Below are 243,793 nucleotides of genomic sequence, written 5' to 3'. Positions count from 1 at the left end.
TCTGAACCATGAGTTAGTTTAACCCTATTGCTATGACTCAAATGTGAACAACTAGTTTATATATCCTTTCTTTCTATACTGAGGGCATTCTTATATAACCATCTTTAACAGTAGAATTCATATCACACTCTACAAGAAAATCCTTATCTTAAATAGCTTCATGAGTTTGTAGATTCTACAGGGGAGGAATACATTTTCTGCGCCCAATTTCTTATATAAAGCTGTAGCCTGTCTGGACTTTATTAGACATGATGTTTGGAGCTTCTCTTTTAAATAGATGATATAGCTCTCTTAACATATGTTATCATACTGTGACAACATTACTAAATTATACCTTTATTACCAGACACTGAAGACAAATTATGAAAATTGTGGAGAATCTTACAGATCCTTGTGAAGGGTGCTTTATATGCTGTACAATGATTTCCTAACAAACTGTTACTTAACTTTTGCTTCTTTTCTAACAGTGTAGACACTGTGTGATCGCACAGTGAAAAAATCTGCAAGTGTGAGCACTGAAAGCCGCTGCTGGAAAAACAAATGGAAATCATAATGAGTGCTGGAATCATCACTCAGAAACAGAACAATTCTGGGAGAAGGTAAAAGAACCTACGTTAGCTTTGGGTCTAGGATGTTATGTCCAGAGCAATACTGGGGGCATTAGCCACCCAAAGCAGGTCAGATAGTGATAGAGCCTGAGAGACAGGAACACATGCTTGGCATCCTTTTATTTTTGCTTAACGGGAAAGTCACCTAGAACTGAAGCGCATAGGAGCCACACACTGTCAGAAGTATTAGCAAGCACTCAGCAAGGTTGATTGATCAGGAATGAGAAAACTTTTAGTTCCTGTTGAGGGAGCTATCTCAGAAAGGTCAATTAGATGTGTCTGGACTTAATCCAGATGACATGGATCTATAGGGACACTTTAATACCATGGGGTTCTGTGCACTTTCAAACAGCTGCTTTGATTCACCCTACATGTGACCAGGTAGAATGATCCCACACTTTAGAGTCTGTTGGTCTCATTCTCCATCATATTTATAACAGTTTTTCACAGGTGTGGTTCCACTTATTTCAACAGGGTGGAAAATCAGGCCCAGTTTTATATATTTGTAAAGTGCTTTAGGATCCTCTAAGATTAAAGGTGCAATGTAAATATAAGATAGATAAGCATGGTGATTCTGAGCAGTACCTACTGGTTGCTCAATTTGTTGCCTGTGCCGTCCCAGCACTGAAATGATTTATCTGAGAATGCTTTGCAATAAATTCAGGATGAAAGCACTATAAAAAAATCACATTTTATGCTAAACATGTAATAATTTATATAACTATTAAACAGCAAAGTTCTTATTGCTAAAGTACAATAATGTAGCTTTTTTAATTGTATCAATTATTTTGATAAAATGTTATCATGACTTCACAATTATCAGCCACTATTTTATAGTGCCATCAAAATTTGCAATAGAATTATTTAGATTGTAAGCTGTTACACAGGGACTTTCTACTACTACTGTATATGTACAGGGCTCTGTTCTTGTCTGATCTTTAGGCACTTTAATAAACATTATGATGATTGTGATTATTAATAATAAGATGCTGAAAATGGGATGGCATGCAAATTATAATAGAAATTACACATTCCATTTTCAACCACAAACACTAAACTACTTTAGTTTGAACCATATTACTAGAATATAGAAAAGAGATTAATTTAATTTAACCTATTAGAAAGAGCTGTTTTAATGTTTGTGGCTAAGATTTTCCAAATAGGAGCCTAAAGCAAGGATCCTAAATCCATATTTAAACACCTAAATTAGTGGCCTGCTTTTCCTCAGTGGGAATTGTGGAGTACTTGGCACTTCTGAAAATCATCTTAAGGAGCAGTGCATTGCTGTGCTGTCCCCAGTCAGCTTGGGAAGAAGACTGAGAGTCAGGGACTTGCTTGCCCACTATTCCAAAGAGGGAGTAAAATGTGCTCTATCTATACCTGGAGCAACCAATGCTCTCTGATGTATTGCACAGTTATGCTGCTGAACATGTTATCAAGGTTCTTCCCTTTCCCGACCCCTGCCAACCACCTGTGAGGAGGAGGAGAAGCAGCAGATAACTCCATCATTTGTGGAGCTTCCTTCTCCTCTTGCTGCCCATGATATGAGTCTATGTGAGAGCCTTGTACCCCCTTATACCTTTTTGCTGCTGCACTAGCAAGGCCATGATTTGGCCCTTAGGCTTTTGCACTGACCAGCTGGATGCTGTTTTCTTTCAACATGGATAAGGAATTAAGTCTTTCAAATCGGCATGTATGAGAGAAAGACTACTGAACTATGGTGGCATATAGAGTCACAGACTGCTTTTGATCCATACATAGAGCTCCCATTGACATCTTTGGGAGTTCCCAGTGTGCAGCAAGGGAGATATATGGCCAACATTTATCAAGGAACAAGGTGGTGATGATAAAGTGAAGTACTTTGTAATTATGATAGTTACAGTTATATGGCAGAATGGTATTTCTAGGAACCAGGGGGGGAAAAGAAGTTAGAACAGGGGACTGCGATGGGAATGAGGACTCCTGGGCTCAATTCCCATATCTGCCACTGTCTGACCTTGAGCAAATCACTTGTGCCAAAACTTTCAAAAGTGTCCACTAACCTAGCAAGCCCATTTTGAGACACCTAGGCTCTTGTTATAAGATGGGAAAAATTCACAACTCTCATCCACTTCAAGAAGAGTTTCACGACTCTGCACCTCTGCGAGTCAGATGCCAGGCATCTTAAGCAGAGCACCTAAAAGTTCAGTCACCCAAATTTAATGTACACTTTTGACAATGTTAGCATCATCATCTCTATACCTCAGTACATGTGTCTGCAAAATGCTCCTGATACTTCAGAGAGATGTTATGAAGCTTAATTAGTGTTTGTTAAACACTTTGCACTTGTCTGATTTTCTTCTAAAGATCTACAAAGTATGTTATCATAAGCATATTTGGAAAGTGGTGCTTAGCAAAGACGTTTTTTACAGAGATGTTTTGAAACACAGCACAAGTTACCCATTTATACAGGTTTCAGAGTAACAGCCGTGCTCAGGCATTGGCACCCTGACAGCAGGATTGTCTGGCTATGTAGACTCCCTCCTCAGGCCCTATGCTACCAGCACTCCCAGCTACCTTCAAGACACCACTGACTTCCTGAGGAAACTACAATCCATTGGTAATCTTAATCGCAAGAACTCCCCTTGGGTGGAAGGTTGGAGGACTGCTTCTGCCAGAATCCATGTTAGGGTTGGGGTTAATTCTGTATGCATCCGATGAAGGGAGCTGTAGCTCACAAAAGCTTATGCTCAAATAAATTGGTTAGTCTCTAAGGTGCCACAAGTACTCCTTTTCCATTTACACATTAATTCTAGTGTTAATTGCTTGGTAACTTGATATTACTATAACATAAGATATTGATATTTATAAATCAGGTCAGCTTGTATTTACTGGAGTTAATTTTATGAATCTGAGCCTATTCGTTTTAAGTTTCATTTGTATAACTTCACTTGTCAGTGGATTTTATTTTATAAGATTAAAATTTAAAACTTGTGCTTTTGATGTGTGTACAAGAATTTATGACATCCCTGAAGACTGACGCTCAGCTTGTACATAGAATAAATAAGTTAGAGTCACAAGTTTAAGGCCAGAAGGACTATCAAATCATCTATTCTGACCTCCTGTGTATCACAGGCCAATAACCACCACATAATCACCCCTGTACCAAGCCCAACAACCAGAATTAGACCAAAATATTACAGCCTACAGCAGTGTTTCCCAAACTTTTTTGGCCATGGAACACTTTTAGCCTATTATGGAACACTTATAATATTATTTTGTAGTGGTCTGGTTTTCAAATAAAAAATTGCATTATTTATGCTCAAATATATTTTATTTATAAAACCAAGCAAAAATACAAATTTAAAATAACTTGAACTAACAATTTCTAACTGGAAAGTGCGTATGAAGTAGTACAAAAATCAAGTGCAAGAGTCAAAATTTAAAACAGTGTTCTACTTTTAAAAAACTGTTTTTATATATACACAAACACCAAATTAGATTTTTACTATGAAAATCTATTTTTATAAACAGAAATACAAATTTCGATTTAATGGGATTGGTGTTTCTGCATTTTTCTATCACAAATTTGCTTAATATTAGGAATAATGCTGGAAAGTTGAATCCTCATGTGAGGCGCAGCATCAAGTCTATTCCTATATTTGGTTTTTGTTGCAGTATAATATGAAAATCCCATCTCACACAAATAAGTTGTAGCAAAAGAAAGGAGCACTCAAACTACACGTTTAGCCACATTAGGGTACTTTTCTATTAGGCTGCTCCAAAAATTATTCAGCAGAAGATCCTTAAACTTTTGTTTCCAATCAGAATCAGAAATTAAGTCAATTAGGCTTTCATAATCGTGTGCAGTAAAGCCTACTGGTTTGGCTGTAATTACAAATGGATTTTGAACCCAAGCATTATCATCAGTAGTTGTAGGAAAATATTCTAATAAAGAGGCCTGCAAGTCACATAAGTGCTGTAAAATGGTGCTGGAAACTTCTTCATGGACTGTAGAATTTATTTCAGTCAGAAATTCATGTAGTGTAGGGAAGCAGTCCAAGTTATTCCGTTCTACAGAAGATGCCCAGAATTCCAGTTTCCTTTTTAATGACGAAATTTTATCATTGTAGTAAAAATGGTCACAATCTTTCCTTGCAGCAACAGATTAATTTCATTTAATTTTGCAAAAATATCTGCAAGATACGCAAGTCTCATTAGCCACAAGGAATTTGTCAGACAGTCATTAAATTTTCATTCTGAATTATCTGAAGTGAAGAATACCAGTAGTTCACTACGAAGCTCAAAAAGCCTCACAAGCACTTTTCCTCTGGATAGCCACCTCACTTCGTATGTAAAAGAAGTGTTTTGTGCTGACTACCCATTTCCTTGCACAAAATTTTAAATAACCTGGATTGAAGTGGTCGAGATTTGACAAAATTGATAATTTGTACTGCTTCATTGAGCACAATTTTCAGATATGCTGGTATTTTTTTAACTGCAAGTGCTTGTCTGTGTAGAACACAATGGCTCTTAGTGCTTTCTGGTGCCACACTTATGATTCGCGTTACAGCTCCCTTAATCTTCCCAATCATTGCCTGAGCACCATCAGTACATACATCAATACATTTTCCCCAACTAGTTTCATGCTTTCTGATCAACTTGTTGATGCAGTTGAATATTTCTTCTCCAGTCGTGTAGCTTTGCAGAGATTCTCATAAGAGCAGGTCCTCTTCAATAATATTATTAAATCTATATCTATATGTATAGTAGCACAGCAAGTCCTGAAATGTCAGTGGACTCATCTAGCTGCCATGAATACTCGTGGCAAATTTTCAGTCGGCAAACTAGCTCTTTTTCTATGTCATCGGCAAGATCTTTAATACGGCATGCAACAGTATTATTTGACAACTGTACAGCATCAATTCTTTTACCAGACTGCTCGCTCAACATGCACATTACAATATCTTTCGCACAAGGCTTGATAAGCATTTCTCCAATACTGTGAGCTTCTCTGGCAAGCGCTATATGGTAACTTACTAGATAAGATGCCTCTGTTGCACTTTCATTTTTTGTTTTAGCAATTTTAATCATTGAAAGTTTACAATTTCCAAGTGAGTCACGCTGCCTCTTGAAAAAACTTATATCTTTGTCTTTGTATTCAGCATGCTTGGTTTCCAAATGCCTATGAAGTTTAGCAGGAGCCAATGAACTATTTTCTAGTATTTTGTTGCACATGATGCACTGCGCATCAGGAACATCTTTATTTCCAACACACGTAAAACCGAAAGACAAATAACTTTCATCATACTTTCATTTTGGTCTTTTAACACCTGCTTCTTCTTGTTTTTTGATATACTTCGGTGGAAATTCTTTCACCTTGGATAACGCACTAGTACTAACAGATTTTTCAGCAACAAAAGACTGCAATTGTTGATTCTCACTTTGAAGTGTCAGAATATTTTGCTCGTTTATTTCGGCCACAGTTGGAGTACCAGAAGAACTTGCTTTTCCTTTCAAAGTTCCTTCTTTAAGCCACAAATCCATGGTGATTAGGTTTAGTAATAATATTTAGAAATACTGATTTTTGTCAAATTTTGTTCGTCACAAATATTTATATTGTTTCGAGTGAAGCTAGTTTAGTTGTGCTTATTGCACACACGGTAAAGACCCACTGGTTTGAACGTGTTGAGTGAATATGTTATATTCAATATGGCGTAAAGAGAATGGTGTGTGCATATCGCTGCAGTTCGCGCAGCCTCAAGCAGAAGGGGTACTACGTCACTAACTGAAACGTGCCCGAAAGGGGTAGACGTCAACATGCTTGCGTGCCACGTTTTCTTTACACCATGATATTCACGGAACACCTATTCACATTGTGTGGAACACCAGTGTTCCGTGGAACACAGTTTGGGAAACGCTGGCCTACACGAAACTAGACTATTATGTGCCACAGGCAGAGAACAAGGGAAGCCAAGATGCACCAATTCCTGAGGCCTTTGCAACGTCAGGGAATTAATTTAGTGAGATATACTCTGATGATCCTAGCAAGTGATCAGCACCCCATGCTGCAGCGTTAGGTGAAAAAAAAACCCATGTCTCTGTCCAGCTGGTTTTGGGGAAAATTCCATCTCAACTAAATATGGTGATCAGTTAGACCCCAAGCATGTGAGCAAGACTCACCAGCCAAGCATCTGAGAAAGAGAATTCTCACTACTACCTGGGGTGACCAGACAGCAAATGTAAAAAATTGGGACAGGGGGAGCCTATATAAGAAAAAGACCCCCAAATTGGGACTCTACCTATAAAATCGGGACATCTAGTCATCCTACTAGCACCTCAGAGCACCACTCCACCCTGTCCAGTGTCCAACCATAAGCATCACTGATACTTCAGAGGCAGAAGACAAAAAAACCTCCAGAATACACAATTCCCTTCCCAACGCCTACAGGAGACCAACTGAAGCCCTAAAATATGAGATTTTAGGAACACAAGCCATGAATCAGAAGGTTGTGTCTTTTGCTTTTTACCCAGCAACAAGAACATGAAGAAACCATGCAGGCACAGCTGGGTTCCAAATACCAATATTTACTAACTATACACAAACATGCAGGGCCTACCTATTTACATAGTGCCGCTCTGACTAGTTTCTGCACTCTTCTAAAATACACAGTGCCTTGAGCACCACTCATAAAATAGGACTCACAAACTATTTAAAGGTAAATAACTATTCCTATAGACTACAATGTATATCTCAGTCAGTTGCAGTGGAAGATCACCCACAGTTTGGCAATTTTAAAAAGTATGGAGTTCTCCAAAGTTGAAACACCTATTCACACTTTTGGGTGTGTAAATAAAGAAATAATAATCTGGACTATGCTTGCAAAAAGCCACAATTATATATTTATAATTACAATATATATATTTGCGTGCTCATAATGGATATTTGCATAAAAAAATAGGTAAGTGCATACTCAAGAAGCTATTTTTTATCTCTGAGCAGGCATAACTTAAGTGCCTATTGTTTTAAAACATTGGGCTTTCTGTAATCTAACAGAAGTCTGGGTTAAGATTGTTAGGAATTCAATCTACAGAACAATTCTCTCAACTGTTGTTGGGCTTGAAGGGATTTTTCTATGCTACTAGAGATTGACCAAGACCAAGATCAAGCCTCCTGTATATCATGAGTACCACTACAGCCTTCCAGGAACCAAAAATGTAGATTACTTTTGGTATCCACACCAATATATTCACATCAAATTGAGGGGGTTGGTGGGGGTGTGGAGGTGTCAGACTATGTGGCTAAAATCAAGTGAGTGCCAGGAGCTGGGAGTACTGGTGCCACGCATAAAGACCTCAGACCATTCTGTGATGGGTTGGATCACAGAAAACCCCTTGGGAACTGCGAAGTGATATGCTGGGACTACCTCTAAGCTGTTTTCTGTGCCAACTTGGGACCCCAGAACCTTGCCTGCTTGAGCCAGACATGCTAGCCTGCTAAAAACCCAGACCCAGGTCTGAACAATGTTCCCCAAAAGCTGCAGGCTTAACTGAAAACAGCTTAAGAAGTGTTCCTGTCTCCAACACTCAGATGCCCAGCTCTCAATGGAGTCCAAACCCCAAATAAATCTGTTTTAGCCTGTATAAAGCTTATAAAGGGTAAACTCATAAATTGTTCGCCCTTTATAACACTGATAGAGAGACATGCACAGCTGTTTGCCCCCACCCGCCAGGTATTAATAAATACTCTGGGTTAATTAATAAGTAAAGAGTGATTTTATTAACTACAAAAAGTAGGATTTAAGTGGTTCCAAGTAATAACAGACAGAACAAAGTAAATTACCAGACAAAATAAAATAAAACATGTTGCACAGGCAGAGCGGCACCAACATTCCTCAAATGGGTGATCTGTGCGAAGTTGCTGTGATCACTCACGCCTTCCTCCTTCTGATGTGCCCTGACGCCATGGTGAGGAACATCGCGGACAGCACTCTGCAGGATGCCATCAAGAAGTGAATCGCCAGGATCCCCTCCAACCAAGATGTCGCCACCTACCTGAGTGGCTCGCTGGAAGGTGAATTTGGAAGAGACAGGGGAGACTTTGCTTCACTCTGGACTCGTGCCTGCAATGCTAAGCAACAACTGGAGAAGCATATTGGCTGGGAGTCCTGGTGCCACAGGTGAAGAATAGAGATCACACTATCATCACTCTGAGAGCTAGAACCATGCTGGAGAGGACCCTGAAGGATGACATCCGCTGCCAATAGGTGGAAAACCTGAAACGGAAGCTGGATCAGGGCAAGGCATTCGAAGTGCAAGTGGGACGCCAGCAACCATTTCTTCCTGGGGGCAGTTTCACCCGATTTTCTGACTGGAGGTTCATCCACAGGGCCCAGTTCAACTGTATCCCACTGAACAGAGCTGTCCGCCATGGGAATCGGGACAAGCGATGCAGGAAGTGCAGCTACTCCAACGAAACGCTACCCCACGTCCTGTGTAGCTGCAAGCCCCATTTGAGAGCTTGGCAGCTGCAACACAATGCCATCCAAGATCACCTGGCCAGAGCCATCCAGCCATCCATTGGGAAAGTTGCCGTAAATGCTGTCATCCCCAGAACCGAGAGCCAACTGTGTCTGGACATCATCATCACGAACAAGGACCGGCAGAAGATCATCCTGGTGGACGTAACAGTCCCGTTCAAGGACAGGACCCTGGCCTTCCATGATGCCCGAACTTGAAAGGTAGAGATATATGCCCCTCTGGCTGAAAGCTAAGGTTTACCATGTCCAGACACACAAACTGATTGTTGGAACCTTAGGTGCATGGGACCCCAGTAACGAGCGAGTGCTGAGAGAATGCAGAATCGGTCAACGGTACGCTCGGCTGATGCAGCAACTCATGGTGTCAGAGGGACATCTACACAGAACACATCACTGGACATTGGCAATACCAGGAGGGATGAGCTGGAGTGCCAATGAGAAGTGCAGTCAAGAAAGTAACTCAAATACTTTCCTCACAGATTGTATTTTCTAAATGGACAACCAACCTAATTCTCAATTACTGAGGAACAATCTCCACTCAATGATATATTTTGCTTTCCACAACCAAATCTCCGTACAACTTTTCATGAGTGATGTACCTGAGTATTTGGATTCTAGTATCTAAACACTATTGTTAAATCTATTCACCTAAATGTGGGTTATTCCTGATTATGTACTCTATGTATCATATGAATTTTAAAAACAAACTTTGTATTTGTGGATAATCTAAGCATTATACCCAGATGTACAGACACTCTTTTCTCAATCTGAGTATTATATAATTTTTTTAACGTTAGCTTTAATAAAAATTTTAAATCTGTTCTTATCAGTTTAATTACTGAGGCAGAAACTGCACCTTCTAGAAGACTCAACTTGCTATCCTGAGGAAGACTACAGCTTTGAAGATGGATTCTACTGCCTCTGCTTTGGAGACTCCAGGACAGACTGAGAAGACGATCACTCCCTTGCCAATTCCAAAGAAACATTCAACAGCTGCTCGGACCGCTGCTGCTCCATGGAGTGCCCATCTGGGAACACCCTCAGAAGAACACGCTCTAAGAAGACCCTCAGCACTTCCAGGACATTGCAGATGAGCAGCATCAATGGGAAAGCAGCGCCTCCTTGAAAAAAACTTGTGGAGACACTACTGCAGGGAGATCTTGCACCTCAAGGATGGCCTTCCAGGACATCACAGCCTGGAGAAACATCATCATCTCACCTGCTTCTCAGGAGAAGGATGCTATAAGGAGAACTTCTCCCACTTCCTCCACTGCCCAGGATCCTAATGCTGGTCATTGTTCTGCTGTGCTGAAAGGTACCCCAACCGGTGAAAACAGCCTCTCCTCAGAGACCAGCCTCTCCTCAGAAACCACCCAGTGGGACCTCAACACCTCACTAGATACCTGCCCAGCTGAACCTCTCCATACTACTCTCCCAGATCAAGAAGAACCATCTAGCGAGTCCACTGATACAAGTGAAGCCCATCCAACAGAGGGAGAAGAAAGGGAGAATAATTGCATCTATCTCCAGTATCCCATCTCTACGGACACACTCCTCTGCCCCTTCTGCTATCTGATCCAAGGATACATTAGTGGTCTCAGCAGAGACCTCAAGAAAATCCATAGCAAGCAAATCGCCTTCCAGTGTGTCCTCTGCGACCTGCCTTTTGAGACACAGAAGAAATGTAAGTTACATCAAGTCACGTGCAAAGGACATCTCACATCAGAAGAGTCAAACTCTACCAGTCTATGTTGCCGACACCCCATCTCTGCTCTGAATGCAGAAACATACCATATGCTCCAGCTCTGGCTTCTGACTGCCCACATACTTCGGCTACTGCATCCCAGCCAACTCCCCCCCAGAGCCAGAGCATGAAAAGGTGGTCCAACTATCTACTGAGAGAAGGACAACCCCTGTCCTGGGGACCACCAAGCAAGATACTACCACTGAAAGAGTAAGTGCTGCCTCAAAAATCCCTAAATTGGACCCCGCCAAGAGTAGGATTGGCGCTTCCTTGCAGCTTACGCAAGGCAATGCCATCTCCAAATGGCTTAGTGCTTTCTCACAGAACGTCCAGCACGATGCCATTATCGGAAGGGTCAGCGCTTCCGCACATGTAACTTCACCGGACCCTGTCCTCGGGAGAGCTAGCATCACCGCACAGGCTACCCAGTGAGACCCAGCCAGTGGAGGAGCTATCTCCGCTGCTAGGACCACGCAAGGGGACCTCACCCCTAGGCGGACACTGCATCAAAACCCCCCCAGAGCAAACTCACCCACAGAAGGATCAGCATCACTCCAGAAACTCCCAAGCAAGATTGCAGCCCTAAAAGGGCCAGTACAGCTGCTTCCAAAACTGTCCTTCCTAAAAGGGCAAGGGCTGACCTAAAATCTGTAAGGGAAGACACTGCCCTCATTCCAGAGATCACACCTCAAGATCCGACCAAACGGAGTACTCAACACAGGGAGGAAAACAGGCAACAGGCTAATCCCACAGCAATTTTCCAGCCTGAGTCCAGGGCCATCCTTAGGCATACGCGGCTGCGTAGGGCACCCAAAAATTTGAGGTACCACTGGGACAGCAGGTAAGAGCAAGTCGGCTCCCATACACCCAGCATGCGCTGCAGTCTCCTTAGGCAGAGGCCATATTCACAGAGCCGAATGCGCCAGTGCCATGCATTCTGTGTGAGGGAAAGGATACGGGGGTCTCTGCAGGGAACTGTGACTCTCCGCCGCTATGAGGTGGGCCAGGTGGTTCAGTATTGTTTGCTGCCTCGTCCCTCCCTACCTGCCCTGGGCTGCGATCCCGGGCTGCTACAGTGTTTGCTGCATACAAAGCCCAGTGTATGTCAGCAATGGGAAGGAGGGGTGTTCTTCTGGAGGGTCTGTGGGTGGGGGTGGTGGCTGTGCCCCAAGTCAGGCATGGGGCACCAGTTTAATAGTACTGCTTAGAGCCCCATAAATCCTAAGGATGGCCCTGCCTGAGCCTGTGGAGATTGAGCAGCCAGAGGAGCACCAGCCGTTGGGAAGGGCTGCCACAACATGGCAAGCCGTTTGGATAGAGAAGTTGGCAAGGACAGCCTCCTTCGATGACTCTGACCTCCTTGAAGACAGACTCACTAAAGACTTGTCTGCAGAAAGCATATCTGAGGGAAGGGAACTCAGGAGAACACACCGATTGCTCACAGAACTCCTGCATGGAGACATAACACCCACCACCACCACAGGAGAGAGGCCAGGAAAAGGAACATCAGTCGCCACTATGACCCAGCAGCAGCATCAGATCCAGAAGCTCTACCGGTCAAACTGCCCTAAGGCTATGAGAGATCCTCAATGGGCCCTCATCTTACTTCGCAATCCCCTCAGAGATACTATTCTCATACTTCAAGGGTGTATTTGACCTTGTAGCTCAAAACGACGTGCAGCGTCCAGAGTGCCTTCATCCTTTACCTCGGGTTGACTGTGCAGAGGCCCTGGAACAAGACTTTACATTGTTATACCAATAAAATAAAAACCAGCAGGATCTTATTTTCCAGTCCCTGGAAAAATCATGGAGCAGGTCCTCAAGGAATCAATTCTGAAGCACTTAGAGGAGTGGAAAGTGATCAGGAACAGTCAGCATGGATTCACCAAGGGCAAGTCATGCCTGACTAATCTAATTGCCTTCTATGACGAGATAACTGGTTCTGTGGATGAAGGGAAAGCAGTGGACGTGGTGTTCCTTGACTTTAGCAAAGCTTTTGACACGGTCTCCCACAGTATTCTTGCCAGCAAGTTAAAGAAGTATGGGCTGGATGAATGGACTATAAGGTGGATAGAAAGCTGGCTAGATTGTCAGGCTCAACGGGTAGTGATCAAATGGCTCCATGTCTATTTGGCAGCCAGTATCAAGTGGAGTGCCCCAAGGGTTGGTCCTGGGGCCGGTTTTGTTCAATATCTTCATAAGTGATCTGGAGGATGGTATGGATTGCACCCTCAGCAAGTTTGCAGATGACACTAAACTGGGAGGAGAGGTAGATACACTGGAGGGGAGGGATAGGATACAGAGGGACCTAGACAAATTGGAGGATTGGGCCAAAAGAAATCTGATGAGGTTCAACAAGGACAAGTGCAGAGTCCTGCACTTAGGACGGAAGAATCCAGTGCACCGCTACAGACTAGGGACCGAATGGTGAGGCAGCAGTTCTGCAGAAAAGGACCTAGGGGTGACAGTGGACGAGAAGCTGGATATGAGTCAACAGTGTGCCCTTGTTGCCAAGAAGGCCAATGGCATTTTGAGATGTATAAGTAGGGGCATTGCCAGCGGATAGAGGGACGTGATTGTTCCCCTCTATTCGACACTGGTGAGGCCTCATCTGGAGTACTGTGTCCAGTTTTGGGCCCCACACTACAAGAAGGATGTGGAAAAATTGGAAAGAGTCCAGCGGAGGGCAACAAAAATGATTAGGGGACTGGAACACATGATTTATGAGGAGAGGCTGAGGGAACTGGGGATGTTTAGTCTACGGAAGAGAAGAATGAGGGGGGATTTGATAGCTGCTTTCAACTACCTGAAAGGGGGTTCCAAAGAGGATGGCTCTAGACTGTTCTCAGTGGTTGCAGATGACAGAACAAGGAGTAATGGTCTCAAGTTGCAGTGGGGAAGATTTAAGTTGGACATTAGGAAAAACTTTTTCACTAGGAGGGTGGTGAAACACTGGAATGCGTTACCTAGGGAGGTGGTGGAATCTCCTTCCTTAGAAGTTTTTAAGGTCAGGCTTGACAGAGCCCTGGCTGGGATGATTTAATTGGGGATTGGTCCTGCTTTGAGCAGGGGGTTGGACTAGACGACCTCCTGAGGTCCCTTCCAACGCTGATATTCTATGATTCTATGAAAGGTGAAAAGGCAAAATGCCACATTTATTGTGAATACAGAAAGACTCATAGTAAGCAGTTAGTTAGAGCTATAACATTCCATTCAATTTCATATTTATTCACATATTCATTCATACAAACACACACACACAGGTTCTGCAAGGTTGTTATCATAGTTACCAGCCTTAGAGTTGCTCATGCCAAGCCACTGGCCAGGTGGCCTGGACATGAGAAGGGAGCAGGGCCTTGTCAGATGCTCATCTGATGCTCCTGGAAGTTGGTTTGCAGAATCAGACCCCAAAGTTCTCAGTTTCTAGAGTCCATTTTTATAGGAGTTTCTTCCTATGCCAGTCTATGGGAATTGCTTCATCATGCTGTTGCTGAATCAATCAGCAGATAGCACATTCCTGACGGCTCCGTGCTGCCAGGTGTTATCTTGTTCTTTGGTTCTCCCATCGTTGAGGCTGTTGGGTGGATTCCAGTCTGCCCTCCGGGGGTCCTCTGGTTATTTCCACTTGATGCCTTCTTCAGCCGATGGACACTGGATTCTTAGGCTGGCACCTCCCTGATCATTCAGTTATTATCCACACCAAGCTTCCTCCCACATACATCCTCTATCTCTATTTTAATCACAATTGTTAACAAAGCGAGATGAATACAACAAAAGGGCGGGGAGTCTCTGGGTGCTGTTTCTGTTGTTACAGAGTATTGTTTTGAGTCTCTCTCTGCGTGAGTAGTTGTTGTTACAAAGAATTGCTTTGAGAACAGACTCTGTCTTAGAATGTACTAACACAATTTGCAGTTTGCAAGTTTCACACACAGAGGGAGAGAAACAGTACCAAAAACTAAGAGACCTCTTAATTAGTAATACCCTGGAATTTAAACTATGGGGAATCAAACTCATTTGTGATTTTAATACAGAACTTCTTTAATATGATCCAACAACATTACGGGAAGTAGAGACCAGACTTACAAAGACGAAAAACAAAGCCCCAGAAAAAGATGGCATTTACTATGACATCCTGAAAAAACAGCTGCCTGGTATTAACTGCACTTTTCAACAAATGCAAACAGTTCCACTGTACTCCCAGCTCCTGGAAGAAGTCTATGATGGTGCTCATCTACAAGAAGGGCCAGCAAGACGACCCCTGCAACTGGAGATCCATCTCTCTCTGCTCCATCATGTACAAACTGTATGCCAGCTGCCTCACGGCTAGGATCACAGACTGGTCGGTGAATGGAGGAGCCATTAGCTCCACCCAGAAAGGCTTCATGTCATGAGAAGGCTGATCTGAACACAACTTTGTCCTTCAGACTGACATCCACATGGCCAGGAGGACACGGAGGCAATGTGCCAAAGCATGGCTTGACCTGGCTAATGCTTTTGGGTCGATGCCCCACCAGCACATTTTTGCCACGCTGCGAGAGTTTGGGATGTCTGAAAACTTTCTCCAACTGATCCGGGAACGTTATGAAGGCTGCACCACCACCACCCACTCCATGGAAGGAGAGACACCTGAAATTCCTATCCATAGCGGTGTGAAGCAAGGTTGTCCCCTCAGTCCCATCATTTTCAACTTAGCCATGGAGCCCCTCATTTGAGCAATCTCCAGCAGTCTTGGCTTTTTTGACCTGTATGGCAACGGCGTGAATATCCTGGCCTACACAGATGATCTGGTCCTAATCGCAGCCACCCCGAGTGTTCCCAACAAATGCTCGACATCACCAGCCAGGCTGCCAACTGGATGGGACTCCGCTTCAAAGCTGGGAAGTTCGCATCCCTGCATATCAATGGCAGTAGAAGGGACTCAGTCCAGGTGACGTCTTTTCAGATCCAGAGTGAAGCTATGATCTTCCTCGAGGACAGGCAAGCGTATCAACATATCAGCATGCCCCCGGGTTTCTGCATCCAGCAGACACCTGAGGATACCATCACAGAGATCCTACGAGATGTGGCCAGGATCGACTCCTCCCTCCTGGCACCGTGGGAGAAGATCAATGCCTTGAACACCTTCCTGATCTCCCATATCTCATTTGTCCTGAGGGAATCTGCCATGGTGAAGGTTCCTCTGAACAAGGCAGACAACACCATCCGGCAGCTGGTGAAGAAGTGGTTGTTTCTTCCCCAGAGGGCCAGCAATGAACTGGTATACATCTTGCATAGGCAGGGCAGCAGAAGAGAAGCGATGAGAAACACAGTAAGGAAAGTAAATGAAATACTTCCCTGATAGACTGTATTTTCTAAATGGACAACCTACCCTAATTCTCAATTATTGAGGGACAATCTCCACTCATTGATCTATTTTGCTTTCCACAGCCAAATCTCTGTACAATTTCTCATGAGTGATGTACCCGAATACTTGGATGCTAATATCTAAACTATTCTTAAATGTATTCACCTAAATTTGGGTTATTGCTGATTATGTACTCTATATATCATATGATTTTTAAAAACAAACTCTGGATTTGTGGATAATCTAAGCACTATATCCGGATGTACAGACACTCTTTTCTCAACCTATGTATTACATAATTTTTTTTAACATTAGCTTTAATAAAATTTTTAACTTTTAGAAAGATTCCTGATCTATGCCTCTGTCTAGGAAAAGGAAGGCCCTTTTCAAATGAGTGTGAAGCCAGGGTGATAAATTTTATTTAAGTTATTATCACAGGTAATATGAAATGATGCACTCCAGAACAGGAAAACTATAGTAGGCTTCAGTGGGGGTATAGGAAAATCAGCATCACCTAATAATAGTACTACCAAACTAAAGCAATGGCTCTATCAAAGACTTTCCGAGAATACTTCAGAGGATTGGAGGGCAATTAAATCTGAAAAATTGTTTTCTCTGCTCAGCTGCTGGCCCACATTTGCTGACTTGCAGCAAGGTGTTGGACAGAGCCATGATTCAACACCCTCTTTCCTCTTTGCTCTATCTGTGTTTGCTGGGCGACAGTTTGTTATGAGATTTTTAGTATATTTGCTCATGGTTTGACTTTTACAGATTTTTCCCATTCTTGGCTACCATTTTTAAGCAGGTCATATGGCATAGTTCACTCAGCTGCTCTGAATAGCTTGCTATGAACTTCTGTCTTGCTTGGAACAATGGTCTACACAGCCTATCATGGGAGGACAGTGCTGGAAGAGGGGTGCAGAGAGGGCTGACAAACCTTGCAGTGTCCAGAGGGACCAAAGAGGGGTTGGGAAGCAGCCACTTGTGCTGTGGTGGCAGAGCTGGAGGGGAAAGTGACCTCTGCCATCGTGTGATGAGTCATCTCTTCATTTCACAACCAAAATGGTAGTGTTCATAAAAATTCAGAAAGCTTTTTCCTCAGCTTCTGAGAATACTAAACCAGCCATTGGCTGGTAAAGGTAACAAAAAGCAATATGCATTGGGAAGAATTCTTCTTTTCTCCCTCCTTCTGCACCTTCTCAGTTGAAATTCCAGAGTCAGAGACTTGTTGCAGAGGTTTTGGGATCCTGACAAAGCCTCCAGGTTCCTAGTCCCCATCTCTGGCTTGCACAAGGCCACTGAGGCAGTATTCTTCTCCCTTCCTGCTAGTTTTAGATTAATAGATATTTAGGTCAGAAGGGACCATTATGATCATCTAGTCTGACCTCCTGCACAACGCAGGCCACAGAATTTCACCCACCACTCCTACAAAAAAAACCTCACACCTATATCTGTGCAATTGAAGTCCTCAAATCGTAGTTTAAAGACTTCAAGGAGCAGAGAATCCTCCAGCAAGTGACCCGTGCCCCATGCTACTAGCCCCTTGCTAGTTCTTCAGCAACCTGGTGCCAGGTACCTTGGTGCTGTCCAAAGTATCTTGGTTCTGTCCAAAAGAATCCACCTATCTGTGCTGGAGCAGATATTGGCACCGTGGTTCTTTTTATGGGCATCTACAACCCATTCATTTCCTCCCAGAACTGATTTTCCAAATGAATGATAGCCTGTTCGGCAAAACATTTGGACACCTCATTTAAAAGTACAGAGTTCAGCTGGGACTGCATCACCTCTTTGCTTCAGATATGCACAGCTGCCCAGATGTCTGCCAAGACGCAGCTGGCAGCATGCTCATACAATAGCTTCTTCTGAGACATGCTGCAAAAGTGGTTTTGCTAACGATCATAAAGAAATGGATACCAGTGAGAAATAGCACACTACGAGATCTCTGCTACTTGTACAAGTAAAGAGCTTAAGAAAAGTGTGACCTTCTTGGGCCAGAAGAGCATAAAACCTGTCCCCTAAGCAGTGTGTATTTGTGCTCTGGTATGAAGAGCACTGTGGGGACAGTACTAATTGCACTATCTGCGCTATTATGCAGGCACTTGTCGTCTGCAATGGTGCTGTCATGCTGGAGGTAAATGATGTGGTGGTTAACCTAGGTTGGTGTAAGTGCCGTCCAAATGGTGGAGTGAACACCTGTGCAATATTGGGACCCATATTGTCTATAACACTTGGTGTATTTCAGACTAGAGCTGTTTGCAAATTTTTTGACAATTTTTTTTAAATCAGAAAGATTTCTCAGGTCCAGGATGGAATTTTGAGAAAGACACCCTGGAATAGCCAATAACCCCATTGTTATGGCACTCACCTGGGAGGTGGGAGATCCAGGTTAAGTCTCTATTCCAATTCAGGCAGAGTAAGGACATGACCCTGGGCCTCACACATTTCAAGGGAGTGCCTTAACCACTGGAGTGGATCCAGCTCTGTTTTTTCACCCATTTCAAAAGGCCTAGTTTTTCTTTGCATAAAACAAATTCATTTCAGATAATCACCTAAATGTTTAGGTGTTTATATATTTTCAATCTGCAACGTTAGGTTGAAAATCTAATTCTGAGCATCTTTAAATCATGGTTATTGTAAGACCCCAGTACTTAAAGCCAGCAGCAGCTTTCATTTCTAGTCTCTCTCCTTATCAGCATCTCTTTGCAGATGACATAAGTATAAAGAAGAGAACAGCTGTATTTTTAAGAGAGGGAAAAGATGGTTTTGTGGCTAAACTACAGGGAGATATAGGTTTGACTCCATCATGGACTTCGTATTTTACCTTTGACAAGTCACTCAGCATGTCTCTGCCTTATCTGTAAAATGGGGATAATAATATTTCTCTTGGGAGGCTTAATTAATACATATTTTGAAAATACTTGGAAATTCTTGGATGGAAGATACTGCAGAAGTGTCAAGTGTTATATTACAAAGCAGTTTTTCAACAAACTAATGTAATTTACTGATCATAGCTGAGTTTTAAGCTCTTTCCATCCTCCCTCAACTTCAATTCTTAGCCTTCAAACTCAGTTCTGCTTTGACTTGAGATTATGCATGCAGAGGAGCACACTAATGCCATTATTACATAATACTTCAGAAATGCTCATATCTCTCAACAAAGATACAGCTCATTCACACACCTTATGCAAACAATTGCTACACAGGTGAGAACATGTACTGCTATGTTTGAAAAGGCTGTTTGGATGAAGTCGTCATGGCCCTTCCCAGGCCAATACAATCAAACCCTCCCCCCCATAAACTGTTTTCTTCTGTTCCTCGGGTTGGCAAGATGCTGCTACTTCACTGCTTGTGGGAAAGATCTGCACAATGAAAAACAATACCTTGTTCATGTTCAAGGTTGTGTTGACCCCTATTGCATACACCAGTTGCAGCAGATATTATGACTGATTAATAGTTTCTAAATAGCTAATCCAAATGATGTAGATTATGAGAATCTAGATTTGAATTAATATGTAATCTTGTAAATCTTTGCACACCCCACCATCTTCATCACAATCTGCATCTGGTTGCAAGAAAAATATCCCAGAGATCTTTCTTTTTGGATTACCACCCATGCAAAGAGAACAGACAAATTTGTTTTCACAAACCTTCACACATGGAAAGATTTAATTTTTATATTTAATTACAGCCTGACAAGCACTATTCTGCAGGAAAGAGCAAAGGTGACCAAAACTGTTCGTTTATCAGTGGCAGGGCAACAACAAAGATTGGGGGGGAGGGATATCTCAGTGGTTTGAGCATTGGCCTGCTAAACCCAGGGTTGTGAGTTCAATCCTTGAGGCGGCCATTTAGGGATCTGGGGCAAAAATTGGGGATTGGTCCTCCTTTGAGCAGGGGGTTGGACTAGATGATCTCCTGAGGTCCCTTCCAACCCTGATATTCTATGGCACTTATGAAAATGAGCTCAGATCTGGATTCCTTGTGCTTAATACATACTAAAGAATCAGAAAATGTCTTTGTCAGAATGTTGCCAAATTCATAGTTACATGGAAGGCTTCTACCTGCAGCACAAGAGACTCGACCTCGTAATAATTTAAAATTAAGACAATTTCCTTAGATGTCTATATTGTAAAACAGAAGAGATATTCCAATGAAAGAGTGAGAAACAAATATAACAGCTGAAATACTGGAAGCATTTCTCTATTCCTCTACTGTTCTCTGCTCCTTCTCCATTTCCAGCACCGGTACTTTTCCTGTAACGCTGCTCATTGGCAGCACAGCTTTGGAGTGTTTTGGCATGGAGTAGTCTGTTTATTCTCCCTGGAGACTGTACATAGATCATAAGTCCTTGCTAGCATTCTTAACCCTTAAATGTAACTCACAGTGTTCACTTTCTGAGTTACTATGCCACAGCAGCTGCAGTGCTGGAACGTGGGGAGAAGGAAAACATTTTCAAGTTGTCATGTGGGGAGTCATACACTTTTCTAATCCCATAATTCTTTCATGGGATTTGCACACACAGCTCTAAATCATCCCCAGTACTTTAAAAATGTTCAGTTTAGTGGACATCAATGTCATCATCGCTATTTACAAAAGAAGCAGGCCACTGCCCTCACTTCTATTAAGGAATGCCTTGTTCAACTCAGATTAGTGACAGCTGCCACAAGTTTCCTTAAATCCAGATTTCTGTTGTTTCTCTGTGTTTGCTTCTTGGGAGAGTTGGTGTCTACTTCATATTTTATTCTGCTACGGTATGTAATGAACTGGCTCACCCCCTCAATATTACAGCATGATGCAATCTAAATGCTGATGATTTTATGGTAAGTGCTAGATTATAGATTTTTTGGAAGTGGTTTAACTATACTAACTACTGTACTAATGACGTTTCTCACTTTTACAACACTTTCCTTGTCTAGATGTCAAAGCACTTTTTAAAGATGAGTAAGCATTATTATTCCTATTTTACAGGAGAGACTTGCCCAAAATAACACATCATTCATAACACATATGGGAAGAAAACTCATGTGTCATGTTTCCTTGTTACACACTCAGTCCACTAGATCAAGATACCCCTTTATGCAGGAACCATTCATGGATGATACAGTAATGCTGAAATGTTACTTGGAGTTTATCTGCAATTTTAGAATGTCTGGCATTTATTTTTGACTGAGTATATTTTTCTTGTATAAAATAGGACATTGACTTTTTTTGCTTACAATTCCTCTTTTTGTCTCCTTTTCTTTTACCCTAATACTGCTTTTACACTACTGATGGCTTAAGGCAGGTGCTTAAAAGATGAAACAAAGAGTAGGAATAAATGGTCAGTTTTCACAACTGAGAGAGGTAAATAGTGGGGCCCCCAGTACTAGGACCAGTGCTGTTCAACATAGTCATAAATTATCTTGAAAAAGGGGTACACAGTGAGGTGGCAAAGTTTTCAGAAAATAAAAAATTATTCAAGATAGTTAAGACCAAAACAGACTGTGAAGAGTTACAAAACTGGGTGACTGGGCAACAAAATGGCAGATGAAATTCAGTGTTGATAAATGCAAAATAATGCACATTGAAAAACATAATCCCAGCTATACATACAAAATGATGAGGTCTAAATTAGCTGTTGCCATTCAAGAAAGAGATCTTGAGTCACTGTGGATAGTTCTCTGAAAACATCCGCTCACTATGCAGCGGCAGTCAAAAAAGCTAACAGAATGTTGGAAACCATTAGGAAAGGGATAGATAATAGGACAGTAAATATCATAATGCCACTATTTAAATCCATTGTATGCCCACACTATGAGTACTGTGTGCAGTTCTGCTCACCCCATCTCAAAAAAGATATATTAGAATTGGAAAAAGTACAGAGAAGGGCAACAAAAATTATTAGGGGTATGGAACAGGTTCCATATGAGGAGAGTTTAAAAAAGACTGACTTTTCAGTTTGGAAAAGAGATGACTAAGAGGGGATATGATAGAAGTCTATAAGATCATGAATGCTGTGGAGAAAGTGAATAAGGAAGTGTTATTTACTCCTTCGCATAACGCAAGAACCAGGGGTCACCCAACGAAATTAACAGGCACCAGGCTTAAAATAAACAAAAGGAAGTACTTCTTCACACAGTGTGGAACTTGTTGCCAGGAGATGTTTTGAAGGCCAAAACTATTACTGTGTTCAGAAAATAATTAGATACGTACATGGAGGATAGGTCGAGCCAAGATGGTCAGGGATGCAATCTCATGCTCTGGATGTTCTTAAGCCTTTGGCTGCCAGAAGCTGGGACTGTTCTTTTCATTCTGCATCTGGCATTGGCCACTGTTCGAAGACAGGATACTAGGTTAGAAGGACCACTGATCTGAACCAGTATGGCTGTTCTTATGTTCTCTGGAGATGTGTTTGATTGTATTCAGTTTATTAGAGACACGTTTTGCAATTCTGTGTGAAAATCCAATAAATATACAGTAATTAAAAAGGAGATTATGAGATTCTAGAAACCCATTTGCCAGCCTGTTAATGAAAGGACACTTTACATACTTAAATATTTGCCAATATAATCTCTAAAAGGTTGTGGCAGTTCTTAAGCTCATCTACTGCGATGTTCCATTGTCAGTTAGATCCAGCGTCACCCCGCTTATTCAGAACCTGAAATACAGAACGTGGAACTTGGTACATAGTGCTGACAATAAAGAAACAGCTTTTGTTACTAATCTGACAAACATTTTACCAAGCCCTGGATACGTGGCTTAAACACATTATTTCCGCTAGTTACCAGTGAAACCACTTTTAAACTCCGATAATTTTGATGATAGACTGCATTGTGTAATTGACAGCAGTTGGAAATCCTTCAAGTTTTCTTCAATGAGAGATTACTACTTAGTGCTTATATAGAGCTTTACATTTTAAAACACTGTACAAGCTAATTATCCCTGAAAACACCACTTCTGAGGATATTTTTCACATTTTGCACAGGAGGACACTGAGCTACAGATAGGTTAATCACCTTTCCCTGGTCCCACTGAAGTCAATGGAGGACGGAGTTTTAAACTACTTGCCCAGAGTCATACAGCAAATACGTGGCAGAGCCACATGAGTGCTTGGCTGGCTCCCAGTCCCATGCTCAGTCAGCTAGGCCATCTTCCCTCTCTCACTTACATTGCAGTATGTGATTCAACTATAGATTTATTTTGCCTTCTGCTTTTAAATGGAATGAATGTAACATTCATGAAAGTGAGTCAGGCACTGTATAGGATTCCCCACTCAGTTACACTAGTGCATCCAGGCTCAGGAATTACATACAGTTTTGGGAATCACTGACAGGAAGCTGCCAAGCATCCCCAATTGTATCTGAGCAGTTGATCTGTGATGTACATAGCTAGCGACTAATATGAGATCATTAAACTCTTGTTCACAGCAGATTAAAATTATAGTTTGAACTCAAGTCTACTGAGATATGATGTTCGTGTATTAGGTAACAAAACTCTGGGCTTTCTATAAATTTCTTGATGTCTACATCAATACCAGGCCATTTTATAAAACAACTTCTATTGTGGCTGTACAAACATTAATTTAACACTAAAATAGGCAAAATTACAGGGATTAGTTGATAAGAATGTTATATGAAGTTTAACTAATTTGGCAATCCAGCATTTTTCTCTATATCTGGAGTATACTGGGCCACTTACATACTGTAAATTATGTGACTACTACATATTTTAAGGCTTGTAGGCTAATAATGTTGCAAGGCTGATATGAGAAAACCTGGATGTTATATATTATTTACCTTGCATAATTAGGCTCTGGATGACAAAGAATACCTTTTAGGTAAATGAATAAAAGGTGGAGGTTATAATACATGTATATTCCATAAGAGATGATCTTTTTCAGGTTGTGTGTGGGAGATTCTGGCTATTATCCAGGATGACTCAGCTGTTGTATGGCTTTTGTGAGTCAGTGACAACTTAAGTGACGTAAATATAAATTACAATCATAACAAGCAAATACTTCTCTTGAGACTTCTACTGTTCCTTGTGACCCTTGCTGTTACTTTGCCCTAAATTATACAAATGTTCTGAAGACAATACCTTTTATTCTATTATTATTTAAGTAACTTACATTAGGACTCTCTTTCGGTTAGTGTGTCTCATGTATTGATGCAGCAACAATGATTTAACTGATCAGCTGCTTCCCTTTTCACATTGTTTTGCAGAAAATTGTCTCCAGATTAACAATAACCATAGTAAAGATGTGACTATATCTCATCACCCTATTCACCATGAGTCCAATTTTCAGCCATCAGTACCTACAATATAAAATGAGGTTCCTTGAATTAAAATTTAGAAGTGGGATTTTTAAAAAGCTGCTAACATAGTTCGATGCCCAACTCCCACTTCAAAGTCCCATAAGTGTTTTTGAAAATCCTATCCTAGGTACCTAAGACTGAAAATTGGGACCCTTAATGATAATAAGCTCCAAGGGTTAAATTGGACCACTTAAATAGTCCATCAAAGGGACTGTCTATACTATCAACACTACCTTTAATAACCCAGTACTCCCCAGCTGATAAGAAAATAGTTTGATCTTGTTTGAGTAGATGGTAAAAACCTCTGTTAAAACCCATACCATGCTGCAGAAGTATATTGCCCCTCTGATTTATAACAAACAGCTGGAGTTAAGATACATTTTAAAGCACAGAAATCAACCTCAGCCTTCTTCCCTCTATTATCAAGGATGGACCCTTTGTTTCAAAGTGGGACTTTTTCTGGAATATTCCATAGGCTAGAAGGAAACGGTAGGTTGTACTTGGAATTTATGCCTTGGAATTTTCCCGTTTCTTTTCCAGTTTCTCCTCCTTTGATTTATAAGATCAAAAAGCAAACTAATATTTTGCAGGTTTCAGCGTAACAGCTGTGTTAGTCTGTATTCGCAAAAAGAAAAGGAGTACTTGTGGCACCTTAGAGACTAACCAATTTATTTGAGCATAAGCTTTCATGAGCTACAGCTCTAAGGTGCCACAAGTACTCCTTTTCTTTAGCTCACGAAAGCTTATGCTCAAATAAATTGGTTAGTCTCTAAGGTGCCACAAGTACTCCTTTTCTTTTTGCTAATATTTTGCAGTAAGCACAGCAATTAAGTTAATGGCCTGATACTTTGTTTTCAGTTCTGATATACTTCACAGGCAGTGGCATATGCATGGTAATGTAGCTTGTCCTTTGACAGACTGCCGAGGTGGTACGTCAACACGCAGGTGTATGTGATATGCCTTTCACTTCACTGATATGCTGCGACAGAATTTTGCAACCCTTCTTCATATTTTAGATAAATAATTTCCAGGCTGATCCTCTCACACAATGACTCAAAAAGAACTAAAAGAAATCTGTATCCATTTTTTTTCATTCCAGGAATCTGAAGTAAAATAAAATAAAATAAAATAAATGGATTTTTCAGTAAGTTCATGAGGATATTCATGGTGCAAAGTGCTTCTTATCTTTTGAAACCTCAGTTTACTTATCTGAGCAACAGGCCTACTGTTTCCTTTTAAGTGGCATGAGCTATATGGGAACAAGATTCTATTTATCTGAAGCCACCGAACAATTTCAAAGGGAACTAAAATCCTCTAGGTTTTCCTTAAGAAAAGCTCTGTGGAATGGAATAGAAAATGAGAAGGAATTTGACCCATCCTATGAATGTAGAGAATCATTCCTGTCCCCGAAGGCCCAAATTATTCTCTTAGCACATAGTCCAGTAAATCTGCTGTACGCTTAGGACTTTCACGGGGACTGTGACGAGGATACTTGCCCCTACCAGTTACAGCCTCTGTTCCAGCATCTCCTGAACCTGCTGTGCCCTGTCCGCTGGGAACAGGGATAAATAGCTGATGAAACTAGGTTATTTCAGAATCAGAGGCCCCTTCCCAATCCCCTCTGTGTGCTAGGACATACTGAAATCCTGCAAAGCACACTTCACCAGAATGCACCCCTTGCATCATGGTCCCTTGCAAAGACGGACTATGCCATTTCTGATGCAGTCAGGGTTTTCTGAGTACAGCACAGGGTGGGGAGGCCAGGAGTTGCCCCATGTGTATTCCATGTGTAGTCACTCTGGTACTTTCAGTCCATTGGGAGCAAACTGCCAATGCTTCCTTTACATTAGAAAAATATTATTAGTCTCACAAGAACAAGAAGTAAGGAAAAAGCATGGAAAGGCTGTGAGAAAACATTCCTACATTACTGCAGATTCCAGTACTCTGCTCAGATCCACGCTCCTGAGTAGCTAGAGTTGGGGGGGGGACGGGAAATTTTTCAAAATTTTGACTGATTTCCATTCCAAAACACAACTATTTTTCATTGTTTTAAAATTTGTCATTAAACTTTTTCAAAATAGTTTTTTTATCCTCTTTCTTCCCCCTTTTCCTTCTGCCACAGAATGCAACAGAATGAATGATGTCCAGGTTGAATTTTATTTTTACTCTTTTTCATCATTTTTCCTTTGGCCACTTTTTCAGAATTGCCCACACTTTTGCAAAGTTACAAAGGAAGAAATGCAAAAACAAACAAACAAAACAAAAAAAAACCCCAAAGAAAAAAGAAAAGTAAAAACATATATCACATATAATTTCTTCTATTCTGTGGGGACAGAAAGACAAAGCAGGAGAAAGGGGAAATATATATTAAAAAAACAAACAGATTTCTGGTTTTGACAAAACATATATTTTTTTAAATGGTAGCTTTCTGCCAAAGTTTTCAGTTTCAAAAATAAGCCATTTTTCATTGAAGAAAAGATGTAAACAAAAATTTTTGATCTGTTCTATACATAACACATTTGTCTTAGCCCTGGTCTACACTGGGGCAAGGCGGGGGAATCGATCTAAGTTATGCAACTTCAGCTACGTGACGTACTTAGATCGACTTACCGTGGTGTCTTCACCGCGGTGAGTCGACTGCTGCTGCTCCCCCGTCCACTCTGCCTGTGCCTCTCGTGGCGCTGGAGTACAAGAGTCGACGGGAGAGCGCTTAGGGGTCGATTTATCGCGTCTAGACTAGACGTGATAAATCGATCCCCGCCGGATTGACTGCTGCCCGCTGATCTGGTGGGTAGTGAAGACATACCCTTACTTTTCAGCACAGCTCTTATCTGTTTCTCCCTACAACCTATATTTAAAAAAATAAAAACAAAACAGCCTGTCATACTGCAGTCTCAGTTTTGCACCCCAGTTAAGTACAGCTTCAATGTCCAAGGTCAGACTTAGACTCAGTTAAGAATCAGGGCCAATGAGTGTGACCTTCTTGCCTTTTCTGTAGTCAACCTTACTAAAAGGCCAGCTTCTCCTTGAAGGATTATATATTTATTCTAAGTGAATAGCTTCCTGGACATATTTTGCTCTGCCATATGCACTCTGTTGTGTTCCCTGTAATAAATATTTAGAAAGCTGATATTTAGAAAGTTGATATGGTAGAATAGCGAAGCCATTTATTCTCATCCAAGAAGTTACTCAACAAGACAAATTCTCTTCAAATGTGACGTGTTCATGAATTAATTAATGCATTTCAAGAGTCTTCTGTGTTAGAAATGTGCCTTGTTCTTTACAACCTGTGACCAAACACTTTCAACCTGACCAGATGATTTGCTCTGTTGACCTAGGGCAGGTTTAACTCAGTGCACAAGCACTAAAAAAAAATGTTCTTTTAATAACTTCCTTTGTAGGGGGTCAGAAGGAATCTAACATTTTCTCTTTTAAGTCAAGAACATCTTAATTTCAAAAGGACAATGTCATCTCTCTGTGTGGACTCTGTGCTCCTGGAAGGTGAAAAAGTCACAATAAAGCATGAAGCAGCAGACTTTTGTAAACCATGTAGTGTATTTGTTTTGGTGCCCTCATTTTGCGGGAAATACATGTAATCAGGTTTATTTTTTCCTGAAATGGACTCCAAGCCAGAGAGAGACCTGGGGAGCTGCAGTTAGTTTCTATATCTTTATAATTTTATAAGCGTGCACAGATTTTTCTGGACCATTTGGAATGAGGAAAATAGCTGCCATCTTGAGGCTGAGCTGCCGTAGTTATGTGGAACTAACTATTGAAGCATTGGTTTATTCATGGAAATTGTTGATCCACTTTAGGGAAGATGTTAACACAGGTGACATATCACTAGTTCATACCTTGATGTGTGTGAGATGAATTGGCCCAAAAGTACATGTATCTCTACTATAAGACTATATTGACATCATAAGTTATAACAGCCCTTAATATGACCATGTTAGATATCTGCAGAGATATTGTGTCTGTTACTTTAGAGAAATATCTTAAAATGTTCCTTTTTAATTCAACACATGATGTACAGCTCTAGTAGATCCAAATGCAGATGCACCAGACAGCAGCACAAAAGGAGCAGATGTGGAGTAGAATGGCAGGGTAAATGTAAAGTTTTTAGGCAGCAATATTGAATGTTTGGAGTGAAATCAGTTCTTGATTTCCCCATGACTGCTCCCTGTGAATGGCTGTTGGTCGTTTGGAAGGACCAGCATTGTTCTCACCTCACACTAGTTAGCCCTGCGGTCGTCTAGCTGCATAAGTCTTCTTCCTTCAGGCAAGTACTATCTCCCTCACAACTTCCATAGCAATGCTCCTTACAGGAAACAGCAAGATGTTTCTCTGTGACAGCAGCAGCAGAGAGGAAGATGTTTTTGCAACCAGTCAGAAAAGGAGTAGAGACCCCACAATAAAAGTAAAATAAAATCCTTTAAAAATAAATCAATGAGCTCTCACTCTCTCTCTCTCTCATTGTGACTCTCAATTATGAAAAATTAGTACAGCCACTTTCTAAAAATTAGCGAAAGAGGCAGTCTAAGTGTAACCAGAGTACCTTCTTAATCATTATAATTATTATTAAATAGATGTATCACAAAAGAACCTACAGGCACTAATCAAGATCCGGGCTTCATTGTACAACCATATAGTAAAAGACAGCCCTTGCTTACAAGAGCTTACAATCTAAATAGACAAGACAGATGAAAGGTAGGAGAAAGGAATTATAATTTCCATTTTAGAGATGGGGAACAGGAGGCAGAGAAAGATTAAGTGACTTGGGTCTGGGTCACACAGGAAATTTACCGCAAAGCTAGGAACTGAATGCAGATCTTATGAGTCTTGGTTCAGTTCCTTAGCAAGGCTATTTTTCTTTTTGATTATTATTTATAACAGATAAGGGATCATCTTTCTGTTCTGTTTGTACAATGCCTAGCACAATGGGGCCCTAGTCCATGACTGGAGTTCTTAGCTCATCTTAATTAATTAGCCTCTTAGAGTTGGTATGGCAACTTCCACCTTTTCATGTTCTCTGTATGTATATATATCTTCTTATTATATGTTCCATTCTATGTATCTGATGAAGTAGGCTGTAGCCCACGAAAGCTTATGCTCAAATAAATTTGTTAGTCTCTAAGGTGCCACAAATACTCCAGTTCTTTTTATGGATACAGACTAACAGGGCTGCTACTCTGAAACCTGTACAAATAATGATAATAATGACATAATAGACTCAGACCTGGACACCTTTCTTTACATGAGTAGTCCTTACTCACCTGCAAAAGTCAAGGGCACTGTTTGCATGCATAAGCACTACTCACACGGAAACAAGTATTTCAGGACTGATACAGACCCCTATATCAGTCATAAAAATATAACAAGAGATAACAAATCAAGGGAGAACAGAAGTGTCCAAGATAAGAGAAGCATGAGGATTATAAAAGTAAGATTGAGATAAGATTGCATATGTAAAATCTCAGGGTTTAAAAGAACTTTAAGGTAAAAGAGTAAAAAAAAGTAGCTAGTGAACTCCATCTCTTCATTCTAGAATTAAAAATGATGTAGAAGGAAGATAGATATGCACTGAATTAACAACCTGACTGCCAAATTTCAGACAGATGTGAATTCAGATGGCAAAGTAACCTCTGAGGAATAAGAGTTATAACAACAACTGACCCTTAAAATGAAAGCTGTACCCATAGTTCTCAGCCTAGTAGTCTGAAAGTTCTGGCAATAAGCACTTCTTTTTGTGATTAAACTCTGAAATATATCTGTAAATAAAGTGACTTCCCTTTTTTTTTGTTTTGATTTTAAAATTAAAGCTAACTTTTCTGGGCCTATTGCTGCAGTGGCCACCATGCTGAAGACAACATAATGTTATTTTAATATTAGCTGTAGAATATTTGAATTAAAATAGCAAACATTACACAAATACTAGTGCTCTGATTCAATTCAAAGACACATGAGACTTTTGATATTCATGAATTCACATATTTTAGAAATAGGTCTGCATGATTTGGTTGAATATGGGCATTCTAGCTCAAATATCCTATATCAACATCACTTGCCAATCCATAGGCAGTCATTTATTTGCTTGTTATAATCCAATAATGAAAAAGTTAACAAATAATGAGACTGGTTTGTGAATGTTGCCCAAAACCTAAAGATGCCAAAATGTACATTAATCAAATATTACTTTTAATACTTGCTAATATATATATTACATGATTACATACTATGTTTTACCACAGGAGCTTTGCCTCATTCTATGAACAGGGAATGAATCAAGGATGTGTAGTCACTGAAACTACTGTCATGCAGAAGTTCAAAGGTGTGTAGTGAATGAAGCAGGGAAATACACAAAGAAAAATGATGGTCTCAGGGTTAAGGCAGTTGAAAGCCACCCTGCCTCATTGGATCTTATCCCTGCCTCGGCCACAGAGTTCCTATGTGATGCTGGGCAAGTCAGTGTAAACAAACTGTTTACAGGTGGCTGCTATAGGTTCCTCATTTTCTGGGTGCCCAACTTGGGTCTGATTTGATTAAGGTCTGAGCACTCAGCTGCAAGTGAGGGCACTGGAAGCTGTGCTTTGAATGTATAATGTGCTATAAAATGCAAAATACTTTGAAAAATCAAGTCCTAGGCTTCTCAAATTAGGCACCCAAAATGCTTTAACCTCTGCCTCAGTTCCCGATATGTAAAATGGGGATAATAATAGCACCTCACCTCATGAGGTGTTGTGAAGATAAATTCATTAATGCTTGTAAAGAACTAAAGGCCAAACTTTTAAAGGTATTTAGGCATGTAAAGATGTAGATAGGTGCCCAGTGGGATTTTCAAAATCAGTGTGAAATCAAAGTTAGGCAGCTAGGAGCTTTTGAAAATCCCACTGGGCACCTATCTGCATCTTTACGTGCCTAAATAACTTTAAAACTCTGTCCCCAGGGCACTACAATGACAGTGCCACAGAAAAAGCCCATGGAGAAATGAGTAATTCTGTATTCAGTGCAGGGTTTGGATGGTGTGCAGTAAATAGTGCACAGGCCACACATTAAATGATAAGGATAAAAATATTAAATAGCAACCCATTGAATGAATACCTTTCATCCTGTGCACTGAATGAGGCAAGGGTCTGGGGGGGTAGGGGGCGGGGAGGGTGCAGGGAAGAAGAGCATGTGATCAGATAATTAGAGACTATATTGTAATGCACAAGCACTAAGGGGTTGAATTAAAATTGCACAGGCTATATTCATTCTGGCATTTCTTAACTTTTGAGTGGTTGACTCTGAAACTGAAACATTCATTTAATGTACTTTTTAAGCATGTGTGTGTATGCTTTAAAATATGTTTCAAAATTGTTACGTTACATGTATATATATATTATTTTAGTTTTTGAAAAAAGATCCGTAAAATATGAATAGAAAAATAGAACACAGAATATTTATCATGAAGTTAATTTTTTGTTTGCTAATTTGCCTATCCTCTGAAATCATCTAATGCAAGAAGTGTGAAATTTTAAGCATACAATCATCCTGATTTAGTTTAAGAGAAGAACTGTTACTTATATATGTGTGTTTCAGAGTAGCAGCCTGTATTTGCAAAAAGAAAAGGAGAACTTGTGGCACCTTAGAGACTAACAAATTTATTTGAGCATAAGCTTTCGTGAGCTACAGCTCACTTCATCGGATGCATTCAGTGTGTGATCCAGTTACTGACTTTGGGTTTAGGGACAGCATCATATAAAATCTTAAACAAAAGGTGAAAGTACAGTGTTGACCTATATCACAAAAAGCCTTATTTAGGCATGATCATGTTTGTGTTTTTGGTATAAAGGCATGCATTGTTCTTTACAGTGGCCTTTAGAAAGGCCTTTGAGCTGACTGCTTTTACTGCTGATGTTTGCACACCCAGGCTACAATGAAAATGAGTTATTGGTGCACAAGGGAAGGAGGCCTTCTGCAAATACAAACCTTAGGATTAATGTGCTCTACCCTTTCTGAGCATCCGTCAAACTACTCATAAATACTCAGACTAAACTTACTTCCTGGTCAACCAGCTTCTTCCCCTCTTCTCCTTCCCACCCCCAAGAATATTATATGCAAGAAAACAATTCATTTTTCAAACAGCTTGCTGTGTTAAGGGTAGGGTTTTAGGACTGTGAGTGTGGGTGCGTCCTCTGGGCCTGATGGGCCTTATCTATACTAGGAAAAAAAGTCTTTTTCCATTGAGCTTTGGTTTAACTTGAGTGAAACCCCATCTTAACATCAGTACAGACAGGCTGTAATTTGCGCTGCTAAAATTGAGCTAAAGGTGTTATAAACTGTGTCTACCTTGATTATCATACACATTGTAAGGAGAGTGGTCACGTTAGATAAGCTATTACCAGCAGGAGAGTGAGTTTGTGGGGGGGATGGGGGGAAGAAAACCTGGATTTGTGCTGGAAATGGCCCAACTTGATTATCATACACATTGTAAGGAGAGTGATCACTTTAGATAAGCTATTACCAGCAGGAGAGTGGGGTGGGAGGAGGTATTTTTTCATGCTTTGTGTGTATATAATAAGATCTTCTACACTTTCCACAGTATGCATCAGATGAAGTGAGCTGTAGCTCACAAAAGCTTATGCTCAAATAAATTGGTTAGTCTCTAAGGTGACACAAGTACTCCTTTTCTTTTTGCGAATACAGACTAACACAGCTATTACTCTGAAATGTGTCTACATAGGTGTTAAGTGGGGTTTGCAAGAGAGTTAAGCTAGCTCAGGTGAGGTAACTCAACTGAATTCTCTGACACACCTTTTTTCCTAATGAAGACAAGGCCTTAAAACTGCTGTCTGCTTCTTAGGGTTTGTCTACATGGGGAAATTGACTGGCATTATAGTGGAACAATTATTCTGTTGTAGTTATACTGGCATAACTCTCCCGTGTGGATACGCTATTCCAGAATGAAGTAGAACAATTGCTCTGCTTTTGAAGCTAGACAAGCTCTTAACCTACAATATCCCTGCTGCCCACACAGAAAGAAATGCAAACCTACCTCCCCTCCCAAAAAAACAAACACAACAATTTTCTTGTTCACTTTGTTCATTTGTAAGCAGTAAATCACATTTACAAAGATATCTTCGGATTTCATCTTCCCCCACAGGATGTTCCTGACCAGGAACCAGAGTGTTGCCTTCTTGACCTTATTATTATCATAGTGCCCAGGAGCCCTTTGTGTTAGGAGCTGTACAAACAACAAAAAGACAGTCCCTCCCTCCAAAGTGCTTATAATCTAAGTAGAAACAGCATGAGAGTTCACTAGAGGTAAAACTCAGACACTAATGAGATGGCAGCAAACAAGAACCTAGATGGACATCAGTCTCAATACCGACACATGAGACTGTTAAGTCATGCCAAGAGAAAATAGATGCTGAAGATATTTGGACCCTATATTTTCCAGAACTGTGAAAATACTTTATTTAAAATATCTACATCCAAACAATGTCTCCACTATCAGTATTTTTGTCCCTCCGAGGCCATCCTAGCTTAGTGAATGGGAGAAATAAGAGGTAAGTAATTACAAGTTTTGCTGGTTCTTAAGCTTGCTTATGCTTTACTTGGGCTTGGTCTACACAAGCAACTTATGTCAGTGTAACTGCATTGTTCAGGGGTGCGGATTTTCCATACCCCTGAGTGATGCAGTTATACTGACCGAAGTCCTGGTGCAGACAGTGCTATGTCAACGGGAGAGCTTCTCCCATCAACATAGCTAAAACCTCTTGGGGAGGTTTAATACCTGTAATGATGAGAGAATCCCTCCCATCAGTGTAGGTAGCATCTTCAGTGAAGTACTACAGCTTGGTGCAGCTCTGCCACTGCAGCATTTCAAATGTAGACAAGCCCTTAGCCCTGGTCTACACTAGGACTTTAGGTCGAATTTAGCAGCATTAAATCGATGTAAACCTGCACCTGTCCACACGATGAAGCCCTTTATTTCGACTGAAAGGGCTCTTAAAATCGATTTCCTTACTCCACCCCTGACAAGTGGATTAGCACTTAAATCGACCTTGCCGGCTCGAATTTGGGGTACTGTGGACACAATTTGATGGTATTGGCCTCCGGGAGCTATCCCAGAGTGCTCCACTGTGACCGCTCTGGACAGCACTCTCAACTCAGATGCACTGGCCAGGTAGACAGGAAAAGAACCGCGAACTTTTGAATCTCATTTCCTGTTTGGCCAGCGTGGCAAGCTGCAGGTGACCATGCAGAGCTCATCAGCACAGGTGACCATGATGGAGTCCCAGAATCGCAAAAGAGCTCCAGCATGGACCGAACGGGAGGTACGGAATCTGATCACTGTTTGGGGAGAGGAATCCGTGCTATCAGAACTCCGTTCCAGTTTTCGAAATGCCAAAACCTTTGTCAAAATCTCCCAGGGCATGAAGGACAGAGGCCATAACAGGGACCAGAAGCAGTGCCGCGTGAAACTGAAGGAGCTGAGGCAAGCCTACCAGAAAACCAGAGAGGCGAACGGCCGCTCCGGGTCAGAGCCCCAAACATGCCGCTTCTATGATGAGCTGCATGCCATTTTAGGGGGTTCAGCCACTACTACCCCAGCCGTGTTGTTTGACTCCTTCAATGGAGATGGAGGCAATATGGAAGCAGGTTTTGGGGACGAAGAAGATGATGATGAGGAGGAGGTTGTAGATAGCTCACAGCAAGCAAGCAGAGAAACCGGTTTTCCCGACAGCCAGGAACTGTTTCTCACCCTGGACCTGGAGCCAGTACCCCCCGAACCCACCCAAGGCTGCCTCCTGGACCCAGCAGGCGGAGAAGGGACCTCTGGTGAGTGTACCTTTTAAAAATACTATACATGGTTTAAAAGCAAGCATGTGAAAGGATTACTTTGCCCTGGCATTCGCGGTTCTCCTAGATGTACTCCTAAAGCCTTTGCAAAAGGTTTCTGGGGAGGGCAGCCTTATTGCGTCCTTCATGGTAGGACACTTTACCACTCCAGGCCAGTAACACGTACTAGGGAATCATTGTAGAACAAAGCATTGCAGTGTATGTTTGCTGGCATTCAAACAACATCCGTTCTTTATCTCTCTGTGTTATCCTCAGGAGAGTGAGATATAATTCATGGTCACCTGGTTGAAATAGAGTGCTTTTCTTCAGGGGACACTCAGAGGAGCCCATTCCTGCTGGGCTGTTTGCCTGTGGCTAAACAGAAATGTTCCCCGCTGTTAGCCACAGGGAGGGGGGAAGGTTGAGGGGGTAGCCACGCGGTGGGGGGAGGCAAAATGCGACCTTGTAATGAAAGCATATGTGCTATGTATGTAATGTTAACAGCAAGGTTTACCCTGAAAGAGTGTAGCCACTGTTTTATAAAATGTGTCTTTTTAAATACCCTTTTTTTTTCTCCACCAGCTGCATGTGTTTCAATGATCACAAGATCTTCTCCTTCCCAGAGGCTAGTGAAGCTTAGAAAGAAAAAAAAACGCACTTGCAATGAAATGTTCTCCGAGCTCATGCTGTCCTCCCACACTGACAGAGCACAGACGAATGCGTGGAGGCAAATAATGTCAGAGTGCAGAAAAGCACAAAATGACCGGGAGGAGAGGTGGCGGGCTGAAGAGAGTAAGTGGCGGGCTGAAGAGAGTAAGTGGCGGGCTGAAGAGAGGGCTGAAGCTCAAATGTGGCGGCAGCGTGATGAGAGGAGGCAGGATTCAATGCTGAGGCTGCTGCAGGACCAAACCAGTATGCTCCAGTGCATGGTTGAGCTGCAGCAAAGGCAGCTGGAGCACAGACTGCCACTGCAGCCCCTGTGTAACCAACCGCCCTCCTCCCCAAGTTCCATAGCCTCCACACCCAGACGCCCAAGGATGCGGTGTGGGGGCCTCCGGCCAACCAGCCACTCCACCACAGAGGATTGCCCAAAAAAAAGAAGGCTGTCATTCAATAAATTTTAAAGTTGTAAATTTTTAAAGTGCTTTGCTTAAAGTGCTGTGTGGCATTTTCCTTCCCTCCTCCACCACCCCTCCTGGGCTACCTTGGTAGTCATCCCCCTATTTGTGTAGTGAATGAATAAAGAATGCATGAATGTGAAGCAACAATGACTTTATTGCCTCTGCAAGCGGTGATTGAAGGGAGGAGGGGCGGGTGGTTAGCTTACAGGGAAGTAGAGTGAACCAAAGGGCGGGGGGGGGGGTTCATCAAGGAGAAACAAACAGAACTTTCACACCGTAGCCTGGCCAGTCATGAAACTGGTTTTCAAAGCTTCTCTGATGCGTACCGCGCCCTCCTGTGCTCTTCTAACCGCCCTGGTGTCTGGCTGCACGTAACCAGCAGCCAGGCGATTTGCCTCAATCTCCGACCCCGCCATAAACGTCTCCCCCTTACTCTCACAGATATTGTGGAGCACACAGCAAGCAGTAATAACAGTGGGAATATTGGTTTCGCTGAGGTCTGAGCGAGTCAGTAAACTGCACCAGCGCGCCTTTAAACGTCCAAATGCACATTCCACCACCATTCTGCACTTGCTCAGCCTGTAGTTGAACAGCTCCTGACTACTGTCCAGGCTGCCTGTGTACGGCTTCATGAGCCATGGCATTAAGGGGTAGGCTGGGTCCCCAAGGATACATATAGGCATTTCAACATCCCCAGTGGTTATTTTCTGGTCTGGGAATAAAGTCCCTTCCTGCAGCTTTTGAAACAGACCAGAGTTCCTGAAGATGCAAGCGTCATGTACCTTTCCCGGCCATCCCACATTGATGTTGGTGAAACGTCCCTTGTGATCCACCAGAGCTTGCAGCACTATCGAAAAGTACCCCTTGCGGTTTATGTACTCGGCGGCTTGGTGCTCCGGTGCCAAGATAGGGATATGGGTTCCGTCTTTGGCCCCACCACAGTTAGGGAATCCCATTGCAGCAAAGCCATCCACTATGACCTGCACATTTCCCAGGGTCACTACCCTTGATATCAGCAGATCTTTGATTGCGTGGACTACTTGCATCACAGCAGCCCCCACAGTAGATTTGCCCACTCCAAATTGATTCCCAACTGACCAGTAGCTGTCTGGCGTTGCAAGCTTCCACAGGACTATCGCCACTCGCTTCTCAACTGTGAGGGCTGCTCTCACTTTGGTATTCATGCGCCTCAGGGCAGGGGAAAGCAAGTCACAAAGTTCCATGAAAGTGCCCTTACGCATGCGAAAGTTTCGCAGCCACTGGGAATTGTCCCAGACCTGCAACACTATGCGGTCCCACCAGTCTGTGCTTGTTTCCCGAGCCCAGAATCGGCGTTCCACAGCATGAACCTGCCCCATTAGCACCATGATGCATGCATTGGCAGGGCCCATGCTTTCAGAGAAATCTGTGTCCATGTCCTGATCACTCACGTGACCGCGCTGACGTCGCCTCCTCGTCCGGTATCGCTTTGCCAGGTTCTGGTGCTGCATATACTGCTGGATAATGCGTGTGGTGTTTAATGTGCTCCTAATTGCCAAAGTGAGCTGAGCGGCCTCCAAGCTTGCCTTGGTATGGGGTCCGCACAGAAAAAAGGCGCAGAATGATTGTCTGCTGTTGCTCTGACGGAGGGAGGGGCTTCTGACGACACGGCTTACAGGGTTGGCTTCAGGGAGCTAAAATCAACAAAGGGGGTGTCTTTACATGAAGGAGTATTTCAGGCAGGACTTCACGGAGGGTTCCAATAAGAAATGGTGCACCGAAGTTATTGTTCTTATTGGAACAAGGAGGTTAGCCTGGCCTCTGGTTGATACATGGCTAGATTTACCTCACTGCACCTTCTCTGTGAGTGACTGCAGTGTGATCTAGAGGAATGAGTCCCCTAGACAGGGGAGGAGGCAAATGAGTACAAAACAAATCTGGTCTATTTCTTGTTTTGATCCACTCCATCTATCTTTTACATCTTTGGCTGGCAGCAGACGGTGCAGAAGGACTGCATGCTATCCACATCTCATGGCTGCTCGGCAGAAGATGGTACAATATGACTGCTAGCAATCCTCATCTCTTGCCTGCCCGGCTGAAGATGGTACAGTACGACTGCTAACAATCCGTATCGCCTGCCTGCTCAGCATAAGACGGTTCAATAGGACTGACTGCAGGACTAAAGAGAATGACCTGGTCAAGTCACTCCAAATTTAGTCCCTGGGCCGATGTCTGCCCAGGCGCTCCCAGCCGACGTGGCCAGGAGCACCTCGGACACGACGAGGACGACTACCAGTCATACTGCACCGTCTGCTGCCAGAAGGCAATGGGTTGCTGATACTGTGTAGCAAAGCCGTACCGCATCTGCCAGCACCCGGGAGTCATAGGGTGACGGTTACCTGAGCGGGCTCCATGCTTGCCGTGGTATGGCGTCTGCACAGGTAACTCAGGAAAAAAGGCGCAAAACGATTGTCTGCCCTTGCTTTCACGGAGGGAGGGAGGGAACGGGGGCCTGACGATACGTACCCAGAACCACCTGCGACAATGTTTTAGCCCCATCAGAGTGTTCCATCGTGACTGCTCTGGACAGCACTCTCAGATGCACAATTGTTTGCCGTTGATCTGATGCAGGGAGGGGCGACTGAGGACACGGCTTACAGGGTTGGCTTCAGGGAGCTAAAATCAACAAAGGGGGTGTTTATACATGAAGGAGTATTTCAGGCAGGACTTCACGGAGGGTTCCAATAAGAAATGGTGCACCGAAGTTATTGTTCTTATTGGAACAAGAAGGTTAGCCTGGCCTCTGATTGATACATGGCTAGATTTACCTTGCTGCACCTTCTCTGTGAGTGACTGCAGTGTGACCTAGAAGAATGAGTCCCCTAGACCGGGGAGGGGGAGAAGCAAATGAATACAGAACAAATCTGGTCTATTTCTTGTTTTGATCCACTCCATCTATCTTTTACATCTTTGGCTGGCAGCAGACGGTGCAGAAGGACTGCATGCCATCCACATCTCATGGCTGCTCGGCAGAAGATGGTACAGTACGACTGCTAGCCATCCTCATCTCTTGCCTGCCCGGCAGAAGATGGTACAGTACGACTGCTAGCAATCCGTATCGCCTGCCTGCTCACCATAAGACGATTCAATAGGACTGACTGCAGGACTAAAGAGAGTGACCTGGTCCAGTCACTCCAAATTTAGTCCCTGCGCCCATGTCTGTCCAGGCGCTCCCAGCCGACGTGGCCAGGAGCACCTCGGACATGACGATGACGGCTACCAGTCGTACTGTACCGTCTGCTGCCACAAGGCAAGGGGTTGCTGCTACTGTGTAGCAATGCCGTACCGCATCTGCCAGCACCCAGGAGACATAGGGTGACGGTTACCTGAGTGGGCTCCATGCTTGCCGTGGTATGGCGTCTGCACAGGTAACTCAGGAAAAAAGGCGCGAAACGATTGTCTGCCCTTGCTTTCACGGAGGGAGGGAGGGAATGGGGGCCTGACGATATGTATCCAGAACCACCCGTGACAATGTTTTAGCCCCATCAGGCATTGGGATCTCAACCCAGAATTCCAATGGGCAGCGGACACTGCGGGAACTGTGGGATAGCTATCCACAGTGCAACGCTCCGGAAGTCGACTCTAGCCTCGGTACTGTGGAAGCGCTCCGCCGAGTTAATGCACTTAGAGCATTTTCTGTGGGGACACACACACTCGAATATATAAAACCGATTTCTAAAAAACCAACTTCTATAAATTCGACCTTATGCCGTAGTGTAGACATACCCTAAGTGTCTGAGTTGTTGTTCTCTCCCCCTCCCCCGTTTTTCTGCATTTTATTTAGTGAGGCTAACTGCAGAAACAAGTAATTGTTATCAGTAGAAATACAGTCGCTGTATGTATCTGTATATGAAAAGCTGCTGTGGCTGCACTCAGCGTTCCTACTGGTGCAGAATCCAGTGCTATTGATGTTTTCACACCAGAGACAGAGCAAATTGTTTATTCACGTTCCATTCAGTGTCTGGTCCTCCAGGAATCTTTACTCCATTTAGGAAAGCTAAACAGACCTCTTGTGTCCCCTGCCTTTCCCTTCAGTGCTGAGTATAAGAAAGGATTGCTTGCTACACAAGCAAGAGCGATGTAAAGAATTTATATTACTTGTCCCTCCCACTGACAAATTCCCTGTTTCTTTGTCTGTCCGAAACTGAAAAAACTGGGACAACGGGTAAGATGCCTGGAAGATGACTGTTTTTTTCTGAGATTTTTTGACTCATTTTCCATCTTCCTGTGAGCAATTTTTTCAAAGAATTTGAAGTATTCATCCCACTAACTGATTGATATTGTTGAAGGGAAATCATGGAGTGCAATGGCTCAGAGCCAAAATTGATTCATACCCAGAAAACCATTTGGAATTACAAGTATTCTACTCCACTCATTTCCAAAACCAACATGATAATATGGTCCTGGAAAAATGATACGCTAAATAAACCTTTCAACTATATATCAAGATAGGTATTCTCCCTCTTCTTGTTTGGCTCACTGTCAATGCAAATTACAGAGAATAAAAGAAGTGTCTGATTTCTAAGGTTTAAGTAAGGTCATGGGAGCATTTAAGAACATCTATGAAGTGATTATCCGTGTGACTCAGTGGTTACACATATTTTTACTGATATGTGCCTAATTGTTTTTACAAGGAGAGGTTTAGAACTTAATGATATTAAATACATGCTGAAGCTTAATATGACTGTGTAAATTGCAAAGGTAAAAACAGTTTTCAAAATCTCTGAAGAGCATAATGCAGGAGTATTATTTAAATCTCTCTGCAGCAGATTGCACATGTGCTGGCAATATTTCTTATTTACAGGAACTCCTGATCATGCTGGCAGAGGTATGCGATCATAATGGATTTCAGGAGGCTACATCTGACAAGCAGTTTCCAAAAATAGATAGTAAATAAAATACATAATAATTAAGACTTTGCAGTTACATAGAACTTTTTTATTCATGTAGCTCAAACTTGAAAGAAAAGTGGGTAAATGTTATTAGCTCCATATCACAGATAGAGAAAGAGGTGACGTGAGGATGGGGATGGGGGCTTTGTGCTTCTGTGATCCTAAGCTAGCAGAAATGCCTCTAGGGGGCTTTTGCAGTTGCTATATATTAGAAGTTGAGGCCGCTTTAACTTATATTGTGAGCTTCACTGGCCCTGGGATGTTCCAGGATGGGGCATGGAATGCAGAAAAATGGCATAAATCCACCTGTGCCACCCTTTTGGGTAGTGTGCTAAAGCTCAGTGACACCTAAGGATCTGGGCTTTGGTTTTGAAGCTACATTTAAAATACACAAGAAATACTTTCTAACATAAATATCTTTGGGAGCATCTTTCTGTTCTTATTAGGAAATTTCAACAGAAATGACACACAAAATTCACACACAAAATTAGCCAAGTAAATTCTATAATAAAGGTGAGAAGAGTAATTATATATGCCACATACTTCCTGCTGATGTTACACTGGAAACTGTATGCTGATGTTTGACAGCCGTTCAATCCAGAATGAGTCTAATAAATTCAGAGACTGACATTACTTAGATAAATCACAGGCACAGACTGCCTGCAATAATGTCATTAGTTTTAGAAAATATATCTCTACAACAAGGCAAAAAATTAGCAATTGCACACACTTAAATTATTCCGATAGCCACCAGTTCATTCCAATTATTAATATCCCGTTAAATTGACATGAAAGAATTAAAGGAATTACTGTGAATTTACATCAGTGTAATAATGGAGATCAGAGATTGGTCCATAGACAAGACTGAAGTATCTGTGTACCAGGCTGAGATACCACTTTTTGGCATGATGCACCTGAATTAATATAAGCCTATACTTTGTCTGCCACAAACATAATTTAGTTTCACTGATATGCAGCAGCTGTCAGTTTCAAAAAACAGGCTTAGTACAGCCACAATCATAACAAAACATGACCTTGGCTTACATACAGTAGCCATGGTAGCAACAAAAAGGACACTTCCCACAATGAGTTAGGGGGAGGGCTTTTCTCTCAGTTTCCCATGATTAGGTGACTCAGTTATATAGCAAGTCTGAGAGAAAGTGTCCTGCAATCAAATAAGGTTACTCTGAGACAAGCAGTTTTGTGATGGGATGAGAGGAACTTTGCTTGTCTCATATCTCTAGGGAAGGTCCTTAGCTTAGAAGTTACGATTAAAGCCACTTTTAGCATCAGGAAATTGCATCACTTCATTCATTTACCAAAACAGCAGGGTAGTCTGATTAGCTGAAATTTTTTCTATATTTCCTGTGGGTCAGAGCAGGGGATTGGGAGTCAGGTCTCCTGGGTTTTGTTCTCAGTTCTGCCACTGACTTGCTATGTGGTCTTGGAAAAGTCTTTCTGTCCCTTTATACTTTTCTCATGTGTAAAACAGAGATAATGCTACTTACTTCCCTCCCACAGATGTTGTGAGGCTTAATTAATTTTCCTCGTAAAATGTTTAGAGATGCCTTTCTGGGGTTACCTCTAGAGGGTGCAATAAATGGCTCCCTTTTCCAGTTTAAATTACTTGGCTCTTTTGTATACTCTTGGGAGATCCAGAAAGCACGCGGGAATGAGAAACAAAACCAGGATGTGATCAAACAATTTGACTGCCCTCTCACTGGGTGAGAAGGGATATACATGAAGAAAAAAAATAGTGACCTCTGAGGGAGTGTATATACAGTGGCACACACTACTTCACAGCAGTCCCTTAAAGCCCAAGTAGGTGAAGAAACATGGACTGAATTCCACCCTCTCCCCCAAACCTACAGTCAGGCCACAGTACAGCAGTCTTCACAGGCTAAGCCCTGGTCTACACTAGGACCTTAGGTCGAATTTAGCAGCGTTAAATCGATGTAAACCTGCACCCGTCCACACGATGAAGCCCTGTTTTTCGACTTAAAGGGCTCTTAAAATCGATTTCCTTACTCCACCCCTGACAAGAGGATTAGCGCTTAAATCGGCCTTCCTGGGTCGAATTTGGGATACTGTGGACACAATTCAGCAGTATTGGCCTCTGAGAGCTATCCCAGAGTGCTCCATTGTGACCGCTCTGGACAGCAGTCTCAACTCAGATGCACTGGCCAGGTAGACAGGAAAAGCAATGCAGTACCACGTCTGCCAGCACCCAGGAGACATACGGTGACGGTTACCTGAGCGGGCTCCATGCTTGCAGTGGTATGGCGTCTGCACAGGTAACTCAAGAAAAAAGGCGCGAAACAATTGTCTGCTGCTGCTTTCACAGAGGGAGGGAGGGAACGGGGGCCTGACGATATGTACCCAGAACCACCCGTGAAAATGTTTTAGCCCCATCAGGCATTGGGATCTCAACCCAGAATTCCAATGGGCAGCGGACACTGCGGGAACTGTGGGATAGCTACCCACAGTGCAACACTCCGGAAGTCGACGCTTGCCTCGGTACTGTGGAAGCACTCCGCCGAGTTAATGCACTTAAAGCATTTTCTGTGGGGACACACACACTTGAATATATAAAAACGATTTCTCAAAAAACGACTTCTATAAATTCGACCTAATTTCGTAGTGTAGACATTCCCTAAGAATAACAGTCACTGCTCGTCCATACAAGGTGTTTGGTCACTGGATCTGTGTAGTTATGAAGCTCCTGGCGCCACCTCCAAATCGGCACAGAGCTTCGTTTAGCAGCACACGGCGCAGAAATCCCCCGGCCTACCTATTTTCATGTGATTCAGGCTTATGTTTAGGCTCAGCTCGGCAGTCAGCTTGAAGCAGCTCCAACAACAGGCGGCATGTTCTGCTTACAGTTTGGCCCGAGAGAGTCACAACCCTATCCTTGCAACTAGAGCTGGATGAATAATGGGTTTTTTGATTAACTGGCAATTCCAAAACAATGGGAAAAAATTGTGTTGGGTTGAACTGAAAATGAAAGAATTTTTAAGTTAAATCAAAAAGTCAGAAACAATATTATTTAGGATCCAGTAAAGTAGTGTTTGATTTTGACCATTTTTAAATTGTTTTTGATTTTTAAAAAATAAAATTAAAGGAAATTTTGAATGAAAAGTCATTACAACCCAGAAGTGAAATGTTTCCTTTTTAAAAAATATCAAAATGAAACTTTTTTTTTTTAACCAAAACATTTTGGCAAAATCAACATGAATTTGCAAAACATTTTGGTGTCATGGAGTATACACTGCTGAAAAAAGTTTAAGTCAAAAATTTTCACCCAGCACTACTTAGAGCCCACTTAAAAGTCTATTCAGTTACAGAACTAATCATCAGGGCCATAGCTAATGAGGAATTTCAAGATCAACTGGTCTGTATTCCTTCATTGCATCTTTTTTTGGAGCGATGATCCTGCTAGCAATTCCCCCTCTCATTGGAGGAGCAAGGGAGTTGCTAGCTGGAAGTGAGGAGATGAACCTTTGGCTGATTTCTGTCTACCGAGGCTGTTACACTCCCCGCACGTAATCTGACTCCAAGGACGTCAGAAGTCACTGACTTGGGACCCTTTAAACATCCCTTAGATATTAAGTATCAGAGGGGTAACTGTGTTAGTCTGGATCTGTAAAAGGAGGTGCTGTTGTCATTTTATATTTTTTTCTCGTGTTAGTCTATAAGGTGCCACAGGACTCTTACGTATTAAGTGTCCAGTTAAGAGCAGCCCCTTTTAGCTCTGACCTAGTTGCTATGTAAACAAGGACCTTCCAGTAATTCATTCTAACACGGCAAGCAATCAGGGACATTGTGTGACAGTGTGGAGGAGGCCCTCTGTGATGATAATTTCTGTCTGTGAGATATTCCCCGAAGGGTGACTTGGTGGTACCAGGTCACTGTGGTGATTTGTGCAAATATTTTCAGGTACATCTACTGATCAGGGCTTATGGACTCTTTCAGGCAATATGCTTTTCCTTCACTAGCAGTTCTGCAGAGTCAAAGCAAACAGCACATTCATCAGCTAAAGGTCAAAGCATTTGGCCCCATTCCTTATAGGAAAAGGCACAATGGTTATGTATTAATTGTCATCACTTGCGGGTGGGAGGTTTCCTGCGAATGGAAGCTACATGGAATTTTCTATGTTTTGGTGACTGCAGGAAAAAAGCTCAAAAACATGAATCCTGAAGGCCAAAAACCAGAAGGCAAATAAAAAGAATATATATATATATATATATATATATATATATATATATATATATATATATATATAGTTTTTTAAATAGCATCATTTCAAAACCAATCATCTGACTTTTTAGCTTCTGACTCATGATTTTTGACTGCTTGGAGCTGGCAATAGTGGGTACTGCAAAGCAAGAGGAGCTGATAGTAACACATGGGGACTTTTTGGTCTCAGCCCTAGCTTGAAATCCAACCTAGACTAGTAGTGGCCAAAAGTTAATACTACCAGTTATCCAGATCACACGTGCATTTATTGGCTCCTTTGTCCGCAGTCACTGAAGACGGGACATATGCCGTATATGTATGCAGAATGAACTACCTGACCTCAAGGAATTAAAAAATAAATAGACACACTCTTCTTATGCCATAGTCACTAGACTCCTCTTCTGGCCCTTTCCCTTGGCGGCTGTAGAGGACCATGCTCTTCTGCACTGTGAATCCAGTGACTGTCATAAGTAATTACATTCACTTGAAAAAAATTAAAAGAGTTGTCGTTCTCTCCCCTAGCACTAGTAAGCGTTAACATATCCTACTGCATTCTGACATAAACAAATGAGATCACTGTTTCATCTTGTTACAACGAAAATGTTTTATTTTCTCTATCTGTTTAATGAGAGAAAAATAAAAGCAAAGTGATTTAATTGTGAACAAGCATGTAGCATTCTAATTTGTTTGACTTGGAGTGCATTAAGCTTCATGGTGGCCATGCTCGGATGGAGCAAGAAGAAGTTCAGACTCTGCTTAACTTGCTTGTTGTTTCAGGAGTGTATACAAATTTCAATTTCCAGCTAAGTCACACATCTGTGCTAGCTTGCTATTTGACTGGAAAGTTAAATTCACGTACCATCATCAGGTGAAGGCACAATGCCCAAGACCTAAACCCTTGATAGGTCACCTACAGAAAGAAATTTTGCTCTCATTTAACACATAGTAATGAGTCAACCGCTGATCTACACTTGGAAGAAAATATTGTGACAATATCAAGTGTGACTAAATGTTTTCTCTTATGGGTTCTTTAGCTTTGTTTGCCAAGTGTCACTTTCAAAACAGGGATCTTGCCAATAAAGTATGTAGGCTGAAGGGATTATTTTAATCTACGCTTTTCTTTCATAGGAAGTAGCCTTTGTTTGCCATAGGTTCTAAAGGGTATCATGAGTTTACCATTACTTGCTCGTATATCCTCTATGAGCTGGATCCAACGTCCACTGAAGTAAAAGGAAAGAGCCTGTAAATTGACTTCAGTGGTCAGGGCCGGATTAACTCCCTTGTGGGCCCAGGGCTATTAGATTTTGTGGGACCCCTGTATACAAGTCTTTTCCCTGGGAGGGAGTTTGGTGCAGGAGGGGGCTAGGGCAGGGGATTGGGGTGGAGGAGAGGGTACGAGGTGCAGGGTCCGGCCAGGAGGCGCTTACCACAGGTGGCTCCCAGCTAGTGGCACTGGCCTCACGCTGCTGCTGGAAGCGGCTGGCTGCTAGCACATCTCTGCAGCCCCTGAGGGGAAGGGGACAGCGTGTCTCCGTGCGCTGCCTGCGCCCACAAGTGCCGCCCCCATAACTCCCATTGGCAGGGAACTAGCCAACGGGAGCTGCAGAGACGGTGCTGGGGGCGAGGGCAATGCACAGAGCTGCCTCTCCCCTCTCCCTCACTCCCCGCTAGGGGCCACAGAGACGTGCTAGCAGCCGGTTGCTTCCGGGAGCAGAGTGGGGCCATGGCATGCAGGCAGCCTGCCTGAGCACCCCGCTGCACCGCGGGACTTTTAGAGACCCAGAGTTGGATATCGCTGCCTGTGATTTATTTCTGCGGGGCCCCCCTTGAGCCAAGGCCCTAGGCTGCAGCCTCTAAAGTCCCTGCCTTAATCCGGCCCTGTCAGTGGGCACTGCATCAAGCCCCAGTTCCTTTAATAAAAATAATTATTTTAAACTGAATTGCTAATACCCAGCTCTTAGTGCTTTTCACCAGTATCTCTCAAAGCACTTTACAAAGTCAGCATCGTTCTCCTCATTTTTCAAATGGGAAAAATGAGGCACAGAAAGGGGAGGTAACTTGCCCAAGGTCACCCAGCACGCTACCAAAACTGGGCTGACTATAGCTGAGCACTTTCACACTTAGTGCATGTAATACACATCTAGAAGCCTAGCTGACCTGACGGCCTATCTTTTGCACAAGGCCAAACCAACCTTAAGCAATAGCCAAATGTCCTGTCCGAAAAGAGTCAGTGAAGAGATAAGGCCTTCCAGGGACTACACCAACCCAGCAGGGAGCAAGGGGGTGGAGGTGGGTGGAAGTTCTTAGCCTCTCTTTCAAATGGACCTACCAGCCTCAGTAAAAATGAGGCCATGTGATTGCTGTATATTCCTCAGGAAATGGATTTCAGGGCACTGAAGCACTACAGGGAGGGGTGTCAATGTAAAACCCTGGGGCAGACAGAAGGAAGGTGTTTGTAAGGGAGCATTCTGTCAGGTTGTCCTTTTCTGTATAAAGAACATTGGATCTGACCTAGGTCCATCCTGCCCAACAGCCTGATCCCAGCAGTAGCCAGCACCAGCTGCTTCAGAAGGAAGGTGCAGGCAGCTCTGAGCTAAGCTCCAGTCAGGGAGAGTCTTTAGCTCAGTCTCTGCAGTCAGAGGCTGGTTCATCCCCTGAGGCAGGACAGGTTAGAGCCCTTCAAACACCACAGGAGCTTTTAAAATATTAAGTTTAATTGGACAGCCTTGTTATCCATCTCAATGTCTAATCCCTCTTAACTCCTGTAAAGTATTTGTCCTCAGTGATATCTTGTAGCAGCAAGTTCCACAGGCCACTTGTGAATTGTGTGAAAAAGCATTTCCTCTGCACAGTTTTAAATATGCTCCCTGTCTTGCTTGTGTCTCATGAGACAGGGAGAATAGCAGCACCCGGCCCACCATTGCATACTTTTTCTTGGGCCCTCTCCTCACTAAGGGAACCTTCACAGAAATGTGGCAGTTCCTAACCAGGCAGGAGAGCTGTTCCTCTGAGGAATGCAGTGCCATCTGGCATGCTCCAAGAGGCAGCATGCACTGACCTGTGATGAAGTGTAATGTACTAGCTCAGAGGAAGAAGTGATGTGTAGAGTGAACACCTTGGTGGGTGGGTCTCTGCCTGCAGCCTCACTGGATAGTAATAGCTTTAATTTGTGCAAGAAACCTCAGCTGAGGTACAGAGTTTATTTGTGGTATTGGAAGTAAACAGGCAATATTTGAGACAGCGCTCCTTGGAGCATTCTTCCTGGGGGCTGTGTATGGGAGGGACAGCCTGACTGAGAGTTAAAGGTGATCTGCAAAAGGGAAAGAAATACTGGGCTTCTGTCCCTTTTTACTTCTTTCCAACAGAGAGAGACTGGAAGGGGATAAAAATAAAGAATTATTGCTCATTTCTTACATTAGAAATTCAGGTCGTCTCCCCTGAAGGACTATGGTAACTGGAGAACTAGTGACGTGACAAGAGATTGAAAGCCAAGCCATTGTTATGGTACAATAGTCCAGCCCAACATGACACAAGAAGTTTGTGGTACTGCCAGGAATATAATAAATTCTCCTGGGTTCCAGTCCAGTGCCCCAGCCCCAAGAGAACGCCTTGTTCCTCTTACAACTCCCTTCCCCTCTCACTATCCATCTGGTGACTGAGTGAAGCAAGGGGCCTAGAAAAAAAGCAGTATGTGCTCATGTAATTTAAAGACTACCATCGTGTATGCATACAAGGAAGCAGAGTTAAGATTGTAGAGGCACCCTTAATACAGGCATTTCCTAACTTATGAGTGCTTGACTCTGCAACCTGAACAGTTAAAACCATTACACTCAATAAACAGTGTTACCCATAAATCCCACTAATCTGAATTTCGTATTTTACACAGGTCAGAGTGGAGAACTGGGAAACTATTCACTTTGTTTTTCTTTGTGTGTGTTGTTTCTTACAGTTGACCTATGGTCATGATGTTTATTTCTTTAAAAGGAACCAAAATATAGCAAAGTTAGTTCAAGGTCATCAGCACCCTAATATAAACATCTCCTTCCGACGACATAATCTTCACAAAAGAGAAATTTATTTATTCACTGCTTAGTAAAAGCTTAATCATTTACTTTCTCTACAGTCTTTCCATATATCTGCCACGCTTTAATACTTGATAATTCCTTCTAATACTCTCATTTTTCAGTTCTGATAACAGCTTAAGTTTCTGGGAGTTGTAATTTTTAATTTCATGCTCCCTTGCTTGTGTGTTTTAGCTGTTTTTCCCACTACACACCCGAAGTGTATTGTTTACTGACCTGCCTCTTTGAGAAATGAAGCTTATTATTTTTAATGCACCTGAAACATTCATCCATGCAACTCTAATTTATTTCCTGGTTCACTGTTCATTCTCATCCACTTGTATCCAAAGTGGAATAAAACTGAAGTGAGGAAACATCCTGGTAATAAGCCAAGTGCTGCAGGAAAGCAAGGTACCCCTCACCCCCACAGAATCTATTCCTAGTTATATTGCTCTAATTAAAGACCAAATGCAAAAACTCCTTTGTGTTTGTGCAGTGTTTTCACCTCTGATTTGCTTTCCTCCAGTGCTGAAACTAATTATTAGCAAGTCTGCACATACTGGGTGACCTCATCTCACAATGTAAGTCTCTGAAGCAACAACAATATAAAAATGGAACTAAGTGATAAAGGCTGGTGTTAAATCAGCAGAATTATTTGTCCTAAATATATAGAGAGAGGCACCAAGAGCACATATCAACTGTTAATGTAAATGAAATAAAGAGTGGTTCCAGTACTTTTATACCTGTACAGCACTGTATATGTGTTTTTTAAATAGTGTACTGTGACAGGGTCAGGCCAGATGGGGACAGGAGAGTAATAGAAGGCAGATATATTAGCCCCAGGCTAACTAGGTCCCTTTTCCCTGGGTAAGGTAACAGGGAAGGTTTCAGAACAATCAGGAACCTTCTGGAGACAATTAAGACAGGCTGATTAGAACACCTGCAGCCAATCAAGAAGCTGCTAGAATCAATTAAGGCAGGCTAATCAGGGCACCTAAGTTTTAAAAAGGAGCTCACTTCAGTTTGTGGTGTGTGTGTGTGTGAGGAGCTGGGAGCAAGAGGCACTAGGAGCTGAGAGTGAGAATGCATACTGTTGGAGGGCTGAGGAGTACAAGCATCACCAGACACCAGGAGGAAGGTCCTATGGTGAGGATAAAGAAGGTGTTGGGAGGAGGCCATGGGGAAGTAGCCCAGGGAGTTGTAGCTGTCGCACAGCTGTTCCAGGAGGCACTCTAGACAGCTGCATACCACACGGCCCTGGGCTGGAACCTGGAGTAGAGGGCGGGCCCGGGTTCCTCCCAAACCTCCCCACTCCTGGTCAGACACAGGAGGAGTTGTCCTGGACTGTGGGTTCATGAAAATGGCCAAACTGAGGACTGCTGTGAAGCTCCAAGGCGAGCAAATCCGCCAATAAGCGCAAGACCCACCACGGTAGAGGAGGAACTTTGTCACAATACGTTTGATTAAACATTTAGCTTATCCTGTTAAATTTTTCTCAGACTTTACAAAATGACACTAGTTTCCATCTCAAGAGCAATAAGTTTCCTCTTCTTACACAGAATCTTGTAACCTGATTTTATAATACTGTGAGAAATTTCATAGTAAAGTACAAGATTTAATTTTTTTAAAAGCAAGGTGTTTCTACCAGGCCTTATCCTTTAAGGTGCTGAGCGCCTGAGAAGAGTTCATGTCCTTTAGCTCCAAATGAAGAATGATACTTCGGGGTACTTTGCCCCTTGCAGGACCAAACCATCGAGTGTATTGCACCATTTACATGGGATACTGATTGATGAATACCGCAGTATGAGTACAGCTTTGGATCAGTATTATGAACTCTTTGAATAAATGACGTGCTTCTCTGTGTTATTGGCTAACTCTATACTCAGGGCCAGCTCTAGGTTTTTCTGCTGCCCCAAGCAAAACATTTTCTGGCTGCCCCCCCCCCCTTTTTTTTTTTTTTTAGCTTTTACACGTTTGCACTTCGCAATGTTTTTGTTTTGTTTTTTGACTGTTTAAAATTTAAAAAAATGAAAACAGAGAATTTGTAGTTAGTGAAATAAAACAATTTCCTACGAGTGTGCTCATTTACTCACCGGGCCGGCCATGGAGTGAGCTGTGAGCTATGTCTGCCTGGGCAGAGCTAGGGCTGCCCCTGTGCCGGAGGCCTTGGCATAGGCAGGACGTCAGTGCCGACCCCAGGGCTCACGTGGGCCGCGCGGGTCAGACCAAGTCATGCTGCTGGCGGGGTGCCCAGCCTGGCTGTCGCTGCCGAGTAATCAGAAGGGCCTGGAGCTGCGTGCGAGGCACCGAACAGCTCTGCCTCCTGTCTCTCCTTCCCCGCGAACCCGCCCGGGGACTTGGCGCTGCCCTCTGGAGCTGGGTGTCGCAGCCCTGTGCTGGCAGGAGCAAGCAGCAGGCATGGAGGGGGGGGAGGCTGCCTGGTCCCTCCAGCCAGGGCACAATCACCTTCGCTCCCCCGGCACCAATCCCAGTCTTGCTATGACGTGGGGCCATGGGCAAGGCTGCTACAGCCATTTCAGACTGGGATTGGCGCCGGGGGAGCGGCGGTGATTGTGCCCTGGCTGGAGGGACTGGGAAGCACCACCCCACCCCCAACGCCCGCTGCTTCCTCCTGCCAGCACGCGGGCGTGCTCGCGGGGAAGGAGGCGAGACTGGCTCTAGGCACCAGCAAAGCAAGCATGTGCTTGGGATGGCCGGAACGCCGCCCCTGGAAATGTGTTGCCCCAAGCACATGCTTGCTTTGCTGGTGCCTAGAGCCGGTCCTGTCTATACTTATAGAAACCTTTCTGTTATGCACTATTGGAGTGTTTAGTATGTGAGTAGATGATCTAACCAGCCCTTACCCTGTTTCCGATCCAGAAACCCATTTAAAGAAAAGGGTAGGAGAAAGGAGTAAACGTATGAGAAAAGTTTCTGATTCAAAGCCTGTTGAAGTGCTTTGCTTGATCAACGTGTAGGTGATGACTGGCCATCTCTTGATAATTCAGTATTTTTTATAGTTTGAGATGACAGACTTAGGTTTTGTACAAATGTACACAAACAGCGTCTATCCCTGATGACTGCTCAACCTTGCCATTATTAGTCGGCTGATTTCCTGGAGTTGTTGTGGCAGAAGTGGGTTTTCAGGAGAGATTTGAGTGCACATTAGGAGAGCTGGGGGCTGTGACTGACTTGCTGTGCAACCTTGGGCAAGTCATGCAACCCCTACGAACCACATCTGCAAAATGGAAATATGACTACTGCGCTATCTTTGTAAAGCACTTAGAGTTCCTGGGATGAACACTATTATTTGCAGGATATGAGAACCAGATTTGATGTGGAGTATCCTACTAGACCATATGCTCATTTCGGAGGACAAACACTTACATGTCCCAAGAAAACCAACAAATGTTTCTTTTATTTAAAGAAAAACAGGACTGAAGTTGAGGAGAATTTAGATGCTTCAAATATATACAGATTGTAAGAAAGAAAGACTTTATACCTAACAGGAGGGCTGCGGAGATTATTTAGTTAAAGGACCTGATCCTACACCAACTGAAGTCCACTGGAGTAGGACTTTGGTCCCAATGTCTGCAATGCTTTGAAAAGGTATGTAAAGCAGGGATAGGAGAAGCATGGGCCAAATCCTGACTGCCAGACACTTTTAAACGGACCATGAAATCTTTTTACTTATCATTATTTTTGAATTATTTTCTCTAGAGTCTGGACCTTGACTATATTTGACCACGAAATTTGGACCTTGACCAAAAATAGTTGATTGCCCCGATGTAAGTGTTACTGCTACTTAGTTGTACTGAAATTTTCCCTTTCTGGAGCACTCTTTTGAAGAGTATTAACTCTGACTCTGTTTATTTTTCTGCTGGTATGTTTTTAGACCAGTTAAGATTGATTTGCTCAAAGGCTTTTTGTTCACAATGGGCCCGATCCTGGTGCCTTCCTATGTCAGAACTTCAGTGAAATTGATGGAAGTTCTGACTGAATAAGGCAGGCAGGATTCAGTTGTTCATTAGTAAGAGCATGTGCATGTAACTTTGCATATAAGCTGTGGTATTCTAATTAAAACTTTGACAGGGGCTTTGAAGATGCTCCAACTGTACCCTGCTGGAGGGGGGTGGGCAGGAAGGGGGAAAGCATTAACTTGCTGGCTCTGCCCTTGCTTTTGGTTTATGGTAATTACTTTATTATATTCTGGCACGAATATCTGACATATCATCTGTGAGTCACAAAATACAGTAACTTGCTGTTTTACAAGACTTTAAAAGTCATTCGAATGGTCAGCCAGAGACTACAGATTGCACCCAATGGCAGTGACACTGCAAGGTAGTGAGCAGCCTCAACTCCCCTAGAAGACAGTAGGAGTTGCGGACGCTCAGCACCTCACTGGAGTGTTCAGCATCTTACAGGATTGAGCCCCATGTGAATGGCGCCCCGTTAATGGTCTGATTCCCTCTGTGTTTTCTGATGTAACCTTGTACATGCACAATAATATGAGGGCCTTGGCAAATACTCACTGTGCTGACATAACTCTTCATGTTGCTGTAGTCAAGCGGGGAATATGTTACAGCTCACCAATTAGTGGCTGGAGGTGAATTCATGTGTTATTATGAACGGCAGCTGATACAGATTCTTCTATGGTTCAAATGGTAGACCTGGTGTCCTTGTAAGCAGGGGGTCTTGCTTCAAGTCTTAGGAAGAATGGATTTGTCCTCTGTGCAGAAATGAATTACCTTCATGGACTACATTATATGAGTGTGGCCTTGTATCTTAATATGTTCTAGGTTGTGCTATTAAGGCACAAGCCTGCGCTAATGGCATTGTACCATATTAGAGGATCAACTCCTCCCAGAGCTCCTCAGCATGTAGGGAGAGTGCTCTTTTAGTGAGGTTTGGCATACATTCTTCTCTGTGGCTGGCCAGCTCTGTGGGTTGATGGGAATGGTATTATGGCCACTGCTGTGCTCTGTTTGGCATGGCTTGCTTGCCCAGGAAACAGTGCTTGTGCTCCAGGAAAGTGCTTGGACTAAAACTGTGACTACACCACATACAGCTTTCCAGACCCCTTCAGCATTCTCACGATCCTCTTATGAATTTGAGCAAAGGGCAACCACAATATGGTCCTAAATTGGTAACCATTTCTCTTTGTACAATTTCTTTTTCCTCATCCAATTATTTTCATCATCTTGTCTGTCCAAGGTGGAGCATTAATGGATCTTTCCATTTCCTTTTTGACTCAGCCCCAGCTGTGAAAGAGTAAGGACCTTGCTTTTTCCCATGGATTGCTGTCTTAACGTCCATGGGGAATTTTTCTTGTTTAACTGTGACTATCCCACAGTGGCTTGTCTAGATTGTTTGCCTTTTTTTATTGCTGTAAACTTTACTAAACATTAATAAAATTTATGCCAGAAAGAAACTTGAGAGGACATAAAAAGAAAGGGCCCACACTTATTTATTGATTAACAATAGTCCCGCAGACTTCTGAAGTAACCTGCTAGCACTCCCTGATTAGAATTCCCACAGTGCCTGACATTTTTTTCTTTCAAAATGCAGCTGCTTAGTTACAGGCCTGTAATATTTTTCCTCTTTATTTTGCAGCTTTTTCTCTGGCATTCTTTCACTGCTTAACTGAGCCTGCCTGCCTCCCTCACCCATAGTTTACAACATGGAGTGAACTTTCTTTGTCACGGAATCTATCCAGTTTCTCAGCAGCCTTTATCTTGACATTATGGGCATTTGGTACTTCTGTTAAATACTTTTGAGGGATTTTAGCAACCAAAATAGATTAGGACTTAAGTTGTGCTACCAGCTGCTGTATCTTTATTTCACTGTGCTCTAAAGCTTGTTCCAGTTGCTTTATCTTTTCATGCTACAGTGAAATTTGAGTAGGCAATTCCAGAATCAAACAAAGCTGACAGACTCCCTCTCCCACTGGTGTGAGATCACTAAAGAGCTCCTCTGTAGAGCCCTCTTCCAAAATAAGCAGAAAAGAAAAAAGAGAGGGTCTTATCAATTTTAATTTGACTTGGCATAGCTGAGAAGTTTCCTTTATATCAAATCACCACATTTCTCACATTCTTAAAAAAGGTGAAAAATGGGTTAGTTACAGCTGGCTCTGACAGTTGCAGAATCTTTCTGGCACGCTGCTGCAGTTAAACTTACACCAAACTATTTCTACTGAAGTTTATTTGAATTATTTACCACTGAATGTTTTGGCAGTGAGTACGTGAAGACATCATTACCATTATTGCATGCTGCTAACCCCCAAAATGATGCTGAAAGGAAGGCATTTGTAATTGAGCTTGAACAATCCCTAATGTGTACAGTAGAATGAAATTTGATCATTCTAGGATTTGTCAATTTCTCTAATGGACATAAAGGGGGAGATCTGCAAAGGCATGTGTGGGAGAGAGGCACCTTTTCATAAAGAATATCAATAAATTATACTTGATAAATACATTAATATATAGTTAAATATAATGGTTTGAGCTACTGTATTAATAATAATTACATTAATATAATGTATGTAAAAAGTGAGAGATTTTTGGTTTTGGGCTTGTGTGTGTGTGTAAAATATCTTAAATGGATATTCCAGGAGAATAATATTCTATTTATAGTTTGGCAAGCAAAGTGTATAGCCATCCATTTGTGGCAGCGCTTGTATGTGGACTTCCAGTTGAGTCAGATCAATGCATGTCATTAATGCGCACACACATTATGTTTCTTTTTCAAAAGGGTTTCTGGTTTTGAAAGACCATCATGTATTTTGGTCAGAGTTAAGGCTGTGATACTGTGATGAAATATAGATTTATTTGTACTTGGTAAGATTAATGGCCAACATTTTCAAACTTGGGTGCCTGAAGTTAAGCTTTTAAGTAAATGTGTCTTGATTTTCAAAGATCTTGAGAACCTCCCGTTCTCACAGACTACAGTGGGATTTGTAGATACTCAGCAAGTCCGAAAAGAATAACTTAGGCCTTTACTTAGGTGCCTTGATATGGATCTGAAAGCCTAACTTTGAACGTTTTGGCACCGTCCTTATCTTATGTGGGAAATTTAAAACCGATTAACTCCTTGACTATTCATTTCCTTGTGCTTAAGTTCATAAGTGATACGATAGGCAAGTACACCATCATTGCCAAGGGGCAGATTTTAAAGGTATTTAGGCACCTAAATTAATGGCAGTTAGGCATCTAGCTGCTTTTGTAAATGCCACTAGGTGCCTATCTGCATCCTTAGCTGTCTAAATACCTTTAAAAATCTAGCCGTTAGAGAACATAGCTACTTTTTGAAACAAAGTGTTGTGATTTCAGAATTTCTGAAGTTTGTATTTACTTATTTTTTTTTAAAACAACCTTCTGGGAGTGTGTGTTGGGGGCTAGGGGGAGAATAGGTAAATGAAGAAACATTTTCTAGCCCTTTACGGCAGCTTTGCACTGGTATCTGGGTACACAGAAGGTGTAAGGTTGGTGGAACTGGATAGTGCCATGGTAGCACCTTTTACAGCCCATAACTCCCATTGACATCAATGGGAACAGGACTGGGCCCAAAACTGTCACCAAAAATTGTTAATACTTTGTCCTAATCATAGGTTTTCCCCAATCTCCAAGTATAATGGGCACAGAAATATTCAAGGAAATGTAAATATATGCAAAATATGAAGGGATAGTAATCAGCTATCTTAAGCAAGATGGAGTCAAAGAAATATAAGATTTTTTTTTTAAATGATCTATAAATCAGCAGTTTCTGCAAAGTCTGAAGAAAATTCCTTTGCCTTCAGAGTAAGTCCGGTAAGTTTCAGGCTAAGTTAATATTCTAAACCAAAATGATAGAAGAGCAAATATAGGGAAGCTGGCTGCAACCTAAACTATGAAGAGGCAAGAATATTATGGAGGTGGGCATACTGTGGACACCTCTGGCACCAATACTGTACTTGTATAGATACAGCCTTCCTAGCTGTGAGGAACTTTAATGGCAGAGTATGACAGTCACGGATTGTACAATATGAAAAGGGGGGAAATCTTTTAATGACCTAAAGGAAAGTAACTCATCAGCTGTTGCAGTTTAATAGTTTCTGGGCCCTTGATCTTTTCCCTGTTTTTGAAGCCAATTAGTAAATAATTTGTATGGCTATTTATTTTTGTATTGAAGTTGTACCTAGGAACCCCAGTCCTGGACCAGGACCTCATTGTGGTAGGTGCTGAACAAACACAGAACAAAAAGGCAGTCCCTGCCCCAAAGAGCTGGCAACTGAAGTGAACAGAATAAATGGAACTCTTCCCTGATGATGTGATTGAATCAATGTTTAACTCCACAACAGCATCCCAGAAACATTGTTTATCCTCTAAGCAGTACTGGTCTAGGTGTCTCTGACGGTGGTTGGGGAGACAGGAGGAAGGAATCCTCCCAATGAGCCATGGATTAATATTTCTAAAATACTCCTCCACTATAACAACAATCTATTTCTGCTGCCAGTCTACACCTCTTCTCTGCACCTTGCCCTGGACTCTGCCTTGCAGGGAGCCTTGCAAAACTAGTAGTTAGTGACTCAAAGGCTCACACATCCCTGCACAGCCCAACCAGTCTAGTTTGTCTTGTGCAGTGTAGAAGCACACCAATACTGTTGAAAGGGACAGCTCTGCAGCTGCAAATACATGGGCTAGATTTGCATTAAATAATCATGTAACTTCCTATAACATATTGTACTTCTGCAGAAAAACAATGGACTTGAAACATGACCCTTGCACGTCTGTTATTGGTGAGACTGTTGTGTATGATGTTTCATAATGCTACTGAGGATATTAGGCAAGGTCTTGTTTAATCTTTCATCACAGCTTTCTTGATAAGAGAGAGATCAGCACATGCAGTGGTCATTCTCATTTCTTGTAGCAAACCTCCTGCCCAACCCCACAGTACTTCCATACCAAATTTATAATGAGCACGTGAAAATTTCAGTACTACAGGCTGCCTGAAATAAATTACTCAAATACACATCTCACCTTCTTAAAATGAGATTAGCCCTTGAGGCTCAGTCTTCCTGCTGTTTTCTTTTGAAAAAGTTACTTATTTCCATGGTGCAAAATTACTGGTTTCAGAGGCATTAAGCTTTTCTGCAGATCACATTGTGAGCTCCATAACTATATGCTATTTGCTAGGTGATTACACTGAAATGTATTGGCGTGCATTACTCATAAAGGTATACTTAATACTTTCCATAGTACTGCCTTATAAAAGCAACACAGTCTGCTCCAAAAATTTCAAGGGCCTCAATAGGGCCTTTATCTGTGTGAGCACTTTTATATAAACCTTATGAACACTATCTACAAATGCAAACCCCATTTGTCCAAATGGGGACAGGCGTTAGTGTGTGTACAGGTATTTGCATACTCTAAGTTGCAAATGGAAGCCACTGTATGAAATCACGTGGTGAGGGTGCACCCCAGAAGGCTGTATGGAAATATGTTTATCAATGTATATATGACATAACTGGAATATGTTTTAGGCTACATATGCCATTTAACATATCTCTGTAAAGGTTATGATCTACTGTATCTATTCATCCTATTTGTATGCATTGTCATTATCGTATTTGCAATTCTGAATATTGGCTGTATACTTTTTTGATTTTAAATAACCTTAAAAAGGCATTTGGTCAGCTTCTTTAAAAAGGAGTTTGCAAGTTAAGTGCCCAATCAAGAAGCACTTATCGCACAATGGATCTTGGAAGGCTCCAATCCACATAAGAAGCATACATGAGGACGTTCAAGGTAACGTGGACAATGGCTGCTGCCTGTAAAAACTGAGTCATGCATAGACATGTGACTTGCCCATGTGACTCCAAAACTCCATCTTGGAGCTGGACTTTGCATAGGAGAGAGGAGGGGGTATCCACCCACAAGAGAAAGTCTATTTAAACCCCTGGGAGGCCCCTCCATTTTGTCTTCAGCAGGCTAGAGATATAGCCTCTCCACTCCCAAAGATACCTGAAAGAAACTGGAACAAAGGACAGTAACTACAGATGGTGTGAGTGATTGCTGGACCCAGACTAGAAGGAGACTAGTCTGTAAAAGGAAGCTTACTGGAATTCCTCTGAGGGTGAGGTTTTTATCTGTATTCAGTTTTCTTACTGTATTAGACATAGACTTGCGTGTTCTATTTTATTTTGCTTGGTAATTCACTTTGTTCTGCCTGTTACTACTTGGAATCACTTAAATCCTACTTTCTGTATTTAATAAAACCACTTTTTACTTATTAATTAACCCAGAGTATGTATTAATACTGGGGGTGGAGGGCAAAAGACTGTGCATATCTCTCAGTGTTATAGAGGGTGAACAATTTATGAGTTTACCTTGTATAAGCTTTACACAGGGTAAAACGGACCCCACTGGGAGTTGGGCATCTGAGTGTTAAAGACAGGAACACTTCTTAAGCTGCTTTCAGTTTAAGCCTGCAGCTGTTAGGGGATGTAGGTCAGACCTGGGTCTGGCTCTGCAGCAGGCTAGTGGGTCTGGCTCAAACCAGGCAGGGCACTGAAGTCCCAAGCTAGGAAGGCAGGGAAAGCAGGGGCAGAAGTAGTCTTGGCACATCAGTTGGCAGCCCCAAGGGGGTTTTGTGATCCAACCTGTCACACACGCCCTGCATTTCTACTTGAATCTTCAGTCACAGTCTGTTGCTTAATCAGTTAATTTCTATAAATGAAGCTTCTAATTACTAAAAAAAAAAAATCCTGATCACATCTTACAAAATATTTGAGTTTTATAAACTATTCAATGTCCCAATAGACATACCACATACTGCAACATCAGGGGTATCTGAAGGAATGCGGCAGGGCCACATTGTCTAGAAATCCAACCGATTTTAATGTAGCCAGAGTTCTAACAGAGCAACGGCTGACTCCCGCAGAGCTGTAAGCAAGCAGCACCAGCCACCAAAATAACACTTTTTGTTTCAGTCCTTTCCCCCCGAGCCTCTCTCAAACCACACCTGCCTGCAATCCAGCTAATGGCCTACTACAATACCTTTTTAATACAGTATTTATACTTAGTACTTTATCATACTGGTATTGAAATATCCCCATAGCATATTTTCCCCTTAGCCAATTATCCTTATATATAAATTATTTCTTGTCCTTTTACGCCTTCATGCGAACTGCCTCAATATTCTACTCTACATCGGGAAAAAACTCTCCAAAACAAAGATGGATCAATAAGCACAGATCTGAACCAGCTTTGAAAAAGTGTTGACTTCATCTTGTGTAGCCAGGTGAAATGAAAACTGCAACAGAATGTGAAATGTTTTCTAATGTCTACATCTAATTAGAAAGCGTAGATCTTTAATATATATTAAGTGTCTTATAGACAATAAAATGCTTAATTAACAATGCAACAAGAAGGAATTATCTTGACATTCTGTCAATGTTGCTTGAGACACATCATATTCAGTACAGCATATAGGTGTGTGAGTGATACATTATGACCTGGAGGCCATGAAACCAGGAGTCTAGTGGACCGTCAAAGAGAAACGATTCCAGAGAAGTCCAGGTGAGAAAACCACACTAACAGCAGCCTAAAGAGTTCAATTCCAAGAGCTGCAGCATTTCAGCAGATTACAGCTCCTGTTACAGAAAGGCAGGAAGGCAGGCATCCATATTCCAGTACATCCAGGACTTTAAAGACCCTGGGTTCATTCCAGTTTTAGGATGGTGACTAGACTAGAATCACACTAGTGCAAAGCTGGAAAAAAAAGAGTGGTGAATCAGCCCTTTGGCTATGCTACAACTTCAACTGTGTCAAAGGACCCAGTCAACTCCGTACACAGCTACAACATGGTTCCACTACTAATGTGGATGGGATATTAACTGTTTCCCTGAACTCTGCTAAAGCCTTGGACACATCCAAGTCTTTAGCAGAGGTCAGGAGAATATCCCTGGTTCGATCCCATCTGCATTACAAACTGGAACAATGTTGTATCCAGGTAGGATTTAACATGCTTTGGGGAAACAGTTAAAATACACCATTTCATAAACACTCCAGAATAAAAATCATTTTTAGGGGGAGATATCACTGATATAACTGGTCACCATACTATGGTTGAAATTGTCGTGTATATGAGGCCAAAAATTGACACCACCACCTTGAATTGCACCTATATGTCACAAGCATTGGGCATATGTGCTCAGAACAGCTCTTCCCATTATAAGGCAAACTACTACATTCTGCACTTGATGTAGTTTCATGCTATTTTCAAGGGTGGCCCCAAGTAAATGTGTGCATATCAGGCCATTTTAAGATTAGAGCACAACAATGTAAAACTCTCCTGGTTCAGAATTCTTTTTGCAAAGTTCTAGAGCTAAACTCCATTAATTTTAAATAATGTAATTTCACTTACATATTGTGCACTTGTATATTAGTATATTTCATTAGCACCACAGCACTCTTTTTTAAGGCATAACAAAGCTTACTGTTCATAATAAGGACTTCCTTTTGACATGACTCACACCCTTGGAAGCTCCTTTGAATTGAGTGGTGTTGCATGGGGTATAAATTTAGGAAATTTGGGCCCAATTCTCTCCTTTGTTGTGGCCCATTTATACCACTCAGGTGGCAGAGAGGGGCTGAAAGATTATGTAAGTGACACTGGGGGAAGACATTCTACATAAGAGGCAGCCGCGTAGCCCGGTGGAGGGAACAGGGGGAGCGATAAAAAAAAAAGGCCCCACCCACTGCGGCGCTTTTACTCACCCTGCGGCGCTCTGGCAGCAGGCCCTCACTCACTCTAGGCGTCTTCGGCACTGAAGGTCCTGCCGCCGAGGTGCCTCTGAAGACCTGGAGCGAGTGAAGTTCCTGCCGCTGAGGTGCCGCCGAAGACCCGGAAAGGTCTGCCAGGTGATTGAAAGCACGGCAGCAAGTGGCGCCTTTTTTTTTGGATGACTCCCCTTGTTCCCTCAACAGGGGAAAATGTAAAAGGCGCCAAGACATTGACAAGGCACCACTTGTGCTTAGGGGGGGGAGCAGCTGCTGGCCCACTCCCCCCCTAACTACATCACTGATAAGAGGGGATTCCCAGTCAGTGTACAGCAGCCACTGTAGCCAGAGACTGAAGCTGTGGTTCTAACTTATGCCAGGGGTTGGGCAGGTACCTTACTGCCCTGAGAATAACTCCATTAATATTTACATCCTATTACATATTTCACTACATGATACATTGTCACAGTTATTCTATACAAATGGTAATACACAGAATCATTAAATAAAGAAGTACAAAATACTCCTATATTAAAATAACCTGGATACAAATCACACAAAACACCCACAAAAGCATGCAAGTTCTTAATTAAGAGATTCTCAGAACCTTTAATACACCTTGTAGCAAGTAATATTGCAGCATAATACTATATGTAAACTCCTCCACTAGCCAGAGATCACTGATAAAAAGAGGCAATCCCTGTGCACAATGACAGTGTAACTTTCAAAAATGACTTTGACAGGACACCTACACTACCTTGTATTTATAACAACACTAGGGCCAGATCCCATTCCCATTGAAGTCAATGTGAGCTTTTCCATTAAGTCCAATAGAGCTGGATTTGGACCCACGTGTATTATACGTTGGCTGAACTGTTCAATTTACATCTCTTCTAGATTACAGGCTCCTCAGGCCAGGAACTATGTCTACTTTTATAACTATACAGCACTAAGGACGGTCAGTGCTCAGTTAATAATTTATAGCACCACCACCAATTTAAGGATGTTGGACCATATTCCCAGGGATAACTGAAGCAGATGGAATTACATTGGAGTTGAATTTGGACTCTTCATCAGCCTTAAATCCTTGCTATTATGGCTTTGAGTTCCAACCTTACTTGTGTCCCAATGTAATTTTTTGTAGATATTAATTAAAAAGGCTTGACCCAGCTCACAAAATGACTGATGAGCAACCTGAAGTAGGATGAAGCAACATGCTTATAGGACCAGATCTTCAGCTGCTTGATTCTTGGCCCAGTCCTGAGGTCGGTTACAGCAGCCTAAGGGTTACTCTAACAGATACCAGCTCACAACAGTTTCCAAGGGACCATCTGATATGTTATAGCCATACCTTCTCCTCTCCCTTGTCCTCTGGGGACTCCTCCACAAGGGCTAGGGAAGATGAACCAGTAGCACCACAGGAATAGAGTGGGCTTAAATTTTGGCCTAAAGTTTCTCATTTTAATTCACCTTCACACTCAGTTAAAAGGTTTACTTAATACACAAAGAACCCCATTTGCTATATATAAGCCCCGTGGCCTGAAGCTCTAGAGGATAAGGAGCTCTTTATTCCCATATATTGGTGAACCAGTGAAGAATGGCCACAGAGCTGCTTCATCTGCATACCCAGAATTCCAGATGGACAGAATTTCAGATGGGAAGGAACTCTCTGCCCCAATCTATTGGTCAATGGGAGATGGTACTGCTACAGCAAGAGTTTCCTTTATATAAGTTTTCTACTCAGCATCCCTCCAGTGACACTCTGGGAACCACCATAACAGTCCACAAACTCAAAATGGGGTAGCTGAACTAAATAGAGGAGGAAATTATAATATTTGGACCCAGAAGTGAAGGAGATACACAGAGGGGAAGCTGATTGAAACACAGTTATCTGCTGTTGCCAGAACAATAAAGTCACTACAATCAGGAACAAATGGAAGCGAGGCTTTACACTGAGTACAGATGCTCAACCATTTAAAAGGGGCAGAACATCACATTCCACCATCTTACTTTAAAATACTTCCAAATATATATGCACATTAGGGCTTACATGGCTAATATAAGGTTTCAGAGTAACAGCCGTGTTAGTCTGTATTCGCAAAAAGAAAAGGAGTACTTGTGGCACTTTAGAGACTAACCAATTTATTCGAGCATAAGCTTTCGTGAGCTATGGCTCACTTCATCGGATGCATACTGTGGAAAATAAAGAAGATGTTTTTATGGTCTGTGTATATAAAAACATCTTCTGTATTTTCCATAGTATGCATCCGATGAAGTGAGCTGTAGCTCACAAAAGCTTATGCTCGAATAAATTGGTTAGTCTCTAAGTGCCACAAGTACTCCTTTTCTTATGGAAAATATAAAACCACTATACAACCTAACTAAAAGTTTCAGGTGACTTTCAAGTTTTAATTATTATGCCATGGAATAGCAACTCACTAGCTAAACAATTTATAAGTTCTGGTGCACCATTGGTTTTGCACTCTCAAGAGAACGTGGTGATGGTGCGTTAGCATTGTCCTGTACAATGGGAACAGTCAGTGATAAGGAATCAACTGGATCAGATAGCAAAATTTCTCCCAACAAGTCATTGAAAGTAAGAGTTCTGACAGGAGGGGATTTGACTGGAGGAACAGAAAATCCCACTGAAACATCCCCAGATTCTGGTACTTGTCAAGGCTGCAACTAGTTCATATGTCATTTACAGAAAGTACCATCAGATAATGATAAATCTCATGGTGTTGAGCATAGCTTGGGATTTGGCTACATGTTAGGCAACATCAGGACAGAGCAGGTCCAAACATGTACACAAAGTTTGCTTTGATAAGAAGAGTTTCAGCTGACTCCTAGACAGTAACAAGCGCTGTGCTCCTGTAGATAAGCAAGAAATTGTCCAAGTTCTGCTGATGATTCAAAACAGATTTGTTAGCCTTTAAGGCATATTTAATTGTCTGTAGAAAGCATTCCACTGGTCCATTTGTAGCAGGATGATATGGAGCAGATCATATTTTACTTAATTCCATTTGAAGCTAGGAACCTCTGAAATTCTTTGATAGACCAAACTGGCTAAACAAGATATGAAGATGTCCAATGGTCTTGGTAAGCTAGAATGGAAGTCATTCTGAAAACTTCTGGCCATTTTGAATGGGCATGCATGATGAACAAAAACTGCCTGGTCCTCTCCTGAGCCTCCACCACTGGACCCAGCAAAAGTAGAAGGGGCCTCACCAGAGTACACTGAGCTCTGCTGCTGTCCTCTTCAGCGTCAACAACGAGCCTTCTGCATTGACTCCACATTCAATACAAAATTTCATGAGTGAAATCTTGGCCTCATTAAAGTTAAGAACATAAGAATGGCCCTACTGGGTCAGATCAAGGTCCATCTAGCCTAGTATCCTGTCTACCGACAGTGGCCAGTGCCAGCTGCCCAGAGGGAATGAACAGAACAAGTGATCCATCTCCTGTCGCTCATTCCCAGCTTCTGGCAAACAGAGACTAGGGACACCATTCCTGCCCATCCTGGCTAATAGCCATTGATGGACTTATCCTCCATGAATTTATCTAATTCTTTTTTGAACCTTGTTATGGTCTTTGCCTTCACAACTTCCCTTGGCAAAGAGTTCCACTGAGTGACTGTGTGTTGTGTGAAGAAATACTTCCTTTTATTTGTTTTAAACCTGCTGCCTATTAATTTAATTTGGTGACCCCTAGTTCTTGTGTTATGAGAAGTAGCAAACAACACTTCCTTATCTACTTTCTCTACATCAGTCATGATTTTATAGACCTCAATCATATCTCCCCTTAGCCATCTCTTTTCCAAGCTGGAAAGTCCCAGTCTTATTAATCTCTCCTCATACGGAAGCCGTTCTGTACACCTAATCATTTGTGTTGCCCTTTTGTGAACCTTTTCCAATTAATGGGAGTTTTGTCCTATATGCCCCTTTCTGTCTTTCACTCTCTCTGAGCCTGATCTGGTGAGTAGCTTAGTGTTTTCAATTTCTACTTTCTTCAGTGAGAGTAGAAGCCACTCAGCACTTTGCAGGATCAGGCCATAGATATAGATGTATAGCCAATGTATATGTACATAGGGTACAACACACATCGGTTTCCTATACTGCAATTAAGAAAACCAAAATATTGCAATGTCAAGCAACACAAAATATACACATCTCTCTTAACAACAGGAGCAGTCCTTACATCAGGACTGTACTTGATAAGGGCCAAATTTCAGAAGTGTTAAGCGCTCACAAATCCCAGTTAAAAAAAAAAGACTGAAGAAATTCAGGTGCTAAGCACTTTTCAGTGTTTACCCTACTGTCCCAGTCCAGTTCCCTGGAAGTCAGTGAAAGAGATGCCTAGAGGCTTCAATACGAGTTAGAGCAGGCCCCAAGAGAGCACATAGTGATTGTTATCTCATCTTAATAAGTTTTCAGAACAGCCTGAGGTATATACAGTCAGTTATCAGTTATTAAATAATAACCATGGAAGCTAGATTTGGTCAATGGCTTCAAGTCACATACTTTTTATTCCTAAGGAAAAGGCAAGAAATTGTAGGATTATGCAGTTCCTACAAATCAAAACTAAAATGATGGCTGCTTCACCTATAAACCAACCTACTGGTCATACAAGTCTGCCTTCCACCAAGTACCTCAACCAGCATCCAGAAAGCAGATCAGATACAACATACTGGATCACCAGTATCATGTAAAGTAAATTTCCCTCAAAGTAAAAAATGAAATCATGCACCATACATCCTAAAATTCTCCTTGCTTTACATACGCCAGAAGTGTAACATAACTAATGATCCACTAAAGCAAAGACTCATGGCACTTAAATGTCAGAGAGGCATAGAGACAAAACCACCACGAAAGGAACACAATAGACCTTTCTGAGAGAGTCAAAATAATATAACCTATAACTTCATGGAGGGAAAAAAAAGAGTTACAGGGTGAAACTGTGTAAGAATTTAATAAACTGTAACCAGTCCACTCAAGTAGTCCTCCAGAACTGCGAGCAACTCAAATACTTCTATACCAGGTCTCAGCATCAGAGAAATCCTTCCCTTTTTCTGGATCCTCCCTCTCAGGGTTCTCAGATACTATAACTGTGGCCGTAAGTTTTTCTGATTAATCTAGTTACTAACAAATATAAGAGTGTGCTCCAAAGCAAGCTCTCACCCATGCTGATATTGGAATGCATAATCTAAATCCAACTCCTGTGGTTGCCCACAAACTCACTCTGCAGTCAGGAAATAAAGAAATTCTGGACTTGCCAAATGTAATAACTCCTTTCTGCCTTGCAGCCTTATTCCTTGTTCTAAGTCAACTGAAGGTTTTGAGAACTGTCCAGCTTGTAGGCATTTCAGCTTACTTCCTCTGGAGAAGCTGCAGGCAGATTCCAGTTTAATAGATCTATTGTTATTCCCTATCCCTGGGGGTCTCAGCAGCTTTTAAAAGATAATATTTTAACATTTATATGGCAACTTTCATCCCAATGTACTTTTAAAACCTACAAACAGCACCATTGAAATGCAGTTACTTTTGGGGTCAGCAGCTATACCCAACACAACAGCAGCGGAGGGAAAATTTTGGCATGGGTACTAGGACAAATCCCTTCTCTTATGATAAATGCCATGATATCTTTAATATCCAAGCTGAGCAAACTGAACCTTGGTTTTTAAGGTTTTGCCTGAAGGCCCTATACACACTGAAAATGGGTGGAATGTATTAGGCTAGATCCTGGGCTGCCTTACTGTTCCCATGCCAATAAAGCTGCCTTAAAGCTGGTACATACAGCCATCAAACCCCAGAATAACTGGGTGGAGTAGAGCTGCCATAATGGCTCCTACACCATCACTTCTTCCTGTGGCCAGGAAAGTGGACATAGCCAGGGTGTCCCTACCCCCAGGAAGCCATGGTTGCTGTATAGGCCCCTTGGAGCTATAGACAGCTGGTGCAACTTAGAATGCCTTTGGACAGCTTTAAATTATGTTTAGGGCATTGGACTGGGGCCAGGGAAATGCAAAGAAGAACTGAAGCCACCTTCATGTACCCTCCAACTGCCACCCCCCATCTCCATCCAAAGCAATACCAAATGCTTCTCAGATGCAACTCAAGATCTGAGTCATTTTACCTATCTCAGATGGATGAACAACTGAGTCAGTCCTGTTGGAATTTGAACCTAAGACCCCAGGCTGTCCAGATAATACAAACCAGGGCTAGCCTGAGGTCATATGGGATCCTGGATGACCTTTAAAACCATCCACAAAAGTGGAAAACTCCACCACTGTAAATCCTACCTCAATTTTAGGGGCCTCTGGGAAATAAAAGCCCAGCTCCATACTGTAGGGATTCTCAGCACCCTAGGAAGTTGATCCTCTGATTATTTTCCATGTCATCTAATTGGTAGCTATGCCTTCTCTGATCAGCTCACAAAACTACAGGATCTTATTTCTCAAGCCTAACTCGGTCATTTCTGATTCATGAACAAAACTGTCCCTTCAAAAAGTTTTGGTGTCTGAATGATCTCTTGGTTGCTGTACATAATTAATTCCTTTACTCCTTACAGATTTTCCTTCAGCTGAAGGGCCTTTAAGGGAAGCTCTATGAGGAGCATGGAATGGTGTGAGCCAGTCTTACACAGCACATAAAACAATTTTATCTCACTTAAACATTTACTGTATGCAGTGTTGGTCCCAGGATATTAGAGAGAAGGTGGGTGAGGTAGTATCTTTTATTGGTGAGAGAGACATGCTTTCAAGCTTACACAGAGCTGAAGAAGAGCTCTGTATAAGCTTGAAAAACTTCTCTCACAAACAGAAATTAGTTCAATAAAATATATTACCTCACCCACCTTGTCTCTCAACTATTTACTTTAGCCCCACTTTTCTTTTTCACCCTTTGCTTCTGGTATAGAGCTTCATGCTGAGAGGATTTTTCTCTGAAGAAGAACCCAAAATTCCAGGTGGTAGGGAACTCTCCAGTTTCCTCTAAATGGTTATGTTTTCCCAATAGGATCTCTTAAGGAACTCCCCTAAAAGATATCTGTGAGAAGGAACACATATGCATGGGAGAGGGAGAGGAAAAAGTGGTAAGAACCATAGTAAAAGAGTGTAGCTGAAACATACCGGCACAATGGGGGAGAAGGGAATAGAGCCTCCAGTTCTCTTTATGTGGTTTATGTAAGGGCTGGGAAGTATTGTGGTCCTTGTGCTCAAGCCAGTGCAGATATTGCTCCCTAATTACTTCCAGGGACATATGATGCTCCAAAGTGGAAAGGGAGTATTAGAAAGTCAGTGAAGCAAAGGCTCTGCCCCCACACCATCCCTACACCAGCCAGGAAAGCTGGCCATACAGGTCGGGCCGGGGAGAGGATGCTGCACCCATTAGAGAAGTGCAAAGGTTTGTGCCCATCGCCATGCATTGGTGAGCTCTGGCAGGCATTCTGCCCTTCTGGGGCAATGCATTTCTGCACTGCCCCCACCGCCCCCAGAAACAGGGCTGTGTGTACAGGCACATTGTAATCTAAGTGGAGGGGTTTGCATGAGTGCTATCAACAATGGAGACTGTGGTGGAGAAATCACAAGTGTTTTGTTATCACTCTGTCATCTAGCCCTTCTGATAGACGCCTCACTGCAGGAAAACAAATTTTCTAGTGTAGATCAAACCAAGGTGATTTGAGAGCTTACAGTACAAGATGAAGTACTCACCTAGAAAAAGACTTATAGAAACTGGACAGGTAGAGAAGGAGACACTATGTGAGAGAATTAATAGGCTAAATATTCAGAACACTGTGCACAAATTATAACACAATATGTGTACATGAATGCATGCCCACTTTGCACATGTAATTACTATGATTGTGTATGCATCAATGACCAGTTACACATTAACTGGCTATTTGCATTCAAAATGAGCACAAAATCGTGATAATTACATGCCAAAATTAGACCTACAAATGTGCATGAAGTGCACACACATAGTCTTGAAAATGTCTCATCATGTACAGACACTAGTGTCTGTATAGTTAAGGTCAAAGCTAGCTCCAATTCTGTTAGATAACAAATTTTTTCTCTGGACAAAGTTCTAGGTTATTAGGTGTGCGATACTATATATCTTATCTTCTAAAGTCAAAATAATAAGAAAAAAAACCCCAATGCAATCAGATAAACAATTCAGGCTGAGTGCTGTGCATTGTACCAGCAAGCTCCAAGAAGCTTCTGCCTTAAAAAGGCATCTAGAGTGCTCCTGGTGGAGCAATATGGTACTGCATGGCCCCCAGCCCAGGACAAAAATTAATCCCTGGGGGTTTAAATCAGAATAGGAGAATATGTTGAGGCAAACAGTTTTGAGGTCACAGAAAGTTATTGTAACAGTTACTGTCTTTGTTAGATTGCTCACACACAGTACTGCACCAAAATAGTAGGGCATATGATTGTCTTCTCACACCAGTTTTACATTGATACAACTCCTCTGACTCCTGATTTACCCAAATATAAGTAAGAGGAAAATCAGCCTCCAAGCATCTTTCTACAGTGTATGATCTCAAGAAAATGGACACTTTGGCATGGGGAATTGTACATGAACCATTTTTTGAGAAAAGAGGATGTTTTATGCACAACTGCAGTACCCATAAATTGTTCCCATCTGCTAAGTTAATTTAAGTAGGATCCTTATATTCTTTTAAATCAAGCTTATAATAAACTAAATCACCACAGCATATGTAAAAGGAAAATCCCATGTCACTGATGTTCCACAGTAAGAATCCCATTGACTTAACAGGCTGTAGATCAGACCCCTACTTAATTTCTTAGAGCCTGATTTACTGTTTGTCTCTCATGCAAGCCACTACTTTAATCAACCACAAGTGCGTGTTCCCAAAGGGCTATAGTTTGGCAGAGTACAGTCCTTCTGTCTATGGGGTCATGTAAAATGTTGAGCCTTGGATGTACTAGTAATAATGAAATACACCTCTCTGACCTCTACTATATGAGCCAACTCCACAGCAGTGACATAGTCATGGAAATAATGTGGAGGTATTCCTTGTAATATTTCAGTGTTCTAACTTACCATTTGGTCAGTTCTTGGTGGCAGTTTAGGGCCAGATTCTGCCATCCCTACTCATACTTATTTTCAGTGGGACTACACACAGGATAAACAACTATTCAGTGAGAGTACTGGGACAAAAATTGGCCATTAATGGTTATTCTAGTTTATATCAGAAGTACATAAGCTGTACCCCAGTGGTTCTCAAACTATTGTACTGGTGACTCCTTTCACACAGTAAGCCTCTGAGTGCAACCCCTCTTATAAATTAAAAACACTTGTTTATATATTTTACACCATTATAAATGCTGGAGGCAAAGCGGGGTCTGGAATGGAGGCTAATCGCTCGTGACCCCCAGTGTAACAACCTTGTGACCCCCTGAGGGGTCCCGACCCCCAGTTTGAGAACCCCTGCTCTACCCTGAAGGTTTCCATTTATTATCATCTCTAATTGCTCCACAATAAACTTAATTAAAACATTATTAGCTAGATTCTAAGTATGTTTTTAAGCCAGTTGGCAGCACTCAGTTGGCCTGTGCTGGGGGCCAGTGCATCTTCTGAGTTAGAGCAGTTTCCCGGACCCACTTATGAGATTCTGTACAACCCAAAATCCCAGAAATACTGAGAGCTATGAGTGTGTCCCTGCATCTCCTAATCTGATTTTATATAGGATTTAGACTGCCCCTGTATTGGGTGAATTTTCCCCAACTCACTGAGGCCCCTTTATGGTCCTTGTATACTGCCAGAATGACATGCAGGGGCCAGAACCCACCACTTCAGAGTGTGCTCTGCAGTCCTTAGCCTTGCAAAAGTCCTATTGATACCTTGAAGTCTAAGTGCTCATCTACACTATGGGGTTAGGTCAAATTTTGCCGCATTAGGTTGATTTTAAAATGAATGCATCTATACAACCAACCCCATTCCATCAATCTAAAGGGCTCTTAAAATTGACTTCTGTACTCCTCCCCGGCGAGGGGAGTAGCGCTAAAATTGACCTTGCTGGGTTGAATTTGTGGTAGTGCAGACACAATTTGATGGTATTGGCCTCCGGGAGCTATCCCAGAGTGCTCCAATGTGACCGCTCTGGACAGCACTTTGAACTCTGATGCACTAGCCAGGTACACAGGAAAAGCCCTGGGAAATTTTGAATTTCATTTCCTGTTTGGTCAGCGTGGCGAGCTCAGCAGCGCAAGTGATCATGCAGTCCCCCCAGAATCGCAAACGAGCTCCAGCATGGATGGAAAGGGAGACACTGGATCTGATTGCTGTATGGGGAGAAGGATCTGTGCAGGCCAAACTCCGATCAAAAAGAAGAAATGCTAATATATATGCCAAAATCACAAAGGGCATTGTGCAGAGAGGCTACAACAGGGACACACAGCAGTGCCGCATGAAAGTTAAGGAGCTCAGGCAAGCCTACCAAAAGACAAAGGAGGCAAACGGTTGCTCCAGGTCAGAGCCCCATATATGCCGCTTCTATGATCAGCTATATGGCATTCTAGGGGGGAACTCTACCACTACTCCACCACTGTCCATGGACACCTGAAAGGGGGAGTCTCATGTAACAGGGAGGAGAATTTTGTGGATGAGGAAGAGGAGGAGGAAGAAGAGGAGAATGTGTAGAAGGCAAGTGGTGAATTCGTTCTCCCCAGCAGCCAGGACCTTTTCATCACCCTGGAGCCAATACCCTCCCAAGGCGGGATCCCCGGCCCTGAAGCCGGAGAAGGCAGCTCTGGTGAGTGCACGTTTGTAACTACAGTACAGGGTTTAAAAGCAATAGTGTTTAATGTTTGATTTGCCCTGAAGAATTGGGATGCATTCGTGGCCAGTACAGCTACTGGAAAAGTCTGTTAATGTGTCTGGGGATGGAGCGGGAATCCTCCAGGGACATCTCCATGAAGCTCTCCTGGAGGAACTCTGAAAGCCTTTGCAGAAGGTTTCTGGGGAGGACTGCCTTATTTTGTCCTCCATGGTAGGACGCTTTACCACATCAAGCCAGTAGCAAGTAGTCTGGAATCATTGCAGCACAAAGTATGGCAGCAAATGGTCCTGGGTTCTGGTCTCATTCAAGCAACATTCGGTCTATATCTTTCTGTGTTAGCCTCAGGAGAGTGATATCATTCACGGTCACCTGGCTGAAACAGGGGAATTTTTGTAAGGGAACAGTAAAAGGACCCCGTTCATGCTGGGTTATTTGCACTTGGCTAAAAGGGATCATCCCAGAGAATAGCCACGCGGTGGGCTGGGGGGAGGTGCGTGCTGCACATCTACCCAAAAACCGCAGCCCCTCCTTTTAAATGTGAAGTCCAACTGGCATTGCTTGCTATGGGAAAAGATGGCAATGCAGTTTGAAACCATTCCCACATGTTATGAGGGCGTAAGAAGCCAACCTTGCGTACCAAAAGGCTTACCATGGCTGCCTGGAAACTGAATTCTGTTGCCCAGTTGTGTGTGATGTGTCACCATACTGGCAGGTGCTCAATATAAAAGGCAAAATGCGACCTTTTAGTAAAGCACATGTGCTATCTGCTGTGAATTGCTTGATTCACTGTGAAAGAGTCTCCCTTTTGTTCTCAGAAATGTATCATCTTAAATTTTACTGTCCCTTTTTAGCTCCCTTGAGGTGCAAATGTTTCTATGCTCCCCCATCATCTCTGTCCCTGAGGTTATCGCAAATTAGAAGGTGAAAAAAAACGCACTTGCGATGACGTTTTCTGAGCTCATGCAGTCCTCCTGCACTGATAGGGCACAGATTAATACATGAAGGCATTCAGTGACAGAGGCCAGGAAAGCATTAAGTGAGAGCGAAGAGCAGAGACAGGAGGAGATGCTGAGGCTAATGGGTGAGCAAACGGACATGATGAAGCATCTGTTGGAACTGCAGGAAAGCCAACAAAAGCACAGCCCCCTGCTGCATCCATTGTATACCTGCCTGCCCTCCTCCCCAAGTTTCATATCCTCCTCACCCAGACGCCCAAGAACATGGAGGGGGGGGCGGGGGGGACGACCTAGCCACTCCAATCCAGAGGATGGCCCAAGCAAGAGAAGGCTGTCATTCAAACAGTTTTGATTTGTAGTGTGGCTACAATAAGCAATGTGGCCTTGTCCTTCCCTCCTCCCGCACTCCACCCCACCCAGGCTACCTTGTCAGTTCTCACTTTTAAAAAAAATTCATAAAGAAAGAATACATGGTTTCAAAACAATCATTACTTTATTTCCTTTGCCAGCTGTGATCGAAAGGGGGAGGGTGGTTGGCTTACAGGGAATTAAAATCAACGAAGTCGGTGGGTTTGCAGCAAGGAGAAACATGCACAACTGTCACACTGTAGCCTGGCCAGTTGTGAAACTGGTTTTCAAAGCCTCTCTGATGCGCAGCGTGCCTAGCTGTGCTCTTCCAATCACCCTGCTGTCTGGCACCAGGCGATTTGCCTCAACCTCCCACCCCGCCATAAACGTCTCCCTCCTACTCTCACAGATATTATGGAGCACACAGCAAGCAGCAGGAACAATGGGAATGTTGGTTGCACTGAGGTCTAACCTAGTCAGCAAACAGCACCAGTGAGCTTTTAAACATCCAAAGGCACATTCTACCACCATTCTGCACTTGCTCAGCCTATAGTTGAACTGCTCCTTAGTACTGTCCAGGCTGCCTGTGTATGGCTTCATGAGCCATGGGAGCAAGGGGTAGGCTGGGTCCCCAAGGATAACTATTGGCATTTCAACATCCCCAACGGTAATTTTCTGGTCTGGGAAGTAAGTCCCTTCTTGCAGCTGCTCGAACAGCCCAGAGTTCCTAAAGATGCGAGCGTCATGCACCTTTCCCGGCCATCCCACGTTGATGTCGGTGAAACATCCCTGGTGATCCACCAGTGCTTGCAGCACCATTGAGAAATACCCCTTGCGCTTTAAGTACGGGTTGGCAAGGTTGTCCAGTGCCAAGATAGGGATATGCATTCCATCTATCGCCCCACCACAGTTAGGGAACCCCATTGCAGAAAAACCATCCAGTATGACGTGCACATTTCCCAGAATCACTACCCTTGATAGCAGAACGTCAGTGATTGCACTGGCTACTTGGATCACAGCAGTCCCCGCAGTAGACTTGACCACTCCAAATCGATTCCCGACTGACCGGTAGCAGTCAGGCATTGCAAGCTTCCACAGGGCTATCGCCACTCGCTTCTCAACTGTCAGGGCAGTTCTCATCTTGATATTCCTGCACTTCAGGGTGGGGGAAAACAACTCACAAAGTTCAAGGAAAATGGCCTTACACATGCAAAAGTTTCACGGCCACTGTGAATCATCCCATACCTGCAACACTATGCAGTCCCACCAGCCTGTGCTTGTTTGCCGGGCTCAGAATTGGTGTTCCACTGCATCAGCCAGCCCCATTGCCACCATGATGTCCCAATTGCCACAGCCGTGCTTTCAGGAACGTCTGTGTCCATGTCCTCATCACAATTGTCCTCGTGCTGGAGTCTCTTAGCCCAGTTCTGCACATACTCCAGGAACATGCATGAGGTGTTTATGATTCTCACAACAGTAACAGTGAGCTGAGCGGGCTCCATGCTTGCCATGGTAAGGTGTCTGTACAAGTAACCCAGGAAAAAAGGCGTGAAATGATTGTCTGCCGTTGCTTTCACGGAGGGAGGGAGAGGCGACTGATGACATGTACCCAAAACCACCCGCAACAATTTTTTGCCCCAACAGGCATTGGGAGCTTAACCCAGAATTCCAATGGGCAGCGGAGACTGCGGAAACTGTGGGATAGCTACCCACAGTGCACCACTCCGTAAGTCAATGCTAGCCATGGTATTGAAGACACACTCCGCTGATTTAATGTGCTTAGTGGGGACATACACAATCAACTGTATAAAATCGATTTCTAAAAATTGACTTCTATAAAAATCAACCTAATTTCATAGTATAGACATAACCCTTATCAAAGTCTTAGGGTTTGTTTCTAAAAGACTGCAGGATCAGGACCTTAATGGAGAATACAGAATGAACAACACACACAGTGGAAATTCTTCAAGAGCAGCTGTTGCTGCATAGGAGAAGTTTGAAAAAACCCTATTTTGTTCTGAAACAATTCTGCTTCTGTATTGTATATTTCCTCTGTTTTTCTTCTTATTATCTATTACTACAGATATTTTTATGAAAACTGAATCTTTGCTTAAGGGTTCATCTGCCCTTTCTACTTATTACCCTCCAACATCCTAATCTTTTGTTCGTGACATCGCTGTAGGGCTGCTGTGGAAATTATTATGCTGCCAAAAAGCAGAGGACTATGACTACAGGTAGAGAACAAACAGAAGATCTCTTGAGAAACAAAGATCCTTTTTTCATCCAAATATTTTCATTAATAATGAACGAAGGAATGAAAATACATGATATTTTTCTAAGGAGTGGCTGCTCTTTTAACCAGGCATTTGGCAAGAGGAAGTGTGAAAGGGCCCTGTCACTCTGAGAAAAAAGGTTTTTAAACAAGGCTTGGCAGTTTGCTCTTATGATCAGTTTGCACTTCTTGATCATTTTTATTCTTTGCAGTCTGCAAGCACCAGTTTCAGGAAGAGTCACAGATTGCCATTTACTGCACATGCTTTCTAAAAGCCCTCCAAAAGGCTGTGTCATACCCCGATATGCCTAGAAACAGTAGTGCCAATCCCAAACATTCAAAAATCATGAGTTTTTTAAAAAAGCAACACGTTCTGCAATATTTTGATTTGACTTCTTGTTTTTGAGCTTTTACAGTACATTTGGGTCATGTTTTCAAACTTTTCTCCACAGTATCTAGCTCCATGAGGGCTAGATGCTAATTTTATTTTTTAATTAAAAGTTGAGAATCTCACCTAATCACTTGACTCCAGGAACTGCAGCTTTTAAGGAAAACCCAAATATGAGACTCATGATAAGAGCTGGTAACACTAGTAAATAAATATAGTTTTTCAGATAATTACAGGTCAGATTAGGTAAATTACAAAACCAGCCAACTTTGGAGACAGAGCAGAGTCAGACCAGTCCAGGGGGAGTAACTGGAGGGAATGAGGGATAATTGCTCTCCAAATACCTGAACACATATGTTAAATGTGCAGGCTGCATCCTCTCAGCTCTTCTAGCTGGTGCAGAAGACATGGTCCCACCTTCTCCTTTGGAGAGGATTGCACCCTTGCTGGTTCAAAAGGGAACAGTTCCTTTGCTCCACTGAATGTCAGAATTGAGATATACCCAGGGCCGGCTCCAGGCATCAGCTTTGCAAGCAGGTGCTTGGGGCAGCATTCAGATCAGGGCAGCAGTCCGTGTCCCACGGTGGCAATTCGGCAGCAGCTCCACCGCTCTTCCCGCCGCTGCAGCTTTTGGCAGCAGCTCCACTGCTCTTCTGGGCGCGGCGGCAATTTGGCAGCAGCTCTGCTGCTATTGTGGCGGCGGCAATTCAGCGGCGACTGCTTGGGGCAGCAAAATTGGTAGAGCTGCCCCTGGATACACCTCACCCTTATCGGAAGTCCAGGAACAGGAAGGGTGGGGGACAGAGAGGGTATCTTGCACCCTCCCCCCAGTACATTTGTGCCAGAGACAATCAGGGAGGGTAAATACTGAAACAGTGTTCTAACAGAGTATCTCTAGCAAACAGGTTAAAGAGAACTTCATAAGCATGGTTTGAGGATGAGTGAGAAACATTTTAACTTTCATATCACGATCAGGTTCTAATCACAAAAGTGTTGTATACTACTTACCTGTGTGCATTACCTAGCTAACAAAGAGGAGCTTTGCTCTGAACAATTGCTCTGCAAAAATAAGCTTGTTTATTGTCTTTCATTGCTCCATCTCACATATGCTCAGTTTATAAGTAAAGATTTGTTGTTTCTAGCAAAATATTGAAAAGCAAAATATTTCAATTCTGAAATGCTGCCATGATGTCTTGTGGGACTTGGAGTTCAAATGCCACATGCTTCAATTCTCCTCTTAAGACTGGGCTTACTGGTTGGACTACATCTTCCACGATGCAACACGGTCTTCCCTGTTGGTGATGGGAGGTGGTTCACCATATCAGTCAGATGGTCACAGTGCATCATGGGAGATGAAGTCCAGCTGGGAAGTGTGGCACATTAAGAAGAATGGGAGTCTGAGTTACCTGAATTACAACTTCTGTGAGGCACTGTGGTAGCATTTCAGAACCAGAAATTTTTTCAGTTTGAAATTGGAATTTTCCTTGGTATCCAGACAATTCTTCCAAAAAAAATAAAATAAAATAAAAAATTGAAAATCCAATTTGCTGTTGAGAAACAGTTACAATTGAAATATTTCAACCAGCTCTACTAAACGTTTTTGGCCCTAAGGTAAATAGAAATGAATCACTACACATAAGTTTAGAAAGAAGCTGCCATTTTAAAAAAGTTTTCATAGTAGCACACACACTTCAAGTTATAAAGGCAGAAGACAATGCTGGTATTCTAGGTTTTCAGAAGAACAACTCACAGTTTGTAAATTTTTACTGGAAATATAGCACAAAAAATTCATTTTCATCATGTTTTTGTGGTATTTTCTCAGATAAATTTTCTTTCTACTAGTGTATGACACCTCAAAAAAAACCCAAAAACAAAAATTAATTTCTCTAATAGAGGGACAGATCTAGGAAAAGGAGAAAATTGTTTGATGATGCTCATTACATTCAGGGGGATTGATCAAGTAATATTATGCTCTGCAGGGTAGAGGATGGTGGTGTTAAGTAATGTTGAATTGTTATATTCTTTGAAGGCTTTTCCTCCAACTTATTTGGAAACCTTCTATTATTCACATGAATATGGTATCCAGTCACTAATAAACCTGTGCATGCATTACTGACACTTTTGATAAAAATCTGCAAGTAGAGACAAATAATGCATTAAGTATTCTCCCTGGAATGCAGACTGCTGGTTCTAAAAACAGAACACAACAAAGGTTATTTTAGATTAATGGGATGTTTGCTTGACTTCTACAGTATTTTGCAAAATGAAAAAAGATAAAAACTACTTAAATTCTAGTAGATTATGATAGGACCAAGGAGCCTCAATCACAGGTTAGGATCACACTGCTCTAGGCTCTGTATTAACAAGTAAAATAGACAGTCACGGCCCCACATGCTTACAATCTAGGATTGTGACAAGACCAAACAGGCACATAAAGAACAAATGGGGTCATACTGGGTGGGAGACAAGATAAAAGGAAAGATGGGCAATTATTTTTCTATCTCTAGTACATGAGAAACACTGTACTTCTTATTTACCACACATAGCATGAAGAGGGAACACAATCAACATAGTACAGAAAAATAATATCCTGTGTAATAGACAGGCTGGTTACTGACCAAGTTATCTGAATCAAAATCATCCATAAACTGTGTCAATACACTGCTGAAAACTGTCGCCACAAGCTGGCTATTTTTTGAAGCAGAACTAAAGACTATTCACAGCTGGCTATACTCTATTACAGAAATGCAGATTAAGCCATGTTTGAAAGCATTATGAATAATACATTATTTTAAAAGTACAAAGTGAATATTGTAATCAGCTGTCAAAATTCAAGAAGCAATTTTCAATCTATGGGCCAGATTATTCCTAGCAGTTGCAAGGGATTTCAATTTTTGGAGTGGGGAGAGGCTGTGCTGGAGGAGGGCCTTCATCTCCTGCTGTAGTGGTGATAGGGAGGGCAGTTTTAAATTCTGTCTGTTGCTCCACAGAAAGCATTGAAACTGCATCTGCCTGCAGATTGGAGGATGGATTCCATTCACTCCAACCCTCACATAGTTTCATGCACCCATTAACTCAGGCTTTGTACAGAGAAAGGAGGAGGGAGTGTGAATGGTGGTGGCTGAATTTCACCCTTCACAATGTTGCACAGATCCAAAGACAAATAAATACCTGCCAATTGCAGTAAGTCTCTATTCCATTCATAAGCCTTTGGGCTAGATAAGAATTTCAAATCTAAACACTCCCCAACAGCTCTCATCTGTAGTTAATGGCAGTGTCCTATATTTGGCATCTTTAGTGACTAAATAAAGCCTTGAATGTTAGCAATATGGGAGCTCTAACAGTACTGCTTCACTCTTATCATTCATATCTAGTAAATATTTATTCACCTCATAATTAGGAGATCCTGCAGTTCTTCCTAAGGGAAAAACTGCCCTTCTACTAAATTTAATGGAAATTGTTCTTACTCAGGTAGAACAGAATTCGCCCCATACGTCCACCCTCTTTTTGTTGTTGTCGTTGTTGATGTAAATTTTGGAAAATCTCCTACAGTGTGTTCTGAAATGTAGTAGTGGCATAATTTGTCCTGTAATCATGCAATTTTAGGAAAGTGAATCAGGATTCCGGTTCTAAAATTCTACACATCTTTGTATTGTTCCTAAGATTAAAAGCTGAAGGCCCTTAATCCATAGTGTAGTTAGTCCCTGCGGTGAAGGTAACTATGCCACAATATGCCTCCAGGCATCTGGGGAAATAACAACAAGAAGAAAAACAACAACATTGTTTCTGAGTTAAACATTCTCTTTTCTGTGTACAGATATTCATTTTCTTTCTCCAAGCTAAAACTTTATATAGCTTTTCAAAAAACATATTTTGCGATGGCTTTGATGGATATGCTTATCTAAATAACCAGTGCCTGACTGCAGTTTTACACACAAGTATTATATTCTGTAAAATCACCAATATCTCATGTAGAAAGAAAAGGAAGAGTACTTGTGGCACCTTAGAGACTAATAAATTTATTTGAGCATAAGCTTTTGTGAGCTACAGCTCACTTCATCAGATGCATCTCATGTGTTATTGACCAGTCAATAGTCAGTTGTAACAATAATGTCCTTCAGAACTTTACCCTGGGCTCTAAACTTTGCCAGATGGTTCATTACGCAATTGGTATAAGATCTAAATACTAGCTAATATTGTTTAGATATAGTCTGGAGCCTTCAGTGTAAACAATTAGGACACAACCTTTACAAAGACTAAGGATTATTGTCTGAATTCACAAAAAAACATGACAGACCACTTCTTGGAACACTGTAGAAGCAGGGGAAAAACAATTTACCAGACACCACTGAAGGGCATTTGGTTTCATCACCTTTATCTCCTTTTTCTCCCTAAATAGATAGTATGCAAAATTTCACCACATACAATTATGGTATCAAGAGTGATGGCTTAAAAATGAGCCATACACCTAATACAACATTTCTGGTTTTCACTGCCAAGCATGATGAATGTTCAGAGAGTGAAATTTCATAAATGGGGATGGATCAATACTGGAAGAAAGCATTCTCACAGGGTGAGTCTATGTAAACAGATTACAAAGAGGGCTTCACACACACAGTTTGAGGAAGGGTGGGAAGAACTTTTTTTAACCTTCACATTGTGATCAATTAGTTCAAGACCCAAGAATGCAGGCTTTTTACAGCGTTTCCCCCTATTATGTTTTCTGTAAATCACTGGAGATTAAAATGTCCCCTTATTTCTCTCCTTTTCTTTTTGAAAGAAAGTTGATGTTCTTTAGAAAACAACCAATTGTTCTTTCACAAGTTCCCATGCCAAGTTTAGAAATCACAGCAATGATGTGAAGCAAAGTCATTTCATCCCACCTTTTATTTTTCAAAAACATGAAACAAGAAATATCGACATTGTGCATGGAGGGCGAATGAAATTCACCCCTGTGCAGAGAATCAGCCCAAGGCCTACACACTCACTGAGATCTCACCTCAAATTCTGAAGTTACCCTTACTCACTTTTTATTCCTTACTCAGGGAAAGCTCATCAACTCCCATTCTGTTCTAAGAACTGAGTAAAGACTTTCTGGAGAAGGATCATCTCTGTGTTATGAGCTTGTGTACAGTGTCTAGTACAATGGAGCCATGATCCATGATGAATCCTGGTCACATGCCATCTGAGTTACATTGCGCATACGCTAAGACAACCATAAATGACTGGGGCCCCAAGGAGCCATCATAATGCAAAACAACAACACACAGAACACAGACCAATTTTTCCTCAGCGCCTACGACATTTTTACAATGTTCTCTTTATTTTGGTAGCTGGGTTTCTCTTTCCCTCTGCCTTCCTTGGGAAAAAGATGGTGCTTACAACCTGTACTGTAGGCCCCTCTCCTCAGATGGTCTCCATCAACCCAGACAGCAAGACCCCCTGATTTTGGTCTTCCATTTTGTAGCTCACAGAACTGCTTCTAAGCATCTGGTCCATAGGGCTCTCTCCAAATTATGGTTAGACTCAGCTAGCAAAAACTTTTAGCATGGTTACAGTATGGACAGGTCTTTTTTTTTTTTTTTTTGGCTAGAGATTAGCTTGAAGTGTAGGTTGGTTAGCAGGTCTTGGGGAAAAACAAATTCCTACCCACCATGATCAAGGGGACTATTTTAGCAACAGCGTAGCCATTTGCAGAGTTTCAACCACAGCGTGGCAGAGCATAACTCCCAACTACACATGTCTAGAAGTGTCTGTTTACTAGTCATTGCTATTTGACTTCTTCATCCATGTATACAAAGCAATCCTCGGGGGTGTTTGGGTAAGCAGTCCCTAAGTCTTTAGTGTTATGAGAACTTTCTCCTAACAAAAACTATTTTAACTGATAAAGTTTGCTACTTTTCTGATGTGCAATCGTGAGTGGGATATCACAGGTGCTGCATATTTGCAATACCTCCGGAGTCTCGCAGATGAGCTGAGAGGCAGAAGGTTTTCTGAAAGCTGTTTAACTATTTACGTTCATGTCAGCAAAAAGTCAAGTATTTTCTTATCACTTTCTAGGGGAATCTGAGATGCCTTAGGATTTAGGACTTTTTTATTATTATTTGAATAAAAAGAGGGCTCAAAGAAAGACATTGTCGATATGGTTGAGGACAATGTTTTTGTGAATTAAAGTGAAAACTTGATTAAAGATATGTCTCTTTGGATTGTTTATGCTCTTTGGAAAAAGCAAGTTATCTCCAAGTCATCATGTCACCTGAGACTCCTTCTTTCTATAAAGATTTTCACCAACTGCCATCATGCCTGATGGTTAGGGCAGAGCTGGTCGGACCACATCCTCCCTGGGTGCTGCTGAGCTCAGTCAACAACCCACTCATAATCCTAGCAGATATTTCTGCTTCTTAAGGCCAAGGTAGCCTTTCCAGATCTCATATTTAAAACAAAGCAAACCAAACCAAACATACACAATTTGGAGCAAAACATTTATTTAGTGATAACAACTTAGGCACTTCATTCATTCCCAGGAATAAATCTGCCTTTCATTTTCTTATAAGATAATGTTTTCCCAAAACTGTGGATTTGAAATTCCCCACATATTTCTGAAATGCAGGGACAAAAGGACTGGATTCAAGACAACATCCCTCTTCAGGAAAGCATGTAAGCACATACTTAAGTCCCACTGAAGTTAATGAGAGAGAGAGAGAGAGCACATTCTTAAGTGCTTTCATGAATCAGAGCCAGAATGGCTGTCTTACAATAGGTAGTCAACACTTCACCCCCTCCCTCTCCTGGGATTTGGCTTTAACAACAATACAAGAGTTCAGTTCAAACTTTTCCATAGGCCTGAATGCCCTCAGGGTTCTTATCTCAGGACTGCTCAGATTGCATAATTCCTCTCTGTCACCTAGACACTGGCACCTCCCTTACATTTGGGTGGGGAAAGAAGCCCCCTGGCTCAGTCAGACAGCAGAACCCCCTTAATTCTTTTCCTCGGAATCAACATGTGCAAACAGGGCAGTGATTCAGACAAAAATTGCAAGCTTATTCCAGAATCAAAGTCAATTATGAGTTCTGAACATGAATTGGAAGCTTGTTCTATAATTGTGGGTAGGGAGAACATCTGTCCTGTACTATCTGTATTTTAGGGCATCCTTACTTGCGCCAGTATCTTGAGATCTGTATCCAGCAAGAAGCCATTAAGTAGTGGCTGATCAGTGTTTTCAATGACCAAACATGCTGTGGCTCAAACACTGATACTGTGGATTTTGTTCCACAAATAAATCACCTTTGCTTGTGTTTATTGGAATATATATGGAAGGGCAGGCCATAACCATGGAGACTAGATTCCAAATGCCATAGTTCCAAATTTTTCCAATTTATGTGGAGGACAAGTCAATAAATCATCAGGTTGTGGCCTTACAGAGCAATTAGTAACACACAAAGAAAGTAACCTAAAGAGATTCTGGACAAATATTCTATGAAACTTACAGGTAATAAACAGTACTTTAAAAGCAGTGTGAAATTTTTCCGGCAATCAGTGAAAAGATTTCAGTACTAGAGTAACATTCAAACAGCACAGGGTCCTCATGGACACTGATACCACATTCTTAGCAAATTAAGGTGTCTTACAGCATGTATACCTTTTAAAGAAACATTGTTAAGTATTGGACTCACATTGGCTCCTGATATTTCATCCAAACCTTAACTATAGCTCTGCCACTGCACTACTGAAATTGTCAGTGTTCAATTTTTCTTTAGATAATTATCTATTTTATAGTTATCTCAGCTAATCCATATATTACTAGTTTCCATGTGGACAAACCAGGTAGAGCCATGCTAGCCAATTTTAATAGGTTTCAGAGTAGCAGCCGTGTTAGTCTGTATTCACAAAAAGAAAAGGAGTACTTGTGGCACCTTAGAGACTAACAAATTTAGTTGAGCATAAGCTTTCGTGAGCTACAGCTCACTTCATCACATCATCACTGAATGCATCCGATGAAGTGAGCCGTAGCTCACGAAAGCTTATGCTCAACTAAATTTGTTAGTCTCTAAGGTGCCACAAGTACTCCTTTTCATAATTTTAATAGCACTTCTTGCAGTATCATACCTCAGATCCATGCAAATTATATAGGTGAAAGCAAGCCCTTCACATCTCTTGTAAATTAGCTTTGGGCTGCATTGCACTGAAACTGAAATCTCCAACAATTTCATATTCTTAAGAAATGTGTAAGACTAGCTTATTTTGCATAGCTTTGCTCTGTATGCATATGCAGTACATATGCATAGATAGACCTGTAAATATTGTACATTTACAGTTAAAAGAGGATATCTGGAGGTAAACCCAATCTCCTCCCCACTCTATACTTGGAAAAATTACTAACATTATCCCAATATGTGCTACTTCTCTCATTTGTAAGAAACTGTAACCATCAATCACAGACTGATTACTAGCCAGGTCTTAATGTCTCCTTTTTTATTAGTCAGTTTAAATAAGTACTTTATGCCTGTCTTTTCTCAGGTTCTCTTTTCAAAGAAGAGGTATTAAACAGTATATTAAGTACAATGGGAAAGAACTAAAATAAAATCAGGTGAGTATGGGTTCATGAGGATAAATATTTTTAGGAATAAAAAGCCTATTACAAAGTCCCGCCCAAATGGCATTTTATCCTAAACAAAAGTCTGCATCGAAGGTAAGACTTTCTCTGCAGCTCCAGATTTTCTATTGATATAGATACAGCATTGTATTAATGCTCCTCTGGATTCTAAAATTTTGATATATAATTATTTCATTCCAGTTTTTATATCATACCCTGTAGATATTCAATGAATGCAAAGACAGCCTATGTATAAAATAATATAGTCTTAATCACAATGTTTAAGAGTGAATGCACGTAGCTCCCACTCACTTCACTAGCTCTATGACTGCACATCTCTCAGCTAAATTTAGCCCACAGATTTTACTATAAGATCATTGCAGGAAACAAAGGGCCCTCCCATGTTAAAAGCCACAGGAAGGGACTTTTTGCAAAAGAATCTCCAGGAGAATTCCCTCAGAGAGATTAACGTACATCATTGGATCTTGGGATTGGAGTGTTTCTCCTCCTCCTCCTCACCATGAAAAAGCCACCTTCTAAATCTGGTTGATCCTCAGCATCCATGATAGGTGATGGCTATGCAGCTTCAATATAGCCTCATTACCACAGAAGCTCCTGAGGATTCCAAAGGGCTACGCAAAATAAGTTAATGCATCCTGGAACCATATTTCAAGGTAATGTCTGTGGGGTTAGAGAGTGGGGACAAAGTGAACACATTTCCCAGCCCTGGCCTGTTCCCTCACTCATCTCCAAGTCCTTCTCCAGAACTGATTCCGGTCTATGCAGAGAGAGTTCATGTGGTTGAGGGAGGAGAGGAGAGGGTGCCATGGAGGCACTTAAGCCACCTTATGCAGTGAGCGGGGTGATGCATGGAGGAGAGACAGATCTGATCCCGAAGTTCCTTAGTCCCTTTCAACAAAAATCTATGAGAATTTTTAGACCCTCCCCGGTGAGTCTAGGCCTTGTTTTAAATAGATCATTTAGGGTTCTAAAATGTCTCTGAAGAAGAGTTCCTTACAGAAACTCCCTTGTTTCTTGATCATTGGCACAGAATAAAATTGACAAACACAATTGAGCCTTTTAGTTAGTTTCCTGTTGTGCCAGTTTTATACTCTAGGCTTGCCTCCCAATCATTTGTTTATTTTGTGGCAAACTAATTAAATAGCAAATAAAAACCACACTTTTTTTTTTAAGTTACCTTGATCTCAGACTGGGGTCCTGGTCTGATCCAATTAGTTAAGATATTCACATTGAGTCTCCTTCAGGAGCCTCCCTTGTGTTGTTTAGAATATATGCCAATTTTGAATTCATCTAAATAATGTGCAGTCGGAATAGCAGAAGAATGAGAACAAGTTCAGAAGGGTGCAGTTAAGTTTAAAAAAACCTGTCCATCCTCGTTTACTAGCTTCAGCGGGGTCTGGAAGTTGAAATACTGAAATACCCCGGGGAATGTATTTTTCTTCTGACACAGCTGAGACTAGGAAATCCTGGAAATCTCATGAGACTCTACTCCTGTGAGATTTCCAACTCAGCTTCCAAGCCAGACACATCTGAATCCCTACGCTACTTCTCCAGCCCAGATCCTGGACCGGTAGAGTTCTGCCCAGCACCAATTTTCAGATTATTTTTCAGCAGCTGGAACTGAAACCAGCTAAGACTATTTCCCAACACTGCTGGAGTTCTTTAAATGGAAGATTTTAAACACTCATTGTCCCTTCCTTTAGGCCTAGAGTAGTGGGCACGGGGACTTTAAAATGCTGTTTCCCCAGATTCCTGAAATGTGATTTCACTAGAAAATACATAGAGTATTTAAAGTGAAGAGCAAGTTTGTAAAAGGGGAAGGCTAGTGGCTCCCCTCAAGGCAGTCAGAGCTGTCATTCAAACCTAATCGGAGAAAGCTCTTGCCACCCTACTCCTCTAAGTGCTGTAATATCTGATGACGATCCCACTAGTTTTCTATCTGCAGGTAATTGATGGTCATGTCCTCAAGTTTCATGCTTTGACCTTTCTTCAGGTCTTCACCCCCGTGAGCTATCCAGCACTGCTTGCTGCTGATAGGTCAGAAATAGCAATCTATTTGAGGTGGATTCACTAATCTTTTACCATGCTGAATTCTTCTTTTCCAGCTCTTATTTTTGAAAATTTGTTATAGGAACATTCTAGACAAACTTAATTCAGGTCCTTGGCTAATAAGTCCACAGTATACTCAGGAGCAGGGGGTGCAATGGGCTGGAATGGCCATGTAGCAATCACAGCTGGGGCACAGGAAAGCCACATTACTTGCATCTGCACCATCATAGAAAATTCAGGCACTGCAGGGAGAGAACTGTTTCTCACGTCTGTCCCACAACTTAAGTTATAGCCCCAAAGAAGTATTCCCTTCCTTTAAGCGAGCAACACAACAGCAACAGCATAGTGTGTACCAGTTTTAAGACCATCTTTCTCCATCATTACATTTTTGGAGGGTGTGAATTTTTAAGCATCCCACACACTTACAGCATAGCAGCTTACCATACAATGGGAAATTGAAGTCTGATATTTTCCCCTCAGCTGACAACCTCAAACCTTCCTCCCCCTTTGGGCTTCTCTAGGAAGCTTGAAAAACAAAAAACAAGCCCTCAGATAATGAATAATTTTCAGATTAGAACACGTATCAGGAAAATACTATTTCTCTTACTTTAAAGTGAATCCAGACAGCAATTAGCTCAACATCTCAATAATTGTTCTCCCTGACACCTACTTGGGCTCTGTCTTCCTCTCTGAGGCAGTGGTTTACAACCTATGGTCCGCAGACCTGTAGGGGTCGGCAGACTATGTCTAATGGGTCTGCAAAAGATTGTCATCACCATAGAACAGTGGTTGTAAACCTGTGGGCTGCAGACCTATGGGAGTCCGCAGATTATGTTTAAGATTTCCAAAGGGGTCCGCACCTCCATTTGAAATTTTTTTCTTCAAAATGAAAAAGGGTTGAAAACCGCTGCTCTAGGGCATTCAGCATCACTTACACAGCTGAGTTGACTTCAGTCACTGTCATGGCCTCACTGAAAGTCCTGAGAAATCCCCAAAAGTCTCAGTCTTCGGCCAGATGTCTGAAGCTAACTAGATATGATTGAAAGCAGTCATGTCATAGGAACATAAACTGGATTATTCTATCATTTCTTTAATTCAGTTCCGCAATGAGACCGATACACCAACATTAAACCTTAATGAATCCCATCTTGAGACTCATACATCAGACTGAAAATTCCCGTTGCCTCGGTTATCTCATTCGTCCCCAGCCTAGTTCATGGGTCCTGCCCTTTGCTGCTGGTGGCAGTGCAGTGCAAATGAAAAATCCCAATTTCTAACATTCAAGGCCTTGTCAACAGTGTGGATTTTCTGAAATTTTCCCATTGTTGCTCAAGAACTAGCATGGCTCCATCAGTGCTAAAGATGGTCGTAGTGCTAGTGCAGACTGGATGACCGTGTATTTACCACCTGCCTTCCTACCCTGCTCAGAGTGGGTCCAAACAAGTGGTAAAAATGCAGATGGTTGGTCTATATCTACAATGTTATTGCAAATCTCCAGCCTAAGCAAGGCCTTAGAGATCAGGAGTACTTCTCCATTCCCCAACATACGGCCCTGTGTGTGTTAGAAGTGATGAAGTGAAAATGAAAAAGGAGCGGGCAAGAGAAAACAGAGCAGTAGGCTATTAAACCGCTCCTTGTCTGAGCAGGGGTCAAAAATATAGCTCAAAAGCAGGCGAGAGGGACATACACAATGGCTTATCTTTGTCAGATGTTGGATCCATTAACTCTGATGAGTCAGTAAAATCCACTAAATCTTACTCAGAGCTGGGGAACAGACTTGCAAGAAACTCAGGAGTGCTGCGCTATTCTATTAAGTCTATAAATGCAAGGTTTATATTCCGGGCTCATATGGCCTCATCCATTCCCCATTGTAGACAACTGAAAGATTCCCATTGACTTCAGTGGTCTTTGGATCAGCTTCCCAAACTGCAGGAAAAAAACGCTGACATAGAATCATGGAAATGTAGGGCTGGACGGGACCTTGAGAAGTGTTTAAGTCCAGCCCCCCTGCACCGAGGCAGGACCAAGTAAACCTAGACCATCCTTGACAGGTATTTGCCCAACCTGTTCTTAAAATTCTCCCTTGGAAGTCTACTCCAGCGCTTAACTGTTCTAATACATAGAAAGATTTTCCCAGCATATTTTCTGAAAGTGCATAGAGGATTTATCACTTATTGGTTAGACTGGGAATCTTCACTCCTATGTGTTATTCTTGGCTCTGCCACTTGGCCTTCAATATTGTTGACCTCTGATGAGACAAGCCACCTAACATTTACTAGTTTGTCATATATCTGTTCTCAGTCAATCTCAAACCAGGATTTTCTTCTTGTGAATACAGGTGAGTTGCATCATACGCACATTTAACTTATACAAATTCAACTATACACACTCAGCAAAAAAAAAAAAAAAGAAAAATAACAAGATACCTGTAAGTAGTGTGGACGTATGCCCCAGAGTGAGCGTGAGATGGGAGACGTGAATCTGCTGTTCCCTCAGTCGGTCTCAGTTCCCGCGTGCCTCTCATAGTGTGAGCATCTCGCCGCGCTGAGTGTGATTCTAGTGTTTAAAAATACTGTACGTATTTTTCGTACAACATGGGCCCTAAACGCAAGCCAACTACCTCATCTGGTGCTCAACTGAAGAAACAGAGATCTGTTCCAACACTGTAGGAAAAACTGGCTGTGTTGGACTTATTGAGAGACGGCAGGTCAGTCTCCAACATGGCACATAAATATGGCAGCAACGAATCTAGCATCCATGCCATCAAGATTCGAGAGAGAAAAATTCGTCAAGCCGTGGCATCAAGTGCTCCAGTAACTGCTAAGGTGACGAGCCAGGTGTGTGATAAGACTTTAGTGAAGACTGAAAAGGCATTAAACTTATGGCTGGAAGACATGAACCATAAACGTGTGCCTATCGATGGCAACACGTTGCAAGAAAAGACTCGTAGCCTCCATGCGCTGTTCAAACCTCCTGCTGAAGGGGGACAGCCTTCTCATGAGAAGGAATTCAAAGCCAGCCAAGGTTGGCTTAACAGTTTTAGGAACCGCTTCAACCTCAAAAACGTGCAGACTACTGGTGAAGCTGCATCTGCCAATGAAGAGGCAGCAAAAGCCTACCCTGAACAATTAAAGAAAATCATAGAAGAAAAGGGCTATCTTCTGGAATAAGTTTTTAATGCTGATGAGACTGGGCTCTTCTGGGAAAAAATGCTCAACCTCACTTACACTTCGAAATTAGAAAGACAAGCCCCTGGCTTCAAAGCAGCTAAAGACCGTGTGACTGTGTTGTTTTTGTGGCAATGTGGCTGGGCGTTTAATAAAGCTGGGCTTGCTCTACAAGGCTGCAAATCCCCATGCCCTAAAAGGCAAGAACAAAAATCTCCTGCCTGTGTTCTGGCAATCAAATAAAAAGGTTTGGGTGATGGCAGCATTATTTCTGGATTGGTCTCACAAGTGTTTCATTCCAGAGGGCAAGTGGTACCTTGAAGAGAAAGGACTTGACTTTAAAGTGTTGCTGATCATAGACAATACTCCTGGCCACCCTGCGGCACTCCGGTTTGCGCATAATGATGCTGAAGTCATCTTTCTCCCCCCCCAATACCACCTCCATCCTCCAACCTCTCGACCAAGGCGTGATTCACTGTTCAAGGCTACGTACATGAGGCTTACGTTCTCACGGATACGTAGTGCAATGGTTGCTTATCCCAATCTTAATGTGATAGAGTGTTGGAAGTCCTTCAACATTGCTGATTGCATCACTTATATTAAACAGACAATGGATACAATCAAGCCTGAAACAGTCAACGCATGTTGGCGAAACCTATGGAAAGAATGTGTGAATGATTTTAAGGGTTTCCCTGACCATTGAAAAAGAAGTGAAATGCATTGTTCAGGTGGCTAGGCAAGTGGATGGTGATGGCTTCATTGACACTCTTGGGGAAGAAACTGAAGAATTGAGAGCCATAGAGAAACAGTGACTAACGAAGAGTTAGAGGAACTGATAAAATCGTCTACAGAAGACGAAGATGACGACGGCGAACAGGAAGAGCCAGCAAGTTGGAATCTTCATAAATTTCCTGAAGTGTTCCAAGCAGCGAAACACTTGAATGATTTAATTTCTGAATACAATCCCTCTATGGAACGAAGCATCAAAATCATACGTACGGACGATTTGAGACCGTATCAAGAAATGTTTGAGCAGCTCAAGAGACAACAGTGACAGTTGCTGATCACCATGTTTTTCAAGGAAAAACAACCAGCAGCAGATGAGCCTACACAATCACCTTCTCGAGCTGAACCAGAGCCAACCACTTCGTCTATGACTCGCTCTCTGTCACCCAAGCTCTCCATCACCTCTGTCTCCTGGATCGATATCAAGCCCTGATGACCCCCTGTAATTACCCCCGTAATTAAAAATACAGTACTGTAAAATTATATTTTTCATATGTACTCTTTATTATATACTGTGCATTACTGTATACATTATACATATTACTGTACAGGATTGTATACACAAAACCATGTACAACATACTGTACTTTATGGGTGATTTAAGGGACTTTCAAGGGTAATTTTGACTATATGCGATTTTTGCCTTACACACTGACTTTAGAACCTAACCCCCATGTAAGATGCGACTCCACTGAAACAACAATTCTGTTAATAACATGTCATTCTCTAATGCTTGTGGCATGATAATTTCTTGTATAGTAAAAGTGCTTAGAATTGTATTTTGTCACTTCTTTTAAGGGAAGAGGCTGTTGTAGAACAATCTGCAGAAAAGGAGAGTGAGAAACATGTATGAGCCAGAGGGCAAATGGCTTTTGCTGAATTCCACAAGAATCACTGTGGTTTTAGAAACCATAATACACTCATTTATTCTAGTAATGGAGCCAGAGACAGCCTCCCACACACATTTCCATACTTGGGTGATGTTTAGATTCAGATTAGAACCTGGATCTAAATTTCTGGGCCAAATGATGATCTGCCTCTGTACAGGTGCACAAGGATTATGGCGAGGGCTCCTCTCACTTCTATGTGACTCAAGGGCAGATCACATTAGCAGTTGCTGTAAGCAGAAACTGCTTGGACCTTGCTCTCCCTGGGAAGCAAATCATGCAGGGCCAAAGTATTGGGGAAGCAGTCTGCACTATCCTGGGGCACAATCTCTCCTATTGCCCTCTCAGGAGCAGCGGGGCTCAGCACTTCCCCTACACAGAACTTTGTGCAAATTACACAATTTAGCCTCCTCTGATTTGAGCCCATCTCTAGTTTTCACCCTAACTATATACTTAGCTCTAAATCCTCTCTTAATAGCTAGAGAGGGAGAGAGAGAGAGAGAGGGGAAACCTGTAGGGGGCTTACAGCCACAAGTCTCAGATATTCCTCAGAATAGTTCAACTGATATAACGTTAGCAGCAGGTTACTGAAAGAGATTTACCATGAGCTCATAAGCTCTTTAATCATCCATAGAATTTGGGTAAAGACTTCAGATTTGAATCCACATTTCTCTCCCACTCTGCATTTTACCACATAATCCTGTCAGAACATCTAACATAATAATAACTGTTTCACTGTATATAGAAAGTGGACTCTGTTGGCAGTAGATGTGAATTATGGTGTTGTTGGACTATTCTGTATAATATGCTGTTACAAAGGTCATATATTGCACTTGAGCCACATACAGAATTCCCATTGACATAAATAGGATATGTCACAGTCTAGCACAGTCTATTTTTACTTGAATGGTTTATTGTGTGTGTGTGCAAAACATTGGATCTGGAAAATGAAAGATAATAAAATTAGATTAAAAGCCTAAGGAGTTTCTAATCATTAACACAATTTTACTGTGTTATTGATAAGAGATTATAAAGTAACCCCTACTTCCTGAAAATAGCATTGTCCATAAAAATAATAATATTTGAGGGTATTTGTTTGGTGCTCGTCTATTCCTACAGCTCATTCCCCAATTGAGATAATATTACTTTGTGACATCACAATGTGTTATCATGGAAAGGATTATGATATCACAAAAAGGATTATTACTTTAAATAAGGAAAAAAGTAGAAAGAACAGATCTACTCCTAAGTACCAAAGACCTTCTTATGTAACAATTTCTAACAACACAAGAAGCAGAAGAGAAACACAGAAGTTGCATGATCCATAACCAGAATTATCTTCAAAAATTTTCATGAGATGTGAATGGGTTTTTATGTTCCCAGTATCAACTCAGTGGGCCTGATTCTGCTCTGAGTTGAACCAGAGCAACTATTTTAGTCAATAGCTTTACACCAATGTAAATCTGGTATGAGATCAGAATCCTATCTCAGTTGCTTTTTTGATTGGTGATGGTGGGTTTCTGTTTTTGTTTTAAGGATTTTATAATTCTGCTCTGCAAGTTCATTCCAGGCTGAAGTGCAGTTTGAGCCCGTTAGCAAACCTCATTCAAAAGTTACAAACAAAACAAAATCAAAACCAAAAACCAAAACAAACAGTTTGTCTCCTTTTGAAAGTTATTGAAGTGCCTGGGGTGAGGCATTGACCAAGGTTCTCTCTTGGACCCATTGTTATCTAAGCCCTTACATCATGTGTTTTTTTTATTTTCTCTTGTTTTCAAAAGTAGTGTTGAAAACTACATGAAGTTAACACAGAGACCCACTGTGTTTAAGTAACTTTAAGATTGTGACACACACCACCAACAGGAAGGATGATGAAAGCTGTTTATTACTTTCTCTGGAACCTGCTCCCAATGAGCTTCAGTACTACAGTGGTATCAGAACAGTAAGTGATTACAAACACCTTATGTGCTCTACCACCTCATCTACTGCAAACCAAATAAACCCTGCACTTCAGTCAATGCATTGTACACCTACAATTACATGTTTTAAATAGCCTTTAGGTGAGCACATCCAACATGAATTTTGACACAGTCTGCAAACCAAAGACTGCTATTATAAAGTTCTGACTATTGTACACAATGAAATTTGCTCTGTTGGGCAGCATATTGTAACACAGGAGTACCTCAAACTTGTTATGATGTGTTTTCATCATCCCCATGTGGAGGAGGCTAAATCCTGTAATAACCATGTTACTGAATGCTGCTAAAGCCACGTAAAGACCAGGGGCATAGTTCATCAGTGGCATAACCAGGCACAACTCCTTGGCCTTCAGTGAAGCTGCCCCAACTCGCATAATGGTGAATTCACCCAGGATTTTGTATTGTTCCTTAAAGTGCTTATAACAGGTTTGGATTGATCTACACTGGCAAGATTAAGCACAAATCTATTACAGTCCACAGCCCAAACATGGAAACGTGTACTGCAGAGTGGTCATAAATGAAAGTTGGGCACATCCTGTAGAATGCAATTAATGTTATGGAGCATTGCAAACACCTGGAAGATATTAAGGTGATAAGTAACATTCAGCATGGATTTGTCAAGAACAAATCATGTCAAACGAACCTAATAGCTTTCTCTGACAGAGCAACAAGCATTGTGGATAGGGGGGAAGTGGTAGAGGTGGTATATCTTGACTTTAATAAGTCTTTTGATACTGTCTCGCATGACCTTTTCATAAACAAACTAGGGAAATACAAACTAGATGGAGCTACGATAAGGTAGGTGCAAAACTGGTTGGAAAACCATTCCCAGAGAGTAGTTATCAGTGGTTCACAGTCATTCTGGAAGGGCATAACGAGTGGGATCCCATAGGAATCAGTTCAATATCATCATCACTGATTTAGATAATGTCATATAGAGTACACTTACAAAGTTTGTGGACAATACCAAGCTGGGAGGGGTTGCAAGTGCTTTGGAGGATATATGATTAAAATTCAAAATGATCTAGATAAACTGGAGAAATGGTTTGAAATAAATAGGATGAAATTCAATAAGGACAAATGCAAAGTACTCCACTAAGGAAGGAACAATCAGTTGCATACATACAAAATCAGAAATGTCTGCCTAGGAAGGAATACTGTGGAAAGGGATCTGGGGGTCATGGTGGACCACAAGCTAAATATGAGTCAACAGTGTAACACTATTGTAAAAAGAGCAAACGTCATTCTGAGATGTATTAGCAGGAGTCTTGTAAGCAAGACACCAGAAGTAATTCTTCCGCTCTACTCCACGCAGATTAGGCCTCAACTGGAGTACTGTGTCCAGTTCTAGGTGCCACATTTCAGGAAAGATGTGGAAAAACTGAAGAAAGTCCAGAGAAGAAGAACAAAAATGATTAAAGATATAAAAAACATGACCTGTGAGGGAAGACTGGGAAAAAAAAAAAGGCTTTATTTAGTCTGGAGAAGAGAAGACTGAGAGGGGACAAGATAACAGTTTTCAAGTACATAAAAGATTGTTACAAGGAGGAGGGAGAAAAATAGCTCTTGTTAACCTCTGACGATAGGACAAGAAGTGATGGGCTTAAGTTGCCGCAAGGGGAGCTTAGCTTGGACATTAGGAAAAACTTCCTGCCAGGGTAATTAAACAGTGGAATAAATTGCCTAGCGAGGTTATAGAATCTCCATCATTGCCGATTTTTAAGAGCAGGTTAGACAAACACCTGTCAGAGATGGTCTAGATAATACTTAGTCCTACCATGAGTGCAGGGAACTGGACTAGACCACCTCTCAAGGTCCCTTCCAGGTCTATGACTCTTGATCCTATGCTCTTTTTGAGGTTTGTCAATGAATGTTCACCTCCCATTTCTATAAGTTAGGAGCACTGAGGAACAAATGCATTTCACTTCACTCTTTTCAGACTGAAGGATTTTCTAGGAGACACCTGTTTTCATTTAAAACATATGAGAGAGCTGCCCTTGACTTGCAGACTGTGTTAGCAACACCCAGACACAGTGACTAGCCCTTCAGCAGCTGTCACTGCTTGAATGGAGTTTTAACCATTTAATAGGGAATGATGCCCACTTTATTTAGCAAACCTTGTCAAACTGTTCAAACTGCTCTGATAAGCCTGAGTTCTTTCTACTCACCACCAGCACCACTTTGTCCATAACCAGCCTATTTCCAACTCAGTGACTAACTCCCTCAACACTGGCTTTTGTACCTTACAAGGCCTATCATCCCACTTTACTTCTCTGTGTTATACTCCACTCCCTGTTGTGCCAGCTGATCTGCTCTTGGGCACTACTCCATTCCCTCCACGGGTCAGTCTGTCCATTTCACTCCTGCATTTTCCTCCAGGCATAGCCAAATCTCAGGGTTCAGTTTCTACCCTAGCAACCTCACAACGCATTGTGTCATAATACAATGATCACTTTTCCTACCTAGAAACATTTGTGGCTTCTAGCCACACCTGCTGGAGGGGTTGATTAAGGACAGAGTACAGTTTAACTAGGAGTTTCTTTGCTATAGCTGGTTTATTGCATTCTTAACATGACTTAAGCCTAGATTGCCAGGTGTTAATGTTACTATGGTTATACTGACCTCTAGGGGTTTAACTTTCCATCACAGAGAGTCTTTATCTTCTCCTTTAATTCCAGATCAGTGATGGAAGCTTCCTGTTTAGCTTGTGCCAAGTCAACCCATAGCTTTTCACTTCTCTAGCATCTCTCAGTTTCTGTAAACACAAGAAAAAACATGGCATTAAAACAGACACCTGAGGAAAGAAAAAGTACACACCTGGCTGGTATTAGAATTGTGTTGAGTTCACTTTGCAAATAGCATCAACTTAGATGCAGGGGCACCTTCAGGAGGCTGAAGAAAGCCCTGTGTAAAACATGCAGACTCTTTGAGGTCTGTCATTTATAAAAAATGGAGAAAATACGGTAACAATTATATTGGGTATAAATGCTTATATTATGAGTCACGTTCTTCTAGTTTCATTCATAGGACTAGTCCCTCTGAAGTCAGTTATAGCCCCTAAATTGTTTTTCAAAGATTTTCTTTCCCAAAATGGGTAATAGACAAAGCAATTGTCAGGGCTCAGGCATTTACCAGCATTTTTCCTTAGCAATTCATATTTTTTCAGAGATGGTGAGTTGCATGCAAAAACCTGGCAAAAACCTCAAATAAAAGTTTGGTTGCTTTAAGCAATGTCAGTGTTGTAAAAAAAAAAACACAACAACAACAACAAAAAACCCCACAAAACACCCAACAACATATTTTTGTGCTCTCAAATATGAAACAACTGTTCAAAAAAAATTACACTGTTGCATTCCATAGTCTTGATTTGGGAATTTTGGTGTACTGGAAACAAACTTTAATCTAATTACACAAGCTATTGAGCACATGCAACAAATGATTTCAACAAAAGCTTCCAACATTTTTTTATTGTGGGGCACTGGCATAACTAGTAGAACAACGTATTCCATTAATTAAAACATCAAAACATATGAAGAAGAAGATAGATATTTCTCTATCAGATTTCTATTTTCTGCCCCTCAGCTGCATCAGCACTAGATTATTTTCTCTCTCATATTTAAAAAAAAAAAGTTTGCTCAAACTTTCCAAAAAGTTTACTTTCAAGCAGAGACCAAGGTGAAAGTTTTGAAAAGTTATGAGAGCCTGAAAACCATCATTCTAATCGAAATACTCAGACAATGACTGTCGCTATAATTATTGCTGTCACTAGCCCCCCAGCTACAATCATAACAACACAGTCTATCAGGGTCAAAAACATACTGTCTAAATTTGGAAATATATGCTGGCTTCAAGCCCTAAATGGAACTCCCCCATTACTGCTTTTGCTGCATCTGGAATTGCCAGATAATCAGGAAATCCGTGGGTGGGGAGTGGGAAATCCTATATTTCTAATCTGATTTGATAAGGAATTCCACTGTGGAAAATCATAAAAAGTGCCTTCCATGGATAGGTACAACAAAGAAAATAAACAACAGATTTAAAGTGACAATGAATTGTTGAAAGAAAAGGAGGACTTGTGGCACCTTAGAGACTAACAAATTTATTTGAGCATAAGCTTTCATGAGCTACAGCTCACTTCATCGGATGCATGCAGTAGAAAGTACAGTGGGGAGATTTTATATACACAGAGAACATGAAACAATGGGTGTTACCATACACACTGTAAGGAGAGTGATCAGGTAAGGTGAGCTATTACCAGCGCCGGGGGGGGGTAGGGGGGAGTGGCAATTCTTCAACAAAAAAACTTCAAAAACAGACTCTAACAAGACTGCTGAATTGGAATTAATTTGCAAACTGGACACAATTAACTTAGGCTTGAATAAAGACAGGGAGTGGATGTGTCATTACACAAAGTAAAACTATTTCCCCATGTTTATTCCCCCACCCCACTGTTCCTCACACGTTCTTGTCAACTGCTGGAAATGGCCCACCTTGATTATCACCACGAAAGGTTTTTTTGTTTGTTTGTTTTGTTTTTGTCGTCCCCCTCCCCCCTTCCCCTGGTAATAGCTCACCTTACCTGATCACTCTTGTTACAGTGTGTATGGTAACACCCATTGTTTCATGTTCTCTGTGTATATAAAATCTCCCCACTGTATTTTCTACTGCATGCATCCAATGTGAGCTGTAGCTCATGAAAGCTCATGCTCAAATAAATTTGTTAGTCTCTAAAAGGTGCCACAAGTCCTCCTTTGCTTTTTGCGGATACAGACTAACATGGCTGCTACTCTGAAACCAATGAATTGTTGAGTTGTATCTGGAGCTTCTGCCTCTTTGCTCTTATATCACAACCTTGCTGCATTATCTTCTTTGATTAGGTTTCTTTTTGTGGCTTAACAAATGTGCAACTCAGTTCAGTTCTGTATTTTGTCTTATCACCACACTGTAAACAAGCTACTACTTTTTAGATTTTTGTTCCTTTTAATTATTATTTAAACATATAAAAAAGTAAAAATAAGAACACTGGTGGTGCTTCAGCACATTTTGTCTTATTGCAAAATTCTCCTCTTAAATACCCCAGTATTTATCAGGAGTAAATCTATTGAGGTAAATGGATTTACACCAGTGTAAAATTGGTGTAAGAGGAGAATCAGGACCATGGTTATAGAATTAAAATTGAACACGAACTTGGCCATTCTAACCATCAACATAAAATACACAAGAGACCTATTCTGTGCAATTTGGCTGCTTTGAAATATGGAGATAACTTGAACTGAATGGGCAATCAGCAATAGACTCAGGTATGAAACTGGAATTATCTGCACCTCTGACATTTGCAGAGAAGGTAATACAGCCTGGGGCCTCCCGCTTCCTATGTGGTACCCAACTCACAGAGAGCTGTCTGAGTTCCCAGAAAAGGGACAAATGTGCCATAAAGAAGTGAGTGACCTCCACATGGGGTTGGGGAAATCCATGTGCAGAAGGTCCCTGTAGTCGGCCAGCTCTCAGCCTGGGCTCAGCCATCATCTCTTTATGTCCCTTACCCCTAAGTTCTCGCTGAACCCCTACTCCTGGGCAAACTCACTGCTCCCTGCAGGAATTGGGCTCATTCCCAGGCTCCTTTCTGAGTCTAATCACCACCTGTGGCCAGTTCACCTCTTTAAGCTCCCCTTCTCCAAGCAGAGTATGCTCTGCAGATGTGCCTAATTGGCACTGCCTGAGTGTAGGGATGCTGGTTAGGTTTGCTGTCAGTGGGATGGTCGTATGTCCTGTCACAGTCCCGTGTGTATAATATGAGCGACACAGAGCCCTAGCTTCTCTTGGTTTGTGTCACAAGCCACAATAAACACAGGAATAAACAATTGGGGCTTAGTCCTACAGGAGTTCCATATGTTAGAGAGCTAACAGGATCAGGTCCTATATATTAAAAAAAAAAAAATCTTAAAAAGCCTTTCCTCATCAAAAAGGCTGAAAAAGTAGAGAGCAGCACAAATGCAGTTCATTTAGAATTCACTTAATTTTTTTAAACTCTTGTCTATAAACATAGGGGGATTTTAGCCAGTAGCTCTAAACATATCCTGTTGCTAGGTGCAGTCTAAAACCAAATCCCAGAGCTGCCTCAGCTCATATTAGAGTTAGCAGTACACTGACACAGCTTAATGAGCAGCCAGGAAGCTGTTCTCCACTTCAGTTCCATTTTCCCTAAGGCAGACAGCTACCTGAAATGCTATATGAAGCAATTTTGTAGTTTCGAGCCTCACCTTTATAAGCATGTTATAAGTTGCCCAAAAAACCCAAAAACTTAAGTGAGTGATAAGATGAAAGAAAACAAAAGATTTGAATTCACATAATGTACTTATTATAGCTGGTTGTGAATTTTCTGACAAAACAGAGTTTCCGCAGAATATGCCAATTCTTTGAACCTGAAATGTTTCACAGAAACAGCTTAAGTTCGACAAACTTTTCTCAAATCACAGGTGAGGAGGATGGCAGAACCCTTTCTAGTTTCCTGGCAGGCTCTTAAGGATGCCAGAGTTTCTAGGGTCCGTCACACTGGGGCCACCCTGCCACATGGATTGCCCTGGGGTCAGGGACCCCAGGGCTTGCAGACACCCAGGTCATCTGGATTCCTGAGTTGCACAACTCCGGAGTGGAAGCACTGGCAGCTGCAGAGTTAAATTGAATGAATAGCTATGGTGAAACTGAAAAGGATCATGTCAATTTCAGTCTGCAGCTGCTGAGATCCAGCAGAGCATATATACAATAGTTTCAGAAACACTGTGTGTCAGTGTTTCCAAGAGGAAAATTTCATGGCATTTTTGGTTCACAAGAAATTTAAGAAATAATTGATTTTGGTCCAAATCAGAACAAAACCAAATTTCAAAGTATAGAGATTTCCTGTGAACTGGAAACCCTGAGTTTTGACCAGCTTCAGTGGCAATAATGAAAAATACTTTATAAAGCACTCTGCATCGCAAGCTCTTATACTATAACATGATAAACTACTACATTCTGTTTTCAAATACACAATAAATAATCACATTCTTACATTTATACAAATGTAAGAATGATTTATTTACTAACTGTGTAGCCCTTTCAATCCCAGAGTGCTTTACAATCTATACATGATTGCTTCATCCAGATGGCAACTGCCCGAGAGCCCAGTTCTGCCCAGAGCTCTGCAGGATCCCCTTGCAAGAATCAGGGCTGCTGTTACAGCTCATAGCGATGTGATAAAGCAACTCAGATCAGACATGGAATTTGTCCAGGACATTGAGTTTGAGATCTTTACTTTATGAAGAGCACCATGGAATCTCTAACAACCACACCTGGCCAGGAACTTTATAAAGCAAAATTTAGCACTGTGATGCCTCCTTGCACAATACAGGGACTACATTTCAGTACTGATTCAAAAGGGTCTGTTCTACTTATGTATCTTTATTAGGACAATCTCCATGGTATCAGATAGCGCCACCTATTTTACAGCATCACCGATGTATAGATTGTGTCTATGCTAACCATCCAATCTAAAATTGCCATCCATTGTGACTAGTGGCAAAGGTCCACAAATGTTAGCAATGGTGGAAATGTTAATATAGACAAGAAGTTCGTGGTTACCAGCATTTTAGCCATCATGTCCTTTATAATTCACACACACAATCCTTCCCCCCCTTTCAAAAAAAGAAGGGGTTTCCTCATATTTCTTAGCGAAGATCTAATAAATAGAGGAGTCTTTAGAGTGAGCTCTCAGATTACTAAGAGGTTTTTTGTTTGCAAAATATACCTCAGTATATTGCCCATGAATAACAAACTAAATGATGTCAAAATAAAAATGAACAAATTTTGTGATGTATTAGCCTCTTTTAAAAAGTTCGTTTGTCACTAGTGTTGCTAATTCACAAAACCAACTAATTCACATTGGGTCTCTTGGTCAGTAGCATTAGCAAGGTTATTCTGTAGAAGCTAAGCATGGGTTTACTGTTTTCTTTTACCTTACAGGGACAAAAAGATATGGTATCATATAAAGTTATCTTTCCAAACAGTGCATGTTCCACTCATAAATAAATGCCTGATTCATGGCCAGACTGCAATACGCTTACTCACACTGAGTAAAACCTTATTCCTTGCACCGTTCTAACCATTTCAAGGGGCCTACTAGAAGAGGAAGGCACTACTCAGTGAGAGTTTGAGTATCTCCAGTCTGTCCCTACATAGCGTGTTATGCAGCCTCATTCCTATTGATTTCACCCCTATTTCAATGGAAATTCAGGGTGCTCAGAAGATTGGGCCCCAAATGACTTGTGGTTAGGCTCCATGTCTGTCACAGAGATTGAGGAAGTCAGATTCTTCAGTGGCTGATGTGGCTGACCCTGGGGCCCTAGAGCCAGCTGCACTGGCCGCTGCTTGGGAAGTTCCAGGCAACTGGCCCGGGGGGCAGCCAGAGCAGCCGCTGCTCAGTGGCCACTGATAGCTGGACCCCCATCCCATCCCCCATCAGCTGCCCCCCTGGTCCTCACAGAGCAGTGCCCACCCCCTCAGTGCCCCCGTCCCCAGCTAAGATTTAGTAGAGGTATATAGTACAAGTCATGGACACGTTACGGGCCATGAATTTTTGTTTATTGCCCATGACCTGTTCATGACTTTCACTAAAAATGCCCATGACTAAATCGTAGTCCTACCTGTGGTTCATTCCTTTACTATAAGGGCAATACACAATTAGAATGTTTAAATGTACGTATTGGAATCTTTGTGAATAAAAACACTTGAATCGGCTGTTTGTGAGAAATCACTACCTTTCACAAGTAAACAAATGGCAACTTGTATTGTGGCTATTTTCAACTCATGTTGTATAAATATTGATAACAGTTTGATTTTGTCATTTCACTTGCTTTGCTTTATTACACCATGGGTATGCCTATGATCACAGAGGAGCCAGTTCATCTCTAGATTGACTATGGAATCAGTGGAATTACAATATGAAAGCATATGGCCCAGGAAATTCTATATTTGCATGGCCAATATGCTATCTCAGATTATGCTCTCACAAGTCAAAAAGAGCCAATCTAATCATTACTTGGATGGAAGATCTACAACCTCCCCTCCCAGTACTAGCAATGTTGATAATGGTGATTAAATAGAGAATATCCTTTCCTCTAAGGAAGTACTGAACCAATGTCCTACCACAACACTAGGTGCCTTCAATGAGACATAAATCTGAGATCCTGACCATTACTACAACAAGGTCCTGGTCTACAGTTGGGATTCCTAAGTAAATAATAATAATAATTAGAAGTGACTGAAGATTCCATGGCACTTTTTATAAAAATAGAAGGGTTAGTTCCAACATCCTAGCCACGTTTCAGTTTAGTTAATATATAGTTTGCTTACCCAAATTCCCCATGCAGATTCACTTAGATAGGGTAGTCCTTCCTTCTGCTTCTAAACTGTTAAACAATTGCTATGTTCCACACCAGATGCAACTGCATCTAAGTGGCAGGTGAGAATTCTCTTGTATCTATTTGGCAAGATTCTCAGTTCTAAGAGCAGGATCTCACTCATTTTAAAAGCACTTTGAGTACCTTTGGTTTGAAAGGTCTGAAAGATTTGAATAAATTTTTCCATATCATTTCATATTAGCTTGATAATAACTCTGTATTTGCACTACATAATGAAATTACATAATAAAAGCAAAGATGCAACAGTCATGCATAGTGTTCTTTATATTACATGGGGCAAATCCTATACTCAGTGCACAGATGAATTAAATGGGCCATGGACAGGGTAAGTCTGTGGTGGTCACAGGTGGAAGGAATCTTCCTCCTCAAGCTACAAAGTAGCACTACTACTCTGTAGTCACTGTTGCAGCTTCAGGGCTGCAACACGTTTCATGTCTTTTGAACTCCTGCTGCTATGACCCATCTACCACGCTCAGACCAGACCCACCAGCCATGCCCCAGCTCCTTCAACATCCCCAACATACTTCAATGGAGGGACCACCTGGGGAGCTATGCGCCAGAGGATGCAACAGGTGTGTATATATTGTGCAAACTGCCCATATTCCTCTCACCGTGCAGCAGAACTGCCAGCCGCCCTGCAAATGGATGTTTAGACAAGATTAGCCACATATAGATTCAGGTGAGCTATTAAACACAGTCATGCTTCCAAACCTGATCAGTTACCCCCATAAAATGACTGTAGTACTTCTTTCATATACCATCATATACCAAATCAAAGCACTGTGATCAACAGCAATCTAAAATAGAGTCATAAACTGCTTTTATTCACCCCAATATTATGTGATTCACCTTTATAACTTGCTGCCACTTGCACTTAACCTTTGATTTTGCTACTGGAATATTCTCTGCAACATTAGCCAAAATAAACAATTCAAGTACAGCACAATCTTTCCCATATCAGTTTACATTTTCACTCATTGAAACACATACTCCCTTTACTTTTACACAGGCCATTTCCTGTTTCCTCTTGCTGGACAAGAGAGAGCTAATGCACCTTGGTGAGCTTGCCATGTTCTATTAAATTAATACAATTATCTTCATTATCAGATTCCTTCCCCCATTAAAAAAAAAGTTGGAGTCTGGTCTGTAATGAAAGGGCAGATTTTTAAAAAATGAGATGTTTCTTGCATTCCCATAAACTGTGCCTCCGATTCCATCTATCCACACACATGGGGAAAGGACGACGAAAAACCTGCACTTTCATCTCCAGAAAACTCAGGCCTTAGGTACTACTAGTATTAACCTCATGAGGTATGTCATGTTTGAGCCCAAGCCCCATTTCCATCCACACCTGCTAGACGAATGGGTCAGAGCCCAAATCTCACTGTGACTCAGAACCAAGTCCTGCCATTTTGCAGTGTGGATGCAGGTCAAGCTGCAGATCTGAGTCCAGTAGCGGATTAGCCACTGGGTCAATGTGGCCATGTGCCCAGGGGCCCCAGCCAATTGGGGAACCCTGGAAAAATGGGCACCCTCACATGCTCCGCCCACCCGGTGCTCCTGCCAGGGATTGGGGTCAGGGCGCGGAGGCTTGAGCATGAGCACTGAGAGGGTGGAGTGAGGCAAGCACCTGCACCCCGATCCTGCTCCCCGGCAGGAGTGCTAGAGGGGTCTGCAGGTAGAAGGGGTATGGAAGGGTCCCCAACTTGCTCTGGCCCAGGGCCCCACAAAACTAATCTGCCTCTGCCTTTGTCAGAAGGTCTATATGTAGTGCAGCACCAGCATGGACATGTTAGCATGGCTAAGAGATGTGGCTCAAGCATGGACTTGGAGCCACAGAGTCCAGAAGCTTGGGTCCCACAGACCTGGGCTTAGTTTGCAGTGCAGACTCTCTGCAGGCCTGCCATTGAGGGACAAACACCACACACTTACATAAGACTAGTACATGACAAACTAAGCATATTCATGTGGCACTGTCAATATGCCAGTGCCACTCAGACACAGAAAATGAGGCCTAAAACCAACCTCCTAGTCTCCCTCACCCTAAACACAGCAACTGACACTTACAAAACGCATAGTGAATCTGGACTAGCACAAAATTTCACACAAGATTGGACCATTTTCAAAAAGTGGAAATGAATATGAAAACCTCAATTTTAAAAGTTTTTGGATTTCATTTTCAATTTTTCATACATCATGTTATATATGTTGTATATGTTGAACCCAAATGATGAACCCAAGCCCAGTTTGCTAGAGACTGGATGTATCAAATCTTTATTGATGTTTCTGTGTTGCATTAACACCAGATCAGTTCAGTGTTAACAAGAAGCTTCTTATTAAGGATGTGGGAGAGAGTTGAGGCTCTGTCTTTCTCCAAGCTACAAAACGAGAATTAAATCATTTTTGTCATGGTATCTGTGAAGGAATCAGATGGCTTCTTTTTTTCCCTTTTGCTTCCAAAGAGGTTTTTTCTGTGAACATAGCTTATTGAATAGTACGTGAGCATTGTAACAGGGCTTGTCCTTGTAAAATATCTGTGAAACTAGAGAACACCTTCCTCCTTCCCCATTTCCTCCCCCAAGTAAACAGGAGCACAGCTTAGGAGGAGTGGATGGCTCAGAAAATCGGTAGTGGAACATAGAGCTTTCCACCCCCAAAGCCCCCAAACTGCAACTGCACATGGACAGGGACCCTACTGGGCTTTTTGTTAAAACAAAACAAGGCAGAGTGGTGGAATGCTGAAAAAGTAAGAGAAAGAAAGGAAAATTATTGCTCTCTCATTTTAAAGGTGCTTCAGTGCTATTAAATGCCTCTAGTAATGCACATTTAACTGACTGGGGGCCTTAACTAAGGGGTTCTTTAAATAAAGTATCCCTAATTTAAATGTCAGAGAAAAAACCCTACCTATATATATGTACAAAAATATGAAATAGTTGTAACTTTAAACCAACTTAACTGACTTTATTCAAACTTGAATAATTTTCCTCCCTCTCCAAGAGCTATGCAGCATGATGGAATTAACATTTACAGCTCTGTCCATTTTTTAAAATGTAAGGGCAAACCTTTCAAGTGAAATATGTGAAATTGGTATATTTTTTTCATGCACACAAATACCTGAACAAGTTTTGCTGAAACTAGAGTAGTCACTAACTTGTGAATTATGTTTATGCATACAAATGAGTAGCTGGATTTTTTTTTTTTGTATTGTTCATTCCTGAGTGGTTTAGGTCCACTTAAAGATACACTATCAGGTATTTTAATCCTAAAAGATATATGAAGACTTTTCTAATTTACACAGCACAGCAATGTGTACTAGAGGAGAATCATAGAATATCAGGGTTGGAAGGGACCCCAGAAGGTCATCTACTCCAACCCCCTGCTCGAAGCAGGACCAATTCCCAGTTAAATCATCCCAGCCAGGGCTTTGTCAAGCCTGACCTTAAAAACCTCTAAGGAAGGAGATTCTACCACCTCCCTAGGTAACGCATTCCAGTGTTTCACCACCCTCATAGTGAAAAAGTTTTTCCTAATATCCAATCTAAACCTCCCCCCCTGCAACTTGAGACCATTACTCCTCATTCTGTCATCTGCTACCATTGAGAACAGTCTAGAGCCATCCTCTTTGGAACCCCCTTTCAGGTAGTTGAAAGCAGCTATCAAATCCCCCCTCATTCTTCTCTTCTGCAGACTAAACAATCCCAGCTCCCTCAGCCTCTCCTCATAAGTCATGTGTTCTAGACCCCTAATCATTTTTGTTGCCCTTTACTGGACTCTCTCCAATTTATCCACATCCTTCTTGCAGTGTGGGGCCCAAAACTGGACACAGTACTCCAGATGAGGCCTCACCAATGTCGAATAGAGGGGAACGATCACGTCCCTCGATCTGCTCGCTATACCCCTACTTATACATTCCAAAATGCCATTGGCCTTCTTAGCAACAAGGGCACACTGCTGACTCATATCCAGCTTCTCATCCACTGTCACCCCTACGTCCTTTTCCGCAGAACTGCTGCCTAGCCATTCGGCCCCTAGTCTGTAGCAGTGCATTGGATTCTTCCGTCCTAAGTGCAGGACCCTGCACTTATCCTTATTGAACCTCATGAGATTTCTTTTGGCCCAATCCTCCAATTTGTCTAGGTCCTTCTGTATCCTATCCCTCCCCTCCAGCGTATCTACCACTCCTCCTAGTTTAGTATCATCCGCAAATTTGCTGAGAGTGCAATCCACACCATCCTCCAGATCATTTATGAAGATATTGAACAAAACCGGCCCGAGGACCGACCCCTAGGGCACTCCACTTGACACCGGCTGCCAACTAGACATGGAGCCATTGATCACTACCCATTGAGCCCGACAATCTAGCCAGCTTTCTATCCACCTTATAGTGCATTCATCCAGCCCATACTTCCTTAACTTGCTGACAAGAATACTGTGGGAGACCGTGTCAAAAGCTTTGCTAAAGTCAAGAAACAATACATCCACTGCTTTCCCTTCATCCACAGAACCAGTAATCTCATCATAAAAGGCGATTAGATTAGTCAGGCATGACCTTCCCTTGGTGAATCCATGCTGGCTGTTCCTGATCACTTTCCTCTCATGCAAGTACTTCAGAATTGATTCTTTGAGGACCTGCTCCATGATTTTTCCAGGGACTGAGGTGAGGCTGACTGGCCTGTAGTTCCCAGGATCCTCCTTCCCTAGGAGGAGGATTTCTAAAGCACAGCAACCTGTTGCTCACAAACTGGCCGACGTACACCTTGTTACAGCAAACTAGAAGTTCCCCAGTGTGCATTAACACTACATTAATGTGGTCTCTAGAGAACTTTCAGTTTGCACCAACAGGGTCTATATGGGCCAGTTAGTGCCAAATATGTTGGTGTGCTTTAGAAATCACAACCCTCTCATGCCCGTGGCCATGCCCTGTAGACAAGTTGTACGAAAAGGTTTGATAGAACCCAATATTAACAGAATTGCCTTTATGACATTTTTAAAGGGTCAACGAGAACAGCTTTTGTCTGGATACCTATGGTATGGTACTAGCATAAAAGACAAGAAAGTAGATCTAATTATTTGCTGATAATCTATTTTAATTTTTTTAGCTGAAAAGAAAAAAAAAAGCTGTAACCAAGAGCAAAAATAGTGAAAAGTATATTTGATTCTGAAATTTGTCAATAATCTAAAGTTACCTTAGTGACATAGGAAATATATTTTTATTATTTTAATCTGTCTGTGACTCTTTATTAGTAGAAATGAAAAACAAACCAAGTAACAGATTATACACTATATTTTACTATTATGCATAATACAGGCTGCATATTATTCTTGCCTTATTTCTGTAAATAGTCCACTGATTTCAGTTACACTGCTCATGTGAGTAAGGTAACCAAGATTTAGTCTTGGCATGAAGCAGAATTGTATATTTTTGCATACATAACTTGATTCAAGAGAATTTGCATGATTATTATATTTTTAAATATTTAATATTTATATTTATAATATTTATAAACAAACAAATATTTGGCACTAGAAGAAATATTTAAATAAGGATCAAAGTGACTAAAATCTTTTCCGGATGGCCTCATTTGACTCATTCCAAATGTAATGCCCCAGTTATATGTTTTCCCTTGTAAGCCTTCTGAAAAAATGGCTGAATGCAAATGTCCGTAGAAGAATACAGAAAAGAAAGGGATCATGTCTTTTTATTTTACCCTGAGGAGTGTTAAATGGTGGCGCCATGCTGGCAAGTCCTGAACCCTTTTCTCTCTTTCCCATCGTTATTTTGCATTTTGTGGCACCTGCTGACGCAGTCAGCTGCCAGAATCACTCCTGGCACCACGCTGCACAAAACAACAAAGAAATCAAATGCATGAGAATGTTGGCTTGTCTGATACACTGAATACACAAAGAACAACAATACTGTCTGCACCATGCCAATAGCTAAAGCATCTCACTGAAGCATGGCAATTTCTCTCTCTCTCTCTCTCTCTCTCTAATTTAACGGTGAGCTACAAAGGGGATAGGGAAGGGCGCATATATGTCCTTTCCTACACCTTTGTAATATATAAATCAAAGATTTTTCCCTTACTCCTCCAATCGACGGTATTCTGGGGTTTTTTCCACAATAGTAATATTAAGTCATAGCTTTCATTTCTAATATATGTAGATAGTAAGCTTTTCAGAGCAGGGACCCACAGTTACTACAATGATGAGTAAGGCTAAGATTTTGTCATGAATGTTTTTAGTAAAAGTCACATACAGGTCACGGGCAATAAAGAAAAATTCACAGAAGCCTGTGATCTGTCCCTGACTTTTATTAAAAATATCCATGATATTACCCACGATAAAATGGGGAAGCGCTGGGCTGCTGCAGGGTGGCTGGGAGCTTCAGGGCCTCTGCCACCCATGGGGGCTCAGAGTTTCAGGTTGCCTCCTTCGCCCACAACAGCAGCCGGAGAGCTGCAGGGTACCTCTGCTGTCCATGGCGGCTTGGAGCTTGGGGGCCTGCTGCCTCTGGCGCTGGGGATGCCACTGCGGGAGGTGGCGGGACCCTGCAGCTCCCAGCCACCGGGGCTGAAGTCACGGATTCCGTGACTTCCGCAACCTCCATGTCAAAAATCATAGCCTTAATGAGGAGCGCGGTATAAGAACCTATTCAGACCAGATATCTGTTTGTACAGCAAATAGCAGAATGGGGCTCTCATCCATGACTGGGGCCTCTAGGCACTACCATAATAGAAATAATTAATAACAGTTTTCGTTTCTACTGGGAAACTCTTTGGAAGCCTGTAGAACTAGCATGAGACAGGGATATCCCGTTATGGTGTGAACCTCAGCAGATGTTTTCCCAGTAGAGAGAGACAATGTGAAGTCTGTGTTAAAATCTTGTGTGTTTTGTATTAAAATCAATGTAATGGAGTTTCTGTCCAAAACACAGTCAAAATAAAGATGGTCTCTGGGTGAAAAGAAAAGGAGTACTTGTGGCACCTTAGAGACTAACCAATTTATTTGAGCATAAGCTTTCGTGAACTACAGATCACTTGCAGAGAACCTGCCTTAAGTCCTTGTGCATTGTCTAAGCCCTGCTTAAACATTTAATGGCCTATGAACAAAGTTTAATAAGTACCACCAGAATTGCCAAGAGAGAAGACGGTACTTTTTATTAAGTGCAGGAGTAGTTAGCTAACTTTTGAAAGCCCTGCTTCCTACTGGGTCATGTACAGTGGTTTCGTACAGGTATTAACAGTCACTCCCATACAAGTGACATGATAGTTATCCTTAGAACAAGACCATCTGCACTGGGTGAATTTCAGCTCCTGGGAGAGATGAGAAACCTGAAGCTCCAGTTTCAATCTACTGAGATGTCACGGTCCCACTCTAGTTCTTTGGTTCTCCAGCAAAAACAGGAGGATCTGGTATTTCTGAAGTGAAAACACTTTTAAAGCACAACACTATTGAAGCCACCTTTACACACCATACAAAAATATAGCAAATATCTAATTTTTCTGACAATGGCTGTTCATCTTGCTTTGCATTTTAGAAGGGAAGACAAATAATAACGTGCATGAGCAAGCATATAATGGGTGGTTACAGAAATGCAAGTGGACCCCTAAAATCCAGGGTATGGCTCTGCCATGAAAAATGCATGGTATATAAATATGTTAGTTTTGATCCATAAGGCCCTGACTCAGTGTGTGCATAACTTAAACAGATTCATAGTCCCATTGAAGTCAATGACATTAGGTATCCTGACTGAATCAGGGCCTAAAGGGTTTTGACCCTGGATATTTGAAAGACCATCTCTCTTATCATGCAATATGGCAGTTATGACCCTTCGAGGTGCTTGAGCTAATAGTCCCAAATAATTTTAATTGGAAAGGGCTGGCCTACAGGGTGTTCTTGGCAAAGGAACCCAGCTCTAGAATTCTCTTTCCATCTCAGCTCAGCAGAGTCCAGATTGAATCAGAACATTTTGCAAGACCCACCTGTTTGTACAGCCCCTCCCCTGTTGGAGGAGAGGGGAGAATGACATGGAGACTAGATCCTGGGAGTGAATATGCTGTTTTATGAGTTCTGGTTTTTAGATCCAACAACAAAAGCACTCATATAAACAAAATTCAGGCGATTTTAGCACCTACTTATACTCTTTGCTGAATAATAGGAAAAATATTTTTTAATGTAAAGAAGCTCCTTGTTACGTGGTTTGTGATGCGAGAGGTAACTGGTTTAAACAGTCTGGAGGGGCCAGTGGAGAACAAAATAATCACAAATCAGGACTAGTCTAAAAAGTGTTTCATGTTTTTCCACCTCATACATGCAGTGTGAAAGCTTATTGCCATGAATAGTCTCTGGAGAAAAAAAATGGTTTAATATCATTCCAGGCCATTTATTGTTTGGGGGGGAAGGAAAGGAAGAGAGTATGGTGGCAAAGGAATGGTGTTTTATAAGTAAAACAATCCCTGTAGGATTACCCACATCCTGAAGGGCTGCAGATGAGCCCCAAAGCCTTTTCACAAGAGAATAAAGGAGTAAAGGCAGTTTCACATGGTGACCTTTCCCTTGCTTGTCAGCGGTTGGCAATTGGAAAAGCTGACAGGACACATCATGCAACACTTCCTCCAGGGAATTAAAAAAAAACCCACAACAACTGTGACCAAAGGCTCCATGTACCATAAATAAATATTTAGATAGTTACTCTGCAGAATGTTAGGCCCAAATGGTAGGACAAGGCCTCCAGCGTTTAGGTGGCAGAGCTGCACTGAATTTGGTGGCAAACTGGCAAATTGTGTGGGAATGTAAAGGAAATTCAAAATTATTTGCTAATCTTTGTAGCTCCTAAGGCAGGGGAGGGAGGCAGGCAATACCAGAAGGAGCAGGGGCACTGTCTTGATGGCTGACTGCCTTCTACTGCTGCAGAAGATGCTGTGGAATAACAGCTCTAAACTTGTTTTCGGTGCTTATTTTCAGGGTTCTAATATCATAGAATACCAGGGTTGGAAGGGACCTCAGGAGGTCATCTAGTCCTACCCCCTGCTCAAAGCAGGACCAATCCGCAACTAAAGCATGACAGCCAGGGCTTTGTCAAGCCTGACCATAAAAATATTTAAGGAAGCAGATTCCACCACCTCCCTAGGTAATGCATTCCAGTGTTTCACCGCCCTCCTAGTGAAAAAGATTTTTCTAATATCCAACCAAAACCTCCCCCACTGCAACTTGAGACCATTACTCCTTGTTCTGTCATCAGCTACCACTGAGAACAGTCTAGATCCATCTTCTTTGGAACCCCCTTTCAGGTAATCAAAAACAGCTATCAAATCCCCCCTCATTCTTCTCTTCCGCAGACTAAACAATTCCAGTTCCCTCAGCCTCTCCTCCTAAGACATGTGTTCCAGTCCCCTAATCAGTTTTGTTGCCCTCTGCTGGACGTTTTCCAATTTTTCCACATGCTTCTGGTAGTGTGGGGCCCAAAACTGGACATGGTACTCCAGATGAGGCCTCACCAATGTTGAATAGAGGGGAACGATCACGTCCCTCGATCTGCTGGCAATGCCCCTACATATACATCCCAAAATGCAACTGGCCTTCTTGGCAACAAGGGCACACTGTTGACTCATATCCAGCTTCTCGTCCACTGTAACCTCTAGGTCCTTTTCCACAGAACTGCTGCCGAGCCATTTGGTCCCTAGTCTGTAGCAGTGCATGGGGTTCTTCCGTCCTAAGTGCAGGACTCTGCACTTGTCCTTGTTGAACCTCATCAGATTTCTTTTGGCCCAATCCTCTCATTTGTCTAGGGCCCTCTGTATCCTATCCCTACCCTCCAACGTATCTACCTCTCCTCCCAGTTTAGTGTCATCGGCAAACTTGCTGAGGGTGCAATCCACACCATCCTCCAGATCATTTATGAAGATATTGAACAAAACCGGACCGAGGACCGACCCTTAGGGCTCTCCACTTGATCCCAGCTGCCAACTAGTCATGGAGCCATGAATCACTACCCATTGAGCCCAACAATCTAGCCAGCTTTCTATCCACCTTATAGTCCATTCATCCAGCCCATACTTCTTTAACTTGCTGGCAAGAATACTGTGGGAGACCGTGTCAAAAGCTTTGCTAAAGTCAAGGAACAACACTTCCTTTCCCCTCATCCACAGAGCCAGTTATCTCGTCATAGAAGGCAATTAGATTAGTCAGGCATGACTTGCCCTTGGTGAATCCATGCTGACTGTTCCTGATCACTTTCCTCTCCTCTAAGTGCTTCAGAATTGATTCCTTGAAGACCTGCTCCATGATTTTTCCAGGGACTGAGGTGAGGCTGACTGGCCTGTAGTTCCTAGGATCCTCCTCCTTCCCTTTTTTAAAGATGGGCACTACATTAGCCTTTTTCCAGTCATCCGGGACTTCCCCGGATCGCCATGAGTTTTCAAAGATAATGGCCAATGGCTCTGTAATCACATCCGCCAACTCCTTTAGCACTCTCGGATGCAGCGCATCCGGCCCCATGGACTTGTGCTTGTCCAGCTTTTCTAAATAGTCCCGAACCACTTCTTTCTCCACAGAGGCCTGGTCACCTCCTCCCCATGCTGTGCTGCCCAGTGCAGTAGTCTGGGAGCTGACCTTGTTCGTGAAGACAGAGGCAAAAAAAGCACTGAGTACATTAGCTTTTTCCACATCCTCTGTCACTAGGTTGCCTCTCTCATTCAGTAAGGGGTGCACACTTTCCTTGACTTTCTTCTTGTTGCCAACATACCTGAAGAAACCCTTCTTGTTACTCTTAACATCTCTTGCTAGCTGCAACTCCAAGTGTTATTTGGCCTTCCTGATTTCACTCCTGCATCCCCAAGCAATATTTTTATATTCTTCTCTGGTCATTTGTCCAGTCTTCCACTTCTTGTAAGCTTCTTTTTTGTATTCAAGATCAGCAAGGATTTCACTGTTAAGCCAAGCTGGTCGCCTGCCATATTTACTATTCTTTCTACACATCGGGATGGTTTGTCCCTGTAACCTCAATAAAGATTCTTTAAAATATAGCCAGCTCTCCTGGACTCCTTTCCCCCTCATGTTATTCTCCCAGGGGATCCTGCCCATCAGTTCCCTGAGGGAGTCAAAGTCTGCTTTTCTGAAGTCCAAGGTCCATATTCTGCTGCTCTCCTTTCTTCCCTGTGTCAGGATCCTGAACTCAACCATCTCATGGTCACTGCCTCCCAAGTTCCCATCCACTTTAGCTTCCCCTACTAATTCTTCCCAGTTTGTGAACAGCAGGTCAAGAAGAGCTATATATATATTCAGAAGAATAAGAGGAAAGATGTTCCAGTAGTTAGGCCACTAACCTGGGAATCAGAAGACTTGGGTTTAAATCTGCTCTGCCACAGACTTCCTGTGTGACTCAGATTCCAAGGCCAGAAGGGACCCTTGTGATCTGTCAAATGGGGATAACTGTGCTTCCCTACATCATATAGGGAATATTAGAATTAACATATAAAAGATTGCGAGCTGCCCAGATATTTCAGTAATGGGGACTGTGACAGATATAGCCACCCCACATAGTAGCTTTGGAGTCCATTGTTTTAAATGAATGGTTTATGTATGACTGTGTTCTATTCCTTAGGGAAGGACTAACTAAGAACAGTGGGTGATTGTAGCAGTCTGTACCATTATGTTCACAACTTTCACAGAATTATGAAACATTTTGTACAAAGTTTGCCTTGTGAGGTATCATTTGAAAACTCAATCTGCTGAACATTATTGGCCTTGTAAAATGTGTGTACCAACATTGTATGTAAAGTTATAAGATTTTACTGTAATATGTTCCAGAGTTAGAAAGGCAGGCCCAAACGAGTTTTCAGAGACAAAGGCATCCCCGCCAGCCCTTAATAGATTGTCACCTGCTTAAGTGTCCATTCTCTGGCAGGGGGAAGGCGCGAACAAGAATTTTACATTTCATCACAGGATGGTTCAAACCTCAGGTCCACAAGAGACAGTTTGTCACCATGACACAGCAAGGATGTTTCTAACACAAGAAATTGAATAATAAAGAGGGGAGAAAAATGCTTGACCTCACGCTCCTTCATCTCTGCTCATGACATCAACAATCCTTGAAGAACTGACCTTGTGGGTGGTGGGAGGGTGTTCTGACTGAAGCAAACCAGTATAAACTACTGTAAAATTAGGGTGAGAAACCTTTTGCTTTTAAGTTCACTTAGCTTGTTAAGTTAAGCATTTAGTTTGTATTTTATCTTTCTATTTTCTTTGTAACCAACCCTGACCTTTGTGTGTCATTACTCGTAGCCACTTAAAATCTCTTTCTGTAGTTAATAAACTTGTTTCATTGTTTTATCTAACCAGTGTGTTTGGATTAAAGTGTGTGGGAAACTCCATTTGGGATAACAAAGCTGGTGCACATCATTTTCCATTGATGAAATGATTGACTTTATATGAGCTTGCATTGTTGATCAAGGGGCTGGTAATACAAGGCACACATTTCTCGGGAAATGTCTGGGACTAGAGAGTCTGCTGGTGTTCTTCTGCAGAGTGGTTCATGAGTGACTAACTAGTGGTACTCAGTGCTGTGTAGCTGGGAGCAAATCTCATGCTGGAGGCTGTGTGTTACTGGCCAGGAGTGGCTGTTCACCTGTAAAGCAGTGTAAAAGGCACCCAAGGTTGGCGAATTGAGGAGACAACTATTTAGCAGTCCATATGGTCACAGGGATGATTAAAACAAATCACCCAGGCTGTAAACACTCCCCACCCCTAGAGGCATCACCTCCTGGGAAGGTTCGCATATACTAGTTCAAACTGGATTCTCCAATGCTCAACAAAGAAAGGATTGCTGGATAAATAGCCTGAGTTTAAATTGACTCAAGGACTTTCTGATTCAGCAGATAGACAGGACCTTGTGTCCACAAGGAATAGGGGAACAATCCTCGCAGAGGGTTGGAAGGATTCAACCTATTAAAGGAAGTTTAGACTTGAAATTAGATGAAGGTTTCTAACCATCAGAGGAGCGAAGTTCTGGAACAGCCTTCCAAGGGAAGCAGTGGGGGCAAAAGCCATATCTGGCTTCAAGACTAAGCTTGATAAGTTTATGGAAGGGATGATATGATGGGATAGCCTAATTTTGGCAATTATTATACTATTATACTATAATTATTATACTACTGTTAGTGGTAGATATGCCCAATGGCCTGTGATCTGAGTTACTACAGAGAATTCTTTCGTGGGCGTCTGGCTGATGAGTCTTGCCCACATGCTCAGGGTTTAGCTGATCGCCATATTTGGGGTCAGGAAGGAATTTTCCTCCAGGGCAGACTGGCAGAGGCCCTGGGGATTTTTCGCCTTCCTCTGCAGCATGGGGCACGGGTCACTTACTGGAGGATTCTCTGCACCTTGAAGTCTTTAAACCACGATTTGTGGACTTCAATAGCTCAGACATCAGTTAGGGGTTTGTTACAGGAGTGGGTGGGTGGATTCTGTTGCCTGCGTTGTGCAAGAGGTCAGACTAGACGATCATAATGGTCCCTTCTGACTTTAAAGTGCATGATTCTATGACTGGTACATGACCTCTGGTAAGTGTATAGGAATTTCTATTGATGTTTTTATATGTTTTCTCTGTAATGCTTGTACCTTAAGAATAAATGAAGCCCACAGTAGCATTTGACTTCAGAAAGGGGAACTACACAAAAATGAGGAAGCTAATTAAAGATAAATTAAAATGTACAGTCACAAAAGTGACATGCCTGCAAGCTGCATGAAAACTTTTTAAAAAAAATCATAATAAATCTCAAATTAAATGTATAATCCCAAATTTAAAATAAAAACATAGTAAAAACCAAAAAAAGTGTCACTTTGGCTAAACAAAGTAAAAGAAGAGGCTAGAGGCAAAAAGGCATCCTGTAAATTTGGAAGTTAAATCCTACTGAGAAAATATAGAAAGGAGCATAAACTCTGGTAAGTCAAGGAGCATAAACTCTGGTAAGTCAAGTGTAAAAGTATAATTAGGAAGGTCAAAAAAGAATTTGAAGAGAAACTAGCCAAAGACTCAAAACATTTAGCTGTTAGTTTTTAAGTACATCAGCAGCAGGAAACCTGCCAGATAATCAGTGGGACCACTGGATGATTGAGTGCTAAAGGAGCACTCAGGGAAGACAAAGCCATTGAGGAGATGCAAAATGAATCCCATGCATCAGTCTTCACTGCAGAGGATCCCACACATGAGCCATTCCATTAGGTGACAAATCCAAGGAACTGTCTCAGATTGAGGAGTCAATAGAGGAGGTTTACGAACAAACTGATTAATTAAACAGTAATAAGTCACCAGGACCAGATGTTATTCACCCAAGTGTTCAGAAGGAACTCAAATATGAAATTTCAGAGCTCCTAACTGTGGTATGTAACCTATCAACTTCTGTACCAAATGACTAGAGGATAGTTAATGTGACACCAATTTTTTTAAAAGGCTCCAGAGGCAATCCTAGAAATGACAGGCTTGTGAGTCTAACTTCAGTACCAGGCAAAATTGGTTGAAACAATAGTAAAGAACAAAATTATTGGGTGCATAGATGAACACCGTTGGTTGGGGAAGCATCAACATGGCTTTTGTAAAGGGAAATGATGCTTAATCAATCTATTAGAATTCTTTAAGGGGGTCAGCAAGCATGTGGACAAGGGTGATTCAGTGCATATAGGGTACTTGGACTTCAGAAAGTCTTTGACAAGGTCCCTCACCAAAGGCTCTTAAGCAAAGTAAGCTGTCATGGGATAAGAGGGAAGGTCCTCTCATGGATTGGTAACTGGTTAAAAGATAGGAAACAAAGAGAATGAATAAATGGTCAGTTTTCTGAATGGACAGTAGTGTCCCCCAGGGGTCTGTTCTGGGACCAGTGGTGTTCAACATATTCATAAATGATCAGGGGAAAGAGTTAAAACAGTGAGGTGGCAACATTTGCAGAAGATACAAAACTACTCAAGATAGTTAAGTCCAAAGCAGACTGTAAAGCATTACAAAGGGATCTCACAAAACTGGGTGACTGGACAACAAAATGGCAGATGAAATTCAATACTGATAAATGCAAAATAATGCACATTGGAAAATATAATCTCAACTATATGTACAAAATGACGGGATCTAAAATTAGAAAGATCTTGGAGTCATTGTGGATAGTTCTCTGAAAACATTTGCTCAAGATGCATTGGCAGTCAAAGAAGCTAACAGAGCATTAGGAACCACAAGGAAAGGGATAGATACTAAGACATTAAATATCATAATGCCACTATATCAAGCCGAAGTACATCCACACCTTGAATACTGCGTGCAGTTCTGGTCACGCCATCTCAAAAAAAGATATATTAGAACTGGAAAAAGTACAGAGAAGGGCAACAAAAATGATTAAAGGTATGGACCAGTTTGCATATGAGGAGAGATTAAAAACAGTGGGATTTGTCAGCTTGGAAAAGAGTCAACTAAGGGGAGATATGACAAAGGCCTATAAAATCATGAATGGTGAGGAGAAAGTGAATAAGGAAGTGTTATTTACCCTTTCACATAACATAAGAACCAAGGGTCACCCAATGAAATTAACAGGCAACACGTTTTAAACAAACAAAAGGAGGTACTACTTCACACAATGCACAGTCAGCCTGTAGAACTCGTGGCCAGGGGATGTTGTGAAGGCCAAAACTATAACAGGGTTCAAAAAAAGAATTAGGTAAGTTCATGGAGGATAGGTCCATCAATGGCTATTAGTCAAAATGGTCAGAGATGCAATCCCGTGCTCTAGGTGTCCCTAGACTCAGATTGCCAGAAGCTGGGAGTGGATGACAGGGGATGGGTCACTTGAGGATTCCCCATTCTGTTCATTTTCTCTGGGGCACCTGGCATTGGCCACTGCTGGAAGACAGGGTACTGAGCTAGATGAACCATTGATGTGACCCAGTATTGCCATTCTTATGTTCTCAGAAAGAGCTATGTGGTAACTTATAACTGTGGGCAATACATTGGTCATAGCCTCTGGAGGGAAAGCAAAGCACAGGTGCTGGCCTTTTAGGCACACTGGCTTGCTGGGAATATCACAAAGTAGATCAGGAAGCTGTGCAGACTTTAAAACTCCTGCTCAGGAGTGAGTGAAATGTATCTCCACCAAGGAGAGGCAACAACTGGGAACTAAAAACCTTTAAGTGGATGCCCTTGAGGGACCATGGAGGGTGGAACAGGTGCAGGTACCCTGAAACTGTGATAGGGAGTAGGTACCTCATTATGTGAGGTAAGAAATGTAGCATATTTAGGCTCAGTTTTTAAGAGCTTATTTATGAAAGACACTTTTTCAAGACAGCCTAGGGCCACAGCTATGATTGGTGTTAGCAACCAGAGTAGCTGTTATTTCCTTTAACTTTGGTGGCATTATCACAAGTTATTTTCCATCAGAAGTCAAAAGAGCACCTGTCTAACCTCAAACAGCTTTGGACCCTTTTAAGGATGAGTGGCCTAACATGAAAGTCAGCTGGCTTCTCCACCAGGGCATTTAGTTAAAAAGGTTGCTGATTCTTAAGACACAGGTGGAGTTTGACTTTCCCTTTATGAGGAACAGTTAGTCCTTTCATCAGCAATTTCACAATTTACAGGGATAGCATTCTTTGTGCAGCTTGGGGTTACCTCCTTAAGGACTTAACTGAAACATTGCTAAAGGGTTGAACAAGGTCAAAGAAGGCTGCTGCTAGGAGAGAAGAGACACCAGCATGCATGAGGTACCTACAACATGTCTGGGATTATCTACGTTTTGCCACAGGGGCAAAAGGATTTCTGAAATGTTCTGCAAAAGAATATATAAATTATAAAAATATCACTAATAAAAGCTATATCAACTAATATAAATAAGTAAAAGCAAACAAAAATGTACAGTATCAAAAAGGGCAGTTTTTGTTCAGTGGTCAGAGAGTGCCCTTAGAGATATGCTTCTTTCCATGGTAAGGAGAAAATTTCTACAGCACTACAGTATGTCATTTTCACAAGACTGCACTTATTTATTTTTAAAGCAAGCATTGTGCTTCACATCACGGATAATCAGGATGTGTCAGACGTTAGTCTGCAATAGCTGATCAAGTCTTCTTTGGATGGTGGAACAGGCAAGATGGATCAGATATTGAAAAAAGTTTCTTAGTAATTAAATAAAAATATATTAGCTATTTCCAGATCTGTCTTGTCCCAAGCCTTATTACAATTTGCATGTAACCAGGCATAAGGAGGACTAATCATAGGATTTCCAGTCATTTTAAATAGACTTGATGGATTTGAGGAGAAAAATGTTGTATTATAGAGCAATCCAGAAAAGCGATAAAAATGCCCATTTGGAGGCGATTAAGACATTTAGAGAGAAATCCACCCATATGTTGTTGCTCATCGTTAGAAAGCAATATAATTTTTGTATACATTTAGTACTGCATCTGAATAATTCTCTCATACTGAAGATTCACTGACACTAACCAGAGTAGCATTTCAATCTTCTGGAATTTTAATTGCCAAACGGATATTCAAAGCTTGGTAGGAGGTCACATTTTTCATCCATTGGTGACCAGCAAGAGAAAGAATGGAATTGGGTTACAAATGATTTACAATCAGTTTATTCTAGCAGCTCCAACTATGCTTTGTGAGATTTCAGTTTCTATAAAACAAATGCTGTCTGCAAGTTGGACTATCCTGTTCAAAATAACCTGTGACTAGTCTCAACATTTTGTGTCCAGATGTCCTTTTCTCAGCTGATAGTACGAGGACACCACATTAGCTAGTTAAAGGCACTGATCATCCCTTCCCTCCTCATGTACTGTTGAATCTAAGTTTGTTTACATACATCCAAAGGAAGAAACTTTTCCCAGAACAGGTGAACAAAGTACCAGTTATTTCAGTATTGAAATGGAGTTGGATACAGGATTTCAACTTGCAAATTCTTTGCAAATATGTACGGAAGAGAGGACCTTGTCAAAGAGCTTTTTATCATAGGAGTACATCTTTAATTATAAAAGACACTCTAAGTTCAGGAACATCTGGCACCCTGTCAGCTGGAGTGGGAAACTGATACCTGCTGGAAAGGTCAGGCCACTGGCAAGGTTTATTGTATTGTTTTGTACATTTCTGTTTTAATGAAGGATTTTGATCAATGTCTGTATGACTGCATCCAACATGAGGAGTAACGTCAGTGTTAATGATACTTTACAGCACAACAAGTTCTTCCATTAGACTTGCCCAGTTCTTTTACAGTGATTAAATATTTGAGAGGTTCTTTCCATTTTAAGTCATAGGTTTTTAAAAATCACAGGGCTCAAAGGATTCCAGGTAATCCATCATCAGAATGAGAAAAACAAGCTAAGCCACTGTCACCATGACCAGCACACTCAGTGAATGCCATCAAGAACTCTCTTGGACAGAAACACAGATATTTGAAAGCTATAACGTAAAATGTCTTTGTTCTTGTGTCATATATAGATAGGGTTTAGTGTGCCATACGTTTCTGAAGAAGTGGGAGGATTTCAAGTTTTATCAAAGCAAAGCTTTAACAATGGTCTTGGTTTAGCAGACCAATCCTGTTGATCATTAATCTTGTTAAGTAGGTAGGAAGTACTCATCACTGTGACCTGTATTTAGCGATAGTTTTTGATTATTATTGATCTTTAGAGTTGCATAAATGTGGTGACTAATTGTCAGGAAATGCTGCCACTAAACTCTTTTTTCTTGCCCATCAACCTGATCATGTCCCTCTCCCTTTTTGAATCCCCTCACCAGCTCCCCATCCACTCCCACATCATCTGTAAGCGTCTCACCGCCTATAAGCTCTACAGAATTCTCTCTCCCCTCATTCATCCTTACACATCAAGTTTTGCATTCTCCTTGTTCCCTGCACTGTGCCAACATTTGCAGCTTTGCCCAGCCATTTTTGTCAGCTTCTCATACCATCCCCTGTGCCTTCTTCCATATAGCCCCAGTAAGCATGTAAACATGGAAAAACTTCCCTGAGTTCTTCCACAACTCCCCCTACTCCATCCACATTTAAATCCCTCTCAGATAGCCATTCTTGTTGTGCTGCTGACAGCAATTTGAGTTGATGCATAGGTACATAAATTGCCTATTGTTCCCTTTCCCTTAACTTCTGTCTAATTGTCTAGCTGTCCTTAGATTGCGAGCTTCTCAGAGCAGGGATCATCCTTCTCGAGTGATCCTTCTGCTTAAGTGCATAGTCGGTGCTACAAAAATAATAAATAATAATTCACGACAATGACAGAGTGTGAGCTTAATGTCAGATGACAAAAAAAGAACCTTTATTCCAATTAACTCCTGATGTATCTGAAAATAAATATGCTTAATCTCTAATAGCAGGACAGTACCCACCAGGCTGAGGCTTAAAACTGCCAATGTCTGGATGATTCAGTGGAACTGTTATTGAGATATAGAGCCTCTCCCCTTTGGTCCAAGATGGCAGAGGTCAGAAGTAATTACTAAGGACCTACCCGTCAAGACACTTAAGCACGTGCAGAACTTTAAGAATGTAAATAATCCAATTCACTTTAACGTGACAACTTGCATTCTTCAAGAAATGTACATACAAAAGCACTTTGCTAGAATGGGAAAGATGGTTGGTTATTTGTCATAGGTTAAAAAAGGGGGAAGTCATGGATTTGTAATAACCATGGCAAAGTCATAATTTTAGTTAAAAAGTGGGAAAGCTGTGACAGGGTATTTTAATTAAATTTTATGTCATGCGAAATTATGAGAACAAACAATTTTATGGTAAAGTAAAATTTGACAATCCATTTAATGTTCAATATTATAAAACCATTAAAAAATCCTGGTAACTCCCCCATACTATGCTAAACAAGACAAATACCAGACAATCAAATTAGTAAAAGTTAATGGAGGAGTCTTGCCTGAGTTTCAGGCTGGCAGGGGAAGAAAAGGCCAAGTCAGTCTCCCTTCCCTCCGCCCCCCGTCCCAGAAATCACGGCAGTGGCAAACCCACAGTTTAAGTAATAATCATGGGATGGGACTTGATGAAATGAGTTGGTGGCCTGAGTCCCCTCTGTCAAAACAAGTGTGACAAAAACAACTTTCCGTTCCCAATATCTAAATTTCAAAATGAGGTTTAAGCCTTAAAAACCTAGTGTCTAGACTCTAAAGATTTTTGAGCTGGGGCTGGTTCACCTTCCAGCTCCACTGAAGTTAGCCACAAGACTCCTATTGACTTCAAAGCCAGCTGGATTAGATCCCCTGGCCAGCTGCAATCTTACCAGGCTGTTTGCTGATGATGTCACACCACTGACTCATCAGCATGCTGCGAGTTAAGAATTTCCAGTTCTGGCTGTTGGCTTGCAATAAAGGTCCTGCAAGTGGCCACTGAGCATCCTAGCAGGGAGGAATGTGATAGAAAAAGTAATATTGGAGCTAGGACTATTGGGGGAGAAATAGAGGCTCATTTAGCCTAACCAGGCACGCAAGGCTATAGGCATGGTCTAAGAACCTGAACAGAACCCAGGCCCATCCACCAGGGAGCTGTAGCTACTATTTAAACTCCACTTCTGATTAAGTATTGTTAATCACAAATTACTGAAGACCCTAAACAGAGTAGTAGTCCATTAGGACCAGCCCTGTAGATGCACATTTACTCATCTGGGTTACAGAGTAGCAGCCGTGTTAGTCTGTATCCGCAAAAAGAACAGGAGTACTTGTGGCACCTTAGAGATTAACAAATTTATTTGAGCATAAGCTTTTGTGGGCTACAGCCCACTTCATTGGATGCATGCAGTGGAAATACAGTAGGACGATTTTATATACACAGAGAACATGAAACATGAAATGGGTGTTATCATATACACTATAACGAGAGTGATCACTTAAGGTGAGCTAAGAATAAATGGACACAAATCAGACGTCAAGAATTATAACATTCAAAAACCAGTCAGAGAACACTTCAGTCTCTCTGGTCACTCAATTACAGACCTAAAAGTTGCAATATTACAACAAAAGAACTTCAAAAACAGACTCCAATGAGGGACTGCTGAACTGGAATTAATTTACAAACTGGACACCATTAAATTAGGCTTGAATAAAGATTTGGGGGGAGGGATAGCTCAGTGGTTTGAGCTTTGGCCTGCTAAACCCAGGGTTGTGAGTTCAATCCTTGAGGGGGCCATTTAGGGATATGGGGCAAAAATTGGGGATTGGTCCTGCTTTGAGCAGGGGGTTGGACTAGATGACCTCCTGAGGTCCCTTCCAACCCTATGATTCTACTGGGAGTGGATGTGTCATTACACAAAGTAAAACTATTTCCCCATGTTTATTCTCTCCCCCACCCCCCACTGCTCCTCACACATTCTTGTGAACTGCTGGAAATGGCCTATCTTGATTATCGCTACAAAAGGTTGTTTTTTCCCCTCTCCTGCTTGTAATAGCTCACCTTAACTGATCACTCTCATTACAGTGTGTATGGTAACACCCATTGTTTCATGTTCTCTGTGTATATAAAATTGTCCTACTGTATTTTCCACTGCATGCATCTGATGAAGTGGGCTGTAGCCCACGAAAGCTTATGCTCAAATAAATTTGTTAGTCTCTAAGGTGCCACAAGTACTCCTGTTTCATTTGGGTTAGACATTCAGTTTAACTTTTCTACCTTCTCTTTGGAGCAATCACCAACTGCTACGTACAATTTATGAACCTTTATTAAAATAAAAACTGCTATTTAAAATAATCTGTATTTTTATATCCAGGGCTCAGATTAATGAGAGGGGTTTTTAGCTACAACTACACACACCACAGAACTGCTGCCTGAATTGCTTCAATTGATTTTCAGTCTGAGTTTAACAGAAACCGGAGTTCAGATGGGCTGTTTATACTTAGGAACTTTTCAAATACAACTAAACCGAGCCACACTACTATGCTGACTGCTCCTAAGCACACACCAACTCATTATAAGACCTTCACTCCTTGAGGGCCAGAGTGTGTCTAGCCCAAGCACAAGAGTTAAAATCACCCCTGTGCAGAGAACCAACAAAAGTCCTATGCACAGTCCATACTCACAGGAGGCTGTAAACGGTTCACAGGCCTTGTGCTAAGCTCGCTGTTCAGGGATGAGTTTCACTCCCAAGAATAGGTGTAGGGGGTCCAATAAGTCTCTCTTCCCCCTCACCCGCAACCCTTGCATTCACTGCCCAGGACCAAGCCACAGTTGCAGCGTCTGCATTCTCACAACTGTATATACTGTGCCTTGATAAAGGTCTCTTGGGACCCACACCACTCTTCCTTCCACCGGTGAAGCTGGCTGGCCACAGATAGGCATGCATTCTGCATCCCGATAAGAGGCCTCAGGGAGTAGGTTTTCACAGTAGTGTTAATCCAGGCTCTTAGTCAAGTGTTGAGCTCTAGGCCTCTTCCCATCCGCACACAAAAACCTCTCACCCAAGTTAAATACCTGGGTTAGAGCCCTCATTCTGCTTTCTCTTGGGATCATGGGTGGCGAGTTCTATAGGTCTGTGGTGCCCGGGCACCAGGAATATTCCTGGCCTGGTGGCCCGGCTCCAGCACTGATTCCCACCTGCCCCCCTGCGTGCTCCCCGCCCTGTCTGCCACCCCATGGCGATTTAAAACAGCACAGCGGGGCTGAGTGGCTTCTGCGCACTCACTCCATGTGGCTGCCGGCACATCCTTGCAATCTGTGGTGGGTGGGTGGGGCTGTGCCGCTACGCACTGCCCCCACCCCGAACACCCCTGTGGCCAATGGGAAGCTGCAGGGGCGGTGCCTGGGGACAGCAGCACGTGGAGACCCCGCCCCCCCTCAGCCTGCCCCGCCTAGGAGCCGCTGCTGGAGGGGGTGCCCCAGGTAAGCACAAACCCCCCCCATCCACTTCCAGAGTCTGCACCCACACCCCATCCCCATACACCCCCTCCGGCTCCCAAATTTCCTCCTGCACCCCCACACCCTCTCACCCCAAAACTCCCTCCCAGAGCTTGCACCCCCACCCGCTCCTGCACCCCCTACCCCAGCCCAGAGCCTGCACCCAGCACGTAAACTCCCTCCCAGAGCCCGACCCCTCACACGCCCTGTACCCAAACTCCCTTGAGCCTGACCTCTCACCCCTTCTGCACCCAAACTCCCTCTCAAAGCCTGCACCCCTCCTGCACCCCAATCCCCTGCCCCAGCCCAGAGCCACTACCCAAACTCCCTCCCAGCCTGCACCCCAGACTGCCTCCCCCACCCAAATTCCCTCACAGAGCCTTAGGCAGGTTGGGGTGGGGGGCGAGTTCTGGGCACCACCAAAATTTCTACAAACCTGCCGCCCCTGCTTTGGATGGTAACCCATCCACTTTGCAGTGAAGACACAGGCTAAGTCACTCAAGTTCTGATAGTCCCCCGATGCCTTCCCAAAATTCCCCCGACTGTGCTCTGGAGGACAAAATTTCTCTCACAATTCACTGGGAAAGAATCACATTGCCCCTCAGCTTACTGCTGCACAAAGAACCATGGAATATGCTTCCAGCGCTCCTAGTGACACACACAGGAGAACACAGCACTAGTAAGAACACAGTGACTGGGGTATGGCTTTGCAGTGTGGCTCTCGCACTCAGACTAGACTAATCCAGACGGCAATCACTCAGGTTAATTTTGCAGCGAAGACATATGCAGAGAGACATGAACTCGCTGGGTTGCCATTCTTCTGACATTGGAAGTGCAGCTTTCTCAAACAGGTACTGAGATACAGGTGTATGTAAATCAGAGGATGACCGTTTCAGAACAGCACACCGGTATCTTCCAGCAACTTACAGCCAGCTTAACCACTGACTGAGGGACAAAGCAGACATATGGAACTTCCTTCCTTGTTATGACATCATAACTTTTAGTATACTGAAAACCCATGGTATACAGTCCCACATATAACAACAAATAGGATTTTGTAAGTAAACTATAACAAGTGTGAGAAAGTGAAAGGTGAAACCCAAGGATTGAAGTGAGACACTACCACTAAGGGTATATCTACAAAGCAAAAGCTGTGCACAGACTAGCCTACCTGAGCTAGCTTGAATCCAGCTAGCACAGGTAACAGCAGAGAAGACTTCAAAGCAGGCTAATGAGCCAAGTACTGTCTTCACTGGTGTTGTTCCCATGCTAGCTGGATTCAAGCTAGCTCCTGTCTCTACTAGGATCTTACAGTGAGACAACTAACCTGTATTAACTAACTCCCATCTCCTTTTTTGTCAGTGAAGACAGAGCCACAATTGAAAATAAATTCTTTAAGCTTCCCTGTCAGTTTGTGAACTTCTTTCTGCTTCAGCTCACCTCCACAAGGTATAAATCAGGGTAGAATTCTACCCTATGTGTTTTATACTCAAGAACACATTTGTCAAAAGAAATCAGCAGGGTTGCATGTAGTGTCAGTCAGGACAGAATCTAGCCTCTTGTGTGGTATACCTATTGTGGTTTCTTGTTTTCTCCCTAACAGCCTGGGGAAGTCGGAAGGTGTTATTACATGCAGCACTACAGATGTTTGATTAAATCATTCACTGAGTGCTTCTTCTGCATGATTTACATCCTGGCAGAGCAATGACACCAGCACATCACTGTACCAATCAAATGAATCCAAAACAAAAGTGAATCATTTGCCTAGAGAAAGCAGCAAACAACCAGAAACAAACATGGATAAGAAAGGAGCATGGCCTATCAGGCCAAGGGAAAACCAAGACATTACTCATGTTTATTCCACATGAGAAACAGCTCTTCGTGGTGATCAGTGAATTGAAAATATACCCTGCTTGGCCTCTCCCAATGTAGCCCAAGGACAGGAATAGATTGACATAGCCAGGCTGCAAATATTAACAGCCAAATTCCAGGCATGGGTAAGAAAGAAGTAGGAGCACAGCAAAGGAAAGTGTTTCTGTTACTGTATGAACTCCAATCCCTCAAGAGACGGTAGCTAAATCAATGGAATAATTCTTCTGTTGAGCTATTGGTGTCTCCAGTGCAGGTTAGGTAGACCTAACTACATCACACAGTGTGCAAAAGTTTTCACATCTCTGAGAAATGTTGCTAGGTTGAACTAAGTTCTAGATGTAGCCCAGGCCTTATAGTCCATTTACCAGCGAGTCCTCCAGTGTTTCTCTTGCGGTCTTCCTGGTACATTGTAGTATATATGTTCAGTGTTATCCAAGTGGAGGCTTTTGTGCACAACCAAGTCTGGTTACAGGATGCAGTCACTGACTACTTCATTTGTTTCATTTCTCAGAAAACAGTATTCCATTAGTTTTCCTTCTGTCCTAAGTGCTCTTAAAATGAAGCAGCCAGAGAGTAGATGGGAAAGGAAGGAGGCATCAAGCCTTCTCATACAAAGCAGGGCTTTTGGAGAGTCACTCATCATCTTTGGCTACCGTCTTGTAACCATTTTCTGATCCAATCAGGATGACAGCTGAAGCTATTTGGAATAGCAAGAGTGCACATGTCCACTGCTGCTGTTATAAGGTTCAGCTTCTGAAATTATTATTATTTATATTACCATCATAGCACCTAAGAGCACACTGTGAGAGGTGCGGTACAAATAGAGAACAAAAAGACAGTCCCTGCCCTCCAAAAACGTAATTAGGTTATAGCTGCAGATCTACAGACTACAGGACAGGGATTAATGCCGGGGTTTGGCTTGACCCAAATTGACACTGATCTGGGAAAAGTCTCTAGCTGTATTTCTTCCTTGCAGCCTTACATTCAATACACACAAAACCAGACAAACATACACAAACAATAAGTAGAGTCATCCCAGGCTTCTTTCTATTCAATAGAACTCCAATTGCTCTTTCCTCGCAGAGGAGCATTTTGTTGGTGGTGGTGGTGGTGATTTAAAAAGAAAGTGCTTAATAGGCTCAGCTGGGGATACTTCTGTGAGCTACATCTAAATTCTGATGGGGAATTAATTACTGAAGCCCAGATCCACAAAAGGATTTGGATGCCTATCCAAAATTTAGGCACCACTGAGATCCATAATGGAACAATGTCAACAGGTGGCTTTTCCGCAGTTTCTTATCAGAATATTCCATAGCCCAGTGGTTAGTGTGCAAGTGCTGTTCAAATCCCTTCTCTTCACCAGGCAGATGGGGAAATTGAACCACAGTCTTCCACATCTTGGGTGAGTGCTCTAACAACAGGGCTAAAAATTTATGAGTGTGGCACCTCCTCCTCCAGTGTTTTTGCAGAAACTGGCTTAGGCACCTAACTTCAGGAGAGGGTTCCTAGCTGTAGAACCCAGGCAGACATAGGTGCTTTCCTCCAGCCTGAATTTAGGTGCCTAACTCCTGAAAGGACAAGGCTTAGGACACACCCCTTTTGTCAGCATCTGCTGTAGATTAATTTACGTAGGGAGCTGCCTAGCTTGCTGGTTTTTGTGGATCCCATTCTTGGGCATCTTTCTCCCCGCATTCGTTGCATAAGGAGCCTGGGCATCTAACTCAGGCTTTGTGGATTCAGTGATTTTCTAGTCACCTAAAAGGTGGACATTGCAGTGCTGAGCATTGCTATGTCTATATCCCCTTGTGGCCATGGACTGAAACCCCAAGCCATTTTCTGTCTTGTGCGGGGAGGGAGAAATGGGTCCCCTCCAAAAGACACCAGTGAGGTGGGAGCATCTAGGATTCATGGTTCCCACCAGGGGGTGTGAAAAAGACTTGTACTCCCCATAAGGCTTCAGATTGCTTAAGATAGCTGGGTCCCTTAAAGAGCAAAAAGTCTGGCAGTAGTGTTTATGCAGGGTACCAGTGGGAGAAAACATTAGAGACCTGTCATGCATACATGCACTGCGGATACCAAAAAACTGTTGATAATGACTCTGTGGTTTTTGAATTTGAAGTGCACATTAACAATATCACATAATGCCTCCTGAATTAGTGGCTAAGACCTGCCTTCCTTCCCACTGAGACTGTTAGACTTTCTAAAGAAGCATTGGAGTGGTACATAACCTTTGCCGCAGAAGGGTTTGGACTGACAGCTTGCCAGGAACTTGAGAGCTGCATGTGATTTGCACATGTTTTGTAGATTTTTCAAGTGCTGTGAGTGTACACAGATCTTTACAAAATATATAGAAAAAAGGAAATATGTTATAAGGATCAATTGGAAGACTGACACTGCTTCTCTAAAAAGAAAATCTGGAAATCCTGTTTTATTGATGTGGCAAGGTGGAAAGGGAAATAGGAATGTAAGGCAACTATGTTTTCTTGATTTATTTAGATTGATTTAGAAAGTTTCTCTTCATAATTATAAGTGGGCTTGGCAGAATGGGATTTTTTGTGATTTTGACAGATATTGATGTTTATTTTTAAGCATTCTTCAGCTATTTAAAATTTCAGATGTACATAATTATGGATTTTAAGGGTTTTTATTTTCAGTCAATTTAAGTTTTCACAGTTGTTGGAAATTATGGAGGACTCAGACAATAATTACTTAATGACAAACATTGAGATTCAAAAAGTTAAAGCTTTATAATTGTTAAAACAAATTGTCAACATGACATGTCAAAACATATGAAGTAAATATTCTTAAATCAAACTCTAAGTTATCAAGAAGAATTTTTCTTACATTGCCTGTCTGTAAATTTCAATTATCATCAATGGAAATATTTTCTTATCAGTTTGTGTATATGGCAAAAATCAACATTTACTGACAAAAGTCTAATCTTTGCAAACCTAAATATAAGCACTTCCAGGGAGACTTGCAAAAAAGGCAACTCTTAACCCTAAATTGCTGTAATTGCAGAAATTTATAGAAATCCAATACATTTCTATAATAAATTTGAGGTGCATTTAGGCCTCATCTTTTAATTCAGCTGAGAATGACCCTGCCAACAACCTGAATCTTGTCAGTTTTAAAGTTTCTGAACTACTTGTCATATAAATCACTAAGCTTCATGAACGGATATGATCAAAACTTGGAATTTCTTTCCTGCAGGTAATTCTGATATTTTTTGACATTTGTCTTTGTCCAGAATCAGGACAAAGTCAAAATATAAAAATTTTTCATGGAATAGCAAGTTCCAAAAAATTTCAATTTGGAAATAGTGAAATGGTTTGTTTCAACATTTTCTATCAAAACAAAATATCTAGACATTCCTGAATGGAGACATTTCATTTCAGTTTGCTGAACTGACTCAAAATGTTTCATTTCAAGTTGATTAAAAAAAACAACCACCTATGTTATCCTAAGCTATTGCAATGCCTCATGGGAGCTATAGTTCATTTTGCTCATGCTCCCATTCTACTCCATGGGCTGGGTCCCTTGGCTAGACTATGTCTTGCATGATCCCCATGGTCAGAGACTCCCATGGTGCACTGCAATGGATCAACTAGACAGGAGACCACAGTGTATCATGGGAGATGGAATCCAACAGGCCTGGGGATTTTCCTACATAAAGTTTTGATTTTTGGGAGGGGGATGGGGGGGGGGACAAAAAACATTTTCTGTCTAAAAACCTTTTGATAGGAAATTTCTGAGCAGTTCTATTCTGTCCAACCCTGAAAAGCCCCTCACACTTCTACTTCTTGAGCATTTGTAGAAAAGCTGCAAAGTGTGAAAGATCATTTGACTCTAGCTGCCCTTTAAAGACCTTCATTGTTGCTTTTTTTTTTTTAAAAAAACAGGTTTCCTCATCTTTATTGAAATATTTTTTTCTCAATTTGTGGCACGTGTCCTGATCAGTTTCTTAAGACTCTGGCTGCAGGGTGGGGAAGGGCAAGGTTGTGGGGTCCCAGCTCCCCACCCCAAAATCATAATAAATAAGACTGGCGTCTGCAGTTTGGGGGTCCAAAAGTGAAGCTGATTTGGTGTCATGTGGGGGAGATGCCCTTAACCTGAGGGGTGTGGGTAGATGGGACCCCACACCGCCAGCCCTCTGCATGAGGGGGGCAGGGCAATTTGGGAAGGAGAGGAGAGGAATTTTCCCAGAAGCTGGAGATTCAGGCTGTTCAGGTGTGATTTATTATCTTTCAGAAATGCAAGGCCAGAGCAGCTTGTAATTTGATAAGCATATCAACAAGTCACTCCTTCTGAGTGATCTCTTCCAGAAGTGGAACAACCTCCATGAAAAACTTCCTGCCGATAAGCCTCAGACTAGTACACTTATGATTGAGAGTCTGAGTTAAATGAATGGAGACAATTCATCTGCCTTTCAGGGGAAAGATGGGGTGTGGTTTCATAGTCTGTCTTTACTGCTATTCAGACTGTGAGGAATTCTTATTTTGATTCGAGCCTTATTTTGATTGGGTGCAGCTTGCAAAAATTCTGTAATTAATGGGTGCCTATTTGTAAGAGAGAGCAATCATGCTGAGGCCTCTCCCACCCCTTTGTCTGGTTCAATTTTAGGTCCCAATCCTACAAGAACTTATGTCATGCTTAACCTTACACACTGTGAATAGGGAAACTATAGTCAATGAAACTACTTGCAGCGCATATGTAGCCCACTCATGGGGATCCATTGATCACCAAGAGTGGCAAAGACCCCTTTTTCCTTCCTTCTCACTGAAGGATCCTAGCACCAATAGGTCCCAGGGTTCTTTGCACTCAGTGCCTCCACCTAGTGGCTGGGTGCATAAACTAATAGATAACCCCTACTTTCTCTGGGACATTACAATTTATAAGTACAAGAAGTCAAGGATCATTAGATAAAGCCAAACATGGTTTTATTCCAAGGGCAGGATAGGGGTAAATTCAAAGAAGAGAAAGGGAATAAGTACAGAACTCAGATACTTGATTAACCAACCAAATCTCACAGCAATTAGCACTAAATGCTTATAAATGACAAACCAACAAGAATGTCCACAAAGTCTCCTTACAGGCCTTAGGTCGGTGATAGTGTGGCAGGGCAGCTGAGTTTGGGGCTCAGTCTCTCCTTTGTGGGCTCCAAGTCAGTCTCTATTTCTCTACCTAAGAGAGACAAACATGGCATTTCCTCCCCTTCTAAGACAAATAGCAACTCTGAGACTGCTTATCTTTGGGATGCTTTAACAACTCTCTACAGCCAGCTCTCTCCACAAACCTGTCACTGCCCAGGGTCAACTCACATTTACAAGTAATCCCAGGCTCTCCAAGGTCTGTCGTTGTTCACACAGGCACATCTCAGGCTCTGGGACAGGAACTCCTCATCCTTCCAAACATGGGTTTGTCTGGGAGCAGGGCACATTCCAGGGCAATCCCACCCAGGCACAGGCACTCCTGGGCCTGCAGTTGGCTGTCCAGCTTGTCAAGCAGACCCCAAGCCTCCATGGGCTCTTTGTCTCCTTTTCAAGCACATGAGGAAGGAGCCTCAGATTCAGTTTCTGTCTCTGGGCTGCTCTTTGTGGGAACTGCTTCTGCCAAGTCCCCAGACTGGCAACACGTTACACATAAAATTAAGTGTTTGGAGGATCAAGGTCTTAGGCAAATTTTAAAAACAAACAAAAGCCCCAAACTCCCCCCTCCCCCACATGATATAAAAACACAAGTTCCATTGACAGTCAATTGGATTTGTGCTCCTGTGTCATATAGGTGCTTTTGAAAATCCCACCCTCAAAACATTCAGGGTTTTGTATTTGACACTTATATTATCATGGTATTATACTGATAAATTACCATCCAATTTCAATATTTTACACAGATTGATGTTTTTCATTTAAAATAATTATGCATATTATAGAATGGTTGTAGTATACAGATAGGCAATCACATTGATACTGAAAACATCTTTCAGGTTATTAAGCATGAAAGCAATAACGATTGGTCTGCCTTTCTAGAATGATTGGGCTAGTATCTCTCGCAGTATTTATATTAAATATTATCTAACAAAAGATGCATTATAATATTTGAAAAAAACTACAGATAAAAGTAGTTTAAATATAACTTTGTTATTCCATTTCTCTAAAATCAGAACATAAAACTAGGGAAACAATACATAGTATTAAGTTTATTGTAAATAATAAAAATGTATCATCGCTACATAGTAAAGCCAAGAATACAATTTTTAAAAAATAGTATAGGGCCAGTTTATGTTCTTAGTGGTGCAAGTTAATGCTCTGTCAGTCTGGTTATTGCCAAAGCTCAGAGGCTGTGTATGGTAGCAGCATGAGAGAGTTCGATCAGAATTTTCATATGTGAGTGTCTCAAGTTAGGCACCTAAAAAGCTATATTTAGGCATTTAAGTGGTGTAATTTTAAAAGGTATCAAGCACATGCAACTCTTGTTCACGGAAAACACTGAAATCAACCAGTGTAATTGAGAGCTGAACCAGCCCTAAAGGTGGGATCTGCAAGAGTGCTTCAGACTGACCTAACCCTGATCCCACTGAAGTCAGTGAGAATTTTACCACTCTCCCCACCCTTCCTAGGGAGGACTTTGCAGGAAACTCTGCAGGCTGAAACTTACAGTGTTTCCTCTCTGCTGCCCAAGAGCAGCCCATGCAGGGGATGATAAGTCCCTAAATTATAAAACAAACCCATGAAATATATTTAAAAAATGACTTACATGAATTGAGCCCTTTTCAGACCGTCAGAAAATTTCTGTTAACATTGCAGTACCCTGACAGACAACCCATGCAATAAGACAATAGGGTAACTATGCTGAAAAGTGCCAGGCACAGAGACAAAGGGGGAACAAGGAGCTCCAGAAGGTCATCTGAAATGCCCACAGGATGCAAAAATATAACAGGAGGCCATAGAACAGGGAAAATGTGGTGCTGGAGAGTGTTGGCATAGTGTGGACATGCAAAAGTGGTTTAATTACAGCGGTCACTGTACATTAGCATAACTTGCATCAATAAAACTCTGTAGTGTAGACAAGGTCTAAGTATATTACATCAACACTATTATCTTTATCAACCAAATTTGTAATCTCATAAAAAAAGATATCAAGTTACATGGGATTTATTTTTATAAACCCATATTGATTTGCATTAACATTACCCTCATTTAAGTCTTTATCAATCCAGTCCCATGTCAGCTGCTCTGCTATTTTGACTGGGATAGAGCCCGGCTGATAGGTCTATCATTATCCAGATCATCATGTTTACCCTTTTTTCTTCCAGTCTTCTGAAACTTTTCCAGTGATCTGAGATTTACTCAAAAAAAAACAAACAACATTAATGGTCCAGTGAGCTCCTCAGCCAGCTCTTTTAAAACTCTTGGATGCAAGTTATCTGGACCTGCTGATTTGTCTAGTTTTAGTAGCTTTTGTTTAACATCCTCAAGAGATAGTAGTGGAATGGAAAGTTATCACCATATGATGAGGCTATAGCATCAGTTCCCCCCCCCCCAACTCAGAACAGAAATATTTATTGAATACTTCTGACTTTTCTACATTATTATTAATTATTATTCTACCATTTCCATCTAGTAATGGACCAATACCATTTTCAGGATTCTGTTTATTCCTAACATTTTTTTTAAAAAAACCTCATTATCCTTAATTCTTAACTTCTTATTCGCTTTCACTTCCCCTCCAAACCAAGTTGGTTTACCCAGCATGACCTTCTTCCTCAATTGTGGGATTGTAACTTTTTGGGCATCGAGTAAGATTTTCTGCATGATTCCCAATTATAATTCACATTTTTCTCGTTCTTCCTCACCGCTGATTTGGTTCATATTTGTTTTCAGCGTTGTGAAATTAACCCTATTAAAGCACTAAGTATATATTACTGGTCTGGACTTTGCTTGCACATTATTAATGTGATCAAGTCATGACTACTTATACCTAAGCTTCTAGTTTTGTGATCAATTCCTCTTTATCTGGTAGGATAAAGTCTAATAAAAAATTTCCCCATGTTAGTTGTAACACTTTTTGAGTTAGGAAATTGTCATCTACGATGTTTAGAAAGATGTTTTAGTACTGGCAGCATGACACCTCCAGTAAATGTCACTCAAATGGATGCCCCCCATGATCACATTTTCCCCCTATACATTATGGATAAGTGTGTAAGGAGGCGGTCACCCTGTGTCCTATTGTGGTTCGGTGGTCTGTAGCAGACACCAACTAATACCCCACCTTGTGCTTTATCTGTTAGGACATTGATCCCATAAGCATTCAAGATTACTTTCTTCTCAGTTATCAGGGACTCAAACAGATTACACCATTTTTGACATAGAGTGCCTGACCCCTCCTCCCCTTTTGCCCTCTTGATCGTACCTACGTAGGTTATAACTATTGACTTAAACATTCCGGTTGTACAAATCATCCCACCAAGTTTCAGAAACATCAACTAGATCAAATTTATGCTCAAACGAGGAATTCCAATTTCTCTTCTTTGTTACTCAGGGTCCTAGCATTAGTGTACACACAATGTCAAAATTTCTTGTCTTCATGTCCTTTGGTTCCTTGATTAGTTTTGCTCTCAACATCTTGGTTTTGTGCTGAGCACTCATATCTTTATGGCTCACATCTTTTTACCCTCCCCTTTTGCTATTAGTTTAAACCACTCCTGACTACTTCTAGGTTGAATTCCAGTAGGTCTCAGTGAAATAAGTGGCAGAATTCCAGTAGGGTCAAGCCATTAATGGGGAATTTCTCTGTCCTTTTCTCTTCTTGCATAATAAATATTAACTAAGTAAAACTAATTTACATTTAATGAGGGAATCTCCATTATTCCTACTTCCCTCAACATTTGAGCCATGCCAGTGACTTAATTACAGTTACTACAACCATGGTGCAGTTTCTGGGATTTGATCTGATTGATATTAGCAGGGCACTTGAGAAGGGAATCAAAATAATAATTGATACTATGCTCATTCTTCTGATTCTGAGAAACGCTGCATTGTTGTGGAAATATTGGGTTCTAAACGTTAGTTAAAAAAAGAAAAAAGCAGCAAGGTTTTGGCAGTGGAATATCCATACAGAAGTCTGACCAGCAGAGAATGTCTTAATTTGGTTACTGGTACATTTTTTTCCTAATAGTTATTTTGTTACAGGGTCCACTCACCGCTGTGGTGCTTCCTTGTGAGTGCGTCTGGGGATTCATTCTTTCCATATCCAACACAGCCTTCTGCCACTCTCACTGCACACCCTGCTGCCACTCTCTCTCTCTCTCTCTGTGTCTCAGGGTGCTTTGTCTTCATGGCTTGGCCGTCCAGCCAGGTCACTGTGTGTTTTCCCCCTTCCCAGATATCAAAGTCTCTGCCTCCAAGATGGCAGTCTTCCGTTCACTGCCCAAACTGTGCCACTTCCCCAGTGGCTGAGAGGGGAACCTGGACCCACCCTATACTCCAGGTTCCTCTAATCAACAGCCAAGGTTTGCACCATCTTAAACCTTGCTGCCTTTTCCCCTGAGCCTTTTCCTACACGCTCTCCACCTAGTCTCCCTTCTTCCTCTCTCTACTGTCCAGAGGGTAGCTACAGGTTCCTACACTGCAGCCCTCTTCCACTGCCAGCTTCCTAGCTACATCCTAGCTCTGCTTTTTCCTTTCTAACTGGGTTCTATTATTATTCAGAGGTTACTTAGGCAGCTATTTCCCCTCAGCTGTGGCCTATCTGGTTAATTGGCCTTTCCTCAGTCTCATTAACCCCCTTCTAGCCTGGTGTAGAATGAACAACCCACCACATATTGAAAGGAAGAAAAAGCGGATTTCATTTAGGACAAAGTTTTTTCATGTTTCCTTTTATGGAATTAAAAGGTAAAACTATCTTTTTTAAAATGACATCTAAAGCATCCAATCAATAGAATCCTACACTATTACATTTCAGCAAGAGTGCGCTAATTAAGGGGGGTAAGTACTGCTTAAATGAGGTAATTGCTTATTGGGACAACAGCAAGGAGGGGAAAAGGGGGCAAAAGATGTTACTGCATCTGTAAGGAGAGAAATGATAGATAATACTTTTAGCTGTCCCAAATCCTCAAACACCACTATTGCCTACTCATAAAAACAGACAAAAGAATCCTACAGCCTTGGAAGCATTCACATTGATTCCTGCTCAGCTACTGTCAGACTGAACCAGGAGATGTAGTCCTGAGAGGAAGCTGCAGGGCAAGTAATGCTTAAGTGCAGGGCCGTCCCTACCCGTATGCAAAGTACGCAACTGCATAGGGAACCAGGAAATCTGGGGCACCAAATTTCCTGGTTCCCTATGCAGCTGAGTGCTGCTCCAGCCCCTGCTCTGCCTCATCCCCATGCCGCCCCCCTGCGCTCCACCCCAGCCCCACCTCTTCCCACCCCTGCTCCGCCCCAGCCCTGCCCCCACTCCACCCCTGCTCCACCCTCACTCCAGCCAGCCCTTCCCCTGAGGACTGCAGCAGGGGTCAGGTTCCCTGCACTCACCGGTGGCAGTAAGTAGAGCAACCCAGCCCGCTCCGCTCCTCTCCTCTCCCCTGGCTTACAGCCACGCCACCAACGAGTGCTGCGGGCCGGTTCCTTCCTTCCCCACAAGACTGGGAGCCAGGGTAGCAGAGCAGGCTCGGGCCAGGTCACTCCACTTCCCGCAGGAGGTGGCCAACCCCCCGCCCCTGCAGAGGCCTGGGACCAGCTTCCCCCTCTGGAGGCTCCATAGGGCACCAAAATGGCTAGGGACAGCCCTGCTTAAGTGGTTTCTTTTCCTTGTGCTCTCCAAGGTGATAAAGCTCTGATCAAAAAGTTATTCAAACAAAATAAAAAGGGAGAAAAAGGGTGGAAGGGCAGTATAGCCTAATTTCTAGTTTAAGTAGAGGTGTTCCCAAACCAAAACTGATTGCAAACTTACCCAGACTTTGAGAAAGTTTGAATGTGGATCTGGACTTTATGGCTATGGCTCATCATTAGCTTAAAGCTACAAAGCTTAAACCAACAAAGCAGGAAAACATGAAGTATATATAGGCTAGCATTTTATTAAGCAAGCTGAAGCGAAATTGAAATGGTCAGAATAAACAAGATCAGCCCTGCTGATAGAAACTCAACAATTTGGAGATTTGTTCAAACCAGGTATGCACACGTGCATGCGCACACAAACATGCAAACGCAAATCTTTTCAATGCAACACCTGGTTTAGAAAACCAACCCATCAAATGTTTTATTTGATCATGTAAATGTTTGTGTAAAGATTCAAGCATAGATGTGAAAAATTTAATGAGCAGAAGTGACTGTATAATGCGGGTAATTATGTTTTCAGGTATTTCAAAGTTTGGGGTACAAACAGGGACATTTATATATTCATAAACTTTAAGACCAGAAAGGGCCATTGTGATAGTTTATCCTGATCTCCTGCATTACACAGGTCATATGATTTCCCTGTATAAATTCCTGCTTCAGTTTCAATGACTGTGCTTGTACTAGATCATATCTTTTTAAAAAATTCAATCTTGATTTAAAAATTGCCAGTGACAGAGGATCCATTGTAACCCCTGGTAAATTGTTCCAATGGTTAAATTTTCTTCAGTGTTAAAAATGTGTACCTTATTTCTAGTCTCAATTCATCTAGCTTCAACTTCTTGGCATAGGATTTTGTCTGCTATATTGAAGAGCCATTTATTGTCAAATTTGTGTTCCCCATATAAGTTCTTATAGACTGATCAAGTCACCCCTTAACCCTCCTTTTGATAAGCTAAATAGATTGAGCTCCTTAAGTCGTTGACTATAAGGCACGTTTTCTAATCCTTTACTCATTCTCACGGTTCTTCTCGGAATCCTCTTCAATTTATCAACATCCTTCTTGATGTGTGGACACTAGAACTTGCTTTTTTTTTTTTTATTATTGGAATACCAAGTGCTGAGTAGAGATAATATAACCTCTATAGTTCTACTTGAGATTCCCCCAATTTACACATCCAAGGTTAGCATTTTAGCTCTTTTGGCCCCAGCATGACACTGGGAGCTCACTTTCAGTTGATTATCCTCCATGATCCGCAAGTGTTTTTCAAATTACTGCTTCTCAGGATAGAGCTTCATCCTGTAAGTATGGCCTGAATTCTTTGTTCCTCCATGCATGACATTACATTTGGGTGGATTGTTTGACTGTATCCAGTTTACCAAGTGATCTAGATCATTTTGTGTCAGTGACCTGTCCTCTTTATTATTCATCATTTCCCCAATCTTTGTGTTCTGTGCAAATTTTATCATGTTTAGTGAGTTTGTTTTAGCCACTGGATTACACTATGACCAAGAGTCAAGGCAGTCTGGATCCTATTCACAGTTCTGCCAGTCTTCGTGTGACAAGACTGCCTCTCTGTACCACTTGTTCACAATGTCTAAAATGGGGATATAGCATTTTACATGTGGATAGGTAGCACTTAGATCTATGGTGAAAGATGATATATTATTGCTAATCTTAGAAATATTTCTATTGTGCGATGAACTATTGCTTGCAGCAGTGTAGCAATACTAGGTGCTACCATAATACAAATAAATTATGGCCTACCACTAAACATATTTCAAATGTTAGCTCATAATCAAATCATCAGCAGGAGTAGTAGCATGCAGTATAATTATTGTAAACACTGTATTTTATTACTTGTATGTTTTGAAACCTACCTCTGGCTGATTATGTATGCTGGTGGGAAAAGGACCCCATCTATAGTCTTATGAAAAAACTCCAACTTCTTCTTGACCTTTGTTCTTCCTTTTTCTACTCTGCATGTTATGAAATATCACACTGCTTCCTCTGCAAGTATTTTAAATGCAGTATCAGGCAGAACAGTCTTTCTTAACTGCTGACCACCAAAGCTTCAAATCTGAAAGGTTTTAAAACAATAAGACTGGGGAGTTCTGACTGTGTGTTTCTCCTTGCTTTTCAGTTTGAGAGACCATAATGGATTACTTGGGGGCAAGATGCATGCCTAGTGTTATGCAAGATTAGAACGACAAGCAAGGATGCTAGGAGAAAATGGGAGTATAAATGAATGTCCTCGGAGACAATAGAGTAAGTACTTAATAGGCCAGATTCTGCTCTCAGTTACAACAATCAGGGCAGGTTCTACAGTTTTTGCCGCCTCAAGCAGTGAAAAAAACTGCCGCCGCAGATGGCAAAAGTGAGAAGCTACCGCCGATTTGCCGCTGTGGCCGGCGGGACAGAGGAGCTGCCGCCAAATTGCCGCCCCTTTCTAACTGCCGCCCCAGGTACCTGCGTGGAACGCTGGTGCCTGAAGCCGGCCCTGACAACAATGTAAATCTGGAGTTAGCCCACTGATTTCATTGGAGTTATTCCACATTTATACTGGTGTAACAGAGTCTCTATTAGCCCCCATAGTTAGTGGGAACTCTAGACCTGCACAAATTGAATGTGCGTCTGTAGACGGGAAGAACAATTAGTTTTTCCAACTAATCTATGCCAGTTATGGAGAAAAATGGAGGGTCTATGAAACAATGTCTCCAATCTACCAAAAGTGCATATTTTACAGACTTTCCACTTTCTGCTGAAATACAGCCTATTCCCATATCATATTGAAATTGCATTCGTTCAAAACTAGAGGTAATTCACAGGCCAAGGGCTTAATGGCAAGTGCACAATGTAAGGAGGTTTTGCTAAAAACACTAAAAATAATTAAATAAAAGAAGGCAGAGAGGAAGGTTTAAGTGCCTCTGGAGCAGAGGTGGAAAAAATACAGCCTGCAGGCTGGATCCGGCCCGTCTAAAGTTTCTGTCCAGCCTGCCATGACTAACATTTCTGTATTTGTGATCTCCGGGCTGCTAAAAGTCCCAAGGCTCAGCGGGTCGCTCAGGCAGGTTGCCTGCCTGCCGTGGCCCCACACCACTCCCGGGAGTGGCTGACTGCTGCTGGCATGTCTCTGTATCGCCATGCTTGTGGCATCTATTGCACCAGTGTGGCAACAGCTGCTTGGGTGAGAGAGCAGGAAAGGCTCTGCACAGACATCTCTAACTTAAATCCATTCAAAGTGCAAGTTGTTCAACCAACTCATTCAACCCAACCAACTTACCGGAGTCCTGTGGTGATGAGGAATTGGTGACAGGACAAAGTCACAACTTTGCACTCACACAGTTTTAAGGTGATGGTCGTTCTCCATAGACTAGGGCAGATATGGAGCTTGTATCCTTCTGAAGTGATGGAGCAGCCTTTTTAGGTACAGCGCTTCTCTCCCCAGGCCAGGGAAAGGGGACTAAAAAGGAATCCTAAACACAGCCTTCCCTTTCCGTACCTGTTAGGCTGCCACTCCTGGCTGCTTATCCAACTCAGCAGTCAAAATAAAACAAAACAAACTGGCATTTGGGTCATGGAATGTCAGAACTCTTCTTGACAATGACCAAAGACCAGAATGAAGAATATCCCTATTGCCAAAACACTGAAGAGGTGTGACAGACATCGCTGTCCTCAGTGAAACCAGACTCACTGATGAGTCCCACTCTTGAAGAGGTGGGAGTAAGCAATGCCTACTACTAGATTGGCAAGTCTAAGGATGAGCCAAGACATTCGAGGTTTGATTTTACCATATGATCTGACATTGTCTGCAAGCTTGATTCGCTCCACAAGGAAGTCAATGACTGACTTATGGTGCACCACATGAACTTGTCCAGAGACCAGTATGCCACCAGTATCCGTGCCTGTGCGCCAACAATGACTCATACAGGGAGGTTAAGGAGATATTTTACGAAGATCTCATCAGGGTCATCAGAGGGATGCCACCCCACAACAAACTCTTTGTCCTTAGAGGCTAATGCTCACATGGGAGCTGACTCTGACTCATGGAACAGGGTGCTAGACCATCATGGCATTGGAAGGACAAACTCCAAAGGCCAGCTACTTCTCTCCAACTGTGCCACATTCTATTTCGCTGTTACCAACACCATCTTCCAACAGGCTAATAAATATAAGACAATGTGAATAAATCCCACTTTGAAATGGGTAGCACATTCTGGATTATGTAATTGTAAGGTTTAGAGCAATTAAGAATGTGCACATCAGCTGCTCTGAGAGGAGCTGAATGCTGGTTAGACCATCTGCTTGTAAGCAGCATCAAATCACTACACTTCTGACCAAAGCTCCCAGAAGACACCTCAAGCCACTAAAGAAGATCAATGTGGCTGCCTGAAAGACCCCAGAAAACAAGAGAAGTTGGAACCAGAGGTCCTAGGAAACTCCACAGATGTTGATGACAGAGAATATGGCATCGAAGGTTCTTGGCTTTGTAAGGTGGAAATATCAAGATGGTTCAATGAAAATTACCCTAAAATAGACTGGCTACTGGAGAATATGCATAACACATACAAGTACAATATCTTGGACAAGAAATCAGCATTGAAAAAGGCCAGGTACAATCAGGCCAAACATACACTATAAACCCAATGAAGGATAATGAACTACTGGTGGGTGCAGAAGGTTGCAGAACAGCAGGAAGTGGCTGACAAATATGATGCAAAAAGCCTTCTATGAAGGTCTCCATGCAGTGTATGGCCCAAAAATCCAGTGGTACAGTCCCCTGTCCTCACAGCAGCTGCTCACAAAGGCTATATTCTCTCACTGGGCAGAGCACTTTGATAGTGGATTGACAGTTCAGGAGAATATGTCCAACAAAGCCACTGACTCACTCCCGCAGCACTTTGTCCTGGGGGAGCTGTCCATGGCCCCTTCTTTAGATGAGGTTATTAAGGCCATCAAGCAGCTGTCCACTGGCAAGTCTCCAGGCCCTGACAACATTCCACCTCAAGTGTACAAATGTGGACATGGAAACTCACCAGCCTTTTCAAAACTTTATGGGAACAGGGTACTGTGCCTCAGGAGTATAATGCTTTCATAGTCCAGCTATATCAAAATTATGGAACCATATCTAGCCGTGACAACCATTGCAGGATCTCACTGCTGTCTACAGCAGGGAAGATCCTTGCATGGGCTGTCCTCAAGAGGACTTGGTGTATCCAGAATCACAGTGTGGCTTTCATGCTGGCCATGGCATAATGGATTTGATTTTTGCAGCCCAACAAATACAAAAGGAGGCTTGTGAACAGAACAAAGATCTGTACATGATGGTTGTTTACCTGACCAAGGCCTTTGACATGGTAAATCGCAAGGGCCTATGGAAACCGCCTTCATAAATTTGTCCAGAGAAGATGATTGTTCTCATCTGCTCATTTCATGATGGCATGATGGCCAGCGTGACAGAGTGTGGTGACTCATCAGAACCTTTCCCTGTCAACAACAGGACCAAACAAAGATGAGTAATGGCTCCATTCCTCTATGCCTTTGTCTTCTTGGCCATTCTCTTGTTCACATTTCTGGACTTTTGGCAGAAGCATACACATCTGGTTTACATTGCATGGGGTCTACTTAGCCTACAACAACTCAGGGCCTGCACAAAGGTAATTAAACAGCTATTAAGAGATTTCCTGTTAGCTGATGACTATACCCTCATTGCACACATGCTCAAAGACATTCAGCTTATCCTGGATCACTTTGCCTGCACCTCAAAATGCTTCAGTTACAATCAGCCTGAAAAAGACTGAGGTCAGGTACCAGCCAGCACAAGACCACCAGTACCACCAGCACCATTATCACAATTGACAACATACCCCACAACAGAGTCAGGAAATTCTGCCACCTGGGTAACATACTTTCCAGAAATGCCAGGTTGAATGATGAAATTATTCAGCACCTGGCAAAGGCCAGCTTGGCATTTGTCAGACTCATAGATATTAAGGTCAGAAGGGACCATTATGATCATCTAGTCTGGCCTCCTCTCACCCACCCACATCTGCAATAAACCTCTCACCTATGTCTGAGCAATTGAAGTCCTCAAATCATGGTTTAAAGACTTCAAGGTGTAGAGAATCCTCCAGCAAGTGACCCGTGCCCCATGCTACAGAGGAAGGCGAAAAGCCCCCAGGGCCTTTGCCAATCTGCCCTGGAGGAAAATTTCTTCCCGACCCCAAATATGGTGATCAGCTGAACCCTGAGCATGTGGGCAAGATTCACCAGCCAGATACCCAGGAAAGAATTCTCTGTAGTAACTCAGATCCCATCCCATTACAGGCCATTGGGCCTATTTACCATGAATAGTTAAAGATTAATTAATTGCTAAAATCATGTTATTCCATCATACCATCTCCTCCATAAACTTATCAAGTTTAATCTTGAAGCCAGATAGGTCTTTTGCTCCCACTGCTTCCCTTGGAAGGCTATTCCAGAACTTCACTCCTCTGATGGTTAGAAACCTTAGTCTAATTTCAAGTCTAAACTTCCCGATGACCAGTTTATATTCATTTGTTCTTGTGTCCACATTGGTACTGAGCTTAAATAATTCCTCTCCCTCCCTGGTATTTATCCCTCTGATATATTTACAGAGAGCAATCATATCTCCCCTCAACCTTCTTTTGGTTAGGCTAAACAAGCCAAGCTCCTTGAGTCTCCTTTCGTAAGACAGGTTTTCCATTCCTCGGATCATCCTAGTAGCCCTTCTCTGTACCTGTTCCAGTTTGAATTCATCCTCCTTAAACATGGGAGACCAGAACTGCACACAGTATTCCAGGTGAGGTCTCACCAGTGCCTTGTATAACAGTACTAAAAGCTCCTTATCTCTACTGGAAATACCTCGCCTGATGCATCCCAAGACCGCATTAGCTTTTTTCATGGCCATATCACATTGGCGGCTCATAGCCATCCTGTGATCAACCAATACTTCGAGGTCCTTCTCCTCCTCCGTTACTTCTAATTGATGCGTCCCCAGCTTATAACTAAAATTCTTGTTATTAATCCCTAAATGCATGACCGTACACTTCTCACTATTAAATTTCATTCTATTATTATTACTCCAGCTTACAAGGTCGTCCAGATCCTCCTCTATGATATCCCCGTCTCTCTCTAAATTGGCAATACCTGCCCAGCTTTGTATCATCCGCAAACTTTATTAGTACACTCCCACTTTTTGTGCTCTGGTCAGTAATAAAAAGATTAAATAAGATTGGTCCCAAAACCATATTGATCCCCATCTTTTCCAATTTAACTAATAATTCCCCAAGTGGAACCGTAAAAAATGCCTTACTGAAATCGAGGTAAATTAGATCCACTGAGTTTCCTTTGTCTAAAAAATCTGTTACTTTCTCAAAGAAGGAGATCGGGTTGGTTTGGCATGATCTACCTTTTGTAAAACCATGTTGTATTTTGTCCCATTTACCATTGACCTCAATGTCCTTAACTACTTTTTCCTTCAAAATTTTTTCCAAGACCTTGCATACTACAGATGTCAAACTAACAGGCCTGTACCCAGATCACGTTTTCCCCCCCTTTCTTAAAAACAGGAACTATGTTAGCAATTCTCCAGTCATACAGTACAACCCCTGAGTTTACAGATTCATTAAAAAAATCTTGCTAATGGGCTTGCAATTTCATGTGCCAATTCCTTTAATATTCTTGGATGAAGATTATCTGGGCTCCCCAATTTAGTCCCATTAAGCTGTTCAAGTTTCGCTTCAGCCCCAGATATGATAATATCTACCTCCATATCCTCATTCCCATTTGTCATGCTACCATTATCCTGAAGATCCTCATTCGCCTTATTAAAGACTGAAGCAAAGTATTTGTTTAGATATTGGGCCATGCCTAGATTATCCTTCACCTCAACTCCATCTTCAGTGTTTAGTGGTCCCACTTCTTTCTTTGTTTTCTTCTTATTTATATGGCTATAGAACCTTTTACTATTGGTTTTAATTTCCCTTTCCAACTCTACTTGACTTTTAGCCTGTCTCACTTTATCCCTACATGTTCTAACCTCAATAAGGTAGCTTTCCTTGCTGATCCTTCCCATCTTCCACTCCCTGTATGCTTTCTGCTTTTTCTTAATCACCTCTCTGAGAAACTTGCTCATCCAGCTTGGTCTACAACTACTGCCTATGAATTTTTTCCCCTTTCTTGGGATGAAGGCTTCCGATAGCTTCTGCAGCTTTGACTTGAAGTAATCCCAGGACTCCTCTGCTTTTAGATCCATAAGTGCTTCAGTCCAATCCACTTCCCTAACTAATTTCCTTAATTTTTGAAAGTCATAGAATCATAGAATATCAGGGTTGGAAGGAACCTCAGAAGGTCATCTAGTCCAACCCCCTGCTCAAAGCAGGACCAATCCGCAACTAAAGCATCCCAGCCAGGGCTTTGTCAAGCCTGACCTTAAAAACTTCTAAGGAAGGAGATTCCACTACCTCCCTAGGTAACGCATTCTAGTGTTTCACCACCCTCCTAGTGAGTTTTTTCTAATATCCAACCTAAACCTCCCCCACTGCAACTTGAGACCATTACTCGTTCTGTCATCTGCTACCACTGAGAACAGTCTAGATCCATCCTCTTTGGAACCCCCTTTCAGGTACTTGAAAGCAGCTATCAAATCGCCCCTCATTCTTCTCTTCCACAGACTAAACAATCCCAGTTCCCTCAGCCTCTGATCCTAAGTCATGTGTTCCAGATCCCTAATAATTTTTGTTGCCCTCTGCTGGACATTTTCCAATTTTTCACATCCTTCTTGTAGTGTGGGGCCCAAAACTGGACACAGTACTCCAGAGGAGGCCTCACCAATGTTGAATAGAGGGGAATGATCACGTCCCTCAATCTGCTGGCAATGACCCTACATATACATCGCAAAATGCCATTGGCCTTCTTGGCAAAAACAGCACACTGTTGACTCATATCCAGCTTCTCGTCCACTGTAACCCCGAGGTCATTTTCTGTAGAACTGCTGTCTAGCCATTTGTTCCTGGGTCTGTAGCGGTGCATTGGATTCTTCCGTCCTAAGTGCAGAACTCTGCACTTGTCCTTGTTGAACCTCATCAGATTTCTTTTGGCCCAATGCTCTCATTTGTCTAGGGCCTTCTGTATCCTATCCCTACCCTCCAGCATATCTACCTTTCCTCCCAGTTATGTGTCATCGGCAAACTTGCTGAGGGTGCAATCCACACCATCCTCCAGATCATTAATGAAGATATTGAACAAAACCGGACCGAGGACCGACCCTTGGGGCACTCCACTTGATACCGGCTGCCAACTAGTCATGGAGCCATGGATCACTACCCATTGAGCCCAACAATCTAGCCAGCTTTCTATCCACCTTATAGTCCATTCATCCAGCCCATACTTCTTTAACTTGCTGGCAAGAATACTGTGGGAGACCGTGTCAAAAGCTTTGCTAAAGTCAAGGAACAACATGTCCACCGCTTTCCCCTCAATCACAGAGCCAGTTATCTCGTCATAGAAGGCAATTAGATTAGTCAGGCATGACTTGCCCTTGGTGAATCCATGCTGACTGTTCCTGATCACTTTCCTCTCCTTTAAGTGCTTCAGAATTGATTCCTTGAGGACCTGCTCCATGATTTTTCCAGAGACTGAGGTGAGGCTGACTGGCCTGTAGTTTCCAGGATCCTCCTCCTTCTCTTTTTTAAAGATGGGCACTATATTAGCCTTTTTCCAGTCGTCCGGGACCTCACCCGATCGCCATGAGTTTTCAAAGATAATGGCCAATGACTCTGCAATCACATCCGCCAACTCCTTTAGCACTCTCGGATGCAGTGCATCCGGCCCCAAGGACTTTTGCTCGTCCAGCTTTTCTAAATAGTCCCGAACCACTTCTTTCTCCACAGAGGGCTGGTCACCTCCTCCCCATGCTGTGCTGCCCAGTGCAGTAGTCTGGGAGCTGACCTTGTTCGTGAAGACAGCGGCAAAAAACACACTGAGTACATTAGTTTTTTCCACATCCTCTGTCACTAGGTTGCCTCCCTCATTCAGTAAGGGGCCCACACTTTCCTTGTCTTTCTTCTTGTTGCGAACATACCTGAAGAAACCCTTCTTGTTACCCTTAACATCTCTTGCTAGCTACAACTCCAGGTGTGATTTGGCCTTCCTGATTTCACTCCTGCATGCCCGAGTAATATTTTTATACTCTTTCCTGGTCATTTGTCCAATCTTCCACTTCTTGTAAGCTTCATTTTTGTGTTTAAGATCAGCAAGGATTTCAGTGTTAAGCCAAGCTGGTCGCCTGCCATATTTACTATTTTTTCTACACATGATTTGTTCCTGTAACCTCAATAAGGATTCTGTAAAATACAGCCAGCTCTCCTGGACTCCTTTCCCCCTCATGTTATTCTCCCAGGGGTCCTGCCCATCAGTTCCCTGAGGTTGTCTAAGTCTGCTTTTCTGAAGTCCAGGGTCCGTATTCTGCTGCTCTCCTTTCTTTCGTGTGTCAAGATCCTGAACTTGACCATCTCATGGTCACTGCCTCCCAGGTTCCCATCCACTTCTGCTTTCCCTACTAATTCTTCCCGGTTTGTGAACAGCAGGTCAAGAAGAGCTCTGCCCCTAGTTGGTTCCTCCAGCACTTGCACCAGGAAATTGTCCCCTACACTTTCCAAAAATGTGCTGGATTGTCTGTGTACTGCTGTATTGCTCTCTCAGCAGATATCAGGGTGATTGAAGTCTCCCATGAGAACCAGGGCCTGCGATCTACTAACTTCCGTTAGTTGCCGGAAGAAAGCCTCGTCCATCTCATCCCCCCGGTCCGGTGGTCTATAGCAGACTCCCACCACGACATCACGCTTGTTGCTCATGCTTCTAAACTTAATCCAGAGACTCTCTCAGGTTTTTCTGCAGTTTCATACCGGAGCTCTGAGCAGTCATACTACTCTCTTATATACAATGCAACTCCCCCACCTTTTCTGCCCTGTCTGTCTTTTCTGAACAGTTTATATCCATCCATGACAGTACTCCAGTCATGTGAGTTATCCCACCAATTGAATTGAATTGTTATTCCAATCACATCGTAATTCCTTGACTGTGCCAGGACTTCCAGTTCTCCCTCCTTGTTTCCCAGGCTTCTTGCATTTGTGTATAGGCACTTGAGATAACTTGCTGTTTGTTCTGCTTTCTTAGTATGAGGCAGAAGCCCTCCCCTCTTGCACTCTCCTGCTCATGCTTCCTCCCGGTATCCCATGTTCCCACTTAACTCAGGGCTTTGGTTTCCTTTCCCCGGTGAACCTAGTTTAAAGCCCTCCTCACTAGGTGAGCCAGCCTGCTTGCGAAGATGCTCTTCCCTCTCTTTGTTTGGTGGAGCCTGTCTCTCTGCCTAGCACTCCTCCTTCTTGGAACACCATCTCATGGTCAAAGAATCCAAAGCCCTCTCTCCGACACCACCTGTGTAGCCATTCGTTGACTTCCACGATTCGACGGTCTCTGCCCAGGCCTTTTCCTTCCACAGGGAGGGTGGATGAGAACACCACTTGTGCCTCAAATACCTTTATCCTTCTTCCCAGAGCCACGTAATCTGCAGTGATCCACTCAAGGTCATTCTTGGCAGTATCATTGGTGTCCACGTGGAGAAGCAGGAAGGGGTAGCGATCCGAGGGCTTGATGAGTCTCGGTAGTCTCTCCGTCACATTGTGAATCCTAGTTCCTGGCAAGCAGCAGACTCCTCGGTTTTCCTGGTCAGGGCGGCAGATAGATGACTCAGTCCCCCTGAGGAGAGAGTCCCTCACTACCACCACCCAGCTCCTTCTCTTTTGGAATCAAAAACCTTAGTCAGCCCTTTTGAAATAAAAAACCCTAGGCGCAGATTTATTTTTGTTTGTCCTTCCGTTCAGTTTGAACTGAATTAGCTCATGATCACTTGAACCAAGGTTGTCCCCTACAACCATTTCTTCTATGAGGTCCTCACCACTCACCAAAACCAAATCTAAAATGGCATCCCCTCTAGTCCGTTCAGCAACTACTTGATGAAGGAATCCATCAACTATCGCATCTAGGAAATCTGAGCCCTATTATTATTACTAGCACTTGTCCTCCAGTCTATATCTGGGAAGTTAAAGTCTCCCATGATCACGCAGTTTCCATTAGTATTTACTTCATTAAAAAATTAAAGAGGGCTCTATCCATATCCAAATTAGATCCCAGCGGTCTATAGCACACCCCAAGTACTATCACAGGGGAGGCTCTAGTAGTTTTCTTCCCAAATGTGATTTTTGCCCAGACGGACTCTGTCTTATCCATTCCATCGCTTCTTATTTCTTTACATTCTACCTCATTATTGATATACAGTGCTACCCCACCAACTTTGCCTTTATTTCTGTCTTTCCTAAACGGCACATACCCTTCAATACCTGTACTCCAGTCATGACTACTATTCCACCACGTTTCTGTTATCCCTATAATATCTGGTTTCACTTCCTGCACCAGTAGCTCTCGTTCCTCCATTTTGTTACCTAGGCTCCTCACATTGGTGTACTAACATCTTAATTTTTGCTGTTTGGCCTCGCTCACATTCTTTACCCGATTAGGCACGGACATTCTACAGCCAGTTTGACCTATTAGACTGGTATCCACACTGCCCCTCCCATTCTCCTACCCACGGCTGTATCCTTTCTAACTTTGTTTTCTTCCCTCTCAATGCTAAAATCTGGCACGGAGATTACCTGGACATCTCCCAACCATCTCCCCCAAATTCCTAGTTTAAAGTTCTCTTAATCAGTTTTGCCAGCCTCCATCCTAGAAGTCTATTTCCTTCCCTACTCAGATGAAGTCCATCCCAAGAGAACTGTCCTCTGTCCAGGAATGCCTCCCAGTGACCATACATCCCAAAGACCTCTTTATAGCACCACTGCCTGAGCCATCTGTTGATCATCATAATCTTGTCACACCTTTGTTGCCCTTCTCTAGTAACAGGCAGAATCCCACTGAAGATCACCTGAGCCTCAATTTCCTTGAGCATCTTCCCCAGCCTCGCATAGTCTCCCTTGATACGTTCCATCGAGAATCTACTAGTTCATTTGTTCCCACATGAAGGACAATCAGTGGATTTTTTCCCGCTCCCTTTAGGATTCTCTTGAGCCTCGGGTCCACATCCCGTATCTTAGCACCCGGCAGACAGCACACCCTTCTATTCTCTGGATCAGCTCTGATTACTGGCCTGTCTATTCTTCTCAGTAAGGAGTCCCCAATCACGTAGACCTGCCTTTTCCTGGTGACGGTGCGATTCTCTGGTCTATCCCCTGTTCCCTCTGGCTGCAAGTTCTTTCCATTCCTACTCTCCCTTGTAAGCCTCTTCAACCCATCCTGTATCCTCCTGGGGCTCATATTTGGTGTAATCTCCATTGACTCTTCTCCGTTTCCTATAGGACTAGCCGCTTTTCTCCTCTTCCTTGCCCTTCCACCTTCAGTGACCACCTGCTGAGCCCCTTCTTCATTTTCCAACTCTGCAAACCTGTTCTTGAGCTCTATTTCTCCTTCACTAGCCTGTCTTTTCCTCTGCCTGGTTCTCTTAGCCACATGCTTCCACTGTCCATTTTCTTCACCCAGAAGTCTCCCCTCAGAATTCTTCAGTCCTGCTTCCATCTGCAAGTCTGAGCTTTTCCCTTCAGCTGCCTCATGTCTGTGCTCCATAGTCTGCTCAAACCCCCTTCTAAACTCATCCAGACTTTCCACCTGCATCTCCAATCCTCGGATCTTTTCCTCCATCAGCTCTATCAGGCGGCATTTCATACAGACAAAACTCTTACCAGGTACCCCCTCCAGGATCATGTACATACCGCAGCTTCCACATCCAGTCATCTTTATTGTGTCTTCCACTACATGGGTCACTCCCACTGCTGCCTCTGTATCTGTCATAGCCTTCCCACCTACATCCTGTTACTCTGGGAAACACAAACCACACCCAAACACCACCACCCACAGCAAAAACAAACCCCAAACAAGCACCACAATACAAACTCCCCTTTCAAACTCCCACTGAAACTCCCCTGTTTACAGCTTTGTGTGCTGGCTCCTGTGACACTGCCTGACTGCTGGCTACCTGTAGAGGACCCCTAGTCAGAGAAGCCCCACCCCCTAATCAGCACAGAGCCCCTACAAGCCTCTACACATACAAATATTACAAATACAAATATCTTCTCCTCCAACAGAACTCCCACTCAAACTCCCGTTTTCAGCTCTGTTTGCTGGCTCTGGAGGGAGAGCAGAGTCTGCCTCAGAACCAAGATAAAAATCTCTCTTGCTGTTTTATTCACCTCACTACTCTACGGCTGTGAAACACAGATGCTGTACTGATGCCACATCAAACAGCTGGAGAGCTTCCACCTTCACTGCCTAAGATCCATCTGCAACATCAGGACAGGATCCCCAACACCAAAGTCCTTGAAAGGTGCCAAATCCCTGGTATCAAGAGCATGCTCATCAGGGCTCATCTTCACTGCATCAGACAGGTAGTCCTCTTGGAGGCTTCCTGTATACTGAAAGTTATGCTCTACATCCAAGTGAGCATGGGAACCCATCCTCAATATAAAGATGTATCGTCAGATATAAAGGCAACTCAAAATATGCAAGATAGACATTAAAACGTGGAAACTCGTTGCACTGGACAGACCCAGATGGAGACGTCTGTGCCATGAGACACTGACCATTTTTGAGGAGTGGCGTGAGGTCATTGCAGGAGAAGGGACCCAGTTGTAAGACCAGTGCCTCAAACCCTCCCTGCAACAAAGATTACTCTTGCAAGACATACAACTGCATTTCCAAATCCAGGATCAGACTCACTTCCCAGGTGAGAAGCCATAAAAATAAAAACCCAGAACTCAAGTCAGCTGAACACTCATCCATCATATTAACAGGAGATTCCAATAATGAATATGTTGAACTGCACTGGTCCCAGTACAGGTCCTTGGGGGACTCCACTGTTGACCTCTCTTCATTGTGAAAACTGACCATTTAGTCCTACCTTTTGTTTCCTATCTGTTAATCAATTATTGATCCCTGAGAGGAACTTCCCCCTTAGCTCATGGCTATTTAGTTTCCTTAAGACCTTTAGTCAAGACTCTTCTCAAAGCTTACTGAAAATCCAAATATACTATATTGACTGGATCACCCATATAGACATGCTTGCTGACACACTCAAAGAATTCTAATAGATTGACAAGGCATGACTTCCCTTTACAAAAGCCATGTTGACGCTTTCATAACAGATCGTGTTCAGCTACGTGTCTGATCATTCTGTTCTTTACTATAGTTTTTACCAATTTGCCCAGTACTGAAGTTAGGCTCATCAGCTTGTAATTGCTAGTGTTGCCTCTGGAGGCCTTTTTAAAAAAAAACATTGGTATTGCATTAACTTCCATCCAGTCATCTGGGACAGAGGCTTGTTTCAACAATAGCTTATATAATACAGCTGGTAGCTCTGCAATTTCATATTTGAGTTCTAAAACCTTTTGTATTGACATATCAGTGTGGGATTTGTCACCCCCATCAGAGCTATTCTTTTTGGGTATCTGCCCCACATTCTCTGCAGTGAAGACTGATGCAAAGAATTTACTTAGGTTCTCTGCAATGGCCTTGCCTTTCTTGAGTGCCCCCTTAGCACCTTTGTCGTCTAGTTGCCCCACTGCCTGTTTGGCAGGCTTCCTGGTTTTGGTGTACTTAAGCAATTTACTGATAATTTTTGCATCTTCAGCAAGTTGCTTCTCAAATTCTTTATTGGCCTGCCTTGTTATACTTTTACAATTAACCTGGCAGCGTTCTTGCCCCTTTCAATTATCCTCACTAGGATTTGACGTCCAAATTGTAGAGGATGCTTTCTTTGCCTCTAATGGCCTCCATTGCTCTGCTTTTTAGCCATGATGGCATTCTGTTGATCCTCTTAATGTCTTTTCTGATTTGGGGTATACATTTAGTCTGAGCTTTTATTATGATGTTTTTAAATAGTCCCAATGCTAATTGCAGGCGTTTAATCCTTGTGACCGCTCCTTTTAGTTTCCATCTCACAAGCACTCTCATTTTTGTGTAGTTCCCCTTTTTAAAGTTGCATATTACCAGGGTGGATTTTTTTTATACGCTTCCCCCCACTACACAGATGCTAAATTTAATTACATTACCGTCATTATTACTTAGTGGTTCAGCTATAGTTACCTCTTGGATTAGTTCCTGTGCTCTCTGTAGGATTAAATCAAGAATTGCCTCTCACTTAGTCAGCTCCAGGACTAGTTATTTCAAGAATCAGTCATTAATAGTGTCTAGACATTTTATCTCTGCATCATGCCTTGAGGGGACATTTACCCAGTCAATATGGGCATTGTGGAAATCACTCCTTATTGATTGCGCTTTCTGTTTTTGTAGCCTCTCTAACCTCTCTTAGCATTTCACAATCACTGTCACCATCCTGGTCAGGTAGTCTGTAATATATTCCTACTGCTATACTCTTATTATTCAAGGATGGAATTTCAAATAGACAGAGATTCTATGGTGCAGTTTGTTTCATTTAAGTTTTTTTACCTTATTTGACTCTATGCTCTCTTTTTATATACAGTGTCACTCCTCCACTAGCTCTGTCATCCCTCTATAATTTATACCCAGTATAGCTGTGTCTGCTTGGATTATCCTCATTCCACCAAGTTTCCATGATGCCTGTTATGTCAAAATCCTCATTTAAGGCTCCGCATTCTAGTTCACCCATCTTCGTATTTAGACTTCTAACGTTGGTATATTTTGTCAATATTCAGTTGTTTGTCTTCATGTATTATATCTAAATGGGACTCTTTCATCTGACTGCTCCTCACTAGCTCTGACCTCTTTCCTCTCATTTTTAGAAGAATATAGAGGTTTTTTTCTTTAATAAATTCATTCCTAAGGTCTGTGTCTGCCTGAACCGTGTGCTCCTCGGCACTTGTCATCTGTCCCCCAGCCCTGAATTTAAAAAAAAAAAAAATCCTTTATAGCTTTTCTAATTTTACCTGCCAGCAGCCTGGTCCCCCTTTGGTTTAGGTGCAGTCCATCCTCCTGTATAGGCAACTTCTTCCCCAAAAGGTTCCTAATAAATCTACATCTCTTCTCCCTATACCATCGTCTCCTTCATGCATTAATACCTGACAGTTCTGCCCATCTTACTGGCCCCACACATGGAACTGGAAGCATTTCAGAGAGTGCTATCATGAAGGTCCTGGACTTTAATTTCTTACCTAGCAACCTACATTTGGCCCCCAGGACTTCTTTCCTACCTTTTCTTGTGTCATTGGCTCCTACATATATCATGACCACTGACAGCTTCCCAGCTGTACCTATCAGGCTATCTAGATGTTTCATGAGGTTTGCTACCTTTGCACCTAACTGGAAATTCACCCTGCGGTTTTCCTGGTCGTCACAAACCCAACTATCTATATTTCTAATAATTGAATCCCTGCCTACTATTACCTGTTTCTTGATAATAACCGGGGTCCTTGCCCCCGGGAAGGATATCCTAAGTGCGAGAGGATAACATGACATCATCTGGAAGGTGGGTCCCAGCTATGGGATCATTTCCCTCTTCTCCAACTTGATGCTTTCTGGCTATGAGACTTTCATTCTCCTTAACAGCACTAGGGCTGTCAGACAGGAGGTGGTATCGCTCTACTGTGTCCCTGAAAGTCTCTTCTCTGTACCTCCATCTCCCACTGCTCATCCAGTTAAGTCTCTCTGGCTGGGGTACTCTGTCTCTGAGGGCCATGAGTTGCTTGTACCACCTGTCCATGAGGCAGGTAATCATGCACAAACATATCCTCTCTCTTTTATTTATTTATATATATATGTACACACATACACACACACACGTACACTCTGGTTGTGCACTTCTAGAGGTGCCCCTACTTAGTGGATGTACATTTTCCTGTACCTCTTTCCTAAGTCTCCTATAGTCACTACTAACAACTATCCAGTGGGTTTTCTTCTCCCTGGAGCTGGACAAGCAATGTCTTTTTGCTCACAGTAAGGAGCATGTTTACTTTTTCTTTTACATTACTGGGCAAAAAGCAGCTCATGACTCATTCCAATACAGCAAGCAGTGACACAAATCTTCAGCAAATTTACTCAATTTTGTATTTAGTTTGTTTTCTTAAATTTAAAAGTCAAAAGTGTTCACTGGTCACTTTGTCATGAGCCCAAAGACTGAATGTCATCTTATAACAAAAGATCCAGTAGTTACCTTGATAAAAAGCGAGCTGGCTCTGAGCTCTATCATCTTTCCCAAGCTTGACTAAACTACAGGATTTTTACGAAAAATAAACCAACCCCAAAACTTCCCAGTAAATTACTGATTTGTTACTGAAGGATACCTCATAAACTTTAGATCAAGGTCTAAATATTTGTTTGCCCGGACAACTCTTTCTTCAAGAATCTATATTCCATGAAAGACATGAAAGACTCATGATCATTGCACTATATATAGTATAGCATCTTTCACTTTACAAGCTAGTTTATTAAACTTCACAATATCCCCCTGAAGTATGTGGGCATTATCCCAATTTAAAGATGGGTTAAATAACTTCCTGGAGCTGCACAATGAATCCCTGGCACAGCTGGGATAAGAATTTACAGGTCCTGACACTCCTACCCCTTCTCAAACCACACAGAATCACAAACATTGGGTGTAAAACAGATTGAAAATATTAAATCAGACTAGAAGAGAGAAAAAAAAAAAGATCAGAAAGAGACTTTATGGCAACACTGGTGACTGGCTGATTTTTAATCTGCAACCAGAGCCAGAAATCAACTTCTTTTAGTGAATTAGTTTATCAAACTGACAGATTGATCCATTGTGATACGTCTTGACTGTTAGTTGAGGTGGCAGCTCAACTGACCCTTGTGGAGTAATTAGCTGAGGATAAATTAATCTGTTCTCAAATCTGCCCCACCCATCTTTCAAAAGTTCTGAGCCTTGCTTTTCAGAATGTATTTTGTACAGTTTGATTTGGTTTTCCTTGGAGCTTGAACAAATGGTTGCATGTCCTTCTACTGGTGAGATTACTTTACAATTAATAAATAAAAAAGGAATAGTTAACTAAATATTCCTGAGTGAAAGTGCTGAGTGCTTTGGACGCATGTCAAACTCACTTCATTAATGCCAGATCTTTAGAATCTTTGTGTGAATGTTCAGCAGGAAACATCATTTAATTAATTTAAGGAGACCAAATATTTATTTTTTTGCAATACTAACCTTAAAGAACTACTTGTACCTCAGGCAAAAGGAATTTGGCACAAATCTCTTTATTTTGTTTTAGTTAATATAAAAAGGGGTGTGTGTGAGATGTATTCACATTTTTTTTTAATTGGTTTTCTTGGTTCTCCCAATATATACCAAAACATAACTGGTCTTTGGCATGTACTGTTTTTTCAAATGTTCCAACACATGATGAAAGTTGGAGGCAACTTGATGCTAGTTGCCTCCAGCTATTCCTCTAACCAGGATACTCAGCCATATAGCTCTGACTTTGTTCTTTCAGAGCATGCAAGCTAAAAAAATATATTAAAGAACGTTTTAAAATTATGCAAAGCATTAAAAAAAGCTAGACTGGAAAATCTCTCAAAAATCCTTATATTCACATAAAAACATATTGGATGCGCTGCCCATTATGCAAAACCAGAAGTGAAGTATCCTGTGCAAAGAACAAAAAAACAGTGTTCCCATTTCTGTTTTCTGACACTTATTGAAGTTTTGGTTCTACTTTTGGAGGTTAAAAGTTAACTTGATATTTTTCTGTATTCCATTCCACTAGGCTTCCTTTAGGCCTGATTTAAAGGCAGTTTGTCTTTACACACTCACAGTTTTGCAGACACAAATAATTAAGGTCAAAATTAAAGGAGTAATTCTTGACATTTTGGGGTTTAGCTATCTGCTTGCATCCACACAAAAGATAGTCATCCATCTGAGAGATGTTAATTATGGCAGTAATTACTAAGAGGAAAGACAGATTGTAAAAATGTAATTCTTTATCTCCTCCCCAAATAACCTGTCAGCTAAGAAGGGCTGAACACAGCTGCCTCTGCTCATCAACAGTTATCCTGGTTGAGACAGAAGTGGATTGCTAAGGAGTAACACAAGTGGTCAGTTTCTCTGGCTATGTTTACACTAGAAATTACTTCCCTATAATTTACATTGCTCAGGGATGTGAATAATCCACACTCATGAGTGATGTAAGTTACACCAACCTAAATGCCGGTATGGACAGGGCTATGTCGGTGGGAGAGCTTCTCCTGCCGACATACCATCTCTCATGGAGGAAGGAGTTAAGCCAACATGCATGCTCTCTCCCAATGGCTTAGACCATCTTCACCAGAAGCGCTATAGCAGTTCAGCTGCACCACTGTACCTGCTGTAGTATAGACATCTCCTCTGTTGGTCTATTTACATCAGTACAAAAGGAATGCGATGTGGGTGTGAATGGCTACCAAGAAGAATGGTATTACTGTATTTTACAGCCACTTTGCGCTGGGGTAAATGGCCTCACAAGGTATCAGGCAACAGATAATCCCCAAATTTTCTCTACCACTGTAGTCAAAGTGCTGTTCAGTGTTCCCAGCTCCTGTTGCTCTGCAAACCTGGATTTTAGGGATAGCTTTCTCTTTATTATTTTTCATTTACAACATGCCTGTTTCAATAATAATACAGCTGATTGGCAACCAACAGGGGGTGAGCTGTTTGTGGAGGTGATTGGAGTGTGGATAGTGCAATATCGTGAAACAGTGAAACTCAGGAGTTTCGCTTTGTGGGGTTCATGCCAACTTTTCTTATTTGTTATGGCTTGTGGGTCTTCACAAGCCCTGAGTTTTGGATTCAAATTTTTAATTGGATGAAAATAAATAATTTGCATTTGTAATCCACAAGTGAGTGTGTTTTCCCGGTTCTTCTCCATGCCTGCTCCATCTAGAGCATGAATCACTTACAGCCACCACCTAGAGAACATTGGCTGTTCAGCTCAATCTGTAGCAGTTTGTGCTTTTAGCTATAGAGGTCTTTGGCTTAATCCCCGGTGACGGCAGTGATCACACACTCATTTACGTGACAGTCAGAAGTTCCACAGGCATTGCTAACTGTTTGGAAACTATGGTATCAAACCAGCTGAAAGTAACCACTGAGGTGAGCCACCAGGACTTTTCCCATTTTGTTTCTTTTTGATTTTCTAGGGGTTATATTTTCTCATTTGAAAGGTCTAGCTGTATATTCCTTCCCCTGTTCCTATCCAAGATCTCAGCTAGGCTGTATAAGTAGTTGATTTTACTGTAAAATTATTTCTAAATATTTTTTCTGCAATGAGTTTCCACTTCCCTGAACAATGTACACACATCAGGCCAGTAGCGTTGGATTTAAGCATCCAGTACAGTACCTGTAAGGTTTAATTGTTTTGCAATATCCTTGGGGTGAGGGTTAGGACTTCCAGTATAGCGACTTCCGCTAGTGCTATTTCTACTCAACACTTGCTTGAAATTCTTTACATTTTATTAAAGACTCTGCTTGGTCTTTCCTTGAGGGGGCTGGAACCAGGTGGTAAGGCTGCCATCATAGGGGTGTTGTAGACTGTTTCTCATGTGTTGAAGTATATTCTGACATCCTGGTGTACTTTTGATTGATGCTACCCAGGGACACTGAACACTACAAGGGCAGAAAAGGCAGCATGCTCCTTTGACTCAGGTGAACCAGAAAAACCTGCAGAGCATGTGCTTTTTCCTTTTTATATGGGGATTTGAGATTAACCAACAGCAACAGGTTGGGTTTTTGGTAAAACCTTAAAATTAGAGGGGAGGGGGAGGAAGAGCAAAGAACAACGCTCTGTTTCTTAGACTGCAGAGGTTGTTGATCCAAACTACTGAACTCCCACATTAGAGCACAGATTCACTCAGTGAAGATGCAGATGTAAAGCATCTGGTAATGGGGGGCAGTTTAGTATAAGGCTTCCCAGATAAAATCAGCCATACAAAAACTGTATAGAAGTTTAAGTATGCTTGTGTAAAGGCAAGCGGAATACAAAAAAAGGCACACAGCACTTAGGGCTTGTCTGCACAGTAGGTTAGTGTGCACCAGAGGGGTATAAATTCTAGTGCACACTAGTATATCATGCACTAACTAGTCTGTGCAGAGCCTGCTGGTGCACACTAAAAATGTCTGTACTGCATGTTAATGTAGGCCCATTTCAAACAATGCTATATTAACACACACTAGGGATCCTTTGTAGTATGTGCCAGCAGGGTCCACACAGGCCCATTAATGCATGACATGCTAGAATTTACACCTCTCTGTTGCACACTGGTGTACCATGTAGACACACCCCATATAGTGAATTCACATGAACCATTTAAAAAAAAAAAAGTGCATCGGGAAAAACCTTCCCAAATATCCTAATCGTAAAGCTACAACTATTGGTCAAGAACTCTCTCAAGTCCAGATTTATATATAAAATCCCATTGTGCCTTTACATGGTCTCTTTTTACCCTTCTTGTGTAAAGAGACTATAGGAAAAGCAACCTTTATAGAAGACTTATACAGCAACTCTTACTGGTCTCTTAGATAGATCTTAACCTAATGGTCAGAGCAGCTTTTAAAAATGTAATAACCTCAGAGGGACATCCTTGGGGAAGGAACCTTATAAGATCCTAACGCTCTCCCTGCCACAACAATCATTTTAAGAGTGCTGTGATCTCATGGGAGAAAGTGTATGGTGTTACTATCGTCACAAACTAGCCACAGTTTTGGATTTAATTAATCTGTGGGGGCCCTTGAATTGAAAACAAAACTTGGCAAACTCCAAGGGGCTGGGAGGCCTGTCCCAAGAAGTAAAGAAAGTGGCTCTTGCAAAATAGCATGATAGGACTTCTTGGCTCCTGTGATGCTAAGTCAACAAGGCATAGGAAGGCCACACTTTTCAGCAACAAACCTTGGACTTTAGTTTTAGGGTAGCTGAGCATGCTCAGAGTAAGGTGAATTAGTGTGATGCATATGTAGCTCTCTTGCTGAGCCTCCAGAAGGACCCAGCTCATGAAGTACAACACAGACACTGTGTAACAAATTCTAAAATGTCAATGGTTCAAATAGCTTTTATCCCTTTATGTGCATTTCATAAGCAATTTTTGGATGTTTCTTTCAGCTATTGACAGACAACTGTGGCCTGCATTATCCCCAGAGTTAGAAACAAAATAAAAGGCTGCAGGCAAGTCTTGGAGAGATTACACCACAGAGAAGGAGCAGCCTTTGAGACAGGCAAAAGCCTTCACTGAACCACAAAATGTCCACTTGTGCTAATCTCTTCCAGGGTTCATTTGGACTAACAAGTATCCAGAGATGCTGGTTGTGTAACTGATGTAAGAACTTTAAAAATGTGCCCTACCCATATGTAGGGCAGATCCCTCCAGACATGGAGGTATGTGGAGCTTGTCAAACTGGTTTTGTCCCCTTCTCTAATCTATAGAAAGAGCAACGCAATTCCTTGCTCTTCTTAACCTCCACCCTCAACCTTCACCTCATCAACACTCCCTTTCTTCAAAGAACTTTTAGTTTCTTAAATATACATTTTAAAGTAATCAAAGCCAAAGAACAGTTTAAGCAAAAGATGCCATACCATGCAGTGTCTCCATTAAATTGTACTGATGGTTGAATACAGACTACATTTAATTGGGTAGCACACAGAGCTACATTCTTCTGGAAGGAAATTATCCATACCCTCTCAAATTTCAGTAGTTACAAAAAAAGGCTTCCAGCCCTTGAATCACATCCTACAAAGACACACTAAAATGTTTAATCACGCTAAGTAGATGTCCCATTCGGTAAACCTAAATGGCATTCTCTTGCATAACGTCAGTAAAGCTGAATCCAGGAATGAAATGCTCCCCAAATTAACTGATTGTCTATATATACAGAAGCGCTACTCTGCCAACATTCTGGCTGAGTGAGCCAACATTTCTGTTCTTATTTCACGAAATAGAAATTCTCTCATCTGCCGGTTCTGCTGCTCAAGGGCCAGGGCAAACTATTGACAGTTCCAAGAATGTGGGTTTCCCCTCTCCTGTCAAAAATTCCAGTCCCACTGCTGATTATCCCACGTTTCCATCACAATGCAGTCCCACTAACGCATATTTGTGGTCCTGGTCCAGAACCACCTTTTCTACGCATGGGAGATCTTCCAAGATCTTCCAGCATCTCCTCATTGTCCCAGTCTTTTGTTGTGCTTTTGCTTATAAGTCACTGCATCTCCCTTCTCCAGATCAAAAGTAGCCTTTGAAACATCTGCTACCATTGGGCACCACCATTTGCTGGCAGCAACTTCTGCGAAAAAGAAAATGGCTTCTTTTTAGAGAGGCAGTATCAGTTATTAGGGAAAGCAGGATCCTTATCTTCTGCAAGTAATAGCAAGGCATGACACCAGCCTGGGTCTTGTCCAGGATGAATTTCCCAGGCCTAGGTCATTTTTTCTCAATCCCAGAGTGGTCAGACATTCTGATAATGCAAGCATAGAGCTACACAGTGAGTTGTGGCGCTATGAATCTCAGGATATGCACCTAGATAGCTGTACTGCATATCACACCAGCTGTGGCCCCAGCACAGACATGGGGATTGACAGCAACATGTGGCCTTGCTGCAGTAGGTTAGGCTACCCCACACTGATTAAACCATGATTGCTTAATTCATGGTTAGCATTCAAAGAAGACATGGCCTAAAGCACTTGGGATCGTCAGATGAAAGACACTATGAAATTCCGAGTCTATCCCTCTAACCCTCAAAATCATTGGGAGAAAAGGAAGAAAACATACTTTATTTTGCATTGAGGTTACAACTATATTCATTTGCACTGTTTATACCACCTAGGTCAGACACCACAAACCAAGCTTGATTTAAGGCTAAGCAAAGCAATCATTTATTTAAATTGCCAGCAGACTCAAACATCCTGACTAAAACAACAACAAAAACTGACTTGTCCGATTTGCATCAATCTATTTACACCAACATGCTGCTCTAAACACAACACTGCTGCTCCACTTTTCAGTTCCCGATTCTTCCCCACCCAGTCAACACAGCAGCAGTGAAAGGTCTGATGTCTTGTTAGAAAACAATTCACCTGTGGTGATATCAAATGTGAATGGCCTCAGATTAACATAGCTGTTTTATAGTAATTTCCAGTTACTAAAGTTGGCTATATAAGGAAGTTCTACGCAGGGCCGGCTCTACAGTTTTTGCCGCCCCAAGCAGTGAAAAAAACTGCCGCCGCAGATGGCAAAAGGGAGAAGCTGCCGCCAATTTGCCGCTGTGGCCGGCGGGACAGAGTAGCTGCCGCCAAATTGCCACCGTGCCTGGAAGAACTGCCACCACAAGCTCCTCCATGGAACGCTGGTGCCTGGAGCAGGCCCTGGTTCTACATAAGAATTACTTTAAGTGATCCTGCACTGGGATGGGCTAGAGGATCTAACAGGACTTTTCCATGCCTAATACCTATGATATTGTGATCGGCTGGTGCAAACATAACTTTAGAAAGCATTCAGGTAAAATTAATTGTATTTTAACACCTTTGGCTCCACATACGTGCTAGTGTTTATGCACTTTCATGACAACTAAGAATACCTTTCTTCAAACAAGCTTATTCTCATTAGATCCCCTGTTCTATTTAACCACTAAAACATAATAGGCAGTGCATTTTTGGGCAATTATTGCATGCCTCGGATGATGTTTAACCACCCAGCAAGTACAATAATCCCCTAGAAATGCACTAGTTGAAATATTGTATCGCTATTATAGAACTGAGATCACAAAAACGTAAAGGAAAACAGTCTGAATGAGCATTGACCTAAAAAGGACGCCATCAATAGCCAATCAGAAATCTTCACTTGAGTACAGTTTTCTGAAGCCATTACATAAATTTATAAAACGGCCTATGTGTTTTCAACACTCTGACTGGTCAGAGCTAGTTCAGCAGATTCAAGGCCCAGCAAGGTGGTGTGCATATGGGAGGGGGGCAAGAGCGTGGTGCATGGGAAGTGTCTTATTCTCCATTACCGGAGCTGGTTGAAGAAGACATGGGCACAATGTAGCTCTATGTGCCATTTGCTCAACTCTAGTTCCAACTTTGTGGAACTGAAACCATTTTTTCAATACTAAGTGAGTTACATACTCTTCAATAAGGGCTATGTCCATGCCAACTTTCAAGCTTCCTTTGTTTTTTCTCATCACCCTATTTTAAAAAAGGGTGGGCTAGAAATTCAGCCAAGGAAAGGATTAGATTTACTCTGCCATAACGTGAAACAAATGGCTGATGAGATTTTGTTCAAGTTTTCCTAATATACTCATCTTAAAGTGGAGACCAAGCATGGAAAACTTCAGCAAAGGAAATGTTTTGTAACGTTAAGAGCATATAAAAACAAGCAGGGGGAGGAAAGGAATGATAATGAAGAGTTTTGCAACCTGAACAATGTGTTCAGCGGTTTCTATCAGCATAATAATAGGAAAGTTGTTTAAACTTTTTCAGTGGAGATTTAATTGTTGAAAAATGCCCATTTTCTAATCTTATTCGCTGTTTTCACTATTTTATGCGTGTCCTAATGGTTTATATAGCAGGCTTTACCATTCGAATGGTACAGAACTAGAGACTTTTCTGTTTGCAGAGTGGTTTGCGAAACATTGTAGGAGGGAGACAAACCTAATTGGGAGCTGTCCAGAAAGTAAATTTTGGTGTTTTTAGAAGCCAGCCATAATTAGTTAGTTGCACAAGTCTCAGATATCCCTTCTAAGAGGACCGTTCCATTTGTGCCAATATGTATGATGGTCTATTATGTTTAGGTGTCAAGTCACCACTAGTCATGATTGTAATCTGTGCCTAAGTGGTAAGAGCAGGCTGTGGATGTGTGAGAGAAAAAGCAACACATTGTTATAATAGTGTAACATGGGTCTGAATTTGGAGGCAAATCACAGGGGATATCTGCCTTTCAGGTAGAAAAGAGGCAGAACTTGAGGGGAATGAATATAAAAGGGATTTGTTTGAGGCCTCTGGGGTTCTCATATTTCATCTAATTAGCAGAGTTTTTGCTGGCTAGTGTCACCACACAGCATTTTACCCAGCCCTGTTCTGGACCAACCAGTTCTGGAAAGGACTGAGAACTATATTACACTGTAGTGAAAAGCCCAGACCTTGAAAGTAGTTATCTTTCCTTCCCTCTCTTTCAGAGTTGGGGCCCAATCCTTGCATGCCATTTACTTCCCAAGGAACAGTATCACAAGGACCTCTCTCCCCTTCATCCTTCAGTTTCACTCTTTCAAATATCTCTATCAGCTTGTTCTATCTCCAGTGAAAAGAACAAGACACCTATATAGAAAAAAATGAGACTTTGCCAATAATTTATAATGTTGGAAAATAAACATTTGAGTGCAACTCCTGTGAACTTCTGCTGATTTTGCAATCTGATTACAACCCTGCAGATATTCATAATGGGGACCAAATCTTGCTTGCCTTACTCAAACACTGCCAGAAAGCCCCGTTTTCACATACACAGGGCAAACTTGGGAATAACTCTGAAATCAGTGGGCCAGTGTAAATAAGATAAGAATCTGACCCAGTGGAATTATACTGCTGTAAAACAGAGGAGAATCAGGCCTTTTGATTTCAGTGGGGCTTCTCATGTGAGAAAAAAGAACAGGATTTGACCCTGAGAATCTTGTGACACAACGTTCCAGGAAGCAGCCTTTGTTTGCACACACTGTGGCTCTTTTATTTATTAATATGTGCACCCAACAATGCCTATTGTCTCTTTTCATATTAGAGGGTTGTCACATGAGCAGTTCAAGTGACACCAAGGATTGCAAGGCGAAGACAAGTGGTTCTCTGGCTCCAACGAGAAATGCTGTTTATTTTAATACATTAATACTCAACAAATGTCTTTTCAGATTAAATCACCCACATATTTTTAATTAAAAACCACCCAAACAACTATGTTTAACAAAAAGTTAGTTTTCCCACCTAAACAAAGGAGTGGTTTGTTATTAAGATGCAGGAGGCAACATCTCCTTCTAACATGGCAATTAACTGAGTTATCTGATTAGTTGAGATTCTGATTATAGGTGCTCTCTTTCTACCCCATACTTGCAACTTGTAGGGGGAAAATAAAAATATTTAAGTGGAACTTTGCTTTGCTGTTTTTAAAAATCTCTTCCTTCTTGTACTTCTTCCTGGCATCATTTAGTCTCTCCTGAAAGAAACAACATGCTAAACTTTTGATTTTTGACGAGCTCTAGCATAATTTAGTTTTATCAAAAGGCTGTTCACTTATTTGTCACATCAACCTATAACAATCCTTTCTTTGTATTCTGACAAATGCTGATTTCTCCCCATGGACTAGATGAATCAATTTTGCATAACCACATCTATTATTCTATTCAGGAGAGACTGGACACTTGGAAGTGATATCAGGGTAACTTGAAATTAATACAGCTAAACTTTCAGCTTGTTTTATAACAAGCAGTAACCTGACCCCTACACATTTTATAATGGAATAAATAAAGAAGAGTAGATGGGAGACAGAAATCCAAGGAAATGATGACATCCGTTTTTATGTCACCAGGATGCCCACCTTCATGAAAACATACTACAGTGATGCCAAAGTGACTTTGGAGCCTAAGTCCCTTTTTCAAAAATGACTGACTTGGGTTCAGACACTTAAATACGTTTTCAACATCTAACTAATTGATGTCAATGGGAGTTAAGTGCCTAATCACTTTCAAAATATGGCCCATAGGAGCCTAAGCCCCACTGACTTCCAAGGAGACTTAGGATCCTAAGTGCCATTTTCAAAAGCAGGTTACTCACTTAGGGTATGTCTACACAGCAACTAGACACCTGTGGCTGGCCCATGTCAGCTGACTCAGGCTCGCAAGGCTATGTCATTGCTTTGTATACTTCTGGGCTTGGGCTGGAGCCCGGGCTCTAGGACTCTGTGAGGTGGGAGGTCCTGGAGCTCAGGCTCCAGCCCGAGCCCGGAAATCTACACAGCAGTGAAACAGCCTTGCTATCTGAGTTGCGCAAGCCTGAGTTGGCTGGCAGGGGCCAGCTGCAGGTTTTTCTACATACTCTTTGAGCTATTTAGGTGCTTACACACATTTAAAAATGGTCCATAGGCTCCTAAGTCACTTACATGCTTTTGAACATTTTACCCATATGCTTGTTTTAGTTTTTATAATATTGTATGATCTATGGCTCCAGAAAGGACTTTGAAACACCAAAGGAAATGTGTAGAATATTCTTTGTTAGTGGTCTGTGGCCCCTGCTCTACTTAGCCATGTCCCAAACACACACAGCTGTGCAGTATTAGTGAAATAGTGCTTTGGGGGCTCCCAGGAGATGGTCACACAGCACTGACTCCTCCCCGTCTGAGTTTTTGGAGCCTTCTGTTCTATATCACAGAGGGTTAAATGAAAGCAAGAGGGCATGGAAGGGCTCAAAACAACCACAGAAGGAGGAGGCTGGCACTCCGGGTCTACTTCTGCTTTCTGAAACCCCCCAGAAGCACCACTGCACCCATGGAGTTCTATGGGGCTATGCTGGGGTAGAGGAGGTGGCATAGAGCCAGGGAATTAGCTGCTCTAAGTAGGATGAGTGTCTAAATCAGCAGAATTACCACTAGAGAATGAACCAATAGTGAATGGTACTCCTGGCCTCTACTCTGTGCCTAACTTATAGGGGGATAGAGTGAATGCATGACAAGGAGACCCTGTCCAATGACAGCACAACTCCTGTATGAGCAGTTCAGGCACAGAGGCATTGGGAACTGAGCAGAAGAGGACTTTGAGGGACTGGTTTTCTATGCAGATGCTCCAAAACACATGTGGCCAGATTCCCAGCTTCTCAGCCCAGCATGCGCTGCAGAGGTTGGGGAAGGGAGGTGACAAGAAGATGGCTTTAAGCCAACTCTGCGTTCCCCAGATTCTTTGCAAGTTTGGTGCCTAAGGGTCCGATTCTGCTCCCATGGAAGTAAATACAGTTTGCTATTGACTAATCTGGAAGTCAGACCAGGTTCCAGAATTACTCATGTGCTATACGTTTGCAGGATCAACCCTTAGTATGCAGGTTTCAGAGTGGTAGCCGTGTTAGTCTGTATCAGCAGAAAGTCTCTAAAGTGCCATAAGTGCACTTATGATCTATGGCTCCAGAAAGGACTTTGAAACACCAAAGGAAATGTTTAGAATATTACTCCTCGTTCTAACAAATTTATCAGAGCATAAGCTTTCGTGGGCTACAGCTCACTTCATCAGATTCATGTAGTGGAAAATACAGTAGGAAGATATCTACATACAGAGAGAACATGAAAAAATGGGGGTTGCCATACCAACCCTAACGAGACAATCATATGGCAACCCCCAATTTTTCATGTTCTCTGTGTATATATATATATATATATATATATATATATATATATATATATATATATATATATATATATATATATATATATATTCCTACTGTATTTTCCACTACGTTCATCTGATGAAGTGAGCTGTAGCCCACGAAAGCTCAAATAAATTGGTTAGTCTCTAAGGTGCCACAAGTCCTCCTCGTTCTTCCTTCGTATGCAATTATTCTCATTAACTATGCACAGCAACAGAATGAAATTGCAAAAAATGTTCCTGCACTAGTCATAACTATACATTAAGGTCCTACACACCAGGAAAAAAAATCTGTTGAAATTAAGCATCTCCCTTAGGATTTTATCCTGCACCACTAAAGTCACTGTGACTTGTACCACTGACTTAATAGGTGCAGGATCAGGCCCCTTACAGTTAAGATTATTCCATCACCCTGTTAGGTAGGACCAGTTAGCTGACAAGGAAACACAGTGGCACCCAGTGGCCAAATGTTTTTTTTCTTAAATGTTCTCTTGACTTTTGTTCCCTTGCTTTGCGATCAAATTTCCATATATAGTTATGCTAAAGGTTGCAACATTAATATGATAAAACCCAACTTTAAAGGAAAAACAGTAAAATTAAGTGTTCTTTGTAAAAAAAAAAAAAATCCCTGCTTGTAAAGTACTTTTGGTCTCTACTTGATTAATAGGCAGCTTTTTTTCAGCAGCTATTAGGGAGATTGCCAGTTCTAATGCAATGTTGAAAGTTAATTAAAATGAGAATATTGAAAGTACAGGTAGTGTTTTTTTCTTTTAGCGAAATAAGCTGAGCAAGTGGGGAGCCTGCTTCTATGCCAGTTGCCATTTCCATTCATTCAGCTTTGTGAACTTGGCAAATTTACAGACAGCAATTAAAAAAATACATACAACTCTGCACTTCTCGCTTGGCCCAAAGTTCTCACTGGCATGGATTTGAGCTCCAAGTAATTATTCAACCCAACTATATTAATTTGGTAACACATGAGAAATGTCTCACATAGTCCTTTCTTACTTCTGGAAAATGTATATCTTTCTGCATCAGGCGGCATGCAATGTTCTGGGGATATCCACTCCGGAGTCCTGAGCAAGGCACCAATCCTGCAGTGAGAATGAGATCCAGGCAGCAGATCCCTTGGAAGCCTGCTGATATTAATAGGACTTTGTAGAGATGCATAGGTGTCTGCAAAGGAGCTCATTGCAGGATCAGGGACAAGGATTTAGGAACAACCAGGAGAGGCTTCCTCATGAGAATCCTTCACAGGTTTCATACTGAACCCAATCAATGCTGGGACTGGACAGAACTTTGGATCTTTGCTGTATAGATACTCGTGTGGTGCAGACCTACTTATTAAAGTTTGTAGGCCGAAACTCTACAAGCATTTGTGCATGTGAGTAGCCACATTGAACTCAATGGTGTTATTCATGTATGTAAAGTTTCTTACCTGCGTAGCACAATAGGCGGGGGGGAGAGAGGGATGTCACAGTTATGTATCTTACTCTAGAGTCTCAGTGCTTTGATTTCAAGAGCTCTGGGATGTTTTTAAATAGGGAGCCATACCTCAATTTACCAAAGTAACTCCTCTTGATTTCCAAATAAGTCTGTTTTCAAAGAGGACATTTTTTAAAAAGTGCCAGAATTGCACTACTTACTCAAGCAACATTTGCTCTGGAATCAAAAAAGTAAACACCACGTTAGGATGCATGAGGAACAAGATAGGATTGAAGGAATGCCTCAGTCTTAGAGAGTTGCCTAGCTTTGCGTAGCACCATATGTTACCCTGTCACTGCTTAGGCCATAAACTGATGTTTATGATGTTCTGCAAATTGGTAAATATACACATTAGTTAGCAATATTTTGCATAAAATGTCACGTGGAGCTACACAAAACTTGGTAGCTATGCTTGAGTAATCCTACAGCAGGGATATAATTCCCTATTACATTCCATACAAGGGCAGATTAGGGTTTGTGGGGCCCTGAGCCAGAGCAAGTGCTCCTGCACACACTCTTGCCGGGGAAATGGGGTCAGGGCCTGGGGGCTTACCCCACCCCGCATTCCTGCCAGGAAGTAACGCCAGGGCGTGCCTGCCTGCCTTGTGCTCCAGCTGTGGAGCGAGGGCTTGCAAACCCCCATGCCCCGACCCTGCTCCCTAGCAGGAGCACCAGGTGGCCGCAGCGAGTCAGGGTGCAGGGGTGCCCATTTTTCCAGGGCTCCCCAATGGGCCAGGGCTCCTGGGCCTAGGGCTCATTGGCTAATCCACCATTGATTCCATATGATGGCTAAAAAACCAAAAAAACCCAAAAACCAAATCAGGGAGAATTATTCTCCATTAAACTCTGTACAACTTTTCAGGAAAATCAACACAATTTAAATGCAATACATATGTGCCTCAAGTATTACCCCACTACCATAGTGGTCACATGGTTCCATCCTGCACTCCCTTTCTAAAAGGTCTTTCAAAGAGCCTTTGAAGTAACCCTCCCCCACATCATAGCTACAGAGCCACATGGAGTTAAAGGAGGACTCTGGGTGGCGCTAGGAAGGCAAGCTGACAAGCAGCTCAGAAGCAGCACGAGGTGGCTACTATCCTTGCCTCTACTAGTTTCTGTGCTTCCTTTCCCTGCAACAAAGATGAGCACTGGATTATAGCTGGTCAAAGGGGGAACCCATTTCAGAGAGAAGGGAGTGGAAGAGAAACAAAAGAGCACGTGAGTGTGAAAGAGAGGAAGAGATCGATAGGGCGAGAGCTAAGAAAAGGGAGTACACTAAAGCAGTAGATCTCAAAGCCGGTCCACCGCTTGTTCAGGGAAAGCTAATGAGACAATTCAATTAACACTAGGATACCAAGGGAGGAAAAGTCACTTTTGTAGCCAATGACTTTTTGCAGTGAAACTCAGAAGTTTCATCACAAAAAGAAAACCACCTCCACAAGAGGTCTACAGCTCTTACCGGTGATGTGCAAGTGAAGACACATTCTTCCTGTTTACACAGCTTTTAGCCTCCTCAGGATATCCCACAGTGCCTAGGTGACCACTCTGGCCAGCTGCTCTGCTGCCAGGTAAACAGACATCCACCCCTCCCCTTGTAAAGCCCCAGGAACTTTGAAACTCCCCTTCCTGTTTTCTTGCAAGCGCTCACTTATCTGGCCAGGTGACAATGCCTGCTCTACAAAGCAAATGATTCCCTGCTTGGAGCAATGCTGACTTATCAGTGTTTGGGGAGAGGAGGCTGTGCAGGGACCCAGGATGCCCTGCAATCAGGCTCGCCCCGCCTTCCCACAAGACCTATTGTCAATATGGAGAGAGCTGCATTGTGGGATAGCCGCCCTCAGTGCACTGCTCTCATCGGTGACGGAAGTGCTGCAAATGTAAACACTCTCTGACGCTTGTGGAAGTAAGTGAGTACACAAACCAGCGCTTTTCTTTCAGCGGTTCACTATCACTGGTTAAACTGACAGCACAAAAACTCTGCGAGTGTAGACATAGCCTAAGATTCTGGGACAACAGTTCCTCCATTTGCAAAAAGTGCTGTGAGATCTTTAACACCTAGAATTAGTTGGAACCTTAGTTTTAATGCCCCTTCCCATTGTGCTGGAGAATTAAATCAAATCAGTGCTGAGTCAAAGGAAAGAATTCTACCTACTAAATCACTGCAACACATCCTGGAGCACTTTGGTCTCTCATCCAAAGCCTGACCAGGTTCAATTCTACTTAGCTTGTGAGAACTAATGAGATCAAAGCCTGAGATGACTGACTATAAAGTACAGTTCAAAATAAAGCTTCTGAAATATTTCAAATGCATTAAAACCCACAAAGAATTAGCTGATCAGATATGGGAAGATATTGACACCTAGCATAGTATACTGCCAACACCCTGAAAAAAATTATTCAAGAACTATCCCTTATGCCTGACTCATGTAAGAGGACAATGTATGGGCAAGCATGATGTCATATGTGGAGACGGTTTTTGAATAAGTTACAGTATGAATATTGTTTTATGATCTGAGAAACCTGTGTGATCATGTTTTGTTCTTCTATTAGAAGTTTATTGTGTAATCTTTGCTTTTCTTAAATCTCTAGTATAAATACAAAGGTTGCATGAGAAGTATGACTCAGGAAATTAGGATAGACATTTGAGTTGAGATTTTCATAACTTGATAGAGGATTTAGACACCCAATACGAAGATACATTGAAAGGTTGAGATTTTCAAAGCTAAGTTTTAAGAGTCGATAAATGGCCTCAAATTCTTTAAAAAGAAGCTATATGAAAACTGTTGAAACGCAAACTCTGATGAACAAAACCTTAATGGACTCAATTAAGTCCCAGTGTAATAGTGTGCCCAAATTAAATCCAAGATCTAGACACCTACAAAGGTTGAAAAGTTTATATCAGGTAAATATCTAAATATCTGAATTTTGCAGATCTACCCATTTATAAACAAACTAGATTTGACATTGCAACCCATATTTATTTACTTTTTTACAAAACATATGACAAAGCTATCTGTCTGAGCTTTTCAGAGACAATGCTTTTGCTCAGGGGTCAGTAAATCTAATTACAAAGTCATCTGACAACTGCTACTCAGCTTCTCAAATATACAAAACTGAAGTTACAGAAAGCTTTAAGACTGATGAGTCCTGGGCACAAAATGCTCCATAACAAAACCTGTGACCACCTAGGAATTTCTCAGTTGTCATTGTGCTATGCACAGTAGCCTGCTGGAACTTCATGGCAGCAGCGGGAACAGCAGCAGGAACTCAGATCCTCCTCCTCCAAAGCACTTAATCTAGAATCATAGAATATCAGGGTTGGAAGGGACTTCAGGAGAGCATCTAGTCCAACCCCCTGCTCAAAGCAGGACCAATCCCCAACTAAATCATCCCAGCCAGGGCTTTGTCAAGCCTGACCTTAAAAACCTCAAAGGAAGGAGATTCCACCACTTCCCTAGGTAACCCATTCCAGTGCTTCATCACCCTCCTAGTGAAAAAGTTCTTCCTAATATCCAACCTAGATGTCCCCCACTGCAACTTGAGACCATTACTCCTTGTTCTGTCATCTGCTACCACTGAGAACAGTCTAGATCCATCCTCTCTGGAACCCCCTTTCAGGTACTTGAAAGCAGCTATCAAATCCCCCCTCATTCTTCTCTTCTGCAGACTAAATAATCCCAGTTCCCTCAGCCTCTCCTCATAAGTCATGTGCTCCAGCTCCTAATCATTTTTGTTGTCCTTCACTGGACTCTTTCCAATTTTTCCACATCCTTCTTGTAGTGTGGGGCTCAAAACTGGACAGTATTCCAGATGAGGCCTCTGTGACGAAGTGGGACTGTTCTTAACGTTTCCTCTGAATATTGTGGAGGTGCCTCAGTTTCCCCTATGCAGTTCTTAAGTATCTAGGTGGTGGGGTAAGGGTGTATAATCACGGCAGAGCCCTAGAGGGCATGTGTGTGCAGGGGTCTGGACACAGACAATGGCCGACACCCTGTTTCCTGGCAACTGATGGCCTGGGCCCTTCCCCCCTGCAAGGTGAGAGCTAAAGCCTTGGAGAACAAAGGAATCAGGTGACCTCCTGGCCCAGGAAAGGAACAAAGCCCAGAGGAGGAGGGGCTGGAGGGAGTTTCAGCTTGGGGCTGGCTGGGACATGGAGTGAAGTGCAGTCGTGGTTGTCTGGCTCACTGCCTCCCAGTAGACCCAGCTGAGGGGTCCAGTTCTCTGCACCTACAAGCTCTATGTTAGACCATGTTCCTGTGGTCTAATAAACCTTTGTTTTAATGGCTGGCTGAGAGTCACGTCTGACTGCGAAGTTGGGGTGCAGGACCCTCTGGCTTCCCCAGAAGCCCCGCCTGAGCGGACTCGCTGTGGGAAGCGCATGGAGGGGCAGAGGATGCTGAATGCTCCGAGGTCAGACCCAGGAAGGTGGAAGCTGTGTGAGCTGTGTGTCCTGAAGACAGGCTGCTCCCAGAGAGGAGATTTCCCCAGAGTCCTGACTGGCTTCATGGGGAGCAATTCCAGAGCATTGCCCAGGGACTCCGTGACAACCAGTACTCCAGATGAGGCCTCACCAATGCCGAATAGAGAGGAATGATCACATCCCTTGATCTGCTGGCAATGCTCCTACTTATACAGCCCAAAATGCTATTAGCCTTCTTGGCAACAAAAGCACACTGTTGACTCATATCCAGCTTCTCGTCCACTGTAATCCCTAGGTCCTATTCTGCAGAACTGCTGCCTAGCCACTTGGTCCCTATTCTGTAGCAGTGCATGTGAGTCCTCTGTCCTAAGTGCAGGACTCTGCACTTGTCCTTGTTGAACCTCATCAGATTTCTTTTGGCCCAATCCTCTGATTTGTCTAGGTCCCTCTGTATCCTATTCCTACTGTGACGGGTTGGATTGTAGAAACCCCCTTGGGAACTGCCACCTGATGTGCCTAGACTACCTCTGAGCCTGCTTGCCTGGCTCAAACCAGGCAAGGCACTGAATTCCAAAGCTGGCAGGGAAAACAGGCTCAGAAGTAGTCTAGGCACATCAGGTGGCAGTTCCCAAGTGGGTTTCTGTGATCCAACCCATCACACCTACCCTCCAGCGTATCGACCACTCCTCCCAGTTATGTGTCATCTGCAAACTGGCTGAGGGTGCAATCCACACCATCCTCCAGATCATTTATGAAGATATTGAACAAAACCGGCCCAGAACCAACCCTTGGGGTACTCCACTTGATACTGGCTGCCAACTAGACATGGAGCCATTGATCACTACCTGTTGAGCCCAGTGATCTAGCCAGCTTTCTATCCACCTTATAGTCCATTCATCAGCCCATACTTCTTTAACTTGCTGGCAAGAATACTGTGGAAGACCGTATCAAAAGCTTTGCTAAAGTCAAGGAATAATACATCCACTGCTTTCCCCTCATCCACAGAGCCAGTTATCTCATCATAGAAGGCAATTAGATTAGTCAGGCATGAGGAGATTCACCTTTAGCTGTTTGAAGTATGGGCCCTATGGAACAGAACTGAGCATTTCTAATTCAGTTCAGTTGAGTGGTGCATATACACACTAGTAATTTCACTATACTTCAAACTGTTATCATGGAGTCAATGTAATGAAGTGTGCAGACAGCCTGGATGTGGAATCTAAAGAGGAGTGGGAGTCAAAGATGGTCCACCCCAACATCCAGTAATGGGCCTGAGTGACATGAAAAGAGAAGTCAGGGATTTCAATCACGTTATACACACTTAAAGAATGGATTTATTCTCCATAAATTATTGGTTGGCGCTCTCCCCTTCAAGTCAACACAAATTTTGCCACTGAGCAAGATTACGGGATTAGCTTGCACAGCTGCAGAATGTATTAATGGTCACAAATTATCTAGCACTTTTCAAGTTCAGCCACAAATATTCAAGAGACTGAGTGCACTCTGCATAATTAGTACCTGATCCAATGCCCACTGAAGTTAACAGACTTCAATAGGCTTTGGATCAGGACTCTTTTGCAGACTGTTATTTTAGTGATCACACAGTGAAAGAAATGCACATATTTATTTCAGTGTTATACACACACACACACACAAACATCCACATGCTGTGTGTTAGGATGTGTAATTGTTTAACATAAACACAGCTACAGCACATGTTCCTTGCATGTTGAAATGTATATCTAGATATCACACATTGCAAAAAATAATCCCCAAAATGTGCAAAGCCAAGACCTGACTTCCCTCCTTACAAGTGCCTTTTGGGCCTGCAAAATAAACATAGGCACAAAGCTGAGCACTTGCACCTCTAACTGCTTAATTTTCATCCACAGTGAAGGAGAAGAAAAGCATCCTGACACTGGATGCATTAAATTGCAGTGGAAAATGAAGACAAGGATTGGAAACCCCATTGCACAGGACTGCTCAAAAATACTAGAAAATGCACTGTACAGAATAATCCTCATTAGCAGGGAGATGGAATGGATTATTTCATAGGTCTTGCACTGATTGTTGATCTGGCAGTACTAGCTGATTATTCTGATACCACCTGAACAAACATCAAATCCATCCTTATTTAAGGTTTTCCATGACCTGCATTATCTTGTTTGTGTTTCCAATATTGTTTTATGAACTACTTGATGGAACAAGGCTGAAATACAGACAAGGCAATGCTGTCCATGAAGAGCATTCCATTTTATGTTGGAAAACTGCCAAAGTAGTCTTAAAATGAATAATTATATCAAGTTCCAACCATGAAAAAAATTCTTTATAAAAAAATATTATGAACTCAAGGTGGAGATAGGAGAGTTCTTTGACTAGCACTGAGCGGGGCGATTGGTTGATGGAGATATAGATGGTTCAGCTGCCATTGGAAGAATTATTTGAGAAGAATGCCTGTACTGTCAATTTGATGGATTCTTGTACTGTTGGACCACAAAGGGATATTTGATGAGTGGTACCTTCCAATTCACTGTGTCAATTACTCATGCACAGAAACTCTTTACTCACATTTCTAACGGCACAAAAAGAGATGGGGCAGTCACGGTCACGCTTCCAGCAGAGAAGTGATCTGACTCTCCCTGCTGACAGTCACCTCACCTGCCCTTGCCAACCTGATCCATTTCCAGAGGCACCATTTCTGGCACTCCAGTTCCCAGTTTCAGTCAGCTCTTCTCCCTTCCTGGAGCAGCAGCCCCAGGGCTGTTTCTCTGAGCCGTAACCCCTTGCTCCAGGGATTCATCACAGTAGCTAGTTCACTCCAGTCTGACTTTCTCTAGTGTGTCTCAGTCTATCCATAGGGACCAGCTAAGAGTTCTTGGCCCAACTCTAATCCAATACCTTATCAATGATCTGGTAGAAAATAAAAATAATTGCTGATAAAATTTGCAGATGAGAAAAAAATTGGTAGCATTGTCCCTAATGGAGATGACCACAAAAAGATGAGGATTGCCTGAGAAAGTGAACCCAGTAAAGCAACATGCATTTTGATATAACTAAATGCAAGGTAAATATTTAAGAACATAGAATGTAAGCCATGTTTACAGGGTAAGGGACTGTACCTGTAAAACTGAAAAGGACTTGGGGTCAAGGTAGATAACAAACGGAAGATAAATCCACAGGGCAATGCTGTCGCAAAAGGGGAAACACAGTGCTCATGTATATATGAACAAGAGAATATCAGATAGGAAGATGGAGGGAATATTGGTGAGACCACTAGTGGAACTCTGTGTCCAGTTCTGGTGTCCACACTTTGAAAATATATTGAAAAACTGGAAAGGAAGAAGAGCGATAATTCAAGGTCTGGAAAACCTACTTTATAGTGAGAGATTTAAGGAGTGTAATCTGTTTCGATTATTGAAGAGACGTTTATGAAGCAATTGACTAATCTGAATAATAAACAGCCATTAACACTTCAAAAAAACCCACTTTACTCCAAATAAATAATAAACTACATTTGCTGAACATAAAATATCACCCTGCCAGGTCAATTAAGACACTGTATGTTTCAAACTACATGCCTGAGCTATTTAGATTTTTGTGCACTGAACTGGGATTTTTAAAAATTAATTGATCCACCTCTTTGAAGTATCTGAGATATATTAGGTATCACACATTGCTGAAGGCTGAAAGATCAAATCCCATATTGCTTAAAGGAGGCACTCAGAATTCTCTCAACTGAACAATTCCCCTCTGTTGCCCTTATTAGTTTCTGCTAGTAATTACTGACTTAATTTTTAATTTATGAAAGAATGTTGACAAAGTTCCTAGCAAATTGGACTGAAAATGAACAGCTATGTAATTGGAGATAAAGGAGAGTTACATAAAAATGTGAAGCAGGAATATTAAGTGCATTTCCAGCTCAGTTATACAAAGCATCTTTCACATTACATATAGGTCCAGATTCTCAGCTGGTATAAATCAGCATAGCTTTATTGAAACCATGGCTCTTTGTAGCAACTGAGGATCTGGCCAATCTTTTTAAAATCCATATTATACTTATTATTAAAGAATTCTGTAAAGTGTCAAATTCTGGCTCAGTGCGGAAGCACTGAAAGGATCTGTTTGAAGACATGTCATGCCTTAAAGTTTCTTCCTTGGTTGACGCAGCCAGGTACTACAATGATGGGCATGTTATGGATAGATGCTTAATTAAAAATAGAGATCTCTAGTTCCTCCTAGCAAAAGAGGTGGGTTGTCTGACCTGGACACCAGAGGAAAGCGACTATTCAATTGACAAACTTGTAAGGACTTCTCTCTACAACCAAACTAAAACAGATAGTATGGAAGCTGAACTTCAGTTACCCTGGGATGGACCCATCTCCTGTGTTTGCTGTGTTGGGCAATGTCATTCCCTCAAGCCTAAATAAAGGTATTTCAGGTGGACAGAGTGTTACTCCACCTTTGAGAAGCCACCAGGCTTGGACAGCTGTATAATACAGAAAACAGGTATTGCTTAACTGCTACCAAAAACAAAAGAATGCACTGCAGCTCAGGATGCAAGGGATCTGTGCAGTGGATTCAGGTAGGATAGAACACTTAGATCCAATTCTGCAAACACATATGTGCTTAACATTATGTATGTAAGTAGCTCCATTGGTTTTAATGCACACATATGCAGGAAGTTAAGCACATACATAGTCATTTGTAGGATCCATGTCTCTGTAAAGAGGCATGACAGCAATAATTGGTTTTCTGCTCCACTGTCAACATATGCCTGGATAGGGAACTTGGAACAGCCACAGGACTTTTAGGTTCTCAGTCACTATATGCATTAATAAATTATTTCTGTTGAAGCATACCACTTTAGAATTTCAAATAATGAGCATAATAGGCCTGATCTAAAGCCCATTAAGTCAATGGGTTGTCTTCTATTTATCATCATTTGGCTTTGGACCATGGCAATAAGATTTGCTGTTCACCTCCATTTTTCTTTACCCACCTTTTGTTATCTGTATATTATTTAGGGTTTGTATTTGATATTTTTCCCACATATATATGCTGTTTTTCAAAGAATTCAATAAGAAAGTTGCAAACTCTAAACAATATAATTTGAGGAAAATTTAATTTTGCTGTAATGGAAAGTCCACTAATAGCTGACGTCCAGAGCACTATAAACTGGAGCATAGTTTGAATTGTTGCTTGAGAAAATATCATTAGTGGCATTTTATAAATATTTCATGACTTTCTGGGATTATTTGTCTATGAAACCTTACGTTATTTTGGTAAATAAAACATAACCCTTGGGTTATTTGGCCAGGCTCTCTAGATATTTATATCTGGTTGTTGTAAAAGGATTTTTATTTTATTTTCCTGTTCATGTTTATTCATTCTGTAGTATTAATATGGACTTTGGTATGAAGAACAGTTACATATTATACTGAAGAGTATTTACTATTCCACAGTCTAATTTGACCTACTGAACTAATTATCATTTTGCTTCCTGCTTTTGAAGAGGAGGCTATTTAGGATTCTTAGTTTTAACCTTCATGGAACTATCCACATTTGACTCTATCTGAAATCCATGGAGGTTGGGGGTTGTCAGCACTTGACAGAAGAGGCATTCAGGGTTAGACTGTGCCTGTTAAGTAGATGAAACTCTGAAATGAATATATGTAAGTCTCCCCACCCCCTCCCCCATTACCAATTACCTGTCTTTGAATGCCAGATACATACACTTCAAAGCAACAAAACCAATAGTCTTGATGCTGGCCTATCCAGTACATTTAATGTCTCAACAGCAGCCAGGCAGTTCTCAATTTTGTATTTTTAAAAGGAGAGAGAGGCCTAAGCTGTAGAGTTTGGAATCAGATCTGATCTTCTAAATTCATGGGTATTTGAACCTGAGCTTACAGAAATCAGTCACAGTATTCTTCCCTAAAGTGGGATATTTAGATTTTTGATTTGGGGTTAGAAATCTCACTATTAAAAGTATGAATCAGAAGTAGCACTCTTAGTGTTCCAGGTAGAGAGAGAGAGAGAGCAAGAGGAGCTCACCTGAAGTGGTGTTTTATGTACCCCATTCTCATACATATATTATATACATATTTACATGCATTTCTAATATGGCCATCACCATGGAATCTAGATGCCATTTACATATACAAAATATTAAATTTACTCCAGAGTAGCATTTACATGAATAATCTCATTGAGCTTAATTGGCTGACTTGTCTGAATGAGCGCTGCTAAACAGACCCCAGAACTACTGAGTGGCCTGGATTATATAGAAGGTCAGACTAGATGATGATATGGGTCCCTTTTGGGCCTAGAATTTATGAAAAATAAATAATTACAGAATCTAGCCCAATATGAAGGTGAAAGTGTAGGATGGAAGGAAAGAGAGAATAGAAGGGAAGAATGGAAAAACAAGAGGCAGCAACTTTTAAGTTAGATATTTTGATATATTCATTTTCCCATATTTTGTTTTATTACTCTGACAGAAAAGGTGTGAGCTGAAAGGAGGAGAACTCTACGTTAGGCTTTGTGCTAGGGATAGATGTTTACTCCCTTCCTTCCCCATCCTCCAGGAAGTCCCTGACCCATGACTTGATCAGGGAATAAACATACAAAACTTCATTTTTCATTTTTGGGAAAAAATTAGAATCCCAGCATTTATTTTGCATTCTTGGTATTCTTGTGCATCAATTTTTGGTCACCTAAAAACATCCATTTCTCAGGTCCCCAAATATAGGATATACATACAATATTCACATTTTAGGTCTTTTAATGAATTCATTTTACTCTAGGAATAGAATAGATCTATTTTGCCATGCTTAAGCTATCAAAGTAGATTTTACTGCCCCTGGAGAAAATTCAGCGGCACACACAGTTTTAGAATACAGACAAAAAGGGAAAATTTTCACAAATTAATAATAACTTGAAAGGAAAGGTTAAAGGTGACCAAAAGCACAATAAAAGCAGAGAGGTTCTATTATTCTTTCTGTGCCAGAACTAAGATAGTTTTCACATTCAGTATTTGCACTTAAAATCCTGGTGCCCAGGAGCTAAAAGGAGAATATGTGGCACATATTCTCCAGCATGCAGATAAAACAAGATGCCACCTTAATGACTTGCTACATTCCATTGTGCCTAGATAATGGAAGTGAGGATGATATTTCAACCATAGGTATGAATGTCTTGCTTTTATAGTCTTCTGTCAAATCATTAGTGCATGGAGCCAACCGTACTCCAACCCCTCTGACTGTACAGAATGGTGTAGAGCAAAACCACAGGAAATGCTGTGGTAGAGTTCCTGGATAGAGATGCTGTCACCGTACATAATTATTTTCCCTTCAACAGGAAGTTTGCATGCCAAAGAGCCATACAGGAAAATTGGGCCTAGCCAGGGACTGTAAGGGAAGAAGTCAGGGAACAACCATTCTGTGGAATGTTACTCCCATTGAGGATTAAAATCCCCATAAAAAACAAAAGATTTGGGTTTCTTAAAGCATCATTAGCTACCCACCTCTCACATACGAGTCACATAGGGCAACCTCTAACTTGGCCACACAGCTATTTCTTTTCAAAGGCAGTAGGCATAAACTTAGGGGTGGCTCAAAAGAAGGTTAGGACCAGGGTTTCTCAGGCATCCCTGTTCTCTGCTCCCTTTTCCTGTCCAATCTCCTATTTCCATCTGCTTCCCCACTAGTCCTGAGAAGAGAATACAGCCCCAAAAGATCAAAACACCACAGAGGTTTTTAAACTAACTTATTTCCCTCTGCATATTATGTGGGAGAAGACAGGGGCTGGAATGATTAGAAGAATTAAGATCAGATTCTAAGCAATGAAAGGAACTAAATTATATGCATTATAAACAAAGTAATTGTGTGTGTGTTTACACTATCTGAACAGTTGATTCATCTTTTAAAAGAGAGACACCATGCAGAAAATTAAGGTCCAGATTCTCAGATGATATAGATTAACATAACTCTCTTCAAATCAACAGAACAGCCAGTTTATACCATCTGAGAGTCTTGCACTAAAAGTTCAGTAATAATAATTACTGTTTCTCTAAAAGTCAGAGTTCCCACAACCTCCAAAGGTGTGGTTATCACAGCTGTCCAATCTGACCTTTTCCCCATGAGAACAATTCATTTGCACAGACCATTTACAAGGCAGAATGTTACCTTATTTCAAACAAGAATATGTGGAATATATGCAGCATCTCTCCAAAGGAGAGCGCATTAATTTGTGAAACATGAAAGAGGAGATGATGCTGTAGGAGAGACAGCTGGATACTAATGTCCTCCAATGTTTCAATTTACACATCTGGGGGTATCAAGACAAGAGACTTTTCAGAGGGTCCCAATGAGTGACACTAAACCAGGTTTCCATGAATTTTATCTCCTTCATAACAGCTGACTTAGGACAGCCCACTGGATCCGATTTGCCACTCACATTGTTGTAAATCAAGAGTTAGTCTACTGAAGACAATGGAGTTAAAGTAGTTTTACACAGTTATACATGAGAGGACTTATCTTCAGAAACTGAGCACCATTGCCACTGTTTGTCTGCACAGAACGAGCATCTTCACTTACTTTCATTCCTTAGAGAAAGTAACCACTGTGCCTGAAGAACAGCAAGTACCAGTTCATCCTTTCTAAATAATTCCCTTTGCTTACATGGCAGACTCCCTTTCTTTTTAAGCCATCTGGCAAAATTGGTAAAAAGTATATTTAAACAGATCTTTGAACAAATCTTTGGCTAACATATGCAACATAGTGGTCAAAATTCCTCCCCACTGTAGTCTTATTGGATTAATAATTTCTCAAATATTAAATTTCAAGCCAAGGTGCCAGCAGTGGCCACTTTTAATTTGGTATCTGACCTCCCTAGGTCCGGCCTATAAAATTAAAAAAAAGTGTCCAACATACCTGCAATAACCAAAACTACAATGAGCAAATTTCAGATCAAGACCTCTTCTTTGAAGAATATGACTAGCTCTCTCACATTTGATACAAATTTGCAAAACCTGAAGTAATTCCTGTAGTCTCTGCCTAACACTGCAGAACTATTATTGGAGCAAGCAGAGTGGGACAAATTCCTCCCTGGTGTAACTCATACAGAAAGACCTAGACAAATTGGAGGATTGGGCCAAAAGGAATCTGATGAGGTTCAATAAGGATAAGTGCAGGGTCCTGCACTTAGGACGGAAGAACCCAATGCACAGCTACAGACTAGGGACCGAATGGCTAGGCAGCAGTTCTGCGGAAAAGGACCTAGGGGTGACAGTGGACGAGAAGCTGGATATGAGTCAGCAGTGTGCCCTTGTTGCCAAGAAGGCCAATGGCATTTTGGGATGTATAAGTAGGGGCATAGCGAGCAGATCGAGGGACGTGATCGTTCCCCTCTATTCGACATTGGTGAGGCCTCATCTGGAGTACTGTGTCCAGTTTTGGGCCCCACACTTCAAGAAGGATGTGGATAAATTGGAGAGAGTCCAGCGAAGGGCAACAAAAATGATTAGGGGACTGGAACACATGATTTATGAGGAGAGGCTGAGGGAGCTGGGATTGTTTAGCCTGCAGAAGAGAAGAATGAGGGGGGATTTGATAGCTGCTTTCAACTACCTGAAAGGGGGTTCCAAAGAGGATGGCTCTAGACTGTTCTCAATGGTAGCAGATGACAGAACGAGGAGTAATGGTCTCAAGTTGCAGTGGGGGAGGTTTAGATTGGATATTAGGAAAAACTTTTTCACTAAGAGGGTGGTGAAACACTGGAATACGTTACCTAGGGAGGTGGTAGAATCTCCTTCCTTAGAGGTTTTTAAGGTCAGGCTTGACAAAGCTGGGATGATTTAACTGGGAATTGGTCCTGCTTTGACCAGGGGGTTGGACTAGATGACCTTCTGGGGTCCCTTCCAACCCTGATATTCTATGATTCTATGATTCCACTGCTTCAGGCTTTGGAAGATTATACCCAATAAAGGTGAGAGACAAATTTTAAGAGACCATTGAAACTTCAAAGAAGTGGACTTCGCCTGAATTTTACAATAGATTGGCTAGTGGAGGAATATTGGATAATTTTTTTCTAAACTGTATAAACTGAACCTTGAGAGGTCATTACCAAATTAAAGGTGGCGACTGAAGACACATTGTGAATATTCAGATATTAAATTTCAACCCAAACTGTTTGCTCTTAAATGTTAACACACCTGTCTTGTATATGCAGTATTTTCAAAAGTTCAAATAAACTACCACTACTACTTTTAGGCAAGTATTTGAAAGAATATGTTGTAGGGAACATTCAGCAGAAGAAAAATGGATCTAGGCAAGCACCTGGTAATCTGCCTTCCCCAGAACTCCCTGCGTTTGAACCAACTTAAAGAGTCAGGATTGAAGTTAGCACAAGTAACTAGAGAGCCACCCAGCTCTTGCACCAATAGGCAAATTCTAGAGAATTAACACCCTGTTACTATCCAGAATGTCAGGATCAAGGTGGCATTCTCCCCCATCCCCGCACACACACACACACCCCACATCTAAAAAGAGTTAAATTCCTCAGAGATATCCTCCCATGAACATTTTCTGTACTCTCCTTATACCTGATTCCATTGGAGCAAAGGGAGGAGACTGCATATGACTTTCAGAGCAGTGCACAGGTGTGATGATGTTGTACATGAGCAAAAAGTATTAATGCTTCAGCATACCCCTTCAATCCGCACTGGCAGATGGCGATAAGAAATGGAAAATTACAAATATGTGAATTTTAGAGAGCTATCAGTAATTTTACCTGGGAGAAAAATTAAGAATGTGATTTACAAACTGACACTACAGACGCTCCCCGGGTTATACAAGACCCGACTTACGCAAATTCACACTTACGGAAAAGTTCCATAAGCCAGAAATAGGATTTTCAAGTTGCAGAAATTTTTGCGTAACGTATGGGTATACATTTCCAACTTTCACAAAATTTGAGTTACGCAAGGCTTTCCAGAACGGAACAATTGCATAGGTCGGGGGACGTCTGTATCCTTAAAAGTGCTGCTTCAACTACGGCAAAAGATTTCGGGTTATGTTTAGAACTAGAGGTACATCCTGAATGTGACTGAGGAGGTACAGACACTCCCTTTCATATATTGAAATTACACAGGTAGAGGACCAAGTGAGCTGGATGGATGGAAGGAAGTAGGGACCCCAAAATTGAACTAGAGAGCATCTAAAGCTGAGCTTCCAGTGAGTCACCAGCAATTTCCCTAATGAATAATGCTTCAAAGCTCATCAGCTGGAATTCTCAGAAAGACTCTGGAAATCTAGTCCCAGTTGCAGAGGATAAAAGAGCTCACCTCCCATTTGGGCACCAAAGGAAGTGGCCAAATTTTCAAAAGAGCTCAGCCCACTGGAATCTGAGCTCTTTTGAAAACTTTGCTCTCATCACAATGTGAAATGTAAAAGAGGATTTGGATCACAAGCCGAACTCCAGTAAGCTAATTGGAATTCTGGATAAAGACTGTAAATGCGATGAGTAAGTTGGCGTCGTTTTTATTTGTGCTTGGGCTAGTTGGCTGCCAGAGACAATGGAAAGGACTAAGCATTGATTGGTGCATTAAGCTTTCCACCAACCTGGCCCTGAAATTTAACCACTGGCCAGGTGTCCCATAGTTAAGGTTAAAAAAAATTCATGCAGCATGTAAATAAGTAAGGCAACAGAAATTACTGCAGAGAGCTGTCAAAGTGCCTTTCATCAGCTACAGAATCACAAATAAACTTGAACAATAGTGTCTTTGATGTTTTGCTAAAGCCTGAAGAGAGACTGAGAAATGTGAACCAAGAAACTCACCCAGTCTCAACCAACTAATAATTAAAATCACACTTGTTTACCTCTCTACATTGGTTAACTTTGTGTTTCTTGCTCCCTATCCCCCACCCCCCCACATACACACACATTTTCTTCTAATAGCAGCTTGTTACAAAAGTCAGCATTTTAATTTATATGGACCTGATTCTGTTCCCATTGAGTTTGATGGGAGCAGAATCCAGGCCTAATTTTGGACTTGTAGTTTATATATAAAATCTTGCTATCTTTATTCAGTCAAGATTTGCCTAAGTTAGGACTGCAAGATTTGGCTTCCTGTTTATGTACTGTATTTGACAATGCTCAAGGGTTAAATTGAAATGATTAAGGAAGAATTCTATTTATACTCAGAACACAAAGACACCAGGAAAGTGTAAACTTCATTCCTTACCCTGGTTTTGCTCCTCTCTGGACTTCCCAGCTAACAATAACCAGCAGCAGAGTTGAAATAAAGTAAGAACTTACTTTTTCAAATATGGTTCCAAATAAGATAAAATATGACCATAGTCATAATATACATGAATTAGTTCCATAAACAAGAAATGGAACTTCCTCCCAAAGTCCGTTTATGGACTTTTAGAAGGAAATGAAAGAATGATGGAGTGCAAGTTGTACATATAGTTGACAAAGCTCCGTGGAATAGCTTTCCAGAAAGCTTGAGACAAGTGCATATTCTAGGACCGAAAGTTACATTTCTATTGTGTTGCTGTCAGTCACTTTCACCCAGCAAAGGTATGCAAACAACTCTAGAAACTCAGTAAAACGAACAACCAAAAATGCCTCCACCTTATTTAAAAAAAAAAAAAAGTGGAAAAGAATAGTTTTTTTAAAAAAAAAGCCTGTCCAGCACCCAATTCCAACTGCTCAGCTTTTCAGAGTTGTTCACAGATAGTTGGATCTCATTTCAAGTATAAATCTGGAAGCAGCCTTTGCTGAGAGCTGAAGAAAAGTTTCTACCTCCTCTGGTCAGAGTTTACTGAAGGGCTCAGTACCTAGATTACAAGGGCACGTGTCCCGAGTGAAAGGTAAATCTAACTGTGTTTAACAGGTTTTTTCTACTGGGGCAGTATCATAAAAGATTTTGTCTAAGGGAAGGATAAGTGTACCCAAAAAGTTAGGATTATGGATAAAGAAAGAACTAACAGTTATGGCTCATCCTAAGGGTATTTTTGTTTTGTTTTCCAATAAAGGGTCACCCAGATGTTTTTTTTAAATATTTGTATTGTGTATAACCTGTTTCAAGTTATTTTCTATTCTATTCAAATATATTCTCTCTTAATCGCTCCAACTCTAACAGCTGAGAATAGTTCTCTGGACTGTGAAATGGCTGCAGTAACAGAAGGGGGAGAGCCAAACCTGACTGGCTTCCAAGCACACTACTAGGTATTCAAAGAGGGATCAAAGAGATGCCTTTTGTCCATGGAGATTTTAAAACTCCTAAAATAAGGGTCACTTGGGTGATAGCAAAATCATCTAATCAAAAGGTCCGACAGCTGATTGTTAGGAGAAGGAAGGCTTCACTTATCTTCACATCCAACTTTCCTAATATTGTGTTCTGAAATGAAGAGGGAGGTTATAAGTGACTGAAGAAAGGCTCATGAAGTCACACTTGCTTGGCAGTCCAAAAGATGTTCACGTACTGCATGTATAACTAACTCTGAGGACAGCTATAGTCTTTCTTGTAATTCTAAGGAAGGAAACACTGTCCACAGTGATTTGAAGGTGACTGGATAAGATTGAAAGGTCTTGATCTCAGTCACAGCAATTCAGTACACACAGATGACAATGTACTATGGGATTTATATAAAACATGATTATCTGTAATCCCTGAAGCAAAATAAAAAAGAGTAGAAGGGATTAATCAAAAATGTTGAAGGTTTGCTTTTTACTTACGGGCTTAAAATGATGCTTTTCCACAATTCCATGGGTAATTTACTTCTGTTCCCTGATTCTACATTGTACTATTGACAAATGGAGGAAAGGCTTGTCTTTTGCCAAGTGATATCTGTTTACAAAGTCCATACTTTTTTTCTTTTTATAACAAGTGTTTTATCTTTTTTCCTAAAAACAAGCAAACAGGCCACTAGCAATAAGCAACCCTTAAATAAGAGATACCTTTGTTGCACGGGAGGCAGTTAAATAAAGAGGCAAAATAGATAGATTTCAGCTTCCAATTTCCAAGGAGTTATTTTATATATTTACTTTAATGTAAGAAATTTTATACATTTACTTTAATGTTTAACTTGATTATACTGCCCTTTTAAGATCCAGAATTGTTCAGCTATAATATCACCTGAACTTAATCCAAAACTCTTTGGCATTACAGGGAGACTTTCTGCTGTGTTTGGTGAGTTTTGGGTCAGGACCACCTCAACTTGATGAACATTGTCATCTTTTTTGAGGGTGCGGGGGAAAGAAATGTTTCAGGCTATGAAATGTCTAATAGATTGTTCCACTATCACAATTGTGCAGAAGACGGAAAGTTTATTTGTTATGTTTTAATTATTTTTAAACATATGTGAAACAGCTAGGTACTTTGAAATATAATTTCATAAGTGCCCAGATGGTATTTATTCCCGATGGAGTGTTCATGCATTTTTTTTGTTTAATAGAATCCCATTGTGTGAAAAAGGGCACATTGTCTGGAATGCTTACAGTTTTACATAACATAGGATGTGTGAGGCTGCCCTTCCCACCTCTCAAGTCTTCTGTACCTGGGAACAACAAAAAGACCCTCTATTGCAGCATAGTGATATTTTTTCTGGTCAGGCATTGTAGACAATAGATTGTTACAATGTACAATAGCGTGTTACAATGCTGCATTCAGGGGAACATGCTCTAACTGAAGGGAGGAGATGCTATTGTCATTTCATTGTGACCTTTTTAATCTCACCTCCTCATGCTCCCAGACTCATGCTTGTTTCCATGGTACTGATCTGATGTTACAGCTGGATCCTGTCCCCATTGTAATCACCAGGCCCATAGGTGGTTTCACATTGCAATGAAAAAAACAAAACAAAATAGGCACATGGCTTCTCCCATGTGAACACATCAGATTCCCATAAGATTCTAAAACAGAGACCAAATTAAGAGAGAGTTTCTTATCTCCTAGCAATCATTTGAGGCTAAACCGGCCTGACTGAGATTCTAGCAGCAGTAGGGTCTATTCTTACATTATGCAGCCAATGCAGGGGTCATTTTGAATTGATATTCACTGCTACAGCATTCTGCCACTTCTGATAAATTCTGAAGAAAATGAGTCTAAGTTTCCAGTAATAACAATTAAGTTTCTAGCCCCTGTAGTTGCACCAGTACTCTTTGAATGTGAACTGATGCCGTGTTTTAGAGCTATTCTTTCTCTCTGCAGACAATAGCTCTAAGAACCTTGAGAGCTGCAATGTAATTACTAGGCTACAGGGTTAACAGTCTACATGTCAACATTGTTTACTCTGTTACTGCTGATCAGACTAGTGGAAACATCTCTAATTACCTGGAAATCATGTACAGACTTGTGTGTTGTGGGTGCTGATTGAGATTACCTCCCTAGTGAGCCCTCTGGTGGGAAGGTTCCAGCTCAGGAGGTAGCTTTCAACTTGCCAAAGGTCTCAGCCTCTCTCAGTTATCCTGCCCTTTGAAACATGTGACAGTGATTAGAACTGGGGAGGGGAAACAAAATTTGTTCCATGGGAAGGTCCAATATTTCAACATTTATTTTCATCCCATAAGCACTGCAGCAGCTGAGCTACAGAGAGAGTGCGCTGTATCATGGAAGACCTAGTACAACAGGGAAGCAAGGCCTAGAGAGAGGAATAGGGGCTTGAGGGACCAGAACTACAACTCCCATGAAGGACTGCAGCCACTCAGGCAGACACAGATTGTCAAAAGATATTTTGTTTCGATTTTGCCAATGGAAAATTCTGCTAAAATTAATCTTCTCCCATGGAAAATTCTGATTTTCTGACAGGAAACATAAGTAATTAGAAGTGTTTAGACCAGCTTTAACAATGACCCAGATGAATACAAAGCATCACAGTACACATAGCAACAGAGGCAGAAGCTAGAGAAGAATGCTCAGCTTCACTGCTGTATCATTTCTTCCAGGAGCACATGCAGCCTGTATGCAATTAACCATTTCATTGCCACATTTTCAGTTGGGTACTTGGACATAATCATGTGAGTTTCAACATCTTGACATTTCTTGCTGCCATCTGAAACAACAATACAGCATAATATGGGCTTTTCCAACTATTTCATGTTCAAAAACAAAAGCATAGCAGCCCTGGAACTGGACCGAGTCTTTGGAGATTACCCTATACCCACCGCTGGTCATAATTTCCAAGCCACAGAGCAAGAGTTTTCTATTCTAAGCCTCAAATCCGTGTATCATATAGCTAGATTGCAGCTAAGGACTAGATTGTGAGATAATGATACGCTTGCGAGGGGACGGACTGACACTGTTGCACTGTCTCCAGGGCAGCCCAGAAGAGAGATTGTGACTCTGCTCCCCTGCTGCTCCAGGAAGAGAATAAATTGTACCAGATTTCTAGCTGGCACAATATACTCTGCCTGGCACTCTGGTGCAGCTATGCGTCTGGGCATACTTAATGGTAGAGGCAAGGCTCCACCACCCCATCATGTTCCAGCCTCCCAACTGCAACTCTGAAGAGCCTGCTTCTCTTCATGATGTGGGAAGCTGCGCCAGTGGATGCAGAGATTGTGGCAGGGCAGCAACCTCCCAAGCACCCCCTTGTAGCCAGAGGGGACACTACAAGCATCCTGCATTTGTTTACCCTCTTCAGGGATCCTTAAATAAACTCCACCAGTTCAGAGTCCTTAAGACATTCCACTTCTGGGCCTAATTAATTTGTATAGAAACACTCAGTCCTGGGGGGCCTTTTCCTCCCTTGCCCCCCCCAAAGAGAACCTTCTCCCCCAGGCTACTCCCAAGCTTTCGTACCTGCAGTCCTTTTCCCTTAGTGTCTGACACACAGTTCTGGAGCTTCTCCCTTTTTCCAGGAGCTGAGCCCAGCCTTCCAGCTTCATTCTGGTTCTTCACTACATTTGGCAGGCTACCTCCAGCCCTACCTGGCTGGCATCATTTGGTTCCTGAAGTCTCAGGCTCTCCTGCAAATTTCTGCTTTCTGGAATACAACAGGAGCCTTCTAACTCTCTACAGCTTCATTCTGCCACAGCTTCCTCTAGTTGTTTCTTTTTTATGGCAAAGCAAACTTGATTTAATAGTCCATAGCTATAGTCCAACTATAATTCCTCAATACTTAGCAGTTTATATTCTCTTGCTCTGCCATGTCTCTTTCAGGTAATGTAACAATGTCTTTTTGGGTATGAATCTATCTGCTGCCCTGACCGGGAAAACCGAGAAGTCTGCTGCTTGCCAGGGGCTAAGATTCGTGATGTGACGGAGAGACTGCCGAGACTCATCAAGCCCTTGGATCACTACCCCTTTCTGCTTCTCCACGTGGGCACCAATGATACTGCCAAGAATGACCTTGAGCAGATCACTGCGGACTACGTGGCTCTGGGAAGAAGGATAAAGGAGTTTGAGGCGCAAGTGGTGTTCTTGTCCATCCTCCCCGTGGAAGGAAAAGGCCGGGGTAGGGACCATCAAATCATGGAAGTCAACGAATGGCTACGCAGGTGGTGTTGGAGAGAAGGCTTTGGATTCTTTGACCATGGGATGGTGTTCCATGAAGGAGGAGTGCTGGGCAGAGACAGGCTCTATCTTACGAAGAGAGGGAAGAGCATCTTTGCGAGCAGGCTGGCTAACCTAGTGAGGAGGGCTTTAAACTAGGTTCACCGGGGGAAGGAGACCAAAGCCCTGAGGTAAGTGGGAAAGCGGGATACCGGGAGGAAGCACAGGCAGGAACGTCTGTGAGGGGAGGGCTCCTGCCTCATACTGAGAATGAGGGACGATCAGCAGGTTCTCTCAAGTGCTTATATACGAATGCACAAAGCCTTGGAAACAAGCAGGGAGAACTGGAGGTCCTGGTGATGTCAAGGAATTATGACGTGATTGGAACAACAGAGACTTGGTGGGATAACTCACATGACTGGAGTACTGTCATGGATGGTTCTAAACTGTTCAGGAAGGACAGGCAGGGCAGAAAAGTTGGGGGAGTAGCACTGTATGTAAGGGAGCAGTATGACTGCTCAGAGCTCCGATACGAAACTGCAGAAAAACCTGAGCGTCTCTGGATTAAGTTTAGAAGTGTGAGCATCAAGAGTGAGGTAGTGGTGGGAGTCTGCTATAGACCACTGGACCAGGGGGATGAGGTGGAGGAGGCTTTCTTCTGGCAACTCGCAAAAGCTACTAGATCGCACGCCCTGGTTCTCATGGGTGACTTTAATTTTCCTGATATCTGCTGGGAGAGCAATACAGCAGTGCATAGACAATCCGGGAAGTTTTTGGAAAGCGTAGGGGACAATTTCCTGGTGCAAGTGCTAGAGGAGCCAACTAGGGGGGGAGCTTTTCTTGACCTGCTGCTTACAAACCGGGAAGAATTAGTGGGGGGAAGCAAAAGTGGATGGGAATCTGGGAGTCAGTGACCACGAGTTGGTTGAGTTCAGGATCCTGACACAGGGAAGAAAGGTAAGCAGCAGGATATGGACCCTGGACTTCAGGAAAGCAGACTTCGACTCCCTCAGGAAACGGATGGGTAGGATCCCCTGGGGGACTAACATGAAGGGGAAAGGAGTCCAGAAGAGCTGGCTGTATTTCAAGGAATCCCTGTTGAGGTTACAGGGACAAACCATCCCGATGTGTCGAAAGAATAGTAAATATGGCAGGCGATCAGCTTGGCTTAACGGTGAAACTCTAGCAGATCTTAAACATAAAAAAGAAGCTTACAAGAAGTGGAAGTTTGGACATATGACCCGGGAAGAGTACAAAAATATTGCTCGGGCATGTAGGAATGAAATCAGGAGGGCCAAATCACACCTGGAGCTGCATCTAGCAAGAGATGTCAAGAGTAACAAGAAGGGTTTCTTCAGGTATGTTGGCAACAAGAAGAAAGCCAAAGAAAGCGTGGGCACCTTACTGAATGAGGGAGGCAACCTAGTGACAGAGGATGTGGAAAAAGCTAATGTACTCAATGCTTTTTTTGCCTCTTTCTTCACTAACAAGGTCAGGTCCCAGACTGCTGCGCTGGGCATCACAGCATGGGGAATGGATGGCCAGCCCTCTGTGGAGAAAGAGGTGGTTAGGGACTATTTAGAAAAGCTGGACGTGCACAAGTCCATGGGGCCGGGCAAGTTGCATCTGAGAGTGCTAAAGGAATTGGCGGCTGTGATTGCAGAGCCATTGGCCATTATCTTTGAAAACTCGTGGCAAACGGGGGAAGTCCCAGATGACTGGAAAAAGGCTAATGTAGTGCCAATCTTTAAAAAAGGGAAGAAGGAGGATCCTGGGAACTACAGGCCAGTCAGCCTCACCTCAGTCCCCAGAAAAATCATGGAGCAGGTCCTCAAAGAATCAATCCTGAAGCACTTACATGAGAGGAAAGTGATCAGGAACAGTCAGCATGGATTCACCAAGGGAAGGTCAATAGCTGGAAATGGCCCACCTGATGATCACTTTAGATAAGCTATTACCAGCAGGACAGTGGGGTGGGAGGAGGTATTTTTTCATATTCTCTGTGTATAAATAAAGTCTGCTGCAGTTTCCACGGCATGCATCCGATGAAGTGAGCTGTAGCTCACGAAAGCTCATGCTCAAATAAATTGGTTAGTCTCTAAGGTGCCACAAGTACTCCTTTTCTTATAGCCAAAGTTGATGTTTTGGGATATGTACGTCCTTTTGTGGTGTTTTGCGCTAGTATTCTATTTACAGAATAAAAATTGCAGATGGCTTTCACACAACATAGTACACTTTAAACACAGATAAAAATATCATCACATTCAGACAGCTGCAGCGGCACAGGAGCCAGAAACCAGAGCTGTACACAGGGGAGTTTGGGAGTTCTGTTGGAGGAGAAGGTATTTGTAGGACTTAGGTGGGAAGGCCGCGACAGATACAGAGGCAGCAGTGGTAGTGACCCAAGCAGTGGAAGACACAATGAAGGTGACTGGATGTAGAAGTTGCGGCATCTACATGATCCTGGACCGGGTACCCGAAAAGAATTTCGTCTGCATGAAGTGCCGCCTGATAGAGCTGATGGAAGAAAAAATCCAAGGTTTGGAGATGCAGGTGGAAACTCTGGTCGAGTTTAGAAGGGGGTTCGAGTGGATGATGGAGGAAAGACATGAGGAGGCTGAAGGGAAAAGCTCAGACTTGCAGATGGAAGCAGGACCAAAGAACTCTGAGGGGAGACTGCTGGGTGAGGAAAGTGGACAGTGGAAGCATGTGACTAAGAGAACCAGGCAGAGGAAAAAAGACAGGCTAGTGAAGGAGAAACAGAGCTCAGGAACAGGTTTGCAGAGTTGGAAAATGAAAAAGGAGTACATCAGGTGGTCACTGAAGGTGAGAGGGCAAGGAAGAAAAGAAGAAGAGCAGCTAGTCCTATAGGAAGAGGGGAAGAGTCAATGAAGATAACACCAAATATGAGCCCCAGGAGGATACAGGATGGGTTGCAGAGGATTGCAAGGGACAGCAGGAATCGAGAGGACTTGCAGCCAGAGGGAACAGGGGCTAGACCGGAGAATCGCACTATCACCAGGAAAAGGCAGGTCTACGTGATTGGGGACTCCTTACTGAGAAGAATAGACAGGCCTGTAACCAGAGCTGATCCAGAGAACAGAAGGGTGTGCTGTCTACCGGGTGCTAAGATATGGGATGTGGACCTGAGGCTCAAGAGTATCCTAATGGGAGCAGGAAAGAATCCACTGATTGTCCTTCATGTGGGAACAAATGATACGGCTAGATTCTCGCTGGATCATATCAAGGGAGACTATGCCAGGCTGGGGAAGACGCTTAAGGAAATCGAGGCTCAGGTGATCTTCAGTGGGATTCTGCCTGTTACTAGAGAAGGGCAACAAAGGTGTGACAAGATGATGATGATCAACAGATGGGTCAGGCAGCAGTGCTATAAGGAGGGCTTTGGGATGTATGGCCACTGGGAGGCATTCATGGACAGAGGACAGTTCTCTCGGGATGGACTTCATCTGAATAGGGAAGGAAATAGACTTCTAGGATGGAGGCTGGCAAAACTGATTAAGAGAGCTTTAAACTAGGAATTTGGGGGAGATGGTTGGGAGATGTCCAAGTAATCTTCACGCCGGATTTTAACATTGAGGGGGAAGAAAACGAAGTAAGAAAGGATATAGCTGTGGGTTGGAGAATGGACATAAGGAAGAAGAGTAGTGTAGATACCAGTCTAATAGGTGATACTGGTGGTAGAATGTCTGCACCTAATCGGGTAAAGAATGTGAGCAAAGCCAAAAACAGCAAAAATTAATATGTTTGTACACCAATGTGAGGAGCCTAGGTAACAAAATGGAGGAACAAGAGCTACTGGTGCAGGAAGTGAAACCAGATATTATAGGGATAACAGAAACATGGTGGAATGGTAGTCATGACTGGACTACGGGTATTGAGGGGCATGTGCTGTTTAGGAAAGACAGAAATAAAGGCAAAGGTGGTGGAGTAGCATAGTATATCAGTGATGAGGTAGACTGTAAAGAAATAAGAAGCGATGGAATGGATAAGACAGAGTCTGTCTGGGCAAAAATCACATTTGGGAAGAAAGCTACTGGAGCCTCCCCTGGGATAGTGCTTGGGGTGTGCTATAGACAGCCGGGATCCAATTTGGATATGGATAGAGCCCTCTTTAATGAAAGTAAATACTAATGGAAACTGCATGATCATGGGAGACTTTAACTTCCCAGATATAGACTGGAGGACAAGTGCTAGTAATAATAATAAGGCTCAGATTTTCCTGGATGCGATAGCTGATCGATTCCTTCAACAAGTAGTTGCTGAGCCGACAAGAGGGAATGCAATTTTAGATTTGCTTTTGGTGAGTAGTGAGGACCTCACAGAAGAAATGGTTGTAGGGGACAACCTTGGTTTGAGTGATCATGAACTAATTCAGTTCAAACTAAATGGAAGGATAAACAAAAACAGATTGTGACTAGGGTTTTTGATTTCAAAAGGGCTAACTTAAAAAAAATTAAAGGTAATTAGTTAGGGAAGTGGATTGGACTGAAGAACTTGTGGATTAAAGGCGGAGGAGGCCTGGAATTACTTCAAGTCAAGGTTGCAGAAACTATCAGAAGCCTGCATCCCAAGAAAAGGGGGTGAGGGGGAACAAAACAAAAAAAAACCTCATAAGCAGGAGTTATAGACCAAGCTGGATGAGCAAGCATGTCAGAGAGGTGATTAAAGAAAAAGCAGAAAGCCTACAAGGAGTGTAAGATGGGAGGGATCAGCAAGGAAAGCTACCTTATTGAGGTCAGAACATGTAGGGATAAAGTGAGACAGGCTAAAAGTCATGTAGAATTGGACCTTGCAAAGGAAATTAAAACCAATAGTAAAAAGGTTCGATAGCCATATAAAGAAGAAGAAAACAAAGAAAGAAGAAGTGGGACTGCTAAACACGGAGGATGGAGTGGAGGTTAAGGATAATGTAGGCTTGGCCCAATATCTAAACAAATACTTTATCCTCATTAAAGACTGAGGCAAATGAGGGTCTTAGGATAATGGTAAGATGACAAATGGGAATGAGGATATGGAGGTAGATATTACCACGTCCAAGGCAGAAGCCAAACTCGAACAGCTTAATAGGACTAAATTGGGGGGGCCCAGACAATCTTCCTTTAATATTCTTGGATGAACTGGCACATGAAATTGCAAGCTCAGTCGCAAGAATTTTTAATAAATCTGTAAACTCAGGGGTTGTAGCGTATGACTGGAGAATTGCTAACATAGTTCCTATTTTTAAGAAGGGGGGGGGAAGTGATCTGGGTACGGCCTGTTGGTTTGGCATATGTAGTATGCAAGGTCTTGGAAAAAATTTTGAAGGAAAAAGTAGTTAAGGACATTGAGGTCAACAGTAATTGGGACAAAATACAACATGGTTTTACAAAAGGTAGATTGTGCCAAACCAACCTGATCTCCTCTTTGAGAAGGTAACAGAATTTTTAGACAAAGGAAATGCAGTGGATCTAATTTACCTCGATTTCAGTAAGACATTTGTTACAGTTCCACATGGGGAATTATTAGCTAAATTTGAAAAAATATAGGGATCAATATGAAAATTGAAAGGTGGGTAAGGAACTGGTTAAAGGGGAGACTACAACAGTCATACTGAAAGGTGAACTATCAGGCTGGAAGGAGGTTATTAGTGGAGTTTCTCAGGGATTGGTTTTGGGACCAATCTTATTTAATGTTTTTATTACTGACCTTGGCGAAAAAGTGGGAATGTGCTAATAAAGTTTGTGGATGACACGAAGCTGGGCGGTATTGCCAATACAGAGAGGGACCAGGATATCATACAGGAAGATCTGGATGACCTTGTAAACTGGAGTAATAGTAATAGGATGAAATTTAATAGTGCAAAGTGTAAGGTCATGCATTTAGGGATTAACAACAAGAATTTTAGTTATAAGCTGGGGACGCATCAATTAGAAGTAACAGAGGAGGAGAAGGACCTCGGAGTATTGGCTGATCACAGGATGGCTATGAGCTGCCAATGTGATATGGCCGTGAAAAAAGCTAATGCGGTCTTGGGATGCATCAGGCGAGGTATTTCCAGTAGATATAAAGAGGTGTTAGTACCGTTATACAAGACATTGGTGAGACCTCACCTGAAATATTGTGTGCAGTTCTGGTCTCCCATGTTTAAGAAGGATGAATTCAGACTGGAACAGGTACAGAGAAGGGCTACTAGGATGAGCCAACGAATGGAAAACCTGTCTTACAAAAGGAGACTCAAGGAGCGTGGCTTGTTTAGCCTAACCAAAAAGAAGGTTGAGGAGAGATAGGATTGTTCTCCATAAATATATCAGAGGGATAAATACCGGAGAGGGAGAGGAATTATTTAAGTTCAGCACCATTGTGGACACAAGAACAAATGGATATAAACTGGCCATCAGGAAGTTTAGACTTGAAATGAGACGAAGGTTTCAAATCATCAGAGGAGTGAAGTTCTGGAATAGCCTTCCAAGAGGAGCAGTGGAGGCAAAAGACATATCTGGCTTCAAGACTAAGCTTGATAAGTTTATGGAGGGGATGATATGATATGAGAGCCTAATTTTGGCAATTAATTGATCTTTGACTATTAGCAGTAAATATGCCCAATGGCCTGTGATGGGATGTGTCATAAATATAAAGGGAAGGGTAAACCCCTTTGAAATCCCTCCTGGCCAGGGGAAAGCTCCTCTCACCTGTAAAGGGTTAAGAAGCTAAAGGTAACCTCGCTGGCACCTGACCAAAATGACCAATGAGGAGACAAGATACTTTCAAAAGCTGGGAGGAGGGAGAGGAACAAAGGGTCTGTCTGTAGTCGTCTTGGCCGGGGACAGAACAGGAATGGAGTCTTAGAACTTTTAGTAAGTAATCTAGCTAGGTATGTGTTAGATTATGATTTCTTTAAATGGCTGAGAAAAGAATTGTGCTGAATAGAATAACTATTTCTGTCTGTGTATCTTTTTTGTAACTTAAGGTTTTGCCTAGAGGGGTTCTCTATGTTTTTGAATCTAATTACCCTGTAAGATATATACCATCCTGATTTTACAGGGGGGATTTCTTTATTTCTATTTACTTCTATTTTTTATTAAAAGTCTTCTTGTAAAACACTGAATGCTTTTTCATTGTTCTCAGATCCAAGGGTTTGGGTCTGTGGTCACCTATGCAAATTGGTGAGGCTTTTTATCCAACATTTCCCAGGAAAGGGGGAGTGCAAGTGTTGGGAGGATTGTTCATTGTTCTTAAGATCCAAGGGTCTGGGTCTGTAGTCACCTAGGCAAATTGGTGAGGCTTTTTACCAAACCTTGTCCAGGAAGTGGGGTGCAAGGTTTTGGGAAGTATTTTGGGGGGAAGGACGCGTCCAAACAGCTCTTCCCCAGTAACCAGTATTAGTTTGGTGGTGGTAGCGGCCATTCCAAGGATAACGGGGGTAATATTTTGTACCTTGGGGAAGTTTTGACCTAAGCTGGTAAAGATAAGCTTAGGAGGTTTTTCATGCAGGTCCCCACATCTGTACCCTAGAGTTCAGAGTGGGGGAGGAACCTTGACAGGATGCTAGAGAGGGTGGGATCTGAGTCACTACAGAGAATTCTTTCCTGGGTGTCTGGCTGGTGAGTCTTGCCCACATGCTCAGGGTTTCGCCGATCGCCATATTTGGGGTCAGGAAGGAATTTTTCTCCAGGGCAGATTGGCAGAGGCCGAGGTTTTTTTGCCTTCCTCTGCACTGTGGGGCACGGGTAACTTGCTGGAGGATTATCTGCACCTTGAAGTCTTTAAGCCACAATTTGAGGACTTCAATAGCTCAGACATAGGTCAGGGGTTTGTTACAGGAGTGGGTGGGTGAGATTCTGTGGCCTGCGTTGTGCAGGAGGTCAGACTAAGGTCAGAAGGGACCATTATGATAGTCTAAAGCAGGGGTCAGCAACCTTTTAGAAGTGGTGTGCCGAGTCTTCATTTTTTCACTTTAATTTAAGGTTTCATGTGCCAATAATACATTTTAACATTTTTTAGAAGATCTCTCTATAAGTCTATATATTCTATAACTAAACTATTGTATGTAAATAAGGTTTTCAAAATGTTTAAGAAGCTTAATTTAAAATTAAATTAAAATGCTGATCTTACACCGCCGGCCCGCTCAGCATGCTGCTGGCCTGGGGTTCCGTTCACCTAGGCCAGCAGCAGGCTGAGGGGGGCCTGCGGCTGGGACCCCAGCTGGCAAAGGGGCCAGCAGCCAGAGCCCCAGACCGGCAGTGGGCTGAGTTGCTCAGCCCACTGCTGGTCTAGGGTTCTGTCCGCTGGCTCCTGCCAGCCAGGGTCCCGGCTGCTGGCCCTGCTCAGCCCACTGCCAGTCTGGGGTCCCGGCCCTGTCCACATTTGCTAGAACCAGGGAGATGTACCTACTCTTTCTCTTCCTCTCTCTGCACTGAGATGAGGGTGGGAGTGCGCTGAGAACAGGGCTAGGGGTGAAGGAGCAGGCTGGGAATGTGGGGGGGGGGTGCAAGAGCTCCTGTTCGGTGCGCAGGGTGGGGGTGGGGAACGGCTCACGGCAGGGGGCTGGAAGGGATATGCTGATTCCACCCCCTTCCTAAGGGCCGTCAGCTGATCGGCCGCAGGGAGGGAAAGAAGGAGGGGCAGGAACCCAGCACGCTGGGGGGAAGGGAGGGAGGGGGAAGCTTGCCTGACCTGCAAGGAGAGAGCGGTGGGCAGAGAAGAGCAGGCCGGGCTGGATTTTTTATGGCACGCTGCTGGATTTTTTATGGCAGACAGCAGCATGCCATTAAAAATTGGCTCGCGTGCTGTCTTTGGCACACATGCCATAGGTTGCCAACCCCTCATCTAAAGTCTATGATTTTCACATTAGTAACTGATCCAACATATGGACTAAAATTGGCACATCATTAATGTGAGTGTATGTTAAATAAAATTACTTGAAACAATATTTTGAGAACCTTTCCCCAGATTAATATGTTGGAAACAATGTGGAGATTAGTTTTGGATCCCCAGTCACACACTGAACGATTCCTCAAAGATAGTAACCCAACAAATATATCCAAATTTAGCCCCTTGTCCTGCAAAAGAGCTCCATTCCATTATTTCCATGGGGCTCCATCCATATGGGTCCAGGTCCAGGAGTGGAGCCTCATTAAGGATATTGCAGAAACCAATCCCATTAGACCCATAGAGGTGGTTAGGGACTATTTAGAAAAGCTGGACGTGCACAAGTCCATGGGGCCGGACGAGTTGCATCCGAGAGTGCTGAAGGAATTGGCGGCTGTGATTGCAGAGCCATTGGCCATTATCTTTGAAAACTCGTGGCAAACCAGGGAAGTCCCGGATGACTGGAAAAAGGCTAATGTAGTGCCAATCTTTAAAAATGGGAAGAAGGAGGATCCTGGGAACTACAGGCCAGTCAGCCTCACCTCAGTCCCTGGAAAAATCATGGAGCAGGTCCTCAAAGAATCAATCCTGAAGCACTTGCATGAGAGGAAAGTGATCAGGAACAGCCAGCATGGATTCACCAAGGGAAGGTCATACCTGACTAATCTAATCGCCTTTTATGATGAGATTACTGGTTCTGTGGATGAAGGGAAAGCAGTGGATGTATTGTTTCTTGACTTTAGCAAAGCTTTTGACACGGTCTCCCACAGTATTCTTGTCAGCAAGTTAAGGAAGTATGGGCTGGATGAATGCACTATAAGGTGGGTAGAAAGCTGGCTAGATTGTCGGGCTCAATGGGTAGTGATCAATGGCTCCATGTCTAGTTGGCAGCCGGTATCAAGTGGAGTGCCCCAAGGGTCGGTCCTGGGGCCGGTTTTGTTCAATATCTTCATAAATGATCTGGAGGATGGTGTGGATTGCATTCTCAGCAAATTTGCGGATGATACTAAACTGGGAGGAGTGGTAGATACGCTGGAGGGGAGGGATAGGATACAGAAGGACCTAGACAAATTGGAGGATTGGGCCAAAAGAAATCTGATGATGTTCAATAAGGATAAGTGCAGGGTCCTGCACTTAGGACGAAAGAACCCAATGCACAGCTACAGACTAGGGACCGAATGGCTAGGGGTGACAGTGGACGAGAAGCTGGATATGAGTCAGCAGTGTGCCCTTGTTGCCAAGAAGGCCAATGGCATTTTGGGATGTATAAGTAGGGGCATAGCGAGCAGATCGAGGGACGTGATCGTTCCCCTCTATTTGACATTGGTGAGGCCTCATCTGGAGTACTGTGTCCAGTTTTGGGCCCCACACTACAAGAAGGATGTGGATAAATTGGAGAGAGTCCAGCGAAGGGCAACAAAAATGATTAGGGGTCTGGAACACATGAGTTATGAGGAGAGGCTGAGGGAGCTGGGATTGTTTAGCCTGCAGAAGAGAAGAATGAGGGGGGATTTGATAGCTGCTTTCAACTACCTGAAAGGGGGTTCCAAAGAGGATGGCTCTAGACTGTCCTCAATGGTAGCAGATGACAGAACGAGGAGTAATGGTCTCAAGTTGCAGTGGGGGAGGTTTAGATTGGATATTAGGAAAAACTTTTTCACTAAGAGGGTGGTGAAACACTGGAATGCGTTACCTAGGGAGGTGGTGGAATCTCCTTCCTTAGAGGTTTTTAAGGTCAGGCTTGACAAAGCCCTGGCTGGGATGATTTAACTGGGAATTGGTCCTGCTTCGAGCAGGGGGTTGGACTAGATGACCTTCTGGGGTCCCTTCCAACCCTGATATTCTATGATTCTATGATTCTAGACCTGTTATTGACGTTAACAGGGTTCCTCACCGAGCAAGCAACATGGGGAAAAAAGCTTCAGGATTTTAGTCTGGCTACCGAGTAACCTCCAATCTGAGGTCACAGTGCAATGAGAGGGGAGAAGAACTCTTTTTTCCATTACCACTTGTACATATTGAACAATGGTGTTTGAGGGGATATAGAAAGTACTGATGATGGAGAAGCTGTCTTGTGGGCTTAAGAAAAGGGCCCAGAAAACTATCCTCTTGTGTAGCTTCCATTGTATAGGTATGCCTGTCTCGTTTGAGGTAGTTAATCATCTTCCCAAAATGGACACCATGTAAATTAGACATTTCTTGTTATAATACATATGGATGAGAAAACAAGTGCAATTATAAATCAGGCCTAATAAATATACACCTTTATCTGAAACTGCTTCTTGTAGTAAAAGCAGACACTTCATGAAAGCAGCTGAAGGACTCTCAGTGTGGGCTGTGTGCCAATACTATATATCTTTGAGGTAACATTTCTTTCTTTTAATATACAACTCTAGGGACCAAAGGCAGCTCTGGTGTATGCAGGCACTACTCCACTGAAATCACTGGAGTAGCATCAACTTAAAGCAGGGTTGAATTTGACATGGCTTGCTTTGTTTGGCACTACCCTGTCAAAGCTGTAACAATAATTGGATAACAATGATTGCTCATCTGACAGGATACATTCAAAGAAATAGGAAGTAACCTTTGTACTGCTAAAATGATCAATGGCTTATAAAAAAACCCAACACATTAAATCTACTGATTGGGGCCCATTCAGTTCTTGGCTGGCAAAGTGAAACTAGTGCACATGTCTGTCTTTAAATTAGACACCTAGGAGGGTATGTATTGTGAGTGGCATTGCTGGTGTTGATGTAGAATAAGCCAAGTGCAGTACTGGGTGGCTGGCAGATGGAGGATGGAGTATGTTTTGCATAAAGTGCCCAAACATCAAGGGTCACCCAGAAACTGTTCTTCATTGTGAAGATTTCTTATGCATTCAGTCCTTGCATGGCTGTGCAAGAGCAGCATCACTTTTAGTGGGCCAGTTACAGAGACTAAAAAAAGGAATGCTAATGAATGCAAAACACTGTCCTGCTGGTCCCCCTCATGGAAAACTGGTACATACACCTCAGTGAATTCAGATGGCAGCATAGGTATTATTCCTCCAAAAACTGCCACCCTCAAAGGAAGTCTGGTTTGTCATTCTATTATACACTTTTAAAGGCTATCCAATGACAAGTGTTCCAAGTAGCTTGATACAAATCCAGGTGGTTGAGCTGGTGTAGACACTCCCAGTTATCTGCAGGACAGTGTTATGCAAGTGTTAAACCAGGTGGTGAAAGTGTGTCGGGGGAACTTTAATTTACACACAGAGTTCAGACACCTTTACAACTCCTTATGCGCTGCAGACGTGCCACTGCCAGAAAAAGATGGATCAATTTGTATAATCCCAGAGTCTTTTACAGTATGCCTGCCGTGACCAACTACCTGACAAAAAATTATTTAGATCACAGTTGAGCTAGCAATTAATTGCATCAATTTACACTTGTATGACTCAATTATTTTGCCTTTGTCTAACTCATTACACCAACCTTTACCCAAGTGATTATTGAGCCAATATGGTTTTTCAGATCACTGTGGTGCGGCTGTAAGAATTTTGGGCCTGTCCTCTTAGTCTATAAACTCCAGCGATTGGTAAACATGCTTTGCCTAAATCTGAACATTAAGCATCTAACAATTTGAGTCCAGTTCTAAAATCACCAGCTTTGTGTTTTACTAAGTGGAGACTGAAAAAACAAAAGAGTGGGGGAGAGAGAAATTCTAAAAGAATGACTAAATAAATGCAGCATATATACTGTATACAAGGCGCCCACTTGTGGCAGTCCAGGGCTTAAGGATGGTATTCTAATCTCATAGCCAGACTTTCCTTTAAAATGTGTTGGTTTATTTTCCACCCACATTGAATCAATCCTGAGGGGAAATGAAAACCATGAGCTCACAGAAAATGAATATTTACAATAGTTCTGTGGGCTCAAAAGTAGTCTGTGAGGTTCACCAACCTTAAACAGAATTCAATTTTATATGGCTGAGAGACACTTTTCTTTCTTAACTGATCAATAGCAAAAACCTGTTTTGCTACTGTATGCTCCCAGACGAAGTGCTTTTCTCTCATACCTCTAAGCAGTCTTCCCCTCAAGCACTTGAGAGGAACTAAGAGCTAGATCAAGCTGCTACCATCCTTGATGAAAAGGGTGTGCTGAGGTGCACCATTTTAATGGCAAAACCAACAAGGAATACTTGTGGCACCTTAGAGACTAACAAATTTATTTGTGTATAAGCTTTTGTGGGCTAAAACCCACTTTATCAGATGCATGGAGTGGAAAGTACAGTAGGCAGAATATATATACACACACAGTACATGAAAAGATGGAAGTTGCCTTACCAGTCAGAAAACACTTCAATCTCCCTGGACACTCAGACTTAAAAGTGACCATTCAACAAAAAAAAAATTTCAAAAACCAGACTCCAATGAGAAACCACAGAACTGGAATTAATTTGCAAACTGGACACCATCAAATTAGGCCTGAATAAAAACTGAGTGGATGGGTCACTACAAAAACTAAGTTTCCCCATGCCAATTTCCCCCCTACAGTTACTCACACCTTCTTGTTAACTGTTTGAAATGGGCCACCCTGATTACCATTACAAAAGTGATTTCTCCCCCTGTTGGTAATAGCTCACTTCCACTTTACTTGAATTGTCTCATTAGAGCTGACCCTCCACTTGGTAAGGCAACTCCCATCTTTTCATGTACTGTGTATATATATTCTGCCTACTGTATTTTCTACTCCATGCATCTGATGAAGTGGGTTTTAGCCCACGAAAGCTTATGCACAAATAAATGTGTTAGTCTCCAAGGTGCCACAAGTATTCCTTGTTGGTTTTGCTGATACAGATTAACAGCTACCACTCAAACCTGTCACCACTTTAATGGCAGTTTCTTGTGCTTGAGTCAGGCTCTGTGGGCTTGGTTTATCACTTCACTGTGGCCCCATTAGGCCAGTAGCATAAAGGGACTATAAAGTTGGAAGAACCCAAGACTGGGGAAGTCTCATGGCACAGAAGGAGCCCCTGCATGGTATCAAGCCAGTATAATTACTACATGCCCATGCTCTGTCAGCCCCAAGTCTAGGGGATTTAGCTGGTGAAGAATATGCTCTGGCTATTTCTGACCAGCACAGTGGTCCCTTTGGGACCTAGGCAGCCAGGCATAAGTAAGGTCTAATTGCTAGTTCAGGTACAATTTAAAGTCTTAAATTATTTCCAGACCTGGCAGGGAACAGTCTATATATCCTTAAATGTGGAAGACATTGCAGAAGAGGAACACTTGATCCTGTATTTTACAAGTCCTGAGAAGCAAATTTACTCTCTAGTAAAGAGAAGAGCTGGAGTCAGTTGTGAAATGGTGCATCACAGCATGGCATCAGTTTTGGCTAAAACAAAGAGAAGGGCTCTGCTTGAAAGTAGATGGGGAGATATGAGAAAGCTGTTGCAGCTGCCTGACCTGGAATCTCTTATGGATGGATAGTTAGTATTGCATTGGCACCAGTCCTTCAATTTACCGATCTCATATATTCATCCTGGTGTCAGAATTGGTTGCAGTCAGCACTTAATTTTAAAATACAAGATTGAGGGAGGGGAAAGTATACACCACTCATTTTCCAGCCAAATCTCTGGGAGTGTACATATATAAACTATTCTGAATTGGAAAAGATGTAAAACTGCCCAAAACCAGTATGTTAAAGAGTAAAATAACTTCTCTGCCAAGGGAAAAAGAAGTTTAAAGAGATATGGCTGTGCTTTTATTTCCCAATACTTAAATACATTTCTAGAGGTTCACTTTAGGTGTTAAGGGCCTGTGTCCTGAAAAACCTGCTGGTACATTTCAGCCCCAGTTTTACATTTCTTGACTTTAGTGGAATTCCTCTAAAACCCCAAGTATGTATATTTATGTACTGTAGATGGGAAACAATTAGATATTGACTGAAAAATTCCAGATAAATCAGCATTTTTTCTAGTTTAAAAAAAAAAATTAAATCGCAACCAAACCCATTCATGAAATAGGGTTAGTTTTGACAGATCTCCCAACTCAAAATGTTAAAAAAAAAAAATGTTGAAGACTTTTTTAGATGAAGAATTCTAATATTTGGTTCAAAATGACCGTTTACAAATTTAGTTTAATTTCAACTGACTCAAACGGAAAGTTCAGTTTGTGACCATTTGAGATTTTTGTCCCAATTCATGAGGATAAAAATGTTCAAACTTTTACAAAATATGGGGGGGGGGGGAAAACTGTTCCCCTACCAGTTCTAACATACATAAACTGATATTAACAAGATCAGATTTAATAATTTTAAAAGCATTAATAGCAATAGAATTGTTTCCTTTATTTGCTGTTTAAGATCACTGTAAACATTCAAAAGAACTGAATTCTTTGTAGCTTTACAAAAAAAAATGCATGAAAGAGTTACTAGACATGCACAGTAGATACGTTTTTTAAATGTCCAGTATCAAAAAGTTTAATACCTGCAGGCCATATACTACAATAAGAACTCACTCAAGTATATGTAAATTACTTGTATTAGTCTAAATTAATAGCATTTGTGAGAAGTCAGTCAATACATTATTGTATTTTTGCCATTCAAAGATACAAGTCAAACCAATGTTCTTGCAGTTTTGAAAAATAGCTGATATTCCCTTGTTCATACTGTGACTGAGTCAACTTACAGCACAATTTTTTTGAAGCTATTTATAAACTACAAAAATGAATTTTGAAAGGTCCCACTTGTTCAATTTCCAATTGGTCATTCTACTCTCTCAAGCTAACCAGAACCAATCCTACTTTAATTTTATGCATCTCTCATACAAACTACATCCCAAAATAGTTCTTAGAATTATAGGATATACAGCACCACTATTCCTTCAGTCTAACCCCAGGTGCTCCTGAATGTTTCTTACACATTACAGTTAAAAAAATTTGCTTCTGTTCTAAAGCTGCAGAATGGAGAGATTGTCTTTGGTCTGCCCTGCATGATCTGGTCCCCTACAGCAGGAAGGATCAAAATGTCTCGATAATTAAGTATAGCAGAAATTGCTTGACATGAGATCCCTGGTCCTGAAACTATGTGTTTACTGCGTCTGTTTGATTATGTGCAGGTGATAACTGATGGTTACATTTGGAAAGGACACTTCGTGGCCAAAAAAAAGGAGTACTTGTGGCACCTTAGAGACTAACCAATTTATTTGAGCATAAGCTTTTGTGAGCTACAGCTCACTTCATCAGATATAAAAAGTGGCCAAAATTGTAGTGCAGTGAACTGGAGATTAGAAGTGGCTCATACATGCATGAAGTGAGTTGCATGAACAGGTTTTATGAAGATATTTAATTTGACTGTCAAAGTACAACTTTATGCTTGATCTTCCCTGGCTATCTGAAAGACAGGAGTAAAGGCTAATGGATTATATGGCTCCATTGCCTAGTGAGTAATACTATAGATTTACAATACAATAGGAATATAAATCCTGATTATCCTCTTCCTTACAATTTGTAGACTCAGTCAAACTCAGTGCTGCTGAAAAGGAAGGGAGCTATAAAATAACGTTTTTTCTCTCCAACTCCTGGACCAGCAAAGAGCTGAAACAACCTCCTGGTGTGACTCTGGGTTTGTCTACATTGGAGCTAGAAGTTGTACTTTCCCACTCAAGTAGACACACTTTTGCTAGCTTTGATAGTTCACTAAAAATAGAAGCAAGAGAAGGGGCTAGCTGCCCTCAATATGATCTTGTCTCAGTACCTAAGTATGTATTTCAGGTGGCTAGCCCTCCTACCACTACAGCTACACTTCTGTTTACAGCATGCTAGCTCAGAGTTAGAGCCAGACATGCCAAACCCACGGAAAAAAATTGGGCTTGTTTTTGGTTTAAGGTTTGCTGGTTGGCTAGTATCTTGTTGGGCTTGTAGCTTTTTTTGGGGGGGGGGGGGAAGAATCGGCTCCCAGCAAGCAGGGGCAAGGGCAGGGCTGGCCCACAACATTTTGTCACCTGAGGCGGGGAGCTCAAATGATGCCCCATGCCCCCTCACTGGGGCCAAAACTTGGAAGGGTCTCAGTTCTGCCTTCTTCTAGTGCTCTGCTACCTACCCCAATAAAGGAGAACTAACAACTTAATATGCCTTGTTCAGAAATTTTAAATAACACTGAACTTTTCTTGTTTGCATAGTAAACACTGGCATATTTATTTGTTTGAATAATCAAAGTGGTGCTTTCCCTGCCTTCTTGGTTCAAAGATTTGAACTGCTTCCTGAAGGTCCACAGTCTGGGCCAGCTCATGCTCTATTGAGATGGCTGCAAGGCTGACCAGCCTCTCCTGTGTCATTGTGGAGTGTACAGGTATTTTTATTAACTTCAGCTTGGAGAAGCTGCATTCTCCACTGGCAACTGTTACAGGAAGTGTTAGAAGTATGCGCAGAGCAACAAAAGCATTTGGAAAGAGGGTGGTCATCTTATTTATGCACATATATTCCAGAACAGCCTTTGGAGTTGATCCTGCTGAAATGCATCTTGAAAGGGCTTTCAGTTCATCACCTAAATCACTCACATCAATATTGCACGTCATCATGTGTCACTGTCTCTAGTGCCCTGTATTGCTGGTGTAGGTCTTCAAGTACAGTGAGGAGTTTTGGAATATCATACAACATCCCAAATGTACTGCTGTGTTCCTTGAGCTGCATGAAACGTTTAACTGACTGTATTACACAATCTAGCACCTGATTAAAGAATTCAACTTTGAATTGTTGTTTGGGGTCTCTTATGGGATTATCCCAGGCCTCATAATCAAAAGGTCTTCTTTGGTGACTCTTGTATTCTTGAATGGGTGGGAAAATAGCTTCAGTGTGAAGTTCCTCTGCCAACTTCTGTGCACTCTTCAGAAGGTTTTGAAATCCCTCATCTGACCAGTAAGACTCTAGGTATGACTTTGCTTTGTCCAGTTGTTCCATTGGTCCAGATATATCAAGGTCAACACCTTGAAGTCTCTTGCTTACAACATTTATTTCAAACAGTATGTCATGCCACAACACTAAGCCACACAGAAATTGGAAGTTATGTATGTTTCTGGTTATTCCATTTCCCTCTGCCACTGTTCTCCAATGAACAGTTCCTGTCATAGCATTATCCTCCATAATGGTAACTATGGCATCATCTATCCTCCCAATTTGGTGGTTGATAGGCTTTATTGCCTCCACTCGATTTTCCCATCGTGTGGCACTCAGTGGTTTCAGTGTCAGAGAGGATGTTTCTAGCTGTTGCTTCAAAATTTGCCATCAATGAGTTGATACAGAGAAAAAAAATGTATATATACACACAGATGCTTTGAATTACATTTAAAAATTCAGCAGCCTCACTAGAAGCTGATGCTGCATCACTGACCACAAAGTTCAATGAATGAGAACTGCATGGGACAAAAAAAGCTCGAGGGTTTAACTCTCAGATCTGTGTCTGCACTCCTCTGTTCTTTCCTCTCATGTTGGCACCATTATTGTAGCCCTGACCTCTCATGTTACCTATTGCAATTCCCCTTCCAGCTTTCTGAGCAGCACATTTGTCATACCAGCTCCTGTAGTATCAATGTCAACAAATTCTAGAAAATGCTCTGAAAGTCACCATTGCAGGGACAGTTTCACTAGGTTCTGAAGTTGTTACAAAATGCACCATTAAAGTCATTTGTTCCGTATGGCTGATGTCATGTGTGCAGTCCAGCATAACAGAGTAATATCTTGCTGACTTCAGATCAGCCACAATCTTCTGTTTGACTTTTGTTGCCAGTAACTGTAGGATCTCATTTTGAATTGTTTTTCAAAGGTAGTGGTGTGTGTACATTTCTTGTGTGGTGACTCTCCCTAGATGCTCCTGGAGTACAGCATCAAACTCAGCCATCAGCCCCACAATTTTAAGGAAGTTTCCATTGGTTGGCACATACAGCTGATCTGAAGTGCCATGCAGTGCTAGGTTTTGGGTAGCAAGCATTCTCACAATGGCAATGAACCTTTTCAGAACATTTTGCTGGTAAAGAGACTCTGATGCAATCTTCTCTTGATGCTGATCATCTATGGTGCTCTATAACCTTAGTCTCATCTCAAGCTCTTTCCACCTATGGAATGCTCTTTGGTGATTTGCTTCCTTCTCAGGGCATGCCAGATTTTTCCAGTCCTTTGTTCCTGTAGAACCCAATGTGGCTGGAACATTAGACTGGCAGAGTTTGCAACAAACACAGTATGCAGCATTTTGGGTTTTTGAGTACATAAATCATGGCCTCTCTACTTTGTCACCACTGGGGATTTCACGCCAGTAATGTGTTGGATGGAAACTTCTATTTTCATTGTCTTTGGGGAACATGAAGTTTTCCACTTGCTGTGGCCCATGTAGTACAAGGAAGTCCCTCAGACTACTGCTCAAGTGGGTCCACAGTCCTGGATCATCTAGACTTAAGGAACTAAACTCAGCAGCAGCTGTTCAGCTGTTTCTTGCACCTCTACCACACTCTTCTCTGATCATGCACATTCATGAAGAAAAGTGTAGGTTACATCCATTTGAGATGGAGATATGGATGCTGCAGTAGCTGCCAGGTCACCTGCACTCTGACTAACTGGGGAAAATCAGGGATCTCCTCACCACTCACATCCTCACTGGGACCAGAAGGCTCACCGTGAACATTTGTGTCTATGTATCTCAGGAGAGCTCCTTCCTGCTTAGATAGAAAAGCTTCCTTTGATTTCTTTTTTATGAATGCTTCCCCAGAGGGGCGTTTTCTTCTTTCACTCATGACTGCTGTTCTGTGCCAGCTATAGTAGCTCTCAACACTCAATTGAAGGGACAAATAAGCAGGCTGGTAGCAGGGCCTGAGTGAGCCATCAGCATCTTAAGGGCCTAACTGGCTCCTACTACTTAAGTTGACTGCCTGTTCTCCTCAAAAAGAAAAGGAGTACTTGTGGCACCTTAGACTAACAAATTTGAGTATAAGCTTTTGTGAGCTACAGCTCACTTCATCGGATGCATGAGCTGTAGCTCACAAAAGCTTATGCTCAAATAAATTTGTTAGTCTAAGGTGCCACAAGTACTCCTTTTCATTTTGCGAATACAGACTAACACGGCTGCTTCTCTGAAACCTGTTCTCCTCAAGTGGGTTCAGGGAAGCAGCAGGAAACAGGAAGCTTCCTGAGAAGCTGGTACTAATCAGTCCAGCCTCCTGGGGGTGCTAGAGAGGTACATAAGAGGCTCCTCCTCTCTCTCTGCAGCTCCTGCTGCTTTCTGTTATTCCCTCTCACCTTTTCTCCTGCCTGCCAGTTATGTCTCTTGTGCCCTCCTTCCTCCAGCACAGCACTCCACCACCTCTGTGCATCTAGATGCCAGAGAATACATATGCACCAGCAGCAGACAATTTTCTACACTCTGGGTCCTAGAGGCACCCCCTGCCCCCCTCACCCCCCACACACAGTCGCCTCAGTTTGCCTATGGTAAGGCCAGCCCTGGGCAAGGGCAGGGAGAGATTATCTTGATTTTTGGTTTATTGTGAAAGTTGGGGTTCTTATGTACCGCATGAAAGTTGGCAACTGTGGTTAGAACTGGCATGTTTACTCAAGCTGAAAAGTACATCTTCCAGCTCCTTAGAGCAGTTGCAGGGCTGCTCTAGGTTATGCCTCCTGTACATCCAGCAGCTGCAGTGGCCAATAATTGGTCAGACTACTGTGCACTCCTCCCTGCCCCCTCTGATCTTCTTATGCTTCCTGCATTAATGGGTGGCATAGAACCAGCTACGTTGTTTTTATGCAACCTGAGGATTCCATTGTGGCAGGAAAAATGCTCAAATGACCTTTCAGGGCAGCTTTCTCCCTGGTCATCACTGACTTGGCTGTGAGAATAGAGACTTATAATTTGGTAGCACTTTACACAGTGTAAGTGACTACACAATGTGCAAAGCAGCCAGGAATCTGGCCCAAGAGGTCTGTATCAATGGGTTTGTATTATATTGGTACCACACTCTGGCAGTTTCTTGATTTATGAAGGGCATAAGTTTTTGGTATATGATGTAATCTACATAGTTTATGCAGCTTTTAAAATTTTAACATTCAATTTTAGGAATTGTTTCCCCCTCTCACACACAGCGCTGTCAATGAGATGAAGCACAGAAAACACCTTGGAAAAGTAGCTTCTTGACCTACTATTGGAAATCTAGACACATTTTTCCATAATAATGCTTAGCAGTTCCCAACACCCTCCCGCCTTAATTTTGATATAGTTGCCCAACTCATTGTGCTAGGGCAACACTTTAGGTTTTCCCAGCTTTCATCAGTAGACACACAGGAATATTGCACACAACAGCAGCAAACAAAAGTGTGCACAGACAAAAACAGAGCAGTGGCTCTGTAAAAATGATCCATTTCACAATATAAAACAAAGAATAACCTTGGCGTGGCTTTTCAGAAACAGGCGGGGCTTTTCAGAAACAGGCAAAGTACCTACTTCTAGAAGTTCCCGCTGAGGTCTTTTAGACCTAAGCATTTTCAGACTCATAATTCCCAACATGTGCAGCTCTATTATTGGTACCACTTCTGCAGGGCCGGCTCTAGCATTTTTTGCCCTCCCTGCTTTTTTTCGTGCCCCCTCGCTCGCCCCCGGCTCCGCCTCAACTCCGCCCCTTCCCCAAATCCCCGGCCCCGCCTCCTCCCCCGGACGTGCCGAATTCTCCCCCCCACTCCCCATTGCTTCCTGCGGCTCCCCCCATCCCCCGCCCTAGCTCACCTCAGCTCCGCCTACTCCACTCCGCCACTCCTCTTCTCCCCGCTCCCTCTCAGGCGGAGGAGAAGCAGCGCGTTCAGGGGAGCAGGCGGGGTGGAGGAGAGCGGGGGTAGTGGAACCGCTCCCCGCCCCAGTTCGCCTCCGCTCCACCCCCGCCGCTTCCCCCGAGCGCGCCGCCGCTGGGCTCCTCCTCCCTCCCAGGCTTGCAGTGCCAAACAGCTGTTTGGCGCACGGCAAGCCTGGGAGGGAGGGAGGGAGGAGAAGCGGAGCGGCGGTGGCGCGCTCAGGGGAGCAGGTGGAGGCGAGCTGGAGCACATTTCTAGGGGTGGCATGGCCGGCGCCGGAATGCCGCCCCTAGAAATGTGGCGCCCCAAGCACCTGCTCCTTTTGCTGGTGCCTAGAGCCAGCCCTGCACTCATGAATCTGTAGTAAACAAAGTTCAGGTCTCCATGCTTATTTTGAGACCTGTCTCCAGTGCAGCCTGCAGGGCTGCTACTAACCAATGGGAATTACAAATTTGAAAAGTCCTGGTGCAGACACAGCTCTAAGGCCTGATCCAGATTTCACTCAGGTCTTGTCTCTGCTGGGAGGTCCGTCCCCCCCCCTAAAACTTTTGGTTTTTTTAATTTAAAATTCTATCTGTGAGAATCAGGAGTAACTACATGAAGTCACTAGAAACAGATTCTACATCTGATATGTGTATCCATATTAACAGTTAATAAATGACCTAAGTAGAGTTACTGTAGAAGCCCAAGGCCCATCAACAAGCCACCTTCTTTAAGTGGCTTTTGATTTGGGGCTCTCAAAATTGTTTTCTTTTGCTGTATTTACAGAATAAGACTGACTCTTCAGAGGTGACATTTTCATTCCTGTGGAAGGTTTGCAGTTTCCAATACTGCTTTTCTAGAGAGACAATGACCAAGATTTTCAGGACTAACTAGTGATTGGGGTGCCTAAATTGGGGCACTTTAAGGGGACCGATTTTCAGAGGGCAGGTGTAGAGCACATCCTGAAAAGTTGGGCCCATTTAAGGTACTCAAGTTGGAGGCACACATGCACACCCCTGTCCCCAAAAAGGAAGCAGCCAGACCCTAAATAAATAAAATTAAATAAATATATAAAAAAATCACTAATCACAAATCTTGGCTGATGGTAGTAATTAGACATCAAGGTGGGATAAGTACTTTAGACATACGTATATCATAAGAATTAAAAACAGACTGCAAGAGGCAGCACTGAGTATAGGGGATGGGATAACATGAAAAAATAACATAGAATTTTAGATCCCATCTAGAGTAGGAAAAATTGTCACTAACCTGTACACCAAAAATAATTCTGTTTCCGAACATATCCACTAGGATGCATACGTATGTATTGCATCACTTTTTTCTCTCCAAATAGTTGGATGGCATAGTTGATGGGAGTTAATAACTGCTTAGAGTTCATTTTTTTCTTTGCAGGAAATGGATGAGTTATGTCTTCACTGCAAAAAGGGTGTGGGGTTTTTTTTGCATCAAGATGCTATGCAGGGTAAAAAACACTCTACTGGAGAGAACGCACTGCCATTTTTTACCTTGATGTGGCTATATCGAGGTAAACCCCAGATTGGGGGCAAGGGAGGGTATGGAGTTGTTTTAAACTAGATATATGGAGGTAAAAACTACTTATGTTTTTTTTTTTTTTAAAAAGGAGATAGCTAATTCAAGACAGCTATCTCAATATAAAGCAGCTTTATTTGTTTTTGTAATGAAGACATAGCCTGAGTTGCTTGCAGTAACACTATCATGTTTATTTGTATGTAACAAGTAATTATTTACTGAATTGACATTGATTTTTATTTTTTAGCATTTTATTGCTTTAAATACTCAATTGCAAGAAATTATTAGTTTACACTTTATTTTTCTCTGTTTAAATGTTCAGAGTTGCAGGAACGTATTGGAAGCTCAGGCAATATTATTTAATGGAATTAGACATGGATATTCAAAAAGTTAGAACTTTATAACCATTAGAAGTCAAATTATCAACATCATGTCAAAAGATACAAAGTAAATATCTTTAAAAATCAAACTCTAATAAGTTCTCAAGTAGTGTTTCTTACTTGGCTATCTATAAATTTCAATTTTTGGTAGAAATATTTTCTCAGTCGTGTGTGATTTACATTTACAGATAAAAGTCTAATTCTTCCAAGCCTATGTATAGCCAAGTGACTGTTATCCAATAAGTATTTACCATTTACGTTTTTTAAAATGAAACTTTCAACTAACAAGTCCATTTTTCCCCATATGTAAGCCAGCCTGTTGTGTTAGCATTAGCCATTTTCTGAGTGTCTAGAATATTTTGCAGCCCTGGAGACAGTGCATTATTTCATCCATTTGTATCTCATTTTATTATAGCATGTGTGTCACCAACACACTATAAAACTTTTAGGGAAAGCCATTGTGTTTAGTACAACTACAACTAAGAGTAAACTAATTGCCACCGTCCTCAAAAATGCTGGAAGAATATATTAGAGCCTCACTGGTGCAATTGAGCCAGTGATGTACTAATGGGAATGTTTTTCCTTAAATTCCTTAATGGAGACATGTCCTGAATCATGATGCCAATAATCAAAGCCATTAGGACATTGCATCTGTGCTTTCAAAAACAATTTTAATTAAGATCTAGTTTACTATTTCTTCACTACTGCTTGTTGAAGGTATGGTGAGTGAGGTAATATCTTTTATTGGTCCAAGTTCTGCTGGTGAGAGAAAGAAGCTTTCGAGCCATACAGAGCTGGTTCTCTCAACAACAGAAGATGGTCCAATAAGAGGTATTACCTCATCCACCTTGTGTCTCTACTATCCTGGGACCAACATGGCAACAACTCCACTGTATACACATTAAAGGTATGTTCTGTTGCTTCTGCTACTAGGACAATTTGTCCTACATGATCACACATGGAAATGACAAGTGGTGAAGTGGTAAAAAAAATAAGAGAAGTGAGTAAATTAACCTAAACTAAACTCCATCATCTCCAAATAAGAAATGGGAGAACTCCATTTATCCTTCACTACTCTACTGGAAGTGACCCCTCTCTGGGAAGAGAAAGCTTGGAACAAGGAGAGAGAGAGTAGAGTTGGGAACAGCAAAAAAAAAAAAAAAAACACAACACATGAACTAGAGAGAAGAAACAAGGAAGAGAGGAGATCTGAAAGGGAAGGAAGAATAGAGAATTTATAACCAAGTTTCAAGTAAGGAAAGTAGAATTACATGATAAACAAAGTCCCATCTGAGACATAGAAATCCCAGTGATGAGAGAAGAGCCATATGATTTTGCATTGGTCTTGTTCCCCACATGCCCACCTGCTCCAGTTATCAAATGCATGTCATTTTCCTGTGTATCAGGATAGGCATTACTTAGAAATCCATGAGAAGGGAAAGGAACATTAGTATTACTTTATTTACAGCTATTATCAGAACTGGTTAAGTTGTACATAGGTGTAATCTCTTGCATCTGTCAAAGTCATTTCAATGATGTGGGAGTGTGGGGTCATAGATCATGTTTCTTCACAGCACTGGGCAATTTTCTAATCTTCGTTGCTGAGGTTTTTCCTCCAGCATTAAAAAAAATCCCTATGATTAACTAAAAAAAAAAAAGCCATTCTTGTACTATAAATAATAGTTATAATGCTTACTATATGATTCAAGTCTCCTAACTGGAAGTTATTTTCAGTCATGTTGGGGGGAGAAGAGAGAGACTTGAAGCATGTCATGGTATCAAAGAACTTATTAAAGTTCAACATCCAAGGGGTTTTCTATCTAAAAAGTGGCTGATAAACAAAAAGATATCACATGTATTAAACATCAGTTGTAAGCTTGCAGCTCTTTGATGCAACAGAATGGGATTAGAAATTTGGGGCCTGATTCTCAGTTTCCCTGTTGTAAATTTGGAATAATGCCCTTGAAGTCAGGAGCATCACACTGGTGTTAACTCAGTGTGAGGTCAGAATCAGATTTTTGGAAAGCATCAGATTCATAAATGTACTCCCTTTTATGTGGCTATGATAAATGACTGGCATAAAAATAGGTAGCTTTCTGATTAAAACTGGAAGTAAATCCAGTCAAAATGAAAATGGTTATAATTTTCACATATCTAGCATACTGTTTACTGGGCCAGGTCCTTGGCTCCAATCCATCCTACTTATGCCACTCCAGCAGCATTGTGTAGGGGAAGTTATAGCTATGTTGGCTCTATGCCACTTAACTCTGTCCCTATTGCTCCCCATCCAGGATAAGCAGCATTCCAGGAACATGGTGTGGGACAGCAGCTGAAGCACCTTGCATTCCAGCATTTTTGGAGCAGCAGAAAACACTCCTGGAGTGTTGCAGATTGCATAGGATATAGCCCCATAAGTAGGGCCCTATCGTTTTTCATGGCCATGAAAAACATGTCACGGATGGTGAAATCTGGTCTTTTGGGTGCTTTTACCCTATACCATACAGATTTCACAGGAGAGACTAGTGTTTCTCAAATTGAGGGGCCTGACCCAAAGGGTAGTTGGAGGGGGAGGGCTGTCACAAGGTTATTTTTGGGGGTGGGGAGGGTGGATCAAGGTATTGCCACCCTTACTTCTGCGCTGCCTTCAGATCTGGGCAGCTGAAGAGCTGTGACTGTTAGCCAGGCACCCAGCTCGGCAGGCTGTGCCCTGCCAGCAGCAGCGCAGAAGTCAGCGTGGCAATACCATACCATGCCACCCTTACTTCTGGGCTGCTGCTGGCGGTGGCTCTGCCTTCAGAGCTGGGCTCCCAGCAGCGCAGAAGTAAGTGTAACCGTACCGTGACCACCCCCTATAACAACCTTGCAACTCCCCCACAATTCTTTTATGGGTCAGGACCCCCAAAATTACAACACCATAAAATTTCAAATTATAATAGTAAATTTCATGATTTCAGCTATTTAAAAAATCTTATGACCATGACATTGACCAAAATGGACTCTGAACTTGGTAGGGCCCTACCCATAAGGCTGCTCAGATTTATACTGAGGGCAAAAGTGATCACCAAAATTGGGCAGAAAGCCACTTTTTCCCTGACCCTTCCCTTTGGGTTCTATCTATCTTAGCTGGAACCCTTCATGTAACCAGTCTTCTCTTCGTAATTTTTCCTTTCTTTGGCCAGGCAGTCTAAAACAATAGAGCTTTCTACCACCTTGAGAACATAGTACCTGAGCAGAGACTTAACACCCAGTCATCAATGTCATTTTTATATGCACAGCACCTGATACCAATGATATTAGGGAGACCTGGTGGGGGAGAATATCTTAAAGGACCAACTTCTTTTGGAATTGACACTGCTACAACCACATTATATTAAGCAGGATAAGAATTTAAGCCACTGTAGATAAAGTTAGTATGAGCTAACAAAATGTCACTGAAAACTATACCCCACGCTGTGCATGCCTTTTCTTAGTGAAGGCACTGATGACTAGGTAATATACATTAGCATAAGGATTAAGAAATTAAGAACTCAAAAGTTAGAAAGCTTCCAAAGTTAAGGTTTCTCCTGTAGACATGTTGTACACCTTTGGACCTAATCTTTACCCATCTACTGTCACAATAGAAGGCCCTGCCTACAGCAGAATTCATATGGTCCTGCTACATGGTAGGTCTGAAAAGTGATTTTAATAAACATACAAGTATCACTTTTCACAGCAGATGTACTCAGTCCTGGCAAGCCTAGGGACAAATTAAGCCCCGGATGGGGGGTTGGGGGAGGCAGCAGGGACCAGGCTCCAGCCTGCTGGTGCTTCCCTGAAGTCCCATGGCCAGGGCACAGGGCCTGGGGATGGAGCCTGAAGCCATGTGGCTGGAGCCTGGACTTGCCCCTGCGCAGCTGGAGCCTGGGAATGGAGCCCAAAGCCCCATGTCCAGAGCCTGCCACCCCAGGGCTGAAGCCCAAAGCCTGAGCCCCACCACCCCTGCGAAGGTGGGAAAATCACAGGCTGCCTGCTTTTCCAGCATTGTGCCCCAGGTGTCTCCAGAGGGGGACAGGGCCCAACCCCTGCTGGTGGTCCCAGCAACCAACACCAAGGTGCTACTTTACCCCCTCAATCACAGTCCAGAAGGCCATGGCTACAAGAAAAGCCCCTGGTGGCCACATTTGAGAAATGCTGACTTAAGTAGTAGAGTTTAGGGCACCAGTGGGACTAGTGCATCTGCCACAATAGGCAGAATGAACTGGCCATTTCCCAATGCAAAGTACAGCTGCAGGACCAATTTGGAATACTGTAGCCTCCCAGTTGAAACAGAGATCAAGGGGCACCTCTGCTATTACTCCATGGTCCAGGAGCATTGTCTAGTGATCTCAGCCTAGGTCAGAGAGCCAAACTCTGAAGTTCCAATCTTGGCTCTGCCACTAACTGTATGCTGGCTCTGCCTTGGGAGTGTTACTTAACATCTCTACCTCAGCTTCCCCTTCTGCAACACAGGGGTAATAGTACTGACCTCTCAGGGCTGCTGTGAAGAATGAGAACCTAGTGTCTGAAGAGTCCTCTGTGTAGTGTAAAGTGCTTTTATTATGACACACAAAGGGAGTAGGCTTCACTTAGATTCTGCAGGCTCATATCGATGCTGCAGAAATGGCACAGAATCTATAAAAACCTGCTTCAGAAATAATTTCTGAAGTGCCACAGAACTCCAAGAGCACTGATCACAGGAGGCACAGAATGGGAAGTAAAACAACTTTATTTTCAAATATGAAAGTAGAACTCACTGTACTAGCAAGAGTAAAAGCTTGCTTTGAGTTATAAACTGAACAAATTTGATGTGGAAGCCACTGAGAACAAACATGGATCACCAAGAAAGGCCTCATTTTTAAACACACCTTGTCATGCAAGACTGTAATTAAACATATCAAGCAACTTTGAGTGAGTTTTTCCTTCAAATGACAAAGATTTTCTTCAATAGGATAAACTAGAGATTTGGGCCCAGCCCACATTGTGAAGAGATACAGAACTCCCTGTCCTGTGATTACATTAACATGCAGGCCCTCCCTTTTAAGTCTCAATATTTCATTTAAGGAGTCAGTGACCCTACATGCTTATGGGAGGTGAGACATGTGTCCATGCGTGATAGAGCAGCCCCTTCTTGAGCACTTTCCTGCTGTACTGCATCTCTCTGGGCAGAGACCAATTGAGGTGCCCATGTTTTCCACAAAATGTAATAAGGCGACCTGGCCTAGGGTAGCCTCCTGCATCAGAGCACTGTATGACAGATGCATCTGCCTCAGTTTCCCCTCAGTCCAGCCATAAAAATAATACAGTTCCTCTCATTGTCCAATTCAAAGTCCCACCTCTGGGCATGGCTTAGTCATGTACACATAAAAGTCCATAGAAACCTCATGGTAAAGCAAGTGTCCCCAGTTCTGCTGTAAAACAGAGATACAGCAGTTCTCTCTGGGGACCTCACTTCCAGCTCATCCACCTGAGAGGGGAATAGAGACCAGCAGCACTCAGTTCCCAGTGCCTTTCTGCCTTTGGTCCAGGGCCCCACTCTCCTGAAAGCAACCAGCATCATGACTCTTCAACCCAAAACACAGTCCAGTGCCTGAGCTCTGTCAGATATATCTATACTGCAGCTGGGAGCAAGCCTCCCAGCCTAGGTGGACAGACTCATGCCTAGCTTGGCTGTAGCTAACACACTAAAATAGCAATATGTATGTCATGGTTCCAGCAGCAACTCAGGCTAGCCATCCAAGCTCAGACCAGGGGATTAGGCAGGCTTGAGAGCCTGAACTACAGCCCAAGCTGCAACATCTACACTGCTATTTTTATCACAATAGTTTGAGCCCCACTAGGACAAGTCTGGCTACCTGGGCTTAGAGCAGTGGTTCTTAACCTAGGGAGCACGCACCCCCAGAGGGTGCATGATGCCCTTTCTGCGGATGCAAGACATGCCAGATTTTTTTAGAAGGTAAATCATCGAAAACACAAACTAAACACACGCATGTAAGTACAACGACTTTGTTTCATCAAACCTATGCATTTATTATTATACATTTTTTAATGATTTCTGTAATATACAAACAAAAAATATATCTAGGTTTAAAGAACTGACCTACTGCAACAATTTTTGATAAAGGGGTGCGAGAACATATTTTGAGAACCAAAGGGGTACAGGCTGCAGTAAAGGTTAAGAACCACTGGCTTAGAGACTCACCCCCAGATGCAGTGTCAACATAGCCTTTCAGCCTCCCAGCTCTGGTTCAGGAAAGTCAGCAGTCTAGTCCCTCCCTAGTCTCTCAATCAATTCCTTGCTGTTTACATGGAGGTCCTGCAGAGCTTCCCACTCTCTGCAACTGCCTTGACTCTCCCAGGTAGTTCTCACCTGCTCTGTTCCACTCCTTTGCGCGGGTGCTGTGCTGTGCCTCGCCCATCCCCTTTCCTTGCACCCTCCTGTGTCAGACTGCTTTCAGACTCTTCCAGTCTCCCTACTATAGCCCAGGTGCCTTCTTTTAAACTCAGTTTAAGCCCTTCTGTTAAGCAGCTAATCAGTCACAGGTGCACTGGACCCTGCTTCATACTAAAGGGGCTAATCACCCCATGACACCAAGATTGCCTACTTGGAATGGAATATGGCTCTTCCTTTGCAAAAGTCTATTCTAATTGCCCCATGTAAAGGAAAGCTGGCCTGCCTGGCTGTTCAGTCAGGGCCTAAGATTTTTGAAAGCAACCCTCCCCAGACTTTCTGCTTGGGAAACAAAACCACTAAATAGTACTGTTCTCAATGCTACATCTTCCATGGGCTGTGCGTGACTCCTCCATTGGGGGAGGCTTTGTGCACCCAGCCTGTGGCCCCAATCCTAGTCCTACCCCCATTCAGCCTCCTCCCCAAGAAGCCTCATCCATACTCCACCCCCAGCCCCTCTCAGCTCCCTTCCCCCACCTGCCAGCTGGCCAACCGACCGCTCATGCACCTCTTTGCCCCTCCCCTGGTGCCCCACCTACCCCTCACACCTCTTTGTCCTCTCCCACAGTCACCCTGCCCGTGCTTCTTTGCCTCCTCCCCGGTCTGCTGCTCACACCTCTTTGCCTCCTCCCCAGTCCCTCCCCCACCTGCCACTCATGCTTCTTCGCCCTCTCCCCCAGTTCTCCCCTCTGCCCACTGCTCATGCCTCTTCGCTCCCTCCCGCCCGCCACCTGCCCACCTGCTGGCCACTTGCACCTCTTCAACATAGTTACCGTTGCTCATGGAGGTGGTTTTATTATGTCAATGGAAGAACTCTCTCCCACCAGCATAGAGCATCTACATGAATGATCTTACAGCAGTACTGTTGTAACCTTGCAAGTGTACACATGGTTTTAGGGCAGGGATTGGCAACCTTTGGCATGCAGCCCGTCAGGGAAATCCGCTGGTGGGCCGGGATGGTTTGTTTACCTGCAGCGTCTGCAGGTTCGGCCGATCACAGCTCCCAGTGGCCGCAGCTCGCCATTCCAGGCCAATGGGGGCTGTGGGAAGTGGCGGCCAGCACATCCCTCGGCCCACACCGCTTCCTTCATCCCCCATTGGCCTGGAACAGCGAACTGCGGCCAGTGGGAGCTGTGATCAGCCAAACCTGCGGACGCAGCAGGTAAACAAACCGTCCTGGCCCGCCAGCAGATTTCCCTGATGGGCCACGTGCCAAAGGTTGCCGATCCCTGCCTTAGGGTATGTCTTCACTGCAATTAAACACCTGTGGCTGGTCTGTGCCAGCTGACTCAGGTTAGCAGGGCTCAGGCCAGGGAGCTGTTTAATTGTGGTATAGATATTCAGGCACAAGCTGGAGCCTGGGCTCTGGGACCCTGTGAGGGGGGAGGGTCTCATAGCTCAGGCTCCAGCCTGAGCCCGAGCCCATGTTTCTACACTGCAGTTAAACAGGTCCTTAGCCCAACTCAGCCGGCACGGGCCACTCGAGGGTTTTTAATTGCCGTGTAGACATACCCTTAAACAACATTTATATAAGTCACAGTCCAAAAACTCATACTTAGCCTACTAACTAAACTCATTAACAATGTGCCCTCTAAGGCAGTTTACACTGTAGTTTGGACTTGGACTTGGACTTGTAGTCTCTCTTGAAATATCAATGCTACCAGGGCATGCGCAGGAATCTAAATTTGACCCCTTTTGGAGGGATACGTTCTGTACCCCTGTGAAGGCCCGTGGCTGGAGGAGCTGTCAGCTTCTACCGCTGCCCTGGGGCCAGAAGAGCTCGCTCTTCTCCCTCCCCGGACAAAGCCCCAGGGCTGGGAGAAGCTCTTGCTGCCCCCATTCCCCGGGGCTGGAGGAGTCCGGTGCCCACAATGATTACGGGGAAGCCCATGCCCCTGCTTGCCCCTCTTGTGCATGCCCCTGAATGCCACTGTTGTCTTGAGATGGTAACGTCATTTGTTCTGCCAGTTTAATGTCCTGGGGTTTGGTTATCATGACCTGTGGTGGTTGTTGCCTTTCTGAGACCTTCTCAGGCAAAATGGCAAACTTAGTGTCCCTTACTTCCCTTCCTTCTGGAAGGTGTAGAAGGTATTGCCTATTCTTCCTCAGTATATGTCTGTCTGGGGTGACAACTTCGTAAGACTACAGACAGGGCCAGATTACGACATTCTGAGGCCCTAAATTATGTCAAGTGTAAGAGGCCCCATACCATAAAAAAATGAATTTCTTATTTTCACAGAAAGCACACTGAATATATAAACACAAAAGCTTTATGTTTGCATATATACAAAGGTGAAGTTGTAAAAATAGAACAATAATCTTCATTTTCAGCAGCCCTCTCTGTAATAATGACATCATGATAGAAATAAATTTTAGACAAATTCTTTGAACTAATTGCATATGTAAGTAAAGTAGAAATAAACAATACAATATAAAAAATACAAAATAAACAATTAATTGTTGGGAATTTTCTTTTGCTATACTATAAAAATACAATGTATTATGCATACAGTATGTGATTTTTAAGTCTATATTAGAATTTTTACATAGCATACGACCTATAATAAAATATTATCTTTCATGCACCAAACCCAGTGAGGAGAAAATCCCAGACTTCTTCTAGGCAGACATCTCTCTTTGCAGTCGTTTGTCTATCCTCTGTCTCCCCCAGGACCACTGATTAATCTGAAGTAAACACTTGGGACACACAGAGTGACAACAAGCTACATGCACGAAAGAGAAAGAAAGCATTTACCAGAAAAAAGTCTGGTAATCTCTAGACAGGCATTGAGAAAGTGCCTGAATATATAGGCAAACAAATATAATGAATATTATAGGCTTTAATAGCCGATAAATCATAGCTGCACATAGTTTGAAATAACTTGCTCACCAAAGTACTCAGAATATTTTGATATATATGTATATCTTTCTTCACTGCTCTCAAAATCCTCTATTTATCCTTTCGTCAGCAGTCTCTGATATTTACTGTGAAGGTTCCTGAAACTGACAAAGGAAAGCCAACACAAATTTATCCTCCTCAAGATCCACTTGACCCAAGTCCATAAGACGATCACCTGCAAACTCAATCATGTGCAGCATGGATAGCGCATGAAGCAGAAAATGGCGTGCGCACTAAATACACTATCGTACATATGTACAGGTCAAAAGAAGAAAGAACACACTAATATACAAGTATGAGCTTGGCAGGATTGCTTCATGACATTGCAGTCTCCGACCTCACATTTTCCCGATTTTGTCGGCAGTGAGATTATTTATTTATTTAAATAAGTTATGAAGGCATGGTCAGAATTTTACCAGAAGCAGCTGGCCAATAAAATGCTGCCTTAGGAGACTGATAGCAGATTTACATGTAGAAATACTAATTTTACAAGTGCAATTATCGTTATTTTTTTCTCAGCCCTGTCCTGCTGCCTGTCAATAATGAACAATTAGTGAAGGGTAAGAGTAGGTAAGGGTATTTGTGTAGCCTGATGTGTATATTTTTGTCATATTTGAACAAAAATGTATATATTTAGAGAGAATCTTCTTTTTCCCATATCTCCTTTATTTATCAACCGATTTCGATAAAATTTGAAATGGAGTCAGTTTTTTCTTTTTTAGAGGCCCCCTCATATTGCATGGCCCTAAGCTGTAGTTTAGCTACCTTATACTTTATACCTTAATCTGGCACTGACTGCAGGACAACCTCATGTGACACCACAGCTCTTTGCAACCACTGATTTCCACTGCATCATGTTCATGAAGTGGTGCGTTATCCGATATCTATTGTTATGTTTCTGGCACACCACACTGATATGTGTTGTGCACAGTAGTAACATTGTATTGAATGCTGGGTAGTTATGCTAAATTCTATTACTTGTGATTTGTGTTATGTTTTTTTCCAGAATGATGTTAACATCCCATAATAGTTTGCAACATTTGCAACAGTTTGGCACAGCCAAATACAAAACCTATCAGAAGCAACATGTATGAATGGTATTTCCTGGTACCACTAGGGAATGCTGTCATGACCTACTGATACCTGGAACGTGGTAGTCAAAGCAAAGATAAGGAAGGTACAGGATTGTATCAAAAAACAAGTATAGACTGGTGGATGACTTATCAAGTGCTCTCTAACTTATAAACAGGTTTAATTTGTACTACAAATATAGCTAGACTTAGGTACCTAGTTTCAAATCAGATCTCCTGTATAAGATGAATGCCATCCTGTGCAACTGATTGCTTCCTAGAAAGAATGGTATGGATGGCTCATTTTCATGTTGCAGTGCTTTGTCTTTAAACTGATTAAACTTGGCTATTTGGTCTCTCAAATATTTTAAATATAAAACTGTAAATGTAGTCAAACAATTGGCTACACTTTAGTCAAAAGGTGGCCTTTTTTGTTTAAGCTGGCCAGCATTCATGGTGCTACAACACTCATCTCTAGACTCATCTTCAGTATACCCTCTGCCTGGGGAAAGTGCTAGGGAGGAAACTGTAGTCTAGGAAGTGTTGGGAGTATTGATATGTTAGTACTCATTAGTTAACCTTAACTCTAACCTTCCCTAGATCCTATTTTCCTGCTCCCAGTAACTCTCCCTTTGTTATATTGTTACTTTGGGATAGTGTCATTCCTTTGCTGTGGTTTGGGTTGATGTACTTCATTGTTTCTTGTGTAGCGGGTAACCGGGTCTATACTCTGTGCCAGCTGTGGTAGCATTATTCATTTTCCTAAGGGACAGCAGCCCTTGTGTCTCATGCAAATTGAGGGGTCACCTTGGTTGGAGGTACCAGGCTTCACAATAAAGGACCCTCTCTGCCCTCTGGAGCTGGCAATAGCAATTGGGAATTATCTGCATGAACTCCAGCTACATTCTATGTGTTATGTATAGCTGTACTGAAGGGCGGAGGAATAAACCAGAGCAGCTTGGAAGAGCTGTGACTGTGACATGAGGAAATCTGGTATGAGTCTCCCCCCCCCCACATTTATTTTAAAAGCCAGTGGGGCGTTAAAAGTTTATTTAATTGCCACATACAACTCATAAAAAAACATTCCTACCCAACCTGTAAATCTACTGATGCTTGTAAAAAAGCTACTTTCAAACAATAAGGCTTTCTTCAGCAACTACAAATCAAACTTATTCGGAGTCATAAGATACCATCTATGTTATATATTGTTCCAATATGTTTTGAACCACAGTTATAGCTTTATTTTTCCCCCTCCATTAGGAGAATCACCAGTCTACCTTCAAATGTTTAACTCACTTTGATGTTTATTTAAAAACAAATTAATATTTTGTGCAGTCATGCAAGGCTTTTATAATGTCTGAGAAAATTGGGGGAAAATAAATCTACATTCCAGTTTTTTTTAAAAAAAACAAACTCCTCTAAATAATATTTCTGAGTTGTCAGTCTAAGCCAGGGCATAATCAAACTGGCCTTTCTCTATCCCATCAAGTCCATCAGCCCAGGTGGAGGTGGGCATACTCCTGTAGGGGTCTAGGAGAATTCGGAAGCATCGGACAATGAGAATGCCTAAGAAAATAAATAATAAGATCACAAAGACAAATGTGGTTTTCTGCTCCAGGGTCAAGCTAGCGTCTCGTGGAACATTCCCAGGAGGCAACAAAGTAGAAGTGATTGGCTCTCCTTCCATTGTCCAGGGAAGCTGAAAGAAGTAATCCCACAGTTTCCTTATTTTCATCATCAATTTGCTGAGGCCATGGTAGAAGTCACTTAGATGCACTTGTGTTATCTGCAGGGGAAGGGGAAAAAAATTTTAGCTATGAAAGCACCTTATTTTTGTGTGTGGTCTCATCTGAACACAGAGGGCATATGGGAAAGAACCCTATGGTTGTTTCCATTCCTCTATTATTGTTTTCTGAACATGTTTATTTGTTTCATAATATGAAAGGCCTAATATTACTGTTAAATAGCATGAACAGACATCTTGGCTATAAGATGGCCAAGTACTGGGCCTAAATGTGATTGGAGTAGCTTCCTGATCATGTACCATTTGGATTGATATAGAATTTTCCCTATCTTCAAGGGGAAGTGTCAGGGTGCCAATCACACTGCTCAGAGAACACTGCTAAAAGGTAAGCTACCGAAAGAACAGGTCTGAAGCAGACTGTGTCTCATTCCACCTGGGAGAAGAGTGTCATTACTGTGCCAGCAGTTCTGGAGGAGGAGGGTCAGAAAATAATATAATTTTTAACACCTTTCATCCATAATGATCCCAAAGGTACCCAGATGACACAAACAGGGATCTTTTACATACAACTGAAATGCAGACACCTCTGAGCTGGATGCTGGCAGCCATTCTGTTCCCATAGCACAACATGGCATTTATAAAAGACAGGGAAAATAGCTTCTTCATTTGAAACAAGAGGAATTTTAGGGAGGCAGTTCAGTCTCAAATGTAGCCCAACATATTAGTTAATGACCTTACCTCATGCTGAAATTCAATCTGTGATCTTTTAGTAAATACAGTGAGTCAGGAGCTAGGTTTCATATTTCACAGCATGCCGTAGTGCCGTGTAGTGTCATCAGGTCAGTACTGACTCAGGGCCAGATCATGCCATCCTTACATATGGCCCCAGTGAAATCAATGAGTAAAGTGAAGTATATTCAAATGGGTGCCTAAATGTGGCTATAAGAATGTCCCCTACCAAAATCATCGCCAGCACTGCCTACAGTACTTACATTTCTCTTAGTCTCACCTCAGGCATTGGCAAGGCCTTAACATATCTAGATTATAAAATCCATATAAGGTATGATGGCTACAGGTTATCCCTGCTTGTCCCCAATTTAGCACTATAGGCTACAATCGGTGCACTTCATGCAAATGGTAAGAAAAGAGACTGTTTTTAAACAAAATCAAACCTGGACTAGGAGGAAGGACACAAAATTGTGGAAACAAGCAAAACTTTTATGTTGCCATTTAAATCCATTGAGAATTAGCTGTCATTTACAATGGAGACTTGGTCAGTAATGACTTACAAGCACATGTCAATAAAAATAATTACCACTAAATGTGGTATTGAGAAAGCAGTTATATAATTACACATGAAGCATAATTTTAAAACCACATATACTTCAGATAAAACAATGGAAGAGGTAATAAAAGAACAAATGTCACAGCTGTACAATTATTAATGCCCGATCCAATGTATAACTGAAATGACAGAACGATATAAATTTAATTTGTTGTTAATTTCATATCTTTGAAAGTATATTTCCAGCTACCAGCTGATGAAAAATTCATGAGCCTCGCTAATAAAAAGAGCTGTAACCTTAGGCTCAAGCAGTTTAATAAAAGTGTCAAATCTTAGATGATACATGGAGGAAGAAATGTAACTAAAGTCCAATGATAAATCTTGTTATAAAAACACAGAAATTGAGACACAGGATTATAACATTTTGAAAATGATGCTATAATGAAGGTTGAAGACAAATGACTGCTACAAAAAAACCCTTCATTTTAGTCACCAAAGCCCTGAGTTAGCAAAGCACTTCAGTGCATGCTTAAGTCTCATAGACTACAATGACTTAAGAATGTGCTTTAAGTTAACCACAATATTAAATTCTTTGTTGAATTGGAGCTTGAAAGTCTCTCCTAAAACTACATTTTGGAGATACATTTTGTCATGCTTGCTTTCAGCACAGATTTGAGTAATTTAGGAAAGGGTTGGAAACATACATTCAATAATGTGCAATCATCTAAAAATGGGCTAAGGATTTTGGGGTCGGTGAGAAATGGGAAATTTTCACCTGTCAAGAAAGTTCAGATTTTTACTGTACTTGAAAAACCTCATTTTAAACTTAGCAGGTATATATTGCTCAGTAAAACACAAATGCTTTGTATTCTTTGAAGAAACCTGATTTCAAAATCATTTGATGAATTATTAAAGATTGTGTGCTAATTACTTTCTTTAAGGATTGAACAGGCACCAAAAATGGGGTGTGTGGTGAATGACTGCAGATGCAGAGATGGGTTGGGTAATCATTCTCATAGCCATAACTGGTTTCAGTTGATTTTATGTATCAACAGAGGTGTGAAGCATGCTTTGGACTCGGCAGCCATTCAGCCCCAGACTGCTCATTATCATGCTATAACTACATGCACCAACAACGGGTCTCGCCTTAAGTTCATACTGGAGTTCACTGGAGCACAATGGGGCTCTGATCCTAACTGTGGCCACTGCAATATAAAAGTTAAATCCAACAACAAAATGTTGCTAAAATGAAAGCAAAGTGCTTATCTTTCACATCATTTACAAAACTCACCTTTCTGAAAGCAAGGAAACAACTACATAAGGACCTCAGAGATCTTACACTGCCCATAGCGCAAACAAACATGTAGGGACAGACTCTCAGCTCCCAGTCCAGCTCCTTTGCACCATTCCTGAGCAACTGTGAGTTCCCTTTGTGTAGGAATCCCTGGGTCTCAAGGAGATGGCTAAGTGATTCTAGCAGCTTCCTACAGCACTCTGACAGTGTGACTCCATTGGAGCTGTGTACCAGGGACTCCTCATGGCAACATTGCCCCCAGTATAGAGGGCTACAGGGAAATGCTAATACAACCTCAAGTTGTATTATCTTCTCTGGGAAACACCTGTGCATCCATCCCATCCACAACCTACCCTCTTCTCCTCCAGCCTGCATCCCCTTTCCCAGTATAGATCCTAGATCCCTGGGGAGATCTTTGGGGGGCCTGGGAGATGGAAGGTATCGTGCCACAGAAGTACCCAAGCAACTTTTCCACATAGTTCTGAGGAGTTCTGTGCCTAAAGGGTCCCTTTCATGTTCAGATTTTGGGCGGGGAGTGGCATCTTACACTGCAAGCTTCTTCGAGCAGACTGTCTTTCTACTTGTTTGTACAGCACATAGCACAACAGGCCTTGATCCCCACTGGGATATGACACAAATGATATTATCATCTCCATTTTAGAGATTGAGAAATGGAAGTAGAGAGTGATTAAGTGACTTTCCAAAGGGCCCAAAGGAAGCAGAGGAGCAAAGTCAGTGATTGGAGCCAGATTTCCACTTTTCCGTTAGCCACAAGACCATCCTTCCACCCCTCATTACTTTTCACCTTCTTGTCTATGCAGTGGTTTATGCAACATTGATGCTAATGGTGTAAAACTCAAATAATGATATTGCATAAGTATACATTGATCCAGAGAGGAATACATTATAGGCATCACAGAAAGTTATGACTGTAGTGGCAGCTGTCAGATGATCAAAACAAGAGTAGGACTGTGGTGATCTGAATATGTTTCTTATTGTTGATTTTAAAAGCCAGCCAGAGCTAGGCCAGGTTATTACCTGGATTAGAGATCCCCAAGGGAAAAAATATTATAAACAGAGGTTTGTCTAAGCACCAGGCAGCTGTCTATATGACTTAAGTAGAATTAAGACTGATTGAGCAAACCGATTAGCCTTTAACTCAATAAGTAGCTTTTAGAGGTAAAGGCATTCAAGTTCAATTTCTTGTTGAAATGATTTCCTCACCGATATGAATAATCCTTCATTTAATGAGTACACAATTGAATACCTTTCTGTCCACATCCGGCTCTGTTGTTACCATTCATTTTTGCTAACATGCACATAACCATTAGCTCGTTTTATTATAGTTCTGGCTGAGATGGCACTTTCAATCTAAGACACTTGGTTATAGTAGCTATACATTTTTTAAAACAAAAGAACACAAATGCTTATGATTAATGCCAGCCCAGAAGGTTTTGTTTTGTTTTTGTGGATTAGGCAGAGATGAAGAAATCAGTGGAGGTCTGGTTTAATGGAATACATCATTTTCCTTGAAACAATAATTGAAACGTACCAAGGACCATGTTATTGCCACATAGGGACTGAACTTTTATTTCAAACAAGTCAGGAAACAGAATTAGGGTTACCACAGCCAGCTTAACTCTGTCCCCTTGCACATTTGAATGACATTAGGATCTCTCACTCTTTTGGACAGTCTCTCTCCATTGTTAAAGTTGTGGCAAGGTTATCATTATCAACCAAATTTTGACCTCTCCCTAGTTTCACCCAGACTCACCCAATCTACAATGACTGGACATCTACTCTGGATGCTGTGAACCTGTATATCATTGCTGGTTCAGTTACCTATCTCATGCTACAGAAACCACCTACCTGAAAATCTGAAGGTGAACTGTTAAAGTTTGAGGTGCCCCTGCAGGAGTCAAATCACCCAAGTATATTGAGTTGAGTAGGTTACTAGCTTTGATACAGATGCACTTACTGAATACATGAAACTGCTTTAGAAAGTTGGGACGCAGGCTACCAGGAACATGCAGCCAGAGTTAAGGTCAGTGCACATTAAATCAGCATTTCCAGGCTTTCTAACACTCGGTTTTGAAAAAGGCAAACTTTCATTGAAAATTGTCGTGTTTTTTAATGATTTCTTTTTAGGGTTCATGGCAAAGCTTCTTATTTTGAAAACAATATAACAGACTAATGGAGTCAGGCATGGTGGCGTGCGCCTGTAATTCCAGCTACTTGGAAGGCTAAGGCCGGCAGATCGCTTGAGCTCAGGGGTTCTGGGCTGCAGTGTGCTATGCCAATTGGGTGTCCATTGCCACTGGCAGCCTGGCCAGCGAGTGGCTGAAGGAATGGCTAGAACACCTCAAATGGCATATTGTGACCGGTGCGCCCCCTCTGAGGGCTGATCGATCAAGAGGACAACAGAAAGGAACTGTTCTTTTTTTAAATGTCACTCTTCCAAAACCACTGTGTTTGTAACTGAATTGGACTTTGCACTGTTATGTTTAAACTCCACCTTTTTCTATTACCATTTATATAAAATACTACTTTATATAATTTAATATAGGATTTGTGTTTGTTTTATGAAAGACTCTTGTAACGTATATGTACAAGAGGGAACCTGAAATCTCAATTTGCTGACTTTTGTGCAATTAGAATCTCACCCTTTACCATTCAATGTGTTGTGTTTTTTGCAATTATTATACATTTGTGTATAAACACTGCAGTGAACAGAGTCAAATATTTGCAAAACCGCCTAATTTTTGAAACACAGTTGATGTTCGGTAGCAAATGAAATTCTAAGCTAGACCCCCACCTATGTAAATTGAAGTAGGTCCACTGCGGTCAGTGGTGTTCCACAGATTAACACTAGCTCAGGATTTGGCCCTTTGTTTCTAGGTGTGATGAAGAATGCATAATCTCCAGGCTTTTAAAGACATCAGCAAAGGAAATTCAGAGATAAAAATTCTGGAATTATTATTTTTATATAACTTCCATATAAAATTCCCTTTCCACAGACTAAAAATGAAATTCCAGGTTAAATGTATTCCAGGTTACATTGATCTCTATTGTTTAATAAATCACCTGCTATATAGTTGTTTTATGCAAATTACCTAAAATTAACAGGCAACCCTTTAAAATGAGCTGTATCAGTGGAGGAAGCTGACCCGCTGAAACCATATAGATATACAATTTATAGAGTTTTGACCCACTTTGACATATGCCCTTAGTTACACCCATGCAAACTCACTGACTTCATTCTTAAGGGCAGAATTTGTCTCTGTGACTTCACCAGGTGCCTCACAAGTATGCATAATATCATGTAAGTATATGGATTTAATGGCACAAGTGGGTTTCCATTATGGCTTATCTAGTGTAATGTAAATCATGTGATTACATGCAAGACCTAAGTTGTGTCACAGCCACATGTACTATTTTTCTATACTATCCTTTCTAGTTTAGCAGATTAATCACAGCATTTCCTTACATAGAAACACCACACAAGCTTCTTCACACTCAAATATCCCTATTCTAAACATCTGCACAAAGATTTTTTTCCATACGCTCACAACTCTATTGTAGTGATAGACATATCAGAGCCACCTGGAATACATATGACTTCACAGAAATAGCCACTAAATTGACAAATTGTATTAAATATGCCCACTGTGGTATCTACTTATGCCTCACAACCCTCATGTACAATATCGCACTTTGACCCTGACAACAGTCACTGCACAGTCTGAGTGTGACTGCAGTGACTCTTGACTTACTTTATACTGCCTCACCCTCTCCTATTTATGAACCCAGGACCAGCAGATTGCCACTGGCCCCCATGCACGCACACATCCTCGTCTTCTTCCCAACAGCTTTTAGGGGCAGAGCCTCTGGTGGTCTGGCAAGAAAAAGACCACATAGTGCAAGAATCAGTGACTGACTTTGTTAAAGCAACTTGATGGAGTTAGTTGGATTTCAGGGGTATTATCATTATATTACTATAAAAGGAACAGTACTTTTTCTTTGGCTGCCTCTCCAATAACACTGTGCACTGTAATTATGTTGAATAGTATATTGTAATGTTTAAACTGCACCTGTATCTTTTACCTTAGATGAACAGAAGTAGCATTTTGTATTACTGTATATATGCTGCGTGTATTCATTTAATGAGACACCCTATTGTAATGCATATGCACATAGGGGCAAAGTTACTGGGGGAACCACTTAGTGCCACAATTAGCAACTGACTTTGTCGAAGTAACTGCTCCCTTTACTGGCTAATTGGATTTAAACAAAAGGAACAGCATGTGAGAGTCAGCTGGTATAAATCAGCATAGCTTCAATGGATTTACACCATTTGAACCCCATACAAAATACACTATTTCCTTTTCCCTTTGTCTCCATGTACTTTTCCTTCTAAAAAGTTTACAGCTAGCATTGTAGCTAGCAAAATTTACAAATGCTAGCACTGTAATTCTTTCCCCATTGCATATTGCTAAGGCATGTCCATAATATATTAAATGTTAAAGCCCTTTAAGCTAACATGTTATTAAAATATTTGATTAGGCTGGATCCCACTGGGAAAAAATAATCCTATTACAGTTACAAATCTTTCCAGATTAAGAAATCTGCTGCTCAGTGAGACTAATATATTTTGCATTCCTTTTTCCTTCATTAGTAAAGGTTAACTTTGTTAACCTTAATGAACTTTTCAAAAAATAAATATAAAAAACCAGTAAAGGTCACTATACTTTGTATTAATTTATTTTAGATACATTTAATTTTCATAGGTTTTAGATCTCCATGTCACAAATTCTTACCCTCTATCCAGGAAATATTGCATATAAACAGTATTAACCAGGCTTGTAAAATATAAAGATTATTTATTAAATAAATAAGTAAAATGGGCATACAGTTTTTGTTATACAAGTACCTTCATCTAGTAGAGAGAAAACCCGACCCATTTCCTTCTGCAGCTGTTACGGGTAGTTACAGGTATCTTTAGTTTCCATTCTTCTTTACCTTGCTCGCAATGTAAGTGCAAAGTAGCAGGGACTGCAAAGAACCGGGATGAACACCTAAAAGCACTAGAGCTGCCTTTAAAAGGCTTAGACTTTTACATAAAAAACAATGTTATACAAGAATGCTGTTTGTGTGTTAGAAGTAATTAGTTGACAATACTGTCGTTTCTTTGAGGCGAGCTATGATTTCAGTTCTGCCTCAGCAACTCTTCAGTAGATTCTGCTTCACTGAGTAGAGCAGCAGCCTAGCAATCTGTCTGAAACTGTCTTCAGGAGAATATTAACACTCAAAAGTAGTTCAAGAAATAAATAAAAAATCACAGGGCATTCCCGTACCTTTGCTAAAATTAAAGCCATAAATATACCAGTATTTCTCTTTTTACTGTAAGGATTGCTGTCAGTAATCTGGCTTTTTTGATGCCAAATAGCATTCATCAGCCAATCTGATTACTGTTTGTGACCTTCAAGAAAACTCCTTAATTAGAAGACTTTTAAAGAACAATGTGTGAGAGTAATTCTGGGCTACATTTACTATATAAAAATAACCTGATGGCAGTGGCATCTGGCCATCAACATAGCTGTTGCTTTTTTTTTAAACTTATTTCTAGCATTTCTTTTTTTCTGGAAGCCGTAGTTGTTTTCAAGTCATGTGCAAAAGCTGCCCTTAATAAAGTAGCTACTTTATTTGAGGGGAAAAATACTCTGTAAAGCATAATGGTTCTTATTTTCCTTCCTGAAAGAAAACAACACTAGTTTTAAAATGGTGTGTCAATTGATTTAAATACTGGTTGCGCCCTGGTTTCCACTTTTTTTTTTAGGGTGATCAGGGGTGGGGCAGGGGAATGGCTGAACAATTTATGGTTAGATCGGGGCATTTGTGCCACTGCCCTGTTTAGGGGGCAGTGTGAAACCCGTGCCCCCAGCAGCATCCTAGGACAAATTGTTTCCCATCTAAGGCATAATCTGTTTCCCAAGGTGCTCTGATGGTTATTGAGGGAGCCCTTTGTGGTTCCCCTTCAACCCCTGCAGGCCAGTGTAAGGACTACATGCAATCTGGCCCTTAATGCTTTGTCTGATTTCACCATAGTAAATATATAATATCGCCACTAATTCATCACACACAAATGCAAAATTCCACATACACCGCTATAAGAGCCCTGTGGCTCCAGGTGGGGAGGAACAGCAGCATGGATGCAGAAACAGCGTTTGTACTGAGCTTGAGTCCTGGTCTACACATAGCTTTTGTACAGGTATATTGTTATTTCAGTTATGGGTGTGGTTTTTTTTACTGAAAGAGTTATACCTGTATAAGCCCTAGTGTGGATGCAGTTAAACTGAAATAACAGTGTTATATCAGTAGAGCTTATTCCCCTTGCTGTACAGGAATAAGCTATACCAGTATAAACCTAATTATACCAGTATAACTGTGTCCACACTAGGGTGTTGTGCTGCTTTAATTATACTGGAAAGTGGTACAACTTACACGTGTAGCTAGTCAAGGCCTTACAGTCTTGGTAGCACAGAGGTAGTACACTACTGCCTCACTGTAAAAAGAGCCCAGTTCAGGACAGCTTTGTGATTCCCAGCAACGTTATGTGGGTTATAGGGAGGTACTTTGGTGTTTTTAAAAAATAAACTGTTTCTGCTGAGCACTTCTTAGTGAATTATTCCCTTTGTGACACAGGCTTCAGCCTTCGTATACTAATCCACTCAATTTCTTTCCTAGCTAGAGGATCAGCATGAATACAAAAGATAAAGGCAGGAAGGAAGAGGCTTGTTAGATCCAAGAGGAAAACTGCAAGTGAGAGGCTGTTTTACTATATTAAACAAAGTTGTAGATATTTTCCAATTATTTAGAACCTGTCATTCTAGAATTTTTCTCCTTTGGTCTTCCCTTCTTTGTAGAGATTCACAATTCTGAACCCATGTATGCTCCAGTGAATGCAGTTTGTGGCTAATAAACATGAGGACAGAGAGAACTGATGAAACAATGGGTTTAAAGATTCATTTTATCTTTTTTGTTTTGTATTTTATAAGTCTTACAAACAGATGACAACAGTGATATTCATTTAAGGTCCAATAAAGTCCATGGGAGTCTTTCCAGTGAGTTTACTGGGCTTTAATGCAGTGGCCTTGGATGTTATTGATATCAACAATGACATCACTGTGCTGTAGTTACCAAATTAACAATACCTCCCACAATTGTCCCATGATATTTACTATGGGCTTAAATCCTCATGTCCTTACTCTAGTTGTGCTCACACTTCACTGCACTGAGGTTTGCCGCAGCAAGAACCTCAAGATTTTTCTTTGTAACTATGGCATTGTAGAGCTGTGCTTGTGAAGATTACATACATCACATTTGGTGAAAACACTCTGCAGGAACAGCAATGTAAAAAAATATTATAGCCATTTTAGTCAATTGCTCTCCAGAGGTAATACTCAAACCATCCCACGAATTAATTCTAAATACAGTATTAAACTACAGCATCTCTATATCTGACTCTATTTGGTGTTCAAGGGATGTTCTTGGTGTGATTTTATTAATAGGTCTGAAGGTATCTTTTGAAGTTAGCTGGTTATTATTGCACAACCATTCCAAAAGGCTATGAAATACTAAAATGTCACCCAGAGATGGAATGAGACCTCTGCACCAATAGTTACCATGACTCCTCCACATCACTGGAAGAATCCTAATAATTTTGATTCACTCTTCACCCTGCCATGTCACTCAGAATGAGCTGTGCAAAACTGACAGATCTGAAAGTCACAGAATATTGAAAACATTCTGTAGGAACTCATCTAGAGAAGTTTCCGAGATATGCAAGCAGGTCTGAGACTACCAATGCTGCTGTCACTGACTGACTGAATCTTTGACAGTGAGCAAGAGAAAGAAAGAAAAAAAAAATCAATAGCCCATTTATCTCCAACTCACTTTCTCAAATATCTGGGCATTACAGACTCCTTTGCATTTAGACTCTACATCCATGTGAATTGACTGAAGGGAAGACAGAGAAACATGCTAATGCCTTGCTCTTGGTCTATTGCTCATAGCTATGTATCTTGTCAGACTGGCTGCTAGGCATGCATGTTCCAGCAGTGGCTGATTTTACAAGGTCTGTAGTGATGATCATTTAGGCATCCTAAAGCAGGACTGAGCACTAACCTTGTGTCAGACAAACATGTCAACTCTGACATTCTGAAAATAGGCTTTGTGTGCCAGATTCACTGAAATGGATGCAGGGAGATGCTACACCTCCCTGAGCCAGCTTTGCCCCCTCCGTGCTCCAAGTCAGATCCATCTTAAATGAGGGCAGGAGCTAGCTTCACAGCTACCCTTCCCTCATTGTTTTCTTGGGGGAAAGGGAGACGGGAAAGAAAGAGAACACTCCATTTTTAGGAGGTGAAATCCACTGGAGCTCCCCTGGCAGAGGCTGTGAGGGGCACATTGTTCTAGTGCAAAACTGATGACTCTCCCCATGTTCCGCCTCAGGCCAAGATTTTCTCCTTTGGGGCCTGTGTTGGCCACATACAGGCCCCTTAACAGAGGGGAAGTTGCAAAGTTTTTTGACACTTGCATCATCCTGGTCTGGTGGACTTTCTGTTGTCATGAGTCTCTGAGACTGGCATAGAACTTGAGCTAACCCTACAGTTCCATCTGGTAGCTTTTCTGGACACTCTCCTCTTGCCCCTCCATCCAGACTCTAAAACATTGAATCTCTTAATATTCAGGGGACTCAAGTGCAAGTTAAATAGAGCTGTAAATTATGGTTATAAAATGTCAAGTAAAATGCAATACAATTAACTTTAAAATAATTCATTATACTTACTCCTAGCATGCTTGTTACCTATTTGCAATGGTAGAAAAAGGATACAAAATAATAGGTAGAATTGGTCAAGAATTTTCTGCAAGAGTAGTTTTCAGATGATAAATGCAGTTTCAGACAAAAATAAAAAATTTCCCCAAGAAATTTGTGTTGTGTTCAGTTGTGCTGAAATTTTTCAATTTTCTGTCAGGAAAATCAAAATGAATTTTTTTTTCTGCTCGGTTCAATCTTAACTGGAATATTTCATTTTATTGAACTAATCTGAAACCTTCCATTTTGAATCAGTTCAGAAAAAATTAAACTGTATTTCCCTAGTGCATTGTGCTTTTGTGTTCTTCACAGTTTTTCTAAGCTAATGCCATTGTAATATTTTTCGTATTCTTAACTTGTTTTGATGTGAAGAACTACATTACTCTATAAAAAGTGGTTTAATGATAATTATGATCTATATTTATATGGGCATCAGACCCAAAATCAGTGTGCATTCAAAGACAGACACAAGCAGTTTTTAAATGTAACTATAAAAGCAATCTTTCATAGCCACTTTGATTTTGAGCAAAAATCCACAAGTGTGAGGATCTTAGCAACAATGTCACATTCACTGAGATTCAGAGACATTCCTGCCAGCTCTTCCACATGTGTAAAACTATATTTTGCATAAGTAAATTAATTTTTTGTTTTTCATTGAAAGTTGGCCTTTAGGCCTCTGGCTGGCTCAGACACCTGTAAGAATCTATCCCCTCTATGTGTTTTTCTGGTACCATGAGAATATTCTGGCACATATATTATAAACACTATGGATCACATTTTGGTTCCAAAAACAAAGCTGGAATTGGGATGTCTAGAGGGGCTTGGAGGACATGGAGTTTTCTCCCCTACTCCTTCCTCCCAGGCCACAAAGCTCTAGTCTTGGCACACCCTTAAGCCCTCTATAGAGCTGATTTTGAAAAGTATATCTGTATAATCATAGATCTACTTTCTACACTCCTGCTTCTTCCCAATCAACCACTCCATCCTGTTGTGTGTAGAAGTGTGTGTGCGCACGTGTGTGTGTATTTTCTTCTCATTATGTTATGGCCCTGTAGCTCCAAAATAACAGGATAGTTTAGGCACTTTTAAAGAAATATTTTGACCAAGTAGGCAGCAGCAGCTCATAAGGATGTATTTATTCTATTTATATCTATCTAAATCAAACATTGTTCCCTTTGAAGTCAGGGGGAAATTGTACCACCAAGTGAAAAAACTGTTCAGTGTTCTTTTCCTGTCCACATATGGAAAACTTATTACAGTTTTGCTAACACTCATGATTTTATCACAAGTCTCACAATATTTGGTGCTTTAATTAAAGTCCCAGTTCCTGGAGTCAGGTGATTGTGAGTATTTCAACTTTCATTTAAAAAAAATCCTTATGGTTGCAGCGAAAAGCTTCAAAGTGGGAACCCTTCAAGACTCAGAAAACACAAGACAAATAGAAAGAACCCCAAATTTATTATTTTGAAACTCTCATGATTTTAAGCCATTTGGGGGCTCGGGGGTAGGAGGGCTGATTTTTGAATGTGTGGATTTTTGAATGTGTGGAGTTGGCAGTACTGTATTAGTCCCAGTTATGGATGGATATATGGCCTGAAAGATCTTTTTGCAGCAATCACAGAAACATAAAAGTGTAGGGCTGGAAGAGAACTTGAAAGGTCATGTAGTTCAACCCACTGCACTGAGGCAGGACCAAGTAAACTGAGGCCATTCCTGGTAGGTATTTGTCCAATTTGTTCTTAAAAACCTACAATGACAGGGATTCCACAGCCTACCTTTGAAGCCTATTCCAGTGCTTAACTACCCTTATAGTTCAAAAGTTTTTCCTAATATCCAGCCTAAATCTGTTGCAGATTAAGTTGATTAATCCTTGTCCTGGATATGGAGAACAGCTGATCACTGTCCTCTTTATTACAGCACTTAACATATTTGAAGACAGTTATCTGTCTTCTTTTCTCAAGGCTAATGCTTTTTAACCTTTCTTCATAGGTCAAGTTTTCTAAACTGTTTATCATTTTTGTTGCTGTCCTCTGGACTCTTTCCAATGTGCCCACATCTGTCTTAAACTGTGGCACCCAGAACTGGATACAGTATTCCAGTTGAGGCCACACTGGTGCTGAATGGAATAGGACAATTAGCTCCCATATCTTGGGTAAAGTCATACAGTCATAGAGTTTAAGGTCAGATGGGACCAACAGATCCTCTAGTCTGACCTCCTGTATATCACAGGCCACCAACACCACCCACACACTAAACACAGCAACTAAAATTAGATCAAGATATTACAATCTATAGGAGACTGGACTATTATGTGCCACAGGCAGAGAATAGGAGAGATGGAGATGCACCAGTGCCAGAGGCCCCCACAATGGCAGAGAAATGATTATGTTAGATATGTCTGATAATCCAACCAAGTTAAGTGAAGAGGATAAGATATCAACGTGGCTTAGGGAAAAACCACATTTTAAAGTGAATTTATTCTGGATATTGTGCTTTTTCCCTTTCCTAGTTGACCTCCCTGACCATTTTATAGTATCTTAAACAGTCACCACTTTTATACCAGTCAGATTATAGATACCGCATCAATGAGACTAGTCTAAATCCTGTTTATATGGTCATCGTCTACCAAGGATCTTAAAATTTGGTTCAGGTAGAGGTGGGAATCCCATTCTATCTTCTCATTAAGCATTTTTATATACAGAGAAAGTTGAGGAAGGGAGAGGACAAGAATCACCATTGGGTGAGGTGAGCAAGACTGGAAGTTACCCAAGAGCCAAAATTTTCTAAGAGGTATGAAGCACTCTCTTACATTTTTGTTTGTCCATTTTAAGTTTAAGCAGGTATGGCCTAGGCAATAGTATTGCCAATTTCAGGCACTATTCATAAACAGTTCAATTATGGCACTTCTACAAAAATCAACAAAAATTCTTCCTGTTGCAAATCACATTGAGTTTACTGTTACCATTTTTAGAAAGTGCTATAGAT

The 243,793-nt window shown here is 42.1% G+C and overlaps 1 protein-coding gene and 1 long non-coding RNA gene across 3 annotated transcripts; both read right to left on the bottom strand.

Annotated features, from left to right (window-relative positions):
• Positions 1-8,441: 8,441 nt before the first annotated feature.
• LOC311521081 lies at positions 8,442-134,455 on the bottom strand. The gene is made up of 5 exons (XR_014711774.1): positions 134,210-134,455; positions 97,319-97,451; positions 22,408-22,525; positions 10,715-10,790; positions 8,442-9,550 (listed from the first exon to the last, which is right to left on the bottom strand). It is a non-coding gene; the product is annotated as an uncharacterized lncRNA (long non-coding RNA).
• Positions 134,456-228,763: 94,308 nt separating this feature from the next.
• Positions 228,764-237,278, bottom strand: CTXN3 (cortexin 3). 2 transcript variants are annotated; one of them, XM_084629755.1, is made up of 2 exons: positions 236,864-237,278; positions 228,764-229,396 (listed from the first exon to the last, which is right to left on the bottom strand). In XM_084629755.1, exons 1-2 carry the CDS (start codon positions 236,867-236,869, stop codon positions 229,055-229,057), a joined length of 348 nt encoding a protein of 115 aa, XP_084485881.1. In that variant the 5' UTR covers positions 236,870-237,278; the 3' UTR covers positions 228,764-229,054. The 2 variants fall into 2 exon arrangements, with proteins under 2 accessions (XP_084485881.1, XP_084485882.1); XM_084629756.1 differs by lacking the exon at positions 236,864-237,278 and adding an exon at positions 235,707-235,830.
• Positions 237,279-243,793: the final 6,515 nt, after the last annotated feature.

Source organism: Lepidochelys olivacea (genome assembly GCF_965140295.1).
Source record: "Lepidochelys olivacea isolate rLepOli2 genome assembly, chromosome: 5".
Taxonomy (NCBI): Eukaryota; Metazoa; Chordata; order Testudines; family Cheloniidae; genus Lepidochelys; species Lepidochelys olivacea.
This window is presented reverse-complemented; position numbering and strand designations above follow the sequence as displayed.